Source organism: Homo sapiens, chromosome 10 (genome assembly GCF_000001405.40).
Source record: "Homo sapiens chromosome 10, GRCh38.p14 Primary Assembly".
Taxonomy (NCBI): Eukaryota; Metazoa; Chordata; class Mammalia; order Primates; family Hominidae; genus Homo; species Homo sapiens.
This window is the reverse complement of record NC_000010.11, coordinates 90626558-90860387: the sequence shown is the minus strand read 5'-3', so window position 1 is coordinate 90860387 and position 233830 is coordinate 90626558. Positions and strand designations below refer to the sequence as shown.

Below are 233830 nucleotides of genomic sequence, written 5' to 3'. Positions count from 1 at the left end.
GCTAAATTTACTGTTGCCTTGTTCTTGGTAAATGTTTGTTGTTAAGCCACCCAGGCTATGATATTTTTGTTATGGCATCCCAAAGGGACTAAAACAAGACAAAAGCAAAAACTAGAAGCTGTTGTGAAATATAAATGGGCTACGTGAGGGCTGTAAGAGTGTAGGTGGTAAATCATATTGACTAGAGGTTTAAATACAAATAAAATGATTAATTTTCAAAATCTGTGTGTAATTACTCTGGAATATTATTTGACAGAGCCAAGACAGAATATATAAGCTGAACTGATTAGGGTATTCAAGGGGAAGAATACAAAAGTCAAAATAAGTTAAAATGAGTTGAAAAGTTAAAATGAAAAAAATATCAAAAGTATCTTGGGGAATATACTACATGAAGGAATTTTTAAAAGACCTTAAGACAATTCCAAACCTCAAAATAAAAAAATGGAGACATTTCAATGCAGTCACATATGATCTTGGATAAGTTATAAAATTTCTCCCAGCCTCTATTTCCTCCTCTGCACTGAAGGGTGAACAAATGGTTTCTTAGATGCATTCCAGCAACAAACTATTTGTCTTTTGTCTGAGATTTCCTCTCTCCCAAGATCCCCAGTGGATGCCTAAAACCCCGGATAGTACCCAATCGTATATATACTATGTTTTTTTTTTTGATCTGGTAAGAGAGAGGGCTACTAAGTGACTAATGGTGGATGGCATATACAGTGTGGATATGTTGGACAAGGGATGATTCATATCCTGGGTAAGATAGAGATTTCATCACGCTACTCAGAATAGTGTGCAATTGACAACTTACACATTGTTTATTTCTGAAAATTTCCATTTAATATTTTCGGACCGTGGTTCACCACAGATAACAAACCAAGAAAAGCGAAACAGAGAATAACTAACATAAGTAAGGTTGAAGAAATTTCCTCATCCATCTTAACTGTTAGATAATATTGCTTTGTGGCCTAGGTATTATATTCAACTCTTCCTCTGACTCAATGGATTGGTTTGCTTATCCTAGGCAGAGAGGAGCCTCTGAAATGTTGATCACAGCAAAAGAGCTGTGAACATTAGGGCTTTTTTTTTTTTCCATTAAAACTTTTTCTGAATGTGTACAGGGAAGAATATGGGCATAGTAATCAGATAAACTTGGGTTTGAAACATAACTATTCCTTACCAGCTGATTGCAAGAGCTAACAACCTTCCCTATCTGGAAAAACAGAGCTAATACCCACCTTGAAGAATGAAAGTACTATTCAGCACTCTGATCAATATACTTTGAGGTTTTTATTCCTTTTCTTCTTATTTATAATCCGCTAGGGCCTAACAAGAAAAAACAGATTTGATTATTTTTAGAGTCTTAAACTACAGAAATCACTGCTGGCTTCCAATGAAACCTTCAAACAAAATGGAATGAAGCAAGTCTCACAAATAATAAAAATCAGCCGCTCTGACAGGGTTTGGATACCAAGGGGAATTTTAGCCAATAGGTATTAAATCAACATACACCTCCAGGATTCCTTTATAGAAGAGTATAACCGGTCATTTCTTTGCTTATGTGTAAGACTTCCAGAATGCTACGGGAAAATTAACTCTCTTTTCAATATATTAGGCTTTGAAGTCTAAATATAAAGGCAATCAGGGTCTATTTTCAGAGCGGAGAGGACTGTTTCTAGACATCCAGGAAGGATTAGTCCAAATGGGTGTAACCCCCTTGGAGGCCTTGTCCCCAGAGCATCCTCATCTCCTGGGTGCCAGGGGCTTAAGGAATCCCCCTCCCTCCTTTTTTTCTTTCTTCCTCTTCTCGGAGCTCCCACCCTCACCCCATTCGGCTGCTTCTTTTCCATCTTCGCTTCTTCCCATAAGCGGTCAAAATAGAAAACGGAAGTACCTATTTGTTGCTTAGTGTAGTGCTCAGAGACGTTTTTTTGGTTGTTGTTTAATTAAGAAAAATAAAATCCCCCTCTAGGTTCTTCATTTCGCAATGAGCCCAAACATCCGCTGGCTCATTAGGCCTCTTAACAAAAGAAAAATGCCCCCACTGAACTGTGGCTGACTAGTGTGCGGAGGCTGGGGTCGGCTGGAGGGGTTCTAAGTATCTATCATGCGGCAAGGACAGCTTCCCGGGCGAGGGGACCCGGGATCCCGGGAGGCGCGTGCAGCGCCGCCCCCTCACAGTAGGGAGGCGCGGGAGAGGCGGCGGTGCCTGCCCAGCCCGGGTATCCCGTCCCAGGAGCGCGAGGGAGCGGGCAGCGGCCGGAGGCGGCGGCGGCGGGGACGCGGCGCGGCTGCCGCAGGGGAGCGGCGGCGGCGGCGGCGGCGGCGGCGGGCGCGAGGGGCGGGGCGCACTCCGCAACTTCTGCCGCTGCCGCCCGGGCGCTCTCGGCGCAGCCGAGCTGCTGCTGCGAACTGTGGAGCTGCCAGCGGAGCCCAGCCCGAGCTCCCTCGACTCCGCGCGTCCCAGGCGTCCGTCGGGGGCCGAAGCGCCTCCCGCAGGGAGTCCCCGTGAGGCCGCGCTGCCGCGTTACCCGCAGCGGCCGGGGGTCCGGGGAGTGCGGGGCTCCGAGACAGAGCCAGGCGCCCCCCAGCGGTCGGCGCGGGCCCCATGGCTGGGCCGGGCGGAGCGGAACCGGTGAGGTGAAGCCCCGGGGCCGGCAGCCGGAGGCGCGTGGCCGGGGCGCCGGCTCCATGGGCAGCGGCACACGGCGGCGCGATGATGGACGTTAACAGCAGCGGCCGCCCGGACCTCTACGGGCACCTCCGCTCTTTCCTTCTGCCAGAAGTGGGGCGCGGGCTGCCCGACTTGAGCCCCGACGGTGGCGCCGACCCGGTCGCGGGCTCCTGGGCGCCGCACCTGCTGAGCGAGGTGACAGCCAGCCCGGCGCCCACCTGGGACGCGCCCCCGGACAATGCCTCCGGCTGTGGGGAACAGATCAACTACGGCAGAGTCGAGAAAGTTGTGATCGGCTCCATCCTGACGCTCATCACGCTGCTGACGATCGCGGGCAACTGCCTGGTGGTGATCTCCGTGTGCTTCGTCAAGAAGCTCCGCCAGCCCTCCAACTACCTGATCGTGTCCCTGGCGCTGGCCGACCTCTCGGTGGCTGTGGCGGTCATGCCCTTCGTCAGCGTCACCGACCTCATCGGGGGCAAGTGGATCTTTGGACACTTTTTCTGTAATGTCTTCATCGCCATGGACGTCATGTGCTGCACGGCCTCGATCATGACCCTGTGCGTGATCAGCATTGACAGGTAAGGGCCGGACCGCCCCGTCCCAGGCTCCGGCTGGGGACCGGCTGGCAGCTCAGCCCCGCGCGCTCGCCTTTCCTGGGAGGATCAAGCTAGACTTCAAGGCGGGATGAAGGGCTGCGCTTAAAACACCGCTCCCCCCAATCCACCCTACACCAACCAAACTTCGGTTACGGCATAGCCTATGTACATCTTTAAAAGAAAAACCGGAAATGTTCTGGTTTACTGTAGTGACGAATTTAAGACCAAAGTTAAGAGTATTTTAAGCCTTAGCATTTCCACCAGCGGGTCCCTTGCCTTGGTTTTTGGAAGGAAGGGATTTGGTGCTCCCTGACTTGATCAAGCCTTGCTGTGAGCCTTAAAGAGTCATTAAAAAATAATAATAATAAGTCGGAGAAAAGCCACCTTGCTTACCCCATTGTGGGAGCTACTCCCTAGGCCAGTAAAAGGACCTTGGATGGTTCTAGAATTGGGGTTTGTATGTCTTACACATTGCATCTTTATGATGGTCAGTTCGGAATCGCATTCTTGCTTGTGGAAGTCTGGTTTCAATGTTTGGTAATGCTGTCTGTATCTTGCGAGCTTGCTGACTGGAGCCTTCCTCCAGGTCTGAATGGCTGGTTCTAGCCTTTCATCATAGCCCTTGGGAACCTTCTCTTGAGAACTCCCCCACTGGAGTAATTGAAACAGAGGCTGACCATCTGTCAGGGATGCTAGGGGAAAAATTCCTGCCTTGGGTGTCATATTGAACTAGGAGACCCACAGGGTTTCTTCAGGCTGTAAGGTTACAGGCTTTTGAAATGGAGCTAGTCTTTGACCCTTGAAATATTATGCAGTTGACAACTTGAAGTATGGTCTCAATCCTCTTTGGCCTAAAACAACTCTATTTCACTTGAAACTGAAATATGAGACCTTAATATTCACACTCAGAATTTTGCCGGTGTTTCAAGACTAGTATCCTGTTGTGTTTAATGATACAGAGAAATGGTTGCTTATTTTCTTAGTGGATCTATAGAACCTTTATATGTGTAGATCTTTCAGCCTAGGGGAAATAATTGATGCCTCCACACTTAAAATGACAGTGCCTCAAAGGATGGTCTAGCATGAAACTGAGATTTTCCTTTTTTTCTTCTTGAAAACACTGCTGTTTGTGGTTTGCTGGTACTTAAAATGTTCTGCTGTATGTATTTTTTGCTTGACCAGGGTTTATAATTACTAAATAAAGGAAATAATAGAAAAGGGAATATTTTCAAGAAGAAAAACACATTGTAGCTCCATTTAGCTAACAATTTAGGTTATTTTTCTTTAAATTGATTCTACCATTTTATATATCATGGTAGAAGCTGCTGACAGCAAACAAGGAATTACTTAAGAGCAGAGCATGAACTGCATATGTGAGAATATTAGCACCAAATTTGGCAGCTGAAGTTCTGAATTACAGTAGTTAAGAATGACAAAACATATGTATTTACAGTCTGACTGTGGCAACTGGAATTAGGAGAGTGCACTCAATACACATAGTAAGTGTATACATGAATTATAAGCACAGAAATCTGACTGCTCAGCCAACCAAAACAGAGCATCCTGCATGAATGGAGTCCTTTTAAATGGAACTTAGTGTAATAAAACAAATAACGGTTTATGCTGCAAGTACTGTATTTATAACCATTTTTTAAAATTTCACAGTTGATAAATGATACATAAATAATACCTTGTGCTAATTTGTCTCCTAAGACAGCCAGTGTTTCTCCTCTTCTGGGCTACATTGAGGTTTGGCTGAGATCACCTTGTGATTCCTATACATGAGCTAAAGGCATTCTCCACTCAGCGTGCATGTGTGACTTAGCATCGGCAGGCATGTCCTGAATACTGAGAAGACATTAATCCTTCTTGGCAAGAGCTTAAGATTTTGTTGTTAACTGTATTCTTATGATTGTCACAAATTGTGGTAACATAGGCATATAGATTCTCCTTTTACCTATGAGAATTGCCCCATTGGTGAATTCTGCTTAAAAATTATTTTAGAAGATCAGCATATCATTTCTTTAGAGAAAATGAAGAATTGATAAAATTGGAAGACACAGACTGATTTTCTTCCAAGAACACTGAGAACTAAAAATGAGAAAAAAGGAAAATATATTATTTCTGAAAAGCATGTTTTCTGCAATTCCGTTGTAGAATATGACAGATGATATTAAATGTGCTGTGAAAATATGTAAAAAAAAAATCTTCATTCCCTTGTTCATTCCCTCTTGAGTACCTAATATAGGTTACACTGTGCTTTGTGCAGCATAATCAAAGATTAATTACAATATTGTTGCTTTTGTGCTCATTACAGGCTTTTGTGTATTTGGAGAGTTTGGATATCTGTTGGGCATTTAGCCTGTCTAAAATGGAACCTTTCATTTTTCTTAACCACTCCCCATCACACCGGGATGCTTTTCTAATGTAATGCCATACTGTTTTTCACAGGCTTCAGAGCTCCCATCCCGTCTTTTTCAGAAAATGATTTGTATTCATTGAAAAAGTAGCAGCCATCAGATGAGAACTTTTATCTTTCCCCCACCAAACAATCTGATCTGTCCTGCATGTGTACCCTTCTTTTTACTTCTTTCCAGTTAAAAAGCAAAAAGACATTGTGAGCCAGCAAATACCAAACTACTTGGACTTTATATTCCATCTCCCCACCTTCTCAAGGTCTTTGTTCCTTTATTGTTTCTTCATGGATGGTCTTTTTTGTTGTTATTGTTTTGTTGTTTTTTTGGGGGGAGTGAGGTGGAGGGGGACAGAATCTCACTCTGTTACCCAGGCTGGAGTGCAGTGGTGCCATCTCTGCTCACTGCACCCTCCGCCTCCTGGGTTCAGGTGATTCTCGTGCCTGAGCCCCTGCAAATACCTAGGATTACAGGTGCACGCCACCACACCCGGCTAATTTTTGAATTTTAGTAGACACGGGGTTTTGCCATGTTGGCAAACTCATGACATCAACTGATCCGCCCACCTCGGCCTCCCAAAATGCTGGGATTACAGGCGTGAGCCACCAGGCCCAGCTTATTGATGGTCTTTCTTCAGCTTTTCCTTTCTACTGTGTCAAGTTTGGTTTTCTATCTTTTAAAACCCTTCTTTGGCCTCTGGCCTCACTTCTTCCTCCAGCCACGGCTCTGCTTCACAGTTAAGCTGCTCAAAGAATTGTATCCATAAGTTGTCTTTTCTTCCTTGCGCTTTAGATAGATGACTTTGATGCTCATCAGGTTTACTGCAATATTCTAATTGGCTTTCCTGGTTCCACTTCTGTCCAGCCCCGAGCTATTCCCTAAGAAGAAGCAAGAATGGTCTATTTAGAAACTTTTTAAAGTGAGATAATTTACATATAATGGCATGCACAGATCTTAAATATTCAATTTGTATGTTGACAAATATATATACCTATGTGACTAATGTTCTAATCAAGATATAGAATATCTTGTCATCCAAGAAAGTTCCCTTGTGCTAATTTAAGAATGATCTTTTAAAAATAGAAATCAAATTACCAGCCAGATGTGGTGACTCACAACTGTAATCCCAGCACTTTGGGAGGCTGAGGCTGGAGGATTGCTGGAGCCCTGGAGTTCAAGACCAGCCTGGGCAACACAGGGAGACTCCCATCTCTACGGAAAAAAAAAAAAGAAAAGAAAAGAAACAAAAAAGCCAGGCATGGTGGCAAATGCCTGTGTTCTCAATTACTTGGGAAGCTGAGGTGGGAGGATCACTTTGGCCCAGGAGGTTGAGGCTGCAGCGAGCCAAGATTACACCACTGCACTCTAGCCTGGGCAATAGAGTGAGGCACTGTCTTAAAAAAAAAAAAAAAAGAAAAAAAAAAGAAATCAAATTACTTTTTATGCATAGTTTTAAAACATGAAAAATAGTTTTACATATCATTTAGGGAAGCTTGTAGAAAGAGTAAAAGTATAAAATAGTGCAAGGGAGTGGTTGACGCCAAATTCAGGACAGTGATTTATCTCTGGTGGGGTGGGTGGTGGTGTAATCAGTAGTATATATATCACCTATATTGGTAATGTTTTGTTTCTTAATCTCGGTGGTGGATATAGACTTATTATCCTTTGTATAACTTTTTGTATGACTGAAATATTTGTTAAAACTTTTTGAAATTCATATAGAAAAGTATATGTATGTGCACAATTCTAAGGATGAAGCTTGATGAATTTCCACATCCATGTAAACAACTATATTAAGAAATAGAACACTGGCAACCTCCCAGAGGTCCCCTCCTCTCCTTTTCTAGTTTCTATTGCTTGCAAAGGGAACCATTGTCCTGACATTAGCATCATGCATTGGGGTTTTGCTTGGCTAGAACTTCATATAAATGGAATTGTATAGTATGTACTCTTTTGAATCTGGCTTCTATTTCTCAACATAATGTCTGTGAGAGTCATCTGTAGTTTTTAGCCTATCAGTGGTTCATTCATTTTTATTGATAAGTAGTATTCCGTTGTATAAATATACCATAATTTGCTTATCCATTCACCGTAGATGGACATTTGAGTTTTTTTCTAGTTTCTGGCTATCTCTAATAGTGCTGCTCTGAACATTTATTTATGTGCAAGTCATTTGTGGATATGTTTAAATTTATTTTGGGGAAATACAATCCTAGGTAATAAGGTACTTTGGAACATTTTAATTTTATCTATCCCCTCACACCTTTTATGTTATTATTGTCATTCATTTTAGGTCTACAGATTATTAAAACCCATTAGATATTATTTTTATTGTTGTAACAGTCCGTATTCATTCTTCTTTGCTTACATGTTTATCTTTTCCATTGTTCTTTGTTTTGTTCTGCATTACTACATTTTCATCTGAGATCATTTTCTTCTGCCCAGTTAGATGCCTATTAGCATTATTATTTTTTTAAATTAAAAACTTTTTTTTTTTTACTTCACATAAAGAGACAGTCTCGCTATGTTGCCCAGGCTGGTCTTGAACTCCCGGCCTCAAGTAATTCTCCCACCCTGGCCTCCCAAAGTGCTGAGATTACAGATATAAGCCATCATGCCCGGCCCAGCATTATTTTTTTACTGAATGTATTAGTCTGTTCTCATGCTGCTAATAAAGACGTACCCAAGACTGGGTAATTTATAAAGGAAAGAGGTTTAATTGACTCACAGTTCCACAAGGCTGGAGAGGCCTCACAATCATGGTGGAAGGTGAAGGGGAAGCAAGACATGTCTTTCATGGCAGCAGGCAAGAGAGAGCTTGTGCACGGGAACTCCCATTTATAAAACCATCAGATCTTGTGAGACTTATTCACTACCAGGAGAACGGTATGGGGGAAACCACCCCCATGATTCAGTTATCTCCACCTGGCTCTGCCCTTGACATGTGGGGATTATTACAATTCAAGGTGAGATTTGGTTGGGGACACAGCCAAACCATATTACTGAGGGTTTGCTAGTGACAAATCCTCTCAATTCTTACTTGTCTGAAAATGTCTTTGTTTCAGCTTCCTTCTTTTTTTTTTTTTTTTTTTTTTTGGGACGGAGTCTCACTCTGTCGCCCAGGCTGGAGTGCAGTGGTGTGATCTCAGCTCACTGCAAGCTCCGCCTCCTGGACTCACACCATTCTCCTGCCTTAGCCTCCAGAGTAGCTGGGAGTACAGGCGTCTGCCACCACGCCCTGCTAATTTTTGTATTTTTAGTAGAGACGGGGTTTCACCTTGTTAGCCAGGATGGTCTTGATCTCCTGACCTCATGATCCGCCCGCCTTGGCCTCCCAAAGTGCTGGGATTGCAGGTGTGAGCCAACGCACCCAGCCTCAGCTTCATTTTTGAATGATATTTTCACTGAGTATGGAATTTTATATTTCTAGTTTTTTTCCCCAGAACTTTAAAACATTGTTCCATTGTCTTCTGACTGCCATCATTTCTGTTGAAAAATCAGCCATTAGCCAACATTATTATCACTCCATGGAAGGTAATGTGTCTTTTTTACCCTGACTTTTAGGGTTTTGTCTTTGCCTTTAATTTTTATCAGTTTTTCTGTGATGTCTCTAGGTCTGGCTTTATTGATTTTTTTGTTGTTATTGTCGTTTATTTACTGTTAACCCTGTTTGGGGTTCCTAATGATTTTTAAAATTTGTGTATTGATATCTTTAATCAGTTTGCTGTTATCTCGTCAAACACTACTACTGTTCCATTCTTTACTTCTCTATGTCTTCAAACATATGTATTGTAGACCTTTTTACTCTGTCACACATATTTCTTACTCTTTTCTATATTTTCCATTTTATGTTTTACATCTGTGCTTGAGTTTTGAAAAAATTTTGACCAGCCTTCCAATTTGTTAATTGTCTCTTCTACTATGTCTAATCTGTTGTTCAACCTTATCTATTGAGTTAATTTCCATAATAGTATTTTACAATTCTAGAAATTCCATTTAAGCTTTTTAAACTGATTCTGATTTTTTTGGTGAAATTCTCTACCTTTTCATCTAATTTCTTCATCTTGTTATATTTTTTAGTGTATTAATCATAGTTTGACTCTTCGTTTCCTGACTCCAATATCTGAGTCACTTGTGGTTTCTTTGTGTGATCTGTTTTTTTCTCTGGGTTTTTGGTCTGTGTCTTGGCATGCCTAGCAAATGTTGATTGTATATTCATCATATTGCATGAAAAATTGTAGATGCTGTAGATGATGTTATTTTGTTCCAGAGAAAATGCTAGGCAGGCATATTGGACAACTGATTATTTTAATCCAATTAGGGACTGAGCTGAACATAGGCTGTATTTTAGTTCTGTTAGAGCTCTGCCACTGGCAGATGCCTCTTTCTAGGATGTAGCCTTCTTAGGATTTTAGCCCAATGACTTCCACCCCTGGCTAGTTCAGAACTTTAAATGTTCTTTCCTCAAAACTGTAAGACTATCAAGCATGGCTTCTTAGCCTCCTGCCTTATGCAGTCTCAGAATTCAGCAAATGTTTTGAGGGAACTAACAGGTGCTGGGCTTAGGTTTCACTGGCATCTTTGCCTTTTAGGCCTCTGACTTTTGCCTCTCTATCTCCAAGAGACTGCCAAGTGCTCTTCTGGTGTTTTTGCCCCTTATTAGCAACTCTCTGCTGAGGCTCTTTACCTGGATCCTTAGCCCCTTACCCTTCACCCAATTTTGGCAAGTGCCCCAAGGGAAAGAGCAGCTGCACAATATTGGCTTGCCTCCCTGTGCTTCTGTCTTCTCTAGGATTTTGTTCCCTGAAGTCCTGGTTGTCTCAACAACTGCTTGATGCTTTCGGGCATCATAGCGTGCATGCGTGTGTGAGTGTGTGTGTATTTGTGCTTTATCCAGCTTTTAAAGTGGCTTTCAGCAGAAGCATTGGTCTGAAGTATCAAACAACCCCATCATGGCTAGAAGTGGCTATGTGCCTGAAATATTTTAAATGTATGCTAATATAGAAATATAATTATGTAAATTTCCTGCTTAAAATTTTTAATTTTCTTTTCATTTCACTTGGAATAAAATTCACTCTTTAGCACATGTAGGAGGTCCTTGGTTTGTCCCTGCCTCACTCCTCAACATCTTGAACTGCATTCTGTCTTGTTCGCCACATTCCAGTCACATTGACCTTTCTCAGTTTCTCTATTGTACCAGATTCTTTCCTGCATCGGGTTTACTCCATGAAAACTCACCAACTAATATATTTGTGAAACTGATTTTACATCTGAAGTTCTGTTCTCTAATATGTGTTTTTTTTTTAATTCTAAGTTGGAAAGTTTAAGTGTTTAACCCTCTAGATTGACAACAATTAAAATGTCAAAAAACTACCAAGTGTTGGGAAGGATATGGAGCAAAGGGAATTTACATACATTACTAGTGGGATTATAAATTGGTGAACTACGTTGCAAATAGTTTAGTGTTATCATGTAATGTTAAAAATACATACACCCTAAGACCCTGTTATTTTATCACCAGGTACATATCAGAAAGATGCTTGTCCACCAAAAGTCTTCTACAAGAATATTTATAGAATCCACAAACTTGAAACCTTAAAACTTGAAATAATACACCTGTGTGTCAGTAGTAGAATGAATAAATAAATTGTGGTATATTCATACAACAGAATGCTATTTAGGAGTGTTTATCAAACTTGAATGTGCATCAGAACTACCTGGAGAGCTTATTAAAACACAGATTGTTGGGCCTAACCCCAGACCTTACCAAATCAGAAACCTTACCCCAAGAGTTTCTGATTTCAAAAGTCTGGGGTTGGGCTAAGAATTTACAGTTCACATAAATTCCCAGGTGATTCTGATGCTTCTGGTCTTGGGATCTTACTTAGAGAAGTATTGCTATACAGCAATGAAAATGAACAAATTCTAACTACACCCAGCAACCAAGTGAATCTCATGAAGTAATTTAAATGATTTTTTGTTATATAAATTTTGAAACATATTTTAAAGTCAAGTATACTATAATGAGTCTGATGTATCCATCATCCATCTTCAACAGTGATCAACTTATGGTCGATTTATTCAAAATATACTTTGCAATTCTTCCTTCATCCAATTATTTTAAATCAAATTTCAGATGTCATATCATTTCACTGATAAATATTTTATGGTTACAAATGTAAGGCTGAGCAGAAGCAGCAAAATATAAAGTATATACATATGTGATTCCATTCAAATAAAAATTTTAAATAGACAAAAATATTTTTAGGGACGTACATAAGTGGTAATATTATAAAGAAAAGGAAGGAAATATATATCATAAGAACAAAGAGGCCAGGCACAGTGGCTTACACCTATAATGCCAGCATGCCAGCACTTTGGAAGGCTGAGGCGGGCAGATCACCTGAGGTCTGGAGTTCGAGACCAGCCTGACCAACATGGAGAAACTCCGTCTCTACTAGAAATACAAAATTAGCTGGGTATGCTGGCGCATGCCTGTAATCCCAGTTACTCGGGAGGCAGGAGAATCGCTTGAACCCGGGAGGCCGAGGTTGCGGTGAGCCGAGATCGCGCCATTGCACTCCAGCTTGGGCAACAAGAGCAAATCCTGCCAAAAAAAAAAAAAAAAAAAGAACAAAGAGAGAGTGATTGCTTTTAGATGGGATGGAGAAAACTGAGATCAGAGCGGCATGCTTCTAAGGTGGTGTAGTGTTTTCTTTCTTGACTGGAGTGGTAATTACACAAGGGTTAACTTAATTATTGTTAAAGTGTCCATGTATATTTTAGGCACTTTCCTGTATATGTATTTTATTTTATAATGAAAGGGGCAAAAGTATGTATTTGATACATCTCTTGAGGTATATTTGGATTAAGTCAGATATATGATTAATCTGAGCAGATACAGTTATTGTTTTAATGCTGTCAGCAACCATTAGTTTTTAGCTTTGTGTATGAGGGCAGGGGCCACCTTTGGGTTGTTCATGGTTACAGGAACTCATCTGCCTTATTTGCAAGAGCTGTAATATTTAGCTCTGATTGGTATCTGGCTGAAGCCTTGCTTCCTCGCCAGGTACTATGACTCATTCCCTCTGATGATCTGAGTTCTGCTTTTGGCTTTAATTCTGCTTCAATCAGCAGGGCAGGGTGCATTCTGGCTTCTCCAGACTCCTTTCACTTCAAAGGAAGTTATCCTTGCTCATCTCTAAAATTAATTTTCTGCTTGTAGATACATTTTAAGAATTGATGGAATCTTCTTCTGGCTTTGCTATGGGAAAGTGAGAAGGAGATGAAATGGGTCTTCTGCCCTGTTCTTTTGTGTAGTAACACTTAGCCACCAACTGCTTTTTTTTTTCCTCTCATGTTAACTAACAGGAAGTAATGCTTCAGGGTAGAAATGATAATAGCTAATAGATGTTTAATGATTTATTGCTTACAGACCACTCCCAAATACAGAAATCTCCACTGATCCCCTCTACAACATTGTGAGGTGGGCATCAGTATCCCCACTTGATGTAGGAGGAACTTGAGGCTCAGAGGGTAGAAGTGACTTGACAAGGACATACAGTTTGTATGGATGGAACTTGTGTTCAAAGCTTGTTCAAATATTGTGTATTTATTTATATCTATGTGTGTAAATATATCTAAGGAAAATAATAAAAGTGGAGACATGGAACATTCCAGTCAAAGGAGCAGCAGATGCCAGGAACACAGAGGCAGTGAATCAGTGTTTGAATGAACTCACAGAGAGGGAGCAGGAAGGCATTCTGAGTGAGGGAATAGCATAGGAGAAGCACAAGTCAATAACCCTTCACCCCTTGCAGTAGATACTGCTGGTTGCCTACCCCAATCTCCGTCCTCCCCTTCCCCCTTTAGTTATGGGAATTCCTGCTTTGACCTGGGAATATGGCTGCCCAGAATAAAGGCTGCATTTCTTAGCCTCCCTTACAGCTAGATGTGGCCATGTTACTAAATTTGGGCTTGAGAGATGTTAGTAGAAGTATTATGTTTCAGCTTCCCAGAAACTGCCTTCAAGAAAATTGGTGTGTGCCGTCTTCCTCTTTTCTGTCCTTTCCTCCATCTTCTTGCCTGGAATATGAAGATGGTGGCTAGAGCTCTGGCCACTTAGTCAAGATGGACAAAAATGGTCATGCTTGTTAAAGAGGAGCAGTATGCTGGAAGGGTAGCCTGGATCGTGGAGGACTGTCAACTCCACAGAATTGCTGGAACCTTGACTTCTTACTAATTGATGAACTAATACCATTATGTTGTTTATCACATGCAGCTGAACTTAATCTCAACTGCTAAACCTAGTACAAATTGGGCATCCCTGATCTGAAAGTCTGAAACCCAAAATGCTCCAAGATTAGAATCTTTGAGTACTGACATGATGCCACAGGTAGAAAATTTCACACCTGACCTCATGTGATGGGCACACAAAATTATTTAGAATATTGTATAAGATTACTTCATATCATTTCACTGATAAATATTTTGATTTTTGGGTACAAGGTAAATATAGAACATAAATGAATTTTGTGTTTAGACTTAGGTCCCATCCTCAAGATATTTTATTATGTATATGCACATATTTCAAAATATAAAAAAGATTCTAAGCATTTTGGATCAGGGATACTCAACTTGTACACATTTCTTCTCCCTGTCACCCATCCTTCCCACAGATGTTTATATACACTTTTTTTTTCCACCTTGGCATATGATTCTATTTTGAGAACAGGCAAAAGAGAACAATGTGTCTGAAGTGCTGGTCAGCCACAGAATCTTGGGTGGCATTGGAACAGAGGGTGAGGTACCATGGAAACAAAATTCTTGGGCAGAAGATCACGGAGTGAAGGGTCCAGGGGGAAAGCTCATGGCTTCTGGGCACCAAGGGTGGCCATCCCATGCAGGCGGTGGTCTTCTTGGAGGCCAGCCATCATGTGCAGTGCCAGGAAGTCTCCAGATGCAGGGCGGTGACCACTGGGGCACCACCTACACTTTCTAAAACTTCATTGTGAGAGTGTCACTGGGTCATGCTTCTTTGGAAACCCTTCAGGGATAACACTACCATTTTATGAATGCGTTTTGTGCTACTTAGGTTTCTAGACACTTGACACATGGTATCTCATAGAATCTTTACAATATCCTTGTGAGGGTGTTTTTCGAGTGTCTGTCGTTGAGTGACTCTGCTGGTCAAAGATGAACAAGACATATATGAACACTTTTAATGCCATGCTATAGGTGAGGAAGCTGAGGAAGCTCACATACATTGTATGTGACTGGAACAGTGTCTGAATCCAAAGGTCATACGTATTTCACTACGTCATTGTAGCCATTGCCTGCTATATGAGGAGGATATTGTTAGGATAGCATTCAAGGCTCTTTATCATTTGATTGCAGTCCCTTACAGCTTTATTCTGGCCAACTCTCCGAAGACACCCTCCTTTTCAACACTACATCAGAACAGAAATAGTGCTCTTACTTCCGCACCTTGTTCCTCGTCCAAGGTTCCCATCCCAAAAAGTGCCATCAGTTTGCACCCAGTTGATTTGCTAGACATTTGAGTATCGTTTTTGAAACTTTCCACTTCAGCTTTCCACTGTCACTTACTGATCACCAAGTCCTCCTGATTGTGCCTACACAGCCCCCTACCCCCAGCAACTCAACTTCAGCCCCTATCATCTTTCAGTTGGGCACTCACAGTAGCCTCTTGGGGGTCTCTGGGTCTTCATCCTTGGCCCCTGTTAATGCGGGGTGCACAACCCTGGCTGCATGTTAGAATCACCTGGGCAACTTTATACCAGTGCTTGGGGAGACCCCCTAGAGATTCTTATTTAATTGATGCCAGATGGGCCTGGGCGTCACATCAGTATATTTGAAAATATCCTCCAGATGATCCCAATGTGCAGCCAGAGTGAGAACCCCTGAGCCAGACTGATCTTTTTTTTTTTTTTTTTTTTTTTTTTTTTTTTTTTTTTGAGACGGAGTCTCATTCTGTTGCCCAGGCTGGAGTGCAGTGGCACAATCTCGGCTCACTGCAAGCTACGCCTCCCGGGTTCATGCCATTCTCCTGCCTCAGCCTCCCGAGTAGCTGGGACTACAGGCTCCCACCACCACGCCCGGCTAATTTTTTTTGTATTTTTAGTAGAGGCGGGGTTTCACTGTGTTAGCCAGGATGGTCTCGATCTCCTGACCTCATGATCCGCCTGCCTCTGCCTCCCAAAGTGCTGGGATTACAGGCATAAGCCACTGCGCCCGGCCAGACTGATCTTTAAAACATAAAAATGTGATTATATCCATGGTTCCCAAACTCATCTGCATACCAGAGTCACCTAGGAATCCCCTCAAAATTCCAAAGCACTGGCCATACCAAGACTAATTAATTCATAATATCTGGAAGTGGGACTCATGCATCCATATTTTTTGAAGCTCCCTAGTCTAATGTGCAGATAGGTTTGGGCACTACTGGGTCATGCTGTTCTCCAGTTCAAACTATTTATTGGGTTCTCCTGGTCTTGGGATAAGATAGTAAATCTTTAATGTGACCTAAAATATTATATGATCTGGCCTCTGCCAATCTCACTAAATCAGGGGTTGGCAAACACTTTTTTTCTGTAAAGGTATAGACAGTAAATATTTTAAGCTTGTGGACTGTAAGGTCTCTGTTGCAACTCCTCAACTCTGCCACTGTAGCATGAAAGCAGCCATAGATAATATGCAAATGTGTGGGTGTGGCTGTGTTCCAATAAAGCTTTATTTATGGATACAGAAAACTGAATTTGATATAATTTTAACATGTCATAAAATAGCATTCTTCTCTTTGATTTTTTTCAACTACTTAAAAATACAAAGACCATTCTTAGCTGGGGGCCATACAAAAACAGACTGGGACCAGATTTGGTCTTACTGGAGCTTGCCAGCTTCTGCTCCAGATTTGATTTGGTCCCATTTAATTCTTTCCCTCCTTTCCTTCTTTCCCCCTTTCTTTTCTTCCACCTTTCCTTCTTTCCCCCTTTCTTTTCTCCCACCTTTCCTTCCTTTCTTCCTACCTACCACCAACTAACCAGTCATGTACCATACTGCCTCTCCTCCCCGTATTTTGGCAATTCTGGTCTTCTTTCAGTTCCTTGACACTGGGTCTTCACACATCTATTCATGTCTCCCCTGGAATATTCTTCTAGCTCTTTAGCTGGGTAATTTTTATCACTCTTCAGGCAGGTCCTTGATTAGATATTACTAGGTCATGACACATTTCTAGAATCCCCTGACTATCTTAAACAGTCTTTTAACACCTTGCACTTTTTCTTCCTAATTCTCACCTCAATTTGTAATTAATGGTTTGTAAAATTAACTGTAATAAAGTCATGATTTATGGGATCATCTGTACACTCTGCATAGCATGACCCAGGCTTATCTTGAAGACTGTATTGCCAGCCTGTTGGCATAGTACTTTGTACTTGGTAGGTGTTCAGTTAATCTTTGTGGATTGACTGCGGAAGGAAGGGAGGGAGGGAAGGAAGAAGGAACAAAAGAAAAAAAAAGGAGGGAAGGAAGTAGGAAGGAAGGAAAAAAAAGGAGGGAAGGAGGGAAGAAAGGGAAGAAAAAAGGGAATGGTGCCTCTGATTCTCAAATCCACACATGTGGCCTTGACTTCTTATTCTGCAGCTTCCTATAAGACATTCCTCTTGGTGGCAGTGGAGAAGTTTACTTGAGAAACCAAGTTAGGATCAGGAGATGTCTGGTGAAAACAGAAGCAGTGTAGAGGCAGTGGGACAGTCCCAAGGGATGGCCTCATGAGAACATAGTAGGCTGGTGAGTTACTTCCTGTTCTGCAGAACACCGACATTAGCAAAGCTGCCAGTGATGTGAAGGTCTTAGCAGCTTAGATCCAGGAGTTAGCTTTTTAGTATCATCAGTGCTGTGCTATGGAGCAGTGTGAGAACATAGGCAAAATTAAATGAAAATCTCAGGGTCCTTTTTTTTTTTTCACTAAATAAACACATTTTTGATGAAGGCCACACATCCCAGAAAGAAAGCCATGGGTGTCAGCCATGAAGGCAATACCCAAGTAGAGGAGCATAGGAACTGACAGTAGCAATCCCATTGTTGGGTGCCAAGGGCTATGCATGATTCATCTCATTTAATCCCCATGACCACTCTGTGGGCACACTCACACCCCCACCCCTACTCCTGGGTGATGAGGACAGGGAGGCTGATAGAGGTTAGGAGTACACAGCAAGAAAGGAGTGGTATCAGGTTTGGCCATGAGGAATGTCTGACTCCAGATCTGTCTTACCCCTTCATGCTGCTATAACAAAATACCCAAGACTGGGTAATTTATAAACAACAGAAATTTGTTTCTCACAGTTCTAGAGGCTGGGAAGTCCAAGATCAAGGCACAGTCAAGTTCCATGTCTGGTAAAGACTGCTTGCAAGATGGTGCCTTGTTGCTGCATCGTCATGTGGCAAAAAGAACAGAGGGCAAAAGGGCCTAGCAAATTTACTCCAGCCCTTTTATGAGGTTGCTAATCCCATCCATGAGGGCTCTAACCTCATGACTTAATCACCTCCCAAAAGTCTGCCTCTTAATACTATCACATTGAGGTTCAAGTTCCAATATATGAATTTTTGAGGGACATATACATTCAAACCATAACAGGATCTTTTTTGTTGTTGTTGTTGTTGTTTTTGTTTTTGTTTTTCTTTGAGACAGAGTCTTGCTCTATGCCCAGGCTGAAGTGAAGTGGCATGATCTCGGCTCACTGCAACCTCTGTCTCCTGGGTTCAAATGATTCTTCTGCCTCAGCCTTCCAAGTAGCTGCGATTACAGTCGTGCACCATCACGCCTGGCTAATTTTTGTATTTTTAGTAGAGATGAGTTTTCACCATGATGGCCAGGCTGGTCTTGAGCTCCTAGCTTCAAGTGATCAGCCAACTTTGGCCTCCCAAATTGCTGAGATTACAGGTGTGAGCCATCACGCCCGGCCAGCAGGGTCTTCCAAGGCTCAAGGGGGCACTGGCTTTGTGAACATGATTTATGAACCATGTCGACCATGGACCATTTTCTCTTGCCTTTCAGAGAAGAAGATGATGTTAATAATAATTATTAGAATATAAATTTATAGTCTCATCTAAAACCCTTAGGATCAGAGGTATTTCAGAATGGAAGGGGGCCATGAGCCAAAGAATGGGAGAAGCCTCTAAAAGACGGAAAAGGTGATGAAATGAATCCTCTCTAGAGTCTCCAGAAAGGAACACAGCCTGTAGACACCTTGATTTTAGTCCAGGGACCCACATTTGACTTCTGACCTACAGAACTGCGGGATAAAAAATTTTTGTTGTTTTAAGCCACTGAGTTTGTGGGAACTTGTTATAGTACCAATAGAAATTAATACAACCAGTTTTAAGAACAAGGTCTGATTTCAGAGCTTTTCAGGCTTTAGATTTATGGTTAAGAAATTGTGGACCTGTAAGTAGTCTTAACTGTGCATTACTCAAGATACTAAGTGTCCTATTGAAGGCACTTTTATTATCGCTGTTTTACAGATGAGAAAGCTGAGGCTCCGAGAGGTTGACAAATATGCCTAAGGTTGCAGAACTAATAAGTGACCAGTCTGGGACTTGAAGCCATGGCTCTTTTTCTGTTTCATGGTCTGTGCTCTTAGACTGCTTGCTTCTAAGCAATTGTTGGTGCCTAGATTTGAGGCTTAAAGCTTTGACCAGTGTCAGGGACTGTACTTAATGCTGGGGATAAGGATGAACAAGTTAAAGATGAATACTGCCCAGGCCTTGGAGTCAACAGACCTGAGTTCAGGTCCCAAATTTGACATTTGTAGTTCTGTGGCCATGTAGACATTATTTAACTTCTTTGAGTTTCAGGATAGTCATCTATGACATAGGTAATACTAATGCCTTCCTCATAGGTTTGTGATAGTTAATTGGGTTGGTGTAGGTGAAGTCTTTTGTTGCATGCCTGGCTAACACCAATTGTGCTGATAAATGTGAGCTGTTACACTTATTAGTAGTGTTGTTGTGTTAATATTATGCTTCTCTAGTAAGGAACATATTGTTGTGAATAGAGGAGTCAGGTCTCTAAGAAAAATTTGAACAGTTCTTAAAAGTTGAAGGAGTTGAAAGAACAAGACAAACTCCATGCCTGTGTCACACAGGATTCCCTTCTCTTGGTTGCGGTGGCTGCTGTAAGTGTTGGGTGTTGAGGACACTTGCATTGCATACTGCAGCTAAGTTTTCTGCATGTTTGGGGTAGGAGAATGAAGCAGCCTATCTGATCACTTGGCTTTACTCCTTTCCAGTGTCATTCCAGGCACTTTTATTATCCCCATTTTACAGATGAGAAAGCTGCTGTCACTCCCTGCCATCAGTTAGATTTTGGGTTACGATGACAATTAAGGTATTATGGACTATCAGATCTAGTCCTTCACAGATTTAAGATAGAATCTAAGCAGTGAGCTCTAACAGAGAGGCCAGATGTGTGTGTGTGTGTGTGTGTGTGTGTGTGTGTGTGTGAGAGAGAGAGAGAGAAACAGATGGAGAGACAGACAGATGGAGAGATGGAGAGGAGAGAGGAAAAGATGATTGCATGCAAACCAAGTTAGAGAAGATGGTGGTGGTGAGATTTATTTAATAAGCAAACTGTTACTGCTTGCCTACTAGATATTTAAGAACTATGAGGATACAAAAGTGGATAAAGACACATTCCCATCCTTAACATGTTATCTAGTTGAGGGTAAATTAAGACTATTTCATTCATGTCAGAAAATTTAGAGCTTTTGAAAGTTAGGTTATAGATACTGCTTTACAGTCAATTCCTGTGTGATAGGACCTTTCTTGAAAGAGATATGAGTCATTTAGCTTCTGGTTGCAAACAATTGTGTTGTTTTATTAGCACTTCTGTCAATAAAAACCCTGGTATTCTCTGGTCTGTTTTCCAACAGCCTTTTTGTGCCTGAAGACTTCTTAAGGACCCCTGCAAAATGATGGCTCCTAGATCAAACCTAAGTGCTCACTCTTCTGATGTTGCGTGTTAAAGTAAATCTGGGATTGGGGACTATCTCTAGTGCATCTGTTTGGGGAGCTTTATTTCACCCATTTATCCAGTTTGTATTATCACTTTCATCATGGCCTCTGTTCTGATTCAAATCCCTGAGTATTCTGTTTTTCTGGGCATGCTTATAACATATTCCATTCTCTAAAAGAGAGGCAGCTACATAGCTTTCTTCCTTTTAAATGGTTTTTTTTTCATCTGGAACATGAGGCAGAACCATCTACCAAAAAGGGGCTATCAATATTTATGGTCAAACATGGGGAGACTTAAAAGGCATGCTCCAATCCATCCATAATCAATCTGGTCCAGTTGCCTGAATATTTCAGAATTATATTCCGGGAAATGTATATTCTGTATGTTTGGATTGAAAAGTCTCTGCTATTTTCAGTAGAAGTCTTTGAAAATTCTTTCATACTGATGAAAGGATTGTCTTACAATTTTTCATTTGATAGTTTTCTGAGTTCCACAGGCCCCTACTAATTGAGCTTCTTTTCTGGGCCACAAAGGTGATAGCCCTTTATTAGCAACTCCTTAGCATAATAAAATTGCCTTTTCTTATTATGTGAGTTATACAGGATTTATCTTTTTGCTTTTTTAATATTTATTGACTACCTAATCTATGTTGGTTAGTCTTCCTTATCATAAGCAAGGCAAATAACACCTTTGCTCTCTAGGATCTTATATTCTAGTAAGAATAAACAGGTAGATAAGAAACAGATAAGTTAAAACACACACACACACATTAATTTGTTAGTAATAAGTATCACGCACAATTAAAATAGGGCAATGTGTAAGAGTGGGTGATCATGGAGGGCCTTTCTGAGGAGGTGACATGTAACTGAGATGTAAATGACATGAAGGAGCCAGCTGTGTGAAGATCAGGAAAAAGAACTTTCTAGGCAAAGGCAGCAGCTGGCAGAAAGGCCCTGGGCCAGTGTGATTGGAGGAGAGAGACAAAAGGAAAACCTGGAAGGAGATGAGATTAGAGAAGTGTTGCAAATTATATTGGGATTCAGACCAGGTAAAGAGTTTGGACTTTATTCTAAGTGCGGCAGAACCACTGGAGACTTTGAAACATAGGGTGAAATGGTCTGGCTTTTAATTTTAATGGTTCATTGTGGTTACTTTGTGGAGAATGAAATGGAGGAGGGTGAGAATGAAAACTTGGAGACCAATGGGAAGGCTTCTACGTTAGTCAAGGCAAGAGGTAATCGTAGCTTGGACTGGGTTGGAGTAGTGGAGACAGAGACAACTGGAGAAATTCCGGATCTGTCTTGGAGGTGTATCGGCAGGCCTTGCTGATGGACTGGATGTAGGCGCTGAGGGAGACAGGCATGAAGGATGACTCTTGTGCTTTTGGCTCAAGCAATTCAGTAGATGGTGATACTGTTTACCAAGACATGATGGTAGTAGAATTGGTGGTAAAAATCAAGAGTTCTATTTTGATTGATAAATTTTATATCAATAGACATTTGAATATGAGTCTAGAATTCCAGAGAGAAGTCAGGACTAGAGGTAAAAAATTGGTTGTGATTGTAAATGATACTTCAGGCAATGGTGTGGGAGAGAGCAGATAGGAAAAGGGGTTTAAACACCAAGCTTTGAGGGATAAAATGTTTGGAGGTTAAGAGAAGGACCCAGCAATGCTTAAAAAGGGATGGTTAGTCAGTGCGATATGAGGAACACCTGTCATGGAAATTAAGGGGAAAGTGTTTTGACAAAGATGGAATATAATCAAATTGGTGACCTTGAAGTCATTGGTGATCTTGAGTAGTTTTAGTGAAGCAGTCAGATGGAAGCCAGCAAGAGTCAGGTAAAGAGAAGATGAGAGGAAAGGAGAGATGGCAGCTAGAAGCAACTCTTCCAAGAAGTTTTGCTGATAGGCACTCACCTGGAAGTCAAAGGACCTGGATTCCAGCCCAGATGTGCCGCACTGTAGTCTGATGATAATTGTTTGTGTTAGTCATTTTCTGTTGTTATAACAGAATACCACAGATTGGGTAGCTTATGAAGAAAATAATTTTATTTAGCACAGTGTTCTGGAAGCTGGGAAGTTCAAGAGCTTAGTGCCAACATCTGGTGACAGCCTTCTTGCTGCATCATAGCATGTTGAGAGGGCAAGAGCCAGAGAGCTAGAGAGAGAGTTCACTTTATAACAAAGCCACTCTGGAGATAATGAGCCCACTCCCATGGTAGTGACATTAATCCATTCATGAAGGCAGAGGGATTAAGTTTCCAACACATGAACTTTTAGGCAACACATTCAACCATATCATTGTTTATGTAAGTGTCTTATATTCCACTAGGATGCACAAAAACTTTGAGGTCCTTATTCACTTCAACTTCCTAATACTTAAAAAGTTCTTGGCACATGGTAAATACTTAAACACATTTTAGTTGAATGAATGGATGGATAAATTAATGAATATTCTACTAGAGTAGAAACACTTTAGGCTCAAGACCACGTCTGATTAATCTTCTACAGGCCGTGCAAACTAGTCAGGATGCAAAAATATTTCTAAATGAATAAATGACTCTAATGAACTGAGGGGTATAGTAGGGAAGCTGGGGCCAGGAAAGTCCAGAGATGGGAGCTGTTTAGACCAAGGTTCTCACAGGACTGGGTAAGACCTGGGACTGAGGTTTAAGGGCATAGAAAGCTGTTGTAGTAGAAGACAGGGGATAGGATACAGGTTCTTCTGAATTTGTCTCTGACTCCCTAACTATGACCTTACATAAGTTGTTATGTCTTATCTCTAAACCATATTCCTCATGATGATAGAAATATCACTGTAGAGTTAATGTGAGGATTTAATGAGATTACATTCACAGCTGAACATGGTGGCTCATGCCTGTGATCACAGCACTTTGGGAAGCCAAGGCGGGAGAATTAGTCCAGCTCAGGAGTTCAAGACTGGCCTGGGCAATATAGCAAGACACCATCTCTACAAAAAAAAAAAAAAATTCTGGTGTGGTGGTACACGCCTGTAAGTCCTAGCCACTCAGGAGGCTGAGGTGAAAGGATTGCTTGGGCCCCAGAGGTCGAGGCTACAGTGAGGTGTGTCATACCACTGTACTCCAGCGTGAGCAACAGAGCAAGACCCTGTCTCAAATTTTAAAAAAATTTTAATTAACAATATATATTCACAAAGGGTTTAGTCAATGGCTTGACTCATATAAACACCCACTGACAGGCAGCATTGTTATTAATACTATTGGTAATATTGTTCGATACTGACCTGTACCAGGGACTTAGGTTATACCACCAGTCAGTTAGGGCAGCTTTCTGGGATTAAGGAGTTATTTGAATGGGAGGGCTTGCTGATGTTCTTTCTGACTCTCCGTTTTCATCCTAAAAGCAATAAATAAATCAAGTTTACCTTTGGGAAAAACCTGTATTGGGGCTTGATGAGGCTTCAGGGAATGCCATCCTGCCCTCCAAAGCACCCTATGTGTTTATTGATGTCAGCAATGGGGGCCAAAGTGTATCCAATAATCGAGTTCAGATGCTGCTCAAGGTAAGTCAGTGGCTTGAATTCATTCACGCTGAGGTGGGATCAGTAGGTCGGTCGGGAAGGATACGTAATTTGTGTCTTATATAATGTTTTAGCGAATGGGGAGGGTTTGGGTGCATCATCACACCTCAGATAGCATCCAAGTTGTTCTTGCCCTTTCCTTGTGTACTTCCTGTCATATGTTCTCCTGTGCTTCCATACCCCAGTACAAGTTGTTTCCTCTGCTTGGAGTGCTCTACCCTTGTCTGCCTATTTCCTAAACATTCTTTGAGATTCAGCTAAAGTGCCACAGCCTTTGGAAAGCTGTGTCTGACACTGAGGTCTGGGTTAGGTGTCCCTCTCAAGCTCTCCCTTAGTCCCCTGAGCTTCCTTCTCTACTCTCATCATGCTGAATTGTAATTGTTTATATTTCTGGGTCCCTTGCACACCAAATGCTGAGGTCCTTTGGGACAGGGCATCTTATTTATCTGTGTTTTCTTCCAGCTCCTATTAGTATGTGGAAGGTGCTCAATAAATGTTTGGTGGATTAGTGGTTGAGTGAATGAATGAATGAAACAAGAAAACAAGCAATAGTTGACTGTTTAATCAGGTCTTGGTATAAAACAGGTAGGCAGAGGAATATGAAAGAGAGACATAGAAGCTGCACCACTGATGACCCAGTTCTGCCTTGGTGGGTTGTGTTTTTTTCTTCCCTAAGTGGAGACCTCATCATAGCTGCCAGGACCATTTGTTCTGTGACTTTGAAGGCTTAGCCCTGCTTTATGTGATTTATGAGGACACTGCCAATTTCATTCCCAGGATGTTCTGTCATTAAGGTCTTCCTGTAAGGGTGGTCAGTACAATGGGATTTTACCTGCATAGCTCATTATATGAACATCTCCAGCATGGGGATGGTTTAGCTTATTGGGTTACTTTCCAAGCCCTAGAGGCAAGACTAGACACTGGAAATAGTATGATAGCTATAGTGATTTCAAATATACCTATACAGAATGGGAAATCATAAGATGAACTCTAACCTTATCTCCAGAACCTCCCAAAACATACACATTACTACATCTTGGGTGAGTCAGACGCATTTTTACATTTCCACAGTGGTTCTTGTCTTGATTCTTCTTCCAGGGAATAGCAAATTTTTCCTGGAAAATTCCTAGGAGACGATAACATTCCCTGTCCCAAGATATCACTTGTATGCAGCCTTGTGATAGACTGTAAAAACTGCCCCCAATTCTTCCTGTTCCTACATGCACACCCCTCTCAAGGGTGACTTTGCACCCCTTCCTACACAGAATTTAGGATTGGCCTTATAACTTGCTTTACCTAATGGGATCTTAGCAAACATGACACAGGCAGAGACGTGAAAAGGGGGGTTCATTGGAGTTGGCCTTTTGCTTCTTTTGGGGACCCTGTGACTGCTAGCTACCATGTGAAGAAGCCCTCATTGGACAATGAGAGACCCATGGCCTACTCATTCTATTTCCTTGGCTGCCAGTCGCCAGTCAAGTGAATGAATGAAGTTATTATAGATTGTCCAGACATGAGCAGATCTATCACCTGACCACAGACACAGAGAAAACCCAACTGAGATGATCTGAACCTGCCTGGACTGGAACAGCCCAGCTGACTCACAGAAGAGCAAGCTGAATAAAAGGCTGTGGTTTAAGCCGCAAGGTTTTGCAGTAGTTTGTTATACAGAAAAAGCTAACTGATGTAGCAGGCCTTTAGTGATTTCCCCCACCCCCCGAATTTATGTTCCCATATTTATGTATTCAGATTATAACACAATGTTCATCTCCATCATGTTCTTTGGATGGTTGTTCATGAGTCTGCCTCCCCAGTAGACTTTGGATACTCCAAGGGTAGGAGCACTATTTGGAGGACTAGTAGGATTTGCACACCTAAGGCCTAGCCCAGTGCCAGGGACTAAGAATGTGCTCTGGAAATGTGGATGGACTCCATGAATGTGTGTGTGCACCAGTAGCTCCTTTATTTATTTCCCTCCTACTCCTCAGCTGGGTATATAAAACCTGATGTTTGCTATATTCTTGAAATTTTCTGTTTTCGCATTCTCTTTTGCAGTAAGCGTGCCTTTTACCTATCCTTGTAATTTCTTAGTGTACCTATAGATAGACAACAGCAAAGTGCCCCCAAGTTTTTTCAAAATAGGATTATGTAGTCATAAAAGACACCAGCCAAAATAAAGCCTTTTGATAATAATCCAAGTTTCCTTTTTCTAAATTACATCTTTCAAATAGCATTATGTGATGATTGATTTTTATTTCATTTAGATTTAATTTTATTTTCAATGTGTAAGTTTCATATTTTCAAAATGAACAATCTTCCCAATGAAAGCTATTAATTTCATCTTGTCTAAGGTGATAAATCATTTCCTGTGTCTCTTCACTAAAATCCATGATTATTACTGGCATTTTGGGAACCCCAGGAAGTCATGTGAAGGAGGCCCCCAGAGACAAAATGAAGGAAAAGGAAGATAACTCAGATAAAAGCCATTAACAACTCCCCAAGAAATTTTTGTCAAATAAATCCTCAATGTAAGATTAATAATAAATGTTACTATTTATTAGTCAGGCCCTGTGTTACATGCTGAATATCTCTTTTAATCTTTACAACAACCCCATGCGGTACGTTCTATTACCCTCCTTTTACAAATAAGGAAAGGCTTAGATAATTTAATCAGGTTACCCAGAGTCAGAACCTGGAATCAAACCAGCATGGGTCTGCTTTCAGAGCTGGTGCCTTAACTCTTAAGCTTCACAGAGAAGGGAATGTAAAATATGGTCTATTCATGGTAAATCATGTATCCTCTTTTAAAAAGATAAAAATCAAATAACATATCTAGAGCTTGGAAGGTCCCCTAGAGGCATGATCTCGACACTCTGGAATATTCTCTACAGTGGTGGAGTAGGGGCTGACCTTGGTGTATACTTTGGTTCATATCCATTTCTAATGGCCTAGGAGTTTCAGGCTTGGCATGCCCAAGGTCAGTTGAGGTCGAGCTATCCTCACAACTACCAGAGAATGTTAAAACTGGAAGGGACCTGTGCTAGTTCATGTCTCCAAGTCTACTCCACCTTCCTCCACCCCATCCTCTTCCCTGGGAAACTGACATGCTGTTTGGCTTCAATGGGTTCAGCCAGTGGAGAGTCCAGGGAAGGATATCAGAGGGAGTGGGAAGGTGGAGAGTGGACTCCCTGCTTGTAGGCCCACCTTGCACTGGCTGTGCCCTTGTCTGGAAGTCACTGGTCTTTTTCAGAGGGCCTTTTCTGCGTGACTCCTTCCTTCTGGACCATGTTTTGTCCTCTTCCCTCCTCCCTGTGGGCCTGGGATGGCGAATGTTCTGTTGCTGAACTCTTATGGTTTTCCTACTGAGAGGTGACAGCGTGCTGGCAGCTCTCACAGCCCTCGCTCACTCTCGGTGCCTCCTTGGCCTCGGTGCCCATTCTGGCCATGCTTGAGGAGCCCTTCAGCCCACTGCTGCACTGTGGGAGCCCTTCTCTGGGCTGGCTGAGGCTGGAGCCAGCTCCCTCAGCTTGTGGGAAGGTGTGGAGAGAGAGGCACGAGCGGGAACCGGGGCTGTGCATGGAGCTTGAGGGCCAGCTGGAGTTCCGGGTGGGCGTGGGCTTGGCGGGCCCGCACTCGGAGCAGCCGGCTGGCCCTGCCACCCCAAGCAGTGAGGGGCTTAGCACCTGGGCCAGCAGCTGCAGAGGGTGTGCCGGGTCCCCCAGCAGTGCTGGCCCACCTGCGCTGTGCTAGATTTCTAGCCGGGCCTTAGCTGCCTCTCCTCGGGGCAGGGCTTGGGACCTGCATCCCACCATGCCTGGGTCTCCCCTACACCCACCGTGGCCTCCTGCACTGCCTGAGCCTCTCCGACGAGTGCCACCCCCTGCTCCACGGCGCCTGGTCCCATCCACCACCCAAGGGCTGAGGAGTGCACCCGCATGGCGTGGGACTTGCAGACAGCTCCACCTGCAGCCCCAGTGCCAGATCCACTGGGTGAAGCCAGCTGGGCTCCTGAGTCTGATGGGGACTTGGAGAATCTTTATGTCTAGCTAAGGGATTGTAAATACACCAATCAACACTCTGTATCTAGCTCAAGGTTTGTAAACACACCAATCAGCACCCTATGTCTAGCTCAGGGTTTGTGAATGCGCCAATCGGCACTCTGTATCTAGTTAATCTGGTGGGGACTCGCAGAACATTTATGTCTAGCTAAGGGATTGTGAATGCACCAATCGACACTCTGTATCTAACTCAAGGGATTGTAAATACACCAATCAGCACTCTGTGCCTAGCTCAGGGTTTGTAAATACACCAGTCGACACTCTGTATCTAGCTAATCTAGTGGGGACGTGGATAACTTTTGTGTCTAGCTCAGGGATTGTAAACGCACCAATCAGCACCCTGTCAAAACGGACCAATCAACTCTCTGTAAAACAGACCAATCGGCTCTCTGTAAAATGGACCAATCCGCAGGTTGTGGGTGGAGCCAGATAAGAGAATAAAAGCAGGCTGCGCGAGCCAGCAGTGGCAACCCGCTGGGGTCCCTTTCCACAGTTTGGAAGCAATGTGTTTTGCTTTTTGCAATAGATCTTGCTACTGCCCACTTTTTGGGTCCACACTGCTTTTATGAGCTGTAACACTCACAGCGAAGATTTGCAGCTTCACTCCTGAAGTCACCGAGACCACGAACCCACCGGGAGGAACAAACAACTCCAGATGTGCCGGCTTGAGCTGTAACACTCACCGCCAAGGTCTGCAGCTTCACTCCTGAGTCAGCGAGACCATGAACCCACCAGAAGGAAGAAACTCCGAACACAGCCGAACATCAGAAGGAACAAACTCCGGACACGCTGCCTTTAAGAACTGTAACACTCACGGCGAGGGTCTGCGGCTTCATTCTTGAAGTCAGTGAGACCAAGAGCCTACCAATTCCGGACACACTACCTCCAGCCCATGGGTCTGCAAATAGTCTTCTTGAACTACCCTAATTGGAATGTGCAATCTATTTCTTGCTGAGACCCTGATTGATACAGAATTTTAGAGATTATGTAGTACAACCTTCACATTTTATGAAGAGAAAACCACGGTATAGAGAGTAAGTGCCTGCTTGAAGCAACTGCTAAGTGGCAGAGCCTGAACTCTGAAGGTGCACCGGACTGACCTCTTGTCTGGAGATCCTCCAACATAACCCTAGTGTGGAAAGACTAGTGAGTGGCACAACATTAGTTGGAGTAGGCATTTATTTTATTTTTAACTTTTTTGTGGAGCATCGTAACTGGGCCAAAGCTTGTTTGCTTGCCTTTTTTTTTTTTTTTTTCTGAGACAGGGTCTCACTTTGTCACCCAGGCTGGAGTGCAGTGGTGCCATCTTGGCTTACTGCTGCCTCCATCTCCCGGGCTTAAGCGATCCTCCCACCTCAGCCCTCCAAGTACCTGGGACTACAAGCACGCACCACCACACCTGGTAAATATTTTTGTATTTTTTGTAGAGATGGGGTTTCATCATGTTGCCCAGGCTGGTCTCAAACTCCTGGGCACAAGCTATCTGCTACATCGGCCTCCCAAAGTGCTAGAATTACAGGCGTGAGCCACTGCGCCTGGCTGGCCAAATCTTTCTATAGTGACTTTTGCTCACGTTATTGCTCAGCTGTACTTAGGCAACTTTTCAGCTATGACTTTTGCCTTTTCTTAGGTGTTCCAGAATAAAAAATTCCATGAATGGGCTTCTGTGTTTCATCTGGTTACAAATTTAGAAGCTGTGTAAGCAAGTGGTTTGTGTGTGAGTGTAATTAATGCCTTCAGGTAAATGGTTTTTGTTCTTTAATAATTGCAGAGTATTCATCAGTTTAATAACACCCATGAACCAAAATGGCAGTGAATCAGGATCTTCTTCAAAGGAAGACTGTTGTTACAGTTTATTGGTAACAATTATTGAATGGTATTCAAGTTTGGATTACTGAGGTTCGCTATTGGTGGGTATACTGGCACAAGATAAACAGTCAATAAATATTTGTCAAATTTTAGGATTGTTTTCTCTATTACTGTGAGAAATGTCATTGGTGTTTTGATATGGATTGCATTGAATCTGTAGATTTCTTTGGTTAATATGGACATTTTAACAATATTGATTCTTCCAATCCATGAACATGAAACATTTTAACTTTTTTTGTATGTGTTCTCTTCAATTTCTTTCACTTCTTTGGTTAATTCCTAGGTATTTAATTTTATTTGTAGCTATTGTAAATGGGATTACTTGATTTCTTTTTCAGGTTGTTTTCTGTTGGCATATAGAAATGCTACTGATTTCTGTATATTGATTTTGTATGTTGAAACATTACTGAGTTTATCAGTTCAGATAGTTTTTTGTTTTGCGTGTGGAGTTTTCAGGTTTTTCCAAATGTAAGTTCATATCATCTGCAAACAAGGACAGTTTGACTTCTTTGCAATTTGAATGCCTCTTATATCTTTCTCTTGTCTGATTGCTCTAGCTAGGACTTCCAGTACTGTGTTGAATAACAGTGGCAAAAAGTGGGGATCCTTCACAGGGAGGGGAACATCACACACCAGGGCCTGTCAGGGTGGGGGGCTAGGGGAGGGATAGCATTAGGAGACTAATGTAGGTGACAGGTTGAAGGGTGCAGCAAACCACCATGGCACGTGTATACCTATGTAACAAAACTGCATGTTTTTCACATGTATCCCAGAACTTAAAGTATAAAAAAAAAATGATTTGACAACCCCAAAAAAAGAAAAGTGGGGATCCTTATCGTGTTCTAGATCTTAGAGAAAAGGTTTTCACTTGTTCCCCATTCAGTATCATACTAGCTGTGGGTCTGTCATATATTGTTTTTATTATTTAGGTATGTTCCTTCTACACTCAGTTTTTTGAGGGTTTTTATCATGCTGAGGGATCCTGAATTTTATCAAATGTCTTTTTCAGCATCAGCTGAAATGATATATGGGTTTTGTCCTTCATTCTGTTAATATAATGTATCACATTGGTTGATTTACATATGTTGAACTATGCTTGCATACCTGGGATAAATCCCACTTGGTCATGATGAACGATCTTTTTAGTATGTTGTTGAATTTGGTTTGCAAGATTTTTTTGAGGATTTTTGCTTCAATATTCATCAGGGATATTAGCCTGTACTTTTTTTTTCTTTCTTTCTTTCTTTTTTTTAAATTTTCAACCCCCTGAGACTTCTACATCCTATCTAGTTTTCTTATTTTTTGGATGCGTTTTCATCTGGTGTTGGCATCAGGGTAATACTGTCCTCATAAAATGAGTTTAGAAGTATTCTATTTTTCAGAATAGTTTTAGTAGGATTGATTTTTTTAAAAATGTTTTGTGAAATGAAGCAGTGAAGCCATTGGGTCCTGGGCTTTTCTTTGCTGGGAGATTCTTTATTACAGCTTCTATCTCATTACTTGTTATCGGTATGTTCAAATTTTGGATTTCTTTATGGTTCAATCTTGGTAAGTTGTATGTGTCTAAGAATTTATCCATTTCTTCTAGGTTTTCCAATTTAGTGGCATATTAAGCCTCTCATAATCCTTTGAGTTTCTGCAGTATCAGTTATAATGCCTTTCTTTTTCATCTCTGATTTTATTTATTTGGGTCTTCTCTATTTTTCCTTAGTTTGGCTAAAGGTTTGTCAAGTTTGTTTATGTTTTCAGAAAACCAAGATTTCATTTTGTTGGTCTTTTGCATGGTTTTCTTCATTTCAATTTCATTTATTTCTGCTCTGATATTTATTATTTGTCTACTGATTTTAGGTTCTGTTTGCTCTTGATTTTCCAGTTCTTTAAGATGTATTGTTAGGTTGATTACTTGATGTCTTTCTACTTTTTTTATGTAGGCACTTATAACTATAAACTTCTCTCTTATTACTGCTTTCACTATATCCCACAGGTTTTGATATGTTGTGTTTCCATTATCATTTGTTTCGATAAATTTTTTGATTTGCTTCTTAATTTCTTCATTGACAACTGGTCATTCAGGAGTGTATTATTTAATTTCCGTGTGTTTGTGTGGTTTCCAAGATTTTGCTTGTTATTCATTTCTTGTTTTATTCCATTGTGGTCAGAGAAGATACTTATTCTTTCAGTTTTTTTGAATGTGTTAAGACTTGTTTTGTGTCCTAATATATGGTCTATCCTTGAGAATGATCCATGTGCTGAGAAGATTGTGTTCTCCAGCCATTGGATGAAATATTCTGTAAATATCTGTTAGGTCAATTTGGTCCATGGTGCAGATTAAGTTCTTTGTTGGTTTTCTTTCTGGGTGATCTGTCCAATGCTGAAAGTGGGGTGTTGAGGTCTCCTGCTATCATTGTATTGGGGTTTATCTCTCTGTTTAGCGCTAACATTTTCTTTATATATCTGGGTACTCCGGTGTTGGGTAGATATGTATTTACAATTGTTATATCCTCTTGCAGAATTGACCCTTTTATCATTATACAATGACCTTCTTTGTCTCTTTTTATGATTTTTGTCTTGAATTCTATTTTGTCTGATAAAAGTATAGCTACTCTTCCTCTTTTTGGTTTTCACTTGCTTAGAAAGTCTTTTTCCATTCTTTTTTTTCAGTTTATGTGTGTCTTTATAGGTGAAGTATGTTAGTGTGTTTTTAGTAGGCAACAGAACACTGGGTCTGTTTTTTAAAAATCCATTCAGCCACTTTGTCTTTTTTGACTAATTTTTGGTTTAATTTTTATTTTTAGTAGAGACATGGTCTCACTTTGTTGCCCAGGCTGGTCTCAAATTCCTGTGCTCTAGCAATCCTCCACCCTTGGCCTCCCAAAGTGCTGAGATTCCAAGTGTGAGCCAACATACCCAGCCTACTCTGTGTCTTTTCATTGGAGAGTTTAGTCCATTTACATTCATTGTTGTTATTAATAAGTAAGGACTTACTTCAGCCATTTTTTATTTATTTTCTGGTTGTTTTGTGTTCTTCTCTTCCTTCTTTCCTTCCTTTCTGTCTTCCTTTTAGTAAAGGTTATTTTCTCTAGTGGTATGGTTGAATTTGTTTCTTTTTATTTTTTGCATATTTGTGGTATGTTTTGTTTTGTTTTGTTTTGAAGTTACTATGAGGCTTGCAAATAATAATTTATAGCCCAGTATTTTATTCATTTATTTATTTTATTATTATTATTATTTTTATTTTTTGAGATGGAGTCTCGCTGTGTCACCCAGGCTGGAGTGCAGTGGCATGATCTTGACTCACTGCAAGCTCCGCCTCCTGGGTTCATGCCATTCTCCTGCCTCAGCCTCCCGAGCAGCTGGGACCACAGGCACCCGCCACCACACCTGGCTAATTTTTTGTATTTTTAGTAGAGATGGGGTTTCACCATGTTAGCCAGGATGGTCTCGATCTCCTGAGCTCGTGATCCGCCCGCCTCAGCCTCCCAAAGTGCTGGGATTACCCCAGTATTTTAAACTTATGACAACTTAACACTGATTGCATAAACAAGCAATAAGTAATAAAAACTCTACACTTCACCTTCATCCTCTTGCTTTTAAACTTTTTGTTGTTTCTATTTATATCTTATAGTACTGTCTGTGCCTTAAAATTATTATTTTTATCAGTTCATCTTTTAGTCTTTCCACTCAAGAGGTGAGTAGTTAACATACCACAATTACAGTGTTATTATATTTTGTGTTTTTCTGTTTACTTATTATTATCAGTGAGTTTTATACCTTCAGATGATTTCTTATTGCTCATTTACTTCCTTTACTTTCAGACTGAAAAAATTCCGTTTACTTGTAGGACAGGTCTGCTGTTGATAAAATACCTCAGCATTTGTTTGTCTGGGCAAGTCTTTATTTCTCCTTCATGTTTGAAGGATATTTTCACCAGATATATTATTCTAGGGTAAAAGTTTTTTTTTCTTTAGTATTTTAAATATGTATGCCACTCTTTCCTGGCCTGTAAGGTTTCCACTGAAAAGTCTGCTGCCAGACATATTAGAGCTCATAGTATGTTGTTTCTTTTCTCTTGCTACTTTCAGGATCTTTTCTTTATCTTCGACCTTTGGGAGTTTATTAAATGCTTTGATGTAGTCTTCTTTGGGTTAAATCTGCTTGGCATTCTTTAATCTTCTTTTACTTGGATATTGATAGCTTTCTCTAGGTTTGTCAAGTTCTCTGTTATCCCTTTGAATAAACTTTCAATCCCTATCTCTCTCTCCACTTCCTCTTTAAGGCCAGTGACTCTTAAACTTGCCCCTTTCATGCTATTTTCTAGTCTTGTAGGTGTGCTTCATTTTTTAAATTCTTTTTTCATTTTGTCTTCTCTGACTGTGTATTTCCAAATAGCCTGTCTTCAAGCTCACTAATTCTTTCTGATACTTGGTCAGTTCTGCTATTAAGAGACTTTGATGCATTCTTCAGTATGTCAATTTCATTTTTCAACTCTAGAATTTGTTTGATTTTTTCAAATTATGAATTCCTTTGTTATATTTATCTGATAAGATCCCAAATTCCTTCTCTGTGTTATCTTAAATTTCATTGAGTTTTCTCAAAACTGCTATTTTGAATTCTCTGTCTGAAAGGTCACATATCTCCATCTCTCTGGGATTGGCTCCTGGTGACTTATTTAGTTTATTTTTGAGATCATATTTTCCTGGGTGATCTTGATGCTTGTGGATATTTGTTGGTGTTTGTGCATTGAAGAGTTAGGTATTTATTGTAGTCTTCTCAGGCTGGGCTTGTTTGTACCCATCCTTCTTAGGAAGGTTTTTCAGGTATTTGAAGGGACTTGGATGTTGTGATCTAAGTTTTTGGTCACTGCCGCCATGTCTGCATTAGGCGGCAGCCTTGTAGAGGTATAAGCCTGCAGACTCATAGAGGTACAAGCCTGCAGACTCATAGAGGTACTGCCTTGGTGGTTGTGGATGAGATCCTGAAGAATTCTCTGGATTGCCAGGCAGAGACTGTCATATTCTTGCCTTACTTTCTCCTAAACAAATGGAGCTTCTCTCTCTGTGTTGAGTTGCCTGGAGCTGGGAAAGGGGTTATATAAGTAGCCCTGTATTCACCACCACTGGGACTGCCCTGGGTCAAAACACTGAGTCTTGCCCAAGGCCCACTGTAACCACTACCTGGCTACTGCCTGTATTCACTCAAGGCCCTAGGGCTCTACAGCCAGCAGGTGGTAAAGCCAGCCAGCCTTCCCCTTCAGGGAGTGGAGTTCCCCAGGGCCCCAGATGGGCCCAGAAAAGCCACCCAGGAGCCAGGACCTGAAGTCAGAAACCAAAGAAATCTGTGCTGGTGCCACAAGGCAATGTCTTTCCCAATAGTCCCTCCCCCTTCCACAAGAAGAGGGGTCTCTCCCCATAGCCACCATTACCCCAGGCCCATGAGGAATACTGCCAGGCTACCACTGATGTTCACTTAAGGCCCAGGAGCTTTTCAGTCAGCTTGTGGTGAATGTTTCCAGGATTGGGACTCACCCTTCAGGGAAATATGTTCCCCTCTGGCCCAGGACAGGTCCAGAAATCCAAGAGCCAAGGCCTGGAATTAGGGAACACCAAGGGCCTGCTTGGTGCTCTACCCAGCTGTGGCCAAACTGGTATCTAAGCTGCAAGACTAAGTCCCCTTTACTCTTTTTTCTGCTTTTCCCAAGAAGGAATCCCTCCCCTTGGCTACCACAGCTGGGAATGTGCTGGGTCACACCTGAAGCCAGTACATCTCAGAGTCTCATCCAAGGCTCACAGTGTGTACTACCTAGATACCACTGCTGATTATTCAGGGCTCAAAGGCTCTTTAGTCAGGAGGTTATTAATCCTGCAAGGACTACATCCTTTCCTTCAAGACAGTGTTTTCCCTTCTGACCCAATGTGTGTCTGGAAATGTCATCTGGGCACTAGGAAATGGAATGGGGACCTCAGAACTCTGTTTGGTACCCTATCCTGTTGTGGCTCAGCTGATATCCAAATTGCAAGACAACTCTTTGCTCTTCGCTCTCCTCTCCTTAAGTGGAAGGAAGGAATCTTGTTCAGAGCTGCAAGCTGCACTGCCTGGGATTGGGGGATGGTTAGTACAAGCCCTCCTGTGTTACTCTGTGATCACACTGCTATAAAGAACTACCTGAGACTCAGTAATTTATGAAGAAAAGGGGTTTAATTGACTCACAATTCTGAAGGCTCTACAGGAGGCATGGCTTGGGAGACCTCAGGAAACTTAAAATCATGGCAGAAGACAAAGGGGAAGCAAGCATGTCTTCCCCATGGCCAGCAGGAAAAAGAGAGTGAAAGGGGAGGTGCTACACACTTTCAAACAACTGGATCTCATGAGAACTCTATCATGAGAACAGCAAGGGGGATTTTCACCCCCATAATTGAATCAACTCCCACCAGGCTTCTCTTCCAGCATTGAAGATTGTAGGTCATTATGAGATTTGGGTGGGGACACAGAGCCAAACTCTATCATTCTGCTCCTGGCCCCTTCCAAATCTCATGTCCTTCTCACATTTCAAAACAATCATGCCTTCCCAACAGTCCCCCAGAGTCTTAACTCATTCCAGCATCAACTCAAAAGTCCAAGTCCAAAGTCTCATGTGAAACAAGGCAAGTCCCTTCCACTATGAGCCTGTAAAATTAAGAACAAATTAGTTACTTCTAAGATACTGTGATAGTACAGACAATGGGTAAATGCTCCCATTCCAAGCGGGAGAAATCAGCCGAAACAAATAGGCTCTATGCAAGTCTGAAACCCAGCAGGGCAGTCATTACATCTTAAAGCTCCAAAATAATATTCTTTGACTCCATGTCTCATTTGTAGGCCATACTGACACAAGGGATGGGCTCCCAAGGCCTTGGGCAGCTCCACCCCTGTGTATCTGCAGGGTATAGCCCCCTCGGCTGCTTTTATGGGCTGGTGTTGAGAGCCTGCAGCTTTTCCAGGTGCATGGTGCAAGCTGTTGGTAGATTCTGGGGTCTGGAGGACAGTGGCCCTCTTCTAACAGCTCCACGAGGCAGTGCCCCAGTGGGGATTCTGTGTAGGTACTCTAACTCCACATTTCCCCATACACACTGCCCTAGAAGGGGTTCTCCATGAGGGCTTTGCCCCTGCAGTAGACTTCTGCCTGCACATCCAGGCATTTCCATACATCATCTGAGATCTAGGTGGAGGCTCCCAAGCCTCATCTCTTGCCTTCTGTGCACCCACAGGCTTAATACCACATGGAAGCCTTGGTGGCTTCTGGCTTGCACCCTCTGGAACAGTGGCCTGAACTGTACCTTGGCCTCTTTTAGATGTGGCTCCATGGCTGGAGCAGAGTAGCTAGGACACCAGGTGACATGTCTCGAGGCTGCACAGAGCAGCAGGTTCCTGGTCCTGGCCCATGAAACCATTCTTCCCTCCCAGCCTCCAGGCCTGTGATGGGAGGGGCTGCTGTTAAAGTCTCTGAAATGCCCTAGGGGCATATTCCCCATTGTCTTGGCTATTAACATCAGGCTCTTCTTTACTTATGCAAATTGCTGCAACCAACTCAAATTCCTTCCCTGAAAATGGGCTTTTCTTTTCTGCCATATGGCCAGACTACAAATTTTCCAAACTTTTATGCTCTGCTTCCCTTTTAAACATAAGTTCCAGTTTCAGATCATCTCTTTGCTTATGAATACAAGCATATGCTGTTAGAAGCAGCCAGGCCATGTCTTGAATGCTTTGCTGCTTAGAAATTTCTTCTGCCAGATACCCTCAATCATCTTTCTCAAGCTCAAAGTTCCACAGATCTCTAGGGCAGGGGTAGGCACAATGCTGCCAGTCTCTTTTCTAAAGCATGGCAAGTGTGACCTTTACTTCAGTTCCTAATAAGTTCCTCATCTCCATCTGAGACTTCAGCCTGGACTTTATTCTTTATATCACTTTCAGCATTTTGGTCACAACAATTTAACAAGTCTCTAGGAAGTTCCAAACTTTCCTACCATCTTTCTGTCTTCTTCTGATCCCTTCAAACTGTTCTAAACTCTGCCTATTACCCAGTTCCAAAGCTGCTTCCACATTTTCAGGTATATTTATAGCAATGCCCCACTCCTGGTACCAATTTTATGTATTAGTTTGTGATTACACTGCTATAAAGAACTACCTGAGACTCGGTAATTTATGCAGAAAAGAGGTTTAATTGACTCACAGTTCCAAAGGCTGTACAGGAGGCATGGCTGGGGAGGCCTCAGGAAACTTAAAATCATGGCAGAAATAAAGGGAATCAAGCATGTCTTTCCCATTGCCAGCAGGAGAGAGAGAGAGAGTGAAGGGGGAGGTGCTATATACTTTCAAACAACCAGATCTCATGAGAACCCTACCACAAGAATAGCAACGGGGAAGTCCACCCTCATGATTCAGTCACCTCCCACCAGGCCCTTTCTCCAACACTGAAGATTACAATTCAACATGAGATTTGGGTGGGGACACCTAACATCAAACCACGTCAATTCCCTTGGCTGTACTGGTTGGTGTCTCACTAGGTCATGTGTCCCCGAAGTCCACTGGCCTTGAACCCAGCACAGCACTAGGAATTGCCTTGGAGTTGCAGTCCTTGTGACCTAGACTGCCTTTCTAATTTGTTTAAGACCCCAGAGCACCTTAGCCTGCAGTGGCAAGGCTTGCTGGAACTCAAGTTCTAACTGCTGGCAGGGACAATTCCCCTTTGGCTAGGGTTGGTTTAAATGCTCCCTCCATTTATTTCAGCTGAGTTCTGGCCAGGGTTGCTTTTCACTGTGACAGACAGCACTGAGTTCCAATGCAAAGTCCCACAATCACTGTGCTCTTTCTCCCCCAAGTGCACGGATTCTCTATGCTTTGGGGCTGCTGCTGGGGGTTGGGGAAGGGATGGCATCAGCAATTCAAGATTGTCTTTCCTACCCTCTTCAGTGCCTCTTTCAGTGATATGAAGTTAAAATCAGGCACTGTGATTACTCACTTAATGTTTGGTTCTTATGAAGGTGCTTGTGTGTGTGTGTGTGTGTGCATGTGTGTGTGTGTTTGTGTGAGTGTGTAGATAGCTGTTAAACTTGATATTTCTTCAGGGAGGATGATTGGTGGAAGCTTGTATTCATCCATTTTGTTCCACCTCCTGCTACTCTGTGACTTTCTTATGAGATATAACACATAATTTTATTCCACATGAGCCTCAATTTCCACATTGTAAAACTGGGTTGATAATACCTTCCTCATAGGGTTTTTTGATGGTTAAGTTTTTAAAAATGTATATGCTAGAGAGCTTTTTAAAAATAAGTTGTAAAGAGATTATAGACAGTCCCCAACTTAGGATGGTTCCACTTACTATTTTTCAACTTTTTAGTGGTTCAAAAGCAATATACATTTAGTACCTCCTCATCTTATGATGGGGTTCTGTCTGGGTAAATGCTTTGTAAGCCCATCATAAGCCAAGGAACATCTGTGTTGCCTTTACTGTAGTGCTAGGATGTTACAATTGTCCTTTCAATGGACAGACTCAGTGGGACTGTCTTGTAGGACCTATGTTGACGTTTTGTTCTGTGTACAGTACTAGTTCAGCTGCTTGGGATCTTCTTCCTGTATGTATAAAACTCATTTTTAGTTCTTTTGATTCCAAAGGGTTAACTCAAGAAAATTACTAGAAGGCACATTTCTTACAGCAGGTATCCCCCTTTGTAAATCAGGATGTCTGGGAGTGTCCAGATCTTTGCACTAAGCACTAATGGTGGTCTGAAGTTATGTTCAACAACTCTTCCCATGAAAACTTTTCTCCCCAAAACTTCTGAACACCGTGTTCAGATTCTTCTTTCTCGTCCCTACTTCCCTGCCAACAACAACTAAATAAAAAGAAAATCAAAAAGCCATCACTCCTTTAAATTACCAGGGGACCACCTAAAAATCTTTATTATTTCATTATGCAGAACAGTTTATCTCTTTTCAGCCTGACTCAACTGTCAGACTAGCCTAGAGCCATCCCTTTCACAGCCTAAAGACTGTGCCATACCAAACAAAAGACTGACTTATTCCCCCAGGGGTGAATTCTGTGCTTCCCCAGAATGCAGAAGCAGCTTGTGCAAGAATTTCTTTCTTTTTTTAAATAGATTTTCCTTCCTGATAAATGTAGATATGGTTATGATTAATAAAATGCAAATTTACTTAAGAGCATTTAAGCTATTATAGTAGCTTTTTGTCATTCTGTATTTTTTTCAATCAACTGATACTAAAATAAAATCACTACTAAATGTGGGTTACAAAAATGTTTTGACATTTAAAAGATGTTCTTTTTTTTTTTTTAAGATGGGAATCTCTGGGATAAGCCTTTTAGTTTGTGAAACACTTCTTAAACTCCACCCTTCCTCAAAGCTAGTGGGAAGCTAGCTGATGCCAATCTGAATGATTCCTGGTCTGGGGTCTGTGGTGGTATTTGTGTTTCTTATTGCAAGGTTTTGTTCTAAGGAATGAGGCTGAACTAAATCCAGTGTCAGAGAAAAAGTGATCTCAGAAACCAAGAGGACAATTAGAAGTGAGTTGGCCCCAGAAATAGAAACCAACTATCAGGCAAAGCCTTCGTGAGGCAATTTGGGGTTGTAACACTACATTACCTACAAATCAATGGATATTTTAGGAGAAATTAAAAAGGGATGATGTACTCTGTTCAAAAAAAAGGTTTGAAACCCAGCAGATTCCTGTGGGCTTTGCATCCCCAGCCCTAGGCATCTCTGTTTAAAGAGGCAGCTTAGTGATAAGGGAGGAGGAGAGAATTTCTAAGAAGGGGTAGAAGTGTAGACTTATATTTATATATATTTTTAAAAAGTTTTTATTGTTTAGCAGCTTCAGTAAGGTATAATTTCAAGATCATAAAATTACCCAGGGTAAGTGGGTATAGATAAGTATATAGGTCATTTATTTTGAGTGAATTTTTAGAGTTTTGTATCTATCAACACAATTCAGTTTTAGAACATTTTTTAATATCTCTTACTTCATTTTGGGTTGCTGTAACAGTACCTGAGACTGGCTAATTTATGTGTATTAGTCTATTCTCACACTGCTATAAAGAATTACCTGAGGCTGGGTAATTTATAAAGAAAGCAAGTTTAATTGGCTCATGGGTCCACAGGCTGTACAGGATGCATGGCTGGGGAGGCCTCAGGAAACTTTCAATCATGGTAGAAGGTGAAGTAGGCATGTCTTAACACGGCTGGAGCAGGAGGAAGAGAGAGATGGGGGAAGTGCTGCATACCTTTAAACAACCAGATCTCATGAGAATTCACTGACTATCATGAGAACAGCAAGGGAGGAAGTCTGCCTCCATGATCCAGTTACCTTCCACCAGGCCTTTTCTCCAACACTGGGGATTATAATTTGACCTGAGATTTGGGTGGGAACACAAATCCAATCTATACCTTTTAAACTCTAGAAGTTTATTTAGTTCATGGTTCTGGAGGCTGGGAAGTTGAAGAACATGGTGCCAGCATCTAGTGGGGGCCTTTGTGCTGAATCATTCCATGGCAGATGGTGGAAGAATAAGAGAGTGTGAGGCCAAGAGAGTGTGAGAACATGAGAGGAAGCAGGGGCCAAACTCACTTTTTTTCTTTTTTTGAGATGGAGTCTCACTGTGTTGCTCAGGCTGGAGTGCAATGGTGCGATCTCGGCTCACTGCAACCTCCACCTCCTGGGTTCAAGCAATTCTTCTGCCTCAGCTTCCCAAGCAGCTGGCATTACAGGTGTGCACTATCATGCCCAGCTAATTTTTGTGTTTTCAGTAGAGACAGGATTTCACCATGTTGGCCAGGCTGGCCTTGAACTCCTGACCTCAGCATCAGCATCCCAAAGTGCTGGAATTACAGGCCTGAGCCACTGCACCAGTTGCAAACTCACTTTTATATCAAGACCACTCTTGTGATAACAGTGTTACATTAATGAGTGCAGAACAATGTTACGTTAATAAAGGCAGGGCCCTCAATGACCCAAACACCTCCCATTTGGCCCCACCTCCCACCATGGTTGCGTTGGGGATTAAGATTCCAACATATGAACACATTTAAACCACAGCAACCCCCAAAAGTTCCCAGTGCTCTTTTATAGTCTATACCCACTTCTGTCCTCTAGTTCCAGGCAACCATTCACTTTCTGTCTATAGATTTGCCTTTTCTATAAATAGACTCATAAAATATGTATTCTTTTGTGTATATCTTCTTTCACTTTACATAGTTTTGAGGTTCATGGATATTGCAGTGTATATCAGTAGCTCATTTTGTTTTCTGAATAGATTGTTTTATGAGTATAGCATATTTTGTTTATTCTTTCAACAGTTGAAAGACATTTTGAAATGTTTCCACTTTCTTGCTATTATGACTAGTTATATTATGAACATTTATATACCGGTTTTTCTGTGGACTGACAACCGAAATGAGTGATTAAGGCACAAGTCTCAAATCATTGAGGTTTATTGAGCCACCTTAAGGGCTTGCCCAGGAAAATCTTGAGTCACAGAAGCACCTATGACTTTTTCCAAAGAGGTTCTCAGGAAGTTTAGTGTTTTACATTTTCCTTAAAAAGGGTGGGGGATGGGGCAGCAGTGAGACAAATTATTACATACTTATGAGAGTTTAGTTAGTGCCCAGTAAATCTACATCTTACATAAGATAAGGTGAACATTTGAAGAAAATGGGAATAGAGGAAACATATGTCTCAGGGAAGGGTGAAGGAATGATTAATCTCATCTTACCTTAGGGAGGGGTGAAAGCATGTTTAATCTTGTCTTTGTTGTGTCCCTGTGAAGATAAGCTAGTAGTCTTTTGAAAGGACTAGTTTCTTTTTAGCTCTTAGGGAGGAAAGCCTGATGGCTCCCCTGAAGGTGGGAGTATCAGGAAGTGTGTCCAACTTCCCATTTCACCATGGCTGTGAACTCAGCTTTTCAGGTTTCTCTGGGGTTTCCTTGGCCAAGAGGAGGTGTGTTCAGTCTGTTGGATGTTTAGAATTGTTTTTATTTCTCATTTTTCCCCCTTTTGGCTAAGATTGGCCAGAGGCAGCATCAGTGGCCACACTTTCATTTTGTCCCATGTTGTTGCTGAGGTGGTATGGCTATCTGCTTCAGGTCCGTCCTGTCCCTTGGTGGGGCCCTTGTGGCCAAGAGACATAGAGCCAAAAAACTTAACAGCCAATTTAAGTGTTCTAGGCCAGATGGCATAGAGGGCAGGCACTCATCAATGTTTAAAACCTTTTATGCAATAAAAGAGCTAAAAACCAAAGCCAAAAGGCCAGGTTATTTGTAGGGTCTGAATTAATTATATCCCTGAAAACCAGACCTAACAGTTTCATGTGCCCGCTTCTTCCATGATAGTCCCCGGGCTTAGAGGGAGGGTGCTTGTATAGTTTTAGCAGCAGGGGATTGGCAAGGAGAAACAGATCAGGCCCGGTGGGATATCAAATTAGGGAGATTCATAGGCTCTTAAATCATCTGTAGTTTTCAAAACACCGCAACTTCAGTTTTCTCAGACGAAGTGAAACAATGGGGAAATAAATAACATTAATCATTTGACAAAAGAGAATTTATATGTCAGAATGGAAGAGGAACTTATTCCATGAGAGAGCTAACTAAAAACATCATGAAGAAAATTATAACTAGGTTCTTTTTTAGAGACCCACTGCAGAAAAATAATAATTCAAAACAAAAGTCACAGCTGGAATCCAATAATAATTGTGTTATAGTTTTCCTTTGAAATAGAATTTCTCTCTCTCTAATCTCTCCTTTTTTACTAAAAAGAAATGATAGTATGGCCAATTTATGTGCAAAATAAGTTTCAGGAATACTCACAGATAGTTTCCAAATTTTGGAGAACTCAGAGAGGTATATTCTGCTCACAAAAGTATGCTTTACAATCAGAGTAGCAGCCTTCCAAGCAGGACATTGTCCTTTCATCTTGGAGCTACCATCCACAAACCAAGCAGCTCTTTATCAGTCAGGTGAGAGCTATTTATTGGGTAATGTAAAATCCAGGAGCTCCTCGCATAGCTTCAGACGCAGTCCTAGGGAGAAAGTAGCTCTTTGCTCATGAGTATCTCCTCGTTGTACACTCCAGATGGCATCATCCTATATAAACCATTTCCATTTTATTAGGGAACCCTGGGCACTTCAATGGGGCACTGCTATCCCTGTTAGCATAGGGATAGCTTCACTTAATGTCCCTTAGCAAGGCAGTAAATGCTCCTCAAGTGGAAATTCTCTTAAAGTCTCAGTAATCATCATTGGGAAGTGCTCACAGACTTTTGCCAAAACCTGCAATAAATGCTCTACAAAGGGCTATCAAAGTACAGAATTTGTTCCCACCAGCATTCTAGCTTTTACTCTCCACTCTGTGGGCTTGGGCAATCTTACTGGTTCTCATTTAGCATGTCCATTTTTTTTTTCTTCAACTTTTAAGTTCAGGAGTACATATGCAGGATGTGCAGGTTTGTTACGTAGGTAAACGTGTGCCATGATGGCCAGTTGCACATATCATCCCGTCACCCAGGTGTCAAGCCCAGTGTTCATTAGCTATTCTTCCCAATGCTCTCCCTCAGGCCCCCCACAAAAGGCCCCAGCATGTGTTGTTCTCCTGCCCGCACATGTCCATTTAATATTGCCTGAGGGGCGCATTTACATCCTTTCTGTTTTATAGTACTAGGTAGGGGAAACCTCTCCCAGTCAGATACAAGATCCATTTTTATAAACATTTAGGTAAAGAAGACACAATCACTTTAGAAAATGCCTGTTTAAACATTCCAACTTTTGCCTGTAATCCAAGCACTTTGGGAGGCTGAGGCAGGTGGATCGCCTGAGGTCAGGAGTTCAAGACCAGCCTGGCCAACACGGTGAAACCCTGTCTCTACTAAAAATACAAAAATTAGCTAGGTGAGGTGGTGGGCGCCTGTACTCCCAGCTACTCATGAGGCTGAGGCAGGAGAATTGGTTGAACCTAAGAGGCAGAGGTTGCGGTGAGCCGAGATCGCACCACCGCACTTCAGCCTGGGCAACAGAGTGAGACTACATCTCAAAAAAAACAAAACAAAAAAAAAAACAAAAAAAAAATCCAACTTTTGCAATCCTGCATTTTTACATTCTGGTCCCAGAAACTTCTTTTATGACCGTTTTACCCTTTCTTTTGAAAAGGACCTGGGTTCCCAGCAGGAGGTTGAGCCAAGGGACTTAGGCCCTTTTGTCAATCCATATCTTGGTTCACCTGCCTCACTATGCCCCAGGCAATTATTGGCCAGCTTTCTCATTGTAATCTTTGTCTTTTGACTTTTTAAAAAAATTTCTCCAATCTAGGGTAAAGGGAATAAAAAGGTTTGGGGCCCTTTAATGCTGGGGAACTAGCAAAATCCCTTTGGTCCATCCAGCCCTTGGTAATGTTGTACTAAGACCTTTGTTTTAACCCCATCAGTTTCTATTTTATTCGTTTAATTTCTTAATAACCATCTAAAGACTTCTACTACCCTGATGGGATGAATCCCATGTTTCTCTCTCATTTCTTCTCTGAGTTTCATTGTTTTTCTATCATTGTTTTCTTTCTTCACCTTATTTTTTAGAATAACCATTTAAAAATTTCCACCTTCCTGGAATGAGTCCTTTGACTCTCCCTTTTGCTTTTCCCCATGCTCTTCTTAATTACTTTAATGTATTATTAGCATCTGTAAGACCCATGAGGGGAAGCTGAAACAGCCAATTTGCTACGGCTTCTCGTGTTGTTCTGGACAACAGTAGGAGTAGCATTACATAGGGTGCCCATTTGGAAGGAGCCCCTTTAGCCCCTATAACCACAGCATTTATCATGAACTAGGTAATGGGCATATTTAGTGGGTGAATATTCCTATCATCATAAAGTGAGTCCCTCATGGCTTGTAGATGAAGCACATCAGCAGCTGCATCTGGCGTGCTCCACTTGGCATTACTAAGTAGAGTTGGATAGTTCCCCTTCTTAGGGCTTTTATCCAGTCCACTAGGCTAGCTATGAAACAGCACCATTGTCTGGAGTAAATACCTGAGGTTTGTCATCTCATGCCAAGGAAATCAATTAAGTGGTCACAAGAAGTGGGTTTAGGAGCGGAGGTTTAATAGGCTAAAGAAAGAGAAAGGAGAACAGCTCTCTCTCTTGCGAAAGAGAGGGGCACCTGAATGGGACTTCTGGCCCACTGTGGAGTGTACCGGATTTTATAGACAGGCTTGAGGAGGCTATGACTGATTTACATAGGGCCCATAGATTGGTTGGACCAGGTGCGATGTTTACATAGCTGGTGAGGAAGCTGGTCGTCCCACCCTAATCTTATTAGGCAAATGGAGTCTTTGCCTGGCCAGCGCCATGCTGTCTTTTCCTTACTGTACATGTGGTTTGGCAAGGAGAAGGGAAGATGGAGATGCCATTTTGAACCTGCCTAGCCCCAGGTAGCCATTTCCTATTGGCACAGCTGCTGGCATTCACCCTTGCAAGCTTCTAGCTTGTGTGTCTATGTCTGCAGCTTGATTTTACAGGTTGCTCTTTGTTAGAAAAGAAATGATTTTGGGGCTGCTTTTCATTGAAAGGAAAACCTTACCAAGGACTCCCGAACCCTCACTATCTAAATAATTTCTTTTTTTTTTTTTTGACACGGAGTCTCACTCCATGACCCAGGCTGGGGTGCAGTGGCATGATCTTTGCTCACTGCAACCTCTGCCACCCGCGTTCAAGCGACCCTGTGGCCTCAGCCTCCCCAGTAGCTGGGACTACAGGCGTGTGCTACCATGCTTGGCTAATTTTTATATTTTTGGTAGAGATGGGGTTTCACCATGTTGGCCAGGCTGGTCTTGACCTCCTGACCTCAGGTGATCGGCCCGCCTCGGCCTCCCAAAGTGCTGGTATTATAGGTTTCATGCGCGTCCGTGTGAAGAGACCACCAAACAGGCTTTGTGTGAGCAATACAGCTTTTAATCACCTGGGTGCAGGCGGGCTAAGTCTGAAAAGAGAGTCAGCAAAGGGAGATAGGGGTGGGGCCGTTTTATAAGATTTGGGTAGGTAAAGGAAAATGACAGTCAAAGGGGGTTTGTTCTCTGGCGGGCAGGAGTGGGGGTTGCAAGGTGCTCAGTGGGGGAGGTTTTTGAGCCAGGATGAGCCAGGAAAAGGAATTTCACAAGACAATGTCATCAGTTAAGGCAGGAACAGGCCATTTTCACTTCTTTTGTGGTGGAATGTCATCAGTTAAGGCGGGGCAGGGCATATTCACTTCTTTTGTGATTCTTCAGTTACTTCAGGCCATCTGGGCGAATATGTGCAAGTCACAGGGGATGCGATGGCTTGGCTTGGGCTCAGAGGCCTGACATTCCTGCCTTCTTATATTAATAAGAAAAATAAAACAAAATAGTGTTGAAGTGTTGGGGTGGCGAAAATTTTTGGGGGGTGGTATGGAGAGAGAGAATGGGCGATGTTTCTCAGGGCTGCTTCGAGCAGGATTGGGGTGGCTTGGGAACCTAGAGTGGGAGAGATTAAGCTGAAGGAAGATTTTGTGGTAAGGGGTGATATTGTGGGGTTGTTAGAAGAAACATTTGTTGTATAGAATGATTGGTGATGGCCTGGATATGGTTTTGTATGAATTGAAAAACTAAATGGAATAAGAGAAGGAGAAAAACAGGTATAAAAGGTCTAAGAATTGGGAGGACCCAGGACATCTGATTAGAGAGTGCCTAAGGAGATTCAGCATAGTCCTGCCAGCAAAGATTATTTATTTACTTCAAGAGTTAAGAGTGGCAGTTTGGGGATAGCACCAGGAGATATCAGCTGTGATGGCTTGGAGAAACAGTGTAAACCGGCAGTGTAAACAAGAGCAGGGCATGTATGAGTAGCTGAGAATGGTGAATAGGAGTATGACTAGACAGAAGATAGTAGGGATGACAAGTTTTTTTGGGGCACAGTCTAAGTTGGTCTGGTGTCTGGAATGAGACTGGGGCCTAATAAAAAGGAGCGTCTATACAGGAGCTCAAATGGGCTGTACCCTGTAGCATTCTGAGGACAGGTCTGACTTCTGAGAAGGGAAAGTGGTAAAAGTATTGTCCAGTCCTTTTTAAGTTGGTGGCTGAGCTTGGTGAGGTGTGTTTTTAAAAGACCTTTAGTCTGTTCTACTTTTCCTGAAGACAGAGGACTGTAAGGGATGTAAAGGTTTCACTGAATACTAAGAGCCTGAAAAACTACTTGGCTGATTTGACTAATAAAGGCTGGTCTGTTATCAGACTGTATAGAGGTGGGAAGGCTAAACTAAGGAATTATGTCTGACAGAAGGGAGGAAATGACTACGGTGGCCTTCTCAGACCCTGTAGGAAAGGCCTTTACTTATTCAGTGAAAGTGTCTACTTAGAATAAGAGGTATTTTAGTTTCCTGACTCGGGGCATGTTGAGTAAAGCTAATTTGCCAGTCCTGGGCGGGGGCAAATCCCTGAACTTGATGTGTAGGGAAGAGAGGGGGCCTGAATAATCCCTGAGGAGTAGTAGCATAGCAGATGGAATACTGAGAAGTTATTTCCTCGAGGATAGATTTCCACAATGGAAAGGAAATGAGAGGTTCTAAGAGGCGGGCTAGTGGCTTGTACTATAGCATAGCCTGCCTTTGCTGGTGTGTGGCGATTACGCCTGGTGGAACTGCCATCAATAAACTAAGTGTGATCAGGGTGAGAAACAGGGGAGAAGGAAATGTGGGGAAATGGGGTGAACGTCAGGTGGATCAGAGAGATGAAGGAGCTGGGGAGCAGAAAGTATAGGCATCAGGTGTGAGGAAGAAAATAGATTTTGGAAATTATGAGAGCTGTAGAGAGTGAGTTGAGCATAGTTTGTGATTTTAAGGGCCTCTGAAAGTATTGGGGTGGCAGCAGCCACTGCACGGAGACATGATGGCCAGCCTAAAACAGTAAGGTCAAGTTGTTTGGACAAAAAGGCTACAGGACGCGATCCCGGTCCTTGTGTAAGAATTCCGACTGCACAGCCCTGCACTTCAGCTCTGTGTAATGAAAAGGGTTGGGATGAGTCAGGGAGCGCTCGGGTTGGGGCAGTCTCTAAAGCTGTCTTCAAGGAACGGAAAAAGGAGTGGGGAAAGGATTTAGGATCTATGGGGTCAGCTAGGTTTCTTTTTGTGAGTTTATATAATGGTTTTGTTAGGATGGCAAAACCAGGTATCTAAAGTCGAAAGTATCTAACCATGCCTAGGATGTAGAAGGTGTTGGGGTTTGAGAGATCAGTCAGACACGATCGGCAGAGAGAGCACATGTGTTTTTCTAAGAATTACGCCGAGACAGGTAACAGATGAGGAAGAAATTTGGGCTTGACTGAAGTAATGGGGGATGTCTGTTAAGCCTTGCGGCAGTACAGCCCAGGTAATTTGCTGAGCGTGATGGGTGTCAGGGTCAGTCCAAGTGAAAGCGAAGAGAGGCTGGGATGAAGGGTGCAAAGGAATAGTAAAGAAAGCGTGTTTGAGATCTAGAACAGAATAATGGGTTGTAGAGGGAGGTATTGAGGATAGGAGAGTATATGGGTTCAGCACCATGGGGTGGATAGGCAAAACAATTTGGTTGATAAGGCACAGATCCTGAACTAACTTGTAAGGCTTGTCTGGTTTTAGGACAGGTAAAATGGGGGAATTGTAAGGAGAGTTTATAGGCTTTAAAAGGCCATGCTGTAGCAGGCGAGTGATAACAGGCTTTAATCTTTTTAAAGCGTGCTGTGGGATGGGATACTGGCGTTGAGTGGGGTAAGGGTGATTAGATTTTAATGAGATGGTAAGGGTTGCATGATCGGTCACCAAGAAGGGAGTAGAAGTATCCTATACTTGTGGGTTAAGGTGGGGGGATACAAGAGGAGGATGTGAAGGAGGCTTTGAAGTGGGGGAAAAGGTGGCAATGAGATGTGGCTGTAGCCCAGGAATAGTCAGGGAAGCAGATAATTTAGTTAAAGTGTCTTGGCCTAATAAGGGAACTGGGCAGGTGGGGATAACTAAAAAGGAGTGCTTAAAAGAGTATTGTCTAAGGTGGCACCAGAGTTGGGGAGTTTTAAGAGGTTTAGAAACCTGGCCGTCAATACCCACAACAGTTATGGAGGCAAGGGAAACAGGCCCTTGAAAAGGAGGTAATGTGGAGTGGGTAGCCTCCGTATTCATTAAGAAGGGGACGGACTTACCTTCCACTGTGAAGGTTACCCGAAGCTCGGAGTCCGTGATGGTCTAGGGGGCTTCCGAGGTGATCAGGCAGTGTCAGTCTTCAGCCGCTAAGCCAAGAAGATCTGGGAAGCAGTCAGAGAGCCTTGGGCCAGAGTTCCAGGGGCTCTGGGAGTGGCTGCCAGGTGAGTTGGACAGTCCGATTTCCAGTGGGGTCCTGCACAGATGGGACGTGACTTAGGAGGAATCCTGGGCTGCAGGCATTCCTTGGCCTGGTGGCCAGATTTCTGGCACTTGTAGCAAGCTCCTGGCAGAGGAGGTTCTGGAGGAACGCCTGGCCGCTGCGGTTCAGGCATTTGGAAGTTCTTGTGTGCTGGAGTTGTGGCTGGGGTTTGTCTCACAGTGGAGGCAAGGAATTGCAACTTTTTTCTATTATTGTACACCTTGAAGGCGAGGTTAATTAATCCCGTTGTGGGGTTTGAGGGCCAGAATTTAATTTTTGGAGTTTTATTTAATGTTGGGAGCAGATTGGGTAATAAAATGTATTTTGAGAATAAGACAGCCTTTTGATGTTTTAGGGTCTAGGGCTGTAAAGAGTCTCAGGGTTGCTGCCAAACGAGTCATGAACTGGGCTGGATTTTTATATTTGATGAAAAAGAGCCTAAACGCTATCTGATTTGGGATAAAGAAAAAGGAGCATTAACCTTGACTATGTCTTTAGCTCCAGCCACCTTTTTAAGAGTAAATTGCTAGGCAGGTGGCAGAGGGCTAGTTACGGAATGAAACTGTAAGCCAGACCGGGTGTCAGGAGGGGAGGTGATAAAAGGATTATAGGGTGGAGAAGAGGGGGCTGAGGAAGAATTGGGACTTAGCTCGGCCTGGCGAGGAGGGGAGAGGTCAGATAGATCTGTAGAAAAGGAAGATTGGAGACTCAGTGATGCTTGGGGTTGGGACTGAGGGGACAGGCGGGAGGGAAAGAAGGAAGATTTGGGACGAGTTGCATTGGGAACAGAGACTAGGAAGGGACTGATGTGTAAAAGAATGCCTGGACGTCAGGCACCTCAGACCGTTTGCCTATTTTACGACAAGAATTATTTATATCTTGTAGGATGGAAAAATTGAAAGTGCCATTTTCTGGCTATTTGGTACCACTGTTGAGTTTGTATTGGGGTCAAGTGGCATTGCAGAAGAAAGTAAGGCATTTAGGTTTTAGGTCAGATGTGAGTTGAAGAGGTTTTAAGTTTTTGAGAACACAGGCTAAGGGAGAAGAAGGAGGAATGGAGGGTGGAAGGTTGCCCATAGTGAAGGAAGCAAGCCCAGAGAAAAGATAGAGACAGGAGGGAAGGGGTTCAGGGGTTCTTACCCTCCAGAAAAGTGGGAAAGGGGTCGGGGCGCAGAGATACAAGGTCGGGGCATGGAAATAAGGGATCAGGGCGCAGAGATATAACAGGTTGGGGCGTGGAAATAAGGGATCGGAGCACAGAGATATAAGAGGTCGGGGCATGGACATAAGGGATCGGGGCGCAGAGATACAAGGTTGGGGTACTTGCCCCTCCCCCAGAAAAGCAGGACTTGCCGCTAAGGATGAAGGAGAAGGGGTTGGGAGTTTCTTGCCCCCCAGAAAGGCGGAGAAGAGGTAGAGACATGGAGAGAAGGGGTTGGGGTACTTGCCCCTCCTCTAGAAAAGCGGGACTTGCTGCTAAGAGTGAAGGAGAAGGGTTAGGGGTTTCTTGCCCCCCAGAAAGGTGGAGACGGGGTAGAGACACAGAGAGAAGGGGTTGGGGTACTTGCCCCCCCCAGAAAAGTGGGACTTGCCGCTAAGGGTGAAGGACCAAGGCAGGCGTCCCTGCGTGATCTGACACCTCTGAAACGTGGGTGAATAATCAGAGAGGCGTATCTGCAATTATTAAACACCAAGGGAAGGCTGCCTTCCCAGTCTGTGACCGGCGCCGGGGTTTTGGGTCCACGGATAAAACATGTCTCCTTTGTCTCTACCAGAAAATGAAAGGAATTGAAATTGAAAGAAGGGAGAGATTGAAGAGTGGAAAGGAGAAAGTGGTTGAGGGATAGTGAGAGAGGTTGAAGAAGAGAGTAAGAAGAGGCCGCTTACTCGATTTAAAATTGGTGAGATGTTCCTTGGGCTGGTGGGTCTGAGGACCTGAGGTCGTAGGTGGATCTTTTTCACGGAGCAAAGAACAGGAGGACAGGGGATTGATCTCCCAAGGGAGGTCCCCCGATCTGAGTCACGGCACCAAATTTCATGCGCGTCCGTGTGAAGAGACCACCAAACAGGCTTTGTGTGAGCAATACAGCTTTTAATCACCTGGGTGCCTGCGGGCTGAGTCCGAAAAGAGAGTCAGCAAAGGGAGATAGGGGTGGGGCCGTTTTATAATATTTGGGTAGGTAAAGGAAAATTACAGTCAAAGGGGTTTTGTTCTCTGGCGAGCAGGCGTAGGGGTTGCAAGGTGCTCAGTGGGGGAGGTTTTTGAGCCAGGATGAGCCAGGAAAAGGAATTTCACAAGACAATGTCATCAGTTAAGGCAGGAACAGGCCATTTTCACTTCTTTTGTGGTGGAATGTCATCAGTTGAGGTGAGGCAGGGCATATTCACTTCTTTTGTGATTCTTCAGTTACTTCAGGCCATCTGGGTGTGTACGTGCAAGTGACAGGGGATGCGATGGCTTGGCTTGGGCTCAGAGGCCTGACAATAGGTGTGATCCACCGTGCCCAGCCCAATAATTTCTTTCTAACTTCTATATCAGCTGTTCTCTAAGAATACCCTCCTGTCAGTCTGTATCACATTTGCCCATCTGTGATTTTTCAGTAGTGAGCTGTGTGTCCTGCATCAACCTACACATCTTTTTTCCACTCTGTCGTATTTAAAATGCAAGATACTACTCCAAAATCAGTCACTGTTACAATCCGTTTTAGTAAAGGTTTTTTAGGAAGCTGATGATACTGATGTGCAAAATGGAACAGTTCCTTTACATTATGCCCTCTGGTTTCAGTAGTTAATTGGTTTTACCCTTCCCTCACATTAGCTACCTTCTTGGTAATCACAGGTCTCAGAGGTACTTTTTGTTGCCCCAGTCTATCTTTCCCCTTTGCAGGTGGCTTTGAGGCTGGTGATCTGAGATCAGACAGTCCCTCATCAGAACTTGGTTTGGCCAAGGCCCAGCCCAGCACACTCTTTTACTTTTGTTTTAGCTATTATAGATAACAATAACCAAGGGATTGAATGTTTCTCTTTTTCCTTATTAGTTTGCATTTCCTCATGTATCTTGTGAACCAGTTCCCCAGGAGCTGGATCCATTGCTAAACTCCACTGGTAACTTTTACCTTTAGGAACTTTTTTTTTATTTTTTTATTTTTTAAATTTTTTTATTTTGTTTTTTTTGAGATGGAGTCTCGCTCTGTCGCCCAGGCTGGAGTGCAGAGGCGTGATCTCGGCTCACTACAAGCTCCGCCTCCCGGGTTCACGCCATTCTCCTGCCTCAGCCTCCCAAGTAGCTGAGACTACAGGCGCCCGCCACCACGCCCGGCTAATTTTTTGTATTTTTTAGTAGAGACGGGGTTTCACCGTGTTGGCCAGGACGGTCTCGATCTCCTGACCTCGTGATCCGCCCACCTCAGCCTCCCAAAGTGTTGGGATTACAGGCGTGAGCCACCGCGCCCAGCCTACCTTTAGGAACTTAATACAGCACAGCTGCAGCTCCATACCATGGATGACCCCGTCAAGGGTTCCTCATTCCCTACCCTTTTATCCTTTCTCTTTCTATCCATTTAATTTTATCTGTCTCATTTTTTCTTCATTTTGAAGAAATCTTTATGTAGCCTCCAAACTAGACAAATTTACTTTTTCTTTAGCAAAAAACCACATCCTCATGTTATTTATAACCTTTACCAAAACGCATCTTAGTTTCTTTATGAACTCTGCATGTAGAATTCTCTTATATCTAGTAGTTTTAATTATATTTATTAACAACTATTCTAACTAAGTAACCCTAATTTACAGTGAAAAACCTGGGATTACCTAATATAACATGATCTCTAGATTTTAAATTACTAAAGAAATTTTACAACTAGTTTTACTTATCAAAGATTCCTAAAGTCTCATGAGCTAACAGGCATTTGGGCTAGCATGTTGTTCTGATATTTGATTTAAGCACTTAATTTCCTTTAAGCCTATTGATTAGAGTGCTTTCATAAAATTTGGTAGTGAAACATCACATACACATGCCACATAGAAACATATAGACACATAGAAGCAGATCTTACAGAGTTATAAGATTTTTCATTTGTCAGGTTTCAAAAAATTTCTCTCCCCTAATTTAGAGTATCAATCTCTTTATTACCTGTTTCATACCTTAAAACAATTATTAGCTAGGCAACTCTACATTTGCATCTCCAAACACATGACTCTTAGGGGAGAGAAAGTAGAAAATGCATACCTCAAAGGCACAGAACTTAGAACAAAACAAAGGCAAGCAAGGTTTGTTATGTTAACTTTAAGACACTGTCTTCCCTGTAGTTAAACTTCCTAGCGGTTTAGGTGCAGAGACAGAGGTGCATTTACAAATGATGATTTCCTTTAAAGATGTAAATTTCTTTCACAAAGAGATTCAAAGACTGATTTAATTTAATAGGTGTTCTTTTTCAACTTAGCTTGTGTGTTATTTAGATAACTGGCTTCAGGGTGGAGTCCTTTAAGGAACAGGGACAATAAAGCATGTGGTTTTTAGGGCCCAAACCATGCTTTTCTCATCCAAACATGCAAAGAAATGAGTAGCCCCCTATAGTAATGACCATTTCCTGTAAATAACTGTCTTCAGCCACCCCTAACATTGTAGCTATTGCCCAACTCACCAGCCAGTGCACACACCAATGTCAAGACCTTTCATAGTACAAAGTAATATCTGGTACCCTGCAAAAGCTAGAGACCAGGTAATGCAATATAAAACAGTGCAGAGTTTTAGACCTGAGAGGCATCTGTCTGCTTACAACTCTTGGGTTTTCATAAGGAAAAACAAAATTTTCCTCCCAACAGAGGAGTCTTTGTCAACTTTTATGTTTTCCCCAAAAGATCTTAGATTGTCAGAAATTCCTCCCCTTCTTTTGGTCCCTTCTATGACATTGGAGGTTGCAAGAGGAAGGAGGAACAGACAGGATTCAGAAAAAATAAATAAATAAAAATCCCCAAGACAGGATCCAAAAAGAGAAACAGCATAAAGCTCTTTTAAAAAAAAATTGTAATTATAGCTTAGATATCAGCTTTTAATGAAGCTGACTGCTAACCATAGAAGTCTTTAAAAGAAAAAAATTCTTTCAGATCTCTTATTACCTGGGATAAACAGCTGATATTTCTGGCCTTTGAACTCCTTTACCAAACCTGAAGGAGTGGGGAGGGGTGGTGGCTCGTTTTGCTCAGCTGCTGAGCTCAAACCTCTTGTGGGAGGGGGAGCATGCAGGTGAGCAGGTGCAGGAGCTGGGGGGAGTGCCTTTAGGCGCTGGCAGGAATGAACCCGTACCAGCCCATGGCACATTCTAGCAGTTGCCCACAACCTCTGGAACCCCAGAGGGCATGTGTTACAAACAATGCTCTTTTGGTATTTGCTGTCCAAAGATGGCTAAGTGTTAACTAGCTCAGTGGGGAGACATATACCCTGCCCTCTTGGTACCCAGGTTCTTGTCTGGTGTCCAGGAAGAATCATGTCACACAGACTCGAAGGATGGTGAACGTGGAGGTTTTGTTGAGTGATGGAGGTGGCTCTGAGCTGAAGGGGAGCTGGAAAGGGGATGGTGCGGGAAGAAGGTGATCTTTCCCTGAAGCCCAGCCATCTATGTCTGGGCTCCTCTCTGAAGTCTTGTCTTCTGAAGTTAAGCTGCATCTTTTCCTAGTCTCTGATGCTCAGTTGCTCCTTCTCATCTCAACATTCAGTTGCTTGTTCTCTTTTCTCCTTCTCTGCCACACTGCTCTGCTCCTCTGCCAGTGGAGCTTGGGGTTTTTATGGTTATAGGTTGGGGGCATAGCAGGCCCAGGTGGTTTTGGAAAAAGCAACACTCGGTGGGAGAAACAGGGATGTGAAGTTCTCATTTAGGGCCACAGGCACAGGCTTGCAGGTGGAACCCTTGCCAGGGACTCTGCCCTCTCCTACCCAGTATTTTCCTGCCTCCTGTTCGTACCATTATGGCTTAGCCAAGAACACACAAAGTATCTCCAAAGCAGTGCAAAGCAGTCCTCTTAAGATCCAGAATTGTTACAGTAGGTAGGTAGTCAGACATGACCAGGGCAGGATAGGGCTCCTCTCCCCAACACCAGGAATGTCAGGCAACCATCAGATGATGGTCAGGCAGTTGTTAACTCTCTCTCCAAAATAATAATTGGTCATAGCCAGACTCAGGAAAAGGCGGTCTCCCGATAAACAGAAACACCTGAAACTGGTGATCAGCAGCTTCCTGATAAGATCTCAGGAGTGGGGCGAGTGGGTTCAACCTTGTGCATCAAATGGCAAATAGTGGAGTTTAAGTGATATTTGACCTCCTAGGGATATTCAACTAGTAAGGGAAAAACACCTCAAGTGAGATGTGTACAACTCCAGTAAACGTACTGTGCATACACCCTTCCCAAGCGCTGGCAGGCTACTGCGCATGTGAATACCCTACCCCAAGGGAAAGATCAGGGGAGAAGGGACACAAGACCCTCATATGCCAACATATCAAACCCCAAGTCAAAGGTCGAATGGCACACTTGATCTCTCAAGTCACCTGCTTGGCCCTCTTCCAAGTGTACTTTACTTCCTTTTATTCCTGCTCTAAAGCTTTTAAATAAACTTTTAGTCTTACTCTAAGACTTGCTTTGGTATCTTCTTCTCCTTTATACCCCTCAGACAAATTCTTTCTTCTGAGGAGGCAAGAACTGAGGTTGCTTTAGGCCCATATGGATCTGCTGCTGGTAACAGAATGACACCAAAGACAGCAAAAAAAAAAAAAAAAAAAAAAGGCCACAAATGGGGTACAACTCATTTTTGTCTGTCTGGCCATATACTCTATGGTCTCAGTTTCTCAGCTGGTCATCTACACACAAAGGCCCAAAACCACCATATGCCCCCACAGATGGAAGACAGGAAATCAAAAGCTGTCCATGGAAGGGAAAAGGATCAATAAGTGGCAAAAGTCATACAAATATCAAACCAAAAGGACTGATTCCATGATCATGAATTTTAACTACCAGACTACAAAGTGGAGCAGCTTCCGTTGTTAATCCCACATGGAATCAAAAGCAGGCAGTTTGAGTGTACAAGGGATTTTAACTTTGTTTTAGGTCAGATTTTGCTCTTTAAAGAGAATTTTTAAGGCTAGCTATAACGCTATTACGGATTCTTTTAAAAATTTAACCTTTCCATCAATTGCTTAGAATAAGAGATCTCTAAAATCTTTTTTATTTCCAATAGTGTACTTAGTTCCAGTAGTGACTCAATTCAAAAGCCTCTTCATTTAAAGCCCAGGTGGTAATTTTCCAGGTTTTTACCATATATTCCTGGAGAGGGCATAGAGGAAGCAATCCCCGTGATCCTCCAAAATTCTCTCTCAGAAATAGACTTAAGCCAGCGAAAGACTGCAAAAGCCCCGGAGGGATGGAACTTTTAAGTCAAAACTCCTCTCAAGAGCTTGACACATTCAGAACAGTGTGTTACTTAAAATATTATGTGTCTTGGACTCCTAGTCTTTTCAGATTGGCTGGCTGGCCTGACCCTGAAAAATCATGCCATCTGGATGGCAGAGACTAGAAAAGTAACCCAAGCACATAAAACAAGACAAGAGGGAAAACTCATCCAGTTTCCCTCTCAGGAGCCCACAGCGAAGTTTGTCTAAACAGACACCGGTCTAGTCAGAACCATAAAATGGACTCATCTGCAGGGCTGGCTTGAACAGCAGGCTTATAGGGATTCTAGGCCCATGTTCTCTACCCTATGACACTGCTCTTTATGAGAGAACAACACAGAAAGACAAAGGAAAATGGCAACAAAAAAGGCTATTTCTGAGAGGCAAGGGGTCAAACAATATGAACATTCACACCATAAAGTACCAAAAATACACCAGAGTCACTACACCCCAAGACTAGTCACACAAATCCCTTTTTTCCCAATAATCAAAACTTTGAGACAAAACGGTGATTTTTAACCATCTGTTCAATCAGATTGCACAAGGAGGCCAGGAGGCTCACTGATAAGAATTTCTTACCTATTTGCTGGCTTGTAAGTTTCCTGAGTTCTCTTCATTCTGACTTCCAAAAGAGAAGAGTGATTTTGGGGATCCTACTGGCTATGCCAAATTGTGGGGGCCAAGGAGGAGCTTTCCCCTTGACCCTCTGAAGTTTTGCTGAAAAATTAACTCACAAAAGGCAGATTAATGGGAGAAAAAGTATACAATTTATTTAATCATGTTTACATGGGAACCTTCAGAATGAAGACTCTTAGCTAATCTTTCCTAGATCCAAATTAGGGAAGGTCTGGCTGGGCCACTTTATAATATGTCAAATAAATATATTTTGGGGGGTAAAATATTGATTTCTTTTAACCAGCTGGTGTTTCCGGGGTTGGAGCTTGACTTTCTGCAACTATGGAGTTTTAGTCAACATTGTGGCTGGGAGGAAGAGTTGGTCAAATCTAATGGAAGATAGACTAAAACCAAAAAACAGAAAAAGTGATTTCATAATTTACATATAGTTGAGATCTCTGAGCTTAAGGAGAAATTACAGCCAGCTGGCAATAAACCTTGACCTTCAGCTACCAAATCCCAAAATAAAACCCCAAACCAGCTCCTTACCTGGAGATGGGGCCCACGCTGAAGACTGCTCTCCATTGGAAGTGAGCAAACTCCCTTTTTAGAGGAGTTCTGTGGCAAAATGAACCTTGGGATCTGAAATCAAAAATTTCAGATCAGGGAACCTCAGGAGAAGAGAGCAGCTTTTGAGCATTGGTGATGTGCACAATCTGTCAGAGAGAATCTCTTGCCAGCACTGATAGGAGAATTGCTGCGGGTCAAAGGGGCTGATCTCTTCCCTGAGATCCCGTCAGAGTTAATGAAATGACTGCTAACATGAGTGTGAGGCATAAGTCTCAAATCATGGAGCTTTATTGAGCCACCCTGAGGGCATGCCCAGAAAAAACAGAAGCTTCTATGGTTGTTTTTCACAAAGAGGTTCTCAGGATATTTAGTATTTATATATTTTTCCTTATAAAGGGGAAAGGGTGGGACAGCAGTGAGACAAATGATTACATACTTGTGAGAGTTTAGTTAGTGCCCAGTAAATCTACATTTTACGTAAGATAAGGTGAATGTTTGAAGAAAAAGAGAATAGAGAAAACACGTCTCAAGGAGGAGTGAAGAAAGGGTTAATTTCATCTCGGGGGGTGAAGGAATGATTAATCTCATGTTGTATTTGTTCTGTACATGTGAAGATAAGGTAGTAGTCTTTTGAAAGGACTAGTTTCTATTTAGCCCTTGGGGAAGAAAGCCTGATGGCTGTTAGGAGGGTGGGAGGGTGGGAGTATAGTAAGGCGTGGCTAATCTATCCCTTGTCACTGTGACTCAGCTTCCAAGGTTTCTCTAGGGTTTCTTTGGCCAAGAGGGGTTCTATTCAGTCAGTTGGGGGCTTAGAATTTTATTTTCATTTCTTAGGACATTGTTTTATTTTTCTTGGGTAGATTACCATGAGCAGAATTGCTAATAGATGTGTGTTTGACTTTCTAAGAAAACGGCCAAACTTTTGTAAGTGGTTGTACATTCTCAAATCAATGTATGGGAATTCCAGTTTTGTTTTCACATTCACACCACACTTTGTCATGTTAGATGTTTTCATTATAGCCACTCTAGTGAGTGTGTAGAATTTCTGTTGTCATTTAAATTTGTATTTTTCTTCTTATTAATGGTGTTATCTTAGCCAATTGTGTAATTTCTTTGATGAGATATCCATACACAGTTTACCTCCACTTTTTAATTGGATTGTTTGTGGCTCTATTATTGAATTGTAGCAGTTCTTTATATATTCTGGATACAACCTCTTTATCAGATATATGATTTGGAGGTATTTTTTCTCCCATCTGTTATTTTTTAAAAATCATTACTTAAAATACTTTCAACCTCTAAGTTTTAGTGTGGTGGGGCAAAGCACCAGGTCATCAAAGCTAGGGATAATACAATGTTTAACTATCACCACTGACCAGTCAGAATGGATTTGGGTCATAGGGTGGATGATGGAAAGGTGGGGGACCCTCAGGAGCTTGGAACAGCAGCTGTTTGCCAGCAAGTTTGGAAATATTATATTTAAACAACTGGTACCATTATACCAGTGTATATACCTGGTATGAGATCAGACTTAAATCTTTGTCAAGCAATTTGAGGGGTACAGGAGATGATTTGCGGGGAGTCCTAGAAGTATCAGTGTGGAAGCACAAAGAAGAAACCAGCCTAGAATCTCACCAGTGGACAGCTGGGGCTGTTAGGGGTTTTGATCTAATGCAGACAGATACCGACACCCAGCAGGCTCAATGTATTTCTCAGGAGCATTGGCTCTCACCCCAGGCTTTTATGAGAATCACCTGGGGATCTCTTCATTCATTCATTCATTCATTCATTCATTCATTCATTCATTCATGCAGAGCCGGCTGTGCGGGAAACATGAGTTTTATTACTCAAATCAGTCTCCTGGAGCATTCAGGGATCAGAGTTTTTAAGGAAAATTTGGTGGGTGTCAGGGTGGGGAGCAGTGAGTCAAAGGAGGTCTGATTGGTTGGGCCAGAGATGAAATCACAGGGAGTTGAAGCCGTCTTCTTGCACTGTTAGTTCCTGGATAGGGGCTACAAGATCAGATGAGCCAGTTTATCAATCTATATGGTGCCAGCTGATCCATTAAGTGCAGGGTTTGCAAAATATCTCAGGCACTAATCTTAGGTTTTACAATAGTGATGTTATCCCCAGGAGCAATTTGGGGAGGGTCAGAATCTTGTAGCTTCCAGCTACATGACTCCTAAACCATAATTTCTAATCTTTTGACTAATTTGTTAGCTCTACAAAGGCGGTCTAGTTCTCGGGCAAGAAGGCGGTTTGTTTTGGGAAAGGGCTGTTATTATCTTTGTTTCAAAGTATAAACTATAACTAAGTTCCTCCCAAAGTTGATTCAGCCTACACCCAGGAATGAGCAAGGACAGCTTGGAGGTTAGAAGCAGGATGGAGTTGGTTAGGTCAGATCTCTGTCACTTTCTCAGTTATAATTTTGCAGTGGTAGTTTCAGTCTTACTCTGTCACCCAGGCTGGAGTGCATGTATGATCACAGCTCACTACAGCCTCAACCTCCTGGGCTAAAGAGATCCTCCCACCTTGGTCCCTGAGTTGCTGGGACTCAGGCATGTGCCACCACACTTGGCTAAATTTTTTTAGTTTTGTAGAGATGGGGGTTTCAGTATGTTGCCCAGGTTGGCCTTGAACTCTTGGGCTCAAGTGATCCTCCCTCCTTGGCCTCCCAGCACCAGGCATGAGTCAGTGTGTCCAGCCTGGGGATATATTAAAAAGTACCTATACCTGGGACCCAACCCAGTCCAATTTAACCAGACTATCTGCAAGTGGGGCTTAGGCTATAGGAGTTTTTAAAGCTCCTAGGTGATTCTAATGACATCTACTTTTGAGAATTCCTGTGGAAAACCCAATATTGCTTTGAGTAGGATTGTACCCAGTCCTGAATGAGCTACATAACATGAAGATAGTATTAGCTTTTGCAAACATGGCTTCTTCTGCTGCTTGAGAAGAAGTGGAGATAAAACAACAACTCCCATTTTTTTAGCCTTCTTTAAAGCATATGCTGTGGTTTGAATGTTCCCTCCAAAACTCTGTTGAAATTTATTTGCCATTTTGATGGTATTAAGAGGTGGGACCACTAAGAGGTGATTAGGCCATGAGGGATCTACCCTCATCAGTGAATTAATACCATTATAGAAAGAGTGGCCTCCTGATAAAAGTGAGTTCCACCCTGTCTTGCCCTCTTTTACCCTCTTATGCTCTCTTGCCCTTTTGTCTACTGCCATGAAATGGTGCAGCAGAAAGGCTCTTGCCAGATATGAGTCCCTCAGCCTTGGACTTCCTAGCCTCCAGAATTGTTAAGAAATAAATGTATTTTCTTTATAAATGATCCAGTCTGTGGTATTCTGTTATAGCAACACAAAATGAACAAAGACAGCATGTGACCTCATTGAATTAAACAGTTATCTACCCTGATAATTCATTTCTTTTTTACATGTGAGGAGACAGAGACTCAGAGCCATTGAACAGTTTACTCAAGATCACATAGTCCATAAGGGGAAGAGTTTCTTTTCAGAGAATTAGCATCATTTATGTGAAAGTCCTGGAAACCTTTAGTATTGTCTTGTAAACACCTTCCCAAAATGCAAAGAATGGAAAAGAGGCCTTCAAGTTACCACAATGTATGACCCTACAGAATAACATTGAAACTCTTACTTTTTGTTCTTAGAATAGTTTTTCATTTAGATTATGGCTATTTTTGATACAATTCTAACAAGTTTGCTTATCTGGTTTCCCAGTTGTCAGATTAGAAGCAGAAAATTAGAAAAGGGAGATGAGTTGCTCACAATAGACATATTAAAACAGGAATACATTGGAGCCAGAGCTTCATGGTGGAGGAAGAAAATAGTTTCCTTCTCCGTAAAATGTGTGGGTTGAACTGGTCTCTGAGGCCCCTTCCAGCTCTAAAACTCAGTGTGTTTAAGATAAAAGCTATAAAAAGCTTCAGAAAAACACATAAAAATGAAAAAAACCTAGAAATTTGGACCCAGTGTTGGAGAAATAATCCTAGAAAATTTGGCTGCTTTTGAGGACATACCTTTATCATAGACAGTGCAGTACTTGATGTTTGTGATTATGGCACTGAATCATCAGGAGAAGATTAAAATTTGTCGGTTTTTTTTTTTTTTTGAGACGGAGTCTTGCTTTGTCGCCCAGGCTGGAGTGCAGTGGCATGATCTCGGCTCACTGCAAGCTCCGCCTTGCAGGTTTACGCCATTCTCCTGCCTCAGCCTCCCGAGTAACTGGGACTACAGGCGCCTGCCACCACATCCGGCTAATTTTATTTTTGTATTTTTAGTAGAGATGGGGTTTCACTGTGTTAGCCGGGATAGTCTCAATCTCCTGACTTTGTGATCTGCCTGCCTCGGCCTCCCATACTGATGGGATTACAGCCGTGAGCCTAGCCTTGTCTGTTTTTTAATCATTTTAGAGACAGGGTCTTGCTGTGTCACGCAGGCTGGACTCTAGTGGCACAATCATAGCTCACTGTAACCTCAAACTCCTAGGCTCAAGTGATCCTTCCACATTAGCCTCCCTAGTAGCTGGGACCTACAGGCACTTGTCACGACACCTGGCTTATTTAGAGACAGGGTCTGGCTATATTGCTCAGGGTGTTCTGGAACTCCTGGCCTCAAAGTGCTGAGATTACAGGTTTGAGCCACCACACCTGGTCTAAAATTTGTTTTGTAAGTGCTGTTTCAGAATTCAGGAAAGCACACAAATTACTTTTGAAAGATTTCACTCTTTTCAACCTTTTGTTATTTAAACATCCATAGGTTGGAACATTTGTGTTGTGGAACAGTTTCCCTGATACATTCCTCATTGTTTTGTGGGACTTCTGTTCCTTGATAGAATAATTCAGTTAGTTGTGACAGTATCTTGCATCTATTTATTGCTTGTCAGCCAAAAATAAAATCCTGAGATTCCCCCAGCCATCTGAATGGAACCCTCCCTCCTTGGCCAAGTGCATCCAAAGTTAACCTGAAAAACCAGTTCAGGCCATGATAGGAAGGGGGAGGTTGGACATGCCTCATTATACCTTCCTCCCTTTTGGAATTCAGGAAAAGCTGACCAGCATTAACGTCAACACAGATAATAAGTCTGATTAGAAACATTTATACAATCTATTGTCTCTGAAGCCTGCTACCTGGAGGCTTCATCTGCGTGATAAAACCTTGCTCTCTATAACTCCTTATGATAACCCAGACGTTCCTTTCTATTGATAATAACCCTTTCAACCAATTGCCAATCAGAACATGTTAAAATCTGTCTATGACGTGGAAACACCCCTCAACCCCCACAGATCCCTGCAAGCTTCAAGTTGTCCCGCCCTTCCAATGTACCAATGTAAATCTTACATGTATTGATTGATGTGTTATGTCTTCCTTAATGTATAAAGGCAAGCTGTACCCCAAACACCCTGGGCACATGTCATTAGGACCTCCTGAGGCTGTGTCATGGATGTATTTTTAACCTTGGCAAAGCAAACCTTCTAAATTGATTGAGACCTGTTTCAGATAACTTTTGGGTTTACAACTTTATGCTAATTCAGAGCATTTTTCTTTAAATCTTCCTCTTGCTTTTGTAGACTCCTATCTTGCCATCTCCTGTCTTCTTACTTCTAGTTTCACACCTAAACTGATAATGTCTTCTACCTTTATCATTTGTTTCATTGTTATCATTCAGAGAGCCTCTAAATTTTTGTACTTCTGTCATTACTCTCCTTAGAAAGTGGTGGTGGACATGGTAGAAGGAGGTGCTAATTTTTTTCCGTACGTATAAATGTTTATGAAAAGTGAGTTTGTGCTGTAGTTATAGTTTCCTATCTTGTTTTTTATTTAGGAGAAAAGAGAATCCTTGTGCATTGTTGTTGGTTTGTAAATTGATACAGTTATTATGGAAAAAAGTATGGGGGTTTCTCAAAAAATTAAAAATAGAACTACCATATGATCCAGCAATCCTACTACTGGTATATACCCAAAGGAAGGTAAATCAGTATGTTGATGAGATATCTGCAATCTCATGTTCATTGCAGCATTATCCACAATAGCCAAGACATAGAAACAACCTAAATGCCCCACAACAGATGAATGGATAAAGAAAATGTATATACTGTCATGCGCTGCTGAGTAATGCTTTTTCGGTCAATGACAGACCACATGTATAACAGTGGTTCCATAAGATTATGATGGAGCTGAAAAGTTCCTAGTGATTTCTGATGTTGTAGCCATCTTTACGTCATAGCACAATGCCTTACTCACGTGTTTGTGGTGATGCCGGTGTAAATTAACCTACTTCACTGCCAGTTGTGTAAAAGTATAACACATACAATTATGTATAGGCTGGGTGCAGTGGTTCATGCCTGTTCTCAGAACTTTGGGAGGCTGAGGTAGGAGGATTGCTTGAGCCCAGGAGTTTGAGATCAGCTTAGGCAACACAGGGAGACCCTATCCCTACAAATAATAATAAAAAAATAGCCAGGTGTGGTGGTGTGCACCTTTAGTCCCAGTTACTTGGGAGGCTGAGGTGAGAGACTTGCTTGATTCTTGAGCCCAGAAGGTTGAGGCTGTAGTGAGCCATGACTGCACCACTGCACTCCAGCCTGTGTGATTGAGCAAGATCCTGTCTCAAAAAAATTTAAAAAAGCAGAAAACAAAAATAAAAATTATGTATAGTACATAGTACTTGATAATGATAAACAATTATGTTGCTGGTTTGTATGTTTACTATACTATACTTCTAATTGTTATTTTAGAGTGTACTCCTTCTACTTATAGAAAACAAGTTAACTGTAAAATAATCTCAGGCAGGTCCTTAAGGAGGTATTCAAGAAGGAGCTATTTTTTATCGCAAGAGATGACGGCTCCTTGTATGTTGGTGCCCCGAACACCTACCTTCCAGTGGGACAAGATGTGGAAGTGGAAGACAGTGATATTGATGATCCTGACCCTGTGTAGGCCGAGGCTAATGTGTGTGTTTGTGTCTGTTAATATTGGTTATATGGTTTAAATATGGTTAATATTGAGTGTCAATTTGATTGGATTGAAGGATGCAAAGTATTTTTTCCTGGGTGTATCTGTGTTGCCAAAGGAGATTAACATTTGAGTCAGTGGACTGGGAGAGGCAGACCCACCCTCAACTGGCTGGGCACCATCTAATCAGCTGCCAGTGTGGCTAGAATAAAGCAGGCAGAAGAAGTTGGAAGGACTAGACTTGCTGAGTCTTCCAGCCTTCATCTTTCTCCCATGCCTCATGCTTCTTGCCCTTGAACATCAGACTCCAAGTTCTTCAGCTTTTGGACACCAGTGATTTGTCAGGGGCTCTTGGGCCTTCAGCCACAGACTGAAAGCTGCACTGTCGAGCTTCCCTATTTTTGAGGTTTGGGGACTCAGACTGGCTTCCTTGCTCCTCACCTTGCAGATAGCCTATTGTGGGATTTCGCCTTGTGATCGTGTGTGTCAATACTCCTTAATAAACTCCCCTTCATATATACAGCCATCCTATTAGTTCTGCCCCTCTAGAGAACCCTGACTAATACAGTGTCTTAGTTGAGGTACATTGTACACTTGTCTGTAATTCCAAGGTGATCTTTTTTTTTTTTTTTGAGCTTTCTTAAAAATTGTTTTTTTAAAAATAATATTAAATTTATTTTCACTATCTATACTAAATATATATATATATAATTAGAAATATTGATGTACTACTATAAGTAATTTCCCAATATTAAACTCTTCTTGCATTCCTGGAATTATCCTCTTCTATGGTTATTAATGATTCCTTTAGTTGATTTTCAAGTTCTGCCCGTATGTTATTGTGATTTTCACCTCTCTACCCTATCATAATTATGATTATTGGAGATTTGTGTATCTTCTTTTCAGAAATGTCTATGTAAGCCCTTTGCCCATTTTTAAATTGGGTTATTTGCTTTTTTCTTGTTGAGTTGTAGAAGTTCTTATCCGGAATATATTCTGGATATTAATTCTATTGAATAAATGATTTGAAAATATTTTCTCTCATTCCATGGGTTGCCTTTGCACCCTCTTGATTGTTTTCTTTGATTCACAGATGTTTTAAAGTTCTGTTTCTTCACATTTGTTAATTTTTTGCTTTTGCTGCCTGTGCTTTGGTGTCATATCCAAGAAGTCATTGTCAAATCCAATGTTATGAAGCTTTTCTTTATGTTTTCTTTTAGGAGTTTTATAGTTTTAGGGCTTATATTTAGGTCTTCAGTTCATTTTTTTTGTCGTTAATTTTCACATGTGGTATAAGGTAAGGCTCCAACTGTATTCTTTTGCATGTGGATATATGGTTTTCTCAGCACCAGTTGTTGAAATACTGTTCTTTCTCCATTCTGATAAGTTCTGATAAATCCATTTTAAGGGTTTATCAGAACCCTTATTAGATAAGCCTTTCCATTTTAGATGTAAAAATGGAAAGCTGAAAGTATATTTTCAATGTAATGATATTTTCAACTTATGATAGTTTTATCCACATGTAACCCCATTGTAAGTTGAGGAGCATACCGAATGGTAAAGTTGAAAAATGGTAAGTCAAGCCGTAGTTAGTTAGGGACCATCCATAATCTCTTTACAACTTATAAAAAAGCTCTCTTGTGTATATATATAATGTACAGTTGAAATATATATATTTAAAAGTGTAACCATTGAAAAATCCTATGAAAAAGATATGTTTATAATATGCTATAAATCAAGAATTATGATTAATTCCTGCTGGTATAGCTGCAGCCAAAAAAAACCAAACCAAAAACAAAACAAAAAAACCCCAACAAAACAATGAAAACCCACAAACAAACCCAAAAGAGTCCTATTACAGGCTGTATTCTTCATTTACCCAATTAGACGCTGAAGGCTTTAGAACTATAAACTTGTTGTTATCTTATTTTTAACTCGCACTACTTTGCCTTATACATGGGTGATGTTGGACTGGAAGGCAAGAAATTTGAAAATTTGATTCATGGATTCATAATTATGTTTTTGTCATTCAGAGATTGTATAATGAACTTGTGTGAACAGTTTTTAAAATTTTTCATGTTTTTGATAAAGTGGCTTCATACTCTGTTTTATTTCATCCTTGCAACAGAGTCACCTAATCTTTCTGCGTGGTAAATGCTTCTGAAAACGAGGAGTTTGAGCCACAAGATTTTCTGCTCTTTTTACTGCTCTTTAATTTCCTGATGTCTTTTTGTAGTATACTGAAAACAGATTTGGAGATTTCCCAGGTAAATCCCAAAGAACTGTAAGAAACAGCTGTGCCTAGATATTTCATACTTGAGGAGCCAAAACCCCTGTCAAATAATGGAATAATTTTCATGTTTGTGAGAAATTGTTAAGAAAGATGATAGTGATAAAATGGAAAATTATTCAGCTTCAACTTACTAGAAATTGTAATCGTATCCAAGTGAAATAAAACACTTGGAGGGATCATAAACACAATTAACCTTAAAAATTCTTCTCTGGGCTCATTTGACATAGTATATGTGTTTATTCTAAGTGCAATTTTGGGGGCTATGACATTTTAATTTAGGCTAGCCTTGCCATTGCCCGCTCCTCTTCCCCCTTCAATGCACACAAACTAAAATGCTTACATACACCTGGGGCACTCATCTTTTTTGAACATTTTCAATCTCCTACCTCTGAATCTTTCTGTGGTCTTTTACACTTAGTCCTCTTGTTGAATTCTGTTCAGTGTTCAATGTGCAACTTCAGTATTAGGTTATCCATATAACCTTTCTTTAACTTCCCAGTTGAAATTACTCACCCCCAATCTAACTCCCCCTCACTGCTTTAGGTATTGTGTATAATATACATTATTTATGTGTACATACACACATACACTTTGATGGCACTTTCCACATTTGTCTCATTCTAAATATATATATATATCTGTATTCTCTAAATGTAAACCTTCTTGTGTTCAGGTATTTGATAATTTTTTTGAGTTTGTGTCCCACCTAGAAATTATAACAGTTACTGGCCCATGGTAATTTCTCACAATAGAGAAGGGCTTAGGACAAAGTTTTCTGAACCCTGCCCCTTTTCAAAATGAAATATATATGTAGGATTGATAAAAATATATGGAAGAGATGAAGGGGAGTGTTTTATTTGTATGAATTTATTAGTTCAAATTTGTGAGATTTGATTCTTACTGCCATTCAAAAGAGCAATGAGGCTGATTTAACAAACTTCCTGTGAAATTGTTGTTTATGGAAGACAGTTGTAGTCACATCAGTCTAAGCATCCAATGTAATTTTCTCTCTCTCTTACTCTCTTTTTCTGTCTTTTCCTCTCCCTCAATCTCCCTTTCTCTCTCTCTCTCTGCATAATATTGAGAAAATCTAGATTTACATGGATGAGTAGTTACAAATGGCAGTATTTTTTAAAATAGCTTGCTCTTTAGTGTAACTGATACAGTATTTTTAAATAGCTTCTTCTTCAATTTAACTGAAACAGTAGCTCAAAAGGCTAGGAAATGCTTGTTTCAAATTAAAATCACAGCAAGTAACAAGTGCATGCAGTTATTAATTGTTAAATGTTCAGTTTAGAGAGTCAATTAACGGATTCATCAGCTAGTTTAATTTGTCACCGTTTGGCAGAAAATACCATATGAATGTATCCTGTCACTTAATTGAGTGGAACACACAAATGCCAGAGGATTGTATTCACTTGTATGATTTTATGTGAATAGACATATACAGGTCTGAATTAAAAGAACAAATCAAAACAGAAAAAGACCTGCAGTCTTGTTAATCGGTGTCACATTTTTAAGGAGTTCAAATATATCCACTGCAAAGTTTTATTTTGAGGGCTCCAGAAAAAAGCAAAGTTAACCAGGCAGCACAAATTAAGTCATTTGGGGTCTCCCTTGTATTAAAATTTGATAAAGAACTCAAGTGTGGGTAATACTTTTTATTCCAGTTTTAAAAATGATTAATATGTTTAGCAATGAAACTTGAATCAAATGTTTGCTGAACCCTGGAAACACATTTTCATTCCACATGACTAGGATAAAAGGATGTTAGCACTGGGAAGGTACATTGTGTCTAACTCTTTCATTTTTCTAGATTTGAACTGCGATGATGTATATGAAAGTTTCCAGTACAATGTGTAGGGTGTGCACTAAGTAGATATTTTCTTGAAAAAATGAAATGAAATAATGAAATGAATGAATCTTTATGGAACGCTTTTTGCATGCTAGGCACTCTGCTCATAACAAACCCAGGATGGTACTATTATTATTTCCATTTTACAGATAAGAAAACTGAGGCATAAAGAGATTACATAATATGTTCAAGGTCACCCAGCTTATCCACTGCAGAACATGGATTTGAAATCTGGCGCTCTGGACCTCCCCAAATCCAAATGTTTAGCCACCACAGACAGTATACCATCATAATGCATTCAGCAAGTGCAGTGCTTTCCCTAGTGATTTTTTTTTGTTTGATTGTGGCTGATTTTATGCAATCACGAAAGGCTGATCTTTCTGTTTTGTTTATCATTTTCATAGAACTATGATGATTCTTAATTGTCTGTTAACCTTCAGCAGTACATTTGCTAACAGCATTTAAAGAAACAGATCATGTCTCGGCACTTGGATTTATAAAGAACATTTGATTTTCCCAGTGAACCTTTCCACCTTCTTTTCAGTTCAGGCAGATGCACTGATGTGTGTGTGGCATATCCCTCCTGACACAGTTTTATTGTGGGCAGAAGAGAAAAAAATAGCATTTAAAACCAGAGACCTTGTTATTTTTTCTTCTTTACACTTCAATGATTGTTGATTTTGTGTCTTGAGAAGACTAGTTGTGAAGACCATGTAGGCAAAAAAAATCACAAAAGAGTCAAAGCAGAGGCCTTGAGAATTGCTTGAGAATTTATGCTACTTTCAGGAGCTTTTTGTGGTATAACAATGCAGAGCATAGAAGGAGGAAGGAAATGGTATTTGTTTCAAAGGATCATTATTTACTTCTGGTTTCAGTAGTCAGTTAGCCAGTAGATATACTGAGAAACTTAAGAAAGTCCCCATCATCTCTGTTGAAGAAGGATAAGTTGGTGCACGATGACAATATAACATTATATTGCATCATAGTGTTATGGATCAAGTGCTAGGGGATCGCGATAATGGGAGTAAGTAGCTGGGGTGGGGTGCAGATAGGAAGGACCTTACAGTAGAGGTGACACTTGAGCAAGGTCTTAAGGGATAAATAGGAGTTTGCTAGGCTATGAAGTGGGGACTAGAAGTGCAGACACTTTCTGTCTTCTCCACTTTGGCCTGTTACTCTATTTCCCTGAATTTTTTCATCAACCTCCTCTCTTCTGTTTTTCTTTGCTTTTTGTCAAAGGGGAAAAGTAACTAAACATGACTAACTGAAATAAAATGCTCCTTTATTTTTCTTGTTTTTCTAAGAGGTCTTATATGAAGTACATTCAAAATTTTTGTTTTGTTTTACTCTAAACAAAGTATAGGTAGAGCCATTGTTTAATCTTATGTCATACTGATACATTGATATCACAATTAGCTAATATTTAGTAAAAGAATGTGCAAAGAGAGTTGAGTTCCAGTAGCTGTAGGGATTAGGAATAACCATTTTCTTTTAAGCTTTATATCTGGATCCATTCTAATTCTTGGTCTCCGAATGATTGATCTTATTTGCTTTAACAAGTTTAGTGCAGTTATTTGTAGATGTATATATGTAGGCCTTTCCTGTAAGAAGTTGAGATCATCCCTATTGTATTGTGACCATAATCATGGATTTTCCAGAAGAGCTCCGTTTAAAGTGTTCTTTGGTAATTCCTTAAAAATACCAAAGCTGGATCTATTTTGGGCTTGGAATACTGTTTATGTACTAGGTGTTTCGTTTTTGGTAAATCTGGGGGGTTATCAGATCAGCTGTCAGAGGTCTGCAGAATGATGGCAAAGCACCTACATGAAGATGTTTACCTGAGTTACCCAGGTAATTGCTATAATCCCTTGCTGGCTGTCAACCATTCCATAATGGCAGTCTTCCTTGCCAGGCCTTTCTCCACTAGATGGTGCTAACACCCACTGTTGCAGCTCCGGCTCAGGGTAAGGGTAATTTAATAATCAAAGGCAAATCATTTATTTAATATCTATTTAACACTTACGAACCGGACCCTACAGGGGTTGTGAGTAGTGGGTTACGAAGACAACTAGGCCTCAGATCCTGACTTTGGGAGAATATACTCTTATTGTTATACAGAAATAGCAAGGGAGCAAGCGGAAGAGGTCATAAGAGAGGCAGTCTAATAAAGTGGTTTAACATGCGCATTCTGGAGACAGAGTCCCTGGTTTCACATCCCAGCTTGTTCATTTGCTAGTTTACTAGCTAAATTACTTCACTTCTTTGTGCCTCAGCTTTGTCATCTGTAAAATGTGAATAGTAATATTCACATTTCATTTACAATTCCTCATTCATTTACAATTTCTCATCTCTAAAATATGAATGATAATATTACCTCCTTCATATGGCTGGTGTGAGGATTACATGAGTTAAATATGTAAAGCACTTAGCACTATAGCTGACGTAAATCCCCACCCACAGCTACCAGCACGTAAGTCCAGTGAAGGTAGTGAGCTTTGTCTTATTATTTTTTTTATTTTTATTTTTTTTGAGATGGAGTCTTGCTCCATAACCCAGGCTGGAGTGCAGTGGCGTGATCCCATCTCCCTCACTGCAACCTCTGCCTCCTGGGTTCAAGTGATTCTCCTGTCTCTGTCTCCCGAGTAGCTGGGAGTACAGGTGCGTGCCACCACACACAGCTAATTTTTGTATTTTTAATAGAGACGGGGTTTCACCATATTGCCCAGGATGGTCTTGAACTCCTGACCTTGTGATCCACCCACCTTGGCCTCCCAAAGTGCTGGGATTACAGGCGTGACCCACTGTGCCCAGCGGTTTGTCTTATTATTTACTGATGTATCCCCAGTGTGTCTGGCACATAGTAGGCCCTCCTCTTTAGTAAATATGTTGAATGAATAAGGCACGGTTAGAGGATGGCTTTGTGAATCTACCTGAGTGAGTGATGTGTGGAAGTAAGGGTCTAACAGGAGCTCAGAAGCTTTCTAGTTTACTCACTTTCTTCTAGATTTCTGTCCTACTCATTCTAAAGAGGTATCTTATTATTAAAGTATGCCATTTTCCTAAGAAGATCTTCCTGAGAAAATGCAGTAACGCAGACGATGATTTTTTCCCACGTATTGTGCCAGAGAGGAAGGCGTCCATGAAGACCTTTCATGCCTTGGGCACCTCTTACATGGGGCTGGTCTCCTGGAGGTATCACCACTCATCCTGTCTGATTCTCCCTCTTGCCCTCTTGCTTTCTCTCTACATTGAACAAACATCTTGAAGGCAAATGTCAAGACAAGGAATAGGAAGAGCTTAATTTGTCACGTTGAGTACCGCTGTGTGTAGAACTGCAATTTGCATTTTAATGTCCTGCTTATTCCTGAAAAATGGCATTTTACAGATTTCCTGTATTATTCATGAATTTTAAGCTTTGTAGTTTAAAAATAAAAATTCAGGTAATAACCAAGAATAAGAGAAGTTAAACTCTGTCAGGTTTTCTTACTCTTCCCTGGTCTCATGACTTTTCCATCTATTTAAGCATTTCATAGCCTATTCTTATGTTGGTTCTTAGATATTAGGAACAAATACACGTGGAAGTGTTAGCTCAGGCACCACATCTGGCTTCCTCGTTAGCTTCAAATTCCCCAAAATACATATGTGGGAAAAAAAATCAGTGGCCTGCATAGAGAACCATGAACACATACCTAGCAGCAGGGGAGAACCACAGCATTTTCCTGATAATGAAGTGGATGAACCATCCTTAGCCAAGGCCTGCCGTGGGCCACTTGGCATTTACTGAGTGTTAGGGCACCCCGATGGTTATCCTCTGTGTTGGGATGTGTGAGGTTTATAATATTGAGTAAAGATCAGGTGTTAATCTGCCTGCTCTTCTAAATTATGTGTTTTTAATGAAAACACAGGTTGGCCCAGGTTAGAGATAAACCCGACATATGTGCTGAGGAAGTTCCATCCCAAGAAATGCTTGGAATGAGCAGTATTTAAGAAGGAAGCCAGGTGGTATGAAAGCACCTTGTAGAAAGGCCACATCCCAGTGGTCACATGAACACAGGTGAGAAATCACACTTCAGGGGCAGATACATTCCCAGGTCGGGTTGCTCAGCTGGCAGTACCATGGCTGCTTTCCAGCTCTCCCAAGAAGGGGCGTCAAGGCCACAAGACTTTGTGGATTGCTGTATTCTTGGCCCAATTCTTGTCATCAGGTGTTGTGGTGCGTTCTGAGAAGGAGTAAGAATTGTTGGGGAAAAAAATCAGCATAGTTTTGAGGACTAAAGTAAAGTATAAGAATGAACCATAGTATTTCTTAAAATACATCACAAAATCAAGGTTGGAGTTCTGGACGCTCAGTACTGGTTCTTGGCTGAAATGGCTATTGCCACAGGCAGTGTTAAGATTGGTGGGGGAATGCAGAAGTGCAGTTGGTTATTCATATGTATTTAGTGCCTGTGCACCAGGTACTGAGTCATGTGTTATATGGAGAAGTGTGTGTGTCTGGGGGCAGTGGAGGTGAGGAGGCAGATAGACAGACATTACGAAGGTATCAAAGGAATTTACATATAGGGTTTGAAAATCCCCTAGACTCTACTTCGCTTTCACCGAGAAGACAGAGTTCAAAATACATGTCTCTGCCACTTCTTTAATTAGATTGTCAATTAGATATTTAGGCCTTTCTGAGTGATCAAACACTTTTGATGTTTCTAGCTGCCTCTGATGTTTATGGGACAGGTACAGTTTTTGCTACGGTTTTCTGCATGTTTCATTCATTCATTTATTCATCCAACCAATATTTATTTAATGCTTATGTCATATCAACCATTGTACCAGGGTTTGGGTTTATTGCTGACCTGAACAATGAAAAACACAGTTCTTGTGCTAATGCGTCTTATATTACTGGGAATCCAGACAAATCAGCAGGTCACTTATAGCCTCCTGCAGCGGATGATGAGGTGATTCCCTGAGAACTCAGAGCAGGGAGCTCAGTGAGATCAGAGAGTCTTTCTGGAGGACACGGCATCCTAGCTGATATCTAAAAAATGAGTAAGTCTTAGCCTGAAGAAGTCTATGGAATGTTCTCAGCAGAGGAGCAGCCTGTGCAATGGTGGAAGCTTGAGCCTTTTCCAGAGTGGTTGACAACGTGAATAGGAGTTAAGAAACTGGGAAGTAATATAGAACTGTATGTTCTGGAACTAATGATGCCAAGTCATGTGGTCAGCTATTACACATTGTTCTGGATCAAGGTGAGAATCATTAGGCTTTCTCCCGACTGCCTGTCTTAGAGAGTGTGTTGGCTCCACATAGGATAAAGTGAAAGAAGGTAGTAAAGTCAATTCACATTAATCCCCATTCCTTAAGCAAACCTCTTGGCTTCCTGACATTATACTGATATTGGCTCAGTTGTAATTCATTTATTATATATACTACTGCATTTATGATAATATTGGGTGAATGTTTTTAAAAAAACTAGATAGTAGTAGAATTTGTTTTTATGGCTTCCATTTATTGAGGATGACCTATGTGCTGGCATTGTACCAAGGTTTTTAAAAGGGTTCATATTTAAACCCTGACATAGTCCTGTAGGGGAGGAATTATTATATTTCCATTGTGCAGATGAGGGCCAGACAGTCCAAGAGATGAAGTGGCCTGCTCTGGGATGCTTGCCTAAGAAGGATTAGAGCAGGGTTCAAACCTAGGCTAAGAGGATAGGCACAGAACCCCAATACTTGAGCTTCAGAGAAAGAACACAGAGGTATTTAGCACATGATGAAAGGAGAGTTATTAATGGATCTTTTCAGAGTCCTATATAATTAATTTTAAGATAACGAAAGGATTTTAAGAGATAAATGGTTAAATCTCCTCAGCTGGCTGGCAGCTGGCTGGCATCATGATTAGAGAGTTTTGTATGTGGTGTATTTTGTGACAGATAATGTATAAAATGTTATACTATTCCACATCATCTACTTAATATGACTTGTTTTAGTAAGAATGTAATTAATCCCCATCTTTCTTTGTATAATTGTATTGTAGCTGTCAAGAACTAAATGTTCTAGAAATTTTGCTTGAAGTCATAGAATAAAAAGGATAATTATATAGTAACCTTTCCCCGGTGGACCAACCTAGTTGGAAAAAGTAATGGTGAAGAGCCATAGCTACACCATGAGTGGAGCATGAGAAAAGAAGACCCAGGCAGAGGTGAACTGTGTATTAGTGGGGACTCCAAAGTACAGCAGAAACATCACAGTAATTGAAGCAGGTGACAAGGAGAGGCAAACATAAACCATTCAAGTAATGGGGTGGAGAAAATACTGAGTAAAATTTTAACATGAAATTAAAATCCAGTTTATTTCTAGTAGCATTATGGATGGATCAAATATTCTAAAAAGCCTATCTCTAAAAAGCAAAACACTAAAAAGCCTGGATAAAATTTTAAAAATACATACCATTTTAATTGCATGGCTGAGCTGGCAAGAAAGTAAGAGGAATCCTTAGAGATATGAAATGGAGAGAAAGCAAGGGGCCCAAGAGGTAAACCAGTATAGAAGCTATTAGCTTCCATTGGGGATAGGTGCTGATTTCTGGCGACCCAGAACTTTGAATATAAAGGCTGCATTCTGGAGGCAGGAAATAAACACAGGGCTTTTACAAAGTGGGGAGTAAGACTGAAGCTGCCACCAAATCTAGGGCTTTTAAAAACATGACCCAGGGGAGGAAAATTTGCCAGGGAAATTTGCCTTTTCAACTTGGGCACTGGTAGTGGGAAGTCTTTCTTGAGAATCTGTAATTATAGCAGGCACTCATGGGGCTAGGGGCTAAGTTCATCCTTCTCCTGAGGTCCAGAAAAAAATAGAGAAATAAAAACACTTCAAACTGGAATTTAATTTAAAGGGGTCCTGGACTGACAGCACTGCTGGCCTGACAGAAGTAGATGCAAATGGTAATTGGAGAAACAGACCCTTATTACAGGCCTTAGAGAATTCCCACAGTTCCAGTCCCAGTAAGCTCCTAGTCACCAAATCATAAAACTTATCAGGAAACAAGGCACTTCCACCAAAAACTATACACAGCACAATGGATCTGCAGACTTGACAGGTTAGAATTATCAAATACCAAACATAAAATAGCCATGTTCACTGTTTTAAATATATAAAAGATGGAATCAATGGTATGAGCAAGAAAGAAGCAAACAAACAAAAAACACCTCAAAAATGAAGCGGATTTGTGGGAAAGGAGAAAAAGGCCCCAGAATGAGTGGCATTAGAAAATATTAGAAAATTGTACATGTCAATGAACACTTGCGGAGCCTCAGAAGCATCTCCATGGATCAGGGGTTTACCTTGTTTTGGAAGATCTTTGTTGAGTCTTTTGCACCATTTAAGAGCACAATTATTTATTTATTTATTTATCAGAATGCCTTTCCTCTGGAAGAATCTAGGTGATCTCATTCCTTGAAGTATAGGAAAGGTGATGGGGCATGATTCTAGCAGGTTTGATTGCTCAAGGAAGTCAGGAATTCCAAAGATGTTTTGAAGAGATTTAACTTCATCATTGCCATCATCATCATCATCATCATCCCCATTTATACTTATTAGGGGCATACTATGTATCATGCATTGTATTGAAAATATAATATGGATTATTTTACTTAAACTTATTATAATCTTATTACATAATTACTATTAGTAGCCCTATGTTACAAGTGCGATAATTAAGCCTTAGCGGGGGTCAATGGTTTGCTCAAGATTAAGCCTTCTGAGCACACATTTCTGAATGTTGTTGCCTCTGGAAGCTGCTCAGTGTCCTCTCTTTGAAGCAGAGCAGCCAGTGTCGTATCCTGAGGAGTCTGGGGCATTGAGTGCAGTCTCTCGCCCATGTCTGTGGAATTGGAGGTGCCATGAACTCTGCTAGGGTGGTATCAAGGAGTGGAGCTCTCTCACCTGTATTTGTGATGTCCCATGCATGACAGGCCTCCCAAGGCAGGAGCCAGCAGAGCCAGAGGCCAATGCTTGGTCCTGGAGTCCAGCCTGATCCAACCCAGGCAGAGAAGTGAGAGAGTCAAGGTCTGCAGTCAAAGGAGAAAGTGCCCAAAGCAAGGAAGAAAGGCTGGGGGCTTGGAGAAAGCCTTGAGTAAGGTACCAATTGTGGTTTGACTGCTGCCTGTGCTTACTATGGCCACAGGCAGGGTTATGCCGTTAACTAAATTGTAATGGGCAAAGAACAGTGGCTAGAGGGCTTTTTCCAGCTAAATCTAGATTTTGATGTAGAAAATCTGAAGCATGAATATTTCTTTAAGTTGATGGGGAAGGACTTTAGTTCTGATTCTCTGCCTAAGATAAATAAACGAAGAAGCTTTATTATATAACAAGATAAAATGTTTGAAATAAGGACATTTGAAATCAGATTTTTTATTTCCTGGTAGAATAACACACAGTATTTTCTAGGAAAAGGATTTTTTAAAAAATCAGTTCTTATCTTCAATTAGAAGATAAATAATAGCATTGTGTTGACCATGTATTACCCTTCTGATGTCTTCTGGATCTTGTGGGGAATATGAAGTTAGTTTTCTAGTTGTTTCCAGAGGAGAATGTCTGAAAGACTTTTTTTCTCTTCGAAAGAGTTATTTAAAAGTAAAACTTTAAAAAGTTGTTGCTCATTTGTTAGGGGTTCGGCTTAAATTCCTTATTCTCATAATTCAGCTTTAAAATTGATAGGATGTGTTTATATATACTAATAGGGAGATGCCATATATATATACTGTGGAGAAAAGAGCAAGTTTTAGAATATGCAAAATATGATCTCATTTTTAGGAAAAGATTACATATCAACATACATAAATAAATTATGCATAGAGAATTTCTGGAGGAATACACTTAACAATGATTACTTCTAAGAGCAGTATTGGGGATCTAGGGTAGAAATGGGGGAGAGGACTTCCACTTTTCAATTCATACTATTTTGCATTATTTGAAATTTTGCTGTGGTCATATATTGTTTTCTAATCTAAAAATTAAGAAAAGTTTCAGAATATTAAATTTCAAGCCATATCTGTCATAGATGTAAACGTTTATTCCTTGCACGGGAGTTTTGTATATGTTTTCTTCTTCAAACCAATGGAACTCTTAGGAAGGGTAGGAAACTAAAGCATGTGGTCCCACAACATTCCAGGCACTAGGGGTTATGTCTGTCTCTTTCTGGGATAAAGAAACAGACCACTTCCAACAATCCCGTTGGATTTTACTTCTTAGCAGATTTATACATGTGGAGAGTTTGATTTTGTCATTCTTGATGATATTGGTTGACCTTTGTCCTGAGTGTGTGTGAGTGTGGGTCTGTTCCACTGCCCTGTGGTGTTGTGCCTCTCACTGTTTCTTGGCACTCTCTGGGTTGCTATTTGTGTATTCATTTAATCATTTATCATTTATTTACGAATCACTTTCCATGTGGCACATACTGTGCTTCATTCTTGAATTTTTTTTTTTTTTTTTTTGAGATGGAGTCTCACTCTGTCGCCCAGGCTAGAGTGCAGTGCCACGATCTCGGCTCACTGCAACCTCCGTCTCCTGGGTTCAAGCAATTCTCCTACCTCAGCCTCCCGAGTAGCTGGGATTACAAGTGCCCGCCACCACGCCCAGATAATTTTACGCATTTTTAGTAGAGATGGGGTTTCACCACATTGGCCAGGCTGGTCTCGAACTCCTGACCTCAGGTGATCCGCCTGCCTTGGCCTCCCAAAATACTGGGATTACAGGCATGAGCCACCGCGCCCGGCCGAATTTTATTTTCTTACTGTTTACTTATGTATTTTTGTAGAGACAGGGTCTTGCTATGTCACCCAGGCTGGTCTTGAACCCTTGACCTCAAGTGATCCTTTGGCCTCAGCCTCTCAATGTGCTGGGATTTCAGGTGTGAGCCACGACACCTGGCCTCATACTTGAAATTTTAAAGGACAAGTGATACACTTATAGAAGCTTGTAATTTTGAGTAAGATAGACAATAACATGATGTGACCAGTGCAATGATATGGACAGAGTTCTAACCTAGCCTGCATGCAGGGCTGGAGGGTGAAGGATGACTGATGGGAATACAGATTAACCAAGAAAAGGGTTGGGGATGGGGTGTCCTAAGCACAGGGGCCACACTACCCTAAAGTATGGAGGTAAAAAATAACATGGAATGTGTGTTAGGCATTTGTGTCGCTCACAAATATTTCCATTTGTCCTCCATCTGGACACGTGACAAATTGCACTTCCCTGCCTCCTTGTGGTTCATCAAGGTTATGCAATGTGAGGAGAAATGACAAATGTTTTTTCTGGGTGAGATCATTTAACTATGGGTGTCAAGTTCTCCAGAGCACTCTTCCCCTGGCCTGGGCATTGTAGGAGTATCTTGACACAGAGAGGTATTACTTAGCCATAGTATGGAGGAGAGCTGGCCTAAAGAGTTGCCTGGACTCAGAGAAGAGGTGACGAGTGAAAAATGTACATTTGTTGTGATTTTGGAGTTGTTTGTGACCAGCCCATAACCTAGCTTCTTTGGACCAGTGCAGTATACGAGAAACAAAAAGCAGGTGGAGGCAGGGAGTCAGCAATGAGGCTGGAGCAAAACGCAGGGTCAGAGCAGGGAAGGCCTTGTCTTCCTTCTTGGGACAGAACATTGCCCACTTCTCACAATCACATCAGGTTTTATTTCTTAGCAGATTTAGAAGTACAGAGAATTCTATTTTGTCATTCCTGGTGATGTTGGTCCCTCTTTCTCTATTTGTCCTAACTTTTCCTCTGTTCTAACATTCTCTGCTCCAAAGGGGGAGAAGGACAAACTGGAAAAATCTTTTAAAAAATCTTCAAGAGGCACTATGTTTCTTCAGGGATGGCTCCTGGGGGCTGTGCAAGGAAACAACACTATGAAGTGGCATGTTTAAAATCCTTCCTCCTGGCCTTTCATCAGTGAGAATCAGGGCAGCAGTTCTCTCCCTTCATGGTGGTTGACTCCCTCAATCTAGCACACTGTGCAGAAAGTTTGGAGTGCCTGATCTCTTCTCCTGATGGGGGTACACCAGCTGGGGGTTATGCAGGAACAAGGCAAAGGTCAGGGTGCCTGAGGCCAAGGAAGACTGTTTTGAAGTTGTATCTGGAGAGTGTTGGGATCAAAGCTAAAAAATTCAAGTTCAGACTTGAGTTGGGAAGAGTAGAGGTAGAAGCAGATCACATGGAAAATAGTATCCAGGAATGGAGACACATTTAGACAGTGGAAGAGACAGGAAAACAGTGAGTGTGGGCAAGTGGAAAGCCACCTAAATTAAGTACAGAGGTAGAGGGTGAGTATATAGTGTATGTTTCTGTGGGAGACCCCACTTCATTTAAAGGAGCCACGTTTGAGCAGTCATAGCAGTGGGACTTTTCGTTTAGTACAGTCTCTGTTTTAGGATGTCTTAGCTTATTTTCTGTTGTTTGTAACATAATACCTAAAACTGGGTAATTTATGAGGAAAAGGAATGTATTACCTACAATTATGGAGGCTGAGAAGTCCAAGGTTGAGGGGTCACATCTGGTGAAGGCCTTCTTGCTGGTAGGGACTCTGCAGAGTCCCCAGGTGGTGCAGAGCATCACTCGGTGAGGGGCTGAGCATGCTAGCTCAAGTCTCTCTTCCTTTTCTTATAAAGCTACCACTTCCACTCCCATAATAATCTATGAATCCATTAACCCATTACCCCACTAATCCATTAATCCATGAATGGATTAATCCATTCATCAGGGCAGAGCCCTCCTGACCCAGTCTTCTCTTAAAGGCCGGACCTTTCAATACTGCCACACTGGGGATTAAATTTCAACATGAGTTTCTGAAGGGACAGACATTCAAACCATAGCACAGGAGGATAATCAAGAGCTCATTATGTCCAGTGGTCTACTCTGCTATGCTGAAATGGCTGGGTGGATAGAGTAATGTCAACATCCTTGTCCTTTGGAATCCATGGTTCAGCTAGTTAGAATCAACTTTAGGGGAAATGGAAGATTGAAGAACTGTAGGAAATTGTAGCCTTGGAAGTGTTCATAGAGGAATTTTCAGCATGGACAGAAGAGGAAGAGATGAAGGGGTGTGTGGGATTTGGGGGTGGTGGATAAGGAAGTGGCATTGTTACATCTTGCTACAGATTTTGATCTCTCATACTGACCCTATGTGCTTTCACTTCCCATCAGCTGTCACAGGACACAGCAATTAAGGACCCAACTCCTTGTTTCCCTGAATTGTGCAATAACCTCATTGTTCACAACTGCTGGTTATCTGGTTTTGTTTAGGATAGCAATGCTTTCAGTTGAGATAGTTGCCTCCCAGCCTCTCTTCGTGCTATGATGGTCAGGTTACACAGCCCTGGCCAGTGAGACCAAAATGAAATTTCTTGCAGGTGGCACCTGGAAAAGTTCTTAAAAATGGACAGACTTGGTTGGCATTATCTTTTGCCTTTTGGCCTTTTGCCTGTCTTCTTGCCTGGAACATGGATGGTGTACCTCTTTTTGTAGGAGGCATCTTTTTTTTTTTTTTTTTTTTGAGACGGAGTCTCTCTCTGTCACCCAGGCTGGAGTGCAGTGGCGTCATCTTGGCTCACTGCAACCTCCGCCTCCCAGGTTCAAGCAATTCTCCTGCCTCAGCATCCTTAGTAGCTGGGATTACAGGCGCCCACCACCACACCCAGCTAATTTTTGTATTTTTAGTAGAGACAGGGTTTCACCATGTTGGTCAGGCTGGTCTCAAACCCCTGACCTCGTGATCCACCCGCCTCAGCCTCCCAAAGTGCTGGGATTATAGGTGTGAGCCACCACGCCCGGCCTGTAGGAGGCATCTTAAGGCCACAGGTAAGTCTTTTAAAAATGGGAATTTAGAAGGATGTTGGGTCCTTTGGGTCGTTGACAGTATTGTAGAGTAAGTGACTATACCTGTCCTGGCCTGCTGACCCTCAGAGGAAAACCTTATTTATTTAAGCCAGTTAGTGAGGCTATTATATTCAGCCCAAAAACATTCCTATCTGATATATACTCACTTATTCTACAGAATTAATTGCTCTCATTTGCCATGCCATAATGAATTCTTGCCAGTCCTCAGCTAACTAAGACCTTCAATTAATTAGATTTTCTTTCCTTTGCCTCTCTGTATGTGGACAGCTATTATGGAATAACAACACTGAGACCGTGTAGCCTTTGTAATCAGCAAAGAAAATTCTATTATAGTCTGTATACCATACTTATCTAAGTGGATATCTACCTAATATATTTTAGAAAGATTTTTCACATTAAGGAGCAAAACATGAATCTTAGGATTCAAAAAAGAAAATGATCTTACTCCCTAAGTATTACTCTTAATCTGATATTTTCCACATAAATATTGGTTTTAAAATTTAAAAAACAGAACAAACTCATGTTCTTTCAACCTATGTGACATGTGAGGTATGAAGTTTAGGAAATTACCTGTATGACTAAATCAAATTTAAATTATAAACTTCAGAGAAAGAAGAAAAGGTTAGAAGCTTCGCATCTTGTCTAAGGTTTATAGAATTTATTCACTTATTAAAGGATATAAAGATTACCTACCTGCTGCTTTCTCAAATAAATATCTGTGAATTAGAGTTGGTCAGCATACATACATATGAGGGTGTATCTGAATTAAAACATTTGAAAATGAAAAGTTAGAGACAGCAGAAGAAGGAAACAGTGTCCATCCAACAGACCTGAGTGATATTGGATATGGAAATTAGCCAGACCTTTCATGATTAAAGTATTTACGAATTTAAGTAGTCAACTATTACAGACATGAAATAGTACTGAGAACAGACTGGGGGAACAAAGAGCAGGTAGACCCTATTGTCTACACCTGCCATATCCTATATGGTAGGCAATAGCCATGTGGGGCTTTTAAAAATTGGAAATGTGACCCATGAGAATTATGATGTGCTGTCAGTGTAAAATATTCACTAGATTTAAAAGAATTTATGCAAGAAATAGAATGCAAACTATCTCTCTAATAATTTTATATGTGGAAATTATATTTAGGATATGTTGTATGAAAAAATATATTATTAAAATTAATTTCACTTGTTTATTTTTACTTCTTTCTTTTACTAGAAACTTCAAAATACACATATGGCTCTCATTTGTGGTTTATGTTGTGTTTCTCTTGGGCAGTGCTGGTCTCAACCAAGTAATTGAAACATTCTCAGAGATACAGAAGAAAGTCAGTGAATAGAAAGCACTGTTCTTGTAACTGAAGAAAAATTGAACTGAGAAAAGCTGTCACAAATTCTTCAAGAATCTACTTTCTAGAATTTTGTCTCTATAGAGTCTGTTATCTACAGAACAGCCTGAGTGAGCACTAAAAAATATGTCAGGCCAAGTCTTCCCCTGCTCAACCCTCCAGGGCTTTCTTAGAATAAAACAAAAGGCCTCATAGTTGCCTGCTGGGCCCTGTGAGGTTTGGCTTCTGACCACTTTGGAATGTATCACTTCCCTTTCCCCTTGCGTGTGTGATGCTGGCCACACTGGCACTTTTGCTGTTTCATGATCATGGCCACATGGTGTTCCCTGTGGGCCTTTGCATGTAGGATTCTCTTCCTCAACATCTTCACACAGCTCCCTCTTTCACCTCTTGCAGGACTCTGCTGGGACAGAGACCTCTCAACTCGCCATCACACCTTACCCCCTCCCTCTATCCCTGTAATTGTCTACACAGCACCGAGCACGGCCTGAAATCACCAAGGATGATGATTTGTTTCCTTGCCTTTATCACCATCCTATCACTATTGCCTCGAAGAGCAGTGGAATGTAGTAGGCCCTCGACTTCAATAAACACATCAATGAATACATGGATGAAATAAGTTTAAGTGAAGCAAACAAAAAGGGAAAATTATTAGAAGGATATACATCAAAATATTAGTAAGACCTATTTCTGAGTGATGAGAGTATGGGTAACTTTAATTTTCTTCTGTTTTCTACCCAACGGCATATCTCATCTTCTTCGTTATTTAGAGAGCTTTATTTTCTTTAGGCAGTCCCTCTGCTGCACGCAGTCATGTTTCACTAAACCACTCAGGATTGTTTTATATTTTGTATATTTTATATTTCTACCTGTGATTCGTTTAAGAATGGGTATGTGATGTATTTCTTACCACTGCGCTATGAGTGGAGGGCTGAAAAGGCCATCTTGGAAAGGTTTCATTTCTTAAAAAGCGATGCTTATGAAGAAAGTTTGTCAGAGTTTTGCTGGTCTTGGTTTGTATGTGATGTTTGCAACTGCAGCAGCCATATTGTGGTCCTGGGGCTGTGGGGCCCATGCACTGAGGATGGCAGAGTAAAAAGATGGAAGGAAACCAAGTCCCTCACCGTGTCATTGGGCTGCCAAATTAACTATTTCAGATCTGTCCTACTTAATAAATCATTCTTATTTGGGCCATTTTGAGTTGAGTTTTCTGAAAAATTTTTCCAGCAAAGTAACTATATATCTGACTGATGCTATGTCATAACAAAATTCACATGAAGCAGCCTCCAAATTATAAACCTGTCAGATAAAACTGCAGAAGTCATAATAAGAGGTACTATTGTAGAATTTCTCCCCAAGGAACAAGCTGGTGACGTAATTAACACAAAATGAGTACTGAGTACTAAGGGAACTGACAACTCCAATAAAGAAGAAATACTTTGAATGATCAATATATTTATATAAAACTTGATTGATAAATATAACAGAAAAGTGGAAAAAGTAGAAAGCTGCTCCCCTTTTCATGTAATCTGTGCTGATTCAGACACATTTGGAGTCTGGAGTTCAATTCTGTAAAAAATTGATGCCATCTTCTGTGGAAAATTCTGATGGTATCATTTGAGCTCCTGGATCAAGATGGGCCTGAAGATAACCTGAGCTTTTTTTTTTATTCAGTGAGCCATTATGTTTGCCATCTTGCTTATTCCTGCTTGAGCTTAGGGTTATATCATCGCTAATGGAAAGGACCTAACTGAACAGAGGATGTGAAAGGAATGTATCACAAATGTCAGCAGTCATATAGTTGGCAGATCGGAAAAAAAAATAGCCTTATTTTCAATTGCTGTAAAAGAAGAACACCTCTGCACTCCCATGTTTGTTGCTGTTGTTATTCACAATAACCAAGATTTGGAAGCAACCTAAGGGTCTATCACCTGACAAATGGATAAAGGAAATGTGGTACATATACGCAATGCAGTACTATTCAACCATAAAAAAAGAAGGAGATTCTGTCCTTTGTAACAATATGAGTGGAATTCGAGGTTATTATGTTAAGTGAAATAAGCCAGGCACAAAAAGGCAAACATCACATGTTTTCACCTGTGGGATCTAAAAATCAAAGCAATTGAACATAGAGAGTAGAAGGATGGTTACCAGCAGCTGGGAAGAGTAGTGGGGGTTGGAGAGCAGGTGAGGATGATTAATGGGTACAAAAAAAAAGAATGAATAAGGCATCCTATTCGATAGTACAACAGGGTGAGTATAGTCAATAGAAACTTAATTGTACATTTAAAAATAACTTAAAAAGTATCAGTAGATTGTTTGTAACACAAAAGATAAATGCTTGAGAGGATGGACACTTCATTGTCCATGATGTGATTATTATACATTGCATGTCTGTATTAGAATATCCTATGTACCTCATAAATATATACACCTATTATGTACCCACAATAATAAAAAAAAAGAATGACACCTATAGAGGAAAATTCATTAAAAGGAGCATTTTTTCTTGACTTAATGTAGAACTTTTAAACACTTGTGACTATCCCACAGTGTAGCTGGTTGCTTCAAGCAGCTGCGACTTCTCTGTCAATGTATGAGTTTGACCGAAAGCAAGGGATGCTTTAAATGGGTATTTCTATACTGAGTTACTGTCAGGGTTTCTGAGTTTTTCCCAACTAGAAATTTCAGTTATTCTTCAACTGGAAATGGAAAATTGGGATTATATGAGAAGAGCATGTGTATGGATATACTTTGTAAATGATTATGTGTGTGTGTATTGGTTAAGAGGAAGCTCTGGAGTGAGAAAACTCATGTTGAAACCTAGTTTTGAGCTTTATTATGTGATGTTGGGAGAGTAAACCTTTCTGAGCCTCAGTTTCCTCATTTGTAAAATAGGGATGATAATAATATCTAGAGGGTTGTAAAGACTGAATCCAGTGCTGTAGATAAACTTTTATCCCAGACCCTGGCATGTTACATATGCTCAGTTAGCTAGTATTTAATAAAAACATGAGGCAGAATTAATTTTGTTCTTGTTCTGCTTTTAGTAATACTTATTCTGGGCATAAAAGGAAAATATATACCATGTTTCATTAAACTTAGACAAAGCAGTTGGGTTTCTGGGTAGATACATGTGTAAAATAATATGACGCCCTCACCACACACACACACTTAGAAATGGACGGTAAGTTTATTAGCTACAATTTTAAATTCTGGAAGATTTTTGCTTTATTTTAAAGATACGTCATGTGAAAAGGGACTACAAGGAAATAGGAGATAAATAGCAGCATCCTTTGAACCGAACTTGTGTGGTTTTTTAATGGCTAATATGTTAAATGGGAGAGGTAGAAGAGAAGAAAAATCTCCACTCTTATTGATAAATTTTTTATTTCCTAGAAGAAAAGTAAGACATTGAAATTATTAGACTATAACTAATGGCTCATATAGGCTACTACTATTGAATATTATTTACATCTATTATAATGATTCCATTTTAAAAGAAAAACATCAAAAGGATATGAGGATAAAGGATTAGAATGAAAGATGATAATAAATAATAAACTCTATATCTAATGACTATTTGCTTTTTTGAAAGTATTAAGTAAGAGTAAAAATTATGCTGCTATGACCTAGGGTTTTATTTTTAGAAATTTGACTACTGTCTGAATATAGTACGCTTAATAAATTTTATGGTAATTTTGTCATTGATTTTCTACTTCAACTAACTTCCTAAATACTTGTATACATAAATGGCTTATAGTTCTGACCAAAAGGGATTTTTTTCCTAAAAAAAAAGTTATTTTAAAAAATTTACCTTGAAAGTTAGGTATCTTTTACTTTTTTTTCCCTCTATTTCCTTTCCCTTTTAATCTCTCATTTTGTTATAGGATTTTTGGGTTGTCATTTCTCTGGCTGGAAACCTCTGTCTGGTGGTGCGTTTGCCTGAGTTTTGCTTGGGGCTGCTGTTCTTGTTCTGCCCACTCGGCCTGGCAGGCTGCACTTGGCTTGTGCTACCAGCCTGGATCCCACACCTTCAAGGGAGATTGTGAGTCAGGTGTGGAGTGGTGAGGGGTGTGTGAGTGAATGTGGGGTCTGGCCACTGCACAGTCAGACATGCTGGCTGCTGCCATGGGGCAGGCAGCTCCAGGTGCTGGCATGGGCGTCAGCTCTCTGGGAGGCTGTGGCTGGACCAGGCACACTGCAAGCAGCTTCCCTGGCTGGCATTGGGGAATGTGGTGGCACCCAGAAGCTTGAGGACACCAGGAATCACAGGTCTCAAAGAGGGAGTCACAGCCCTGGCTCAGGGAGCTCCTCAGGTCTGGTCTCCCCAAAGGGCCACAGCTCTTCTCTCCTTCTCTTTGCCTGCAACCTGGTGAGCAGTGGGTATGTTTCAGCCCTGTTTGTGTTATAGCAGCTCTTTTAGCCTCGCCATTTGGTGGGTCCTGAGTTATTGTTCTGCAAACAGGAAGAATGAGGTATGCGGACAAGTGAAGGGTGAGCAAGACGAAGAGGAGCTTTACTGAGCAATAGAACAACCAGCAGAGACCCACAGGGTGCAGCTCCTTTCTAAGGCCAGGGTGTCCCATTGAGTGTTCAGCTCCTAGCAGAGAGGGTAGCTCCTCTTTGCAGGCAGGTCTTCCCAACAAGTGTTTGGCTCCCAGCAGAGAGGGTAGCTCCTGTCTGCAGCTGGTCATCCCGATGAGTGTTCAGTTCTCAGCAGAGAGGGTAGCTCCTTTCTGCAGCTTGTGGTCCTGCCATCCCTTCTGCTCTGGCTGAGCCTGGGGCTTTTATGGGCCTCAGATGGGAGGAAGTGTGTGCCCATTAGTCCATGGGTGGCCATGGGTGGGTCTGAAAAAGGCACCACAAGTTCCCATCTCAGTCCGTGTGGGACTGGCAGCGTGAGCCCCAGTCTTCAGGCCCTCCCTGGCCCGAAGGTGGGGCCTCACTGGGAACCCACCGCCTTCTGCCCAGGAGCCTTTCTGCCTCCTGCTAGGGTCCATGGCACCCAGGCTGCTTGGGCCAAGGGGCACCTGCAGGCCAGTGCCGAGCTGCCCTCAGCACCCACCTTGGCTTCCCTGCAGTGCTTGTTGGTGCCCAATGTCTAGAGAGGGCCAGGGCGACAGGGGGCTGGCATGTCAGTGCTGTCCTGAGTGTGAGCACACCTGGCTGGGCTGTGACAGTGCCCGGGCTCGGCCCCAATCCCGCTCTGAGATGGGAGCAGGCACTGGGAGTGGGGAGAGGCCAGGCAGCAGGAGCAGACAACCCAAGGGGTTGGTGGGCCTTCTGGGCCCCTGAGGATACAGAGTCAGAGACCCCAGGTCCTGTGCCTGGGAGGGTGGGAGCCCCGCCCTCTCCATGGAGCCTGCAGGCAGCCCAGGCTATGCCTCCTTGCAGCCTGGGGTGGGGCCTCCAGGTCCTCTCTGGGCTCCTCTCTGCCTGCCCCTCCGTGCCCAACTGTGCTGCTCCAGTGCTGGCAGGTAGCTCGGCTCAGCCCTGTCGCAGTGGCCCCCAGGGCAGCAGGCTCTCAGAGGGTCCCTCTTATCCCTGGCTCCCTCCAGCTCCATGGAGCGCAGCACCATCCTGGGCCCAGCTCTGCCTCCTTCCCGTGCCCTCCCTGCAGGTGCCCTCCCCGCAGGTGCGGTATGCTAGAATGGTCATGCTGGGCCAGGGCTTCAGAGTCCTGGAGGCTGTGGGCCTGGGGGCAGGTTCCGTCTGGCTGCGCAAGGGTGGGTGCAGAGCAGTCAGCTGCCTTGGGGATGCGGGGCACAGGGGTCCAGCCACTGCCACTGCTGCTCCCGCAGCGGCTCCTGCTGCCACCACTCGCACCTCCTTGCTGCAGCCAGCGTGATGGCAGCGGCTGCTCTGGACTGCCTGCTGCTGCTGTCAATTTTGTTGCCTGTAAAAGGGATTTTCAGTTTTATTTATTTTTGTCAGTAATTTAAATAATAATAGTTTTATTTTTGTCAATAATGTTTGTTATTTTGGCAACTGGTTTTGCTGTTAAAGTTTTTGCTTTGGATTTTGGAATCTAATTTTTTAAATTCCTTTTCTAGGTTGGAATATATAATTGATTTTCTAATTCTAAAAATTCTTTTGTTCATTTATCCTCATGGCTATTTTAAAGTGCATATTTGGTTATAGTTGTAAAGTCTAAAGCTTATTATTTAAACTTTAAACCAGAAAATAATTTTGATAAGTATATAAGGATTTGTATTTTACTCTATTTTAGTGGAAATATATGAACATTTGTGATAGGCCTCGATCAGATAAGCAATTTAATTCAGAAAGAAAACACATTGAAAATATGCATACATATGCACATATAACATGCATTTAAATATTAAACACGTTTGTTAGTTGATTGCTTTGGGGGAAGATTAATGGAAATGGGCAAATTAATTAACAATTATCAAAAGTAATGAATAGGAAAGAGAGTATAGAGTAAATTTAATCCCAAACTTTCCATACGACTTCCTTAAGAAAGAGAAATGGTCTTATCAAAGTATGAAATATGGAGACAAATGTCTTACTCAAAGCTTACCCAGGTGCCACAGTTTTATATGCTTTTAAAAACTTGAATATGGATGGATTTAGATTACTATGCATGGTATCCTTACAGTTAGAAGTAAAATGTTTACATTCAAATAATTCAGCAATTGAGGAAATTTGAGGAAGCTCTTCTTTTCTGCAAAGATGGCTCTGGGACACACACCCTTAGTAATTGCAGGATTTTTTTTGGAACGTAGTGCTGTGGGCTGTAGTAATCAAAGTGTTCTTGGCTAGTGGGAGGAATCATCAGTACTGTGCTGTTTCAGTGGTACCTTCTGTAACTGAACACGAGCCTTGGCCAACAACATTCTTCCTTTTCTTCAAAGGCCAACTGAAGGACTGACAGCCACTAAGTTTTAGGGTTCACATTACCGAGGAAGAAGTTGGAGTTGTTTTATTCTTTATGTTTGATCTTTCTCATCTGAAGTGTGGATTTCATTTTGTCCTTGATTGGTGGACATGAGAATAAGAATGATGTGAATATCATTTGAATTCATTTATCCCATTGCTTATTTATTACTGGATAAATGAATGATGGCAAAGTCCCACAATTTAATACTTGCAGTTTTAAAAAAGCATGAGGGAGCTCTTGATGCACTAGTATGGAAGTATCTTGAGGATATATTAAGTGAAAAAAGCAACATGCAGAAGAGAGTATCCAGTATGCTATCTTACATTTAAGAAAGAGGGAGATAAGAACATATTTGTATTTGCTTGCATTTGGACAAAGAAAAGATGAAGGGCACACAAGATTTTAATAAAAGTGATACATATTGGAGGTGGGGGATGAAGAGGATGGAAACAGAATTTGAAGCAAGGTTTCTCAATATATGCCTTATATATCTTCGAAGTGTGTGAAAATGTTTCATATTTGATGAAATAAATAACATTAAAAGAAAGATCACCCTGGATACCTGAGGATAATGGGTTAGGAAGGAGAATAGTAGTTGCGAGGGAACCAATTTAGAGGCTATTGCAATACTTGCGGACAGAGAATGATTCTTAAATGATGGCAATGGAGACAGAAAAGTAGATAGGTTTTAGAGATATTGAGGAGGTAACATAGGCAGAGCTGGGTTAAGATGGTGAATGAGAAGGACTCTTAGATTTCTGGGACAGACTCACTAAGTTGGGGAAATGGAAGGATGTTCAGTTTTGTGGAGATGATATATTTGGACATGTCGAGATGGTGCCAGACTTATAGAAGTGTTTAATAAAAACTTGTTAGAGGAAGGAGTGAATAAGACACTTTAAAGATACCCAAGTAGAGATGTGAAGGAGGCAGTCGATTCATGGGTCTGGAGCTCCAAGGGGAAGTCTTGGCTGGGATCCAAATTTTGGGATAATCTAAGAAGCTTCCACCTTTACTGCTTGGAAAACTCCCCCTGGGAAGCCAGCTGATACATAAGAAGTCTGTCGTGCTCTGAGGAAGCCTAGGCTAACTATGCTAAGAAGGAAAGCATAATTGGGGAAGCACTGAGAATGTGAGTGAAGCATCCTACAGCCCAACCAAATACCAGCTAAATGCAGGGGGAATTTTCCAAGCAGTAAAGGTGGAAGCTGCACATCTCTTAAGGGTCAGCCTCAGAAGTCACATGGCATCACTTGCTGTACTCTCTGTTGGTAAAAACAAGTCACAAGGCCAGCCCAGAATAAAGAGAAGGAGAAAAATTTATCTATCAAAGAGGGATGGCAAAGAATATATGGCCATATTTAGTCCACCACAGCTCATTGGGAGATTATACCGTTAGGATGCATAGAACTTTCTCCCAACATTTACTTAATAAACTAAGAAGCTAACGAGAATTCATAGTGCAAAGATAATTTGCAAAAATTTCAGAGAAATTGAATATGGTTGAATCAGCTGTTAATTCCAAACTTGCCAAGTTCATGAAGAGATTTATATAAAGAAGGACTAATTGGCAGACAAATGAAATTAATGGCTGAAATTATAATTTTAAAGTAGGGTTTACCCCTAGGCCCCACCTAACCAGGGAGCTCAGCCAGCAACCCCACCCATCTGTGGAACCCAGCCTATGACCCCACTGAGCAGAGAGCCAATCCAGTAGCCCTATTCAATTGAGGAACAAAGCCCGTGACCTCATCCCACCCTGCCTGGCCATGGAGTCCAGCCTAAGGCTCTTCCCAATTGCTGAGCACAGCTTGTGGGTAGAGTCCAGCTAGTAGCCCCGCCAGACCAGGGAGCCCAGCCAGTGGCCCTGCTTGACTTCGGATCCCAGGCAGGAAACCCAGCCAGCTTTAGAGTACCTGCAGTGGCCCCACTCAACTAGAGATCGCAACAGGAAGCTCTGTCTGTCTGTCAATGCTACCAGTTGGCCTGTCAAGAACCATAGGCTGGACTGAGTAGTGAAGTTCTTTCCCTGCCAAAGTGAACCTATAAAGGTTTGAAGAGATGACTGTAGAGTTTTATGTGCAGTGGAAGTTAAGTTGTTATCAGCTTAAATTAGGGTGATGCTATAACTATAAGATATTTTATGTAATCCTTATGGTAAACACAAAGGAAAGACCTGTAGTAGATACACACAAGATAAAGAGAAAAGAAAGTATACCACCACTACAAAAAATCTTCAGGTTACAAAGGAAGACAGCAAGAGAGGAAGAATGGAATAAAGGAACTACAAAACAGGCAGAAAACAGCGAACAAAATGGCAGTGGTGAATGTTTACCTATCAATATGTAATTTCAATGTACATGGATTAAATTCTCCACACACAAAAGACATAGAATGGCTGAATGGATAAAAAATAAGAGCCAATAACATGCTGCCTACAAGAGACTCACTTGAGCTTTAAGGAGACACATGGGCTGAAAGTGGGATGGAAAATGGGATGGAAAAAGATATTTCATGCAAGTAGTACCAAAAGAGAGTAGCAGTGGATCCACTTATATCAAACAAAATAGACTTTATGCCAAAACAATCACAAGAGACAAAGAAGGTCATTATGCAATGATAAAGAGGTCAATTAATCAGGAAGATACAACAATTTAAATATTTATGCATTTAACATTGGAACACCTAAGTATATAAAGCAAATACTAATAGAATAGAAGGGAGAAATAAACAGCAATACAATAATAGTAGGGGACTTAAATATCCTACTCTCAACAATGAATAAATCATCCAAGCATAATATCAATAAGGAACCCCAGATATGAGCAGAACTGTAGGCCAAATGGACCTAACAGACATATACAGAACATTCCACCTGGCAGCAGCAGAATATACATTCTTCTCAAGCACACACAGAACATTTTCCAGGATAGATCATATGTTAGGCCACAAAATATGCTTCACAAATTCAAGAAGATTAATATCATATCAAGTATCTTTTCTGAACACAGTGGTATGAAACTGGAAATCAATCACAATAGTAAAAGTGGAAAATTCACAGCTATGTGGAAATTAAACAACATAGTTCTGAACAACCAATGGGTCAAAGAAGAAATGTAAAGAGTAATTGAAAATTCTGAAACAAACAAAAATGGAAACACAACATACCAAAACTAACAGGATGCCATGAAAGTATTTCTAAGAGAAAGGATAGGAATAAACACCTACATGTTAAGAAAAAAAGAAAGAACCTAAATAAACAATGCAACTTTATATGTCAAGGAATTATGAAATAGAAAAAGGCCAAATTTAGCAGGAGGAAGGACATAATAAAGATCAGAGCAAAAAAAAAAATGAAATAGACTAGATGAACAGTAGTAAAGACTAACAAACCAGAGCTAGTTTTTTTTGGAAAAGATAAATCAACAAACCATTAACTAGACTAAGAATGAGAGGGAATAATTAAATAAATCAGAAATGAAAGAGGATACATTAAAACTGATGTCACAGAAATACAAAGGATCATAAGAGACTATGATGAATAATTATAAAGTAACTAATAGGGATACTTCTAGGGGTAGCCTAGAAGAAATGGGTAAATTGCTAGAAACATACAAGCTATCAAAACTGAATTAGGAAGAAAGAGAAAATCTGAACAGACCAATAACTAGTAAGTCAATTGAATCAATAATAAAAAACCTCCCAACAAACTAAAGTCCAGAGCCAGATGACTTCACTGGGGAATCTACCCAACATTTAAGGAAGAGTTAATGTGAATTATTCTCAAACTCTTCCAAAAAGTTGAACAGGAAGGAACACTTCCAAATCCATTTTATGAGGCTAACATTACCTTGATACCATAGTTGGATGAGGACTGTATGAGAAAATAAAATTATAGGCCAATATCTCTGATGAACATAGATGCAACAATCCTCAGCATAATATTAATACTAGCAAAAGATGGTCCAATATATGCAAATCAATAAATATGATACACCACATTAGCAGGAGGAAAGATAAAAATAATATAATTATGTCAGCAGATGAATAAAAAGCATTTGACACAATTCAACATCCTTTTAGTTAACATCATACTCAGTGGTGTAAAGCTGAAATTGTTTTCTTTAATATTGGGAATAAGACAGGGTTGTCCACTCGCACCACTTCTGTTCAACATAGTGCTGGAAGTCCTAGCCATACTAATTAGGCAAGAAAAAGAAATAAAAAGCATTCAAATTAGAAAAGAAGAAGTAAAATTGTTTCTGTTTTCAGGTGACATGATGATCTTATATGTAGAAAACTCTAAAGACTCCACTGAAAAAAAACTGTACCAAAACTCTGCCAAAAACTAAGAACTAATAAGTGAATTTAGTAAAGTTGTGAGATACAAAAGCAACACATACAAATTAGTTGCATTTCCATAGAGTAATAACAAACTATCTGAAAAAGAAAGCCACAGAGTGATCAGACAACTTACAGAATGGGAGAAAATTTTTGCAATCTACCCATCTGACAAGGGTCTAATATCCAGAATCTACAAGGAACTTAAACAAATTTACAAGAAAAAAACAAGCAACCCCATCAAAAAATGGGCAAAGGATATGAACAGATACTTCTCAAAAGAAGACATTATGTGGCCAACAAACATAGGAAGAAAAGCTGCACATCACTGATCATTAGAGAAATGCAAATCAAAACCACAATGAGATACCATCTCCAGCCAGTCAGAATGGCAATTATTAAAAAGTCCAAAAACAATAGATTCTGGTGAGCCTGTGGAGAAATAGGAATGCTTTCACACTGTTGGTGGGAATGTAAATTAGTTCAACCATTGTGGAAGACAGTGTGGCGATTCCTCAAGGACCTAGAAGCAGAAATACCATTTGACCCAGCAATCCCATTACTGGGTATATACCCAAAGGAATATAAATTATTCTACTATAAAGACACATGCACACATATGTTTACTGCAACACTATTTACATTAGTAAAGACCAACCCAAATGCTCGTCAATGATAGACCGGATAAAGAAAACGTGGTACATATACACCATGGAATACTATGCAGCCATAAAAAAGAATGAGATCATGTCCTTTGCAGGGACATGGGTGAAGCTGGAAGCCATCATCCTCAGCAAACTAACACAGGAAAGAAAACCAAACACTGCATGTTCTCACTCATAAGTAGGAGTTGAACAGTGAGAACTCATGGACACAGGGAAGGGAACAACACACACTGGAGCCTGTTGGGGGATGGGGGGCAAGAGGAGGGAGAGCATTAGGAGAAATACCTAATGCATGTGGGCCTTAAAACCTAGATGATGGGTTGATAGGTGCAGCAAACCACCATGGCACATGTATACGTATGTAACAAACCTTCATGTTCTGCACACGTATCCCAGAACTCAAAGTAAAATTTAAAAATGACTAAGTTTTATCTATGCATCTTATAAAAAAAGAAATAAAACAATTCCAATTATAGTAGCATCAAAACCAATAAAATCCTTAGGAATAAATCTAACCAAGAAGGTGAAAGATGTTAGGTACTGAAATCTATAAGACATTGATGAAGGAAATTGAAGAAGACACAAATAAATGTCTAGATACCCCATGTTCATGGAGTAGAAGAATTCATATTGTTAAAATGCCCATAAAATCCAGCACAATCTACAAATTCAATGCAACTCCTATCAAAATTCCAATGGCATTTTTCACAGAAACAGAAAACAATCCTAAAATTCATATGGAATCAGAAAAGACCCCAGACAGACAAAGCAATCATGAGAAAGAAGAATAAAGCTCGAGGCATCACATTTCCTCATTTAAAACTATATTACAAAATGGTACTGAAAACAATATGGTACTGGCATAAAAACAGACACATAGATCAATGTAACAGAATTGACAGCATGGAATCCATGGAAACCTCCACATACACGGTCAACTTATAATGGACAAGGATGCCAAGAGTGCACAATGGGGAAAGAATAGTCTATTCAATAAATGATGCTGAAAAAACTATATCCACATGTAAAAGAATGAAATCCAATCCTTATCTTACACCACTCCCAAAAATTAACTTGAAATTGCTTAACGATTTAAATGTAGTATCTGACACCATAAAACTCCAAGAAGAAAACACCGGGTAAAAGCTCCTTTATATCGATATTGGCAGTGATATTTTTGAACATAACACCAAAGGACAAGCAACAAAAGCAAAAATAAACAAATGGGACTACATTAAAATAAAAACCTTCTTCACATAAAAGGAAACAGTTAACAACATGAAAAGGCCATGTACAGAATGGGAGAAAATATTCAGAAACCATGTATCTTATGAGAGGTTAATACTCAAAATATTTAAAGAACCCATATCACTCAACAACAAAAACCCATATAATTCCATTAAAAATGGGAAAAGGACCTGAATAGACATTTTTCCAAAGAAGACATACATATGGACAACAGGTACATGAAAAGGTGCTCAACATCACTTATCATCAGGGAAACATAAACAGAACCACAATGAGCGATCACCTCACACTTTTTGGGATAGCTGTTATCAAAAAGACAAGAAATAACGAGTGTTCGTGAGGATGCTGAGAAAAGGGAACCCCTATGCACTTGTTGGTGAGAATGTAAGTTAGTACAGCCTTTATGGAAAACAGTATGGAGGTTCCTTAAAAAATAAAAATACAACTAACTGCCATATGATCCAGTGCTTCTACTTCTGGGTATATGTCCAAAGGAAATGAAGCTAGTATGTTGAAGAGATATCTGCACTCCCATGTTAATAGCCCACTATTTACTATAGCCAAGCTATGGAAGCAATCTAAGTGTCTGTCAAGGGATGAGTGGATAAAGAAAATGTGGTATATATACACAATAGAATATTTTTCAGCTACAAAAGAAGGCAATCCTGCCATTTGCAATAACATAGATGAACCTTCAGGGCATTATGCTAAGTGAAATAAGTCAGATAGAGAAAGACAAATACTGCATAATCTCATTTGTTTGTGGAATCTAAAAAGTCAAACTCAGAAAGAGAGAGTAGCATGGTTGTTGGCAGGGGGATGGGGATGTGGGAAATGGGGATATGTTGGTCCAAACTTTTAGTTGTAGGATAAGGTATGGGAATCTAATGTACAGCATGGTGACTATAGTTAACAATAGTGTATTGTATACTTGAAATTTGCTAAGAGAGTAAACCTCACCACACACACACACACACACACACACACACACGCATACACACAAAATGGTAACTATGTGAGGTAATAGATGTGTTACCTCACATAGTAACACATCTATGTGGCCCATAGATGGCCACACGCTTGTGACGAGGAGGCCTGATTGCATCCTTAAAGACATCTACATGCCTGGAAAGATCCAGAAGCCTCCTTCACTAACTGAAACACTTGAGTTAAAATCCTGGAAGAGTCCATCAGAGTTCCATTCTGTACCTAACTTTACTGTGGTAATCATTTCACAATATATATGTATATTAAAAAAGAGAAAGTGATAAGGTAGAAACAGTCCAAAAAGAAAAAATAAAGCTTTGCAGTATTTTAGAGTAATTCTTTAATTTTTTGAAAACTGTCTGTGCTCATTATGAAAATTCAATTATAAAAAATATGAAGAAGAAAACAAATCATCTAAACTGTTAGGCAGAAAAATAAAATAAATAACATGTAGTAAGTATCATTTTAGATGTTTCTTTATGCTTATGTCCACTTAGGAGGATGGCTGGCTAGCTGGTTAGTTGATTCAATGACAGGTAGATAGAAAGTTGATTGATTAAAAAATTTATAAAAATGATATCACACTATACATGTTATTTTAACAAAATATTAAAACTAAGTTTACTTGAATTTAAAACAAGAAAAATAAACTGAAGTAGAACTTTCAGTCAGAGCTACTATTTTTTCATTTAATTTTTTTGACACATAATAATTGTACATATTTATAGGGTACGTGTTTATTTTATTTTATTTTTTTGAGACAGAGTCTCACTCTGTTGCGCAGGCTGCAGTTCAGTGGCGCAATCTCGGCTCACTGCAACTTACACTTCCCGGGTTCAAGCAATTCTCCCTCCTCAGCCTCCCAAGTAGCTGGGATTACAGATGCCCACCACCACGCCTGGCTAATCTCCTGTATTTTTAGTACAGATGGGGTTTCACCATGTTGGCCAGGTTGGTCTCAAACTCCTGACCTCAGCTGATCCACTTGCCTTGGCCTCCCAAATTGCGGGGATTACAGGTGTGAGCCAGTGCGTCCAGCCCATATTGATGTTTTGATACATATAATGTATAGTGATCAGATCAGGGTAATTAACATATCCATAATCTCAAACACTTATCATTTCTTTGCATTGGGAATATTTTCGATACCCTCCTTCTAGCTATTTGAATCTATATATGCATTGTTAACTATAGTCATCCTACAATGCTATAGAACACTAGAACTTGTTCCTCTTATCTAGCTTTAATTTTGTATCCTTTAACAAATCTTTGTATATCGTTCTTTCCTCCTACCCTTCCCAGCCTCTGTTATCCTCTGTCCTCCTTTTTACTCCTATGAGATCAACTAATTTTAGAGTGAGAACATGTGGTGTTTAACTTTCTGTACCTGGCTTATTTCACTTAATGTCTTCCAGTTTCATTCATGTTTCTGTGAACAACAGGCTTTCCCTCTTTTTATGGCTGAATAGTATTTAATTGTGTATATACACCACACTTTCTGTCTCCATTAAACTGTTGTTGGACACCTAGGTTGATTCAATATCTTGGCTATTGTGAATAGTGCTACAATAAACGTGGGGATGCAGATGTCCCTTTGATATACTGATTTCCTTTCCTTTGTACAGCACTAATTTTAAGAGGTATCTGTTCCTGAAAGATTGTGTAAAGATTATGGGAAAATATGAAAGCCATCAGGAGGTTGGATTTGTATAAACTATATGTTACAATTTTAAAATGTTACAACTTTAGGCAGTATCAGTTGATCTCTACTTTGAAAGTTGAATTGATTAGTGCTCTAACACTGTATCCTACCTTGCTTCCCCCCAGCTCCTGATTCTTGTGGCTTATATTATTTTTACTTTGTAAAATTTACATTCTGTTATGCTAATATAATTCCCATAGGTGTTACTGTTGCATTTAAACAAGTTCAGTAATAGCCATTGTTTCCCTGGTTTTTTTTTTTTTTTTTTTTTTTTGAGACAGAGTCTCGCTCTGTCGCCCAGGCCGGACTGCGGACTGCAGTGGCGCAATCTCGGCTCACTGCAAGCTCCGCTTCCCGGGTTCACGCCATTCTCCTGCCTCAGCCTCCCGAGTAGCTGGGACTACAGGCGCCCGCCACCGCGCCCGGCTAATTTTTTGTATTTTTAGTAGAGACGGGGTTTCACCTTGTTAGCCAGGATGGTCTCGATCTCCTGACCTCATGATCCACCTGCCTCGGCCTCCCAAAGTGCTGGGATTACAGGCGTGAGCCACCGCGCCCGGCCTTTCCCTGGTTTTAAATTCTTCATTTTGATTCATTTTTAGTTGGATGGATTTTATTTCCTCCCCCAAAATAGGGTTTATGGGCACTTTACTCTTCAAGTTCTTTCATGTTTGAGAATGTCTACTTCTTAGCTTTATAATCTTAGATAACAGGCATAATGCTATTTCACTTTTTTTTTTTTTTTTTTGAGACAGAGTTTCACTCTTGTTGCCCAGGCTGGAGTGCAATGGCACGATCTCGGCTCACCGCAACCTCCACCTCCCGGGTTCAAGCAATTCTCCTGCCTCAGCCTCCCGAGTAGCTGGGATGACAGGCATGTGCCACCACGCCCAGCTAATTTTGTATTTTTAGTAGAGACAGGGTTTCTCCATGTTGGTCAGGCTGGTCTCCAACTCCCGACCTCAGGTGATCTGCCCACCTCAGCCTCCCAAAGTGCTGGGATTACAGGCATGAGCCACCACGCCCGGCCGCTATTTCACATTTTATACACTCAATCTTTCTAGACATTTTCTATTATATTTTGGCATGGAATTCTGCTGTTGAGAATCAGCCTGATTTTTTTTCTACCTTGCATATTTTCTGATTTTTTTTTCTTTCCCAAATGCCTGCAGTGGTCTTTCCATGTCTTGAAGTTCAATAACTTTACTAGGATAAGTATCATGGATAATAATTCTATATCGCTTTTTCCCAACTATGTTATGTGTCCTTTTGCTGGTAAGATTCAGCTCTTTCACTGATTCAAGGAAAATGTCCTAAATTATATCACTGTATACTTTTTACATGTTGCAGCTCTATTTACTTAAACAATTTCCCCCCTACTTGTTAGGTACTTTTCTTCAGGGAGATGTTATTATTATGTCTTATCTTTGTGTGTTCTCCTTACCTGTCACCTTCTAATTGCTTGAATAAATTTTGAATAAATTTTTCCATATGCATTGATATGATTACCTCAAGCCTTTTTACTTCATGCCATTGATTTGCTTTTCAGGTGTGTCTGTTTCTTTTCTTTCCTTTCCTTTTTTTTTTTTTTGAGACAGAGCCTTGCTTTGTCGCCCAGGCTGGAGTGCAGTGGCACGATCTCTGCTCACTGCAACCTCCGCCTCCTGGGTTCAAGCGATTCTTCTGCCTCTGCCTCCTGAGTAGCTGGGACTACAGGCCAGCGCCACCACGCCCAGCTAATTTTTGTATTTTTAGTAGAGACAGGGTTTCACCGTATTGGCAGGGTGGTTTCGAACTCCTAACCTCGTGATCCGCCCTCCTTGGCCTCCCAAAGTACTGGGATTACAGGTGTGAGCCACTGCACCTGGCCAGGTGTGTCTGTCTGTTTCTATTCTCAGCTCCTGCTCATTCATCCATTAGATCTGCCCTGATGATGTTCTGGCCTCAATTTATTTTCTTAACTTAGCAGTCTCTTTTTATCTCATTCTGCTGTTTTAACATCTTTGAGCCTCTACTTCAGTGATCACATATATTTATTAAGGTCTCTTACAGTGAAAAGTACTTTTAGGAAAACAACTTCTATTCTGAATGTTATGTTTGCCTTTTGACTTGGTTCTTCAAGTCTTAGCCATGTTCTCTTTCTTTCTTTTTTCCTTTCATTGTTGTTATTGTTGGAGCATGTTTCTGTAGTTGCTGTAACAGTTTAATCTTGCTCATTCTTAATATGAGTTGTTTATTTAAACCCTAATGTTTGTTCTCACATACTGTGGTTGAATTTTCATCGATATTCTGCCTTATTTGATATGCTATTTTTCTCTTTTTAGGCTAGTATTTAGTGCATCTACTTTTCAGTTGCCCGGAAGTGTAGGGTTGCGGGGAAAGGAAGGGAGTAGATTCTACCGCAGCTGAGTGAAGTTTGTTAAGGAGGATTACTCTTTACTCTGAATACTCATTAGATGTCCTGGACCAGACAACATCCCGCTAAGCTCAGGATTTACCAGTCTTCTGGAAGTTGGCATACTCCCCTGGTTGAGCTCAGTGTCCTGAAAGATGACAAGTTCTGTTGGCCCTTAACTCTGCTAAAATGGTATGTGGGGCTTCTGCTCTTCATGGCTTTTCAGTACTTTTCTTTAGGTTGTCTTCTCACCCTCTTGATTTGCTTCTCCCCAGTATGAAGGTGTTATTTGGAATTTTAAGGATTTACTCACCCTGTTTCTTGAGTACTGCTTCTATGGGATGGGGTTGAAAGCCACACAGAACCATCATAAAACAGAATATTTTCCTTTCTTTTCCTGCCTCTAACCTTTAAAAAGTTTTTAGCTAAGGTTTTATGCCATTCATTTCTTTTATTATTGCTGATAAATTTTGGTTCTTTCTTTGCTGCCATCCCCGCCCCCTTTTTCTGAGGAATAAAAGGCCAAATTCTTTGGAAAATTTAGTTTATTGTGAATCCATATACAACTGAAGTAATTAACAAGTATAATTCAGGGGTCATTACTATTTCTCACACTATTCATTTTCATGACTTTGTATAATTGTCTAAAAATCCTTTAATAGACATGTATTTTTCTTTTTCTTTTCTTTTCTTTTTTTTTATGACAGGGTTTTCCTTGGTGGTGTTTTAAGCCACTAAAGTGTGGTAATTAGTTATGTAGCAACAGTTAACAAATATAATATATGAATTTTTACAGGCACTTTTAGAATTAAGTGACTTATTTTATTTTAATTAAATCTGATTTTCTCTCTTAAGGGAAACTCTCTTTTTTGTTTAATAATAATATCCTTTCTCAAAGAGGAGGCTTTGCTACTGTGTTTCCAAACTTGGTTGAATTTTGTTGCTTTCTTCCCCCCTCTCTCTTTTATCTACTTCTCTCCCTCAATGCTGAGGGCAGAATAAGGAATTTAAGTTGTTTATTGTTCCTAACTGTAAGTGTAGCTTAGAAACACTGATGGAAATGGTTTAAAAGTGTATTGGAACCCCACTGTAACATTGGTTTTAGAGAACAGGTTAGCATCTAGGTTAATGGCAAATGATAAGTTCAGTGTATTGTTAAAAATTTACTTTTAGTATTTAAAAAAACCTGATTTACATACATCCGGAACACTGCACAAATCATAACTGAATAGCTCACTTACTTTCTACAAGGTGAGCATACCTATGTAACACACCCAGAGGAAGAGAAAGAACATTTTCAGAACTCCAAGCTTTCCTCCTGCACCCTCATTGCTTAGGACTTCCTCTTCCCCGGAGGTAACTGCCATTCTGGCTTCTGTCACCAGCAGCTAGTTTTGCCTGGTTTTGAATAGTATGTTCTTTTTTGTTTTTTAGCTTCTTTAGCTCGAGCTTATGTTTGTGAAAATCATCCATGTTGACAAGCAGTAGTGGGTTCATTCTCATTGTTTTATAGAATTCCATTGCATAAATATGCCACAGTTTATGTACTTATTCTACTATTATAGAGTTATACTAATTTTACTTCTGTAGAGTGGATTAGTTTCATTTGGAGCTATTACCAACAGTGCTGCTATAAACTTTTGTATGTGTATTTTGGTTAATGTTCATTATATACTTGGAATTGCTAGATCATAGAGTGTGTATTATTTAGCTTTAATAGATATTACAAATAGTTTCCCAAAGTTACTGCATCAGTTTACATTCCCACCAGTAATGTGTGAGAATCACAATTGTTTCATATCTTCACAGAACACTTGGCATTATAGTTTTTATCATCATCATCATTAATTTTAACCACTCTGATGGCTGTTAGTGACATTTCATTGTGCTAATCTGCATTTTTGTCATGACTCGTGATGTTAAACACCTTTTGATATGTTTGGTGAAGGTGAGTAATTTTCAAACTTTAGGCCTTGATCCATTAATGGGTTATGAAATCAATTTAGTGAGTTAAGGCCAGCATTTAAAAAGTCTGAAATAGAATAGAAGAGAGTAGATAATGGTTTATAATGGTAAATACAGATTTGTGAAACTTTTGTTTAATTTCCTAAATATAAATATACACACATATCAGTTTATTATATAAAATGTTATATTTCTTTTTGTGAACCATGGTCAAAAAGGTTTTAAAAAACCTTGTTGTGTATTATGCATTTAAGAAAAATCTACAACTTGATTAAAATATAAAGACCACACATATCTCATTTAGCACAGGACTGGGAAATCTAATAGCTGAGATAATGGAAACATGATTCATAATGATTTTGTTAGGCTAAACTGGAAGCAAACTGTTCAGATGAAATATACAGTAAAGTAAAGCCCTTCATGTGGTAAGTATAAAGTCCTTGTAATTGAATGGGAGAAGGCTGCTTTGACAGCAGTGTGGGGGATAAAGACCCAGAACAGTCAATCCTAAACACAAAGTTCTAGGTCTCCAATCCTTGAATGAGAATAGTGGCTTGGGAATCTGCATGTTTCTAAAGCTCCTGAGTGATTCTTATAATCTGGCAGTTTCAGCAGCCACTGACATCAGCCGGAGATTCTAGTGGATTTTGCCAACTGCAAGGGAGGAATCTCCTGGAGGAGGTGTTCTAAGTGTGTGAACGCTTTTTAAGCTGAACGCTCTAAAAAACCACCATATTTCAGAATAATTCTACCTAGTTTCTTTTACTCCCTAAATTATCATTCTATAGCAGTGAAACTCAGAAGAAGCCATTTAATTAAAGAACCATTATCTACCATTTCTATACAGTTAGAATGGAAGACAGGCAGCAGAGTTAATTTACTTCCGATCCCTCTCTATGCAGATTATAACTCCCTAATCCTCTTTTTCTCTGAACCTGTACTTCAATGGCACCCCTATTGTGAGTTGCATATATTCCTCAATTATATAATACTTCAGTGCTTTCGTCTCTGAGATTTACTGTACTTTAACATTCGTATGCATTTTACAGTAAAATTTTGAAGGCTTTATAAGCATCCTGCTTTCTAATTAACAGTGAGGATAAAATGTTAGTGTGATTAAATATTAAACATGCATACTTAAGGAATGTTAAAAATCAGTCTAGTTTTTTTTTTCTTTTTTTCTTTCTCACCCTTGAAGGTAAGATTTATCCTATACAAGGTTTGGAAGAATGAATGTATAATTTAGAGAAACACTTCCCTGAATACCAATATTACTTTATGTAGTAATTATGGGATTTTAAAGGCCAATGAGTTCTTTTTCTTTTGTATAAACTTATGAATGTATTCTAATAAAGTACTTTTGACAAGCTAATCAAATAAAACAATGTAAGATTTAATTATCAGCTTTCTAAAGATTTTATGAACCAGATTGTTTCTATTGCCAGAATCATATAAATTAGGAATCTCAGAATCCTCTTAAATCTTTTATTTTGTTCTTAAAATAGTGTTTTTTTTACATGCTCACTACAAAAATATCAAGCATAGAAAATATAGAGGAAATTTAAAATCATTAAAATTTCTTCATCTCAGGTAAAACTACTATTGATATTTTAGTTGATATTCTTGTAGACATCTGAGCATACACAGACATGCTCACACAAGCATACACCCAGTTTTATATAGAAAGGTTAATAATATATGTTATATGATATTCTATTACTTATCTTTAAGAGCTATGTGTTTTTAATCCACTCTTCTGTTGTTTCTGTGTTAGTAAATACAGACGTACATCATCATTTTTAATGGCTGCATTATACATATTATATACAGTATATATATATATCATATCTAATCTCCTATTGATAATACTTAGATTGCATTCTTTTTCCTCTATTATGTGTTTAGTAACATGTCTGCACATTAGTCATTTTGCATTTGTACAATTATCTTCTTAAGACAAAATCCTAGATGTGTGATAATTGCCAAACTGTCTTCCAAAATTATTTCAGTTGACATTCCCAATAGCAACGTAATAGAATGATTGCTTTTTCAGTTTTCTAATATTGGATTTTGTCTTTCTTAAATATTTGCAAATGATAAAAATGTGTCATTTTAAAATGTGCATCTCTTTATTAATGAAGTTCTGAATATTTTTAAGTGCTTATTGGTCATTAGTTTCTTTCTCTCTCTCTCTCTCTCTCTTTAAAATAGAGATAGGGTCTTGCTATGTTGCTCAGGCTGGTCTGAAACTCCTGGCCTCAAGTGATCCTTCCACCTTGGCCTCCCAAAGTGCTGGGATTATAGGCATGAGCCACTGCGCCTGGCTTTGTCCATTAGTTTTTCTTCTTTGATCAATTGCTTAAATATTTTTATTGGGATGGTTGGCTTTTTGTTTTTTCTTTTACAAACTCTGAAGTTCTTACTATGGGATGGCTGTGTTTTGTATTGACCTGTAGGAAATCTGTGAATATTGTGATATTGCCATTTAGATTTCTAGTTTATGATTTGACTTTTAACTCTTCACAGAATGATTTTTGAATTAAACTAAATGTTGCTTATAAATGTCACTTATTTATTTTGTTTGTTACAAACATTTATTGATGTTTCATTTTGTACTTTCAAGCTTTTGTATTATAGTTAAGAATGGCCTTTGTCATCTCAGAATTGTGGAAATACTTGCCAATATTTTCTTAGGGTTTAATTTTTTTACATGATAATCTTTGATCCATGTGAGATTTATATTTAATCAAACGATAAGAAGCCAGTAATACTTTTACCTCAATTGCTGGCCAGTTGTGAGACTTCAAGAATATCCAATTTTTTACTAGTGATTTAAAGTGACTCCTTTTATATTGAATTCCCTTATATATTTGAATCAATTTGAACCTATCTTGTTTTATTGATATCTTTTTGAATAATTATTTTGGGGCTTTTATTTCTGTGGCTTTATACTTTTTTTTAATGGGATAAGTATCCCTTCATTATTCTTTTTCAGATTATCTGTACATTTTTGCATGTTGACTTGGTGAGCTTTAAAATCGTTAACAAAAGCCATGCCAGTTTATTCATTGGGGGTTATATGGTATTTATAGATTGAGGGGAAATAGGTACTTTTATAATACTAGAATTTCTTATTGAAAAAACAAGTTTTTTCCCCCATGGATTTAAGTATTTTAAAAAATGTACCTCAGTAGCATTTTGTATTTTCTTCATATAGACTGTAGGTATTATTTTTAAAAAGCTTTTTCCTAGGTGTTTTTAGTTGTTGTTAATTGCATCATCTCCACACTATTTTCTGATTGTTAATGGTTAAAACAAAATATTAACTTTTGTTTATTTATTTTATATCCAGACACGTTAGTAAGCACTCATTTTTTTTCTAGTAATATTTCAGTTGATTTTAGCCTTATGATGTCTCACCAGGTGGAAGTGAGGAGCCTAAGAAGTAAATATAACTACCTTATTGTAGGATGTCTTGAAATCATTAGAGAATGGTGCCTAATGTAGAACAGAGTTTATGAAATATAATTTGTACATCCAGGGCAGACTGAATATGGACTAATCATGATTGAAATATAATGTGTCAGCCTAAGTGTACTAGAATGAATAAACATACCATTTAAATGAGATTATCTAAAATTCTGAAATGTTCTTTGTACTCTATTAATCTCTCCGGATTAATCTTTGTGAATTCTGTATTATTTACTTAGCCAGGAAAAAGATGGGATTGTTATTTAAGTGGGAAGGCATAGTTCTAGTAAGGAAAGTGTGAAGAAATGGGAGAGAAAACAGATTTCCTCAAAATAGGAGTTTACTAGGTTGTGAATTCCAGGCATGCTAATTTTTTAAATGCTCCACAAATAAAATACAACCTTTTTTGTCATAATTTTTCCAACATAATACCTGTTACTTCAACCACCTACCCTATTGAAACACCCCCCTTCCCAGTAAGTAGGTGTAAAATGATCTGACAATGCCATCTGGTGGCCTCCTGGGGAATTGTGTAAAGTAACCTCTACCTGCTGGACTTCACTCCTTGGTGAACCTGAGGCACCATCCTGGGCTCATGTCTTGGATGCCACATTGAGGCTTGAGAGCAGGCATTTATGCTGGGGCTGTAGACAAAGAAAGACGAGAAATCAAAATCCATGTCTGGGAAAGGCTGCTGGGGAAATAAGGAAGGTGCCCAAAAGGCCACATTCACAGGAGCTGGTTGAGAACAAGGACTAGATTTTTCTTTTCCCTCCCTCTTCCCTTTTCCCTCTTCCTTACTCCTTCACTCCCTCTCTTCTTCTGAGTTACTTTCCCCCGCACTGCCCGCCTTTTTCTTAGCTCTTATTCTTGCATTCTCAGGAAAGCCTCCCTCTTTCTCTTCCCTCATTCTGTTTGGGAGCCACATCATAATCCTAACTACAGCTGATAAATCTAAGGGTAGTGCTTGTAGGTCAGCTTTATTAAGGAAAAGGGGAGGCGGAAGTTTGCAAATGAAGAACCAGCGTCATGAACGCCTGGCTCCTTGGAAGGGATCAGAAGTTCCCTTCAACATTACCATGGCCTCAGGTTTTCCCCTTCATCTGACATGATTTCCCCATTTGCCTGCACGCAGGATTTTCGTCTCTTCTACTCACTGTCCTATCCCCAACACCTGGAACAGAACCTGTCCAGTAAAATGAGCTCCATTAATACTTATTGAAGGAAAGAATTCTAGAGAAGTAAGAACATCTGGCTCATTATTTTTTACTATATTTCAGTGTTGTCTTCCTGTAAGTGTTATAGTGATGCTAATTTTCATTGTGAAAGTATGATTTTGGACTTTTGTGGGATAATTTAAGTATTAAAGGATATTTCTAGCAGAAATTGTTTTTTGAGTTCTAACCTACTAACTGACTAACTTTCAGAAAATAACCTGTTGGTAAGTTAGGGACTCTCTGTATCTTTCCTTTTTATGTTTCAAGAATGTATCTTTTATACACATAAAGGAAGTAAAAACAACAACAAAATGACCAGTTTTTTTTCTGTCTTTGCTTCTCAAGTGCTCCTAGCTTTCCAAAAAAGACTCTACGACTATTAAATATGAGGAAAACACAGGTTTGAAAAGCTGAAAAATATTAAGCATTTGGCAGAACATCTTTTCTGTATATGTTTTCTCTGTGTGCACAGACTTGTTTGCATTACAAATCCTTGATCACAGACTTGGAGTAATATTTATTCCCTCTATAGAACTAAGCACAGAGAAAATGTTGGATTTCCCTAACATTTTTCAGAATTGCACCCTTGTTTTGTGATTCTCCTAAGAACTGGAGAGAGAAGTCAGGCTGCTTTTATTTCTTAGATTGTTCCTCTGACATTGCTGTTGTGTGAGAATTTTCTGTGGGCAAAATAATAACAATAATAATGATAATAATAATGATCATTTTTTGCTAACCATTTCAACACTCTAGGATTCCCAAATTATCTCACGAATCTGTGTGATCTTAAAGAAATGCTTTTGCTGTAATGCAAAGGGAAAGCTAAAATGAATTAAAAGCTGGCCTAAATTAAGACAGCTGGGGTGATCACTGGGTGTATAATACCAGAGTGTGGTAGACCTTGGTTAAGTTTTGAGAATGTGTCACAACATCCTACATCAGAGTTGATATGTTGTCCTGGTTGATTTTGGTGGCTGTGGTCATGGGGACGGAGAGCTTTTTAAACTTTGTTGACTTCGTGGATTGTGAAAAACTATAAGGCATGCACAAAGCATGGACTGACTTTAGAGTCAGAGGGCTCTCAGGCTACAATCTGGCAATGCCTCTGTGTGACCCGGAATAAAATAGGTAACATCTCAGAGCCTTAGTTTACCTTTCTGCAAAATGGGAGTAATGATGCCTACCTAGAAGGGCTGTTGCGAGGACTGGCGCTGGTACCTGGCTGGCAGGACTTGCTTGGTTGACCAGTTATGATCACGGTGTTCATCTGTTATCTTTCCATCTCTCCACTAGGTACCTTGGGATCACAAGGCCCCTCACATACCCTGTGAGGCAGAATGGGAAATGCATGGCGAAGATGATTCTCTCCGTCTGGCTTCTCTCCGCCTCCATCACCTTACCTCCACTCTTTGGATGGGCTCAGAATGTAAATGATGATAAGGTGTGCTTGATCAGCCAGGACTTTGGCTATACGATTTACTCTACCGCAGTGGCATTTTATATCCCCATGTCCGTCATGCTTTTCATGTACTACCAGATTTACAAGGCTGCCAGGAAGAGTGCTGCCAAACACAAGTTTCCTGGCTTCCCTCGAGTGGAGCCAGACAGCGTCATCGCCCTGAATGGCATAGTGAAGCTCCAGAAGGAGGTGGAAGAGTGTGCAAACCTTTCGAGACTCCTCAAGCATGAAAGGAAAAACATCTCCATCTTTAAGCGAGAACAGAAAGCAGCCACCACCCTGGGGATCATCGTCGGGGCCTTTACCGTGTGCTGGCTGCCATTTTTCCTCCTCTCGACAGCCAGACCCTTCATCTGTGGCACTTCCTGCAGCTGCATCCCACTGTGGGTGGAGAGGACATTTCTGTGGCTAGGCTATGCAAACTCTCTCATTAACCCTTTTATATATGCCTTCTTCAACCGGGACCTGAGGACCACCTATCGCAGCCTGCTCCAGTGCCAGTACCGGAATATCAACCGGAAGCTCTCAGCTGCAGGCATGCATGAAGCCCTGAAGCTTGCTGAGAGGCCAGAGAGACCTGAGTTTGTGCTGTAAGGTCATTTATCACTATTTTCCTTTTATCCCCCAAACCCTTTTATGCAGCTTTTTGAGGCACATCACAGAAAGCTTCCTGAACGAGTAGCTAGCTTAGTTTTTACTAAACATACCAGATTTGAATTGACAACAGTATAGACTCCAGTCTTCCACCCAGTAAAATTCCAAAAGCCAAAAATAGGTACTTAGTTGGATTGGTAGATGAGACTAATTTGCTGATGAATTGCAATTGATGTGATTGACAACAAGGCAGGTGATATTTTCCCTTCTTTCTCCATAAATGACATCCAAATGATATCCTTACATCTGAATTTGTGTAACATTATTATTTTAGTTGTTATTATTCTTCTGTCCAGTAAAGCTTTTTTGATAACCTCATCCTTCACAGATAAATTCTTCTTTTGAGGTAGGAGGCACAATGATCTTTTTAGTATGCAGTTACATTCACCTGGGCTGAAAGGAGGCAGCCCAGGAAAAAGAAGAGTTGTTAGTGTGGGGAGATGCCAGGATGAGGCAAGGTCTTAAAAGCTACAAGAGCCGGACATGGTGGAGCGCCTCTGTAATCCTAGCCACTTGGGAGGCTGAGGCAGGAGGATAGCTTGAGCCCAGGGGTTGGATTATGCAGTGAGCTATGATCATGCCACTCCAACCTGGTTGACAGAGCAAGACTCGCCTCTAAAAAATAAAAGAAAAAGAGCCACAGGAGCTTTTAGGAAATGTTCCTGCCCATCTTGGCAGGTGAGAACCAAGAATTGGTCTAAGAAGTCTTAGTGACTTTCAAGGAAGCAATTACAATAGGTTCTTGGGATCTGAAAAAGGATCTGATGGTGATAGAGAAATGGAAATTTCAGAAGTGACCCACATGTTAAAAATTTGGCATTGTAAAGAAGGAAAGAGATAGTATACTAGTTAGAGGTGTCAACATGTCTGATGAAGACTTTGTTTTAAATGTGAGGTAGAGGAGATTTCTTCACGTTTGAAAGTCAGGGGAAAAATAAACTTGGAATGAAAAATTGGAAGGTTCTGGTGAGAGAATGAGCAGATTAGTGTTGGAGGTGTCGTTCTTCACTGAGCCTGGCAGGGAGGAGTAGACTAGAGAACCAGGGACCACTCTAGCAGAGAGGGACCTTCCTGGTCATCTTGTCCACCCCTGTCTTTCAACAGAAGAGCTAACTGGGAGTTGAAAAGTGAGATGTCTCACACTTAGCTAGTGTCACAACTAAGTCTAGATTCCACATCATCTGAATCCCAGTGCTACTCATTTTTCTTATACTGGACTGCCTTTATCTTACAACTGAAAGTTGGAAGACTACAGCTATGCTAATTCTTAAGCTGAGTGTAGCTTCACAGGCATTCATGTTTACTTCTATATACTCTTTTGTACACGAGATTGTTCACAATATAAAAAGTAGCATTAAAAAATGTAATTTTAAGTTCTAGAACATGTACTGTAAGCAAACCCAGAGATCTTACTATGCCTATAAGAGTTCGTTGAACTGACCATTAGGATTTTGAATTCCTTCAGAGAAGGAACAATGTCTTAATCAGATTTCTTTCTGCAGAATCTAGTACAGTGCTTGACACATAATAGATGATAAATAAAAGTAATAACTGCTAACCATTATTGAACACCCGCTACATGCTATGCAGCATGCTACCTGCAAAATAGGTGCTTCTAGCATCCCCACTTTTCAGAAGAACAACTTAAGGCTCAGGAACAAAAGTAACTGACCTATGTTCACACAGTCCCTAAGTGGTAGCTGTGATATGAATCACCCCGATGCTTGTATTGAATGTTATGCAGTTATACTTGTCAAGTGACTTCAGTATATAGGCAGTGAAGAGTCTCAGAATATTTTTGAGCTGGAGACTAGCCATAAGCTCTCTAAGAAGACAATGAGAATGAATTGTTACTCTAAGTAAGTAAAGTTTATTAGACTTACTGCACTACGAGTGGTATCCACTCCTAGACAGTCTTAGTAGTTTCTCAGATGAAGGAAATAAGGCAAGGATATTGATAGGGTTTTGGGGCTTGGGCTGGGTGATTTGAAGGTAGGGAACTGGTGAGGATTAGGCAGAGTTTATGACATAATAGCTTTAGACTGGTAAGTACAGCTAGATGAGGGCTGTGAAGTGAGTGTTAATGAGCAAACTAGTCTTGATAAGTAGGCTATTTTTGTTGGCATATAGTCTTCTGAAAGTGACTATTTCCTAGAACAAATAGCTAGGTTATTTTGCCTGGCTGCAGCATTTTTTAGCACAGGAAAAGGAAAGCGTGTTGGTTTTAGTTCTCAGGAGTAACATGGGAAGGTCTCTCTGGCAATAGTGAGGAGGGCAGACAAGGGAAAGATGGGTGGCAGGGGATCCAGTTAAGCAGCCAGTGTATAAAGTAGGAAAGAACAGATAAAGTCATGAGCAAGGAAACACTGCTATATTTGCATGCATCCATAGGGTCAAAAAACTTGAGAATCATTTTATTGATTATTTTAGTTAATGATTCATAGATAATTCAGATAGATCATAAAATGGTAATCTTTAAAATGTAGCACAAAAAGGTTTTCCAGTTTAAAATAATAACATGCGTTTGCTGAGGATTCACTCTCAGACACTTTGCTGAGCACTTTATGTGAATTTGATCAATTAATCCTCAAAAGTTTATGATAGGTTAGTTTTCTTCATTTCCATTCTGAAAATAACAAAACAAGGGCGTGGAGAAGTCAAATGATTTCCCCCACAGTCATATAGAGAGTGATAGAGCTGGATTTGAGCCCAGGACATCTGTGTTCAAAAGTGCTTTTAACTTCTATGCTACTGTGCCTTTTATAAAAATAAATCAGCTAACATAAAGTCTAAAGATATTTGCCTTTGTATCTTTAGCTAGTCTGGAGGCTTGGGTGTTGTTTTCCTGTAAGCTTAAGACAGAGGTCAGCAAACTTTAACTGTGAAGGGCCAAGTGGTAAATATTTTAAGCTTTGCTAGCCATATGGTCTCTATTGAAACTACTCATCTCACTGATGAGTAATTTGTCACTGACATAAGTAAACAGATAGGCCCGTGTACCAATAAAACTTTATTTACAAAAAGGGGCTGCCAGTTGTATTTGGCCAACAGGCCATAGTCTGCTGTATCTTCTTTGCATTTCTCTCAGTTTGAATTTATAATTACAGAATATCTACTTCATTAAGGACGATTAGCCTAAAAATATCCATCAACTTTAGGAAATTTCTAATATGGCTGCCATGCATTGAGGAAGATACAGAAAACAGATGATATCTTTCATGTCCTTATGCACATAATTTTGTTGGATATACCTTACACAAACAGACATATGTTGCTATGGCCTGAATGTTTGTGTCTCCTGCAAAATTCATATTTTGAAACCAAATTCCCAATGCAATACTATGAAAATGTGGATTCTTTAGGAGGTAATTAGGTCATGGGGGCAGGGCCCTCATGAATGGGATTATTGCCCTTATAAAAGAGGCCTGAGGGAGCTTGTTCATACCTTCTACCATGTAAGGAAGCAGCTAGAAGTTACCATCTATGAAGCAGACAGCGAGCCCTCACCAGACATGGAATCTATTGGTGGCTTAATCTTGGATTTCTCAGCCTCTCAAACTATAAGAAATAAATTTCTGTTGTTTATAAGCTACCAATTTATGGGATTTTGTTATAGCAGCCTGGCTAGGCTAAGACATATGCACATGGCAACCTTTCTGTAATAAGGAAAGGTGGAGACAGGAAAAACTATGGGATTCAAAGGAAAGGAAAATAACTCAGAGCTTACACTAACCCTAATCAGAGAAGACTTCCTGAAGGATATGAACTCAAGCATGTCTATGAAGTTGGTCAAAGCATTTATAGTGAAAGGAGAGCAGAAATGGTATTCTAGGTGAAGAGGACTTTTTTTGTAAAGGCACCAATGTGGGAGCTTATACAAAGGACCATCTGGCTGAAGCTAAGCATTTGGGTGCAGGAACTGTTAGAGATCAAAGCAGAAAAGTAGATTGAGATGAAATTATAAAGGCTCTTCTATGCTAGCTCCAAGAATTTGGACTTTTAATATTGACAAATGGTTCTTAATCAGGAGTAATTTTGCCTCCCATCCCAACTCTCTGTAGCCATTTGGCCATTTCTGGAGGGATTTTTGGTTGTCACAAGTCTGGGTGGCACACTACTGGCATCTACTGGGTAGAGGCCAGGGCTGCTCTTAAGGATTTTACAGTATACAGGCCAGCAACCCCCCGCCCACCCCCCAACAAAGAAGTACCTAATCCTTAATGCTAAATGTGGGACACTCTGTAGTAGTAAGCCATCAGTGAATCTGCAAGTAGGATCAGTGAATCTGCAAGTAGGGGAATGGAGTCATCAAAATGGTCAAGACTGATGCAGTAGCACTGTGTGGATAACTCCAAATGTAGAAAATGGATGTAAGGAGTCTCTTCATTGGCTTGTTTTTCCCAGAAACATTTGAGGGTCTGCTATGTACAAAGCATGGAACCAGGCATGGTAGGGTAGAAAGATGAGTAAGGGACAGTTGAAGTCTCTGGAAGCTTTTAATCTAGTGTGCTGGGGTGGCTGCAGAGGTGGTGGTGGCTAGTAGGAGACTTGTAATCAGAACCCTTTGCTCCCCCTGCCTCTCTCTAGCTCTCACTCATCTTGTGGCCACCGTGCAGATTCTGGACTCCTCCAGACTCAGGGCTTTCTCCAGCTCTTTTCCTCCCATCTAGCTTCTGGGCTTCTAGTCTCTCTTACCTTTTCGCCTTGCTCTGCCTTCTTGGCTCTACGTATTCTCCTACATAATAGTTTCTTTCTTTCCTGTACAAACCTGTAAGACTGTTCCTACTCCCAAATATTTACCCATTTCTCCCCATTTTCTTGATCAGCATAACCAGAACCTCAGGAGTTCATCAGGCACTCGAAAATTTTCCCTGGGGTAATGAAGTGAATAGATGGAGGAAAAGCTGTGAATACTTTTGCACTGGTAATTTTAATTTACTGCTATCAATTTTAATCCTTTTCACAAGTATTCACAGATTGGTAATATAAAACCAAATATGATAATGAAATATAATCAAGGATTCTTTTTTTCTTTTAAAATTTGATTTACTTATGGATTTGCTTTGAATTGCCATAAATTGCAGGAGGGCCTGCACAAGGAGGGTGCTGTTGAGACCAGAAAAGAGGCCACCGGTATCTGTGTGGGTGCTACAATCTCCAGACCATCACAATTGGTTAGCAGGTGGGTAGCAAGGAAAGGGAGACTTTGGAGATAGTGCTGTGGTCTGGAGGAATTCAGAACATGAACTATGTGAGCAGAGCCGTGCTGAGCTGGAGAAAGCACTGTCTCTCCTGTGCTGGGAAGAGACAGTGGCCCTGGGCTAGGAATGTGTCTGTGGAGCACAGATGGTTGCCAGTCCCCTCTTCAGATACGTGGAGCCTAGAGTGCTGAGTCTGGGCTGAAGTGCAGTACTTGTCCTCAGGTGTTATTGTGTGAGGCTGAGGGGAAAAGCTAGAAACCATGTCTCCAGCAAAATCCATCTATTGATCACCCATCTGAAGGGCTGGGCTGAGAGGGGGACCTCAAAGAAGGAAGAGCAGGACTGCAGGCAAGACAGCCAAATGGCAGGGTAGGGGGTGCTTTAGATGGGGTGGGTAGGTGGAGATTAGGGGCACAGTCCCAGTCTCTGGGTCCTCATAGACCTAGCTCTTAGGCACATGATGTAGTGTGGTAAGTTGAGGCCTGTGGAGGTGCAGAGTCAGGGGAGTGGCTTTACACCAGGAGAAAGGGACTTTTTCTCAGCCCTTGGCTGACACTTCTCTATCACTAATGCCACTTCTGAGCATCTAGGAACGAGGGAGAGAAGTGAAGTTTCTTGGTCCCTACACACATACCTTACAATAACACACCTTCCTAGGTTTGAGGGAGAGAGCACGTCTCATTGGTAATCATTATTTAGTCATTATTCTTTTCAAGTGGGGCAGGTGCAATAGTATTTTGCAAGGATTTTTGAGAGCAAAGTCATTTTTTGCTATAGCTGTATTAAAAAGGTGAATTTCTAAATGGGTTATTTGGGGCTGATTTGCAAATATATTAAAGCCTTGGCAACTTGTGGAAGTTATGAAATTTATGAAAAGAGTCACAACACTTTTTCTTTCCCTTGAAGGATACTCATAATCCCTTAAAAGCCACAAATGATTCAAATTACTGACTGCTGTAAAAATTAAGTCCACCTACCACAAAATGAAAACTCACATTTACAGTTCTACTAAATTATTTTCTATTTTTCTCTCTCTTTTTTTTAGACAAAATGCTGACTACTGTAGAAAAAAAGGTCATGATTCATGATTGAAAGCAGAACAATGGAGATGAAATAAACAAGGCAAAATAGAGGTGGAAACAGAAGGAAGTCATTTGCTGAGTCTGCAGAATGGAATGCAGCTTCTGTCCTTTCTTGGGATGTCTAAAACATGACAAACAGGGTGATCTGTTGTACACACTATCTTATGAGGGAGATGGTGACTTCTCCTTTTTTCTGTGGATCAGTGCTATTGTGTGTTCTCAGTTTAAGATAGCAGATCATCTCAGCAGTAAGCACACCAACAGAACTGAGTTCCAGAAAGGAAGCAGTTTCTGGTGCTTTGCATATGTCCAAATCCATGCAAGTGGGAGAAAGTTCCAGTGCACACTTCCCATGCTTCTGAGTCTAGGCGTTGTGGTGAATATGCAGGAATCATTCATGAGACAGAATGTATTTTGTTGTATGACAGAAGGCTTTTCCAAGCAAACTGCGGTGAGCGTAGTGTTGAATATGTTGCATGTCCATGTTAGAAAACAGAATCCAGTCATCAGCTAATACAAATGATTTCCCAGAGCAGTGTTTGTTTCAAGCTTCTGTCAAATAGTTTGGCTTTTCTGCAGGGTCTCTGTGATTTCCCCACCTATGTACTTTTCTGTGTTAACTCACTTATTATGGTATAACTCAGGAACAGGTCTCAGGATGGAGAGAAGCATACAACATGAGCAAAGCTTTTTCTCGTGCTCTGAAGGGTCTTGAGAGGGGAGTGGGATGCCTTCTGTGAGGATTTTTATCGCAGTGAAGCTCAAGTGGTACCCAACTGCGTTGTAATTAACATGATTATTGGCATGTTTTTGACTCTCATTTTCTACAAGGCTGCAGTGGGCCCACCCATGGGCTGGCCCATAACTGTATGTTATGTGGAAGAAGTGTGGGAATGATGGGTTTTCCATGAAATGTGATGCTTCTGGAGATGGGGCATAAACATGTTCATTCTTGTTGAGCTGCATTGTGTTAAACCAAATTGTGTGAAGCGAGGTCACCTGGACCACTCTTGGGAAATGCTTCAGAACACCAGTCTGTTCCTTCTAGAGAATTTGTTTTTGTGTTCTATGTATCTTAAATCAAATGTGTGCCTAAGCAATTCTGTCCTCTGATTCCCACCCCTACCCACCAAAAAATGGTAGACATGAAAGGCAGGTGAGGAAACAGAAAAGGTCTCTTTGCAGATATATATTTTTTAAATGGCACTATGTAGTAATTAAGAGCTAAGGAGACAGAAAGACAGTAGATGAGAATAGAAGAGTACCTGTACCTACAAGGGGAAAAATGAATGCAATTCTTTATTTGATAAGAGTGAACTGAAAGAGAATATTATTTTCCTACAATAAAGCAAGCTGTCCTCTCACAGGATAAAGTGGAATTCTGACATGGATTATGGACTTCTTCTAACTCCCATTGACATTGCTTCTTACCAGACATGGGGAAAAGCTACCTTTCCTGAAAGGGGAGGAGGGCACTGTCCTTTCAGACAAAGCTTGTACAAATTCCTGAACCGCAAATTTGCTGAAGTGACCGTATATATTATATTCATAATTTAAATGATTATTTATGGTCAGATACATATTGTTAAACTTGAAAATGTTTTATTACATTACATCAAATAAAGTTTATTTGTAGCTGAAATAAAGCAACGTAAGTAACAATTTTTAATTAAAGGTCTTATGTCATACATGTTGCTGTCTGTAGAATGGCTGAAGGGCAGACATTTTACGTGTTTGCTAAAATCCTAACAGGTAGCTAAGACAGCTCTGGTTTCAATTCCATTTCACTGTGGATTCATTCACTTAGTGACTTTATTTTTATAAAACAATGACTGTTCATTACTTGATCTGATTAATGAGCATTGTTTGGGCTCCTGGCACATTAGCATTGCTGGCATCAAGGGGACAAAGATGGGTATGGCACAGTCCTTGCTTTTAAGAGTTTGCCATCAGGTAGAAGGCAAACATGTCTCGATTTGTCACAATATAGTATAGTAAGTGCTGTAACAGGTTTTAGGGAGTGACTTTTTCTTTCCTGTAGTGTAAGACAGGGCACTATGGTTAGTTGGATTGATTCAGGTTTTCAAATGTGTTGTTTAATTTTTTATTAAGACCTTCATGATTCATATTGGCTCCTTATCCTGCCTGACTTGAATGCCCGACTATTGACCTCTCTGCTTCATTCTGGCTATAGAGGCTGAGCTTCATGTGTAGACTGTACTTTAAATATACAGCAGCAAATAAAAGGAAAAGGTAGAAATCGAAAGGGGATGAGAAAAATAAATCATTAATACAGTTTCACATATGACATAATTTGTGCCAAAGACACAGCTTTTGTTTTAACTAAGAATTGGGAAAATCATTGAAATGAACATTTTATATATAATGACTGTTCAAGCAAGAAGGACTATTCCTCTTCTCACTCTATGGTATCAGCTGTCATTTTCTGGCAAGGCTGAGTACTGGGAAACCATGCTTGAGAAGTAAAGCACTTACTTGTAAGAGATAACTGAATCACTGTTGCCTTAGCTTTTAGTTTTATTCTGTAAATATTAAACAGGAGACACTCAGAGTTCCTCGATTTTCTAGCAACTGTTTCATAACTGAAAGCATTGATTATGTTGTCATGGACTTGATATGCTTGTGCATGTATTTGATGATCATATTTTCATATAGTTTTATTAGGTTCATTGATTGCAGGCAGTGGGTCAAAAATATGAATGGAAAATGCAGGTAATTTTTTCAAATAGTTTATGCTAATATAATAATTGAATTACCATCTGGAGATAGTGGGAATTTCCCTTTCAGCATTTTCATTGTCAATTTAGTTTTCAATTTAATGGCTATAAATGTTGCTAAATACTGGAGTCTTGAAAAATTGTTCATGCTCCTTCTGATCTCAGGACCTTCACACATGCTTTCCCTCTTGGTTTGTGATATTCCTCCTGATCTCATTTATTTGATGTATGCCTTCATTATCATCCAGTAAATCTTCAAGGGTAGGGGCCATGTCTGTTTTTCTCAACAATATGCCCATTACCTAGCACCATGCTGGGAACATATATATGGTAGGCCAACAATGGGTATGTTTTAATGAGAAGGAGGGAGGGAAGGAGAGAGAGGCAAGAGTTCACTGGCACTTTTTAAAAATGTTTATATGAGGAAACAAAGAAGACTTGCTGTGATCCAGCGACATGCCCAGTGAGTGGAAGAGAAGAAACTGGAATTAAGCTATTCTGTGTGCCACTTAGGTCAGGCCCTCCACTACATGGTCCTGCTTCTCTTGCATGAGTTAGCTACTCATATCATGAGAGCATCCCTTTCTTAATTTTCTGCGCTAGTGGAGCAGAGCCATGTATGTGCTATGGCCCATATGTTGAAACTTGTTTATCTACAGCTAGCCAGATGGTCTGTAACAGCACACAAAGAAGCCATTTGGAAACTTTCAGAGGGTCAGCACGTTTTGAAAACAACTCAGAGTAATGCATATTGTGATGTCATTGCTTACTTTAAGCTTACAGTGAGGAATATCTTGTTAGGTACTGAATGTGAAACATGCAGACTTTGAGAACCAACTCAGAGGTCCTAGCCCCCAGAGACAGAAATTTATTTAATTGGATCACCCTTTAGACTTGTTTTGTCTACATGTTCTCTGAAAAAGGAATATAATGTCTTAATTTAAAATACTTTGTTTTTTAAGTTGCTGCTGGGTTAAATACATTTTTTTTTAAAGAAAACCTGCTTATGCAGTACATGTTAACAGATATGATGTGGTCATCAATAAAAATGTAAAATAAAATTTACTGTGGCTGATATGAAACAAAGTGAGAGAGGGTGACAAGTATCAGAAGTAGATTTGCAGCTAACAGTCTGTTTAGTCTTTGGTACATTAAAAAAGCCAAGATGAAAGAATTATACCTGTACTAGTGGAGGGGGAAAATGGTAATCTAAAATAGCAGATGATAAGAAATATCTGGAATTTATCTTTGATGTGGTATTAGGTAATATTTTTGGTACCAAATTACCTTTTTCTAATTACATTTTGATTGGGCTATTATTAAAATGCTCTTTATTCTTTAAACCCACACAATCTCACAGTAGGAGAAGTGGTTCAAAGCTATGATGAGAGGCAGCAGAAAGTCGGCTGTACATATAAAAGTTTGTTATGCATAATTCACAAAGTACATGAATCAGTTGTAGGAAAAATGAGCTATAACCATATCCACAGACAATCACAGAGCTGGAGAATCTTATGGATGATCTAATACAACTCTCTACTCTTTTGCAGGTGAGAAAATACTAAAACACTAGAGCTGTGTTTTGTCTGAATTCATTTAAAGAAGTATGGTATGGAGCAGTGCTTTGCTCTACACAATATTTGGTGAAGAAATAATTTTTAAAATCTGTTACATAGGTATTAATAAAAATGAGTTATAAGAAAAATGCATTGAGGCAAAAAATCTTGTTGAAGTATGTTGAGGCAAAAAAAATGAAGTGCAAAAACATGCAAAAGATTTAAAAGACATAAAACTACATTTCAATAAATATATTCAGAACAAATATAACGAAGAAAAAACAACAACAAAAGTGACCATTGTTCACTGAAAGTGAGCAGTTACTGAAGTAGGGAAAACCTAGCAGTTACCTAGATGAGAAATTACTGTAGCATGATCATTGCATGTGCATGACGCTAAGTTGCAAGGCTCACTGTGATGACTGCAGTATAGGGAGAGCATCCTGACAAGAAGGGTGAAGACCCACAAGGAACCCCTTGTGCCTGAGAACTACACCTGGAGTACTGACGCAGAGAAGCTGCCTGCTTCAGTATGTGCTCTGAAACAGTCAGGAAGCAGAGCCTGCGAACAACTGAAACTTTTTCTTCCTATGTTTTTCCTCTTTAGTTATCTACAATTAACTTGTATCCATAATGCTGATCTGAATGCTTTGAAAGGTATTTGATTTTTAGAATGATCATATTAATGAAATTTTTCTTAAGGACTACATTTTGACAAAATGTCCCCAACAGTTTGAAGGCAAAAGGTTGTGATATTGAGAGGTTACTATCAAGTAATCACATCATTTTATATCTTAAGCCCAGTTTTCAAACTTCACTCTGAGTAAGAATTATCCAAGGAGCTTGTTAAACATGCAGATTCCTGGGCCCCACTTCAAGAGACTCTTGTATGTTGTGTCTGGTGCAGGGGTGGGGGTGAGGTGATGCAGAGTGAAGAGGGCTTTTCAGCAGCCTAGCACATGATTCTGGTACAGGTGGTCTGGGATCCATACGTTAAAAACTGCTTTTCCCAACGTGCTGGCAGACTGAATTACCTAGCCAGTTCTGTGTGCTGTTAGTGAGGAAAAGCATGCTCAGTGTGAAATAATATCCAAATCATTAGTATATGGTTATAGAATCTTGCCAAAGAAATGCACCATTTGTTCACAAGCTCTCTCTTACATACCCTTTAGTGCTCAGTACTTACTGTTGGCACCAAAAATCCAGGAAGCTTGCAGAGGAAAATAATCCACAGATCACCTTAGATAGTTTACAAATATGATATTTAAAGACATATAGATGTTTAAGTGACATCTATTGTTATGGTTTCTTTCTCATTTGGTCTTAAGGCCTCTCTTGAGAGTGGCCATCAGCCAAGATAGCCACTCTCTAGAAGAGACCTGACCAGGGGAAAGTTAGGTTGGAGTGTGTTGGTCAAGTGAGGCACAATGAGGAGGTGAAACCAAAATGCATGAAGCAAGAAATTATTACAGGACCCAGAGAATTAGGGGTGCCGACAGGAGGCCCATGGTAAGTCTGGAGGTCACAGGGAGCTCAACCAGCAGTTGGGGAGCTAGACAGAGAGAGGACCTGTGGACTTTGTCCTTATCAAGGTCCATGGTTGTCCCTTAGGCTTTCCCAAGGGGATTGTGGATTGGCTAGTTTCAAGAAAACATCTGAAAAATTGGGGTGTGGGAACTTATTTATATTACTCTGGTGTCGACAATTAGGTTTTGTGTGATCAACAGTTCACAAAGGGAGGGGAAGTTTTCACTAGGCCAATGGTGACGGGTTATGACTAGTCAAAATAACATCTAGTTATTTTGAAATGTACAATTATTAATTGTAGTCACCCTATTGTGCTACCAAACACTAGATCTTATTTCTACTATATAACTGTATTTTTGTATTCATCAATCAACCCCTCTTATAATTAATTAATATTGGCACCAGCACAGGGTCAAATGAGAATCAATACATCACATTCCTTATAGCCAAGAAGCTGATCAAATGTTTGTCAACAAAACAAAGATAAGATCTTTATAAAATATGTGTTGAATATTAGCCATTGAGTGCAAGCTGTTGACATTGGCCAAGGTGTACACTTTTACCATTTTATGTGTGTGTGTGTGTGTGTGTGTATCATGTCAATGATAGCATCTCACATTTAATTGTTTATTACTCATCAGTCATTCTGTTAGTCTTCACAACAATCCTAAACACTGTTATCTCTATTTTATGGGTGAAGGAACTGAGGCTAAAGGAGCTCATGACATTAACTTGTAAGTAGAAAAATTGAGCTCAGCTGACTTGTACTTTTCATTGTTATGATTTTTTATTATTTAAAATATTTTAAAAATATTTTTGTAGAGATGGGGGGTGGGTCTCACCACGTTGCCTAGGTTGGTCTCAAACTCCTGGCCTCAAGCAATCCTTTCACTTCAGCCTCCCAAAGTACTGAGATTGCAGGTGTGAGCCACCATGCCCAGCCTGTACTTTTCATTATATTCTTCCTTCCTGCAAAATACATCTCAGTGGTTGATGACTGGTTTCGTGGACCTGGAAATCTGCAACTGAACTCTGAGGAGACTCACTCTAGGGTGTTCAAATATCTTCTTTATTATACTAAGTATGACAGAGTCCTCAAGTTCAGGGTCAAATACTAGATCATTGTGAAGGGCACAAAGATTATGATTCCTGCCTCCTCATCCTATTCTTGAGGTTTTCAATTTCCTGGGTATCCTGATGGTTTTTCCTGGTTATGCATTCTTTTGCAGCCTGCCTGTGATAGTTCCTTTTATGTATCATCTTCATTGGATCATGGGGTACCCATATATTTGTCTAAACATTATTTCCGGATGTGTCTATGGGGTGTGTCTGGGTAAGGTTAGCATTTCAATCAGTTCACTCATTAAAGCGGATTGCCCATTTCTGTATGGGTGAGAATCATCCAATCTGTTGGGGCCTGAATAGAGCGAAAAGGTGGAGGAAGGGAAAATTTGCTTTGTGTCTGACTGTTTCTCCTGCCCTGGGACAGGGACAGTCAGCACACCAGTTCTTAGGCCTTTGGTCTCCTACTGTACTACACCACTGGATTTCCTGGGTCTCCTGCCTGCAAATTGCAGATCATGGGATTTCTTAGCTTTCACAATCATGTGAGCCAGTGCCTCAAAATAAATCTCTCAATCTCTTCCCTTCTCATATATTGGTTCTGTTTCTCTGGAAAACCCTAATAACCTGCCCTAACTTCTATTGCCCTATAGTGTGTACCTTTCTATACTTTCCTCATTAAAACGTATCTGCCCTGTGTTCCATTCTGTCTTCTGCTGTCTCTTAACTGCCAATTAATCAAATACCCGAATCCGTTCAGGTGCAATATCCTCTTCTTACATGGCATATCGTTACATTGAGGCAAGCAACTTCTTTGATCAGTGTCTGAACCCAAAGAGTATTGATGGAAACTTCTCACAATGGGACAAGTTGGTTGTGGAGAAAGCAGCTCAAAGTGTGTGCCTCCTTGACTAGGATTCTGTAAATCCTAGAGTTGTTTAATTACAGACCTCCCAGGGGCCCCAGAAGCTGGAAGCCTGCTGTTACCCAAACTGATCTACATGACTTAGGCCAGGTCTGTTTTCTGCCAACATTAGAGCAGAGAACTGAGGGAATTCCCTATATTTTTAAAGCAAAACAAATGAAGGTAATTAGGTAACAGCTGAGATTTGTCAGGAAGTATTCACCAGTTGCCTCCAGCTCCTGGTCTTTGTGGAGATCTGCTTCTGTGGGGCAACTTCGGCGGCTCTCCCCAGCCCCAGAGAGCAATTCTAGTGACAATCAATTTCCTCATCAACAACTTTGTATGAAATATTAGAATATATTTTGAGTGTGGAGATAAAATTAACACCTGAAATTTTTTCTGAGCACATAAATCAGAGATTACTCTTCAAATTACTTATTCTCTTGGATCTTAAAATTTTAATTGCAGCAAGCTTTTACATATTGGCATTTAATTTCTCTGTAAAAAAACCTTACTTAATTCAATCAATTAAGGGAAAATTTGGCCTAATTTCCATCCATCCATTTGGATCATGCAGAGTACAAATTTTTTGGACAAGAAACACTTCTTAAATATTATAACATGAATTCTAGTGTGGGATGCAGTTTTACAGCAAAATTGTCTAATAAAGACAGATAAAATGTTTTTATTTCCATTTCACCATAGCAAACATTAAAAAGGATACTAATATATTTAATTTGTCTGCTATTAGTGAGGACCGTTAAGGAAAAGATGTATATTTTTTAAAGAAACCATAACCAGAATTTTAGAATGATCTTATTAGACAAATGTGAACTCATGAAAGAAGCAGAGTTTTAAATTTAATATTTCAAACAAATGGCAACAGGTGAAGTGTCTAAGACCCATTCATCTGTTGCATTATCATTTTATCATATTTACTTCAAATTATTTTAATAAAAGAAAAATTTAAATGTACAGTTTATAACTCATTTTGTGCCCTTTATGAAAGCTGTGTGACCTTGGATAAATTTTCTAATCTCCCTGTTTCTGGGCTTCAGATACTTCATCTGCAAAATGGAGATAATACTATCCAGTACCTCATAGAGTTGTTGAGAGGATTAAGTGAATAAAAATGTAAAGAACTGAGAACAAAACCTGATGCCCTGATGTCTGAAGGATGTGTGCTGCCAGTGTTTACTCCTCCTTCTCAATCTCCCTTCTTCCTTCAGTGGCAGGCACTTCTCTGAAGTTACTGTGCATCCTTCTAATCCATGCTTAAATGCTTTTAATATACAATATTTTTGTCTTTCAAAACCTTATATAACTGTGTAAATATTACACACACTGCCATATTGCGTGCATTCTCTTGCAACCTGCTTTTTTCTCAATGCTAGGATTTTGAGATCTCTTTATATTGGGAGATGTAGATAAAGTTCATCAATTTTCATTTACGATAATATTTGGTTAATTGAATACACTGCAATTCATTCATCCATTTTCCCTCTCGTGGACATTTTATTTCCAGATTTTTTTTTGGAATTATAAAGAATGCTGCTGTGAGCATTTATGGTTGTGTCACCTTGCACATTAGTGAGAATAGCTTCCATATGGGGCTTCCCAACCTTTTTCCCTTGGATTGCCCTGCCAGATGTTACTGTGCCTCTAAGCCACGGCTGCCCTAAGGGCTAAGGAGGTCAGTATCTTGTGGCATAAATCACAACCCATGTCCCCATTTAATGCAGACCTGCTGGGGAGCCCTGCCCCTCCCAGGACATTGGTCTTCAAATTAGGGTAAATGCACTGAACCAACGCCCCCCTACCAACATACACTCACATGCATGCACTCAAAAACACACATGAGAGCACCTACCTATACATGTGCATGCACACACAAACAGAGGCTTTTTCAGTATGAATGGTTGTTAAAGGAATCGGTTTTCAGATCCTAATATTGACAGCCTGAGAGCCACATGCAAGTTCCCACTTCCTTATTCGCCATCTTTTTCTCCCATACTTATATTAGAAAATTATTTGTCATTTACTGAAATTTTAATTTAACTGGGCATCATGTACATTTGTATGTGTGTGTGAGTTTGTTAAATCTGGCAAAGCTAGTGGAATTAGAAATGGTCTTTTGACCCATGAAGGAATGATCTGAATTCAGATATATTGTAGAGTGGGTTGGCAGGACAATTTTTGTTTAATGATCTCTTCTATTACTTCTCCTGATTGTTAAAGTACACATCACTCCTGAGTGGGGAGTCCTGTGAGAGCAAAACAGGTAAGAAATACAGAGGGTGTTGGTGTTGTATTTCACTGGGACAGTGAACTCATGACAAAGTTTTGGTATTTACCCATGTAAGAATATTCAGGAGTTGCAAAAGGCAATCTGGGAAACACCAGTGTGTTGAGAAGCACAGCCCGGATTTCTCATTCTGAGAAAGGAGAAAGACTTTGGTGACTGCTTCTATTTACTGGGCTCACCTGCATTATTTGCAAGTTTGAGAAGGGAGGAGGTAAGAACGTCCATGTTTGTCTCCTGTAGATCAATATTACACTTTTAAGTAAAGTAAACTTAGGTTAAAAATAAATTAGTGTTTTATATTTTCTTAAACATTTATTCAGGCTGAGAAAGATTTCCATTCCCTTTGACAAAATTATTGGATACTATAAATCTATATACACTTTTTATTTGGACTCAATGTCCCTGCTAACTGTTATCCATCAACCAATTCTTCACTCATTTGTTCATTCTTATCATGTACTTATTAAATTTACATAACAGGTATATGTCATGGATTTTACTGTAAAAAATACACTTCATCATTAATATACTGTTGGTAAGCCTTGTACTACTGGTAGCCTCCTTCTGTTTATTTTGCTATGAATTTACGGTGAACCCGGTTTCATTTTAGCAGTAAACAATGTTCATCTCTGGATATATAAACTAAATGAATGAAAAATTCTCATTAATTAAAAGATGCATTCTTGATAAAATTTTACATTTAATAATTACTTATGAAACTTTGTAATACATTTAGCTTTTGATCAACAGTAATTTAGTAGTAATTAAAGAGGAATTGCTAATATTTAAATTACCACTTAAAGTGGTAATAATTTTTTAAATCAAGAAAAATGTTTTAATCCTCACCATCTTAAAGCTATAAGAAAAATACTTTTTCAGTTTTTCGTTATATACACATTTCTGTAACAATATGTTACAGTGGTCAATAAAAGATATTCAAGCATAAAAATGTTACTATAAACTTCAGTAATAAAGTGGAATGGAAATACAAGTCAAAACAAAAAAGGAAACAAGGTAAATTTTTCCAAATGTTAAAGAAAAACTGCTTGTGTATTTTAAAAAAAAATAGATGGTAATGGTTATCTGATACCACTTTTGAAAGAATGGCATCACAGTTTTATTTTGTAAATGTCAGTATTTATAACAATTTCAAAATTATATATTTTGCAAGTATTTAAATTTATTATTAAAAATTACATCTCAATTTAAACATTTTCAAGTGACTGCGTAATTTTCCAAAATTATTTTATGGAGTACATGTGTAAAAAGCTTAGATGCCCAACAGTATGCTGAAAGTGGAGTTGTTATGTAGGAGGGTGTGTATATCCTTACCTAGATTTTTTGCCAAATTTTAAGTGGTTGCCTTACTTTGCACTCCCACAACAGTATATGGGAATTCTCTTATTTCCGTATTTTCTCAAACATTTTGTATTGTCAACTTTTAGGTTTTTGCGTGTCCAAAGAGTGTAAAATGCTATCGCTTTGTGTTTTTAAGTTTGCACTCCCCTGATTGCTAGTGAGTTCCTCTTCTGTGAACTGCCTGCTCATATCTTCACCCATTTTTCAATTGATTAATGTACATATTTGTAATGTAAGGAACTAGTTTTTATAGGATGTTGGCCTTTGCAGCTTATTTTGGGGAAAACACCTTTAAATTTCTTTTACTCTTCTAATTCTCAATCTAGTCCTTAGCCAAAAATATTCCCCTTAACACAACATTCTTATTTTTGATCTGCTCCCAGAGGGTTCCCTCTTTAGAAGTTAACTGCTGATTTTCTTTCCATGTAAGGCGTCAAACCATCTGGACACTTCTGACAACATGAAGAGAACTACATATTTTTACATGCCTAGATTTATAGGTGACTTGATACAAAGGAATAAAAAATATAAAATAAAAGCAATTGATCACTTTACTAAAAACCTAGGGTCATGTTGATTGGTTTAATAAGATCTGATTCTTTTTTTTATTTTATTATTATTATACTTTAAGTTTTAGGGTACATGTGCACAATGTGCAGGTTAGTTACATATGTATACATGTGCCATGCTGGTGTGCTGCACCCATTAACTCGTCATTTAGCATCAGGTATATCTCCTAATGCTATCCCTCCCCCCTCCCCCCACCCCACAACAGTCCCCAGAGTGTGATGTTCCCCTTCCTGTGTCCATGTGTTCTCATTGTTCAATTCCCACCTATAAGTGAGAACATGCAGTGTTTGGTTTTTGTCCTTGTGATAGTTTACTGAGAATGACTATTTCCAATTTCATCCATGTCCCTACAAAGGACATGAACTCATCCTTTTTTATGGCTGCATAGTATTCCATGGTGTATATGTGCCACATTTTCTTAATCCAGTCTATCATTGTTGGACATTTGGGTTGGTTCCAAGTCTTTGCTATTGTGAATAGTGCCGCAATAAACATATGTGTGCATGTGTCTTTATAGCAGCATGATTTATAGTCCTTTGGGTATATACCCAGTAATGGAATGGCTGGGTCAAATGGTATTTCTAGTTCTAGATCCCTGAGGAATCGCCACACTGACTTCCACAATGGTTGAACTGATTCTTTTAAACCTGAAATTATTTAGAAAGAAGCTTCCCTCTTGAGGTATTCAGTGATTATTTGAAATACAGGTAATCCTTGATTTATGAGCAAATTGGCTAAGGCAATGGTTATAAATTGAGCCAATGAAGTATTATAGAATTGGTTTATGGAATGGGCTGAACCTCATGAAGGATACAGCTATGTCCAGGATTTTCTTCTCACCATTCTTTTCTCTTTGGTCATCAGATCCCTTTTCCTGGTCCCTAAACACCAACGTGGGCAAAGCCCAAAACTTTCTGGTCACTTTCAGGGATAAGAAAATGTCCTTTCAATGATAAAGAATAAAGTATTAAAAAGTCCATTATGATACAGATGAAAGCTTCAGTGCCAAAGCCAGTTTAAGTCCTTTTTCTGAAGCTCAGCCCTAACCTGAGGTCTTTAACTCAGGGAGCTTTCGTGCGAAAGACAGTGTGGTCTCTTGTTTCACACATCCCACCCTTTCACTTTTTTCCCTGGTTGGAAGAGGAGGGAAGATGAGAGGAAATGGAACACATGAGGAAAAGGAACAGAAGTATTTTTAGTTAGCTGGCGTTATTGTTGTTCTTTGATATGGCAGGTGTCTTCGGGCTGACGTTTTGTGGGTTATGTTTTGGTTCAATTGGACATAAATCCATTCTGATGTGGGTTCTGTGCTCTCCAGATAACTTCTTCCAAGACCCCCTAAGCTCCATGACCTCCTACTACTGGGATTCTGTTTCTTACAGGCCATCCTTCTGGGTGTCACATTCAAGCCAGCTCAAGCCTACCTACTTCTGTGACCTATATTTTGCACAAGGGCAATGCCACACATCTTGGCCATGCCAAGAGCTAGAAGTGTGGCTCCTCACTGGGCACTACTGTTATTTCTTCCACCTTGCTTTGGAGGATTGTTCTAGCCAGCCTCCCACTTTCAGAATTCTGTAGGCCACGGCTACTTAAAGTGTGGTCTAGGGACCAGCAGCATCATGTGGAACCTTACTAGAAATACAAAAGAACCTCAGGCTCCACCCATGCCCCACTGAATTAGAATCTGCTTTTTACCATGATCCCCAGGTGATTCATGTGCACCTTAAAGTGTGAGAAGCTCTGACTTAGGCCAGAGGCAGGCACTGGTCTCTATATTCAGGTTGATCTCTGCACTCCAGGGAACTCATGTAAGGCTCTCTCAAATTCTCTCACAACACCCTATTTGGATCCACCCTAAGCTTCTGCAGCTCACTCTCATCCTGCTGGGGTACCTTATTGCTAGAACCTCCAGTTTCTTAAAATTTCTCTAGGAGCCTCTGTCATTTGGTCTGGAAGGGAGAGCACTTTCTTTCTTCATGAGCAGAGAGGACAAAATCCAAAATTCTTGCCCCTAAGGCCTGGAAGTCAGTACCACCCTGACCCTCTTAAAACATACTTGGTATTTTGCCTAGAAGGGCTAGGTAGGATGGGAATGGAGGGGCTTGCAGGGTCAAAGAACCAGTTAATTCTCACCAAGGCTTGAGGGGAGGTGTCTGGTGGATCCACAGTTCCTCTTCAGAATGTGGAGGAAACAGTCACCTCTTGTCTTTGGTTTGGGGCTTTATTCTGAAATTCCATGATAATTGGAAGAGTTATGTTCTTTTCGTTATAATAAGAAGGATCCTTCTATTTTATGAGTTTAGAATCATGAAATGTGATCTAATTTTGGAAATTCTTTTTGTATCAGAAAAATACCAAAGTTGATAAGAATAAATGAAAGATTCAAGTATAATTTGTGGGCTATGTTATTCAGACCAACGATTCTAGTAAAAAGAAATAAAATAGCTGGATAAAATTAAAATAGAAAAATACCTTGAGAGCACCTGACAACATAATAAAGAAACAGAGAGGGAAACGAACCCATAGAAGTAAGCAGAGCCTAAAGCTGTTTCTGTTCTGAGGGAACTGCCTGTAAGGGGCAGCTGGGGTTCACTTCTGTTGGGCTTCAAGTACAGAAATGAAGGGATCTCCCAAGAAGAAGAGTCAAATAGGAGACTCCCCAAATTAAGATCAGACCTTAAAGAGCAGAGATATCCCCAGGGTAAAAGTCCACAACTGATATGGTTTGACTCTGTGTCCCCACGCAAATCTCATCCGAATTGTAATCCCTAAGTATCTAGGGAGAGATCTGGTGGGAGATGATTGGATCATGGGGGCAGTTTCCCCCATGCTGTTCTTGTGATAGTGAGTTCGCATGAGATCTGATGGTTTTATAAGGGCTCTTCTCCCTTCACTCCTCACTCTTCTCTCTCCTGCCACCTTGTGAAGAAGGATGGGTTTGCTTCCCCTTCTGCCATGATTGTAAGTTTCCTGAGGGCTCCCCAACCATGTAGAACTGTAAGTGAATTAAACCTCTTTCCTTTATAAATTACCCAGCTCAGGCAGTTCTTTATATTATTAGCAGTGTGAGAAAAAACTAAATACAACTAAACCCACTTCAGCCTCCCTAATACTCAATTCCCATTTCCACCCTTTGGTATCTTTGGATAGGGTTGTCTTGAGTTGGTTGGAGGGAAGAAAAAGGGGGAAAAAAACTTTCCTGAGAAGTTGGAGCCATAGTCTGTTCTAAAACAGATTTGCAGGCTTGGTTTACATTGTCTAGGTGGTCTATGGGACCCCAAGCTTCTGAATTTGGTTGGAGGTGGGTCAGAGTGTATTGCTGATACTTCCAGGCACCTGAAGCTATCAGACATAAATCCTCTTTGGAGAAGTCTAGTCTTCAAAGGATTCCCATTAATATTGTTTCAAGGACATTATCAGTACCTAGTAAACAAATAAACACATAAGGAAATAAGTAAGAACCAGAAGGAAAAACTGACAGTAGAAACAGGCTCTCAAAATTATAATTATTAGAACTCTAAGACAGATTGTAAAGAAGAAATAAGAATATAATAAAGTAAAATATATGAATGTTCAAACATTTATTAGGTATTTAAAGTCAAATATTTTATATACAAGTTACATTAAATGTCACTTCTTAGGAATTTTTTTTAATAATTGGATGGGTACTCAGATGAGTACTATGTGTATGCCCAGAAGACAATCGCGTATCAGGCATAGGTATTTTTTTTATTGCTCTAAGGACCTTTTTTTTTCTCCTTTCTTTAAACTTTCTGGTGAGGTATATTTTATATTCAATGAAGAACATCAAAGTTTGGTGAAGTTTTACATATCCATATAACTACCACTTCCTTATTATTGAGCATTTCCAGCACCCTAGCAGATCACTTATACCTTCACCACTCAATAACTGCAAAGGTAACTAATATTCTGACCTCTTATCATAAGTTAGTTTTCCTTGTTTTTGAACTTTGTATAAATAGAATAATATAATATGTATTCTCTGGTGTCTAGTTTGTCAATGTTTATGAGATCCATTCATCTCGCTGTGTGTAGGACTAGCTGTTTCTTTTCAAAATTGTATGTATTCTATTGTATGGATATAACACAATTTATTCATTTTATTATTAGTAGATAATTGGTTCGTTTCCATTTGGAGACTGTTATGTATAATGCTGCTATGACTATTCTTGCACATATCTTTTTATAAACACAAGCATTCAGTTCTTTTGGGAACATACCCAGAAGTGGAATTGCTGGGCCATAGACCACATGTATATTTTGCTTTAGTAAATACTGCCTAATAGTTTTACAAAGTGGTTAGACCAATTTATATTCCTAGCAGCAATGCAACAGTATCCTCCAAAAACCTTTTATTTGCCTTCAAAATTAAATCATCTAATATCATTGCCAATTTATGTTAATGAATTTCCCTAAAGTTTTGAATGGTAAATACTTGAGAAAAGGAAGCTTTCATGGTGACTTCTGCCTTGCCGAGGTTGTCAGCTGCCCTGCAGAGAAAAACAGTCAGGAGGTGAATGAATTCAAATAACACCATAGTTGTTCATTTAATTCATGGTGCCTGAGGCCCACATTACCCCTGACCTTTCCCAGTTTTACAAGCGAGTAGATTTCGTTTTTTTTTTTTTTTTTTTTTTACATTTTATAAAATTAAATCCAAATTTTATTAAGGATTTCAGGTTACATACTTCAAATTTCTAGAATGGAATGGAATCATTTTGGAACTGGAAAAATGGCATAAACACTGACGTCCCTTAAAACTTCAATTTTATAAAGAAAATTCTTCTGCAAACCACAGAATTGGGTTTCTGACACCAGCAACTAAAATAATTCTGCGTAATAGAGAACTTGTACTGAAAGAAACATGGCAAAAGCTCGTTCAGTTTTCCCATTTCTAATATCTCAAAGTTTGAATTTTAAGAGTGAACGTTTTGCTTCACTGACTGTATTGTGTAACATTTTATACTTATGTACCTATTAATTATGATATAAAGTGTATACATCAAACATTGCACATGTGGACAATTGAGACTCCTGGTAATATTTATCCAGGGTTGCTGCCGTAGGTAGGTGGAGTTTTGGAGACCCTCATGATTTTAGGTGGGGGCCGAGTAGTATGAAGAAACATCTATTTCCTTACCTTCCACAACAAATGTATCAATCCATTAACACATGAAAAGAGGAAAGCCTCAGAATGAGGGGAGGTGTCTTGCAGATTATTTTTCAGATAACTCTCATTTGCGTTTGAAATACTAAAGAATTATGCTGGAGAAATTCACATTCAAGGGAGGTGAACACCTTTGGCAAAATACAACATCATAGCTTATCTTTAGGAGACACCATAAATATCCAGGTAAAAGAAGATAAGTATCAACTACAATTGGGGAGTCAGAGGATCTTTGCATGTAGAAGAAATGTTTATAATCTGGCAAATAGGAGAGAGTAGAGAAGGAGAAAGTTGCAAGAGTTCTATCACCATAAACTGTGCATGGTGTGACAAAGCTCTGGCTTTCCTCAGGATCCATTTAATTAATTAATTAATTTTGGTGATCAGTGCATTTTTTTACTTGATGAATTTTAATAATTAGAATTATTATATTAGAAAAAATACAGTTCATTTTTGTTGAAGTTAGCTTATCAGTCATCTATGAGATAATGGTTTTATTCAAAAAAGTTAACCGACTTTTTATAAAGCAACTTCCCACAACCAATCAGAGTCTGGATACTCTTTTCTGGTAACTTTCAAAAGAATCAGATGAAAGTAGGAAAATGTCCCTTCTTCCAATCCTATTTGAAAAGAATATGCCTGGTTTTCAATGCAATGAATGTCTGGTGTATCTGGGAGTATTAAATTGCTAACTGTGAAGCAGATTTCAAGGTGATTTGGGAAGTTCTAGCTTGCTCCCACCACTAAAATGCATATACCTGGCTAAGAATGGGCTCATGCACAAGAGCATTCAAGAAATACATTCACCTAAATATGATTAAACCTGTAGGAAACCTAGGCGTCCCAGTCTGCAGGGATCCCCTTCTTCTCTCCTTTGGCACCCTGAGTCATATGTGGCAGAAGGGGGTACTGTCTTTTACCTTTTCCGCCCCAGATGTCGGGGACACCGCAGAGCATTCATGTCCTTATTCCACTCTGCTCATTACTTGTCAGCTCACTCAAGTGTTTCTATGTAGGCATCCTCTGCTTTTTTAGGTCACTGCTTGCTGTCTGGTAACCAGTTCCCCCTTCTTGCTGTTTTTCTATTTCTGTTACACAGCAAGGGTGGGTTTAGGCCCTACTTAGGCCATAGATAAGATCAGGCTGTAACACTGAGAAAAATATTACTGCAACACATAAGAATTGTGCTTTAGCACAAGGGAATTCTAGCATAGAAGATACTACAGTGCATCATTGCCCTGAGTCCAGTAGCCATGGCCTTCTACAGTGGGGAATTTTTCTCATGTCTCTCCCCTTAGCTCTTGCCTACCACCAGCCTACCTCCCGACAGTGGGAAGGCCTTGGACAGGCCAGTCTCTGCACATCTTGCTAACATGTAAAGTGAAAGAGAATGAGTCAGTTTTAAAGCTGTACTTAATTTTTTCTAAGATGCCATTACTTGTAAGATGCGGCATTGTTCTGTGCACCTCTCTACCGGCAGGGGATTTATTTACAAAGGTGTAGAGGAACCACAAAAAAATGTGCAGGAAGCTGGGGTTAGAATTTAAAAAGCTGTCACTACCTCACCACAAAAGAATGAGAGGAGGAAGATGTTACAGACACCTGGAAGGGGAGAGCTTTGTCGAGCAGATTGAGTGGGTCAGGTAAGCTCCCAGGAGGGAGCAAGGGAGCAGCCAATGCTCTGCCATTACTCCCCCTCTCCCTCCCATCTCCTGCCAGGCCTCCTCATTGGTCCAACCCAACGTGAAGCCAGAGGGCACAGGAGCACGTCCACATTGTCTAACCATCAGCCTCACAAGGAGTGTGGGAAGTGGATCTGCAAGGGGAAATGAAAGACATCTCTGGTACAGCTACTAAGCAAGAATAAATTCTGGTGATTGAACTATGAGACACTGCTTTCTTATCACTTAGAATTTTTATTTTACACTTATTGAAAGAGCTCTGTTCAACAAAGAAATGGATTTATTTTTATCTTGCAGTACCTTTCTGGATTTAAAATAACTACATTTCAATGCTAAATAATGGTGTAACATTTTTGAAAACACTTGTGATAGATATTTTTTCCCCAAAGATGACTACAATAATAGCGCTTGTTGCACACATGCTTCTAGAACCTTACTATATCCACATTAAGAGGGGAGGCTTGGTTTCTCCCCACTTGAATCCAGGCTAGTTTCTGTCTTGCTGGTAACCAAAAGAATGCCTCAGATATGGTACGGTATGACTTTTGAAGCTAGGTCCGAAAAGATGATGCAACTTCCACCGTGCTTGCTGGAACGCTTGCTCTGAAGCCCAGAGCCTCCATGTTAACTGTCTGACCACCCTATGGCTGCCATGCTGTGAGGAAGCCCAGACTAGCCCAACTCCAGAGGGACTACATGGAGAAGCCCTGAAACTACATGACAAAAGATGCTTTGCCAGTTTCCAGCTGCTCCTGCTTGCTCCACTTCTGCTGTACCTGCTCCAGCTAGTATTGAAGAGCTCATGAGATATTTCTTAACTAGAACCACCTGACCAAACCCTTCCCAAATTTCTGGTCCACAGAAACCATGAGAGATAATAAACTGCTTGTTGTTATTTTAAGCCACCAAGGTTTGAGGTAATTAGTTATGTACCAGTAGTAACCAAAGTAATTTTAAATACCAGTTGTACTCAATAAATGCTGTACAGTCATGTGTTGCATAACTCAAGGGTGGACCGCATACATGACAGTGGTCCCATAAGATTATAATGGCTATCCTGTATAGCCTCGATGTGTAGCAGACTATACCATCTAGTTTCAGTATGCTCTGTGATGATGTTTGCACAATGACAAAATTGCCTAATGATTGCATTTCTCAGAATGTATCCCTGTCAGGTGACATATAACCATACCAATAATGCATTAATTAATTGATGACAATATGAATAACCATGACCAAGTTTGTACATGCACAGGCAATGACAACTATGTCGTGATATCCTGCTGGCCAACAACGATTGTGAGATGCCATCTATTTTTTTTTTTTATGAGACAGAGTCTAGCTCTGTTGTCCAGGCTGGAGTGCAGTGGTGTGATCTCAGCTCACTGCAACCTCCGCCTCCCAGGTTCAAGCAATTCTCCTGCCTCAGCCTCCTGAGTAGCTGGGATTACAGGCGTCTGACACCACGCCCGGCTACTTTTTATTTTTAGTAGAGACGGGGTTTCACTGTGTTGGCTAGGCTGGTCTCGAACTCCTGACCTCGTGATCTGCCTGCCTTGGCCTCCCAAAGTGCTAGGATTACATACGTGAGCCACTGTGCCTGGCCGATGCCATCTATTTTAAGATGCATCCTGGTGAAAGAAAATGTGAAGAAAATATATCACAAGATTGATAAGGTGTGGTAGTATTTATGTAAAGGGAAGGACAAAGACAATGCAAATAGTGATCTTGTTGGTAAGGCTATTTATTTTGAAAAACTAATATTTTGTAGTTAGGACGACATACTCATTGACAAACTAATTAAATGCAGAAAAAGCTACTAAGAAGACAATAAAATCACAAAAATCTCACCATTCAGAGATAAACTTCCAGATACCTAAATGTATATAGACACATATAGCTATGTGGACATAATGCTTTGTAAATAAGTTTATGCTACATTGCAGGTTAATTTTTTCACACTTAAAAACATGCTGAGAGGTCAGGCATGGTGGCTCACGCTTGTAATCCCAGCACTCTGGTGGATCACTTGAGGTCGGAGTTCGAGACTAGCCTGGCCAACATGGTGAAACCGCATTTCTACTAAAAATACAAAAATTAGCCTGGCATGGTGGCACATGCCTGTAGTCCCAGCTACTCGGGAGGCTGTGGCAGGAGAATCACTTGAACCTGGGAGGTGGAGGTTGAGGTGAGCAGAGATCGCACCACTGCATGCGCCATAGCCTGGGAGACAGAGACAGACTCTGTCTCAAAAAACAAAAACAAAGCCAAACAAACAGATAAACAAACAAAAAACATGCTGAGATTATGTTTCTACCTCAGTAAATAAAAAAACACACACTCTTATTTTTTAATGGTAGCAGAGTATCTCATGTTTTTAACCAATCATCCAGTGATGGAGATTTTGTTGTTTCTTTTCAATTTCGCTTTTATGAATGCTAAAATAATAAGCATATTTATGCATTTATGTTTTCCCTGTTGTGTTATTATCTCTTTGTGGAGAATTTGTAGTTATAAGACTGTTGGATTGGATGGGATTTATTTATCATGGATTACAAAAATAGCAACATTTATGATGATGATATGGATTGACCGACCTGCCAAAATTGTGTCTATTCATACTCTATCAAAAGTTTTTGATAATGCCAAATTTCCTTTCCTTTTGCCAGTGTTAGGCTTTTGACATTTATCTGATGCCAATCTTATGGTTTTAAAAGATTTATTTTTTTATTGTTTACTTATATTTGAGAAAATAACGAAACTGAACATCTCTATTTTTTGATCTACTTTAATTTCTTCTTTGGTAAATCAACTATGCATAGTCTTTGACCATTTTTCTTTTTATAATTGATTTTCAAGAGCTCTTTGTACAGTAGTAATTCTTTGTCCAATATGTGTGTTACTAAACTTTTCTTCTGTTTTCCAAATGTCTATAATAATTATGATTCTTTGTTTTGGTTGCCCAGAAATATTTAATTTGTATGTAAATTCATTTTCACTGATGGCTTCTGGCTTTGGTGTCAAGTTTAGAAAGACTTGTTCCATTCTATAGTTTTTAAAAGTGTTTACTCATACTTTTGCTTCACTTTTTACATTTATTAAGAATTTTAATCTAACTGGAATTTATGAAATTTAATTTTTCCCCTAATGTGGCTAGTTTGTTGTCTTCAATTATTTAGTGAGTAATCAATCTGTTCCCTGTGATTTAAAATGCCACATTTGTCATACATTAAATCTCATAATATGTGAGATTGGTGTCTGTTTCCGGGATTCTCTGTCCCTTGGCAATTTGTCTTTTCCTGCACCAATGCTATTCATGTATTGTTATTGTTATTACTGCTAAATACAAGGTGTTACTATCTAATAGAAAAAGTGTGTACCCCTCTCTTCTAGTCCTTTCGTAATTTTTGTTACCATCTTTGCAGATGAATTTAAAAATAATTTTTGTTAAATTTTAAAATAATCCTGTTGTAATTTTGACTGGCATTACATACAAGTTATGGTCTGTTTTAGAGAAAGAACTAAAGAACTGACATCTTTACAACACCAAGTCTTTCTGTCCACAAACAAGGTATGTCTTTCATTTATTTGACAATTCTTGTGTATTTCTTGGTAAAATGTTGTAATTTTTATCGCTGCACATTTCTTTTTAGTTTTTGCTCTTTGTATTTTTGGTGTTTATTATGATTGCATATGTGGTAGCTTGATTACTGATTATCTCTGGTATGTGAAGAATGATTGCATATTATTGTGTATTTATTTTGAAGCTAGCTACCTTACTTATTCTCTTAACAGTTCCAGAAGTTTTCCAGGGCTTCACAGAAAATTATAAATTTTTAAAAATTATATAAAATTTTATTGGCTGGAAATAATTTTGCATCCTTCCTTTAAATATGTATACCTCTTACTTCATTTCTTTAATAGCATTGGCTTGAGGTTCAGAAAAATATTAAATTATTATGATGATCTAAGACATCTTTATTTCTGACTTTAATGGAAATACTTCCATTATTTCTTCCCTGAGCATAGTGCTGGCCTTAGATTTGCAATATGCATTTAAAAAATATATTCAGGTGGGATATATCCAATCCTATTTCACAGTTTGTTATTTTTAAAACCAGGAATAGATTTGGAAATAGACAAATGTTGGCAGCTAAGAAAGTATATTAATTGACTTACTAATATAATATCTTTGCAGTCTAGAATGATTAATACGTTTTTGCAATCTAAAATCCTTTCAGTGTCTTATTTAATTCTATTTCCCACTATTATGTTTAGGATTTTGGGTGTCAATATATTTATAAGTGAGATTGGTCAGTAGTTCTCTTTTTGTTTAATAAGATTTGGCAATAGTGTCATGTATTGACACATTTTTGAAATATTCCTATTTTTCTATAAATTGTTCCAGGCTCATTAGAGAATTTTATTTATATAAGTAAACAAATGTTATTTACTTTAAAATTTGCTCACAAAATTATCCTACCAGATCTTTTTAATAGGTGTCTTTTAAAAAGCTTTTTTATTTTCTTCTGCCTTTGGTATCAAATTAAGACTTTTTCCACCCTATTCTTATTAAAAGTGTATACTCTTTCTTTTGTATTACTCTGTAAGTTATCTTCATTTAATTAATTTTGTGTTTGTGCTTCTTTAAATATTTATTTTAGCATTAAATATTAATTCAAAACATTATATGGTAATATTTTGGTAAAGGATGTATTTTTCAAACAGCACAACAAGTAAGACAACAACAAAACACTCAGCCATGTTGGCCACACCTGAGGTGAATTTTAAAAGAATGTAAGCTACTTCAATTTCACAGCTGAATATTATTGTATATGAATTGTTCTAGATATGCAAAGCTAAAAAAAAAGGCTTTTTCTCTCAGTAAAAATCATGAATCCCTATATCCCCAAATTTCCTATTTCTTAAGCCAAGAAGACAAACCAAATTCTCTCTGAATTTGTCTACATGCAACAACAAGACCTCATGGGCAATTTCATAAAGACCCGACTGACTAATGTGGACTGATTCTGTTGTGGCCTGGTGCTTTATGGAGGCTGAGAAGTTACTACGTAGAGGAAAAGAGACAAACAACGCTGAAGGGGGAAGGAATGGCCTCTGCTAAATCCCAGATCTGAACTGACTGTAATGGAAACCAAACAAGCCACAGAAGCCTGCACTAATGATCTAGTTACACTCTTCCCTTCCTCCCTTTCTCTTGCAACAGAGGGCACCACTCTCCAGGAAAGCTCATACTGTATCTAGAATTTCTGTACAGATTTCCTCAAGGCACAGTTAGGTTCATCGATATAACTTTAACATGAGCACTGTGTTGTGTAGTGCTCAGGTATGCTTTCTTCTGTTTGCTATTACATTAATGCTGAAAACACAATTTTCTAAAGCTGAAATGGAATGTGTATCATATGAAAAGATTAATAATATTTAATTGACTGAAGTACATAATTAGTATTACTATATTTTAATAAACATACATTTGATCTAGGCATTTGACCTAAGAAAATAATCAGAAATAGGGTAAAGATTTTTGTACAAATCAATTTATCTTGACATTATTTGTGTAAATCTTATAAAGCCATCATCTGAGAGTAGTGTTGTGAACAGAGAAACACATATCAATAACAACTGAATACAATTTTAAAACACTGTAAGTTCAGTATTAATTAGGTTCCTTTGGTTACAGGCAACAAAGAATAATTGTGGATAACATACAAAAAAAAAAAGAATTATTTGGAAGGATGTGGGTAGTTCACAGACATGAAGGAAAAGCTGAATAGCCCTTATGAAAGATAAGTATGAGGCTGCACTAAGGGTGTAGGTTTTAGGAACACATAAAGGATTTTACAGGGTGTTACCCTCAAGATGAGCCAACTGCAAATACTTTCCTTTCTTCTGTCACTGTACTCAAGATTCAAATACCTGAGAAAGATCTTCCAAATAGCCTTACCAAGGCCCTATGTCTACCATTTGGCCAAGGGAACATAGGTACCTCGAGTTAACAGTTTTATCAAGACTTCATAGCATAGGAAATGATAGCAGAGACTATCTCTGGAACACAATGAACTACATTCTTGATTTGCCTTGCAGCTAGGTGGGGACCATGTGACTGAGTTCTGGGCAATGGAATGGGGGCAAAAGTGATGTACGCCACCTCTAGCCTGACCCATTAAACTCCTGCAGATCCTCCATGCTCCTTTTCCTTCTTCATCTCAAGGCAGGTTGCAAAAGGATCAGTGCAGGGCTCAGAGGCCCTGCAGGATATCAAATCCACCACACGGAAGGAGCTGAGTTCTCTATGTCATCACATGGAGTCCACCCCTGTACCACCATTGGACGGAAAGAGACATGAGAAATAAACTGTAATGATGTTAAGCCACTGAGATTTGGAGGTTCTTTATTTCAGAAATGGGGCTACCCTAATATTCAAGGGTGTATATTTGACAGACAAAAAACAAAACAAAAAACCAAAATTTGATTCTGTAATTTCTGTACTTGCGTTAAAAAACCTCAGTGAGGAGGTTACATAGACCATGGTAATTTTTTTTAATTCTCCCATCTAATTCCCTCACACAGTTACTCCCACATCTTATCCTTCAAAATTCTCAGAAAATTTATCTTCCAGTCCTGCCCACATACCTCTTGTTCTTCAACTCCAGCCTCACTTCTTTCCCTCTGAATCTGCATCACAAAAGCTCAAATAATCATCAGGCAAAACAGAACTCCCCTTCGAGGGTGGGAGAAGATGAAAATTAAACATCTGTCAGATAAAGGGGAATGTCAGAGAAAGGGAACATTCATGCATTAATAATATTGTAACATTTATGGCAATGAAAACTTGGAAACCACCTGAACGTCAAACATTAAGGAAGTAGTTAAATAAATTATGGCATACTTGTTACTGGTTATAAGAACAAGACAGATTTAGTCACTGTGCTCGTGGAGCTTGTATACTAACAGTAATATATTATGTTCATCAATAATCATATTTTGGAAATAAATAATATGAAAAAAACAATTTCCAATGAACTTCAGGTAAGAAGCTACATATATAGTAATTTAATACCAATTTAAAAATTTATGTATATATCCTTGTATATGTATGTATATGTACATATATGTGTGTGTGTATATATCAAACTGTTAAAAGTTATTATCTCTGGATATTGATATTACAGGTGATTTTTATTTCCATTTTATACTTTTTCATACTTTCAAAATATTATAATAAGTACATTTTTAATAGTAAGTGGGATTTTCAGATTTTCCTTATTCCTTTTCTGATTATTTTCCAAGTGTTAATGGAATATATAATGAGAAAAAAACATCAATCAAGTCACAGTATTTGATATCATTATGAACTGAGAAACCATTTGAGGAGTGGCTTCCTGGCTTAGTAGATTTTTGCTTCCAATAACCCTGTGGGCCTGAATTAACCTACTTGTAATGACTTGCCTACTGTATTAGTCTGTTCTCACATTGCTATAAAGAACTACCTGAGACTGGGTAGTTTATAAAGAAAAGAAGTTTAATTGACTTACAGTTCTGCAGGTTGTACAGGAGGCATAGCTGAGGAGGCTTCAGGAAACTTACAATCATGGCAGAAGGGGAAGGGGAAGCAAGCACATATTCACATGACGACAGGAGAGAGAGCAAAGGGGGAATCGCTACACACTTTTAAACAACCAGATCCCGTGAGAACTCACTGTCACAAGAATAGCAAGGGGGAATTCCACCCCTATGATCCAATCACCTCCCACCAGGTCCCTCGCCCAACACTGAGGATTACAATTCAACTTGAGATTTGGGTGGGGACACAGAGCCAAACCATATCACCTATCAAATAATATCTTTGGCTTTTGAGTAATATTTTAGACATTATATATCACTTTCATACACACATACGCATACACACGATCCAACTGCATTTTTGCAACATAATGGATTATTTTTAAAACACAAACAATGTGCATATGCTTACCTTTACTGTGACATCAAAGACCCTAATGCCATTGAACTTACCTGTTTTCAAAATAGAAGTACTAAAATTTCATCAGGTGGTTTTTAAACAAGCAAATTTATATCTTTAAAATATGGAGGTGAAATTATTAATAACACTAGGCAATTCTGTTCAAGTTTATTTAGTAAATCTGCTGTGCTTTCCACTTGTTAATATGGAAATCTATAGAGATATTAAAATGCAATTTATATTGTGTTTAAAGAAAATGATTTTTGCTTAATACAATACAAAGCCGTTGAAGGCTAATCCCATGGCATATGCCCCTCCTTGAACTACCAAATACCATTGAGAGGAGTGAGTGAATTATTGTAGGTGATTTTAGTTTAGATTATTAAAACATTTCCATAGACATAGAAGTCTGAGTTGATTAAACTTTAAACTTATCTGATTAAAGCACTTATTATATTATAGTTGAAGTTACAGGAAAATATTTCAATTGATTGGATAACTATGAATAAATAGGGAAGGATATGACTTAGAAAGTTTGTTTCAATTATTTAAGTGATTGCTATATGAAAGAAATTAAGAAACTGAAATTATCTTGACATTGTATCAAATTGCCAGACAGAAGTTTTGAAGGTGAATAATTTTCTGATGTCTATCATGCCATGAATTTAAAAATCTATCCGAATTATTTTTTGAGATAGTTTATTTAGTTTAAGAAATAATAAGAGAAATAAAAAATATGAAAATTCAACCAATAGAAACATTTAAGCAGTTGAATGTTATTGGCAGTCTCTAGCTCATTTCCTCAGTTGTTTTTAGAGAAGGCTTCCAGCAAAGGTGCCTAAATGAATCTCAGAAAAGGGAACATGAACTGTATTTCTACTGGTTTGATCTCAGACTTGTAATTTCCATTGACAGAGGGAACTTTGTATTAGATTTTGGAGGTGGGTGGAGAAAATAGTACTTCTTGAGTATTGGCCCAGTGCTCAGTGTTTTATGGGTATTACCTCATTTAATTTTCATCCCCAAATCTATAAACTCTTTTTTTTTTTTTGAGATAGAGTCTCGCTCTGTTGCCCAGGTTGGAGGGCAGTGGCACGATCTTGGCTCACTACACCCTGGCCTCCCAGGTTCAAGCGATTCTCTGTCTCAGCCTCCTGAATGGCTTTGTTTAGTGGAGTCCTATTTTACATAGAGTTTAAGTTTTAGTGTCATTATATGAAATGAAAATCATCCCCCGTCTGAACTGCTCTTGAAAATTATTTAAATTGTCCATCAAGTAAACAGGGTTTCAGGTATTCAACTGAGGTAGACTGGTTTAATAACCATGTACCATAATATACACTATAGAATAAGCAGTTTATATGAAAATGAAAATGTTAAACAATTTTAAGAGAGAGAGAACAAAGAAAAAACCCTCCAGTGCATATGCTTATTTAATGGACTGGCAGCACAATTCAAATAATAAATTTCTGTGCTTTTCCCATCACCTTACATCTAAATAATTGATTAAACTCATAATATAAACACTCATGTGATGTGATTTAAATGAATTCTCTTTTTACTGAGGAAAGCAGAGGCTGTGAGTGGTTGCATCAATTCCCAAGAACATATAGGAAGTGGTGTAGGAGCAAGTCAAAGGCTGCTTTTTAGATTTTAAAACCCAAGCTTCCTCCCAACTCCCAACATGCCATGCTGCCATGTCCCATTGCATCAGACTATGATCAATTCAAGGACTTTCCTCTAGCACATCAGATCCTTCTTGTCACATGACTAAAGAGCTGCTCACAGCATATTATGTGCAGCTATACCATGATCCCCCACTCCTGCAATTCTTTCATTTATTCCATAAACATTTATTGAGCAACAACTTTGTGCTGGCAATTTTCTAGGCACCAAGGATAAAGCAATGACAAAATTTCACTATCTTTCTTAACTATGCACATTATTCAGCATTTGGAAATGTATTTAGTTTCTAATCCTTGTGTTAGTCAAACAGTCATTTATAAATAGAAAGCTTTAAATTTTCCTATAACTTTTTCTGTGTAAAAATACATGCTTTACATGGTGGTTCAGTAAAAATATAATGTTGGTCTGGTATTCAGAAGAGCTCCTTTTGAGGCTTAACTTGATAATATTATTAAAAGCTTTGATTCATTGGTCAATTTTACTTTGACTCTCAATGACCTAACACTGAAGAACTTTCATTTATGAAACCAGATAGGCTACTTCTTGGGGTTGGAAAGATAAAATATGACAACCAACATGTAAGGGCCTCATAAACTATAAAATGCAACACAAATATAAAGCATTAATAATATCTTTGTAAAGTTATTCCATGATGTTTGTCTAAGCCCTGGGAGATGGTAAACATGGTGGGTAGGAGCCCAAGGCATGAGGTCAGACAGACCTGGGTTGGATGCCTGCCCAACCACCTGCTGGCTGTGTGACTTTGGGCAATTTTTTAAATCTCTCTGCCTAACTTTCTCATCTGCAGCATATGGATAACAATACCAACCGTTTAGGAGTGTTTTAAGGATCAAAACAGATAATACATAAAAAACAATTAAGATCATGTTTGGCCTATAGTAACCCCCCCCCCCCACCGCCAAATGTTACTTATTGTTGGTTTTACATTATTCTGTATAGATATCACCTGGTGTTAGCATTATGCTTGAAGAGAGTGACCAAGAATCCACTATTTGTGTAAAGGAGAATTCTTATTTTTAATTCTATTTCAGTGCTTCTCAGCTTTAGTGTAAGATGAAAACTTTTGTACTTTTCCAGAGAGCTTTATGCCTGCAAAACCGGTACTGGGTGGTAGCAATGCATGCGGCAATGATGAGGAGTTGTGGGATAGTAACGTCCTAGGTGCTGATTTCAGAAGTTGTCACAGAGGGCAGCACTTGCCTGCCTGGGGAATAACACACAACAAGTACAAAGTAGCAGCTCAAAGTTCTATTATGGGATAGATACTTCAGGATGGATCCACAAGCAATGCCTCAACTGCTGCTGGAAGAGCCTGTCTTGTTATTTTCAGTGGTTGATTTAGCCTATGGTCCACAGAATACTAGAAGGACTGGAAGTGTTGGAGGGGCCCTGAAGGGACTGACTGAGATGATGCTGTGAATGTGCAAGGGACTCTATGGTGTTGCTCAGCTAGGGAGGACTCTGAGAATCAGGGGACACTGGGGAGGGCTTAGGCTGGTATTTCTTTCCAGTGACTGCAGTCTGCGCTGAGAGAGAGCTACTCTGGAGCCCAAGCTACTTCTTCCGTGGCCAAGTAAAGTCTGTTTTAGTCTTGAGGCCTGGAGTAATAAACCATCTTCTCTCTTTATTAGGAACCCTTATTTTGTTTTTATCTCTTAAGTTCTGTAGTTGCTCTTCTTCATTAATGAGCACAATTAGTGGACAGTTTTACATTTAAAGTGCTGGCCTCTTTGGAGGATGTTTAACAGTGATAGGCTATTGTCAACTCAAACTGAATCTGGGAATTATGCTTCTTGACCCAAAGCTAAGAAGCTAAAACTTCCTCTCTGCTGTGAAATGAATTAATTCAGGTAGATGGACTAAACAGAGGTGGAAGAGCAAGAGAGAACATCTTTTTGGGAGAAATCTACTTAAATATTTTCTGCATGCTTAAGTTAACAACTGTAAAACTGTACACAGATCTTATTACAACTTCAATCAGTTATTCTCATAAAATTGTTGGCATCTTCATAAAGTCATGTATTAAAGAACTCTTCCAATTATTGTGACTGGCATATTTGCTCTAGGTCTATACTCAACCTGCTCTAGATGTCAAGAGTTTTGGAGTCCAAGGAGGAAAGTCCAGTTAATAAAGCTCATTCTTTTTACCTCATGTGCAGCACTGCCCCAGCCAGTCTCAGCTGCTACCCATTAGTGACACAGCTCTCAGTTCCCAATGACAGCCTGACATTGAGCAATTTGTAGGCTGCCATTTCTAATACCTCTTCTTGCCATCTCTTCAAGCCTTGTCCTTTTTTTTCAGGTACCGGGGGAAGTTTGAAGTGAATTGATAATGTCAGGCATGGCTATAGGTTGGTTCCACAAAGATTATATAAAATAAAATTCTTAAACTACATCATTCAGGTCTGCGAGAGCCTAAAATTGACTATCAGCTTTTTAAGGACAGAAGTAGGGTTTGTTTATCTCCCTTCTTCCTTCCTTATGTAGGATTTGAGAAAATTTCTATTAACTTATTCTAAGCCTTCCTAAGTTGCATGATTATAAAGAGGAGAGGCATGTGGGCCATGTCTGTTTTGGTGTTTTATTTCCTCCAATACTTTAGGGAGGCAGAGGATGACTTGTTTCCTTAGCACCGCTGCTTTCCTCTTATGAGGGTCCATGTGTCCTGATGAGAACAGAAAGAGAAAAGTTCTAGTTTGAGACCCTTACTGTGAAATCTCAAACAGATCACTTTCATTTTTTATCTACCTATAATGGGAATAATAGATGTCTGCTTCAGAGTGCAGAGTGTTATTAAAGCATCAAAATTGATAATAAATATGCAAGCGACTTATAAAGTGCCATACTTTTATAAAGGGTTGGTACTACCTGTCATTGATACATTTGCGGAATAGAACTACAGGGAAGTGTTGCATATTTTTCCTTCTGGGGAAAAGGATGCTGTATTTTCTTACTTGGATATAAAACTAATTATATTAGATGATTAATAAGTCTACCTAGACGTAGATATGGCAAATCAACCAATACTTCATTGTTTTTTAAGCCAGCATTTTCTAATAAAAGAGAACAGTTAAGGAAAATTTATAAAAATGGTAGTATTTTTTTGGTGCTCCTACTATATGCTGGATGTTTAAAATGAGTTATTTTGTTTAACCCTGAAAGTAAGTTTATCAGTAAGATCCTATTACCTACTTTTTTTTATATGGGGAAACTGAGACATAGAGAGATTAAATCACTGGTTCAAGATCTCATGAGCGATAGAAGCAGGATTTAAACTGACTTGAGACTCCATGCTCTGAGCCACCAAACTTTCTCTGCACATACACTGTGAATTGTAATCAAAATGCACTAAATGTTTAAATCACACTTATAGCGTTTCTGATTAAGTGTGTTCTTGTAAAAGCATTTTTGCTCCTCTTTCTTCTCTTAAAACATATAAAAAGCAATAAAAAGAATGAAAAATAGGAAAAAGAGAAGCCTGTTTATATTCAAAGAAACAAGAAAATGGCCACAACTCCAGCCTGCAATCTGTGAGGTATTCCTGCCCCAAAGTGTATTCTCGACCTGAAGAAGTAGGAACAGGACAGCAGAGGCATACAGATTTTCCTCAAACCTGTAGCCCCATCCTACAATTCTAAGGATTTGTAGAATATCGATGGCTGTGTCAGGACTCAGGTTACTAAGTGAGGAATACCCCTGTGGAGTTCCAGTTTAGTGATTTTCAATGGCAGGGATGGCATCTCTAAAAAAGGAACCTCACTGACACTATTTATGGTCTAAGATCCATCTCACCAGGAGCAGTATGGAGAGCAGGGAAACCATGTTCATCTACCCACAATATAGAAAGGACTTGATTGTCAGCTGCACTAAAGCTTCAAGGGCAAAGCATTAGGTCCCTCCATCTGCGAACTTGCCCTCTGGCAGATCTCAGCAGCCATGCCTTCCCTCTCTGCATCTATGTTGCCCTTGCCATGGCTCCTCAGGTCCTGGTGCAGGCGGAGGCACTGGGGAAGGAGCAGAGCAGTCAAAGCTGTGATTTTAATCTTTGCTCTGCTTTTGGCTGTTCTGTGTAGGTACTGGAAATATGAGCAAGAGGATGAATGTGGGTAATCAGAGCTTAATTGATTGTCTGACTAGTGGCACAGATTGGTTTTGAAATGCTGCCATACTCAAACTCTAAATCCCAATATTAGAATTTCTTATACACTTAACTCTGTCTCCTGCATAATTTGGAGCATGAGTCATCCCCCTTTTTTCTCAAGCATCCCTTTCAGTTACACATCTTTTGGTCCTAAATAATTTTGCCCTTGTTTATTCCTGGTTTCTTATTTGCCAACTGTCTTCATTACCATTTCAGTATTTCACTTGGGAAGAGGAGATATTCCACAGTGATGCTGAACAACACTGAGCAGAAGTGTTGCCTCCATCGATTTTGCTCCTATGGGAAACTTGAAAATGACAGAGAAAGGTCTGTCTGTTTCTGGGAGTGTTGGGTCTACAACAGGAACTATATATATTTCAATCTCGTTTTATTTGTTTTATCAGCAAAGAATGTTAAAGACAAGCATGTCTGTGAGGTGGATGAAGGTGTCCAGATGGCTCTTTCCTTTTATTCTCATTAAAACTGTTAGCTTAACATGTATATATATATATACTCAAGAGCTTCTTGCCTACCGCGTAGGTAGTGGCAGACTTGGTGAAACTGTGCCCACAACAATAAACCTCAATTTACATTGTAAATAGCCTTAGATCCTCTTGCCCACATTATTCCTTAGCTAATAGTTGGCCCCATTTAAAGAGGAATTATTGTTTTCATTTTAAGGAAGTAGCCTAGAGAATATATCACAAAAAGAATTACCCTAAAACATACAGTAGAGTTCAGAAAAATAAGTTTGAATGTTTTCAAAGAAATCATGATGTTTTCTCTAAAAAGAACTCAAAGGGTTCTGAGAAGAAAATATAATACATAAGCAGGAAGTTAATAGTGTGCCAGTAGAACCTAAGGAAGAACTGCAAGAAAATAAAATCATTATAGAGATGAAACATACTTTAGAAGCAACAAGAATAATGTAAATGCTGAAGACACAGATAAAGATAAGAGTGCTGGATAGGCTTCAGAAATCACAAAAACAAAACGGAAAAGACAAAGATATTTAAAAGATTATAAAAGGTGATCAAACTGGAAGACAGAGAAAACATCATCAACATAAATATAGTTGACTTCCTGAAGAAGAGAACAGAATAAATGAAACAGAAAAAGTATTCAAACATATTTATTCATTCAAGGAATATTTATTGGAAGCCTATTATGTTAATTTAGACATGGGGCAAAAGTATTTAACAAAAATATAATAAAAGACAACTTTCCTGAACTAAATAAAAACATGAAATTACAGATTAAAAATACCAATTTATTCTAGAAAGCAAAAAATACCTTAATATAGTAACAGTAAAACATACGTAAGCTAAATTACTAAATTTTAGGAATAAAGAAAATTTCAATGGTCAAACAATGAAATCCTGTACAAGGGAAAAATATGTTTGGCCTTGAGCTTGGGCTTCTTTTTTTTTTTTTTTTTTTTTTTTTAGACAGTGTCTCGCTCTTGTTTCCCAGGCTGGAGTGCAATGATGCTATCTCTGCTCACTGCAACCTCCGCCTCCTGGGTTCAAGTGATTCTCCTGCCTCAGCCTTCCAAGTAGCTGGAATTACAGGTGCCCGCCACCACACCCAGGTAATTTTTTGTATTTTTAGTAGAGACGGGGTTTCGCCATTTTGGCCAGGCTGGTCTCAAACTCCTGACCTCAGGTGATCCACCTGCCTTGGCCTCCCAAAATGCTAGGATTACAGGTGTGAGCCACTGCACCTGGCCCGGGCTTCTTAATAGCACTACTCGGTGCCTAAAGATAATGGAACAATAGTTACCAGTAACTCAGTAACTTGGTAATTTAAATGGTAAGTTACAACATAGACATTCTAAACTTTGTAATCTCTGTAAGCCAATCTTGAAAAACTGACTTGATGACAAAATACAAACATAAAGAGATGAATGATGATGTCATGATGTGTGGAGTACTGGTGGAATGTTTGATAACAGAGACCAAACAAAAATGGGGAATTATGTCTGTAGGACAGATCATAATGCTGTAAGACTTGGCAAAATGAAATAATCATATAACTAATAAAAAGTGTGAATTGAGGGAGGAATGGTGGAAGGAAGTATAAGTGTTAATTTCCATGTCTTTCAAAGGATTGCATTAATAAATATTAACTAAACATAAAATAGGTTAATTGAAAAGGAATCCTAAGCACAGTTTACAGAACAACCCTATGTGTTTTGTTTTGAAAACTGTATTAGTCTATTTTTACACTGCTATAAAGATACTACCTGAGACTGGGTAATTTATAAGCAAAAGAGGTTGAATTGATTCATAGTTCCACATGGCTCAGGAGGCCTCAGAAAACTTATAATCATGGCAGAAGGCAAAGGGAAGCAACCACCTTCCTCACAAGAAGGCAGGAGAAATAGAGAGAGCACAGGGGAAACTGCCACGTTTAAAACCATCAGATCTCATAAGAACTCTCTCACTATCACAAGAATAGCATGGGCGAAACTGCCCCCATGATCAAATCACCTCCCAGCAGGTCTCTCCCTCTATACGTGGGGATTACAATTAGAGGTGAGATTTGGGTGGGGACACAGAGCCAAGCCATATTAGAAAGTTTTCATAAATAAAATCTCTTGTAAATCAACATTAATTTGAGATTTAGTAAGTTTTCAGTTTCTCTTCAGTACCTTCTAGTAAGTTTTTAAAAATGTACAGTGACAAATTTCATCTTGCTCAAGACATAGGCTTTCAAATGATCTCTGAATATGAATATTACATATAGTCAAAATTTTCTCTGAAAATCTCATAAGAAAGTGCATGGCAGTGAAAGTCACTTGCTGAGTGAGCTCAACACAGCCAATTTAATCTCCAGCTTTGGAGGAGATTGCTGATTTTTCAGTTGATTACTGGATAAACTTAATGCCTACTGTGGTCTTTGAGGTCATATTATGCAAAGAATAATTTTAAATACCAGAGCCCATATTCAGTGCAGTGAAATGCTTGCATTGTAAAAGGTACACTGTCATTGAAAGTGAATGGAGAACAATAGATGAACATCTCATTCATGCTCATTGTGTGAGGTGAATGTAAGTTAAATTGTCTACATTATATAAATTTTTAATTTTCCTCTCTGTCTCTCTTTCTTTATCTATCCTAGTGTATGACTGTACATGTGTAAGTTAAATAAATGCTTAAATAATATGACTCCACTGAAATATTTTTATTAAAAATAGCAGGTAATATAAGTCCATTCTGCATGTCTGTCATCTATCATCTTTCTATCCATCATTGATTTTTTTTCTATTTTTCTATTGTTATATGCACATCTTTCTATTTCTCCACCATGCATTCTTTTATGTGTGTGTGGTATATATTTATGTAAGTATGTGTGTCTAGAGAGAGAGATATGTGCTTGTGTGTGCATGTATGTATATGTGTGTGTACATATATGTTACACATATGCTTATGTTAATACCTATATCTACATGTAGAGAGATATTGATTTAGCTGTTTTATCTGAAATGATGTCCACTACGTGTTAACAATGCTTATTTCAAGTAGGTGGGATTTAACTATCTCATTTTTTTCTCTTTTTTACAATTTTTATTTTACTTTATGTTCCTGGATACATGTACGGAATGTGCAGGTTTGTTACATAGGTATACATGTGCCATGGTGGTTTGCTTTACCTAACAACCTGTCATCTAGGTTTTAAGCCCCACATGCATTAGGTATTTGTCCTAATGCTCTCCCTCGCCTTGCCCCCCATCCTCCAACAGGCCCTGGTGTGTGTTTTTCCCCTCCCTGTGTCCATGTGTTCTTATTGTTCAACTTCTACTTATGGGTGAGAACATGTGGTGTTTAGTTTTCTGCTCCTGTGTTAGTTTTCTGAGGATGATGGCTTCCAGCTTCATCCATGTCCCTGCAAAGGACATGATCTCATTTTTTTTATGGCTACATAGTATTCCATGGTGTATATGTACCACATTTTCTTTATCCAGTCTATCACTGATGGGCATTTGGGTTGGTTCCATGTCGTTACTATTGTAAATAGTGCTGAAATACACGTACGTGTTCATGTGTCTTTATAGTAGAATAATTTATATTCCTTTGGGTATATACCCAGTAAAGGGATTGCTGGGTCAAATGGTATTTCTGGTTCTAGATTTCTGAGGAACTGCCACACTGACCTCCACAATAGTTGAACCAATCTACATTCCCACCAACAGTGTAAAAGCATTCCCATTTCTCCACAGCCTCGCCAGCATCATTTCTTGACTTTTTAATAATCGCCATTCTGACTGGCATGAGATGGTATCTCATTGTGGTTTTCATTTGTATTTCTCTAATGATCAGTGATGATAAGCTTCTTTATCCTGTTTCTTGGCCACATAAATGTTTTCTTTTGAGAAGTGTCTGTCAATATCCTTTGCCCACTTTTTGATGAAGTTTGTTTTTATCTTGTAAGTTTGTTTAAGTTCCTTGTAGATTCTGGATATTAGACCTTTGTCAGATGGGTACATTACACAAATTTTCTCCCATTCTGTGGGTTGTCTGTTCACTCTGATGCTAGTTTCTTTTGCTGTGCAGAAGCTCTTTAGTTTAATTAAATCCCATTTGTCAATTTTGGCTTTTGTTGCAATTGCTTTTGGTGTTTTCACCATGAAGTCTTTGTCTCATTTTTTTCTTCTACTATTTAGTATTGCTGGAATTGTTTTATGAGAATTAACAGTTTTATGAAAATAATTCATTCTTTTCTACTCTTTACACATAAAGAATCATACAAAATTAACCTACAATATGTTAAGCCATTATATCTACAGGTGCACCTGCACAAATGCTGCATTTTATGCTTAGATGACCAGAGAGCTGGCAAAAGCTGGTCAGCCAAAGAAATGGGTTTCAGTCTCTATTCCCTGTGCTCCATCTCATCTGTTACACTTTTCTGTTGATTTCTCTTGTTGAGCTGGCTATCATTCCTAAAGATGCATTGTTCTTGTTACTTCTTAGGCTGCAGTCCTGGAGGTGACTGACTCACACTAGGAAGGACTCACTGTCTGTTTGTCATTATCAGCTTCCTAATCCTTTGTTCTCTGTTTTCTCACTTTCCTCTTCCTATGCATTTATGCTGCTTCTGCCTTTTTCCGCCTTGTTTTTCTTCCACTTTTCTCTACTTTTTCTGTAGTGCCTTGCACTCCATACTCTGACCTCCATTTATTCCTTTCGGACTTTTTCTTCCATATTGTCATCCATAGGATGGGGCCATACACTGCATTCCTAATTTTAAAATTCAATTTAAATTTAATTTTAATTCATTTTGCCGGGAAGGGTTGACATTGTGACTCTGCCATCAGAGTTGGTCTCCTGTAGAAAAACATTCTCCATCCTGACTTCCAGGAATAACTGAAAGTATCTTTAGTAGACACTACAGGGCATGGGTATCAAGAAGGAAGGCTGTGTGCTGACTTACATCAGTGGTCTACCGGGTTCTCAGGCCTTTGGACTTGAACTTAGCCATGCTACCAGGAGCCCACGGTATACAGCTTACTGATGATCTCTCTTGGATTTCTCAGCCTCCATAATCATGTGAGCCAATTCTTCTCCTCTTACATATCTATATCTATCTTATTGGTTCTGTGTCTCAGAGAACCCTCACTAATACAGATTTTGGTACCAGGTATCGTCCTAGAGAAATAGAATTTTAAGGATGAGTTTTCTTAATTGGTTTTGGAGTTTCCTGGAATTGGCTCTCTATCCAATTAGACCTAAAAATGCTAAGGACTCTACTTCTAATAGTACAAAGTGCCTGGTGTGAACTGTTTACAGAGACATGCAGAAAATGCATTTGATACTTTTAATTCACCATGTATAAAAGGCAAGGAACTTGGTGACTTGGCATGTGATATTTTGAACATTTGTGGAAAACCAAGGAATATAATGATATTGGTTGGTTACTCCTAATGTTGCTGGACGAAGCAATGAAAGAAAAGGATGAGCTTATGAATTTGATTTACCAGCTGCAGCTGTGTATAAATAGCCTAAGAGCTTCTGAATGTGCCCTGAGTTAGAATCTTCTTTGCTGTAGATATAGGGCTGAAATTGCTGAAAATCAACACAAGCCCTTGTCATGCAATTAGCTGCATTACAGCAAAAGTTGAACTCCCAGCCTCACAGGGTGTCTGCTGTTAAAGAGAGGGCATTGGTTGGGAAAGAATGGGATCCTATAAGTTGGGATGGGGATGTGTGAGAAGACTCTGATGAGGCTGGGAACATTGAGCTCTTAAATCTCCATGAGTCTTGTTTGCCAGTGGAAGTGGTCTCTCCACCTTCCAAGGCAGTGGCATTCTCACCCACAGTGGTATTGGCCTTTCCATCTCTTTCTGAAAGGATGATCTGTGCATTGCCTATGGAAAAGGTTAGTGGCCTCCCTTGAGGCAGTTGCCAAGAAAGACAATGCTGATTCTCCTCAGGACTCATGCCCACCATCCCTCTTTGCTTCTATCCCTGTAACTAGACTTGAGACCCAGCAGGCCCCTAAAAGTGATGTAGAGAGTGTGACCCATGAGGAGGTGCCCTATACTCTGATAGAGTTTTCTAATTTATATAAGCAGGAAAGGGGGGATATATATGGAAATTGATACTAAAGGTGTAGAATAATGATGGAAGGAATAGTGGGATAGGCTGAATTTATTGATATGGGCCCGCTAAGCAGAGATTCTGCATGTAACATTGCAGCTCAGGAAGTTAGTAAAGGCAGTAGCAGTTTGTTTGGTTGGTTGGCTGAAACATAGATCAAAAGATGACCCACTGAGGGCAAGTTGGATAAGCCTCATCTCCCTTTCGTTAACATAAAGGAAGGGATTTAGAGGCTTAAAGAGACTGTAATGCTAGAGTGGATTTTTTATGTAAAACCTACTGGCCTACACTGGGAAGGTCCAGATCAATCTTTCACGAATACTTTGAGAAACAGATTTGTAAGGGGAGTTACAGCATCCTTGAAGAGCTCTGTGATTGCACTTCTCTGTAGGCCTGACCTTATGGTGAGAAGCTGTGTCACTCAATGGGAAAACTTACATGCAATGGGGATAACTGGATCTGGGGTGGCAGGGGCCAAGTGGTGGTTCCCAACAGCAAAGGTAAAGTGGATGTAGTTATTGTAATGAATAGAAGAGGCAAAGCAACAATCAGAATAGTCTGACTCATGTAGACCTAAGGCATTGAGTAGTCAATTACGGTGTTCCTAGATATAAAATAGATAGGAAGCCTATTAAATCCTTACTTTACTATATAAGCAGAACACTTTCAGGTCAAGCAAACAAAAAGTCTAACTCCAATAATAAAAACAGAGAATCATGGCCCCTCAATTAGTTCCAGACATGAGTCAGTTTAAAAAACCCCTTGAAAGCAGAGGAGACCAGGTCCCCTCCAGGAAGGACCCTGGTACACCAAAAATTTGTACTGATAATGTTTCCTTTAGCTTTCCCCCAAAGACTTATGGCATTTTGCCAGGGTAACTGTGCACTGGGGAAAAGAAAATAATCAGACCTTTGGGGACTATTGGACACTGGCTCTGTACTGACAGATTCCAGGAGACCCAAAATGTCACTGTGGCTCGTCAGCAAAAGTAGGAGCTTATGGAGGTCAGGTGATCAATGGAGTTGCAGTTCAGGTCTGCCTCACAGTGGGTTCAGTGGGTCCCCAAACCCAGTCTGTGGTCATTTCTCTAATTCTAGAATGTATAATTGGCACAGACATACTTAGCAGTGGGCAGAATCCCCACATTAGTTCCTAAACTAATGGAGTGAAAGGTAGTGTGGTGAGAAAGGCCAAATTGAAGCCATTAGAGCCACCTCTACCTAGGAAAATAGTGAATCAAAAACAATAGAAATTAGTGCCACCACCAAGGACTTGAAAGATGCAAGGGTAGTTGTTCTCACCTCATCTTTATTCAACTCTCCTATTTGGCCTGTAAAGAAGACAGATGGATCTTGGAGAATGACAGTGGATTATTGTAACCTTAACCAAATTGTGACCCCAGTTCCAACTGCTGTACCAGTTGGCATTTCATTGCCTGAGCAAATGAACACATATCCTGGTGTGTAGCTATTAATCTGGCAAATGCCTCATTTTCCATTCCTGTCCATAAGGCCCACCAGAAGCTCTTTGCTTTTAGCTGGCAAGACCAGCAATATACCTTCACTGTTCTACCTCAGAAGTACATCAACCCTCTGGCACTATGTCACAATTAGGCTTTCAGGGATCTTCATTGCCTTTCCCTTCCACAAGATATCATACTGGTCTATTATGTTGATGATGTTATGCTGATTGGATCTAGTGAGCATGAAGTACCAACCAGTCTGGACTTATTGGCCAGAAGTTTGTGTGTCAGAAGATAGGAAATAAGTCCCCCTAAAATTCAGAGGCCTTCTACCTCTGTGAAGTTTCTAGAGGTCCAGTGGTATGGGGCGTGTCAAGATATCCTTTCTAAGGGGAAGGATAAATTGTTGTATCTGGCTGCTCCTACAACTGAGAAAGAGGCACAATGCCTAGTGGGCCTATGTGGATTTTGGAGGCAACATATTATTAATTTGCATGTTTTACTCTGGCCCATCTACTGAGTGACCCAGAAAGCTGCTAGTTTTGAGTGGGGCCCAGAAGAGGAGAAGGCTCTATAAGAGGTCCAGGCTGCTGTGCAAGCTGCTCTGCCACTTGGGCCACATGAATCAGCAGATCCATGGTACTTGAGCTGTCAGCGGTAGGTAGGAATGCCGTTTGAAGCCTTTGGAAGGCCCCCATAGGTGAATTGCAGCTGAGGCCCTTAGGATTTTGGAGCAAGGTCCTGCCATCATCCACAGATAACTACTTTCCTTTTGAAAGACAGCTTTTGGCCTGGTGCTGGGCCTCAGTTGATACTAAATGTTTGACCATAGGCTGTCAGGTTACCACGTGACCTGAGCTGCCCATTATAAATTGGGTGTTATCTGACCCAACATATTGTTAAGTTGGGCATGCACATTAACACTTTATTATTAAATGGAAATGGTCTATATATGATCCTGCTTGAACAGGTCCTGAAGGCACAAGTAAGTTATATGAAATGGCCCAAATGCCCATAGTTCACTCCTGCTACACTGTCTTCTCTCTCCTAGCCTGCACCTATGGCCTAATGGAGAGTACTCTATAATCAATTGACAGAGAAAAAGAAGACTGGGGCCTCGTTTACAGATGGTTCTGCATGGACAGCTTGCAGCAATACAGTCCCTTTCTGGGACATCCTTGAAAGACAGTGGTGAAGGGAAATCTTAGTGGGCAGAACATATGGCAGTGTAGCTGGTTGTGCACTTTACTTGAAAGGAGAAATGGCCAGAGCTGTAGCCAATGGTTTGGACAAATGATCAAGGAATCAGGGAACTGGAAGGAACATGATTGGAAAATTGATGATGAAGAAATTTGGGCAAGAGGTATGTGGATACAGGTGGATACAGTGATCCATTCTGTGACTAGTAGTTAGGCTCTTTCCCCAGCCACCTCTATTATCACCCAATGGGCTCATGAACAAAGTGGCCATGGTGGCTGGGAAGGAGGTTATACATGGGCTCAGCAACATGAACTTCCACTCACCAAGGTTGAGCTGGCTATAGCAGCCACTGAGTGCCCAATTTGTCAGCAGCAGAGACCAACACTGAGCCCCCTATATGGTACCATGCCCTTGGGATGATTGGCTAGCTACAAAATGGCAAGATGATTACATTGGTGGCAGGATGATTACATTGTATTACTTTAATCATAGAAGGGACAGTATTTTGTCCTTACTAAAATAGACACTCACATAGATTTACCTTCCCTGCATGCAATGCTTCTACCAAAACTACCATCTCTGGACTCACAGAGTGCCTTATCCACTGTCACGGTATTCCACACAGCATTTCTTCTGACCAAGGAACTCACTGTATAGCCAAAGAAGTGTGGCAATGTACTCATGCTCATGGAATTCATTGGTCTTACCATGTTCCCCATCATCCTGAAGTAGCTAGCTAGCTTGATCATGCAGTCAGATGGTCTTTTGAAGTTGCAGTTACAGCACCAGGTAGGTGCTCTGTAGGGCTGGGGCAAGGTTCAACAGAAGGGTGTATATGCTCTGAATTAATGTCCAAGATTTGATACTATTTCTTCCATAGCCAGGATTCATGGATCCAGGAATTATGGGGTGGAAACGGGAGTAGCACCACTCACCATTATCTCTAGTGATCCAGTAGCAAAATTTTTGCTTTCTGTTCCCATGACTTTATGCTCTGCTGGCATGGAGGTCATAATTTTGGAGGGAAGAATCATTCCGCCAGGAGACACAGCAATGATTCCAACTGAACTGGAAGTTAAGATTGATACTCGGCCACTTTGGGCTACTGGTGCCTCTGTGTGTCAACAAGCTAAGAAAGGAGTTGTGACTCTGGCTAAGATAATTGAACCTGACTACAAAGGGGAAACTTGACTACTACTCCACAATGGAGGTAAGGAAGGGTGGGTCTGCAATACAGGAGATCCCTTCGGGTGTCTTTTAGTATGACCGTGACCTGTGATTACCATCATGGGAAATTACAACCACCCAATTCAGGCAAGACTATGAATGGCCCAGAATCTTGGCATGAAGGTTATAGTCACCCCACCAACAAAAGAACCATGACCAGTTGAGTTGCTTGCTGCAGGTAAAGAAAATACAAAATTTTTAATAGAAAAATGTTGTTATAAATGCTAGCTACAACCACGTGATCAGTTACAGAAATGAGGACTGTAGTTGTCATGTATTTCCTATTTTGTGAAAAATATATGTGCATATGTACATGTGTTGTTTTTGTTTTCTTATTTCTTTATCATGTAATACAAGATTTATTGCATTTATATCAGTATTTAAGTATAGTTAATTTTACATCAACATGTTTAAGTTATGGCATATCAGAAGAGTAAACATTGCCTAAGGGATTTGCCTCCTATTCTGGGAAGAGATTAGTGCATTTTTGGTTACACACGGGATAGTTACATCATGTTAGGCAGACGATTACCCTGTTACTGTCTTTATTTGGAGATTAATAAATCTCCAAATAAAGATAACTTTTTTTTTGTTTTTTTTTTGTTTTCTTTTTCCCCACCAGATCTTGATTTTATTTAGTAGTACTGATCAAGTTTAACTCCATATCAAATGTAAAGGTTGATATTATTTATGATATCTGTCAACTGTACAAAAAGTGAAACATTTAAAAACAACCATCTGAATGTCAAGTTTTCTCTCCATAAAGGATTTGCCACCTTAAGTACTCCCCATCTGCCTGAAACATGAGCCCACATCAATGGAGGTAAAGACCTGCATAACCTACATCAGCCAGTCTGCATCCTAAAAACCTCTCTTGCTTGGGGCACCCCACACTAGCTGGTCTGCTGGGAGAGTGAGCAGGCAAGTTTGGGGAGTCAAGCACAAGCTTGAGCAAGCAGCACAATAATCCATCTTCAGAATCCTCACTTTGGGATGGCTCCACAATTCTTAAGGATATGCATATGGGTGCCAAATTCACAAGGGACGTACTTCTAATGATTAATTTTCTTGTCACCACTAGTTAACTAGGCAATAATCATGGTAAAGTAACTAGAAAGCACATTCCCTGAGGGTAAAGAATTTTATGCATTTTGTTTACTGCTGTATCCTCAGCACATAGTAGACTATCTGGTGAATAAGAGTTGCTCAATATTTGTTGATTGAATTAATTGTATGAGTAAATAAAATAGTTGGAGAAAGTAGTGCTACAGGAAAGAATAATAAAAACATGGACTTAAACTTAGAATCTCCTTTCTAGTCTCTTGCTTCTAGGACTCCTAGATCCCATCTTCTAAAATAGAAGAAAAGAAAGTAAGGCACTTACTAGCATGAACCAGAAGGAGTCTGTGTTAGACAAGTAGGTTAAAGACAAAAAGGCAGGGAGCACCATACTGTCTTTTGTAACTGGGAACAGAGAGATGAGTCTAGGGAATCAAATCAGCTTAAAGACTGTGGTTCTTGTGGCCACTACCATTTTCTTCAGCTTCCATCATAGTTCTTGACCTCTTTATTCTGTTGCCTCCACACAGCAGAGGGCAAGACTGATGAGAACTCCAGGATAGTATAATTATAGCTCCCAATTGAGAGGAAAGAGTATTTCTCTTACTGTTTGCATATAAAATCCTAGGAGATAACTCCAGTTGGTCTAACTTAGCCAATTCTTCCAAATAGGCCTTAAGCTGCAAGAAAGCCGGACATTTCCTCAACTAAGAAACTGCAGCAACACGGTGGGACAAAAAATGGATAATAACCTCCTAGAAAGGATCACTGTGGAGATCAACATAACTGAGACTTCTGGAGACAGCTGCAAACAAGGAAGGGCAAGAGCTATTTATTGGCCATGCAGTGGTTGCCAGCACATCCCCAAAGACTGGCTCTGTGGAGGACTCTGGTGATCTTCATGCCTGAGACCTCCACAGCCCTGTGGCAGCCTTGAACTCCTTAGTTCCCTCCTAGTATTTAGTGGAGGCATATGGACCCCAGTAGCTTGTGCCATGAAAGATACCAGCAGCTTTCACCACTGAGGTAGCCAACAGCCAATGCCACCTTGTGTCCTTGGGTGAGGGAGATATTGCTGCACTCCCTGACTCCCAAGAAAGAGCTGCTCTTGTACCACCCTGGGACAAGGCAACCACTCTTGCCAACCTTGGGCTTACCCTAACCGCAAGTGGTGGTTGCTCTAGACCCTGGCTCCTATGCAGCCTCCCCATCTCCAGCCTCAGACACCAGAGCCAATCCACAGCAGGCGCCTCCACACCCCTTGCTGTAACTCTGCTTCTGCCCAGGCTCTAGACACTAAATTCACGGCTGCCCAACAAGCTCCCATGCCTCATACACCATTACCAAAGAGGCAGTGGGAGGCCCTGCACCATGAAAACAAGGGCCTCTGCTGTCTCAGACCCAGGAGGCCTGAAACTCCGTGACAGCCTGGTTCTAGACATGGGCTTCCTGGCCACTCCCTGGGCACCATGCATCAGGCAGTGTCCCTATCATATAAGCACACCTGTGAGCTATACCTGGCACCAAGAGGGATTCCTTCTTCTAAGACTTCCTCTATTGGAGAAAAACAGATCAGGACGACCTCAGCAGTCTTCACCACCTAAGACCCCAACAGCTGTCCTCAATGCTGTGGACATAACAGCATTGGCCACTGGGACCCTGCAATCTTCAGCATCACTGCCCTCAGCTGATGTAGCTGCACCTAGACTATGTAGACTATGCCCAAATCAGAACGGGAACCACATCATCCCACCCAGTGCACAAATAGTCTTAACACATTTAAGAAAGTTGAAATCATCTAGTATCTTTTCCAACCACAATGGTATGAAACTAGAAATCAACAGGAGGAAAACTAGAAAGTTCACAAATATAGTCATGTGTAGTATAATAACATTTCCGTCAGGGACTAACTGCATATACTACTGTGGTCCCATTAGATAGTAATCTAGCTCAAAAAGTCCTGTTTCCTAGTGGCATGGCAGCAGCCTAATGACTCAGCACAACACATTACCTTTTCTTTGTTTAGATACACAAATACTTACCATTGTGTTACAATTGCCCATAGTATTCAGTACAGTAACAGGTTGTACAGGTTTGTAGCCTGGGAGCAATAGGCTATACCATATAGCCTGTTTGTGTAGTAGGCTTTATCTTCTAGGGTTGTGTAAGTACTCTCTATTTTGTTAGCACAAATGACAAAGTCGCCTAACAATGCATTTCGCAGGATGTATCCCTGTCGTTAAGTGATGCAGACTGTTTGTGGAAATCAAACATCATACTTCTGAACATCCAATAGGTCAAAGAAGAAATCAAAAGAGAAAATAGAAAATAAGAGAAATGAAAACAAAACACAACTTACCAAAACTTACGTGATGCAGCAAAAGCAGTACTAAGAAGGAAACACATAGTGATATTAAAAAAGAAGAAAGATCACAAACAACTGAACTTGACATCTCAAGGAACTAGAAAAAGAACAAACTAAGCCCAAAGTTAGCAGAAGGAATGAAATAACAAAGATCGGAACAGAAATAAATTAGAAACTAGAAAAACAGTAGAAAAGATCAATGAAACAGTTGGTTTTTTGAAAAGAAACAAAATTGACAAAACTTTAGCTAGACAAAGAAAAAAGGAAGAAAAATAAAATCAGAAATGAAAAGGAGACATTACAACTGATACCAGAGAAATATAAAGGATCGTGAGATGACTACGAAAAATTATTTACCAACAAATTGGATAACCTAGTGGGAATGGATAAATCCTTAGACACATAGCACCTACCAAGACTGAATCATAAAAAACCAGAAAATCTAAACAGACTGATTATGAATAATGAGAATGAATCAGTAATAAGATGTCTCCCATCGAGGAAAAGCCCAGGACCTGATGGCTTCATTGCTGAATTCTACCAAATATTTAACGAGCAAATATCAATCATTCTCAAACTTTCTCAGAGAAAAAAAAAAAAACTTAGAAGAAGGAATATTTCCAAACTCATTTTAAGAGGCCAGCATTACTATGATAGTAAGGTCAGACAAGGACAAAACAAGAAAATTACAGGCCATTAATGCTGATGGACATAAATGCAAAAATCCTCAAGGAAATATCAGCAAACTGAATTCAACAACAGTTTAAAAGTATCCTAGTATCCTAGGGATGTAAGGATGGTTAAACATTCACAAATCTATAAATGTATATGTACCATAGTAACAGAATAAAGAAGAAAAACTATATTATCATCTCAATAGATGCATAAAAAGCATTTGACAAAACTCAATGTCCTTTCATGATAAAATTCTCAATAAATTAGTGATAGAAAAAATGTACCTCAACACAATAAAAGCCATATATTACAAACCCACAGCTAACATCATACATAACAGCAAAAAGTGGCAAGTTTTTTTTTTTTTCTAAGATCAAGAATAAGACTTGAATGCCTACTCTCACCACTTCTAGTCAAGATAGTTCTGGAAGTCCTAGACAGAATAATTAGGTAACAGGAAGAAGTAAAAAGTATTCAAGTCAGAATAGAAAATGTTAAATTGTCTCTTTTTTGCAGACAACACGGTAATTTATATAGAAAACCCTAAGAACTCCACTAAAAAACCTTACAACAAATGAATTCAGAAAACTTGCAGAATAAAAAATCAACATCCAAAAATCAGTTTCATTTTTGTATACCAATTTTTGTACACAAATAACGAGCTATCCAAATAAGAAATCAAGAAAATAATCCTGTTTATGATATTATCAAAAATAACAAAATAGGAATAAATTCAACCAAGGAAGTGAAAGTTCTATATGCTGAAACCTACACTATAAGACACTGATGAAATAAATTGAAGAAGATTCAAATAAATGGAAAGATATTCCATGTTCACAGATTGGAGGAATTAATATTGTCAAAATGTCCATACTACTCAGAGTAATTGACATAATCAGTGAAATTCCTATAAAAATTACAATGACATTTTCACAGAAATAGAAAAAATAATCCTAAAAATCATATAGAACCACAATGACCCAGAATACCTAATGGAATCCTCAGCAAAAAGAACAAAGCTGGAGGTCACATATTACCTGAATTTAAAATATGCTACAAAGCTATAGTAATCAAAACATCATGGTACTGGCATTAAAACAAAAACAACAACATATAATTGAATGGAAGAGAAATAAATCTACTTATATATGGTCAACTGAGTTTTGACAAAGGTACCAGAACACACAACAGGGAATGAGCATCTCTTCCACAACTGGGTATCTTCATGCAGAAGAATGAAATTAGACTCTTTTCTCACACCATATACAGAAACTGACTCAAGATGGATTAAAGACTTAACTGTAGGACCTGAAATTGTAAAACTTCTGGAAGAAAACATAGGGGAAAAGCTCCATGATGTTATTCTGGGCAATTATTTTTTGGCTATGAACTCCAAAGCACAGGCAACAAAATTGAAAATAGACAAAGAAATTACATCAAACTACAAAGAAACAATCAACAGACTGGGGAGGCAACCTACAGAATGGGAGAAGATATTTACAAATTATACATCTGATAAGGGGTTGATATTCAAAATACATAAGAAACTCAGTCCACTCAATGGTAAGAAAACAAATAACCTGATTTAAAGATGGGTGAAAGGATCTGAATAGACATTTCTCAAAAGAAGACAAACAAATGGCCAACAGGTATATGGAAAAATGGTCAACATCACTATTGATTAAAGGAATGCAAACTAAAACCTAAAAGATATTGATACACAAGCTAAAAAGAAATTATTTAGACAAATAGTGAGAGTAAAAGAGTCCTCAGTAAGGTTTCCCTTTTAATAAAAAGCAGCCCCCAAATCATTTGTTTTCTAACAAAGAGGAGCTTGATTTTTCTTTTCTAACAAAGAGCAGCCTGAAAAATCAAGCTGGAGACATAGAAAAGCAAGGTAGAAGCTTGCACAGGTAAATGCTGGCAGCTGTGCCAATAGGAAAAGGCTACCTGGAAGCCAGGTATGTTCAACATGGAGGCCCCATCTTCCTTTTTCTTTGTCAACCACATGTAGTAAAGGAACAGGCAACATGGTGCTGGCCAGGTAGAGAACCCATCTGCATAATAAAAGATTAGGGTGGGGCAGCCAGCTTCTTTGCACGTTATGTAAATGGTACACCTTTTGGGCCTGGTGTAAATCAGACACTGCCTCCTTAAGCTTATCTATAAAACTCTGTGCATTGGCCAGGCGTGGTGGCTCACGCCTGTAATCCCACCACTTTGGGAGGCCCAGGCGGGCAGATCAGAGGTCAGGAGATAGAGACCATCTTGGCTAACACGGTGAAACCCCATCTGTACTAAAAATACAAGAAAAAATTAGCCGAGCATGGTGGTGGGTGCCTGTAGTTCCAGCTACTCCTGAGGCTGAGGCAGGAGAATGGCGTGAACCTGGGAGGTGGAGCTTGCAGTGAGCCAAGATCATGCCACTGCACCCCAGCCCGGGCGACAGAGTGAGACTCTGTCTCAAAAAAAAAAAACAAAAAAACAAACAAAAAAACCCCACAAAACCAAAAAAACTGTGCATTTCACCACAGAACTGGAAGACCCACTCGAGAGCTCCCCTCTCTCTGCAGGAGAGAGAGCTTTTCTCTTTCTTTCACATATCAAACCTCCACTCTTAGCCTTACTCTTTATGTGTCTGCATCCTTGATTTCCTTGGCTTGAGGCAACAAACCTTGGGTATTACCCCAGATGACTGATGCCACTTCAATATCACCTCACATCTGTTAGAGAGGCTATTATCAAAAGACGAAAGAAAGTGTTGGTGAGGAAGTGGAGAAAGGGAGCCCTTGCATGCAATTGGTGGAAATGTAAATTAGTACAGCCATTGTAGAAAGCCAAGATATGAAATCAACCTAAGTGTCCATCAACTGGTGAATTCTTAAAGAAAATGTATATACACACAATGGGATACTATTCTGCTTCAAATAAGAAGGAAATCTTATTTGTGACAACATGGATGAACCTGGAGGAAATTATGTTGAGTGAAATAGACCAGCCACAGAAAGACAAATACTACATAATCTCACTTATCTGTGGACTCTAAAATAGCCAAACTAATAAAAACAGAGTACTATGGTGTGCCAGTGGCTCGGGGGTGAATGTTGGGGAGATGTTAGTTAAAGCATAAAACCTTCTGGTATAAGATGAGTAAGTTCTGGGGACTTCCTGTACAGCATGATGACTGTAGTTAATAATGTATTTTGTACTCAAAATTTGTTAAAAGAGTAGATCTAGAGTGATTTCACCATACACACACACACACACACACACACACACACACACACAATGCTAACTATGTGAGGTAGTAGATATGTCAGTTAGGTTAATTGTGGTAATCATTTCACAACGTATATGTATACAAAAACATCACATTGTATACCTTAAATTTATAGAATTTTGTTTGTCAATAATGCTTCCAAGAAGCTGGAAAAAAATAAATAAAATTTAATATAATTTTCATAGATTAAATGAATGACATGTCCTTCATGGACATCTTGACAACATTTTCTAAACATCTTTAAAGTACTGTTTGGCTAGCAAAATCAGTAATTTTTCCAGAAGTCTCTCTTAAGGAAATAATAAGGGGCATACAAAAATTTATGTAAAGTTGTAATTACAATTATGTGTACTAAAAAATCCCAACTTAAAAACAGGAACTAAATAATTTGTGGTATATTAACATATAGAATATATGGCTGACAAAAATCACATTTTAGGAACCTAATACCACAGGAAATTGTTCAGAGTGTATCTTTAATTGAAAAAAATCAAGGTTTAAAACACATGGAGCATGATCCTTGTTTTGTGAAAACTAAAACTAAAACCCAAAAAAGCTCTAATAGAAAAATATTTAAAATATGCATAATATTAATAATGTGGTTCTTTCTATGTAAAAGATTAAAGGATTACCAGTGGATTTTATTTTATTTTCTTCCTGGTGCTTTTCTGTTAATTTGAAATTTTTATAGTGAATAATGTATTTAATTTGTCACAACATGAAAGATAAAAAGATCTTAACATTCCTATTTGCAAATTTTTATCCAATCTTCTTTGTATATACCTTAAATAGCTAACCAGCCTTCTGAAGCGCTCCTAGTTATATTTGGCAATTTATGTAGAGATATTTCAAAGTGCATGTATCTTATAGAACCGTGTATTTATTTATTTTTTTGGGTGAAGAAATTTGGTCCTTTAGGTTTTGTTTCTGCAATAATTGCATATTTCTCCCCCTTTAAATGATCTGCACTGAAATTCACTGAAAGAAAGCATTTTCTAGGAGTCAATTGCAGGGAGGCCGCAATAAACCTTTATGGATGTGAAACTTTAAATATAACAGAAGTCTTGATTTGCTTTCTTTTATAAAACCTACCATCAATGGGATGTTAGCAAGCACTGTGAATGGCTCAATAGGATCTATGGATAGTTTTCTCTATTCATGAGATGGGAGGAATATAAAATGATTTCATGATGACTGATTAATTAAAGGAGTATAGAAGAGTAGCAGAATGGTGTTATGCAGGTGGGAAACCAGAAACGTTTCGTTTTTATGCAAACAGGCTTAGGGAAAAAAGACAGAAAATAAATAGAGGCAGAGCAAACCCACTGTGTTACTCAGGAAAAGGTGTTACTAAGTCAGTCTTCAATGCGCAGGAATGATTCCAGAGGCCCAAGATATTTCGCTGTTTAATTCAACACTTAGTGTCTCCCATTACTGATTCATTTTTTATGTTTAGCTCTTATATTTGGGTACAGAGTGGCTTATTGTTGTTAATGAGCCCACTTCTGTACACCAAAAGTTGACAGAAAAATATATTATTTACTTTGCAGAGGAACAAAGCAGTCAGAGAAAATTGTGGAGGACTAGTAACTCAAGAACAGATGTAGATTTAAACAAGTGACAAGTGCAGCAAAACTCTTTATTAGGATTTTAATGATCTTAATTTTGCAATGATCTGTCATAATTTCAACAAGAAAGCTTAAAGTCAAAAGAAGATAAATTATTAAAAATAGGCTTCTAGTAACTACTGTAAGAAAACAACAGCAATATGAAGAGATAATTATATACAATATAGCCGAAAAGTTGGAAGACTGTGTGTCTAGTAATAGGGCATTTGTTATATGATACATTATAATCATATAGTAGTCACCTACTGTAATATGATATAAATACTAACAAGATGGTTATGAATACTGTACAATAGCATGTTAATATTTATGCTCTAATATTACTTAAAAACCAGAATATTAGGCTGGGTGTGGTGGCTCATGCCTGTAATCCCAGCACTTTGAGAGGCTGAGGCAGGTGGATTGTCTGAGGTCAGGAGTTTGAAACCAGCCTGGCCAAAATGGTGAAACCCTGTCTCTTCTAAAAATACAAAAATTAGCCAGCTGTGGTGGCAGGTGCTTGTAATCACAGCTACTCAGGAGGCTGAGGCAGGAGAATTGCTTGAACCTGGGAGGTGGAGGTTGCAATGAGATGAGATCCAGCCACTGCACTGCAGCCTGGGCAACAGAGTGAGACTCCATCTCAAAAAAAAAATCAGAATATTAAATTACATGTATTGAAATATATGTAATCACAGCACATATAGGAAAATTAATGGAAGGAAAGACTCCATTATATATTCCATTGCACTATTTTTTTCCTGTGCATACTAATAGCATCAATTAGTACAGTGGTTTTTCGCAAAATTTCCAGATGGTGATTATATGAAAAATTTAAAAAATTTACTCGTATTCATCCTCAAACTTAAAAAATTGCTCTAAGTGTCAAACACTTTCAAGTATCCTTCTCAGATGATCTCATTAATTTTCCTGTTTTATAAAACATAAGCAAAGTATACAATTAATTTTTTTTACATTGGTGTGGGACTTATTGTTTCTCAAAGAGCCTAATTTTTCAAAAAGAAAATCAAAGATGTTTCTTCTACTTCGGATTAGATAAGGTAATACATTTGGAAATTATTTTAAAAATAAAAGCTTGTAAAAATGCAAGCAAATTGTCATCAACATCTCTATTTTCTATGGTATAAAGTTGCACATACCACAGACATGTGCTCAATAGGTGCTTATTAAATGAATGAATAAATTCATAAAGACTAATGGTACATTAGTCAAATGATGATTTTTCATGATTGTTTAAAACCTGGGAGACCTTGGCTGGACGTAGTGGCTCACGCCTGTAATCCCAACACTTTGGGAGGCTGAGGCAGGCAGATTGCTTGAGCCCAGTAGTTTGAGACCATCCTGGGAAATATGGTGAAACCTCGTCTCTACAAAAAATACAAAAATTAACCAGGCATGGTGACGTGTACCTGTAGTCCCAGCTACTCCAGAGGCTGAGGTGGGAGAATCACTCAAGCCCGAGAGGTCAAAGCTGCAATGAACTGTGATTACACCACTGCACTCCAGCCTGGGGGACAGAGCAAGACCCTGTCTCAGAAAAAAATCTGGGGAGACCCTAAATGAAAATCAAATTACAAAATTGTCTGTAGAGAGGATTGCTTGAGCCTAGAAGTTCAAGGCTGCAATGAGCTATAATCACTCCACTGAACTCTAGCCTGGGCAGCAGAACAAGACTCTTGTCAAAAAAAAAAAAAAAAAAAAAAAAAAAGGCTCATATGAACCTCAGTTCTTTAATTATTTTTATTTAGCAACACCTGGAAAAGAAATGTGCTCCCCTACAGGCTGTATCTATGTGGAAATGTGAGGGCCTGGGCAACAGAGCAAGACCCATCACTGGAGACTTACCCTGCTTGCTGGCAAAGGTTGCAACCAAGACTGATCTCCAAGCCCTCAGTCTGATAAAAGGAGACTTGAGGTAACCACCTGGATAAGCTGGATTTTCATTTATTGTTGTTTAGGATAAAAACTCTTTCTGCCTTGATAGGATTGACATGAAAACAGTGTCTGTTGGGTAAGGCCTAGATAGAAGCTGGCCTGTTTGAAACACTTAAATAATTTAATGAGTAAAAAGATACCTCATTTTATGAAACAAAAGTAGAGTTTCTAAATCTGAGTGTTACAAAAAGATATGAAACCAACCTATGTGCCCATTGACCAATGAGTGGATAAAGAAAATGGGGTATATATACATGATGGAATACTACTCAGTGATAAAAAGGAATGAAATAATGTCTTTTGCAGCAACTCGGATGCAGTTGGAAACCATTATTCTAAGTGAAGTTACTCAGGAATGGAAAACCAAGTATCGTGTGTTCTCACTTATAAGTGGGAGCTAAGCTATGAGGATGCGTAGGTATAAGAGTGATATAATGGACTTTGGGGAGCCAGGGTAGGGGAAAGATTGGGAGGGGGTTAAGGGATAAAAGACTACATACTGGGTACAGTGTACACTGCTCAGGTGACAGATGCACTCAAATCTCAGAAATAACCACTAAAGAATTTATCCATGTAACCAAAAACCACTTGTACCTCAAAACTTTTGAAACAAAAACATAAAAAAGAAGCTGGCCTGTTTGAAAAACTTAAATAGTTTAATGAGTAAAAGGATACCTCACTTTTAGCAACAAAAGTAGAAATTACAAGAATTGAGCATTTGTTACAAGAAATGATTATTCTTCAGCAGATGTGAGGTCACACTTCCCCTCAGTACCCAATTTTGTCTGCCTGTAGGAATTCCAGTGTATCCCAGCTTTCCCCACTTCAGCATTTCTGGGACCCCCAGGTAAAGGTTCACATGTTAGAGAAATTGGGAGTGGGGAGTGTTGTCAGTTTAGTTATCTGGCTGCTGTCTGTGCTCAGTTTCCCCTCTCTTCACCCTGCAGCTGCATGCGTCTCGACCACTTTCCCCAAAGTGGGCAAACCACTTCCCTTAAACCCCCCATAATTGCTTGTTAGATAGTCCAAAGCTTTGTGAAGGCTTAGGGGTTTCAGAAGTGAATCACAACAGAGAATGCAAAAAGGATTCCAGACATGGCAGTTTTCAAAGCTCCTCTGTGAGGCTATCTACTGGGTGTACCTCTTTTACAGCTCTCAAAACCACCCACGCATTACCCAACCACTCACCGTGGACTGCCCTTGAGCACATCTCTCTTACCTGGAGGCTAGGCCCACAGACCCTAAAGGCCTCCAAATATCCACATTTCCTCACTCCCCTTCCTGGATGATTGGGAATAGTCATTCTCTTTTCCCTGACAGGAAAAGGCCACAGAAATAAGGGTTTCCCTGAAGGCTTCAGAATAAATCAGAACAATATACATTTTCCCAATTCAGCCCATTCAATCTTTGATAACACAAACTGTGGAATAAAGAGCTCAGGTTCAGGATGGGCTGCCTTCTCCAGACCTGTTTTTTCTTTTCCTTTTATTTCTTTTTGTTTCCTACAGTCTCTCTTGTAGTGTAGGCTGAAGACAGAATCAGGATTCCATTCTGGCCTCTCTCTTGCACTGGCTCCTTCACCCTGTCTCTGCAACTCCTGGGCACAAATTCTGCCAGGGCAGGAAAACATATTTCTCTGTCACATGAATTCATATATAAGAATAGGATATTATAAATCCATGCTTAGGGAAGAAACAGTTCTCTATTGACTATATAAGTAGAAACAGTTCTGCTAAAAGATTTGCCCAATTTATATTTCTAAACAGAACATTTGGCTTCAGTTGGAACAGAACGCATCCGAGTTTGCATTGAGGTCTTCCCCAGAGCTATAGGTAAGTGTTACATAACCAGAGGACCTATTCAAATGGCTTTTCACAAAGCTCCAGCATAGTCATCCTTCAAAGCAAATGCAAACTTCTACCTTTGAAGAGAGAGTCTGCTTCTAACTTTTCCAGCTTGAAAATAAAATATACTAAAGAAGAGTTATGAGGAAAGACTAACCCTAGCAGATACTGAAATGTATAAAAAGTTACAGAATTAAATCAGTTTATAACTGAGGTAAAAATTAAAAAATCAATGAAACATATTACAGAGTCTAGAAAAAGACCTGCATATGTTTTGGCATTTGACAATTGAAATAAGCGGCGCAGTCTACAGCCATACCACCCTGAATGTGCCCAATTTCATCTGAAATCAGTGAGGCAAAATTAGATTAGTAATAAATTAGGTTTGGACAACTGAAAATTTTGGGAAAATATACAGGTAGATTCTTACTTCATGTCTTACACAAAAGTAATTCCAAATAATTAAAACATTTATACTTACAAAAGTAAAACATGATCATACTAGAAGAAAATACCAGTGATTTTAAAAAATAATTTTGGAGTTGGTAAGCCCTTGGGGCCTGACATAACACCCAGAAGTTATGAAGCACAAGATCGATGAATTGGGCTACTGAAAAAAGCATAAAAACTTCAGTATTAAAACAGTACTATAAATAAAGTAAAAGCCCTTTGATAAAAATGCAGTAATTTCATATTATATATCCTTACAAATTAAGAGGAATGAATGAACAATACAAAGGAAAATGAGTAAAGGATATGAATAGGTCCTTCCTGGGAGAAATGTTTCTGTGTATATTTATGTGTCTGTAAATAGGGCATTATAAATCCATACTTAGGACTTGTAATGAGTGGGTATATACCCAGTTTTATTCATAATTAAAGAAATGTAAATGAAAATAATACAGTACAATTTTTACCTATTAGTGAATATTGGGTATTGGCAAGGACATTGGAAAGCAAAAACTTGTAAGCAGTATTGTTGGGAGCAATCCGACATTACCTACCAAAATTTACAATTTATATACTTCTTAAGCCTAGGATTCCAGTCTTCTAAGATATACTCTCACAGGTACACAAAGATGGATGTACAAATAACTTAACTACAGCATGGCTTGTAATGCAAAGTAAGTGGAAGTTATCTAATGGTCACTTATGAGAAGACTCTCATGGTATGGTCTGCCCAAACACTATGCAGTCCTTAAAACAGTGAATTTGGTCTGGTGTATGATTATGGAAAAATGTTCAAATACACTGAGTTAAAAAAGCAAGTGACAGAACAGTATGCTTTACGTGATTCTCATTTGAATATTTTTTACAAAAGCATTATATATAGGTGCAGTTTCATATATGAATAATTTCTCTAGGGATATAAAATAAATTGTTAAGTGTGAGTTTCTGTAGCAAGGGCACATGAGGGGAAGTCAGGTGACAGGCAAAGGAATTTTACCTTTCATCATATGCCATTTTGCATAATTGAAGATTTTACTCTGAATATGTAATATTTTTACAAGAAATAACAGATTTAATTTTGGGGTCCATTCCTGGCTAGGGCAGCATATTATATGGAGGAGGTTTAGCCATTTGCGTTTGCATGGAGGTTGAGGGAGCCGAATGAGGTAAAGAGCTTGTGTGGTTATTCCAGAATGTAGGGCCCTTCCCCTCTTCCCTCATGCCACCCCAAGAAATGCAGTGTCATCAAGCACCTTCCTTGTTATTTCCTACCTCCGCCTAAGGAGGGAAGGTAACCAGATTTTGCCAGACTATGTCCTCTAACTTCCTCTTTTTCCATCTTTGGTCAGCCCTGGCCTTCCCTCCTTTTTCTTCCCTCCTACCTTCCCTTATCATAATTCTCCCCTGCTGTTATGCAGTACAAAGGGAAGTGCTTGGTACAGTTCTCACTTTCTGGGACTCTATGGGGAGCCAGCTCTGCCTTGGGTTTGGTCCCAGCTTGTCATTGTACCCAGGACTCTTCTTGAAAAAAAAAATGGTACAAGTAAGTAGCCCTTGTAAACTGAGAAGACTCAGCCAAAACTTCCTCTACTAGGCTTCAATATTGAAGTTCTAAAATGGTAAGCAGCATCTCATGCCTAATTACTAAAATGCTCTTGTGCATTAGAAAACATGAGCTGCTTATGGCAACAGCTTGAGAATTGCTCAGGGAGTGTTAGGAAAAACTAAAAATCTTTGACATAGCCTGCATTTGTTATCACTATGGAAAGAAAGTACTGACTGAACGAATGCCGGAAGGTTACAGCTCTTGAAAGCTTTTTTCTCTCCTTTCTCTTTGCTGCCCTGGGAAGCCAGACATGACCCTTTAAGTTGAGCTTTCATAAGTGCCTAAGGAGGTGGCTGCTGAATATTCCTTAAGCTTTATTTCCTTTACTTCCATACCAAAAGCAGCATTTAGGCTCCAGTCAATGGTGTGGAAATGATAGGATTCTCATGAGAGGATGGGAGGCTAAGGACCTGGAAAGTTTCACTATTGATAAGTCACTGCCCTAAAGGAAAAGCAGAAGGGAGCTCTGTTCAGCTTTGCTGCTGGTGAAGAGGACTCTCCAAGCTCCACTAGGCATAGAGGGCAGCTGTCTCTTGCCTGCAGATTTTCTCATTTCAGGGATATGTCCTTGATAATTCACTCTCCACTGTTGCAGTGACTTTTATTTGAGGTGCACAGTTCCCAGAGTGTGGTAAAATATAAGCTAGGTGCTGCGTGTGTGTGTGTGTGTCTCTGTGTGTGTGTGTGTGTGTGTGTGTGTGTGGTGTATGTGGGCTGTCAACAAGAAAAACGGGCACCAATTCTATTATTTCTTTTTTGGGTCATCAAGGGAGACTCCTCGGTTCAGATGGCTTGGCTGGGAAGGAGCAGACTCAGTCTCTCTCAATGTGATGCTGTGATACACCTACATGCTCACAGTATAGTGTGTGTTTGTAGGAAAAGAAAGAGACAGTGAAGGAAAGAAATAGAGTTAGAGATACTCTGAGAAAGAGAGGGGTTTGGATTCTATGCAAACTAATTCAGACAAGTGAATTTTTGGCATATATTATATTTGTCAGGTAAGCTCTACATTAATCAAGTCATAAACCAATTTCTGATAAAATTGTTATTTATAGTTGTTTTTAAAATCAAAAGAGATTCTCTAAACCATCCTATTGGTATGGTATTATTGGTGATGGTAGAGTGTTAGAGCCAAGGGATTCAGAACATCTTCTTCCCACCCAGGCCCAGCCTCCTATCCTCCTTGGAAGGTCCTCTGGGAAGATACATGCATGTGGAACACACAGAGGGGAAATGCACAAAGCTACATGTTTGACAGTTGGGTTTGAGCTTGAGGTCTTAGTCTATAGAACTCTGGTGAAACTGATTGGACTGTATGAGGATATTTTTTTTTCCTGTCAGATAGTTATATCCAATCTATCATATCTTCCAGCTGCATGGGAGTGGAACTACACAGATAGAGACAGGAGAGTGTAAGACTGTTAAGAAAGAATGTAATTGTTTCCAATCCAGTTTCTAAAATGACTAGCCTTTGAATAGAGTCATGGGCTCAGGCTGGCAGTTCATGGAGAGGAAGAGAGCGCAGAGCAGCATGGAAAGAAAGCTTGGGGGCCCAACTCCCAACTCCAGCTGCACAGGGAATGGTGAGCCACCCCCAAGTGCCTTCCACTGCACAGCGACCCTGTCCAGTAGTGTCCTGGAATCTGGAAATCAGACCAATCCCAGTAGTCACCCTGCTTCCAGTGGTGTTAAGCAATGGGAAGGGGAAGAAGTGAAGAAGGTGTGTGTATATGGGGTGGAGGAGTAGAAGGAGGCTTTAGAGATTTCCCTCTTCCCTTTAGGCTTCTTGGGGACCTTAGAAATTATCTAGCTCAATCCATATATTTTAGAGATGAGAAAATATGTTTAAATTAGGTGAATCCTACCAACTGAGCCAGGATTAGAGCCAAGGTCTTTGGTCTGGAAACTCTTCCAGCTTTGCTAAACCACTTCTATATGTGAAAGCCGCAAAGGCCATTATAAATCCCAAGACATAGAAGAGTTCTGCATGGGTCCACCTCCCAGTCTGGAACACATTTTAGGAACCCATTATAAAAACAAATATCCCACGAACTGACCAAATATCACATAGTTTAATAGTCATGACATTGTTGTAGGATGTAAATCTGTATATTTATAAGGACTTTTTTTTTTCTGAACTCATCATAGCATCCTGAACATTGTGGAGAAAAGTTAATACATTATAGCTACAGATGGATATCTTTTCCAAAGTCAAAGTGGTTTAAACTTTGGGATTTGAGGTCATGTCCGTAGAAATGTGTAAGAAACCAAACTGGACTTTATTAAATGTGTTGGTTTTAAAATCTTACAACTGCCTTTTCAACAAACTGCTGTTTTCATTTAGCAAACCCATGGAGATGGATAAAGTAGAATCTTCCCAACATAATGACTGTTCTTCAGAATAATTTCATGAAAACAGACCTAGCACAGACCAATTATTTTCAGTCTTGTCTGAAAAGCAAGTGAAGGGTCTGAAGCATGCCTTCAGAAACCAGTCCCAGTGAGTTGAGTTGGCATGAATTTGATTCTCTTTTTATTTCTGATTATGAAACCTACTTATGACAATACACAGGAAAGGTTTTGGAGAAAGAGTCATGGGCTGGGAGAAGTTGGTGAGTGAATAAAGAAAACTTATCGTGTGTAACCTGTGGATCTGAAATTGGATAGTAATACAAACAAAACAAAATCATGATAAGTGAAAACTCCACAATTGCAGAGTTCAGTTAGAACCAGTTGATCTGCAGAGAGATTGAGATCTACTTTCTTCCTCATTTGAGAGAGGATCCAAAGTGCATCTTCAAAACTTCAGTTCTTGAAGAGCCTGTGAAATGGTCGTCCTATATGACAGTGTATTTTGCTGTATATTAATCATAAAATTAGATCCTGTACCCCTAATAATTCCAATTATGAGGGTCAAGATTTTATCATCCTCTTAATTCAACAGGGAACATGAAATGGTAGCATAAGAAATCTTAGACTTGGGATCCAGATTTTTGGGGTATAAGTTCTGAACTCACCACTTCTTAAAGGACCTTGGGCAAGTTATCCCTTTTGTGCTACAGTTTTCTCACTTGGGATAGATTTTACACACCTCAAAGAATAGGTGAGCATTAAATAAGAGCATGGGAATAAAATTACTAAGCACAGAGCTTGGCACGTACTAAGCTCAGTAAGTGCTGGTGGTTAAATATCCTAGCTTCTGGTACATTACATAAATTTTAAAACATTAGCTTCATTTCCCTTCCTTTCTGCCTTGAATCCAACAGTCTGCTTCTCTTAGGATTACATTGCTAGTGATAACACTAATTATTGTAAGCTAATGAAATGATTTTATGTCCAATATGCATCTTTTATATTTTTTGGTTTATATCACCAATTAAACACAATTTTTTTCTGTGACAAAAATTGTCATATTTCCCCAGTACGAGCAACAGAATTCCTGACTGGGACAAGAGAGTCTAAGAGGCTCTTCCACACGTTAATATTTAAAATAATACATTATATTGGAATCTTTAGGGTATGGGACAGTCAAGGGCTCTTTTCATTAGAATTACTTGGAAATACAGCTTGACATTAATTTAAACGAGGACCCGGCCCTAGCAACAAGCTAGAATCTATATAATTCTTTCATTTTGTGAAACATATTCTCATTATGAGTATGAGATTTCTCAGTGCCATGGTGATGAGATCCACTCTTGCCAAGCTCCCCTAGCAAATTACTAGAAGTTATCACAATTCTTCTCTGAGACTTTCAGTGACCTAGAGGAGCACAAATAGATTCTTTGAAAGAAAAATTGTGTTTTTAGGGATAAAAAGTGAAGATTTTAAAAATTACATGGAGAATGAGCCTCAGAATGAAAGAGGGTTCAGCATGTTCCCACTCCACTCTTTCCATCCACTTATTAGGCATTTCCTGTATGCCAGGCACTGTGCTAGCCCTTTTGATATATTATCTAATGTAATGCTTACCGTAACTCCTGTATGCATTCTTACTGGATTTTAGAGTTGAGAAAGCTGAAGTTACAAGAGGTTCAAAATGCAGTTCTTAAGTGGTGGAGTTTGAATTTAAGCTTAGGTCTGATTCGAGAGACCACTTTTCACGTGAGTTTGGGGTATGTGTTTTGGGTGGGTGGAGGCTTTTATCTTCAACCTGTTGCCAAATGCTGGTAGTATAATTGACAAGTCCTGGGACAACTGAAATAGTCTTAGATGTACAAATTTGAACAAAGATTTCTCTTGCCTACTATATTTCAGTTTGTGAATCCTGCAGGAATTATATAATAAATTTGAATTAAAAAGTCTTACCTGGTTACCTTAAATGAAATTAATGAAACCAGACTCAAAGATAACTCTTTTGTTCTAACTGGTCCATTCACCAATATGTACTCAGTGCCTACTATCTGCCAGGAACACTTCTAGGCACCTGCGACACATTACTGACACATTAATGGGTAAGATAAAGAAGACTTGGGCTCTTCTTATACTCTGACTTGTAATCTGGACTCTGAAATAGAGAATCATCCTGAATTCCCACAGAGGAATGAAGTTTGCTAGTTTGAAACTGCAATGGAGATGGTCCAATGACTTGATTGCTTTTGTAGCCTACAGTGAAATTTCCTCTTCATTCCTTGAGTTTAAATAAATGTCAGGAATACTGAAAAGGTTGAAACTGACATATTTCTATTAGCGAATTCATAGTGGTTGGATGTAGTGAGATAAAATGGGCTCAGAAATCACCCACTCTCCAGGTATGCTGCTCTGCTTGTATCATTTGTGACCTATGTTGATGCTTTTTGTACTCATTGGATTCTTAAAGTGTCACAGATATAAGTACAAATGGGATGCATTAACTACTCTTCTTTTTTTCTTTTCTTTTTTTTTTTTGTTTTCGAGACGGAGTCTTGCTCTGTCGCCCAGGCTGGAGTGCTGTGGCGCAATCTCGGCTCACTGCAAGGGATGGTCTTGATCTCCTGACCTCATGATCTGCCCTCCTTGGCCTCCCAAAGTGCTGGGATTACAGGCGTGAGCCACCGCACCCAGCCCACTAACTACCTTTAATTATCCAGAGGTTCTCTGCTAGAAAAATATGAGAGTTATAAGGGGTCTTTTTATTCAGTAAATGTTTATGAGAAAGTTTCAAACCATCCCACCCTCCAAAAAAAAATACAACAGGAGATTTCTGAAATTTGTCTTTTCCATAAATCTGAGTAAGGAGCTGATAAAATACTTCTTCATCTCTGAAGCCAGGAAGAGAAGGACAGTCAACATAAAACTACTCTGAGAGGCAGCTGGAATATAATGATTAAGCTCAGGGATTCTGAAGCTGTAACACCTGGGTTCAAATGTTTGGCTCTGCCTCCAACTAGCAGTATGATCTTGACAAGTTATTTAACTTCTCTGTGCTTCGATTTTCTCATCTGTAAAAAGTGGATGAAAAGAATAGCGCCTATATCATAGTTTCCCTATGAAGACAAAATAAGTTAAAATGTGTAAAGCATTTAGAACCATGCGTTGTACACAGTGAGTGTTCAGTTAAAGTTGGCTGTTATTGATTATGGATTTGTTGTGTTGTGGGTCTGCTGATCATCCTGACTTTTATCCTTAATGCATCCTCACAGACAAATAACTGTGGAATTCTACAATGAACCATGTATTTAACATTAGTTTGAGGATTGTATGACCTGCCCTAGTCCACAAGTTGCCAGGACATTGTGACATGCTCCCACCTCTCAAGCCAAGGAGCAGATGTGGGGTAGGAGGAAGGGAGAGGAATGGTATGTGTTGTTTTCTATTTGCATCACTCAATGGGCCACTGCTTTAAAAGCTTGGGAGTCTAGAATTCTTAATTAAAGTAGCCTCATTATTTGGGCGGCAAACTAGGTGCTGAAACACAAGCTAAGGAACTATAAATCTTCCTCATTATACATAGTGGAATCTGAGGCTGTTTGTTACCATGAATTTGTCTAGGATTTAAAATGCAGCAAATTTTATTTGGGGTACCCATGTTTGTATAGTTGGTTTAAATAAAAGGCTCACTTAGGATTTACATGACATTTGTACTACTGAGGGAAGCAGCATATAACTGCATTTAAAAGCTGCTTCTCTTTCTAAATCGTGCTTTTAAATGTTCCAGGGGCCAGGCCCCAGTAAGGAATCATCTTTGCTATGCACAGGATAACTAGAGATGGTAATGCGCTGAGCAAGGAACTCTGTGGGGAAGGGGAGGGTGGCTATTTGAAAGAACCAGTCACTTGGTTCCTTAATAAGTTTTTGAATTGGAAGACAATGATCACTAGAATGACTGCTTTGGGGGAAACTCTTGAGGATTTCAGACATCATCTTGGTTTTTCTATTTCTCATGCAGAAAGAGAAAGAGTATGGAATCACCACAGACAACACAATCTGTATAAACAGATAGCCATTTTCTCTATGCACATGAGACCATTTAGTGAGAACTGGTATTAAACTTTGCCACCAGGAAGATGCACCATGTTTTATAATGAGGAAACTGCAAATCGCTAGGAGGGAAGTCCTCACCTAAGCCAAGGTTTTTTTTTTGTTTTTTTTTTTTTTTCCTTTTTTGAGAAAATAAAAATTTTCGTGAGCCAAGGTTTAATTAAGTGGTGATGAAAACAAAATTTAGTGACAAAGAATACTAGTTTTACCTAATAATATTGCCTTTTAATATTTTATCAATATACTTATTTTCACTGTGTTACCTTAGACTTGATCTCTTTGTGCCTAAGTTTCCTAATATGTAAGATGAGATTAATAATAATATATATTGGCTGGGTGTGGTGGCTTATGCCTGTAATCCCAGCACTTTGGGAGGCCGAGGCGGGTGGATCACCTGAGGTCAGGAGTTCGAGACCAGCCTGGCCAACATGTTGAAACCCTGTCTCTACTAAAAATACAAAAGTTTAGCTGGGCATGGTGGTAGATCACCTGAGGTCAGGAGTTCGAGACCAGCCTGACCAACGTGGTGAAACCCTGTCTCTACTAAAACCACAAAAAATTAGCCAGGCATGGTGGCGGGCACCTGTAATTCCAGCGACTTGGGAGGCTGAGGCAGGAGAATCACTTGAACCCAGGAGGAGGTGGAGGTTGTAGTGAGCTGAGATCGTGCCATTGCACTCCAGCCTGGGCAACAAGAGTGAAACTTCATCTCAAATAATAATAATAATAATAATAATAATAATAATAATAATATGTTGCATGGGGCTTTTGTAATAATTACATTAATTAATACATGTAAAAAGCTTAGAATAGTACCTGCTCACTCACAGTAAATAGCCCAGAAGTATTTGTTTTTATTGCTATTATATATTTATATTTACATATTTAGATGATCAAATACATTGTTATTCTAGTAGTTCAGTTGAAGAGAAAAATCATCAAGAAGTAAGGAAGTACACTTTATCTCATTTTCCTCAGTTACCTGCACCAAGTGGGGATCTGTTTTGTCTGGTCCACACCCCCACGACAGACTGAGGCTTTTGAAGAAAGGAGCAGTCTAAGTAGGGTTTATCTTTAATTTTTTAAGTGATCAAACAATGGCAAATATCTCTCACATACAAAATAAACTCTAACTGAATCATTTGTTTTATTTATCAGTATCATTTAGCCCCATCAGATATTTTAGAAAATATCTCCAGGCTGCTATGTATACTGTTTGGGATTTTAGATGTAGACCTTAACTCTAGAAATTCAGTAGCCCAATAAGGATCTATGAAAAGTGTGCTTCTCCTGTATTTATAATAACACTCTACTTATTGTCCTGGAGAGACACACAGGTTGCACTGTTTTTATCACATCTATTTTGAAAGAATGGTTGGCAGATTAAAGTGGTAAAATAGCCAAAAAATAGCCAGGGTGTATTCTGATTAAGCAAACTGGTGAGCCCTATTTTATTTAATGGAAACAGAAGGGAGAAGGCTATATTTTCCTTATAGTAAAAATTTATGTAAAGTGACCAAACATCCTTGTTTTCATCTTCTTGTCTCACCTGCTTTGAGATTTGAGCTCCTACCAAGAACAGCATAATACGAGGAGAGCAAGTCCTGTTTTTATCAGGAGAATGATGAATAAAAAAATAAGATGTTGAGTTATGCAGTCAATAGACATCCATGGTATTGGAAACACCCAGTATTCCTCAATCTCTTCTTCACTTGATATTCTGGCTGTCCCTAGATTAGGTTCTATGCTGCCAGATAACAGACTTTATATAGGGCTTCTAGGTCCGTTTCCCTTCCCCCAGTCTTTTGAATTCCTTGACATTGACTGTCCTCATGGCCAACTGAGAAAAATTTAAAAGCAGAATTGCTGCTCTAAGAAAGTACCAGAAGTAAGAAACTACTGCTGCGCAGAGCTTCATAATGATGTAGTAGAAAGGCTGACAGAGAGGCTTTTGACTTACAGAGGGAAGAACTATTATCTACTAGTGGTGCATTAAAATAAGAAAGTTACAGTATAGATTCCTGCCACCAATACGAATTAAACTGGTCAAGATTAAACAAAATAGAGGAAAGTGAAAGAAATCAGCCAAGAGTGCAATAATCTACAGTTACTCAGTACAAATGCATTTATAGAGTATGGAAGGTTTGCCAAATAGCCATGGGGGATACTCAGCCTTTCTCAAGTCACTTCCTTTTCTGAATCATAGAACACAGAAACTGATTTGGGTGACTATTTTGTCAATTTTTCTATGGATGATACAGAACACTCTATACGCATATGAAAGTTAATTTATAACATACAATAGATGGCTTAGGGAATTAGAGGTTAATTCTTCCAGGGTAGGAGAAGGTTCTCACTGTGTTTGTACTGCATGTTTCAGTGATGGGGGTAGTGATATAGCTCACAGTTGGCAATGCTTGTTTGGTAAGGGAATAGGGTATGTTCTCCTCCCTCTTCTGACTTCCTACTCAGGGCAGTTTTTGATCTTCATATAAACTGTAAATTTGCATCAGTTCACTCTAAACATATCTGTTAATCTCTTGTCCTATTCTAGGCACTGTGCCAAGAGCAGGACATAAAATGGTGAATAAGAAACAAATAAAAACAAATAAGTGATGATCAGTGATGATCAGGGCATAGCACTCTATGTTGAGGAAAAACTCTAGAACACCAGAAGAGAAAAAAAAATAATGAGTTTGGGAGTATGGATGGGGAGAGTGTTCAGAAATAGGCAACTTCCCAAAAAGGGAAGTTACTAAGAGGAATGTTCTTACAGCGATGTTACCAAGCACATACAAACATTGCCTCGGCTTGGCTGATGCACCGGTCTGGCATGTAGTGATACCCATTCAGGCAACATTATGCATTTATGCAAAGAAAAAATGTCATCTCTCTGCCTCACAGTTGTTCTATAAACACAACCAATTCCTTCTGGGAGTTACTGCCTCGATGCTGGGAATCACTGCGTTGCCAGTACACAGAAGAGAGCTACTAGAGACATTGCTGGCATGCAGTCATGTTGAATAACAACATTAATGAACAAATGAAAGAAACTTTTAGAATAACGGGATGTTAAATATGTGGTAGTCATAAAATAAATAAGGTCCACATTTTCTTTATTTATTGTTGAATTTTGGGGAATAATTAAATACTTTCATATTTTCTGACCTTATTTACTGAAACCAAAGCAATGTCAGACGATGTAAACTTCTGAAAAAGTTGCATTTCTTTTTCCTATAAAAGGAAGAAAAAAAACAAGAAATAAACACTGCACTCTGGCAAAGCATGTATTGTTATGTGTGTTGAGCTTAGCTGTGTTACTTCAATTCCAGTCACATGCTTTTTTGGTGATATAATCCTGGACATCTGACCTTAGAATGCTTTCAAATTCTGATTTACTCCTACATTGATACAGAATGCCCTCACAATATTTTACAGCTTTTATCTTTAAACAAAGCTAAAACTTATCTGTGACATAATCTCCACATTTATTTCTAAATGGTCTATGCTATGTGTTTAAAGCAACCATCTTGAAATTTCTAGAATTTATTTTGGAATAAGAAAAATTATTTATAAGTCTGGTAGAATGATATGTAAATAATTTGTGGATGATATAATGGACTTTAGCAACTTGGGGAGAAGGGTTGGGGGTTGGGGAGGTAAAGAATAAAAAACGACACATTTGGTACAATGTACACTGCTTGGGTGATGCGTGCACCAAAGTCTCAGAAATCACCACTAAATAACTTATCCATGTAGCCAAAAACTAACTGTACCCCCAAAACTATTGAAATAAAAATAAATAAAACGATGAAAAAAGAATTAATTTCCGGAAGCTCAGTGATTTGGGAAATTAATAGGACTATGTGATGTTCAAATTTCATGCATTAATTTGGCTAGGCTGTGGTGCACAGTTGTCTGGTCAAATACTAGTCTAGGTGTTGCTGCGAAGCCATTTTGTAGACATGACTAACATTTGCAGTTATAGCTGACTTTAAGTAAAACAGACGATAATATGTGTGAGCTTTATCCAATCAGCTGAAGGTCTTAAGAACAGAAACTGAGGTTTCTGAGAAAACAAGAAATTCTACCTCAAGCCCATAACATAGACATCCTACCTGAGTTTCCAGCCTGCTGGCCTGCCCAGCAGATTTTGGATTCAAGACCGAAACATCAGTTCTTGCCTGAGTTCCTAGCCTGTTGGTTTGCCTTAGGAATTTTGGGCTTGCCTGCCCGCAACAATCTCAAGAGTTGATTTCTTATACAAATCTCTTTATTTATTTAAAATAAGACAGCCCATTCTATTAGTGCACACAGACACACAGACACACACACACACACACACACACACACCCACACAGCCTGTTATGGATGTGTACAGTTGATCCTTGAACAACGTGGGTTTGAACTGCATGGGTCTACTTATATGCGGGTTTTCTTCTCCCTCTGGCACCCCTGAGACAGCAAGACCAACACTTCCTCCTCTGCTCCTCCTCCTCAGCCTTCTTGTCATGAAGATCATGAGGATGAAGACCTTTACTATTCATTACGTGGATCTACTTCCACTTAATGAATAGTAAATATATTTTTCTCTTATGATTTTCTCAGTAACATTGTATTTTCTGTAGCTTATTTTATTGTAAGAATATAGTGTGTAATGCATAAAACATACAAAATATGTGTTAATTGACTATGTTATCAGTAAGGCTTCCAGTCAAAGTAGGCTATCAGTAGTTAAGTTTTTGGGAAGTCAAAAGTTATACCTTGATTTTCAATGGTGCAACGGTATTGGCATCCCTAACTCCCACATGGTTCGAGGGCCAAGTGTATATTCAATTTCTATATATTCATATATATGTGGTTTTGCATCTCTGAAAATTCTGACTGATACAGACCATTTAGTTCTTCTCTCCTGCAATTGTGCCTTCATATGGACCAGGGGAATAATGGTAACAGTTTCTAGATTTCTACTGCTCTGATGGGATACCAGATATTTGAAAGGAAGCTAAGACAGTGTCCTACGTGTGAAACTCTCTCCCCTGACCCCGCAAAAGAAAAAGAGCTTGAAGTTGGGGAAAGGAACACCGAGCATACCAATTCATTTGGGTCATTGGTTCTATATTTGGCAAAGTAGAAAAATATGGGTAAGATTTTGAAACTACATAAACTCCCTAGATTCCTTCTGTTAATACCAAATATTATTTTATACTGAAGCATATTCTCATATTTATGAAAATCAGATTATGCTTTTAACATTAGTTAGGAGCCTATACAAGAAACTATTTAGAGAAGTGGATTTCAGGGCAGTACTTTTTTTTTAAACAATACTTAACCTTATGCCAGAGGTGGATGGAAACTGAATTATCTCCAGAAGAGTAGGAAAGATAGTAAATCTCAACTGATTCCCTAACAAATGACATTCATAGGAGACAAAGTTCATACATTTGAGGCCCAGTTTCACAAAAAGTTTTACAAGTGATACCATTGTCTCATACTACACTACATAACAAGAATGCTTGCAATGAGGTTCTGGTAAGTGAAATGAACAGTCCAGGACTAACTTACCCCATTATTGTGGAACCACTGAAATGAAGCCTTCTACAATTATGGGGTTAAGAAGACCATCTCTATATGAAACGAAGTGCTTTACATTAGTAATTAGAGCTCATAATAGTTTTGATCATGGATGTTTTGGGATTTTTTTTAAAAATAGATGTACATAAAAGTTATTTTCTTTTACTCAAATATTCCATTAAAGCACAATAAATAATATTTCTCTATCTTATGGAGAGTATTCATTATAAACATATTAACTTGGTAAAATTCTTGCTTGTTAAAATACTAATCAAGGGTGTATTCTTACCACTTCTGCACAGCACAGTAAAATGGTGGGGGCATGTGATTGTTGATTGGGTTCGGGCTCTGAAGATTATCAATCCAAATAAATGCCCAATCCCTCCTACAATGTATTTGTAATAAGTCCCTACTCCATAGCTTCAATTATAAAAATGTATGGTACCATCAAATGAAAGCTTGTGTAACTTGGACAGGTCATAACACAAATTATAAACAGACCCACAAGTGCCATAGACATCACACTTTTTTTTTTTTTGAGATGGAGTTTTGCTCGTGTCACCCAGGCTGGAGTGCAATGGCTCGATCTCAGCTCACTGCAACCTCCACCTCCCGGGTTCAAGCAATTCTCCTGCCTCAGCCTTCTGAGTAGCTGGGACTAGAGGCACCTGCCACCATGCCCGGCTAATTTTTGTATTTTCAGTAGAGACAGAGTTTTAACATATTGGCCAAGCTGATCTCAAACTCCTGACCTCAGGTGATCCGCCCACCTCAGCCTCCCAAGGTGGTGGGATTACAGGTGGACATCACACTTTTAATAGTAAAATATAGCAGGTTTTGAATAGATTATTCCTTCTTTCACCCTCTGCCAACAAACTTTATTCAGATATAATTTACAAAAGTGTTTTTGACTGAATTAAGCTTTTGCTTCACTCTTCAAATTAATTTACACATATGCAGTGCATAGACCCAGGAAATGGAAGGAACTTTGACACTGTGGAGGCATGCTGTGTTGCAGGTTGCAGGTTTCATATTTAGCTGCTTTTGGGAGCCATCAAAAGTTGATTCTCTTTCAAGTCTTTTTAAAGGGGAATTTGTCATCACTCCTGTCCACATTAAAATCTTCTAAGGGGGTCCTTTGGTTGTCATCCGGTCTGGTGGGTATCCTGTGAACATGTCCTGGAGGGGGTGTTAGTGCTTCACAAGGTCTCTCTGCCAGTCCTTCTCTCCAAGATGAGCTCAGGGAACATTGCCACTGCCAACATCCCTCTCATGACACTATTTTTTTTGTTGTCTCCAATAAATGAAGTGAAAGAATGTAAAGGGGAAAACCTAGAAAAGATACAACAGATATAGTTCTAGAGTCACAGATTCAAATATTTTGTAGCCAAGATTCACTTTTGAGATTTTTCTTGACATTGGGATGACTCTTGTTGGTACTGGATTGTTGGTACCTGAGGTGACTTCGTTCTGTTGCTCCAGCCCATATCTATAACAGAATCAGATGAACTTCCCAAGATTTCAAAGGTTAATACCCAGTGTGTTGGATTTCACTGTGGTGGATATAACTTGTCGCCACTGCCCACCACTCCACTCGCTAGTGGGAACACAATGGCTCCTAAATATAAACAAGATGTGGAAGCAGGTTTGCTCCCACTCCTGGCTCCTCCATCCTGCAGCAGCTTTCTTTCTTTCTTTCCTTTCCCACGTTCTGCCAATGTGGACAGGCAGGGTTAGATCTAAGCTCTTCTTTTCTTAGGATCTTCTTTCTATTCCCCTTTGCCTAAGACCAAGTTTATTTCCACATTTCTAACATACATATTACCTACATCTCATGTACTTTCTTAAAAAATTATGCAAGATCTAAAGGGACCATTGCAATCTTGACCACTAAAAGGTTTTGGGGTAGGGTACTGTAACTCAGATCATGGGTTTTGATTCCAATTTTAGAGAAGATAAATGAGGTTTACTGTCTTTTTCTAGGACACACAATTCCTACCGCTTAAATGTGTACCTAGTCACTACTCTCTTCCTTGATCGTTGACATCAGCACAAAGAGTGTCTACATTTTATTATTCTGGTGTATGGAAGATTGTTTGATTTGTCTCTCCTAAATCCTTGGGAGTAAGCTGATTTGTAGATGAAATAAATAATAAAACTGGAATGGATCTCAAGATATTTAATTGCCCTAAATGCTTTCAGGTAGTTTCTAGACCAGCGATGGCAAAAAAGTTTTATCTCACATAAACTCTCTAATTGCAGGTGACTGTCAGAATGCGTATGTTAATAAAAATTCTATATATCAAATCTTGGCTGTAGATTTGCCATAATGAATTAGTGATATCTGCCATATAAGAGAGATAGAAAAGTTCTGACAGTCATGACATATAGTCCATTCTTGGATAAAACCAACAGAGATAGATAATTATTTTGTCAGTTTAAAATGATTTCAAATACTGGGGAAGAGTTCCAGGTAAGAACCAGTAGAAGAAAAGAAAATTCATCTTGCTATACAGAGGCAAGAGGATGTTGACAAATAGGCACATTTTTGAGTACAATAACTTTTTGAAAATGTGCTAAAATACAATGGTATTCTTGAGATAATTATGCAGACCATAGTAGAAACTTTAGAAGCTAACAGAGTGTCATTGCTTATTTTCTTAGCTCAAAAGAATAAAAGACTGAGAGTGAAAAATGTGAAGTGGATGAAAATTGGCTTCTTTACAACTGAATGAAGGTGCTCTTTCCATAGCAGCAACATTTCTGAATTGGACTTTCAGTGCCCTACACTTAAACATAAGTTTTAAAAAAGATATTATTTTGCTTAACTCTATGAAACAAGGCATTTGCCATTTAATGGAAAACCCATATCCTCATAACAGAACTTGATGTTCTTGGTTCAGATATCTTCAGAAAAATTTTTGTTGTTGTCGTTTTGCTTTAAAAATGTGGGTACCCTATATTTAGTTTAGAAATAAAACAGAAACCACAATAAGTTTCTTTCAGAGGTGTTAACTTGGAAATAAGATCATATGTGGCTAGGATGCATCAAAATGTCTGAAAGGCTAATGCAGTCTTCGCAAATGCAAGCAAATGGCTTATAACTGTCCGTAAAATGTGAGTAGTGACATCAGTGGAATCATTAATAATACAACCATTTATTGTCTAGTGAGTGACTGTTCATTAATATATGCCTGTTTGCTTCCTGATTTCCTTTTCCCTTCCCTCCTCTTTTTGTTTCCACAAATATTGACTTCCTACTATGTTCCAAGAACTACACAAGGCTCATGATACAATGGGATTGGTGATCCAGATAGACAAGCATTCTGACTTCACAGAGTTTATAATCTAGTGGGGGAAAGCCACATGTTTATCAAGTTATTAATAATGTGTTGTGTCAGGATGGACTGAAGTGTCTAGCAGTGTCCTTTTTTGGTGGACAAAGGACAAATTTGGGGACAAGAAAAAAGTGATTTCAATGATGCAACTATTTACTGCTTGTTAATATGAGGAAGGGAGACAACAAATATATTTTGATCATAAAATGTCCTACGTATTATTTTGTAAAGAATTGGGCCAAATTAGTATTAACAGGATACATTAAACTTTGTTTTTTGAGACAGAATCTTGCTCTGTCACCCAGGCTGGAGTGCAGTGGCACGATCTAGTCTCACTGCAACTTTCAACTCCTAGGTTCAAGCAATTCTCCTGCCTTAGCCTCCTGAGGGTTGGGCTGTAGCTGGGACTACAGGTGTGCACCACCATGCCCAGCTAATTTTTGTGTCTTTAGTAGAGAAGGGGTTTCGCCATGTTGGCTAGGCTGGTCTTGAACTCCTGGCCTCAAGCGATCCACCCGCTTTGGCCTCCCAAAGTGCTGGTATTACAGGTGTGAACCACTGCGCCTGGTCGATAAATTAAACTTTTTAGTACAGAATAGATATATGATCTTTAGAAAGAAATTCAGCTTTATAGTGACAAATTGTGTCCTGTCACCTGGGTTTGATTCTGCAGTACCATGGTAGTTGCCAACAAATGGTTCCAGGCCCACTCAGCTTCTCTCTAAACTTTACATATACATCTGTCCTGACCTCAGGAGGGTGTTGAATGCTACTGCACTATTGACTGTTAATTATTAAATATTTTAATTAAGCAAATTAGTTTCTCACGAATCTAGCTATGGCTTAAATGGTTTTAATCAAAAAAGCTATTTTCCTGGTTTTCAAAGCTATAGCTAGTAAAAAACTTCACAAAGAATGATTATTACAAAATTGAAGATGAACAATCAATTTAGTTTCTTTAAAAAGAAAAAGGTTGTTATCCACAATGAAATAATAATTTTTGTTTAATCCAATTTAAGAATATCAAAATATCTCAAGATGTAAAATCTATATGCTTCTAGCTTTTGCCCCCATGGACTTGTGAGAACTAGGATTTGAAAAATGATGTCGTAGTAAAAACAAAATGTAAGAATAATCTTGGTACTGCACCAGAATCAGAAATATACTTAATATTCAGAGGATATGTGATAAATAATAAAATTCACTTCTTACATTAAAATATTTTATAACCCAAATTTAAAACAAAAATATAAGATTAAATATATCATTTTGATCTTATTAAGATTATTTAAATTCTCTAACAGTTTCTGTTATTTTATAAGGGAAAGCTGAGCATTTCTAGCATCATTTGAAACATCTGAGTGATTTACTTTTTTTCTGACTACATTAATTCAACCAAAGATTGTAGCTCATGAGTACTTAACCACATGTGTTCAATGAGCTTTCCTTTTTATGAATACCATGGTCAAATGAATGGGGCTGGAGGGATGCTGCTTTAGAACGACACTTACTTCTAGTTTCATAACTATGCCAGGGTGGGATTAGAATCAGTTTACAGAAAGTAAACAATTAGATATTGGAATAATACAGTTATTTGACTGAGCAACAACTTAATGGAGTGAAACCAGCTCTCTGATGGGGCCCATTGGTGGAGAGATGTAATTAATCAAGCAGCGCACACCTGTATTTGGTCTGCTAATTCTCTCCTGTGACTAATAAATCACCAGAAAGTTGGAGTGCACTCCGTATAGAGAGTTACAGAGAAAGACTGTGTAGCTAAGTAGGCCAGGGGCACTAGAGTCAGTGCCCTGGAAAAAGGTAATGTTGGAGCTCATGCTTCCCATGCTCTCAACCTGCCTCTCTCCATCTGGAGCTGGAGTCAGCAAGGATGACCTATTAATTATTTTATTCTATATTTTCCTTTGGAGCAACACAAGTCTTTGAAAATAAACCTTTAAAAACAATTTTATTAATAAGATTAAAATTATTTCAAAATTTCCTTACCTACATGTTTTTATATGTGCATATATACATAATCTTACAAAAATGTGTGTGGGTGTGATTTTTTGCATTTGAATTTTGCCTGGCTTCTCCTTCCTGTTGTTCTCCATTGACTCGGTTCTCTGCCACATGGTAATCTAAAATGATGCCTTGTATATATCTTTCCATGCTTAAGTATCTATCTGTCTATCTACCTTACATTTTTTTTTTTTGTTTTTGGAAAATGAGATATTATATCCACTTTAGTGAATTTTGACTTTTATCCGTCAGTGATTTCTATTAGCATATGTCAGGAATAACATAGTACTTTTTTTTCTTTTTCAATGTTTATATTAATTATTTTATTTGTTTGTGATCTAACAGAACTGCTAGAGCCTCCATGGTAATAAAAAATGTTGGTACTGCATATTATTATACCTGTAATATTGATTTGGTTAGGTTTTGCGTTCCCACCCAAATCTCATCTTGAAATGTAATCCCGATAATCCCCAGGTGTTAAGGGAGGAACCAGGTGGAGGTAATTGAATCATGGGGGTGGTTTCCCTCATGCTGATAGTGAGTGAGTTGTCACGAGATCTGACGGTTTTATAAGCTTCTGGCATTTCCCCTGCTGGCAGTCTCTCTCCTGCTGCCTTGTGAACAAGGTGCCTGCTTTTGCTTCGCCTTCTGCTTTGATTGTAAGTTCCCTGAGGCCTCCCCAGCCATGCAGAACTGTGAGTCAGTTGAACCTCTTTTCTTTATAAATTACCCAGTCTTGGGTATTTATTAGCAGCATGAGAACAGAGTAATTCAACTATCTAATTTTAATTAAATTACTATATGACAGGAGATCGAGTGTCTTTTCAGCATCAGTTGACATGATATAAATATTTCGATGTGTTGTCAGATTCTATTTGCTAAAATTTATTTTTAGTTTTGGCATCTATATTTATGAGGAGAACTGACCTATTACTAATTCAAAAGATGTTTGTTGAGTACCTGCTTTATGTCATGTACTAACGTGGGTGCTAAGGATATGGTATTGAATCATAAACATTCCTGTTCTTATGCTGCTTAAATCTAGGAAAAGGATTTCTTTTTCTTTCTATAGGAAGATTTTTTTGGTAATATTAGAATCATTTTTATCAAGTTTGTATTAGAATGATTTTATCTTTCAAAAGTTAACTGAAGGCATTTTCCACTTCTTCCTTGGAAAGAAATAGATTAAATTAATCTTCTGTTCTTTGAAAGATGGGTCAAACATGGTGATGACCCTATTTGGTCGTGATGCCTTTTTGAATGGTGGACTTTTAGTTGCTTTTCCAAATTTTATGGTGATTGGTGTATTTGAGTTTTCCATTTCTTTTAGGTTACTTTAAAAAAATTGTGTTTTTCAGGGAAGGCATTAATTTTTACAGCATTTCAAATGTGTTTCCTTACATTTTCATGCAGCATTCTCTTGTAATTCTTTTAATTGCTCCTGCATCTGTGCTTCTATTTCTCTCAACTCTAATATTGCTCTATTTTTGCTCTGTTGTTTTGTCTTGTTCATGATCCTGCTGAAAAAGTTTACCTATTTTTTTCTCTAAAGAACCAGATTGCATAGTTATTTGTCTTTCTTTATCCTTTCTATTCGTTGTTTTCTATTAGTTTCAGCTATTATTGTAATTAGTTTCTTCTTCATTGATACTTATTTCATCTTGTGGTTCTTTAATTGGTTATTTTTTTCCTTTTGTTTTTAGTAGATATGTAATAACTGTACATGTTCAAGGGATACAAAGTGATATTTCAATACATGTATATAATATGTAATGATCAAATCAGGGTAACTATCATGTCAATCATCTTGGATATTTATTATTCTTTAATGTTGTAAACATTCAAAATCCTCTCTTCTAGCTCTTCGGAAGTGTACAGTAAATTACTATTAACTATATTCATTCTACAGGGCTACAGAACACGAGAACTAATTTCATCGAGGTGTAACTTGGTATCCATTAACTAAACTCTCTCTCTCCTCTCCTGGCTACCCTCCCTACCCTCTCATAATTATGATTCTACTTTCTACTTCTATGAACTCATTTTTTTTTTTTTTTAGTTTCCACAGGAGTGAGAACATGCAGTATTTATCTTTCTGTGCCTGAATTATTTCACATAACATAACGTCCCCCAGGCTCATCCATGTTGCCATAAATGACAGGATTTCATTTTTAAATGGATGAATAGTATTCCATTGTTTATATATACACCACATTTTTTATCCATTCATTTGTTGATGGACATTTATGTTGAGTTCGTATCTTAGCTATTGTAAACACAGCTGCAAGAAACATGAGTGTGTGAGTGTCTCTTCAATATACTGATTTTCTTTCCTTTGGATACATACCCAGTAATAGTATTACTGAATCTTATGGTAGGTAGTTCTATTTTTAGTCACTTGAGAAACCTCCATACTGTTTTTTTTTAATAACTATACTAATTTACATTCTCATCAACAGTTTGTGAGAGTTTCCTTTTCTCTGTATCCTATGCAGAATTTGTTGTTTTTTTTTTTTTGGTCTCGTTGATGATAGCCACTCTAACTGGCATAAAATAGCTCCTTGTGGTTTTGATTTGCATGTTTCTCATGATTAGTGACATTGTGTGTGATGTGCATTTTTCCATGTATTTGTTGTGCATTTGTATGTCTTTTGAGAAATGTTTATTCAGACCTTTTTGTCATTTTTAAATTATTATTTTTTTGCTATTGAGTTATTTAAGCTCCTTAAATATTCTAATTATTAATCTCTTATGAGATGAATAGTTTGCAAATATTTCCTTCCATTCTATGGGCTGTCCCTTTACTTTTTTGCTCGTTTTCTTTGCTGTGCAGAAGGTTTTTAACTTGATTTAATCCCATGTGTTTATTTTTGCTTTGATTGCCTGTATTTTAGAAGTCTTACCCAAAACGTATTTGCCCAGACCAATTTTCTAGAGCTTTTCTCTAATGTTTTACTATAGGTGTTTCATAGTTTCAGGTCTCACATCTGAGTCTTTAATCCATTTTGATTTGATTTTTGCATATGGTTGGAGATAGAGGTCTAATTTCATTCTTCTGCATATGGTTATCTGGTTTTACCAGCACCATATGTTGAAGAGACTTTCATTTCTCACTTGATGACTTTGTCAAAAATGAGTTGGCTGGAAATGTGTGGATTTATATTTGTATTCTCTAGTCTGTCCCGTTGGTCTATGTCTCTGTTTTTATGCCAGTATCATGCTGATTTGATTACTATAGCTTTGTAGTATATTTGAAGTTAGGTAGTGTGATACCTTCAGTTTTGTTCTTTTGTTCAGGATTGCTTTAGCTATTCAGGGCCTTTTGTAGTTTTATATAAATTCTGGGATTTTTTGGTCTGTTTTTTAGAAGAATGTGATTGGTATTTTAATACGGATTGCATTGAATCTGTAAATTGTTTCAGAGAGTATTGTTATTTTAACAATATTAATTCTTCCAATCCATAAGTACGGAATATGTTTTCATTATTTTGTGTCCTCTTTAATTTCTTTTAATACTGTTTTATAGTTATTTACTTTTTTGGCTAAATTGATTCCTAGATACTTTATAGACTTTGTAACTATTGCAAATGGGATTAATATCTTGATTTTTTTTTCAGATTGTTCACTCTTGTCATATATAAATGCTACTGACTTTTTCATGTTGATTTTAGATCTTATAATCTTACTGAATTAATGTATAATGTATAAGTTTTGGTGGAGTCTTTAGCTTTTTCTAAGTATACGATTATGTTATCTGCAAACAAGGCTAATTTGATTTCTTCCTTTCCAGTTTGGATGCCCTTTATTTTTTGTCTTGTCTAATTTCTTTGGATAGGACTTCCAGTGTTATGTAGATTAAAGTGGTGAAAGTGGGTATCATTGTCTTGTTCTAGATCTCCTGGGTTCTCTATTCTGTTCCATTGGTCTATATGTCTGCTTTTATGCCAGAACCATGGTGTTTTGGTTACTATACCTCTGTAGTGTAATTTGAAGTCAGGTAATATAATTATTCCAGTTTTGGTCTTTTTGCTTAGGATACCTTTGGCTATTCTGGGTCTTTTGTGGTTCCATATAAATTTTAGGATACTTTTTTATATTTCTGTGAAGAATGTCACTTTATAGGGATTGCATCAAATCTATGGTTTGCTTTGAGTAGTACAAACATTTTTAACACTATTGATTCTTCCAATCCATAAACATGGAATATTTTTCCATTTTTTGGTATCTTCTTCATTTTCCTCTATCAGTGTGTTATAGTTATCATTACAGAGATCTTTCACTTCTTTGGTGAAGTTAATTCCTAGGCATTTAATTTTATGTGTGGCTGTTGTGAGATTACTTTTTGATTTCCTTTTCTGATTATTCACTTTTGACATATAGAAATGCTACTGATTTTTGTTGTTGATTTTGTATCCTGCAACTTTACTGAATTTGTTGATCAGTTCTAATAGTTTTCCTGTGTAGTCTTTAGGTTTTTCCAAATATAAGATCATATTATCCACACACAAGGATGATTTGACTTCTTTCTTTCCAATGTGGATGTTCTTTATATCTTTCTCTTGTCTTACTGCTCTAGCTAGGACCTCCAGTACTACGTGGAATAACAGTGTTGACAGTGGGCATCATTGTCATGTTCCAGGTCTTAGAGGAAAGGCTTTTAGTTTTTCACCATTCAGCATGATACTAGCTAAGAATATGTGGCATATGGCTTTTATTATGTTGAGGTAAGTTTCTTCTATCCCCAGTTTTTTAAGGATTTTTATCCTGAAAATGTTGAATTTTATCAAATGCTTTTTCAGCATCAACTTAAATGATCATATGGCTTTTAGCCTTCATTCTGTTGATATGATGTATCATATTGATTGATTTGTATATGTTGAACCATTCTTATATGCTAGGGATAAATCCCACTTGGTCATGATAAATGATATATTTAATGTATTGTTGAATTCAGTTTGCTAGCATTTTGAGGATTTTTTGCATCAACATTCATCAGAGATATCAGCCTACAGTTTTCTTTTTATTTTTTTTTACTGTGTCTTTTTTTGTTTTTGGCATCAGGCTGATACCAGCCAGGTAGAATGCATTTGGGAGTATTCCCTCCTCTTCTATTTTCAGGAACAGTTTGAGTAGAATTGGTACTCAATCAATTTAATGTTTGGTAAAATTCAACAGCGAGCCATTGGTTCCTGGGATTTTCTTTACCAGGAGACTTTTTATTATGGCATTGATCTTGTTACTTGTTATTGGTCTGTTCAGGCTTTGGACTTCTTTCTGGTTCAATCTTGGTAGGTGTATGTGATATGTTTTAGATTTGTGTCCCCACCCAAATCTCATGTCAAATTGTAATTTCCAATGTTGGGGGAGGGTCCTGATGGGAGGTGATTGGATCATGGGGGTGGATTTCTCCCTTGTTGTTCTAGTGATAGTGAGAGAGTTCTCATGAGATCAAGTTGTTTAAAAGTGTGTAGCACCTCCCCATTCTCTCTTTTCTTCCTGCTTCATCCAGGTAAGATGTGCTTGCTTTTCCTTCTGCTATGATTGAAAGTTTCCTTAGGCCTCCCTAGACATGCTTCCTATACAGCCTGTGGAGCCATGAGCCAATTAATTCTCATTTCTTTATAAATTACCCAGTCTCAGTTATTTCTTTATAGCAGTGTGAGAATGGACTAATACATATATGTCTAGGAATTTGTCTATTTCTTCTCTTTATTCCAGTTTATCGGCAAATAGTTGGTTACAGAAGCCACTAACAATCCTTTGAATTTCTGTAGTATCAGTTGTAATGTCTCCTTTTTCATTTCTGATTTTATATGTCTCTTCTCTTTTTTTTTTTTTTTTTTTGATCTGGCTAAAGGTTTGTCAGTTTTAACTTTTCAAGAAACCCACTTTTTGTTTCATTGATCTTTTGTATTTTTTTATTTCAATTTCATTTATTTCTGCTCTGATCTTTAGTACTTATTTTCTTTTAATTTTGGGTTTGGTTCTTGCTGTCTTGGTTTTTTAAGTTGAATCATTAGATTGTTTATTTGAAGTTTTTTTTTCCCTTTTTTGATGTTGGCATTTATAGCTATATTCTTCCCTCTTAGTACTACTTTTGCTGTATTCCATAGGTTTTGTTATGCAGTGTTCCCATTATCATTTGTTTCAAGAAATTTTTCAATTTCCTTCTTAATTTCTTCATTGACCTATTGGCCATTCAGGAGCATGTTGTTTAATTTTCATGTATTTGTATAGTTTCCAAAATTCCTCTTTTATTAATTTCTAGTTTTATTCCATTGTAGTCAGAGAACATGCTTGACATTATTTCAATTTTTTGAAAGTTTTAAGACTTCTTTAGTGACCTAATATATAGTCTATCCTTGAGAGTAATCCACGGGCTGAGGAAAAGAATGTGTATTCCGCAGCTGCTGGATGAAATGTTCTGTAAATAAGTATTATATCCATTTGGTCTAACAAATTATTTTAAAGATATGACAACTTATCTTAGATCACAAAGGAAAGAATAAAAACAAACAAAGTGTAGAATTTTTCTTTTGTTTTTAAACTTCATTCCCTCCACATCTTGACTTTATGTTGTTTCAATTTACAAATTTTTATATTGCTTATTTCTTAACAAGTTGCACTAGCTATTGTTGTTTTTGATAAATTTGTCTTTTTTGGCTTCATGGAGTTATTAGTGGATTGCACATCACAATTATGGTATTAGAATGTCTTGGGCTTTTCATGTACTTAATTTACTGGTGGGTTTTCTACCTTCAAATGTTTTCCTTGTGCATGGTAGTGACTGTTACTTTTAGATTGAAGAACTGTCTTTATCATTTCTTGTAAGATAGATCTGGTGGTGGTAAATTCTCTCAGCTTTTGTTTGTCTGAGAAAGATTTTATTTTTTCTTCATAGTTAAAAAATAACTTGCTGGATATAGTATTCCTGAATGGCAGTTTTTTTTTTCTTTCAGTACTTTGAAAATGTCATTCTATTTTCTCCAGGCCTGTATCATTTCCATTGAGCAGTCTGTTGCCAGAAAAATTGGAGCTCCTTTACATGATGCTTGGTTCTTTTCTTTTCTTTTTGCTTTTAGAACCTTCTCTTTGTCCTTGACCTTTGAGAATTTAATTATTATATGCCTTGGGATAGCCTTATTTGGGTTGAATCTGTTTGGTGTTCTCACCTTTCTGTACCTGGATATTTATCTCTTTCTCAAGTTTTGAAAAGTTTTCTATTGTTATTTCTTTGAATAATCTTTCTACCCTTGCTCTTGCTCTATTTCCTCTTGAACGCCAATAATTAAATTTCTTTTTTTGAGGTAATTTTCTATATCTAATAGGCGATCTTCATTTCTTTTCATTCTGTTTTCTGTTTTTCTCCTCTGACTATGTGTTTTTAAATAGCTTGTCTTTGAGCTCACTGATTCTTTCCTCTGTGATTCCTCTTTCACTGATCCATTCTGTTACTGGTCTACCTATAATAACTTCTGTAGTTTAGCTAATGTATTTCTCAGTTATGAGATTTCTGTTTCATTTAAAAAATTATTTCAATCTCTGTTAAATTTCTCTGACAATAAATTTCTGAATTACTTTTCTGTCTTACCTTTGAGATTACTAAATTTCCATAAAATTGCTATTTTGAATTATTGGTCCAAGAGTTCACATATCCCATCTCATTAGGGTCAGTCACTGGTTCCTTGCTTTGTTTGTTTGGTCAATGGCTCCCATTTTTGCTGTTGTTCCCTGTGGATGTACATGTATAACATTGCATGGAAGGATTAACTATTTATTTCAGTCTTCTCTGTCTGGCTCTTTTTGGTTTTTATTGGATGTGTTTGCTTAGAGATTCTTCGTAATTTAGCTGTTGATTTTTTTCCCCTTCTAGGTCACTGCCCCCTTTTTAGCACTAAATGATGCCTTAAACCCTGGTTTGCCTTGGTTCTAGTAAGCAATCAGAGTGGTGCCCATCCTGAATGGGGAATATCCCACAGGGGATATCCTGGTAGTGAGGGAACACTGGCTAAGGGTTTGTGCCCAGGGGGATTGTGGAGTGAACCACCCACAGGTGGTGCTCCTGAGCAGCCACTGTGATATGGCATCTCCTTTGGCTGTTACAGAGCAGAGATTCCAGAGCTGGGAATGGTTGTTTCAGATTCCAGAACTGGGAATGGTAATTTCACCTCCACCCTTTGTCTTTGGCTGTCCTCAGAGATATTTCTCCCTTCAGGCCCTCCTGATCCGTCTTGCAGTTTGAGACAGAGACAGATATCCTGCCAGGGATCCCAAGATGGTGGGCAAGCTAGTTGTCCTCCTTGATCTCACTTTTTCCAGTGTAGAAAATGTGAGTCAGAGAGAAATTTTCTGGGCATTTGGTGCTAGGCAGATTGGGGAGAGGGGCATTGCAGATATGAAAGGCTCATTCTCTTACAGTCTGCTCAGAATTTTTTTCAGTTCACTGTGGTCTGATACCTGTCTCTGGCTCATATTTGAGTTCTGAAATATCACTGGTGATAATCGTAGTATATTTGTTTTTTGTCCTCTGAGGTAGGGGAGAGAAGCCAGCTTGTATCTACACCACAATTTTGGAACCAACTATCAAATGCCTTTTACTCCATCCCTGTTTAGAAGGCTTGCTAGAAGCAGTTTTCTTTCAGCTGGCAGGGCCAGTAATATACCTTCACTTTCCTACTTCAGGAGTATATTAACTCTCCAGCACTATGTCATAATTTAGTTTGTAGGGACCTTGATCACCTTTCCCTTTTACAGCATATCACACTGGTCCATTACATTGACAATATTATGCTAATTAGGCTTGGTGAGTGAGAAATAACAACAACTTTAGATTTATTGGGAAGATATTTGCATGTCAGGCCATGAAAAATCTGACTAAAATTCAGGGGCCTGTTCTCTCCATAAAATTTCTAGGGGTCCAGTGGTGTGGATCATGTCAAAATATCCCTTTTAAGGTGAAGGACAGTTGTTGCATCTGGCCTCTTTTACAACCAAGAAAGAGACACAACACCTAGTGAACCAATTTGGATTTGAGCGGCAACACATTGCTCATTTGGGTGCACTACTCTGGCCCACTTACCAATTGACCTAAAAAGCTGCTAATTTTGAGTGGGGCCCAGAACAAGGGGAGGCTCTGCAGCAGGTTTAGGTTACTGTGGCTTCTCTGCCACTTGAACCATGTCATTCATGAGATCCAGTGGTGCTTGAAGTGTCAGAGGCAGGTAGGGATGCAGTTGACAGGCCCCCATAGGTGGATAACACTGTGGGTCTTTAGGAGTTTGAAGCAATGTCCTGCCTTTATCCATAGATAACTATTTTCCTTTTGAGAGATAGCTCTTGGTCTGCTACTGGGCCTTAGTAGAAACTGAACACTTGACCATGGGCCACCAAGTTACCCTATGACCTGAGCTGCCCATCATGAATTTGGTGTTCTGTGACTCATCAAGTCATAAAGTTGGACATGCACAGCAGCACCATCGTCAAATGGAAGTAGTATGTACATGATCCAGCCTGAAGAGGTCATGAAGTTACAAGTAAGTTAAATAAGGAAGTGGCCCCAAATGCTGATGGTTTGTTCTGCTACAAGACCTTCTCTCTCCTAGCCTACACCTGTGGCCTCATGGAGAGTACCTTATGATAAGTTGAGAGAGGAAGAGAAGACTAGGGCCTGGTTTACAGATGATTCTGCACGATATGCAGGTACAATCCAAAAGCGGACAGCTGCAGCACTATCCCCTCCTTTCTGGGACATCCCTGAAAGACAGTGGTGAAGGGAAATCTTCCCAGTGGGCAGATCTTTGGTAAGTCCACCAGCTTTTGCACTTTGTTGGAAGGAAAAATGGCCACATACGTTATTATATTCTCATTTATGGACTGTAGCCAATGGTTTGGCATGATAGTCAGAGATTTGGAAGGAACATAATTGGAAAATTGGTGACAAAGAAATATGTGAAAGATGTATGTGGATATACCTCTCCGAATAGGTAAAGCATATGAAGATATTTCTGTCTTAGATGAATGCTCCCCAAAGGGTAGCTTCAGAAGAGGAGGACTTTAATAATCCAGTAGATAGAATGACCCATTTTGTCAATACCAGTCAGCCTCCTTCCCCATCTACTCTCCATTATTGCCCAGTGAGCTCATGAACAAAGTGGCCATGGTGGCAGAGACTGAAGCTTTTAATGAGCTCAGCAAGGTGGACTTCCACCACAAAGGCTGGCCTGGCTCTAGCAACTTCTGAGTACCCAATCTGCCGGCAGCTGAGATCAACATTGAGCCCCCACTATGAAACCATTCCCCAGGGTGATAACATGGCTACCTGGTTGCAGCTTGATTACATTGAACTACCTCCATCATAGAAAGGGCTGTGTTTTTCTTTATTAGAATAGACACTCTGGATACGCCTTCTATGCATGCAATGCTTCTACCAAAACTACCATTCATGAACTTACAAAATACCATTCATGAACTTACAGAACTATCATTAATGAACTTAAACATACCTTGTTCAGCATCATGGTACTCCACAGAGCAGCATCACTTCTGACCTGGAAACTCACTTCACAGGCAAAGAAGCATGGCAATGGGTTCGTGCTCATGGAATTCCCTGATCTTAGCAAGTTTTCCATTATCCTAAAGTAGCTGGTTTAATAAGACAATGGGATGGTTTTTTGAAGACTGTTACAGTGCCAGCTTGATGATAATACTTTGCTGAGCTGGGGCAATGTTGTTCAGAGGCTGTAAAAACTCTGAATCAGTGTCTAATATATGATACTGTTTCTCCTATAGCCAGGATTCATGGGTCCAGGAATCACGGGGTGGAAATGGGAGTGGCATCAGTCACCATTACCCCTAGTGACCCCCTAGCAACATTTTTGATTCCTGTTTCAGTAAGTATGCTCTGCTGGACTAGAGGTCTTAATTCTAGAGGAAGTAGAACTTCCACTGGGAGACACAATGATTCCGTTGAATTGGCAGTTAAGATTGCCACCTGGCTATATTGGGCTTCTGATGCCTCTGAGTCAACAGGATATGGAGGGGAGTTATGGTGTTGGCTGGGGTAATTGATCCAGAATACCAAGAGGGAATTGGACTACTACTCCATAATGGAGGTAAGGAAGAGTATGTCTGCAATACAAGAGATCCCTTAGGGTTTCTCTTAGTATTACCATCCCCTGTGACTACGGTCAATGAAACCACGATAACCCAATCTAAATAGGTCTATGAATGACCCACACCTTTCAGGAATGAAGGTTTGGGTAACTCTGCCATATAAAAAGCACCAGCTGAGGTGCTTGCTGAAGGCAAAGGGAATATAGAATCAGTAGTAGAAGGTAGTTATAAATACAAGTAGTGACCACATGAGCAATTAAAAAAACAGGCTATAATTGCCATGAGTATTTCCTCCTTATTCTGTTAAAATATGTTTGTGCCTATATATACATATATCAAGCAAATATCTTTGATTTTGTTCCTTTCTTATTCTTTTATCATGTAACATAAGATGTAATGAGTTCATATCAGTATTTAAGTATTATTAATTTTGCATCACAGTACTTAAGTTATGGGATATTAGGAGAAGAGTAAACATCACTCAGGGACTTCACTTCCTCTTCTGGAGAAGGGATAAGTGCATTTTTCGTAGTATACAGGTTAGTTGTATCTTGTTAGATTGAACTATGACCTTGTTATTATCTTTATTTGGAGACTCAATGTGGTTTAAGAAGATGCAAATGGGTGGCAAGTTGACTGGGTTTGGCATTGTGGTGGTTAATTTTAGGTGTCAGTTTGACTGGATTAAGAGAGACCCAGATATCTGGTAAAGCATTATTTCTGGATGTATCTGTGAGTGTGTTTCTGGAAGAGACTGGCATTTGAATCAATGGACTAAGTAAGGAAAAGCCACTTCACTCAATATGGGTGGGGACCATCTAATCAGCCAGGGTTCCACGTAGAACAAAAAGGCAGTGGAAAGGTGAATTTGCACTCTCTTTCTCTTCTGGAACTGAGACACCCTTCTTTTGCCATCCTAGGATATCAGAACTCCAGGTTCTTTGGCCTTTGGACTCTGGGACTTACACCAGTGGCTCCCAGGTTCTTGGGCCTTGAGCCTCAGACTGAGGGTTACACCATGGGCTTCCCTTGTTCTTATGCCTTTGGACTTGATGGGGCCATATTACTAGCTTCCCTGGTTCTCTAGCTTGTAGATGGTCTATCATGGGACTTCTTAGCCTCCATAATTTTGAGAGCCAATTCCCCTAATAAATCACCTCTCCTATATCTACCTTCTATATATTCTATTGGTTCTCTTTTTAGAGAACCCTAATACACTAATATAGAATTAAAGTTTGTGAGGAAAACTGTAAGGCTTTTTGTCCTAGCTTTAGTCATGTTTTATGTATTTTTTGTGGCTTTTATAGAAAAAGCTTTTAAATTTTGCTGATAAATCATAATGCCTTACATTTATATAATACTTGACAGTTTATCTGCAGCATTGTGATTGAAAACAGGTAATAGCATAACAACGCTGCTGCTGATTTAAATGATTATCTGACGTTTTCTTGGCTAATAAGTGGTACAGACTGAAATCAAATTCTCTCGTCTGAATATCATTTCTGTTTTTTTTTTCTTTTTATTGAGATGGAGTCTCACTCTGTCACCCAGGCTGGAGTGCAGTGGTGCGATCTCAGCTCACTGCAATCTCTGCCTCCCAGGTTCAAGCGATTCTCTGCCTTAGCCTCCCGAGTAGTTGGGACTACATGCGTCCACCACCAGGCCCGACTAATTTTTGTATTTTTAGTAGAGATGAGGTTTCACCATGTTGGCCAGGCTGGTCTCGAACTCCTTACCTCAGGTGATCTGCCTCCCAAAGTGTTGGGATTACAGGAGTGAGCCACTGTGCCTGGCCTTAAATAACTTACTTTATTGAGGGTTAACACAACAAACATCAATACCTGCATTTTAAAAATATAATCTCCAAATAATTTCTGGGTGAATTATATTCATTATGTTTTCAATGAATATATGTAAGTGTGTTTATATATGTGTGTATATATATGTATATATGTGTGTATATATGTATACATATGTGTGTGTATATATGTATGTGTATATATGTATATATGCACACATATACATATATGTCACCCTATTATGTGCCATGCATTGTTCTGAGTGCCACCCATAAAATGGCAAACAAAAACATAGTTTCTGCTCTCATTCAGTTTATAATGTAGTGAGAAAGCTATCCATTAGTAAAAAAAATCACATATACACATGTAATGTAAAAACCAAGAAGTACATATGATAAGAGGATTTTACATTGTTAGCAAGATTAGAAAAGTCTTCCCAAGGAAATGGTGATAAGGTGAGATCAGAAAGAAGAGTTTCTATTAGCCAAGCAAAGGAGAATTAAGTTGGGAGAGGAGCCTTTAAAACAGAGAAACTAGCATATGGCAAGCCCCTGTGTCAGAAGGAATTCTTCAGATTAACAGACTGAAATCAGATTAGTGTTGCCAGAGCTCAGAAAATAAGGGAGAGTGTGTGAGGGGAAGCTGCAAGGCAAGTGGAGACTCGATGACACAGGACTCTGAGAGACACTTAAAGATTTTGGTCTTTACTTTAGAGTTACAGGAAGCCAACTAAGAGTGTTAAGAGGGGTGTGCGTGTGTGTGTGTGTGTGTGTGTGTGTGTGTGTGTTGATGGCATTGTGTTCACTTAACAAACATCTCTCTGGCTGAGGTGGAAAGAATGGATTGGAAGAAGGCCAGAGTGGATGTAGGTAAACCAGTTGAAGAGACAATGGTGGTTGAATTAGGTTGGTGGCAGCAGAGAGAGAGAGAAGGAGCATATTTGTGAGGTATTTAGAAGGTTGAAGTAATAGGACATGATTAATTATATAGACAGGCTGAGGGAGAGGAACTTTTAAGGATGAACTCTAAATTTCTAGTTTGAATAGCTGGGTTTATGGTAGATTCACTTATAGATTTAAGGAACACCAGAAGAAACACAGTTTAGGGGGATTAAGATTATAAATTTAGCAGAATATACTCAATTTGGGGTGTCTTTTAGACACCATAAAGGAAATGTGAAGTAGTATTTGGCTGCATATGCTCAAGGAGTCACCTGGACTGGAGATAAAACATGGTGAGTCATCTACCTACAGATGGCCATTGAAATCATGGGTGTAGTTTTCTGATCATCATGGCTGAAGATAGTCTCTCTTGTGCTTTCCTGGGCATTTATTTCCTGAACTCTTTTGACCACTATATCTAGAAGATTTAGGAGCAAACATCAACATTAGCTGGATCTCTGCAGACACCAGTAGAGGGTGCCTAAGAGCTTGCCTGTACCAACTGCACTTGCATTCTAGAAATGTGAGGTAAGAAAAACAGGTAGACTGGATAGTCTAGCCCTACTAAGGCAAGGATGTGTGTTAATTTCTCCTCTATTCAGATACTATCCTGTAAATAAGAAGGGAATGTAGAGAATTTTGAAACTGGGGAAAATGGGCAAAACTTCTCTTGAGGAGTTAGAACTTTGAATTGACTATTCAAAATATTTTGTTACATTGAAAGAGGCTTTTTATTTATTTAGGTTTTAGACAGCAACTTATATTGAAGTGGTAGTGTACAGCAGTAGCAGTGGTACTGCTCCTTTTCGAGCAGGGCTACCATACAGGCAGTGTGTCCAGAGTGGCAGCTCAGAAGCAGTTCTGCTGACATATTTATACCCACTTTTAATTATATGCAAATTAAAGGGCAGTTCATGCAGAAATTTCTAGGATACAAGTGGAAACTTCCAGGCCATGGGATAGTTGCCATGGAAAGGGATGGTAACTTCTTGGTGTTGCTATGGCAATGGTGAACCAACACAGCACACTGGTGGGCGTGTCTAATGTAGAACTGCTTCTACCCTGGTCCTGTATTAGCTAGTCCTCAATCTGGTCCAGTATTCGAATTCCCACCTCTGGAGTCAAGTCCCCCCTTCTACCTCACTGTCTTCACTGACTGACACACGGAGCCATTTCTAGCCCACTAGGCCCACGCATCCTTACATCTGTCTTAGCAAAATGCTGCAGTCCTCTCACGTCCCTTAAATCATGATCTTCTTTCTTCTCTGTAGATAGACCACTCTTATTCATGGGGGTGTCACAATCATCTCTTTGTCTGAAGGAAGCTTTTAAAAATCTGAGACTTACTTACCTTAAATTGTCAAATTTAAGTATTTTTTCCAACACTGGTAGAAATGGGAGCCTCATAAAGATGAAATCAGACCTGGGAAAAGTAGATCTGATTTGTTTGTTGTTATTGCAAATCTCAGTTGTATTGCAGCATTGTGCAAATCAATGCCCTGCTACACCATAATTTAAAAATCTAGGTTTTTCTGATCCTTTAGCTTATTAAAAACCTTACTGTGTCTTACAGAGTTCATAGAGTTAATTAGTAGCAGAACTGAAGAACCAAGTTCTTGCTACCATGTTTTAAGAACTATCATAAGATAAAACTTGTGCTCTTTCTAAATGTGTTTTCCTGGATATTTTATATTCATTTTATGTTAATCATGTAATAAAGAATATTTGGTTTGATATACAAATAGTTAACTTTTGTGTACTTTTGTATATAAACAACTAGTGGTTGTGCATATATAAATTAAATACAGTCATGTGCTGCATAATGACATTTTGGTCAATGACAAACTGCATATTATGGTGATCCTATAAGATTACAATGGAGCTGAAAAATTCCTATTGATTAGTATATACTGTGCTATACTTATCATTATTATAGTTAACTGTAAAATAGCCTCAAGTAGTTCCTTCAAGAGGTATTCCAAAACAAGGCATTGCTATCATGATTGTGCAACTGCGCTCCAGCCTGAGTGTCACAGCAAAACCCTGTCTCAAAAAAAATTAAATAATTAAAAATTAGAAGGCTTTCCAGCATGATAACACAGGAGATGACAGCTCCATTTCTATTACTGTCCCTGGAGACCTTCCAGTAGGAAAAGATGCAGAAGTAGAAGACAGTGATACTAATAATCTTGACTCTGTGTAGGCCTTACCATGAACGGAGCTTGCAGGACTGGAAATTGCTCTGGGTGAGTGAATGAGTGAGTGGTGAGTGAATGTGAAGGCCTAGCACATTACTGTACACTACTGTAGACTTTATAAACACTGTACACTTAGATACACTAAAATTGTATAAAATATTTTTCTTTCTTCAATAATAAATTAACCTTAGCTTACTGTACCTTTTTTCTTTATAAACTTTTAATTTTTAAAAAACTTTTTGACTTCTTATAATAGCACAGCTTAAAACAAAAACATATTGTACAGCTGTGCAAAAATATTTTCTTTCTTTTTATCCTTATTTTTTAAGCTTATCCTATTTTTATTTTTTTTTCTTTTTAAACTTTTTTTTGTGAAAAACTAACACACAAACACAGTAGCTTAGCATCATTATTTGCAATAGCTAAAATATAGAAGCAACCCAATCGTCCATCAACGGATGAATAGAAAAGCAAAATGTTGTATATAATACAATGGATTATCATTTTGTCTTATAAATATAGGAAGACAATTCCGACACATGTTACAACATGGATGAACTGTTAGGATTTTATGCTAAGTGAAATAAGCCAGTCACAAAAAGATAAATATGGTATGATACTACCCATATGACATACGTAGAGAACTCAAAATTATAGAGACAGAAAGTAGAATGGTAGTTGCCATGGGCTGGGAGGAGAGTAGAATGAGAGGCTATCATTTAATTAGTATAAAGTTTCAATTTTGTAAGATAAAAAGAGATCTAAAGATGGATAGTGGTAACGGTTGCCCAACAATATGAATGTGCTTAATGCCACTGAACTGTGTACTTAAAAATGGTTAAGATATAATCTGGTACCAGCCACTGCAAAAACATGCCAAATTGTAAAGACCATCGATGCTATGAAGAAACTGTATCAATTAACAGGCAAAATAACCAGCTAACATCATAATGACAGGATCAAATTCGCACATAACAATATTAACTTTAAATGTAAATGGGCTAAATGGCCCAATTAAAAGACACAGACTGGCAAATTGGATAAGAGTCAAGACCCATCAGTGTGCTGTATTCAGGAGACCCATCTCACATGCAGAGACACACATAGGCTCAAAATAAAGGGATGGAGGAAGATCTACCAAGCAAATGGAAAGCAAAAAAAAGCAGGGTTTACAATCCTAGTCTCTGATAAAACATACTTTAAACCAACAAAGATCAAAAGAGAAGTCAGTGTGGTGATTCCTCAGGGATCTAGAACTAGAAATACCATTTGACCCAGCCATTCCATTACTGGGTATATACCCAAAGGACTATAAATCATGCTGCTATAAAGACACATGCACACGTATGTTTATTGCGGCATTATTCACAATAGCAAAGACTTGGAACCAACCCAAATGTCCAACAATGATAGACTGGATTAAGAAAATGTGGCACATATACACCATGGAATACTATGCAGCCATAAAAAATGATGAGTTCATGTCCTTTGTAGGGACATGGATGAAACTGGAAATCATCATTCTCAGTAGACTATCGCAAGACCAAAAAACCAAACACCGCATATTCTCACTCATAGGTGGGAATTGAACAATGAGAACACATGGACACAGGAAGGGGAACATCACACTCTGGGGACTGTTGTGGGGTGGGGGGAGGGGGGAGGGATAGCATTGGGAGATATACCTAATGCTAGATGACGAGTTAGTGGGTGCAGCACACCAGCATGGCACATGTATACATATGTAACTAACCTGCACATTGTGCACATGTACCCAAAACTCAAAGTATAATAATAATAAATAAAAAAAAAGAGAGACAAAGAAAGTCATTACATAATGGTAAAGGGATAAATTCAACAAAAAGAACTAACTATTCTAAATATACATGCACCCAATACAGGAACACCCAGATTCATAAAGCAAGTCCTTGGAGATCTACAAAGAGACTTAGACTCCTACACAATAATAATGGGAGACTTTAACACCCCACTGTCAATATTAGACAGATCAACGAGACAGAAGGTTAACAAGGATATCCAGGACTTGAGTTCAGCTCTGCACCAAGCAGACCTAATATACATCTACAGAACTCTCCACCCCAAATTGACAGATCATACATTCTTCTCAGCACCACGTCGCACTTATTCTAAAATTGACCACATAATTGGAAGTAAAGCACTCCTCAGCAAATGTAAAAGAACAGAAATCACAACAAACTGTCTCTCATACCACAGTACAATCAAATTAGAACTCAGTATTAAGAAAATCACTCAAAACCACACAACTACATGGAAACTGAACAACCTGCTCCTGAATGGCTACTGGGTAAATAATGAAATGAAGGCAGAAATGAAGATGTTCTTTGAAACCAATGAGAACAAAGATACAACATACCAGAATCTCTGGGACATATTTAAACCAGTGTGTAGAGGGAAATTTATAGCACTAAATGCCCACAAGAGAAAGCAGGAAAGGTCTAAAATCGACAGCCTAACATCACAATTAAAAGAACTAGAGAAGCAAGAGCAAACACATTCAAAAGCTAGCAGAAGGCAAGAAATAACTAAGATCAGAGCAGAAATGAAAGAGATAGAGACACAAAAAACCCTTCAAAGAATCAATGAATCCAGGAGCTGTTTTTTTGAAAAGATCAACAAAATTGATAGACCACTAGCAAGACTAATAAAGAAGAAAAGAGACAACAATCAAATAGACAATAAAAAATGATAAAGAGGATATCACCACGAATCCCACAGAAATACAAACTACCATCAGAGAATACTATAAACACCTCTATGCAACTAAACTAGAAAATCTAGAAGAAATAAATGAATTCCTGGACACATACACCCTCCCAAGACTAAACCAGGAAGAAGCTGAATCTCTGAATAGACCAATAACAGGTTCTGAAATTGAGGCAATAATTAATAGCTTACCAACCAAAAAAAGTCCACGACCAGACGGATTCACAGGCGAATTTTACCAGAGGTACAAAAAGGAGCTGGTACCATTCCTTCCAAAACTATTCCAATCAATAGAAAAAGAGGGAATCCTCCCTAACTCATTTTATGAGGCCAGCATCATCCTGATACCAAAGCCTGGCAGAGACACAACAAAAAAGGAGAATTTTAGGCCAATATCCCTGATGAACATTGATGCAAAAATCCTCAATAAAATACTGGCAGACTGAATCCAGCAGCACATCAAAGAGCTTATCCACCACGATCAAGTCAGCTTCATCCCTGGGATGCAAGGCTGGTTCAACATACGCAAATCGATAAACGTAATCCATCATATAAACAGAACCAACGACAAAAACCACATGATTATCTCAATAGATGCAGAAAAGGCCTTCAACAAAATTCAACAGTCCTTCATGCTAAAAAGTCTCAATAAATTAGGTATTGATGGAATGTATCTCAAAATAATAAGAGCTATTTATGACAAACCCACAGCCAATATCATACTTAATGGGCAAAAACTGGAAGCATTCCCTTTGAAAACTGGCACAAGACAAGAATGCCCTCTCTCACCACTCCTATTCAACGTACTATTGGAAGTTCTGGCCAGGGCAATCAGGCAAGAGAAAGAAATAAAGGGTATTCAATTAGGAAAAGAGGAAGTTAAATTGTCCTTGTTTGCAGATGACATGATTGTATATTTAGAAAACCCCATCATCTTAGCCCCAAATCTCCTTAAGCTGATAAGCAACTTCAGCAAAGTCTCAGGATACAAAATCAGTGGGCAAAAATCACAAGCATTTCTACACACCAATAACAGAAAAACAGCCAAATCGTGAGTGAACTCCCATTCACAATTGCTACAAAGAGAAAAAATACCTAGGAATCCAACTTACAAGGGATGTGAAGGACCTCTTCAAAGTGAACTACAAACCACTGCTCAATGAAATAAAAGAGGATACAAACAAATGGAAGAACATTCCATGCTCATGGATAGGAAGAATCAATATCGTGAAAATGGCCATACTGCCCAAGGTAATTTATAGATTCAATGCCATCCCCATCAAGCTACCAATGAATTTCTTCACAGAATTGGAAAAAACTATTTTAAAGTTCATATGGAACCAAAAAGAGCCCACATTGCCAAGACAATCCTAAGGAAAAAGAACAAAGCTGGAGGCATCATGCTACCTGACTTCAAACTATACTACAAGGCTACAGTAACCAAAACATCATGGTACTGGGACCAAAACAGAGATATAGACAGACGGAACAGAACAGAGGCCACAGAAATAACACCATACATCTGCAACCATCTAATCTTTGACAAACCTGACAAAAACAAGAAATGGGGTAAGGATTCCCTATTTAATAAATGGTGCTGGGAAAACTGGCTAGCCATATGTAGAAAGCTGAAACTGGATCCCTTCTTTACAACTTATACAAAAATTAGTTCAAGATGGATTAAAGACTTAAATGTTAGACCTAAAACCGTAAAAACCCTAGAAGAAAACCTAGGCAATACCATTCAGGACATAGGCATGGCCAAGGACTTCATGACTGAAACACCAAAAGCAATGGCAACAAAAGCCAAAATTGACAAATGGGATCTAGTTAAACTAAAGAGCTCCTGCACAGCAAAAGAAACTATCATCAGAGTGAACAGGCAACCTACAGAATAGGAGAAAATTTTTGCAATCTACTCATCTGACAAAGGGCTAATATCCAGAATCTACACAGACCTCAACAAATTTACAAGAAAAAAAACAACTCCATCAAAAAGTGGGCAAAGGATATGAACAGACACTTCTCAAAAGAAGACATCTATGCAGCCAGCAGACACATGAAAAAATGCTCGTCATCACTGATCATCAGAGAAATGCAAATCAAAACCACAATGAGATACCATCTCATACCAGTTAGAATGGCGATCATTAAAATGTCAGGAAACAACAGATGCTGGAAAGGATGTGGAGAAACAGGAATGCTTTTACACTGTTGGTGGAAGTGTAAATTAGTTCAATCATTGTGGAAGACAGTGTGGCGATTCCTCAAGGATCTAGAACTAGAAATACCATTTGACCCAGCAATTCCATTACTGGGTATATACCCAAAGGTTTATAAATCATGCTACTATAAAGACACATGCACACGTATGTTTATTGCAGCACTATTCACAATAGCGAAGACTTGGAACCAACCCAAATGTCCATCAATGATAGACTGAATTAAGAAAGTGTGGCACATATACACCATGGAATCCTATGCAGCCATAAAAATGGATGAGTTCATGTCCTTTGCAGGGACGTGGATGAAGATGGAAACCATCATTTTCAGCAAACTATCACAAAGACAGAAAACCAAATACCACATGTTCTCACTCATAGGTGGGAATTGAACAATGAGAACACTTGGACACAGGGTGGAGAACATCACACACCAGGGCCTGTCAGTGGGTGAGGGGCTGGGGGAGGGATAGCATTAGGAGAAATACCTAATGTAAATGACGAGTTGATGGGTGCAGCAAACCAACATGGCACAAGTACACCTATGTATCAAAATTGCACACTGTGCACATGTACCCTAGAACTTAAAGTATAATAAAAAATGGTTAATATAGTAAATTTTTATGTTATGTGTATTTTATTACAATAAAAAATTAGGGGGGAAAAAGGCACATGGAATGCAAGACAATTGTTTGTTGGATAGGGCTGTCCCAGGCATTGTGGGACATCTAACAACCCTGTCTGTCCGCATCATTCTGATAACTAAAAGTGTTGATTGGACAAATTCTTATCTGCATTTATTTTATTAACTGGTATTTCAATCTGCACAATCAAATCCTTGACCCACCCTACTGATCTTAATGTGATAGTATGCTTGTATTTCTGCATGATGGAAGAGAATTGTATTCTTAATAGCCTTTCTGGGTGGCTGGTTTGTGTTCAGTTTGGAGCCCAATTCCCAGGGCATTTCTGTCAATTCTAGCTGATTGTAAAAGTGCATTTACAGCCCGTTCCCCTAGCCGAATGTCCGCCACTTCTCCACCCTCAGTGACTTGGTGCTGATTCACATGGACTGCACAGTTATGTGAATGGCACACATGGTCATCCAGGCCAAGTCTAAAGGACTGGGTCCTTTTGATATTTGTTCTGTCCATTCCGGGAGATTCCTTCTGACTAATGTTAAGTTTTTTTCTCCAGTTATAAATCTTTCCCTAGCAAGAGCCTATTACCCAGCAATAGATTGAGCCCAATGGCATTAGCAGACATATGGAATCAAAAGTAGGTCAGGTCCAGTATGTTCCAGCTGTCATTTATGGCAGTGAGGAATGACAGGCATTTTAATTTAAAGGGAATGATATTCCTGTTAGCAGTGTTTCCTGCTGCTTAGCTCTTCCAGATCTCTGTTTGAAAATAGCTTTGAAAGGCTCAACTTCCTTCTGTCTAAGAGGGGTCCAGTCCTTGGTCTAGCTACAGGTCAGGTCCTTTCTGATCTGATTCATCACTCCTCTTTAGTCTCCTATCTTGCCATTTCATTCCCTAACACGTAGTGCCCTGACAACACCAAACAGTTCAATAATTTCCAAGTCTTTACCTAGGCATCCCTTCAGTTTGGGAGGCTTGCCTTCCCTTCCTCTTGATTCATTCCTAAAAACTGCAGCTCAGGCAATGCCTCTCTCATAAAGCCTTGTTTTACCACCCACAACAACAGTGTTAATCCCTCTGTGTTCTTTGTAGGCTCTGTACATTTTACATGTTTCCGTTGTTACATACACTGCACTGCATTACAATTTATAATTTAATTACTTGTTCATCTTCCACATTACATTGGGAGTTCCTCGTGAGCCAAGCTCTTCTCTTTTTTTTTCTTTCTAAAATAAACTTTACTTTTTGGAGCTATTTTAGATGTACAGAAAAATTACAAATATACCATAAGTGAGTTCCCATATATCCTGCACCCAGCTCATCTTATTATTAATATCTTACATTAGTATGGTACATTTGCTACAATCAATGAACCAATACTGATATATTATTATTAACTAAAATCCATATTTTTTCCATGTTTCTTTAGTTTTTACCTTATGTCTTTTTTTTTTGTGGTGGTTGTTCCAGAATCTACCATATAGCATTTAGTTGTCATATCTTCTTTGGCTTCTCTTTGCTGTGATAATTTCTCAGGCTTTTTTTGATTTTGATGCCTTGACAGTTTCGAGGATTGGGGATTTGTCTGTTTTCCTCATGAGTTGACTGGGGTTTGAGTTTATACAGTTAACATGATTTCATACTGTTGGTGGTGACCTCAGACAGCTAGCTAAGTTACTGTTTGTCAGATTTCTTCATTGTATTTACTTGCTCCCCACCCACTTCCATACTGTATTCTTTGGAAGGAAATCACTTTATACAGTTTATATTCAAGCAGTAAGGAGATGTGTTCTACCTCCCTGAAGGCAAAGTATCTACCTAAATTATTTGGAATTATTCTGCATGGGGGATTTGTCTCTTGTTCACATTTATACATATGTTTTTATGTCCTTGAATAGTGAGTGCTTAGCATAGTATGGGTAAATTGTAGGCACTTAATGTGTTTTAGTAGTTATTTTCCAAACATCCATTGTCTACTTCTCTCAATGTGGACATAATATTAATAACAGCCTCAATAACAAGAATATATAAATAGAAAATGCTACTTTGGAAGCAGTATTGTTAGTGTTTTAGTTCATTTAATCCTCAGTAATCCTATGAAGATGACATTATTTTTACCACCAAAGAGGATTATGACTTATCTAAGATCACACAGCTAATAAGTTGTAGAGATAAGACTCAAACCCATGCTTTCTGACTCCAGAGTCCACACTGTTAAGGCTATAGAGGCTGGAGTGCCTCTTTGGTCTACTTCAATTACCTTGCCTTGTTCCCTTGAACTTTATTCTCTATGAGAACAGGTTTTAATATGGAGAGTCCCCAGCTGAGTCTTCAAGGAGAGTCTTTTTGTTTCCATGAATTCTACTTTAAATCTATGACGCGTCCAAAGAACATTAGGGAAGAAATTTTTAAGAAATCTTAAGAGGCCTCTCTTCTGAGGCTTTCTTTGGAACACCCATCAAGTTCTTCAAGTTATAGAATCCAGACTCAAACTTTGAGCTCTGAGAATGAGCAGAACATACTCAGAAGTTAGAAACAAGAGGAGCTTGCTAGTCTCACGGTCTTGTTATTTTTCACTCCTTAAATGAGGGCACATGGCTCATCTTATAAGATAACTTAATAATGTAACAAGAATGCTCAGCTATCAGAGTTTCTAGAATAACTTGACGTTTGAGCTAAGAATAGGCCAGACATTTTAACATTGGAACTGTGATAGGAAATCTGAGATATATTGCCAATATACTAATTAGGTATGAGTTGGGGAAAGGTGTATCAATCCCAAACATTTTCTCTACTTTCTATGATGCATAAAATTTGACCTTCACAGGAAAATTCCTTTGGGTCTTGAATATCTTGCGGCAAGGTTTGAATAAAATGGATAGATTAATTCATAGTTTTTATAGTCTGTCCCATGTCTGGATTCCACAGTCAAATCAGCCATTATAGATAAGGAAAAGAGAAACTAAAGATAGGGGGGAAACTGAAATTTTTGCAGCAACCAGCTGCTATTCTTGAGCAGCAAGGAATTATGAAATCTTGTACAGTTTATCTTGGTACAGCTTGTTTACATACTGAGTAATAATATCCCAAAATAGAATATACTCTAAGCCCGGAGTTTAACAGAGCTCTTAACAGTTTATTTTAAACTCCATTTAAAAACACAGCAAACAATATCTCCTAAAGCATGATCTTGTATTTTGATTTACAGCTACAGGAACCTAAGAATAAACTCCTTTAGTCACGGAGTTCCTTTTAACCAAAAGTTGCGAAGATTACAAATCACGCACTGAGCCTTTCAGATTCCCTTATTTCCCAGGCCAATCTGTTTGTCATCAAAGAAATGTTCCAAGCTCCCATATGGGCATGCAGGTAGAATTGGCTCAGATGCAAAAAAATTATTTATGCGAAATTACTTGTGAATTTTCAGTCATCCTTAAGAGATGATTTATTGGGAAGGGAATGCTTAGCAGGCTACAGATGGTGATAATACATAACCCAGAGCTCTATTATAACACTCTTGGTAGCTAACGTTGCTACATAATGAGAGAGTTAGGGATTTTTCCTCTTTTCTTCAGCATTTTGCATTGAGATTCATAATCATTTTCTTATCTGCATGTTTTCAGGATGAAGTTAGGCCACCTGAAGGGGATTTCACTTAGTCTTTCTTTTTGGCTTAACGGCAGGGACTCTTCTGAGTATTTTAGGTGGATTAACTCATTTTATCCTTATAACACCCCTGTGAAGTAGATACTATTATTTCTTCCTTTTTATAGATGAAGCACCTGAAACATGAAGAGGTTAAGCAACATGTTCAAGACTGTACAGCTTATAAAGAATAGAGCTGGAATTTGAACCCAGGTGATTGAATTTCAAAGCTCATATTCTTAACCAATATACTATGCCATCCTGGAGAGTTTGTAGTGATATATGAAGTCACAAACAATTAGGACACCTTTACATGACATACCACAAAATCTTCCACTGTCTATTTTGTGTGCCGACAAAACAAATTTGGTGAAAACTCCAACTATTTTAGTTATTAAGTTCTGTGTCGAAACAACCTCTTATAAAAGTCTGTGAAGTTTATTCTGCCTAGGAAAAAAGAGTGGGGCTGCACATAAACATCAAAACATATTTCAGAGGGCTTGTCTATTGTAAAAATCATCAGAAATGTGGAGTAAGCCTAATGTAAAAGAAGGTTTGTCACAGTGTAATTTAAAAGGGCAAAAAAGAGGAACAGTTAAATGTTTTCTTGTCTCTAGTTAAGGAATCAATTTAATTATTTAATTGGAGAATATAGATATAATATTTACCATGTGGTAGGCACTGTTGTAAATATTAACATATTAAAATCTCATCAAACCCTGTGCAGTGAATATTGTTATGTCCAATTTACATATAAAGTAACCGAGGCATAGGGAGGTTAGGCAACTTGCCCAGTGTGTTGGAGCCAGGAATTTAACACAGGCATACTGGCTCCAGAGTATGGGTTTTAGCCACTGTATGCCTATAATTGTGTTTTTTGAGAAATTTTTGTTTTCTATTTGTTCTTTTTCATTTTTTGGTTTTTTTTTTTTTTGCCTTCCTGTGTGTTCCATTCAGTTTTGATTTACCTATAGTGTTCTTGAGCGCATCTTTTTTATAGTTGTTTCAGCTATTGCTCTAGCTATTGCATATATTGTGTACATATATAGACACACATTGTGTGTCTATATATACATTGTGTATATATACATTGTGTGTATATATATATACATTTGTGTATATGTACACATTTATATAGTGTGTGTGTATATATACACACACACACACACACACATATATATATATATATATATGCATACACGTCTATCAGTCCGCTGGTGTCAACACTTGTCAGTTAGAGGGAAGTATAGAAATCTTACTCTCCTTTACATCCCTTTATTCTCCCCGACTAAAAATTTGTCTCATTTATCTCCTCTGCATAACCACATCAGGAATTGTTACAATTTTTACTTCAATCCTCAAACATAATTTAGAAAACTTAAGAGGAGAAGCTTTACTGTATTTATTCATATTTTTTATCTTTCTATGCTCTTTCTTCCTTCATGATGTTTCAAGATTCCTTCTTTTATCATTTCTTTCTGTTTACAGAACTTCCTTTTGCCATTCTTTTACAGTAGGTCTGCTGGTGACAAGTTCTTTTAGTTGGTTTTCATCTGAGAATATCTTAATTTTCCTTTCATTCCTGAAGTATGCTTTTTCTGGTTATAGAATTCTGGATTGACAGTTCATGCCTTTCAGGACTTGAAAAATGCTGTACCACTTTTTTTCTTGCCATCGTGGATTTTGATGAGAAATCTGCCTCATTCAAAATGTTTTCCCCTTTAGGTAAATAGGGAAAACATCATTTCTCTCTGGCTGATTTCAAGAGGTTTTTTTTCTTTTTCTTTCTTTTTTTTTTTTTTTGTTGTTGTTGTTTTGTTTTGTCTTTAGTTTTCAGAAGTTTAACCATGGTATGTCTTGATGAAGGTTTCTTTTTATCCTGTTTGGCTTCCTCTCAGTTTCTTTTCTCTATAGATTGATGTCTTTTGGTAGTTTGGGGAAATTTTACATCATAATTTCTTTTACTATTTTTTCAGCCTTACAATCTTTTTCTTTTCTTCCTAAGCTTCAATGACACAAATGTCAGATCCTTTGTTACAGTCCCACATGTAGCTGAGGCTTTTTTTTTTACAGTCTGTTTTCTCTCTCTTTTCAGATTGGGTAATTTTCATGGTTTAATTGTTGACTTCGTTGATTCCTTTCTCTGCCCTCTTCATTCTGCTAATGGAGCCCATTCACTGCATTTCAAAATTTTGTTTATTTCATATTTTAGTTCTAAAATTTCCATTTGGTTCTTCTTTATATATTCTGTTTTTTTCCTGTGACTTTCAATATTTTCGTTGGTTCAAGCATGGTCATAATTGCTCATTGAAGCATTTATATGAGGGCTGCTTTAAAATATTTTCCAGATATTTCCAACTTTTTTTTGTTATCTTGGTGTTTGTGCCTGTTAATTTTCTTTTTTCATTTGATTTGAGATATTTTCTGTTCTCGATATGAGTGATTTTCAATAGAAATCTGTAATGGGAGATACCCCATACCTTCAATATAAACCTGCAGGAAAACCATGCCCTAATATCAGGAGAAATTCAGCCAGATATTGGGCGAAATTCACCCCTGATATTTCACGTAGGTTCTTTTCTATTTTCCCTAAGTGGTCTGAGAAATAAAGGAACAGAGTACAAAAGAGACAAATTTTAAAACTGGGTGTCCAGGGGAGACATCACATGTTGGCAGGTTCCATGATGCCCCCTGAGCCGTAAAACCAGCAAGTTTTTATTAGTGATTTTCAAAAGGGGAGGGAGTGTACGAATAGGGTGTGGGTCACAGAGATCACATGCTTCACAAGGTAATAGAATATCACAAGGCAAATGGAGTCAGGGCAAGATCACAGGACCACAGGACTGGGGCGAAATTAAAATTGCTAATGAAGTTTCAGGCACGCATTGTCATTGATAACATCTTATCAGGAGACAGGGTTTGAGAGCAGACAACCGGTCTGACCAAAATTTATTAGGCAGGAATTTCCTCATCCTAATAAGCCTGGGAGCGCTATGGGAGACTGGGGCTTATTTCATCCCTACAGCTGCAACTGTAAAAGACAGCCACCCCTGAAGCGGCCATTTCAGAGGGCTACCCTCAGGGATGCATTCTCTTTCTCAGGGATGTTCCTTGCTGAGAAAAAGAATTCAGTGATATTTCTCCCATTTGCTTTTGAAAGAAGAGAAATATGGCTCTGTTCCACCCAGCTCACTGGTGGTCAGAGTTTAAGGTTATCTCTCCTGTTCCCTGAACATTGCTGTTATCCTGTTCTTTTCTCAAGGTGCCCAGATTTCATATTGTTCAAACACACATGCTCTACAAACAATTTGTGCAGTTAACGCAATCATCACAGGGTCCTGAGGTGACATACATTCTCCTCAGTTTACGAAGATGACGGGATTAAGAGATTAAAGTAAAGACAGGCATAGGAAATTATAAAAGTATTAATTTGGGGAACTAATTAATGTCCATGAAATCTTCACAATTTATTTTCTTCTGCCATGGCTTCAGCGGGTCCCTCTGTTTGGGGTACCTGACTTCCCACAACAAACCTGGACTTGTGGGGTGTTATATTACTCTAGATTTTACTTAAATCTCTTATTTTTAACAGGCTTAAAAAAAAACCCATGGAGACTGAGGGTTTTAAGCAGACAAAAACAAAGGCTCCAAGTCCTCTCAAAGCCTAGCATCATTGTACGTGTTGCTTCTGCCACATTCTTTTGGCAAAGAAGACTGCAGTGTCAGATCAGACAATCAACTCCACCTCTGGGTGTGGAGAGTGACCATTGCAAAGGAGGCATGCAGGATGGGAGCAATGGCTGTGGCTATCTTTGGAAACAATCTTCCTACAATAATAATTATTTTACCCTATGGAATTATGGATCATTCTTATAAACTATTTTTTTAGATACTTCTAGTTTTCTATATTAAGGCTATGTTCCTTTTAACAAGAGAAAAATATATGTCAATAAATAAAAAAAAGGCAACATTTCACTATGTCAGGTGCCTTGCAAATGGAATTCAACAACTGTGACTTTTGCTCTTTAAAAAATTTTAAATGTTTAAAGGTAATGCCTGGAATGGTTTCAAACACTTAGAAATGATGCTCCATGTATGTTTCTTTTGTCTGATCTAGTTTAGAGCATGGAAAGGTATTCACTGCTACCTGCCATCCCTTTCGTTACACAGGTTTAGGCAAGGGAGAATGCTTACAGCCTTCTCACCTGAAGAAGTTGTTGGGAGTTGCAACATGCCAGGTTTTGCTGACAACCCCTCCCTTCTCATTCCTCTATATATCTTACCAGCACAAGTGGGACATAAACCTGGATCTCTGTTGCCATGTAACTACTGAGTCTATGAAAATAGCAGCAACTCGATTTTCCTGGATATGCTGTTAGGAAGGACAAGGAAATTTAGTGATAGATTCTCTAGCCTCTCCTTAGGAGTAAGTTGGGGCCCTGTATGGAGAGTAGAAGCTTCATAAGTGGGTAGTGGTTGATTACACATAAAGTGGGTATTAGAACATGCATATTCTATTGGATTTTAGATACTATGATGAAACTGCACAATTTCAACATGTGGAGGAAAGACTTGGGAAACATTGTTTCCCTTATCTTGAGTAATTATATAACTTTATTCTAATGTAGTGCTGTAGAGTTTTCAGAGCATTTTCATCTCACTTTTACTTCTCATCTGACCTTCAGTATCTGAATTATAAGATGGGAGTAATAATATCTACATGTCAGAATGTTGTGAGTTAGGTAATAATACCTATACTTTAGATAGATAATAATGGCTTTTTTGAGAATTAAATGTGATAACAAAGGTAAAAAAAAAATTTACAATTTTATGAGAATACTCAAATGTTAACTGTTGCTATTTTTATTCTTATTCCTTTTAGGCACAGCATGTACCATTTCCAAAAAAACTGGACATGAGGAAACCTAGATTCATAGAGGTTAAATCATTTGCCAACTAGTTAAATGGTTGCATTTGGCCTCAATCTACATCTTTTGTTTCCTAGTTCACTGATCTTCACAGTTTTATTATTATTCTAAACTATTTATGGCTTTGAAACATTTTCCAAACTCTCTTGGTAATAATAAACTCCTGCAGGACTTACATTTGTCTGTGAAGTGGGAGGGAGGATAAGGTTATACATTTCTAATCACAAAGACCATCACTTATATCAGGGGTCAGACAACTACAGCTTATGTCCCCACTACTGTTTTTGTAATAGAATGCAATCACACTCATTCATGTATGTATTTTATGTCTGCTTTCATACTACAGTAGCATTGTCGAATACTTGCAACAGAGACTCTAGGTCAGCATAGCCTAAAACATTTCTCATCTGATCCTTTACAGAAAAAGTTTGCTGATCCTTGACTTTTATCATCATCCCAAATGCTACATAACCAGTGCTCTCAAAGAATGATGCTACACAGTTCATGAGTAGCATCAGCAGGTGTCCTTTTCAGCTCCTCACCCCCAGCTGAATCAAGATGGGCAAATGGAGCCCTTTAATTTTCCTGTATTTCTCCTCAGGAGAAACTTGTGTTACCTGAACACTGGAAGCATTTATTCCTAGAAGTCCCTCTGACCCTAACTTCATTAAACCTCAAAACAGGAAGAAACAGTCTTTAGAAAATGTGATGTTCAGCATCTTCACTCAAGGGATGAGAAAACTGAGGCCCACAGAAGAAAAGCAATTCCCCTCAAGTTAGGCAGTGGTTGGCAGTTAGATCAGAATCCAAGAATCCCTACTTCTAGTGATTATGTTACACCGAAAACTGAATTAGACTGAATTATATTTTTCTACTTGTGGAATGCAGGTGTGACTTTTCATCCAGCTGTTTTGTACTGGGTAGAAAAAGGCCACAGAGAGATTAAAGGAATCAAAAGACATTGTCCAGAAAGTTCACATTAGGATATGAGATCTTGAGTCTAAATAAACAGACCCAGCATCCAAACATCCCCTTGTTTTGCTAAGAAACATTACAAATGAAAGTCCAGACTTCTCTGTTCATCTTAGTCTGTTTGGCCCTGATTCCCTTCCTTTTCTATTTCACTCATGGCTAAATATAGAGTTATTGTCTAATGTGATGTTGTGGAGGTCTCAGAAGACCAGGCCAAGCCTCTGTCAGCTGTTCAAATAGCATGAGTGAGCACACCAAGGCAGGGAGTGCACAGAGGGAGAGGCTGGCTTACAGCTTTGCTTCCTGAGTTTCTTTGTGTTGTCTCTGGGTGAAGATCTCCCTTTTTGCATTTATTGATTCATCAGTTGTGTAGAAATTGTATGGTTCTGTACGTGAGAAAAGCTAAAATCCTTGTGTTTGGGGTACCTAGGCTTACCCACTGAATAGATGATATTTTGTGCCCCAGTTCACCTGCATAAAGAGCCTCAGCCCCTAAGGTAATTAAGCTTGACAGGGCTCCCAGTGGTGAAGCGGGGCTGGAATCACAAAAGGCCCAACAGGCAGGCAGGTGGGTGGGTAGGAAAGGTCTGGGCAAGAATATGAGTGAGGAGGTAGTGCCATTGGCTAGAACTTTTAAAAAATGACTCTCTAGAAGGATTGATGACAACTTGCAGAACTTGCAGGACTGGGCATGGAATCTGTTTTTTTCTGCCAAGCATCCCCTCTCTTGTTCTAGTAATTGTGCCTCTTTCCTTTAGGGAGATCCATCCTTCTTAGTCTGTGTGGCTTCAGTGAGGTTTTAATCAGCAGACTTTTTCCCTCTGATTATAGATATAGTCATGTGGTCCAAGGTAGGGCATTGGATTATCCTGCTCAGTAATTTATTTCCTGAACACAGAAGGTAGATGGGGTAGGGAACCCTGGTAGGAATGCTTATCTACTGTGGGGAGGCCCGAAGCACCCCTGAGCCCAGTCATCCCAGAGCATGCTTACTTGCTCTTCAGTTTTTTGCACTCATCCAGTATTACTCCAATTTATAAATCTTTTTTTTTTTTTTTTTGAGATGGAGTCTCGCTGTGTCGCCCAGGCTGGATTGCAGTGGCGCGATCTCAGCTCACCACAACCTCCGCCTCCCAGGTTCAAGCGATTCTCCTGCCTCAGCCTCCTGGGTAGCTGGGGCGACAGGTGCACGCCACCATACCGGGCTAATTTTTTGTATTTTTTTTTTAGTAGAGATGGGGTTTCACCGTGTTAGCCAGGATGGTCTCCATCTCCTGACCTCGTGATCCACCAGCCTGAGCCTCCCAGAGTGCTGGGATTACAGGCGTGAGACACCCCCGCCATTCCTGGCCAAACTTTTCCTTAAGTTGGTAGTTTCTGTTTCTGTTGCCTACAAAATATTTAAATGATACCAAGGGGGCATGGAATGTATGGATCTGACACATTATATATTTAACAGAAACACCATGAGTTACATATTATTAGTTCTGTTGTACACAGGAGGAAATTGAAATTAAAGAGAGCCTAGAAAGTTGTCAATGTTTTTGCCAGTAACAAGGGAAAGAGCTAGGATTGGAGTTTAGGATTGTTATATTCTGGATCCATGAGAGCAGGGTGGAGCTGAGGCAGGTGCCAGAGGTGTGGGTCTAAAGAAGCACCCAGGAGAGGGCCAAGAAACCAGTTGCTCTCTAAGGAACAGGAGCCTTGCATCAATCCAGCCTCCCCCTGACTCTTTTTGTTTCCCGGAAGCAGTATCTCTTCATATAGAAAGGTTAAGGGACATTTTTTAGAGTCAAAAAACATTTTTCAGGTGAGAGTACTGAGCTCCAGAGATGTCAAATGTATTTGAAACATAGCAAAGTCAGAACTCTAGGTTTCATAGCAAGTTAGTGCCAAATCAGGGATCAGGATCAAGGGTTCCCAACACCCAGCCTAGCATCCTTTCTAGTATCCCTTGTAGCTCTTACAGCCTTGATTTCTTCTGGAAATGATGGCTTGTTACTTATTTGGCACTACAGAACAGTGTAGTATAGTTGTGCCAGATACACATTTAACTTTTGTAAATGTCAGTGTTTAAATAGTTGGCAATGATAGGAGGCATGGCAGAGAAAGAGAATTTTAATGTTGCAAGTGATTCTATCAGTCTGGCTTATGGGTGGAAGGGAAAATGAGATGGGAAAGGTGAGTATGATCAGTCAGTTGGTTTTAGCCCTCATATATCTCTTATAGTGTGATCATCTATCCAGCTAACCATATATCTCTTATAGTGTGGGCATCATATATATATATATGCACACACACGTATATATATCTCATCTCATCTATATGAGATATATATGATATATATGCTCTCATCTCATACATGTATACATCTCATATATGTATATCTCTTATACATATAAGAGATTCTTGTTTCTACTGGTTCTTGTTTCTACTGGTGGTGGTACAGGTGCTAGTGTTAGTCACTGATGAGGATGAAGGATCTACTGGCTCTGGAGTTCAAGAATAGAGACTGTGATTCTCTAATACTATGTTACAGAGTTCCTGAGGGCACTACGAATAGAAATAGAAATAATCATATTATTAATTGCTCATGGGAATAGAAAATGAATAGTTTGTAGCCAGCCATGTTCTTTTGTATTATGAATATGTTTATTGTATTATAATATTGTGATGGTTAATATTGAGTCACAACTTGACTGGACTGAAGGATGCAAAGTATTGCCCCTGGCTTTCTGTGAAAGTGTTGCCAAAGGAGAGTAACATTCGAATAAGTGGACTGGGAGAGGCAGACCAACCCCCAGTCTGGGTGGGCACCATCTAATCAGCTGCCAACGTTGCAAGGATAAAAGCAGGCAGTGGAACGTGGAAGGACTAGACTCGCTGAGTCTCCCAGCTGTCATCTTTCTCCCGTGCTGGATGCTCCCTGCCCTCGAACATTGGACTCCAAGTTCTTTAGCTTTTGGACTCTTGGACTTCCACCAACTGTTTGCCAGGGGCTCTCAGGCCTTTGACCACAGACTGAAGGCTGCACTGTTGGCTCTCCTACTTTTGATGTTTTGGGACTTGGACTGGCTTCCTGCTCCTCAGCTTACAGACAGCCTATTGTGGGACTTCACCTTGTGACTGTGTAAGTCAACACTCCTTAATAAACTCCTCTTCATATATACATCTATCCTATTAGTTCTGTCCCTCTACAGAACCCTGACTAATACAAATATTTATATAGAAATGTGCATAGGTCATTAATATTCAGCTTGATTTTTTTGGTATGAACACAACTATATGACCGGCACCTACATTAATAAGTACAAAACATTATCAGGTCTGTAGAAGCCCCTCTCATGCCCTTCCCGGTCACTACTGTTCCTCAAACATAACCACTGTATTGTTTCCTAGCAGCTTGGTTTTGCTAGTCTTTCTACTTTAATTAGATGGAATCATAGAGTGTATTCGTTCTCTCCTTTCTCACTCTCACTCTCTTTTGGCTTGGCTTATTTCACTCAACATAATGATTTTGAGATTCAAACAAATTGTTTCATCTATCAGTAGTTCTTTCCTTGTCATTGCTTACTAGTATTCCTTTCTATTGATAATTAATGATTTGTTTTCCCATTCATCTGTTGATTCACTTTTGAGTTGTTTCCATTTTTGTCTATTATAATTAAGCTACTATGAACATTTTGGGTACAAATCTGTGTGAGAACATATATACATTTTTTTTTGTGGATTAATCCTTATAAAAATGGCTGGGTTTTTTGGTTAGTATAGATGTAACATTTTGAGAAATGAGAGAACTGCTTTTTAAAGTGATTATGCTGTTTTATGTTCCTAAAAAGCATGTGTGAGAATTGTAGTTGCTCCACATCCTTGACAGTATTTAGTATGGTCAGTCATTCTAATTTTAGCCATTTTTATAGGTATGTATTATGTGTATGTTAAATTACACTTTTTTTTCTGATGGTTAATGATGTTGAGCACTGTATGTGTTTATTGGCCATTTGTGTATCTTTATTTTTGGTAAAGTGTTTAAATACATTATTAAATTAAAAAATATGTTTGAGTCCCTAGTTAACACTCATAAGTGAAATTAATGGATCATGTGTGATTCTATTTTTTTCACATGGTTAATTTTGTATTAGGTTGTTTTTATTGTTGAGCTGTAATAGTTCTCCATATTTTCTGGATATAAGTCTTTTGATATTTGTGTTTTCTCTCAGTCAATGGCTTGTTCTTATTTTCTTACTAGTGACTTTTAAAGAGAAAAAGTTTTTCATTTCCATGAATTCCAGTTCATCAATTTATAATTTTAATATTTCATGCTTTGTGTTTTCTTTTTCTTTTCTTTCTTTTTTTTTTTTTTTTTGAGACAGCATCTCACTCTGTCGCCCAGGCTGGAGTGCAGTGGCACCATCTCGGCTCACTGCAACCTCCGCCTCCCAGTTTCAAGCAAGTCTCCTGCTTCAGCCTCCTGAATAGCTGGAATTACAGACATGTGCCACAAGGTCTGGCTAATTTTTGTATTTTAAGTAGAGACGGAGTTTCACCATGTTGGCCAGGCCGGTCTCAAACTCCTGACCTCGAGTGATCCACTTGCCTTGGCCTCCCAAAGTGTTGGGATTGCAGGTGTGAACCACTGCACCCAGTCTTGTGTTTTCTATTTAAGAAACCTTTGTCTACTTCAAGGTCACAAAGATATTTTCTCTTTTTCCTACAGTATTAGAGTTTTAGATTTCACATTTAGGTCTATGATCCATTTTGAGTAAATTTTTGTTTATGGTGTGAGATAAGGATCAATTTCCTTTTTTTTTCCCACGTGGATATCCACTTTACTAGTAACACTTGTTGAAAAGACTTTCTCCTTTGAATTCACATAGAAATTTGTCAAAAATCAATTGATCAAATACTTATAGGTCTGCTTCTATACCCTCTGTTATATTCCATTAGTCGCATGTCTATCTTTCCACCAATACCAAACTATTTTGATTTCTATAGCTTTAAAATAAGTTCTGAGATCAGAACAAGTTCTCCAGTTTTGCTCTTTTCTTTTAAAATTGTTTTGATTCTCTGGAAACTTTTAAATTCCAAACATATTTTAGAATCAGCCTGTCAATTTCTACAAAAATCTGACTGCAATTTTAATTGGGATTGAGTTAAATCTGCAGAACAATTTGATGAGAATTGTTGACTTCACAATATGAGTCTTCCAATCTACAAACATGGTATATGTTTCTATTTATTTAGATCTTCCTTAATTTCTTTTACAATGTTTTATAGTTTTAAGTGTCAAGATCTTGGGTGTCTTTTGTTATATTTGTTCTTAGATATTTTATATTCTTTTAACATGACTATAAGTGGAATTTTAACAATTTCACTTTCCAATGTTTTGCTGCTCATATATGATAATATAATATACTTAAAATAGTAAACTTGTGTCCTGCATTCTTGATAAATATTTTTATTGGTGCTAGTAGTTGTTTTGTAGATTTGTTTGGATTTTCTGTGTGAAAAATCAAATCATCTGCAGACAGTGACAGTTTTCTTTTTCCTCCCTAATTTTTATACCTTTTCCTCTTTTTCTTACCTTACTTACAATGGCTAGGATTGCCAGAACAATATGGAGTAGAAGTGGTGAAAATGGGCATCATTTCTTTTTTCCTGATCTCTGGATAAAATAATTCATATATTCACCATTAAAGATGATGTCAATTGGTAGATTTTTCATAGATGCCCTTTATTATTTTGAAGTTGTTTGCTACAATTCCTAGTTCCTTCAGAGCTTTTATCATGAATAGTGCTAAATATTTTTAAATGTTTTTTACTGCACAGATTGAAATGATCATACTCTATTTCTGCTTTATTTTTTAATATAGTGAATTATGTTGATTGATATTTGAATACAACTAGCATTGCATTTCTGGTATAAATCTGATTTGGTCATGATCCATTATCTTTTTAAATATATCTTTTCATTTTATTTGCTAATATTTCCTTAAGAATTCTGCATCTATCTACATGAGAAATATTCATTGATAATTTTCTTTATTGGTAATGCCATTCTCAGATGTTGTTATCAGGGTTATGCTGGCCTCACAATATGAGTTCAGCTGTAATTCCTGCTTCTCTGTTTTTGAAAATTTTGGGTAATATTTGTATAATTGATTTCTGGAGTATTTGATTTGATTCAATATCATAGGTAGACTTGGGCTTGGAATTTTCTTTTGGGGAATGCTTTTGACATAAAATTTAGTTTTTTATGTATATATTTAGTTATTCATGTTTTCTGTTTCTTCTTGTGTCAATTTGGTAAATTGTGCTTTTCAAGATGTTCTTCATTTAATCTAAGTTGTTAAATTGTTAGCACAAATTTGTTTCTAATATTCTATTATTATCCTTTTAATGTATGCGGTGATAACCTCCTTTTCATTTATTGTATCGGTTGTTCATGTTCTCTCTTATTTCTTGATTAGTCTAGCTAAAAGTTTTTCAATTTTATTGATATTCTAAAAATAGTTGTTGGCTTCAAAGTTTCTCTGTTGTCTGTCTATTTGCTATTTCATTGAATTCTACTTTTTTCTAACTTACTATTGGGGTGGAACACTATAATATTTTAGATATTTCTTATTTTTAATATAGGCATTTAAAGTTATAAATTCTCTTCTAATAACTACTTTAGTATATTATCTCCCAAATGTTGATGTGTTGTAGGTGACGGTTAATTTTATGCATCAACTTGGCTAGGCTATGGTGTCCAGTTGTTTAGCTAAACACTAGTCTAGGTGTTGCTGTAAAGGTATTTGTGGATGTAATTAACACTTACAGTCTGTAGACTTTAAACGAAGCATCTCCATAATGTGGGTGGGCTTCATCCAATCAGTTGAAAAGCCTTAGGAGCAAAAACTGAGATTTCCTTAAAAAGAGGGAACTCTGCCTCCAGACTACAAAATAAAATCTGAGTTTCCAGCCAGCTGCCTTGCCCTGTGGATTTCAGACTCAGGACTGCAACATCAACTCTTACCTTGAATTTCCAGACTGACCTACACCTTTTGAATTTGCTATCCTCCACAATCATGTGAGTCAATTTCTTAAAATCCCTTCTCTCCTTTTCCCTTATTTTCTCTGCTCTCTCTCAATGTGTATCCTATTGATGCTGTTTCTCTGGAGAACGCTAACACAATTGTATTTTTGTTGTTCTATTGAAAATATTTTCCAACTTCTTTTGTGTTTTATATTTTACCCACAAATTATTTAGAAATGTAGTGGTAAAATTCTATATACTTAGGTTTTTCTTAGATATATTTTCGCTGATTTTTAAATCAAATTCTATTGTAATGAGAGGATATGCTTTGTCTGATTTCAGTGCTTTAAAATGATTGTCACTTGATTTATGACTCAGCATATGCTCCATCTTGGTGAATGTACCATGTGAACTTGAAAAAATCTGTATTCTGCATTCCTTGGATGTTGTTTCCTGTGAATGCCAACTAGATTGAGGAATTTGAGGGTACTGTTCAGATGTCTATGTCCTTGCTGATATTTTTATGTCTAGCTTGTCTATCAATTATTGAAAAATAGGCTGGGTACAGTGGCTAACCCCTGTAATCCCAGAATTTTGGGAGGCTGAGTTAGGAGGATTGCTTGAGCCTAGGAGTTTTAAGGCAGCCTGAGCAACATAGCAAGATATTGTCTCTACAAATAACAATAATAAGAACATTAGCCAGGTGTGGTGGTGTGTGCCTGTGGCCCAACTACTTGGGAGGCTGAGGCAGGAAGATCACTTCAGCTCCTGGTAGTTGTAACTGCTGTGAGTTGTGATTGCACCGCTGCACTCCAGCTTGGGCAACAGAAAGACCCTATCTCAAAGAAAAGAACAAAAAAAGAAAAGACAAATGGATGTTAAAAATCTTCTACTCTAATTTTGCAGTGGTTTATCTATCCTTTTGATTCTCCAAGTTTTGATTCATGTGGTTTGAGGTTCTGTTATTAGGTGAACATACCTTTTAGTTGCTATTTCTTCTTGATGAATTGTCTCTTTTATCATTATGAAATATCCTTCTTCATCTCAGGTAGTACTCTGTCTTGAAATTTATTTCTTCAGATATTTGATGTCTTTTCTAGCTATTCCTGCTTTTTTATGCTTACTGTTTGCATAGTGTATATTCCCTGCCCCACATTGTTTTCAATCTGTCTTTGCCTTTACATGTAAAGCGTATCATTCTTAAGCAGCATATGGTAAGGTCTTGCTTTTTAAAAAAATCTACTCTATCAATTTCTACCTGTTAGTTGGAGTGTTTTCTTTAGATGATTAACTTTTTTTTTCTTTTGAGACAGAGTCTTACTCTGTCACCCAGGCTGGAGTACAGAGGCATGCTATTGGCTCACTACAACTTCTTCCTCCAAGGTTCAAGTGATTCTTGTGCCTCAGCCTAATGAGTAGCTCAGATTACAGGTGTGTGCCATCATACCTGGCTAATTTTTGTATTTTTAGTAGAGGTGAGGTTTCACCATGTTGGCCGGGCTGGTCTTGAACTCCTGGCCTCAAGTGATCTGTCCTCCTCCACCTCCCAAAGTGCTGGGAATACAAGTGTGAGCCACTGCACCTAGGCTAGATAATTAACATTTAGTGTAACTATTGAGATAGTTGGATTTAAGTCTGATACTTTATTTGTTAACCTGTGTTTTTTGTTCCCCTTCCTTTCCTGCCCTTTTTTGGATAATTTGAATATATTTTAGCATTCAATTTTAATTTATCAGCTCTTTTTCTATATGTATTTATAATTTTTTAGTGGTTGCCCTAAAGATTATACTACACATATCCAATTTCTTCCTGTTTTTAAAAGATATTTAATACTGTACCACTTCAAGTAAAATGTAAAATCATTGCACTTGTATGGGTACATTCATGTCCCTCACTAGCTTAACCTTTATGTTATAGTTGTCATATGAATTTCATCAGCATTTGTTAAAATCCCATAAAATGATGTTATCATTTATATTTTTAATGGTAATACATATTTTAAAGAACTCAAGAAGGAAAATACGTATTTACATTTGCACATATATTTACTATTTCTCTTTTTCTTCCTTCGTTCCAGAAGATTTAAGTTTTCTTCTAGCATCATTTTCCTTCAACCTAAAGAATATCCTTCATCTTCTGGCAATAATTTTAGAATAGGTCTATTTGGGACAAATTATCATAAGTTTTCCTTCAGCCAATAATGTTTAATTTAATTTTGCCTTTATTCTTGAAGGATATTTTCACTAGAAATAAAACTATGAGTTAA

The 233830-nt window shown here is 39.1% G+C and overlaps 1 protein-coding gene and 1 long non-coding RNA gene across 5 annotated transcripts, besides 4 other annotated features; both read left to right on the top strand.

The window, feature by feature from the left end:
• Positions 2312-2681: a silencer, noted in NCBI's record as "silent region_2601". NCBI's record gives its function as "represses an Ori minimal core promoter by ATAC-STARR-seq in GM12878 lymphoblastoid cells {active_cell/tissue: GM12878}" and the evidence as "EXISTENCE:reporter gene assay evidence [ECO:0000049][PMID:35858748]".
• Positions 2349-119565, top strand: HTR7 (5-hydroxytryptamine receptor 7). Of its 4 annotated transcripts, none has more exons than NM_019859.4 (4): positions 2349-3255; positions 110794-111549; positions 116698-116795; positions 117860-119565. In NM_019859.4, exons 1-4 carry the CDS (start codon positions 2717-2719, stop codon positions 117904-117906), a joined length of 1440 nt encoding a protein of 479 aa, NP_062873.1. In that variant the 5' UTR covers positions 2349-2716; the 3' UTR covers positions 117907-119565. The 4 variants fall into 4 exon arrangements, with proteins under 4 accessions (NP_062873.1, NP_000863.1, NP_062874.1 ...); XM_024447973.2 differs by lacking the exon at positions 2349-3255 and adding an exon at positions 83192-83212; NM_000872.5 differs by lacking the exon at positions 116698-116795.
• Positions 2702-2751: a silencer, noted in NCBI's record as "silent region_2600". NCBI's record gives its function as "represses an Ori minimal core promoter by ATAC-STARR-seq in GM12878 lymphoblastoid cells {active_cell/tissue: GM12878}" and the evidence as "EXISTENCE:reporter gene assay evidence [ECO:0000049][PMID:35858748]".
• Positions 54583-55301: an enhancer, noted in NCBI's record as "OCT4-NANOG hESC enhancer chr10:92564844-92565562 (GRCh37/hg19 assembly coordinates)". NCBI's record gives its function as "activates a minimal SCP1, AML or CMV promoter by ChIP-STARR-seq in naive H9 embryonic stem cells {active_cell/tissue: H9 hESC(naive)}" and the evidence as "EXISTENCE:reporter gene assay evidence [ECO:0000049][PMID:30033119]".
• Positions 127528-127607: an enhancer, noted in NCBI's record as "active region_3755". NCBI's record gives its function as "activates an Ori minimal core promoter by ATAC-STARR-seq in GM12878 lymphoblastoid cells {active_cell/tissue: GM12878}" and the evidence as "EXISTENCE:reporter gene assay evidence [ECO:0000049][PMID:35858748]".
• Positions 138338-143184, top strand: LOC124902478 (uncharacterized). Its single transcript, XR_007062237.1, has 2 exons — positions 138338-140361; positions 141721-143184. It is a non-coding gene; the product is annotated as an uncharacterized LOC124902478 (long non-coding RNA).
• The last annotated feature ends 90646 nt before the right edge of the window (positions 143185-233830 follow it).

What these genes read in the sequence shown, in the direction of transcription:
- HTR7 (NM_019859.4), top strand. Translation starts at nt 2,717, where the DNA reads ATGATGGACGTTAACAGCAGCGGCCGCCCGGACCTCTACGGGCACCTC. An exon ending in TGCGTGATCAGCATTGACAG is followed by an intron (nt 3,256 to 110,793) that starts GTAAGGGCCGGA and finishes TCTCTCCACTAG; the next exon opens with GTACCTTGGGATCACAAGGC. An exon ending in CCATCACAATTGGTTAGCAG is followed by an intron (nt 116,796 to 117,859) that starts GTGGGTAGCAAG and finishes TCTTTTTTTTAG; the next exon opens with ACAAAATGCTGACTACTGTA.